At 61.1% G+C, this 265,407-nt stretch overlaps 19 protein-coding genes and 1 non-coding gene across 75 annotated transcripts in view; 10 read left to right on the top strand and 10 right to left on the bottom strand.

Moving 5' to 3' along the window:
• ABCA3 (ATP binding cassette subfamily A member 3) overlaps positions 1-31,105 on the top strand; it is a 40,952-nt gene extending 9,847 nt beyond the window's left edge. For 10 of the 11 annotated variants that reach the window (XM_027610262.2, XM_027610263.2, XM_027610266.2 and 7 more), the window contains 28 exons: positions 151-278; positions 930-1,095; positions 2,812-3,071; positions 4,620-4,736; positions 4,968-5,088; positions 9,546-9,719; positions 11,174-11,355; positions 12,014-12,157; positions 12,622-12,751; positions 12,956-13,110; positions 13,384-13,539; positions 13,795-14,005; positions 14,866-15,016; positions 16,277-16,375; positions 17,129-17,315; positions 18,035-18,338; positions 20,341-20,614; positions 23,164-23,368; positions 23,685-23,904; positions 24,208-24,366; positions 25,197-25,369; positions 25,906-26,034; positions 26,112-26,306; positions 27,931-28,118; positions 28,607-28,777; positions 29,041-29,231; positions 29,374-29,447; positions 29,879-31,105. In XM_027610262.2, coding sequence (XP_027466063.2) covers positions 151-278; positions 930-1,095; positions 2,812-3,071; positions 4,620-4,736; positions 4,968-5,088; positions 9,546-9,719; positions 11,174-11,355; positions 12,014-12,157; positions 12,622-12,751; positions 12,956-13,110; positions 13,384-13,539; positions 13,795-14,005; positions 14,866-15,016; positions 16,277-16,375; positions 17,129-17,315; positions 18,035-18,338; positions 20,341-20,614; positions 23,164-23,368; positions 23,685-23,904; positions 24,208-24,366; positions 25,197-25,369; positions 25,906-26,034; positions 26,112-26,306; positions 27,931-28,118; positions 28,607-28,777; positions 29,041-29,231; positions 29,374-29,447; positions 29,879-30,010 — 4,796 coding nt within the window. In that variant the 3' untranslated portion in view covers positions 30,011-31,105. The remainder of the gene's footprint in view (positions 1-150; positions 279-929; positions 1,096-2,811; positions 3,072-4,619; positions 4,737-4,967; positions 5,089-9,545; positions 9,720-11,173; positions 11,356-12,013; positions 12,158-12,621; positions 12,752-12,955; positions 13,111-13,383; positions 13,540-13,794; positions 14,006-14,865; positions 15,017-16,276; positions 16,376-17,128; positions 17,316-18,034; positions 18,339-20,340; positions 20,615-23,163; positions 23,369-23,684; positions 23,905-24,207; positions 24,367-25,196; positions 25,370-25,905; positions 26,035-26,111; positions 26,307-27,930; positions 28,119-28,606; positions 28,778-29,040; positions 29,232-29,373; positions 29,448-29,878) is intronic. The other variant, XR_003522929.2, reaches the window with a different exon arrangement.
• A 23-nt stretch (positions 31,106-31,128) lies between these two features.
• LOC113931963 (paraneoplastic antigen Ma6E-like) lies at positions 31,129-37,379 on the bottom strand. The gene is made up of 3 exons (XM_035722206.1): positions 37,335-37,379; positions 36,714-37,241; positions 31,129-32,821 (listed from the first exon to the last, which is right to left on the bottom strand). Exons 1-3 carry the CDS (start codon positions 37,377-37,379, stop codon positions 32,681-32,683), a joined length of 714 nt encoding a protein of 237 aa, XP_035578099.1. The 3' UTR covers positions 31,129-32,680.
• On the top strand, positions 37,365-46,723 carry RNPS1 (RNA binding protein with serine rich domain 1). Of its 3 annotated transcripts, XM_027610273.1 has the most exons (9): positions 37,492-37,509; positions 37,771-37,903; positions 40,407-40,594; positions 40,835-40,990; positions 41,647-41,838; positions 42,137-42,239; positions 42,492-42,645; positions 44,820-44,961; positions 45,814-46,723. In XM_027610273.1, exons 3-9 carry the CDS (start codon positions 40,524-40,526, stop codon positions 45,911-45,913), a joined length of 918 nt encoding a protein of 305 aa, XP_027466074.1. In that variant the 5' UTR covers positions 37,492-37,509; positions 37,771-37,903; positions 40,407-40,523; the 3' UTR covers positions 45,914-46,723. The 3 variants fall into 3 exon arrangements, with proteins under 3 accessions (XP_027466073.1, XP_027466075.1, XP_027466074.1); XM_027610272.2 differs by lacking the exon at positions 37,771-37,903 and having other exon boundaries at positions 37,365-37,509; XM_027610274.2 differs by lacking the exons at positions 37,771-37,903; positions 40,407-40,594 and having other exon boundaries at positions 37,395-37,509.
• An 867-nt stretch (positions 46,724-47,590) lies between these two features.
• On the top strand, positions 47,591-54,068 carry ECI1 (enoyl-CoA delta isomerase 1). 2 transcript variants are annotated; one of them, XR_003523121.1, is made up of 8 exons: positions 47,591-47,686; positions 47,773-47,886; positions 49,218-49,345; positions 51,484-51,630; positions 52,283-52,404; positions 52,491-52,669; positions 52,898-53,407; positions 53,806-53,942. XR_003523121.1 is itself a non-coding variant. In XM_027612080.1 (7 exons), the coding sequence occupies exons 1-7, from the start codon at positions 47,635-47,637 to the stop codon at positions 53,970-53,972; spliced, it is 909 nt and encodes a 302-aa protein (XP_027467881.1). In that variant the 5' UTR covers positions 47,591-47,634; the 3' UTR covers positions 53,973-54,068. The 2 variants fall into 2 exon arrangements, 1 of the variants encoding a protein (XP_027467881.1); XM_027612080.1 differs by lacking the exon at positions 52,898-53,407 and having other exon boundaries at positions 53,806-54,068.
• A 201-nt stretch (positions 54,069-54,269) lies between these two features.
• DNASE1L2 (deoxyribonuclease 1 like 2) lies at positions 54,270-58,132 on the bottom strand. Its single transcript, XM_027613026.2, is given in 7 exon segments — positions 54,270-55,580; positions 55,880-56,131; positions 56,270-56,382; positions 56,472-56,572; positions 56,654-56,812; positions 56,814-56,932; positions 57,023-58,132. Coding segments are annotated over 7 exon segments (1,515 nt in total). The 5' UTR covers positions 57,740-58,132; the 3' UTR covers positions 54,270-55,526.
• Positions 58,133-58,263: 131 nt separating this feature from the next.
• Positions 58,264-68,291, bottom strand: E4F1 (E4F transcription factor 1). Of its 5 annotated transcripts, none has more exons than XM_027613021.2 (14): positions 68,045-68,291; positions 65,312-65,463; positions 64,219-64,324; positions 61,749-61,942; positions 61,523-61,643; positions 61,204-61,365; positions 60,944-61,113; positions 60,395-60,604; positions 60,059-60,167; positions 59,683-59,900; positions 59,214-59,412; positions 58,980-59,122; positions 58,847-58,909; positions 58,264-58,758 (listed from the first exon to the last, which is right to left on the bottom strand). In XM_027613021.2, exons 1-14 carry the CDS (start codon positions 68,208-68,210, stop codon positions 58,402-58,404), a joined length of 2,370 nt encoding a protein of 789 aa, XP_027468822.1. In that variant the 5' UTR covers positions 68,211-68,291; the 3' UTR covers positions 58,264-58,401. The 5 variants fall into 5 exon arrangements, with proteins under 5 accessions (XP_027468822.1, XP_027468823.1, XP_027468824.1 ...); XM_027613022.2 differs by having other exon boundaries at positions 60,059-60,164; XM_027613023.2 differs by having other exon boundaries at positions 61,213-61,365.
• A 4,882-nt stretch (positions 68,292-73,173) lies between these two features.
• Positions 73,174-76,069, top strand: LOC113933496 (phosphoglycolate phosphatase). The gene is made up of 2 exons (XM_027613668.2): positions 73,174-73,862; positions 73,972-76,069. Exons 1-2 carry the CDS (start codon positions 73,223-73,225, stop codon positions 74,295-74,297), a joined length of 966 nt encoding a protein of 321 aa, XP_027469469.1. The 5' UTR covers positions 73,174-73,222; the 3' UTR covers positions 74,298-76,069.
• A 1,208-nt stretch (positions 76,070-77,277) lies between these two features.
• Positions 77,278-78,761, top strand: BRICD5 (BRICHOS domain containing 5). The gene is made up of 6 exons (XM_027611888.1): positions 77,278-77,328; positions 77,472-77,615; positions 77,831-77,986; positions 78,060-78,161; positions 78,415-78,568; positions 78,667-78,761. Exons 1-6 carry the CDS (start codon positions 77,278-77,280, stop codon positions 78,759-78,761), a joined length of 702 nt encoding a protein of 233 aa, XP_027467689.1.
• MLST8 (MTOR associated protein, LST8 homolog) lies at positions 77,823-82,588 on the bottom strand. 3 transcript variants are annotated; one of them, XM_027613916.2, is made up of 9 exons: positions 82,561-82,588; positions 81,864-82,031; positions 81,649-81,700; positions 81,403-81,565; positions 80,950-81,025; positions 80,715-80,867; positions 79,757-79,881; positions 79,492-79,655; positions 77,823-79,344 (listed from the first exon to the last, which is right to left on the bottom strand). In XM_027613916.2, exons 2-9 carry the CDS (start codon positions 81,990-81,992, stop codon positions 79,226-79,228), a joined length of 981 nt encoding a protein of 326 aa, XP_027469717.1. In that variant the 5' UTR covers positions 81,993-82,031; positions 82,561-82,588; the 3' UTR covers positions 77,823-79,225. The 3 variants fall into 3 exon arrangements, with proteins under 3 accessions (XP_027469717.1, XP_027469719.1, XP_027469718.1); XM_027613918.2 differs by having other exon boundaries at positions 81,649-81,697; XM_027613917.2 differs by lacking the exon at positions 82,561-82,588 and adding an exon at positions 82,195-82,510.
• A 6,572-nt stretch (positions 82,589-89,160) lies between these two features.
• On the top strand, positions 89,161-106,560 carry CASKIN1 (CASK interacting protein 1). Of its 2 annotated transcripts, XM_027611273.2 has the most exons (20): positions 89,161-89,357; positions 94,505-94,556; positions 94,667-94,764; positions 94,978-95,123; positions 95,210-95,305; positions 95,438-95,568; positions 96,029-96,137; positions 96,217-96,325; positions 96,430-96,524; positions 96,707-96,824; positions 97,838-97,939; positions 98,045-98,133; positions 98,211-98,295; positions 98,376-98,467; positions 99,243-99,353; positions 99,434-99,535; positions 100,894-101,032; positions 101,113-103,152; positions 103,817-104,234; positions 104,848-106,560. In XM_027611273.2, exons 1-20 carry the CDS (start codon positions 89,264-89,266, stop codon positions 104,945-104,947), a joined length of 4,326 nt encoding a protein of 1,441 aa, XP_027467074.1. In that variant the 5' UTR covers positions 89,161-89,263; the 3' UTR covers positions 104,948-106,560. The 2 variants fall into 2 exon arrangements, with proteins under 2 accessions (XP_027467074.1, XP_027467075.1); XM_027611274.2 differs by lacking the exons at positions 99,243-99,353; positions 99,434-99,535 and having other exon boundaries at positions 104,848-106,559.
• A 139-nt stretch (positions 106,561-106,699) lies between these two features.
• TRAF7 (TNF receptor associated factor 7) lies at positions 106,700-124,180 on the bottom strand. 4 transcript variants are annotated; one of them, XM_027611276.2, is made up of 23 exons: positions 124,061-124,116; positions 119,019-119,114; positions 118,541-118,840; positions 116,433-116,551; positions 116,131-116,188; positions 114,348-114,439; positions 112,571-112,687; positions 112,122-112,214; positions 111,921-111,954; positions 111,114-111,297; positions 110,884-111,018; positions 110,004-110,221; positions 109,855-109,928; positions 109,585-109,633; positions 109,378-109,505; positions 109,141-109,223; positions 108,418-108,457; positions 108,209-108,325; positions 107,995-108,117; positions 107,656-107,775; positions 107,436-107,567; positions 107,235-107,354; positions 106,700-107,075 (listed from the first exon to the last, which is right to left on the bottom strand). In XM_027611276.2, exons 4-23 carry the CDS (start codon positions 116,511-116,513, stop codon positions 107,061-107,063), a joined length of 2,013 nt encoding a protein of 670 aa, XP_027467077.1. In that variant the 5' UTR covers positions 116,514-116,551; positions 118,541-118,840; positions 119,019-119,114; positions 124,061-124,116; the 3' UTR covers positions 106,700-107,060. The 4 variants fall into 4 exon arrangements, with proteins under 4 accessions (XP_027467077.1, XP_027467078.1, XP_027467076.1 ...); XM_027611277.2 differs by lacking the exon at positions 119,019-119,114 and having other exon boundaries at positions 124,061-124,115; XM_027611275.2 differs by lacking the exons at positions 118,541-118,840; positions 119,019-119,114 and having other exon boundaries at positions 124,061-124,180.
• Positions 124,181-124,757: 577 nt separating this feature from the next.
• LOC113933773 lies at positions 124,758-124,840 on the top strand. The gene has a single exon (XR_003523478.2). It is a non-coding gene; the product is annotated as a small nucleolar RNA SNORD60 (small nucleolar RNA).
• Positions 124,841-125,515: 675 nt separating this feature from the next.
• RAB26 (RAB26, member RAS oncogene family) lies at positions 125,516-131,448 on the bottom strand. 6 transcript variants are annotated; one of them, XM_027611806.2, is made up of 9 exons: positions 131,136-131,448; positions 129,965-130,075; positions 127,545-127,655; positions 127,393-127,459; positions 127,190-127,242; positions 126,808-126,873; positions 126,655-126,711; positions 126,478-126,586; positions 125,516-126,371 (listed from the first exon to the last, which is right to left on the bottom strand). In XM_027611806.2, the coding sequence occupies exons 1-9, from the start codon at positions 131,325-131,327 to the stop codon at positions 126,364-126,366; spliced, it is 774 nt and encodes a 257-aa protein (XP_027467607.1). In that variant the 5' UTR covers positions 131,328-131,448; the 3' UTR covers positions 125,516-126,363. The 6 variants fall into 6 exon arrangements, with proteins under 6 accessions (XP_027467607.1, XP_027467605.1, XP_027467604.1 ...); XM_027611804.2 differs by having other exon boundaries at positions 126,478-126,564; XM_027611803.2 differs by having other exon boundaries at positions 126,478-126,554.
• Positions 131,449-141,187: 9,739 nt separating this feature from the next.
• Positions 141,188-141,836, bottom strand: LOC118356044 (coiled-coil-helix-coiled-coil-helix domain-containing protein 2-like). The gene has a single exon (XM_035722466.1). The coding sequence runs from the start codon at positions 141,834-141,836 to the stop codon at positions 141,369-141,371; it is 468 nt and encodes a 155-aa protein (XP_035578359.1). The 3' UTR covers positions 141,188-141,368.
• Positions 141,837-145,949: 4,113 nt separating this feature from the next.
• Positions 145,950-186,811, top strand: PKD1 (polycystin 1, transient receptor potential channel interacting). 6 transcript variants are annotated; one of them, XM_027613505.2, is made up of 46 exons: positions 145,950-146,164; positions 159,372-159,443; positions 159,564-159,635; positions 159,941-160,110; positions 160,383-161,054; positions 161,164-161,347; positions 162,559-162,779; positions 163,125-163,240; positions 163,646-163,772; positions 164,093-164,340; positions 164,707-165,462; positions 166,293-166,424; positions 166,612-166,787; positions 166,986-167,119; positions 167,682-171,298; positions 171,449-171,598; positions 172,433-172,507; positions 172,705-172,984; positions 173,073-173,286; positions 173,369-173,552; positions 173,861-174,013; positions 174,502-174,646; positions 174,750-175,373; positions 175,711-175,867; positions 176,137-176,389; positions 176,469-176,664; positions 177,520-177,690; positions 177,772-177,915; positions 178,006-178,216; positions 178,304-178,430; positions 179,233-179,349; positions 179,453-179,502; positions 179,742-179,926; positions 180,038-180,131; positions 181,645-181,763; positions 181,843-182,045; positions 182,129-182,323; positions 182,762-182,901; positions 183,254-183,366; positions 183,547-183,694; positions 183,765-183,893; positions 184,134-184,308; positions 184,467-184,757; positions 184,840-184,974; positions 185,056-185,361; positions 185,457-186,811. In XM_027613505.2, the coding sequence occupies exons 1-46, from the start codon at positions 145,950-145,952 to the stop codon at positions 185,922-185,924; spliced, it is 12,864 nt and encodes a 4,287-aa protein (XP_027469306.2). In that variant the 3' UTR covers positions 185,925-186,811. The 6 variants fall into 6 exon arrangements, 5 of the variants coding, with proteins under 5 accessions (XP_027469306.2, XP_027469304.2, XP_027469305.2 ...); XM_027613503.2 differs by having other exon boundaries at positions 172,433-172,576; XM_027613504.2 differs by having other exon boundaries at positions 172,433-172,576; positions 183,768-183,893; positions 185,457-185,924.
• A 149-nt stretch (positions 186,812-186,960) lies between these two features.
• Positions 186,961-220,096, bottom strand: TSC2 (TSC complex subunit 2). Of its 13 annotated transcripts, none has more exons than XM_027613508.2 (42): positions 219,959-220,095; positions 219,348-219,514; positions 217,775-217,861; positions 216,201-216,311; positions 215,165-215,309; positions 214,050-214,167; positions 213,545-213,593; positions 213,027-213,152; positions 212,628-212,701; positions 212,267-212,393; positions 211,450-211,593; positions 210,477-210,614; positions 209,836-209,939; positions 209,389-209,470; positions 208,280-208,435; positions 207,731-207,847; positions 205,127-205,249; positions 204,220-204,326; positions 203,893-204,043; positions 202,584-202,706; positions 201,991-202,125; positions 200,643-200,832; positions 199,727-199,820; positions 199,453-199,555; positions 199,131-199,225; positions 197,826-197,954; positions 196,278-196,442; positions 195,898-196,050; positions 195,686-195,798; positions 194,994-195,206; positions 193,665-193,868; positions 193,001-193,069; positions 191,623-191,753; positions 190,652-191,148; positions 190,335-190,410; positions 189,990-190,076; positions 189,048-189,234; positions 188,637-188,776; positions 187,655-187,733; positions 187,488-187,579; positions 187,303-187,401; positions 186,961-187,200 (listed from the first exon to the last, which is right to left on the bottom strand). In XM_027613508.2, exons 2-42 carry the CDS (start codon positions 219,483-219,485, stop codon positions 187,030-187,032), a joined length of 5,442 nt encoding a protein of 1,813 aa, XP_027469309.1. In that variant the 5' UTR covers positions 219,486-219,514; positions 219,959-220,095; the 3' UTR covers positions 186,961-187,029. The 13 variants fall into 13 exon arrangements, 12 of the variants coding, with proteins under 12 accessions (XP_027469309.1, XP_027469311.1, XP_027469310.1 ...); XM_027613510.2 differs by having other exon boundaries at positions 196,278-196,439; XM_027613509.2 differs by lacking the exon at positions 219,959-220,095 and adding an exon at positions 219,778-219,943.
• Positions 220,097-220,178: 82 nt separating this feature from the next.
• NTHL1 (nth like DNA glycosylase 1) lies at positions 220,179-225,852 on the top strand. Of its 5 annotated transcripts, none has more exons than XM_027613523.1 (6): positions 220,179-220,329; positions 221,325-221,563; positions 222,303-222,473; positions 223,316-223,475; positions 225,461-225,566; positions 225,637-225,852. In XM_027613523.1, the coding sequence occupies exons 1-6, from the start codon at positions 220,191-220,193 to the stop codon at positions 225,767-225,769; spliced, it is 948 nt and encodes a 315-aa protein (XP_027469324.1). In that variant the 5' UTR covers positions 220,179-220,190; the 3' UTR covers positions 225,770-225,852. The 5 variants fall into 5 exon arrangements, with proteins under 5 accessions (XP_027469324.1, XP_027469325.1, XP_027469326.1 ...); XM_027613524.1 differs by having other exon boundaries at positions 220,199-220,329; positions 221,328-221,563; XM_027613525.1 differs by lacking the exon at positions 220,179-220,329 and adding an exon at positions 220,853-220,914.
• A 739-nt stretch (positions 225,853-226,591) lies between these two features.
• On the bottom strand, positions 226,592-239,628 carry SLC9A3R2 (SLC9A3 regulator 2). Of its 5 annotated transcripts, none has more exons than XM_027612237.2 (7): positions 239,393-239,628; positions 235,281-235,481; positions 229,265-229,444; positions 228,640-228,793; positions 228,519-228,562; positions 227,913-227,978; positions 226,592-227,673 (listed from the first exon to the last, which is right to left on the bottom strand). In XM_027612237.2, exons 1-7 carry the CDS (start codon positions 239,435-239,437, stop codon positions 227,515-227,517), a joined length of 849 nt encoding a protein of 282 aa, XP_027468038.1. In that variant the 5' UTR covers positions 239,438-239,628; the 3' UTR covers positions 226,592-227,514. The 5 variants fall into 5 exon arrangements, with proteins under 5 accessions (XP_027468038.1, XP_027468036.1, XP_027468037.1 ...); XM_027612235.1 differs by lacking the exon at positions 239,393-239,628 and adding an exon at positions 237,872-238,167; XM_027612236.1 differs by lacking the exon at positions 239,393-239,628 and adding an exon at positions 237,872-238,164 and having other exon boundaries at positions 227,916-227,978.
• A 3,564-nt stretch (positions 239,629-243,192) lies between these two features.
• NPW (neuropeptide W) lies at positions 243,193-244,394 on the bottom strand. Its single transcript, XM_027611890.1, has 3 exons — positions 244,384-244,394; positions 243,659-244,177; positions 243,193-243,386 (listed from the first exon to the last, which is right to left on the bottom strand). The coding sequence occupies exons 1-3, from the start codon at positions 244,392-244,394 to the stop codon at positions 243,344-243,346; spliced, it is 573 nt and encodes a 190-aa protein (XP_027467691.1). The 3' UTR covers positions 243,193-243,343.
• An 8,352-nt stretch (positions 244,395-252,746) lies between these two features.
• Positions 252,747-263,511, top strand: ZNF598 (zinc finger protein 598, E3 ubiquitin ligase). Of its 3 annotated transcripts, XM_027613794.2 has the most exons (12): positions 252,747-253,009; positions 257,617-257,729; positions 258,245-258,374; positions 258,629-258,840; positions 258,937-259,154; positions 259,566-259,683; positions 260,295-260,485; positions 260,650-260,734; positions 260,851-261,638; positions 262,041-262,191; positions 262,305-262,455; positions 262,547-263,511. In XM_027613794.2, the coding sequence occupies exons 1-12, from the start codon at positions 252,773-252,775 to the stop codon at positions 262,898-262,900; spliced, it is 2,748 nt and encodes a 915-aa protein (XP_027469595.1). In that variant the 5' UTR covers positions 252,747-252,772; the 3' UTR covers positions 262,901-263,511. The 3 variants fall into 3 exon arrangements, with proteins under 3 accessions (XP_027469595.1, XP_027469596.2, XP_027469594.2); XM_027613795.2 differs by having other exon boundaries at positions 259,566-259,674; positions 262,305-263,511; XM_027613793.2 differs by having other exon boundaries at positions 262,305-263,511.
• Positions 263,512-265,407: the final 1,896 nt, after the last annotated feature.

The raw sequence follows: 265,407 nt of genomic DNA, 5'->3' as shown, positions 1-265,407 counted from the left end.
GACCCCCCACGAAAGCCTCCTGGACTCTGAGGACAGGGGTACAAAGCCCTAGAGAAACCTGGACATTTGCAGTCTTTTCCTGAAAATGACCTGAAGCAGCCCGATTTCCCAGTAGAACAGGCGCTCGGGCAACTCGTGGCTTTCCCACAGCTCGCGGCTTTCCCTCGGAGAAGGACTTTGAGGACTACATCAGGTACGACAACCGCTCCTCAAATGTGCTGGCCGCCCTGGTGTTCGAGCACACCTTCAACCACAGCGGGGAGCCCCTGCCGCTGGCGGTGAGGACCCCGCCCCACAGCCCCTCCCCCTCCTCAACCAGCCCAGCCTGTGAAGGCCCTCTGCCCACCCCCTGGGCCATGCCTGGCTTCACCGCAGGGCCGGCAACCCCGGCTGGGTCCCCGCCGAGGGCACCCTGGTCCCACTCTAGCCCGTCGGGCCAGCGCCACCGGGAAAGCCTGAAGAAGGCAGCCAGCGGCCCGCTGCAGACGCCTTAGTCCTCGCACATGTCCCCTGTGCGCTGTCAAGTGGGCAGTGGGGAAAGGAGCGGACACGTGGGACTTCCGGACACCAGCACTAGAATTTCAGTTATTTAAAACACAAGGAAGTCTTCCTCTCTGGTGGCATCAAGACTGGGAAACGATCCAGTTCCTCTAGCATTATTTTGGGGGCCCTTCACTGATGATCAGGGCACCTTGGGTGCAGAGTTCCCAGAGGAGGCTGGCAAGAACACCCTGGGGGCGCACCTCAGGGCTCCCTTCCCCACCCAGGGCAGGGCTACTCACCATGACGCGTCAGGACCCCGTGGGTGTTGGGGGGGTTGCGGGGGTGCAGAGTTCACAGTAACGAACCCCTAAACTCTCTCATCGGACACAATGTTTGCTTCTCTGTCTGGATCCCTCAGAGTGGGTGCTTTTCTCTTTGTTCCGTAGGTGAAATACCACTTACGGTTCAGCTACACACGAAGAAACTACATGTGGACCCAAACAGGCTCCTTTTTCCTGAAAGAGACGGAGGGATGGCACACCACTTCGCTCTTCCCACTTTTCCCAAACCCAGGACCAAGGGAGCCCGCGTCCCCCGACGGCGGAGAACCTGGTGAGAAGCCGCAGCCGCGATCCCTCCCAGGGCTGCTGACGGGACGGTCACAGGGGCCCCACCTCATGTCCCTCAGCAGAAATACTCCTTTAGGGCTGTTCAGTCTTCTGCCGCCTAGAGGGAAGGAAGCGTCCAGGAAAGCTGGCTCTGATGGGTTAAGACACTCCCACATCCTTAGAGGCGCTGTCCCCACTTCTCCGAGGACGCGTGCTCCTGAAGGAAACTTCTGTGTCTCAGTCTTAAAGGGGCTGCTATTGGCATCACGTCTGTGGGCTTGGCCTCACGCTTCCTTTCCCTCCGTGGCCTTTGCTGTGCACGGTTGTGTGGGCTTCGGGAGCTCTGTGGTCCTGGAGCAATTGTCCGGGGTCTGACTGTACGAGTGGGGTGCTTGCTGAAGCCGGCTCTTGGCTGGTTGTGCCCCCTCAGTGTGTGTGTTGGTCTGTCCCGTGTGGCCTGGGCAGGCACGCAGCATGTGCGTCTCCCCCGAAGCACGGCTGCCCTCCTGGAACGGAGCTGGGGGTGAGCAAGGAGTAGTAGCCCACTCCATGGGTCCCGGGCAGCGGCAGGGTGTTGCGTAGAACAGAGGGTTCCACCATCTGCAGGAGACAGAGCGTGTCCAGGTTTTGGTGGAAAGAACCAGTAATGTACCAAAACGAAGCGCCAGGCGGCCAGGCAGGCGGGCAGAAGGAAGGGAGGCAGCAGCCCGTGTTTAGAGACCATGGCTGGTGCCTGAGGCCAGCAACCGGAGAGACTGTCCTCCTGTTTTTGGGTACAGTTTCCTAAGTTTGGAAGCATATTTCACTAGGTATAAATTCAAAATTTGCCTGAGAAGGAAAAGCAAGCAGGAGCCTAGGGAAAGCATTCCAGCCAATGACAAGGGTCCACGTCTTTTTATGTTGAGGACTCAATAGTCCACGCCAGGTGCGAGCACACGAAGGCCCCCAAGCCATGGCAGGGACGCAGACCAGGCACATAGCACAAGCTCGGCATGCTCCCCCAGCCCCGTGTCCACACCTCAGACCCACGGGGTCCCCAAAGGGAGTTCAGCCCCTGGAAGAATCAGAAGGAAGGAGAAGATCCACATGCTGAAGGTGTTCACCGTGGCTTTGTTTCTGGTCACAGACCTTTTGGCAGGGGGAGTGGTTGACGACAGGTTGACCCCTCAGGGCCGGGAGCAGCCACACCACAGTGGCTAACACGCAGGCCAGGCTCTGCACTGGAATCCCTCGCCCTGGGTCTGTCACTCCTCCTCCCGCCTCGCCAGCAGACTTTTATGACAGAGCATGTGGCGGGCGGTCAGAGAGGGCCAGCAGAGAGAGCAGAAAGCACTCGAAGGTCTGAGCAGTGGCCTTTGGACTGTGATACCTGCCTGTCTTGCAGGTGCTAGCTCGGGTGGATGGAAGTAAGGCTGCTACTCAGCGGGCCTCAAGATAGCAGGATTACTGTTGATTATCCTGGGGGGCCCGACATAGTCAGCGGGGTCCTCCAAAGTGGACAAGGGGGGCGGAAGAGAGGGTCAGACCGGTGCCACCTGGCTGGCCTTGGGGCTGCAGGAAGGGGTCGTGTGTCGGAGATGAGGATGGGGCCTCCTAGGGGCATTAGGTGGCATCGCTCCTTGGCCCTGTCCACCAGGGAGACCCCAGTACGGCTCAGGGCATGTGGCTGAGTGAGCGAGCAGCACCCGTGACGTGGCTTTTCCCACTGCTCCGCGCTCAGGGTACATCCGCGAAGGCTTCCTGGCTGTGCAGCACGCAGTGGACAGGGCCATCATGCAGTACCACGCCAACGCCTCCACACGTCAGCTGTTTGAGAAGCTCACCGTGATCGCGAAGAGGTTCCCTTACCCCCCTTTTATTTCGGACCCCTTCCTGGTCGCCATCCAGTACCAGCTCCCCCTGCTGCTCATGCTGAGCTTCACCTACACCTCGCTCACCATCATCCGGGCCGTCGTGCAGGAGAAGGAGAGGAAGCTGAAGGTAGCCATGCTCTGTGTGGCTTCTGACTGTCTCAGCGGGTTGGGTGCAGGCGCCATGCCGCCGGGGGGGGGGGAGGCCGCGGGCGGGGCGCTGAGCCACACGAGCAGCCAGATGTGGGGTGGAACGCCCACCGTGGCGCCGGAGATCCCAGGGCTTCTGTGAAATCAAGCCCGGTGCATCCAGGTCTTAAAACCCTGATAAAGCACCACATGTTGTGTGCAGTGCACTGAGCCCTGACATGTTGAAAAGACCATGGTTTGGATGTGCTAGGTCAAGCAGAACACAGCGGTAAACTAATTTCACAGGTTCCTGTTAACTTTTTTGCTGTGGCCACTAGAAAACTCTAAATTATATACCTACTCACATCCAATTCCTGCTGAACAGAGCCACCCCAGAGAGGCCAAACGTTTCGGTTCGTGGCCGTGCAGAAGGCCCGTTCACTCTGCATGGGTCAGGCACAGCTGTAGGTCTGCACCACCAGGTGCAGTGGGACGGGGGTAAGGAGTATGGAAGGTGTCCTTGCCTTAATCAGGTACAGCTGCGCAATTGCGTCACCCATAAACTCATGCCAGTGACGCTGTTGAAATTACCCAGACTTTATTTGAAGTTCTTCCTTCGGCAGCAGCTGTGACACTTAGCATATTCTCAAAGGTGCCACATCTGTGATCAGGAGGGCTTGTAAGCAGGGGGCCGGGAGAGGGGCCGGAGTGCTGTCTGTGTGGGTGCGGGACGGGCCGGCGGTGCAATGGTGTGATGTGGATGCTGGGGGCCGGGAGAGGGGACGGGGGCTGTCTGCGTGGGTGCAGGACAGGACGGTGCTGCAATGGGGTGATGTGGACACTGGGGGCCAGGAGAGGGGACGGGGTGCTGTCTGCATGGGCGTGGGATAGCAGTGCAATGGTGTGACGTGGACGCTGGGGGCCAGGAGAGGGGACGGGGTGCTGTCTGCGTGGGTGCAGGACGGGATGGCGGTGCAATGGTGTGACGTGGACGCTGGGGGCCGGGAGAGGGGATGGGGTGCTGTCTGCATGGGCACGAGATAGCAGTACAATGGTGTGACGTGGACGCTGGGGGCCAGGAGAGGGGATGGGGTGCTGTCTGCGTGGGCACCGGACAGTACGGCCGTGCAGTGGTGTGACGTGGAAGGGGTTAACAGCAGATGTGAAATGGCTCAGAAGCAAATGTTTATGCCCACAGATTCATGGATAAAACCAACATGGCAGAATGTTGAATGATTGTTGAATCTAAGTGGAGGGCGGGGGCATGCTGGGTGAGGGGCAAGGTGAGCTGATCCCGCCAGAAGCAGGGAGGGCATCCCAGGGGGGCAGCACCTAAGACCAGGGAGATGGAGGAGGAGGGCAGGGGAGGACGGCACAGGTGAACCATGTCTTTTGCCTGGCGCATGCTGAGCGTGTGTCCCCGGCGTCCCGCTGCTGTCCCCTCTTGGCCCGTGGGCGACACCGCGCATCCGCACAGATGTACAGATGTACAGGCTCTGGGCCAAGGCGGCGGGTGTGTCAGAGCGCATGTGTGGGGCTTTCTTCCCAGGAGTACATGCGCATGATGGGGCTCAGCAGCTGGCTGCACTGGAGCGCCTGGTTCCTCCTCTTCTTCTTCTTCCTCCTCGTGGCGGTCTCCTGCGTGACCCTGCTGTTCTGCGTCAAGGTGAGTGTGGCCTTGTGGAGAGCGTGCAGGCAGAAGGGACCGGAGAGCCAGAGGCACCGCAGCACCCCGGGGCAACCCCAGCCACGGCCCAGGGCTTCGGGGCGAGTTGGCCCCTCCCCCACCCTCACCAGCTTCGTTTGAGGGGGGAACCTTTAAGGTCTTCCTGGTTTTGTCCCCACCTCCCCCGCCGTGGCCTGCCCCGCCCGTGTGACCACCGGGACGCCCGCGCAGGTGAAGAAGGATGTGGCTGTGCTCACTCACAGCGACCCCTCACTGGTGCTGGTCTTCCTGCTGTGCTTTGCCACCTCATCCGTCTCTTTCAGCTTCATGGTCAGCACCTTCTTCAGCAAAGGTGAGCCGGCCCGCCCCCAGGACCATGGGTGCCCCAGCCACCCCGGCTCAGGAAACCTGGCAGGTCCCTTCTGGGTGTCCAAGTTGCCCACAAGCTGGAGGGGGCTGTGTTCTGCACCGGCCTTTGGACTCGATCCTCGGGGTGGCGCACGCCTGAGTCGTTCCTCTCCCAGAGTTCCCTTCCCCTGTGTGTGCAGCAGAGCCGTCCTAGTGTCGCTCTCCCACCTGCATAGTATCCCCGCCTCAGGGAAGGCTGCCCGAGGGTGGGTGTGTCCCTGCGGGTGGTGGGGGGGGGGTCCCGTGGGCATGTCCCCGTGGGCGGGCGTGTCTCTGCGAGTGGGCGTGTCCCCGTGGGCGGGCGTGTCTCTGCTGGTGGATGTGTCCCCGCGGTGGGTGTGTCCCTGCAGGCGGGAGCGTCCCTGCAAGTGGGCGTGTCTCTGCGAGTGGGCGTGTTTCTGCGGGTGGGCGTGTCCCGCGGGCGGGTGTGTCCCCCGTGGTGGGCGTGTCCCTCAGAGTGGGCTGGCTTGTCCCCGTCGATGGGTGTGTCTCGTGGGGCGGGGCTTGTCCCCCGCGGTGGGTGTGTCCCTACAGTGGGCGTGTCCCCCTGAGCAGGCGTGTCCCCCTGAGCAGGTGTGTCCCCGCGGGGCTTGGACACTCTAGCCACAGGTGCGTGCAGCCCCCATCAGAGGTGTGGTTTTTCTTTTTTAGCAGCAATGTGGTCTGAGGACTCATGTCTTCTTTCAGTCCTACATGATTTTGCTCTCACGTTCACCAGGTTTGCGTTCCACAATCTCTGGCACTGTCTTCTGCTAGACCTCTGCTGGGGACTCTCGCTTTGTCCTGTGTCTTCTTTTTCCGTTGCGGCAGAGTACACCTGACACTTGGCCATCGTCGCCATTCCTGAGCACAGTCAAGTGTCAGCAAGCCCATGCACACGGTGGTGTGACCGTCCCCACCCCCACTCCAGAACTCTTCCGTCTTCCCACACTGAAGCTCTGCCCCCCTATGCACCAACTGGCCATCCCTCCCCGGCCCTCGTACCCACTGTCCACTGTCTCTGGGGCTGTGGCCACGCTAAGTAGCCCACATGAGTGGAATCACACAGTGTACATCCCTTTGTGGCTAGCTTATCTCGCTGAGCCCACTGCCCTCGGGGTTCATCCCAATCCTAGCGGGTGTTCTAAGCCTGCGTGATATTCTGCTGTGCGGATGGGGCATATTCTGCTCGTCCACCCACCCGTCCATGCACACATGGGCTGCTTCCACATTTCAGCGCCTGTGAGTCGTGCTGCTGTGAACTTGAGCGTGCAAGCACATCCTTGTACCCAGAAGTGGAATTGCTGGGCCATGCTCTGGTTCTGTGCCTATCATTTGAGGAGCTGCCAGGCTGTTTCCCACAGCAACGCCACCACTTTCCATTCCTGCCCAGAGTGCTCGGGGCTCCACATCCTCACCCACGTTCCTCACGTTCTGGTTTGGGTCAGTGTTTGGGTAGTAGCCATCCTGGTGGGCGTAAGGTGGTGTTCCTTGTGTCTCTCAGCTTCTTTTTCATACTTACGGAAATCTTAGTGCTGAGTCTGTGTGACCTCCTCACGGTTGTCTTCCAGTTCCCTGGTTGTCTTTTTGTGTATGTTCTACAATGTTCTAGAATCTACCAAGACTTCATTTCTCCTACCCTATTTCTCTTTTGTCAAGTATTCAGCTGATTCTTGTACACATCCACTTACTCTTCTTTCCTCATCCATTTTTATGGGAAAACATCCCCCCCCCTTTTTTTAGAAGGAAGTACTTCTTCACGTGCTCCTATGTCCACGACTCCCTGATCCTGAAGTCCCGTGTTTCCTATCACACGCCTCCCCTCGGAGGACTCCCTGGACATGTGGCTCATCCCCAGATTTTGAGCTCCAGCTGAGGCTTCTCTCCTGACATTCAGACTCACACACAACTTCCCTGAGATGCTCAGCATGCATCTCCACCCGAGCATGTCCATCACCACCTCCTGACCTTGTCCTCAGAAGCCCGTTCCCTGTCTCTGCTGGGAGCACCCTGTCCTTCCTGCCACTCACCAAAACACCTTGGGAATCATCCCTGACATCCTTCTCTCTCTCAAGTTCTGCACCACATCCGAGCAGAATGGCAGCTCACGTCCCTGTCCCCGCTGCCTCCACTGCCCCACCCATCAGCCGGGTTCACGGAGGTGGCCTTGAGCTGTCTTCCTGCTTCTGCCCTGGCCACCCTTCAGCTCTGGACACGGCCAGTAGTGTGAGCCTCCAGAGCCTGGCACTCTTCCACTCAATCCTTCTTGTGACCGTCAGCCTCACTCAGAGGGAAAGCCAAAGGTTTTGCCAAGGCTGCAAGGCCCTGCCCAGCCCCTTTGCTCTAGGCTGGCCACACCGCCTTCAAACACTCTTGCCTCCGCCAGGTCAGAGGTTTTCAAAGTGCAGTCCACAGACTCCTGGGGACCTGCGAGGTCCTTAGGGGGATTCACAAAGTCAGAACTATTTTTATGAGAATACCCAGATGTCGTTTGCCTTTTCCTACCATGTTGATGTGTGCGCTGACAGGCAAAGAAGCAAAGGAAGGTAAAACCATGGGCTCTGAGTGCCAGTCAGGACAGGCCCCAAGCTGTACTGGGCGCCATCCCCGCACATGCTCCAGTAAGCAAACGACAAACAAAAAGTGTTGATTTCACTCAGAAGTCTCCTTGATGAGGAGCAAAATTTATTAATTTTATTAAACCTTGACTCTTAAGTATACTTTTTAAACATTCCATGGGATGAAATGGGATGTTCGCATAAAGTGCTTGTTGCATACTCAAGGGTGATGACTGTCTTGAGGAAAAGCTTGTGGGCAGTGGCCTGAGTTGTCAACTAAACGAGCCCCTTCCTTCCTTCCTTCCTTCCTTCCTGGAACAACATTTTTGCTCAAAAGAACCACCCCCAGACTATAATTACTCAGGTCACCTGGGTGTTTGGCAGGCATTTTTCTCAAATTTGCGGTGTCTTTTAAGAACAACTGACAGCATCTGACAGCTTTCAAGCGAAAAATAGGATTTTATGAACTTGAATCTGACACCCAGAGCTTGACGGTGTCCGGCACTTAGCCTCTTAGGAGACTGGCGATCATTAATCAGCCAATGTGATTTTTCTGTATGTTGTACAATAAAACAATAAAACATGTCCACACTTTGAAGATCTGCATAGCTCAACAAACAGTATGTTCTGCACAACCAACACATCACATTACGAAATCATGCCCGAGGAATAACCCCTCCAAAGTGCAAGGCAGACCAGCAGATTCTCACATAACCGAGCATGAGAGGCTCATCAGTCAGTCTGGGTCCATGTAGCACCCGACCTTTGAGACGAGTGGCTATGGAGTGGTACTTGAGTGACTCTGTATCTAGGAAGAAGAGCCATGAGTATCTGAGAAGGCTGTCCACATACCCTCCCTTGTCCAGCTGCCAGCCTGTGTGAAGCTGGTTCTCTTCGGGGGCTTCGTCCCCAACAGTGTAGTACGACAGGGTGACTGCAGAACAGCCGTAATCCCTTAAGTTGGACGCTACAGAGGCTTGCAGATATGGAACACAATGCCACTTTCCTCGCTCAATTGTGGGAAATACAGCTGACTTTCATGAAAATACTTATGTTCAGTTATAGTGGGTTTGTTACCGTTCTGAAAAATCTTTAAATTTTCTTAGTACTAATTCGCGATCCCGCAAGAACTGGTAGGTGTATACGTGCGTCCATGACCCACATGAGCACGCGTTCTCTGATGTCCTCAGTCACTTTTAAGACCATAGAGGGGTCTTACAACCAGAGCGTCTGAGGGCTGCCAGCGTGGACTGCAGCCACACTATTCTACCCATGACTCTCCCATCACACTTTTCCCACGCACCACCTTCCCGTCACAGCTGTCCTTGGCCCACTGGCTACCATCGCTGCCCCAGCCCAGGGGACGCCTGGTCCCCATCTGTGCCTTGCTGCTCTGCACGGGGCTGTCCCCACCCAGCACACTCTGCTCTGCTCCGTTACCCTCTGTGTCCCCAGTGGGTTACAAGCTCCAGGAGGGGAGGGGCTTGTGTGTGTGGTTGTGGCAGGCTCCCCGGTGCCCGGCATAGGGCCTGTCTGTAGAACAGAGGAGTGAATGACGGGGGACGGACCAGGTGAGAAGCAGGACTGGGCTGGGCTGTGTCCACTGTGCAACGTCAGGGTGAAGTCTGCAGGAGAGGGCTGGGGACATCCATGTGGGGGTCCCCAGGATGGGGAGGGTGTGCGGCCCCAGGTGGGGTCACGGTCCCTGCAGAGCATGCACCGTGACAAGAGGAGACGCTGTGGGCCAAGCCTGGGGTCCCCCAAGCCTGGTGCCCACGTCCCTGCGCAATGGCCGATGCCGGGCAGGGTGGGTGGCCCGTGCTCTCCCCTGCGTTCAGCACACTTGTCTTCTCTCCGTCCATAGCCAACATGGCAGCCGCCATAGGGGGCTTCCTCTACTTCTTCACCTACATCCCGTACTTCTTTGTTGCTCCCCGATACAACTGGATGACTCTCAGCCAGAAGCTGCTCTCCTGTCTCCTGTCCAATGTTGCCATGGCGATGGGAGCCCAGCTCATAGGAAAATTTGAAGCAAAAGGTGAGTCTCTTCCTTCTGATGAGCGGCCCTTGCTGACTGAGTTACTAAAAGAGTGTGCTCAGGGCCGCCTCCAGCATGCAGCTCCAGCTCCAAGCAGGACAGCTCAGCAAGTGGGGCAGGGGACAGCAGGTGCTCCGCGGTGGGGAGGCTCTCGCCTGGGCAGGAGCCCCGGGGGAGGCGGGCCAGACCCGGAAGCTCAGAGGACAGAGCGCTAACATGCCCAGCGCAGCGATGGCCACCACTCACCTGGAGCTCCTGTCCGGGAGCAGCTGGGGCTGTGAGAGAGCAGACCTCTGAGCCTCTGCCTGCACCTGGGGTGCTGAGAATAGTGAGGCCCTGGCCTCAGAGTCTGTGGGTGGTGACCAGCCCCCAGCTCTTGGTCAGGTGGCGGAACGGGCGCCTCCCTGCGCAGTGAGTGGGGATGAGGGAGAAACAAGTCACAGGCCAGAACTGTTTTTGTGATTTTCCTGTAAACATCACAGGGGTTGAATAAAACACGTCTTTGGGCACAGGAGCTGCCTGCTCGGGTTTCAAGGGTGGGGTCCAGCCTGCTCCTCTGAAAGTGGGAGAGGCCCCCATTTACCCTTAAAGCCCACCTGCTGGGGGGTGTCCTCCTGGGAGGACCTTGGAGGGGCGGAGGGGGCTGTCGCCGCCAAGGGGAGGCAGGAGGGTGAGCGTGAGCTTCTGCATGGCTGCGGCATTGTGCTGGCCTGTCCCGTCTGGGGACAGAACTGCGCGTCTGCGGGCGCTGGACCCTGTGCTGCCCAGTGTCTCTGTCTCGGGCTTACGTGGTCTTGTGGTCTCGTGTCTCATGGTCCTGGCTGTTGTGGTTTTCTAGCGTGGGTCTGTGGCAGGAGGGAGGCCATGGATCATCCGTGTGGCCTTAGCTTTCATTAGAGTTGTTTTCTTCTGTGGCAGTGTCTTCTCGCACTTCAGCCTTTAAACGTCTGTGTTTCTGTGTTTAACTATGTGTGGTAAATGTAGACTTTTTCAGTGCATTGCCCCTTCCGGGGTTCAAATACTTTCTTAAAAGCCATTAACCAAGAAGAACCTAACTGTAGGGCAACTCTTGGTTTTCAAAGTTCTACGCCGATTTTACTTAAAACAAACTTCTGGTTGCTTGAAAGTGACCAAAAGCAGAGCACAGCCACTTGGAGCCGACAGAAGGTAGCTGGCCATGCGGAGGCTGCAGGCACCGTTTGTGCTGCAATGTTTCAAACCAGATGGAAGGCAAGACCTGTGGGCACCACAGTCGAGCTTTATACATGTCTCGAGTGCTTCTATTTTTTGAAAAGACTTGTACTAAACATACACTATTCATGTGGGTCTTCCCTGAATCATACACATGTGTCTGTGTATTTGCACGTGTGCACCTGCGGATGGTGCGTGTGCATACACGTACCATGTACGTGGACACACATGGATGAGCATGGAGGTCATGCTCTGTCTTCCAGGTGTGGGTGTCCAGTGGCGAGACCTCCTGAGTCCTGTCAATGTGGATGATGACTTCTCCTTTGGGCAAGTGCTAGGCATGCTGCTGCTGGACTCTGTCCTCTACGGCCTGGTGACCTGGTACGTGGAGGCCGTGCTCCCAGGGCAGTTCGGCGTGCCCCAGCCCTGGTACTTCTTCGTCATGGTGAGTTCTGCATGCTGGCCGCCTGCGTGGGGGTAGAGGTGCCCTCCGCACACACCCCGGGCCCCTCCAGTCCCTGGCACGCAACCCTGCCCCGTGTGCGGTCAGTGAGGCGTGTGTCCCCAAGGCCCTGAGACCCTCCACTGGCCGAGATGAGCCCTGCACTCCAGGGTCTGCAGGATCCCACCCCCAGAGATGAACCAGGCTGACCCCGTGCTGTGTAGCCCTTTGGACTGTTTTTCTATGCACATGCATATCACGTACACATGCTTGTGTTTATAGAAAGGGGATCATGCTGGAAAAATGCCTGAAACTTGTTTTTTTTTTAACCTGATTTAGCTATCTTAAATATAAACGTGTGGATCTGTTTATAAATATACTTTTAGGTTTTTACATGTACACATTTGTAAGTTTTGTTTTACTTCTCTGGACTATGTTGTGTGCACTCTGGGTAAGCCTGCCAGGGACCAAGTGCCCAGACGGCAGGCCAGGAAGGGGCTCTGAGCCTCCCCAGGATAGAGGAGGGAGGAGACACGTTCCCCCGGGCGGAGGGCTGTGTGCTGTGTGTATTCAGCGTGTCGGTAAACATGTTGCCGTTCATCACACACAAAATGAACCGACGCGGGTCAGTTATTTGAGACCCGTCTGATTTCCATCCTAGCCCTCGTACTGGTGTGGGCACCCACGGACGGTTTTGGGAAAAGAAGAGGAAGATGATGACCCAGAAAAAGCGCTCAGAACGGAGTACTTTGAGGCTGAGCCGGAGGACCTGGTGGCCGGGATCAAGATCAAGCATGTGACCAAGGTGCCACACCCCATGGGCTGGGCGGGTGTGGGGACCTTGTGAGCCACAGGGCGTGACACCTGCCACCTTCCCCAGGGCTCTCTCCAAGCCAGTAACCGTCCCCCAGACCGGGACCCCCATGGCTGCCTTCTGACCAGCTCTCTGTGCCCCAACCACTCCCCAGGCTCCTCCCCAGGCTTGAGTCAGCACCACCTGGACTTAACCTACCATCAGCTTTGCAGCAAACACTTGCTGTGCTCACTGCACGGGGACAGATATCGGGGACCTGCCCGGTGAGGGTGGGGGGAGCGGTGGGGAGCATCATGGCCTCCAGTCAGCCTCTGCCCGAAACTTCCCACCTTTGCACTGACTGGTGGTGCTGGGCATGGGCTCCCAAGACCCTCTGGGTGGGCATTCCGGAGGGCATGCTGGAAGCAGTCGGGGGTGGGGCCTGCAGTTCAGGGCGCCCTCTGCCTTTGCTGCAGGTGTTCAGAGTGGGGAACAAGGGCAAGGCGGCAGTCAGAGATTTGAACCTGAACTTGTATGAGGGGCAGATCACGGTGCTACTGGGCCACAACGGCGCAGGGAAGACTACCACCCTCTCCATGCTCACAGGTAAGGGACCGTGGCCTGTGCTCTGGCAGCCCTGCCACAGGCCTGCTCACCCACTGAGGCGGGAGCAGGCTTGCCCGCAAACTCACGGCCTGGGTGCTCGTTAGAATGAAGCAAAGCCACGTGAACAGGACCCGGGCCACCCTCGTGCCGAGCAGAGGGTGTCAGTGCTGAACTCACACCTCTGGGTCCTCTGCTTGGCCCTAGGTCTCTTTCCCCCAACGAGCGGACGGGCGTATATCAACGGGTATGAGATTTCACAAGACATGGTTCAGATCCGCAAGAGCCTGGGCCTCTGCCCACAGCACGATGTGCTGTTTGACAACCTGACCGTTGCAGAACACCTGTATTTCTATGCACAGGTGAGCCGGCGTCTCAGTGGACTCAGGTCGCGTGCTGGTTCCATGGCCTGTGTGCTTGCGCCCCAGGGCGTGAGCCCTCAGCCCCCCAGCAAACAGAACGCACTCTGAGCAGCCTTTGCAGATCTGCAGTGGGAGGCAGGGAGGGACATCAGGGCACCAGGTGTGGCTCACAGAGAGAAGGGGATGACACCGAGGCCAGGCTCCTCGAGGACTGGACGGGCCAGCCTCCCAGCGGGAGCCCCTGCCGGACCTCTCCGTCCCCCGCTGTTGCAGCTGAAGGGCTTGTCCCGTCAGAAGTGCCCTGAAGAAGTCCAGCGGATGCTGCACGTCCTCGGTCTGGAGGACAAGCAGGACTCCCTGAGCCGGTTCCTGAGTGGGGGCATGAAGCGCAAGCTCTCCATCGGCATCGCCCTCATAGCGGGCTCCAAGGTAGGTGGGCGGGAGGCCCCGGGGCAGGGCCCCGTGCACGCAGACGGCCGCTCGGGATGGCGGCACGGAGGCGTCGGGCTCCAGGCCCCACGCGGCACGGGGTGGCTGCGGCCCCTGGACGCCTGCAGAGCAGCCTGGCCAGGGCGGGACAGCCATGTCTTCACAAACTGGAGCCTCACGGGGCCTCCCGACAGCCAGCCCGGGCCCGCCACGCAGCTCTGCCACCACCTCCAGCAGCCACTGCTCTGCCTGCAGGTGCTGATGCTGGACGAGCCCACCTCGGGCATGGACGCCATCTCCAGGAGGGCCATCTGGGACCTCCTGCAGCAGCACAAGAGTGACCGCACCGTGCTGCTGACCACGCACTTCATGGACGAGGCTGACCTGCTGGGGGACCGCGTGGCCATCATGGCCAAGGGGGAGCTGCAGTGCTGCGGGTCCTCGCTCTTCCTCAAGCAGAAGTATGGTGAGTGGCGCGGGCGGGTGGGTGGGCGGGCGGCGGGGCAGGCCTGCCTCCCTTCCCTACGGGCCCCGTCCCTGGCCTGGAGGGTCCCTGAGGCTAGGAGAGGGGCGGTGATAGGAGCAGGGAGCTAAGGAGCAGACAGTCTTGAGTTGGTTAGGATGGAGTCCAGCTGTGACCAGGGAAGAGAAGAGCAGCCAGCACCAGCCCAGGCCACAGAGGCCAACAGTGCCCTTGGAGAGGCCACGCTCGGTAGCATAGAGGCTCTCAAGCTGGCAGCCCATGGCACGGTCCAGGACCGGTGGTGGTGCGTGGTTTGCCACGTGAGCGTGGCTTCCTTTCTCGAGGGCAGCTCATGGTCCGACACAGTCTAGTGTGGCGGGTCCACCCAGGTCCTGCCCACGGGGGAAGCAAAGACAGAAGCCGAGCTCCCCTCCTCAGACGCTCTGGGAGGTGCACCCCTCTTTCCCGCAGCTACCCCCTCAGGCTGGAGGGAGGCTGGAGAGAGGCTGGAGAGGGCGGCTGCCGTCCCCAGGGCTCCCTTGTGGAGAAAGCAGGTAGCACAGATCTTGGGGACAGTTCCTGCTGCAGCCTCTGAGACTTGGAGTCTGGAGTCTGGAGTCCTACTTGGGCCTCGTGTCCTTACCGTGCAGCAGATCACCCCCCACCACCGAGTCCTCTGGCATCTCTGCCCAGCAGTGGGCAGGGAGACCAGGCCCTCAGGACGGCGGGCGCCCAGGGGCTCCGAGGTGCATTCCCGCGGCTCTCTGGCCCCTTCCCCATGAGCCTGCCCTCATTGGGAGCCCAGGGCCAGGAGAGACAGCCTCCACGGGAAACAGCATCACGTGGGGCTCCTTGCTGTTCAGGTGCAGGCTACCACATGACGCTGGTGAAGGAGCCTCACTGCGACCCTGAGGCCATCTCCCGGCTGGTGCAGCACCACGTTCCCAGTGCCACGCTGGAGAGCAGAGCTGGCTCAGAGCTGTCCTTCATCCTCCCCAAGGAGAGCACGCACAGGTGTGTATCCCAGGGCTGCATAGGCACACGCCGGAGGAGGGGGCTCCATGGTCCTCAGGGTCTCCCAGCTTAGAGGACCTACCTTGTCCCTGTTGGGCTCAGCCAGCGGGCCTGTGACGGCACAGGGTGAACCAGCTTGCTAGATCTGGCAGGCAGGCCTCCCAGGGCCTCAGAGCTGGCAAACCTTCCCATACCTGGAGGCAGAGTGTCTGTGACCCCAACCCCGGGTCAGGCCTGCACAGCAGCTGCTCTGAGTTCCTGTGGGATCCTGCATTTGTGTATCTTCCTGGTGTCAGGCTTGGAGTCTTGGAGACCCCTGGTGTGGGGGGGCAAGAACCAAACTCTCGATTCACATTCAGAAACTGCGGGTATAAATCTGGAAAGTACATTTAATCTTTTGAAGAGCCCAATTGACGTGTGGTTTTAATAAATTCGTACGGTTCCCCGACCTGGTCACGCCGTGACTTCATCAACATCTGCGCTGTGACCACACGCTCATGGCATTCCCCCCAAAATATGCTAGTGAACCTTCTAGAAAACTCTTTGTCTGAACCTCCAGTGACACCCCCCCCCTTTAGGATAGAGTCCCGATAGCAGGGTAAATGGTACCAAGTTCCCTCCTAGAAAGGAGGTGTGTTGACTTCCCCATCAGCAGGATGGGAGAGACTCCATTTTACCCCATGGCTGCCAGCCTCCAGTAAGGTTTTCTTAACATCTGTGTATCCAGTGGGTGAAGTGGCATTTTGTGTTTTTCCGTTCCTGCCGGCAGGAGGTGGAGCCTGGCCCACTGTGCGTGCTCTGGACAGTGTGCGTTCCTGTCCCTTGCTTGGTTGTCCGTCAGTGTTTTATATCTTAGTATCAGCCATTTTTTGCTGCGGTTTTTTTTCCAGTTGGTCATTGACTAATTTTGTGGGATTTGTTTCCCACGAGGATACTTTACGTGTAATGGGTCATACCGTTTCCCTTGTGATTTTTTTCCTGTGAAGCGCTACCCCAGAGTCAGATGAATATTCACCAGTTTCTTTGGGTTTGTTCTGTGATTTCATGTGGACGAATACTATGGAACGCCCCGCGGGCCCAAGTACTCAGGGCAGAAGCTCCCGTCGGGACAGAAAAGGGGGAAACCAAGCCCGACCTCGGGGTTTCTTTGCAGTGGCTTTTCAAGGACGGAGGTCCCTTTGCTCCCCCAGACTGCCCGGAGAAACAGGCTGCCTCGAAAGTCACTGAGACGCAGCTCTTCACTTGGGGTCTTGTTTCCAGGTTCGAAAGTCTATTTGCTAAGTTGGAGAAGCAGCAGAAGGAGCTGGGGATCGCCAGCTTCGGGGCCTCGGTCACCACCATGGAGGAGGTCTTCCTCCGGTCAGTAGACACATGTTTCCAACAGTCTGGGCGCACATGCCTGTTTAACGCAAGACAGTGAGGCAGCCCCTCACCCCACACCCCCTGAGGGCAGCCGGACAGCCAGCTGTGGGCAGGGCCCCACGAGCCCCATGGCATTCACCACGCAGAGGGCCACTGAGCTCAGGTCTCTGGAAACTTCCACCCCTCCCTCATGGGGAGTGTGCAGGCGTCCCGGGGGCCCCTTCCCAGAGCAGGTGTCTGTCCATGATGAAGGTGGGGACTGGACAGGCAGACCCCCAGACCTGCGGGCATGCGGCGGGGCGGGGACAACAAACGTATTTACCGGACTTGTCTTGAGTGCTTATTTGGCAGACAGAGTGCCAAGAACTAGAAGTACAAAGCTAGTGCAAGGTAAAGGTCAGTGCTTAAGGATCCCGGGTCCTAGGGGAGGCAACAGAGTAGCAAGTGCACGGCTCAGGTCACTCCCTGGCATCGGGGCGGCCCAGCACCTGGGGGCCTGCTGGCCTCCCTGCCTACGCTCTCCACAAACGCCCAGCCCATCTCCCAGGGAGGTCCTCATGGGCAGGGCCGTTGTCTGGATGTCTCTGCCAGACTCTGCTTGGCTGCGGTGCCTGGAGTCTGGGGCATCCATTGATGAGCGAGTGAGGAAATGAACCGCCAGCAGGCAAAGCCAATGGTGTGCTCCTCCTCCCAGTGGGATGGCGTCCGTGAGGAGCCGAGCGCTGACCAGCCTCTCGTTTCTTGGCGCAGGGTCGGCAAGCTGGTGGACACAAGCATGGACATCCAAGCCATCCAGCTCCCTGCCCTGCAGTACCAGCACGAGAGGCGGGCAAGCGACTGGGCCGTGGACAGCCACCTGTGCGGGGCCATGGACCCGACCAACGGCGTGGGCTCCCTGATCGAGGACGAGTGCACCACCGCCAAGCTCAACACTGGGGTGAGCACAGAGGGCTGGGGGGCCCCTGAACCCCATGTGTTGGCATCCACGGGGGCCGATGAGGGCTTGCGGAGGCTCAGCTCCCTGGGAAGAGGGTAGATTGCAGGTCACACGGTCATGGCAGGGAGAAGGAAAACCCGGAGCATTTTAATTGACAACTGTCATTTCCTCTTGTCACTGGGCTGCTCACGAATGAGCAAACATTGCACATCATGCTCACGGTGCTCCGTGTACCGAGGGCTAGCCATAGGCCTCCTGCTCACTCAGTGAGGTAGAGGGCAGCATCGGCCCCATTTGGCAGACAGAACACGGGGGGCCTGGGCCCAGGGGCACAGCTGGCGTGTGGCCAAGCAGGCCTTTGACCCCGGCGCCCATGCTGGGAGGACAGCAAAGGGCAGCCCTCTGCTCCCATGTGAGTGCAGGCCGGGTCCTCCCACCAGGATCAGGGGAAGGGCAGAGGTTTGGCTCCCCTATGGGACCGCAGCTGGTCCCCCAGCGCCCAGCGCCCACCTGGCCTCCATGGCGGTGAAACCACCGCCCCCAAGGCCACGTCATGTTACTGAAGGAGCTTTGCGAGCCGCCCTAGGGCCTTGGGGCACGTGGGTCAGCCTAAGGCCCCAGGCTTGCATTTGGACCGGCCTGCTGCTGCTGGGTGGGGGTCCCACGCTGGCCTGCGTGGCAGCCGTGGCAGCCATGGCAGCTCATCCCCTCTGCCACAGCTCGCCCTGCACTGCCAGCAGTTCTGGGCCATGTTCCTGAAGAAGGCCACATACAGCTTGCGCGAGTGGAAGATGGTGGTGGCCCAGGTCCTGGTCCCGCTGACATGCGTCACGCTGGCCCTCCTGGCTGTCAACTACTCCTCAGAGACCTTCGACGACCCCAGGCTGGAGCTGACCCTGGGCGCGTACGGCCGAACTGTTGTGCCCTTCGCCGTTCCAGGGGCCTCCCGGCTGGACCAGCTGCTGGCGGAGCGTCTGAAAGACATGCTGCAGGCTGAGGGCCAGGAGCCGCGGGAGGTGCTGGGTAAGGGGCGGCCATGGGGCTCAGGCCAAGTTGTCCGAGCCTGGCTGCTCAGCCCAGGCGCCATGGGCATCTGGGCCGGTTGGTTCCTTGCGGTCCCACGTACCGTGGCATGTCCAGAAGCACCCCCCTTCCCTGGCTCCGTCATGACATCCAAAAACGCCTCCAGACGTTGCCACTGGGGGAGAAGGCCATCACCCGAGTCAGAGAAAGACATTGGGCAGCGTCTAGGGCTAAGGTTTGCCCGGGCGGCCGTGGACCAAGGTTGTCTGTTTTGGGGCTGTTGTAGGTGAAATGCTAAAGAAACCTCCATGGCCTGTTTGCCGGGCTGGTCACAACATGCACGGAGGAAACTCAGTGCTTTCTTCCATCACATCAAGCCCGAACCATCCACGTCCCTGGTCGTGGCAGCTGGACACTGCCCTGGGCTGAGAGGCCTCGCGCTCGGGTTAAAGGGGTCGTGTGGGAAGGCTGGCTCTGTTCACCACTCCCCTCCCACGTCCCGGTACACTGGGTGGCCAGCAAATCTTGGCAGGAATCGGGTTCTTATTTAGGAAAAGGCTGAATGCCCCTGGCGTAGGCCAGCCCTGCAGTGGGCACTGCTGCTAGGGAGGAATGTGGGCAGCCATGCCCACCACTGTCACCGGGTTAGCCCCGCTGATTCCGCAGTGGGCACTCCTGTCACCTCCATGCCCCCCAGCCTTGTTCGCTGGCTGCCACCCAGCCTGGCCTCAGGAATTTGGGGCTCTCATAGCACACGGTGGCTCTGGGGCATTCAGGACATAGCCTCAGGTGCCCCTGGCCTGAGTCCTCCTGGATGGCCAAAGTGTCCGTTCTGTCATCAAGCGTATGAGCCCACGGTTTTGACCACCTCGCTGTGTGGTCTTGTTACGCTGTATTTAAGGACTTCTGATTCTTTTCCTTGAGTAATGACAGCTGTGCAGGCCGGGGCGGACCGAGCCTTCATAACTCTTGAAGTTAGGGCTCACAGACATGTCCCTGTCCCCTCAGTGACCCTGGGTCCCGTAGGGCAGGTGTCCTTGTTGGACCCATTTACAGCTGAGCGAGAGGCAGGGCCAGGGCAGCGAGGGTGTGAGCGGGTGCATGTGATGCTGGACCATGCAGCCAGCAGCGAGCATAGGCAGACCCCGGCACCACTCGTCAGACCCCCTTCTCCCCAGGCGTCCGCCAGGGAGCCAAGTGAGAGCCAGCAGGACTACCCAGAACCTGAATGCCCGAACGGTCCAAGACCTGAAGTGGGAGTTGGCTGGGGTTCTTCCAGGTGACGAGGGAATGCTCCTCCTTCCTACGCCCTCCTCCCCCAGGCCACTCTTTTTTTTAAAGATTTTATACATTTATTTGAGAGATAGAGCGCGCGCCTGCATAGAAGGAGAGGTAGAGAGAGAAGCAGGCTTCCCACTGAGCAGGGAGCCCAATGCTGGGCTCGATCCCAGGACCCTGGGATCATGCATGACCTGAGCCGAAGGCAGACGCCCAATGACTGAGCCACCCGGGCATCCCAGGCCATTCTTTTGAAAAACCATCTTATTTTTTTCTGAAAAGGTACTTATTCATTCCATAAAAACTGGAACACCAGAAAAACAGGCAGAGGTCCTGTCTAGTTGCACCCCCACCAAGGGCAGCCCCTCCCTGTCCCCTGGCAGCCCCTCCCTGCACCTGCTGGCCCGCCCAGCGCCTATCGGCTGAGACAGCTCTGCCTTCTCCTGAGTGGCCTCCTCCCTGCCACGCCGGCCCTGGTCCACGGCTGCTCCCTTTAGTGTCCCCCCCACAGGGGGCATTTGTGGGGCAGAAGGAGGAGCTTGCTCTGCCCACATGGCCTCCTGTGGCTACAGTGTGCCTGCTCACCAGAGTCCTGCAGCCTCAGGCCCTGCTGCTCCCATGACGTGGCTCCTCAGCCCGTGTCCTTCCTGCGGTTCCTCCAGAGCCTCAGGCACGCGCCTCAGGGGGCTGTCCTCCGCCGCTCACCCTGCCATTGTCCCCCCAGGTGATCTGGAGGAGTTCCTGATTTTCAGGGCCTCGGTGGAGGGAGGCGGCTTTAACGAGCGGTGCTTGGTGGCGGTGTCCTTCAGAGACGTTGGTGAGCGGACGGTGGTCACTGCCCTGTTCAACAACCAGGCATACCACTCCCCGGCCACTGCGCTGGCCGTCGTGGACAACCTTCTGTTCAAGCAGCTGTGTGGCCCCCGGGCCTCCATCATGGTCTCCAACTACCCCCAGCCCCGGAGCACCCTGCAGGCTGCCAAGGACCAGTTCAATGAGTATGTGCGCCGCCCCTGCCCCCTGCCCCTCTGCCAGAGCCCCACCCCTGACCGTCAGGACCTCTCATCAGGACCGACCCCCCGGGGCAGTGCCAGGGACCACCAACGGTCATGCAGGTGGATATGGCACTGTGTCTGCCTTTAGGAAGCTTCTGGGTTCTGGCCAGGGAACCCCTGCCCTACATCTTTCTCAGCCTTCCATACTCTTTCCTTGGGTAGCTGGTGAGATCCTGTCCTCCATCCACTGAGGTCTCCGAGGGGGGACTCCTGAGGATTTGGAGGGCGGCTGTGCCCTCTTCCCAAGTCTGTACCTGGCTCCTGCTGACCGCTGTACCCAGGGGTCCCAGCACACGACCAGGATGCAGAACACAGCGAGGTCAGGGGTCGCTGCCCGAAGCAGCCGCAAGTCAGGAAGCCCCATGGACATCTCTGTTCTCAGGCCTCGTCCTGCCCTGGTGTGTGGGGGACTCTCCCCTACACTGGTTACAGAGCCCCTCAAACCCTGGGACCATACAGAGGAAGCCCGAGAAAATCAGTTAATTTCAGAACCATCACCCCACATAGGGCAATTAATGGGGGGGGCAGTTTCATCTTCACGCCCTGCCCCATACTGGACTGCACTCCAGGCCCTACGCAGACCCTACGAGGTCTTCCCCTCCATGACCTCCACGACCTGAAAGCAGAGACACAGTGGCCGTTGTCTGCCCCTCCAGGAGCAGATGAGCACACTGCAGGGTCGGAACCACATCACTCTGGGACCTCCACTCTGACTGGGCCCCAGGGAGACAGGCCTGCGGGGCCCTCAGACCTGGGCGGGGCGGGGGCCGAACCAGAACAAGGGGCAGCTACCTCCTGGTGGGCTCAGTGTGGTGGACGGGGCGGTTGGACTCTGTTTTGTGTTTGCAGCGTGAGCAGATAGAACTCTGTACCCGTTTGTAACATACGGTCAAATGGTCGTTAGCATGTTCGGAGCATGGGGCCCTTGGCATGCTTGTTGTCACTGACGCACGAGGTCAGATTAGTTCCAAATGTGTGGTGAACCCTCACCACCTGGATCTGGTCACATCCCTGGTCACACAAGTTCCAGAGTCTTTTCTCCTGTGATGAGCAGTTTTAAGGTCGTCTCTCTGAGCGACTGCAACACGCGATCCAGGATCGTTAACCTTCACCGTAGTCCCCATGTTGTACGTGACAGCCCCAGGACACATTTATCTTATGACGGGAAAGCCGTACATGTTGACCCCTCACCTGCTGTGCCCACCCCCTGCCCCCCACCTCTGTCAACCACACAATCTGTTCTCTGTCGTTCTCTACGACTTCCATTTGGGTTTAGGTTTTTTCAGATTCCATACATAAGGAAGTCATAGGGTATTTGTCTTTCTTTGTGTGACGTACTTAATTTAGCTCAGTGCCCTCAAGAACCATTCACATTATCACAAATGGCAGGATGTCCTTCTTTGTTGTGGCTGGAAAATGTTCCCTTGTGATCAGACCCTGGTTTCTTGATCCTGCTGACAGGTTGTTTCTGTCTTGGCCGTTGTAAAGCAATGCTGCCATGAACATGTGGCGCCCACATCGCTCAAGTCAGCGATTCATTTTCCGAAAGTGCAATTTCTGGAGCATATGGTGGCTCTGGGTTTAACTTTCTGCTGGCCCTCCACACTGTTCTCCCGTGTGGTGGCCGCCCCCATGTGCATTCCCACCAACAGCACACAAGGGCAGCCCTCTCTCCGCGTCCTTGCCCGCACATACCGGACGTGAGATCTCTGTGAGGTGGTCTCTCCCTGCGGCTTTGACTGGCGTTTCCCTGGTGCTTTGTGGTGCCCAACACGTTCTCATGTGCCTCTTGGACCACAGCGGGATTTTACTGAGCGAGCCGTCACGCCCATGGGAGGCCCCAGGACACAGCAGTCACTGCCCGATCCTCCTTCCCCTTCTCCAGGCGGCCTCCGCGCTGTCCCGTCTGGGGACATACCTGCTCAGGACATCTACTACCGATGGAATCATTTTGTGACTGGCTTCTTTCACTTCCAAGGCCCATCCATGTTGTAGTGTGTATCCATAATTCTCTGTTTCCAGCCAAATAGCATCCAGGTGTCGAAGTGCCATTTTTGAGACAGACAGGAAGTCTTTAAGCAGCAGAGTAACACCCCCTGTGCTGGTTTCTGACAACCGATTGCAGAATGTGGGATGAGCTGCTGAGGGGGGTAGCCAGCCACAGGGGGTTTCTCAGGAGATGTGGAAAGGCGGATCGGTGGTGGCCCGTCACCTGCGTGTCTGTGGGGGGTGGGGGGCTGGGAGAGTGGTGCCGCCATCACTGGGGACCGGAAGCCCAGAGGAGGAATTCCTGGGATGAGATTTTCCCTGCTCTGAGACCCCCCCCCCCCCGCCACACACACACACAGCTCTGGCATTCTCTCTTAACCCCTGTTAGCAGCTGGGCCACTCCACCACATGCTTTGGTTGGTGACCAGGGACTTGATGAATGTCCCCTGCTGCCTGGTCCCCTCTCAGTCCCTGACTTGCCCTGTCCCCCTAATACCCCGCAGGGGCCGGAAGGGATTCAACATCGCTCTCAACTTGCTGTTCGCCATGGCGTTCCTGGCCAGCACCTTCTCCATCCTGGCAGTCAGCGAGAGGGCCGTCCAGGCCAAGCATGTCCAGTTTGTGAGTGGAGTCCATGTGGCTACTTTCTGGCTCTCCGCGCTGCTGTGGGACCTCATGTCCTTCCTCGTCCCCAGTCTGCTGCTGCTGGTGAGGGCTGTGAGGTGCTGGGACACCCCCCTGCACATCACGGGGGGCTTGCTCTGGGGCCCCTGCACTGACTGCAGCCAGCCTGGGGTACATGCCAGCTGCTCAGCCCCATCTGGGAGGGTGGCTGGGAACACCCCTCATCTGTGTCTGCACCCCCAGCCTCCGCCCCACGGTGGCAGGCAGGGCCCCGGAGCGGCATGCCCCGTGACGGCTCCAAGTACAGGGGGGCGGAGGGCAGGTCATCAGGGGGAGTCCCAGGGCTGAAAGCCACCGGGGAGACAGGGCCCCCGAGCCGCCTGCCTCTGTGCCGCCACAGGTGGTGTTCAAAGCCTTCGACGTGCACGCCTTCACACGCGACGGCCACATGGCAGATGCCCTGTTGCTGCTCATGCTCTATGGCTGGGCCATCATCCCCCTCATGTACCTGATGAACTTCTTCTTCTCGGGAGCAGCCACTGCCTACACGAGGCTGACCATATTCAACATCCTGTCAGGCATAGCCACCTTCCTCATGGTCACCATCATGCGCATCCCAGGTGGGGGCCTGCGGACCCCCCCTGCCCCTCACCCCGGGTGCCTGCGGAGCCACTCTGCCCCGAACCTGGGCGGCACCAGCGGGCACTGGACCAGGCCCCTCTGCCGAATGTGGCCCTGCTGGGCCCGCAGCACTTCCGCCTCACGGTTTCAGCCAGGAGGGGGCGCGGGGGGGTTGTCCTGCAGGTGCCGTCCCGGGAGGGCCTGGCTCCCCATGTGGGGGTAACACTCGGCTGGGCGCCTGGCCCCCACACACCGCGCTTGTGTGTCCTCCAGCGTCCACTGGTCTGTGCCCCTCTCCACAGCGGTCAAGTTAGAAGAGCTTTCCAGAACCCTGGACCACGTGTTCCTGGTGCTGCCCAACCACTGTCTGGGGATGGCGGTCAGCAGCTTCCACGAGAACTTCGAGATGCGGAGGTACTGCACCTCCTCGGAGGTCGCGGCCCACTACTGCAGGAAGTACAGTGAGTGTCCCTGCGGCCGCCCCTCTCACCACCCCGCACCCCGCGGCCGTGCTCTCCTGGGGGAGACCCTTGTTCTGCTCTGTGAGGGGGTGCCCCTTCCCCCCAGGCCGCCCCCAGGCTGACCCCCTGGGTCCCTCCGCCACCCAGGCATCTCTGTATCTCCAACCTCCCTCATCTTTCTCCTGCAAGGACATCTGTGGTTGGATTCAGGGCCCATCCCAAATGCGGGATCTCACCTCAAGACCCTTAGCTTTTTACATCTGCAAAGATCCTTTTTTAAGTGGGGTTGCTCATGGGTTCTGGGGGTTAGGACGTGTTGTGTCGTTCTGGGGGCCACCTTTCAGCCCACCACATGCGCTTCCCATGCCTGGACCAGTCTTCAGCTGTGGTCAGCTATCACCTCTGTGACCATGGGGGTGGGGTGGGGGGGTCACATCTTCACGTCTCAGTGAACCCCCTCCGCCGAGCGGGGAAGGAGCCTGGGAGTGAGCAAGCGAGGGCATGACTCGGTCAGTTGTCACAGGCACCCCTTGCAAAGTAAAACTGCTCACAGATGTCGGCAGTTCTTGGGGCTTCTGTGAGGCAGTGACAAGCACAGGGTACGGCCTTGGAAGACGAGTGGACCCTGTGCCCTCACGGCCTCTGTCGGGGGCCGGTGTGCAGGCACCTGTAGGCCTAGAGAGGGGCTCAGGCTGGGACGCAGGGTGAGAGGGTGCATAGGGCGGGGGGGCGCACAGGGTGGGGGCACATGGGATGGCGCGGGGCAGGAGGGTGCGGGGCAGGAGGGCGTGGGGCAGGAGGGCGTGGTGCTCACTCCCTTGCCCACACAGACATCCAGTACCAGCAGAACTTCTATGCGTGGAGCGCCCCGGGGGTCGGCAGGTTCGTGACCTCCATGGCAGCTTCTGGATTTGCCTACCTCAGCCTGCTCTTCCTCATTGAGACCGACACGCTGTGGAGGCTGAAGACCTGCCTCTGTGCCTTCCGGAGGAGGCGGGCGCTGGTGAGTGGCCTCCGGCGCTCCCCACACCTCCACCTCCCTCTGGCCTGGGCAGGTGCACGCACGGGAAGGCCGCCGTGCTCACCAGCCCCCAGGCTCTCCAGTCCCAGACTCTGGGGTCCCCACAGGCTCTGTCTTGGTAGAGGCTGTTGGGCCGATGGCCCTCGTGTTTGTCACCTACGTCCTGTCCCACAAACGCAGCCTGGGGAGGAGACTGCACTGGACGGACACAGGAACCCAGGGCAGGGGGTCTGCTCTGACCTGTGAAGACCGCTCCAACAAGGAGCTTCTGTCCACATAGTACAGCCTCCATGCCCTCACCCGAGGTTCTTGGCTTTCTCAGTGTGTCCTGCACCATCCTTGCTCCTTGGCAGTCTGCATCTCCTCGGTGCTCATGTCAGCCCTTAAGTCCACCAGCTGTCCTTGTGAAAGCCCCGAGTCAGCACACCAGCGGTGTCAGAGGCCCCCGCCCTTTGTCCCATGGAAGAGGACCCCCTGAGCTGGAGGTCACCTGCATGGTCTTTTTCTGGAACAATTAGATGGAAGCGTATGCTCGGACGTCAGCACCTCCTGAGGACCAGGACGTGGTGGATGAAAGGAACCGGGTCCTGGCCCCCAGCATGGATTCCCTGCTGGACACACCTCTGGTTATCAAGGAGCTCTCCAAGGTAAGGTGGGCCTCCCCACACCGGCCCTGGGCAACCCCTTTGGCTGCCTGCAGGCCCCAACACCCGGTGTCCCGCAGGTGTATGAGCAGACGATGCCCCTGCTTGCCGTGGACAAGATCTCCCTTGCAGTCCATAAAGGGGAGTGTTTTGGCTTGCTGGGTTTCAACGGAGCCGGGAAAACCACAACTTTCAAAATGCTGACGGGGGAGGAGACCATCACGTCTGGGGATGCCTTTGTCGGGGGCTACAGCATCAGCTCTGAAATTGGGAAGGTGGGTGCAGCCAGAGAGGCGGGAAGAGGGGGCCCCGTGGAGGCAGGGATGGGGCTCGTTCCTGGCTCACAGTGCGTGAACAGGAGGACGAGGTGGTGACTGGGGCCAGAGCGAAGCAATGGGGAGGGCAGAGGGGACGGGAAGATAAGGGCCCCCTAGGCCCGAAGGGCCCAGGCCACAGCCTCTCTCTGGGAAGCCGCTCCTCTGGACCCGGGGCCGTGGTGCTCACAGCACTGTGCAGTCCATGTGCACAGATTGATCATAACGGTGCCCTGAGCCGCTCAGACCAGGCATTCCACCAAGAATCAAAGCTGGGTAAAATGCCAGTGACAAAGCTCATTGTTAAGAGCATTGTAGAGCCTGCTGCACAGTGAGGAGCCCCGGCCAAAATTCTTGTGCCCCGAGAGGCACGGCAGGTTCCACCTCTGCAGAGAGCACATGGTGCTCCTGGCCCCCCGGGCACAGGTTTCAGGGCCTCATTGAGTGAAGGGGAGAAACCGAAGCCCGGGGCCCCCATGGTAGGGTGAGAAATGAGACTTTCTCCACGTGGGGCCAGGTAAGGATGAACCAGGCTGCCCTCCCACTCTCTGTGCCCCTGGGGATTGGGTGGGGGGTCCTCTGTGTGCCGAGGGGAGGAGCAGAGCCTGGGCCAGGGCCTGGGGGCAACCGTGTGTCCCGCCTGGCAGTGGGGACTTCTAGTCTGCCATGCCCACAGAGTGCCGCCCACATTGTCTGGAGGAAGGCCTTCCTCTGAGGCCCCCAAGAAGCCCCAGACAGTGTTCCAGGGCCTGTGGGCAGTTCATGCACACCGAGAAACAAAGGAAGCATGGCCCCATGTCAAGAACCTGCGGGAGAAAAAAGCCCAGCACTATAGATTTGCCACCGCCAGACCCGGATTCTAAAACACCTGTGTTTACAGTGTTTAGAGAAACAAACAAGTTTAGACACACAGGCAGAAAAGAGAAAACCATAAACATGTCTTAGAAGCTGGAGAGGGAGGGGACTCGTCCATTTGTCTGGTCTGAGCTCCAGCGGATGGGAGAGCACGGGGACCAGTACTGAGTGATGGGGCAGCGGCAGAGAGAGAGTGTTCCCGGGTGGGCCGAAGCCTAGGAGCCCTCAGGAGAGTAAGGAGAGAGAAAACCCTGCCTGGAATCCACAGACCAACCCCAGGCTCACCGGCCCTTCGCCTGCTGCTGCAATAGCCAGGGAGACGGTGCGGCTGCGGGGGGTCCACGTGACCCCCGCCCCAGAGGCGCCGCCTGCAAACCCCTCCTTGATAAGCGGGAGCAGAGGGCAAGGGCTTACACGCCCCGCGCCTGTTTAATATCTGACAGGTACAGGAGCAGTGACGCAAATGTCACAGCGATGGTGGCCTTGTGCTCCTGCCCACCCTGCATGCCGTGGCCACGTTAGCTCCTGCAGTCACTGGCACCTAGGGGTGGGGCGGGATGTGCGCCCGGGCATCCACGAGCTGGCGAGGACCCTCCGGTGTCCCTGACAAAGTGCAGCGTGGGGGCCGCCAGGGCCTGTCCACCGCCAGGCTGCCCCACACGGATCCGCTGGGAGAAACCTGGAGGAGCCCCCCCTCTGACCCACTGCACCCCCTGCACCCCACCTCCAGGTGCGGCAGCGAATCGGCTACTGCCCCCAGTTTGACGCTCTGCTGGACCACATGACGGGCCGGGAGACGCTGGTCATGTACGCCCGGCTTCGGGGCATCCCCGAGCGCCACATCGGCGCCTGCGTGGAGAACACGCTCCGGGGCCTGCTTCTGGAGCCGCACGCCAACAAGCTGGTCAGGACGTACAGGTGCGGCTGCACTCCGGCCCCCTAACCACCCCGTGCCACAGTGACTCCCGCGCCCCTGGGGTGGAGTCTGAGTCTCCCTTACCGTAAAGCTGGTGGCAGCCGAACAGGTCTGGGGCCAGAGCTGCCACCCGTCGTTCCAGGATCAGATGGGGATCTGGCGGCATGACCCAGGCAGTGGAGGGGGGGCCTGCCCTGCCGGTTCCTACCAGTTCCTGCCACTGGGGAGGCACGGCCAGGCCAGGGGGAGGTCAGGCCTGTCAGGCCCCGGTCAGCAGAGACAGACGGTGTTACTGTCCTCTGGGTGTGGACTGACACCCCAGCACAGCTTTCCTTGGGGCCCCCAAAACCACAAGGTGGGCTTTCCAGGCACGCTCCCCTCATTCCTGTTCACCCGGGGCGCTCTGCGATCACTGGGCCCAGTCTGATGCTAGGACACAGGGAGCCTGTGCTAATCATGAGCCTTGCCACCCACACACCCCTGCTCCCAGCGGTGGCAACAAGCGAAAGCTGAGCACAGGGATCGCCCTGCTTGGAGAGCCTTCGGTCATCTTCCTGGATGAGCCATCCACTGGCATGGACCCCGTGGCCCGGCGCCTGCTCTGGGACACTGTGGCACGGGCCCGAGAGTCCGGCAAGGCCATCATCATCACCTCCCACAGGTAGAGCCGGGGTCTCGGGGTCAGTGGAAGAGCCGAGACGAGGGCTGGCCGGGTGGGGCCGGGTGGACAGAAGACCTGTCAGCAGCTGGCTCAGAGTCTGTGAGGAAAGTCGCCAGCTAGCCATGTGGGCCACCCTCTGAACATGGGAATCAGGAACAGTGCTATCCGGCCGTCGACACCGGCCCCTCTGCCTGAGCCTTTGACACGGAAGGCAGGCGTCGGCATCCCCCGGCCCTGTGTCAGGCCTCTGCCCCTCTCCCCAGCATGGAGGAATGCGAGGCCTTGTGCACCCGGCTGGCCATCATGGTGCAGGGTCAGTTCAAGTGCCTGGGCAGCCCACAGCACCTCAAGAGCAAGTTTGGCAGCGGCTACTCCCTGCGGGCCAAGGTCCGGAGCGACGGGCAGCAGGGGGCGCTGGAGGAGTTCAAGGCGTTTGTGAACCTGACCTTCCCAGGTGAGGGCCTCTGCGCAGAGGGCATCTGTGCCTCACCCCTGCCGAGTCCCCCATCCCTGACCCCTGGGAGGAGGGCCATGATTGCATGGTCCCCTGCCCTCCAGCCTGGCCCTCACGGGGACACGGTGTCTTCTTCATGCAGGCAGCGTCCTGGAAGATGAGCACCAAGGGATGGTCCATTACCACCTGCCCGGGGATGACCTCAGCTGGGCCAAGGTGAGTGTGGGCCCTGCCAGCCTAGCTGGGGCTGGGGAAGGCCCTTGCAGCTGTGACTCCTTCTGTGGGGCTTCTAGGCTCCTTCCATAGAGGAGTCTCTTATGGTTTCTGCTCTAGCACTCATCCTAAAATCTGCCAGGTTCAGAGGCTCATTTGAGTCAGAAAAAAATGGGTGCAAAAAAGGGAACTGGCCCAGAGAGCGTGCCCAAGTTTGCACCCCGAGCTGGGAAGATTCGGGGGAAGCCTGGCCCCAGGGCCTGCTTATCCTGCACAGCCCCCCTCCTCTGCCGGGGAGCAGGGGCTCTGGCTGGGTCAGGGTAGGACCTCTGGGAGCCTTAGCCCCCCCACCCCTTGGGGCCAGAGCACTCCCAGACCAGCCAAGGTGCCCCCGCTCCTGGGCTTGTTAACAGCCGCTTTTCTGCTCCCACAAGGTGTTTGGTGTTCTGGAGAAGGCCAAGGAGAAGTACGCCATGGACGACTACTCCGTGAGCCAGATCTCACTGGAGCAGGTCTTCCTGAGCTTCGCCCACCTGCAGCCACCTGCCGAGGACGAGGGACCATGAGGAGCCCGCAGGCGTGGGGCAAGTGGCCGCACAGGCAGGCGTCCTCCCTCTCCGAGCTCATCTTATCCTGCACCTTTATTTCCAATCACCGTTTTCTATAATGGACGCGAGAATCAAGGCACAGTGGGGACCAGGATGTCAGAGCCCTCGCGCTGGGAATCAGCATGCGAACATCCATGTCCAAGGCAGTGGCCAGAGCCCCTCTCTGGAACTCGGGACCCAGCAAAAGCAGCCCCGCAGCCCGTGCGGGTGAGCCTTGGGGTCTCTGGGCAGAGAGCCCCTCGGGAAGGGGCTGCAGCCGACCTGGGGGTTGCATTTCCTCAAGTGCTCACGAGACGAGCACCAGTAACACCCCCACGTCTGCACACAGCATGGAGCCTCCCTGGGGCGACACGGGGAGCCAGCAGGACAGCGGGCAGCAGGGCTCGCCAGGCTGCCCGGAATGGAGAGAATGTCGCCTGTGGCCGTCCACGAGGGAGGTGCTGGCTGTGACCACACTCTGTGATCTTGGCTTCCGGGGGCCTGGGAGTCGCTGCTCCACGGAGCGTGCTCTCGATGCCGGGTAGGGCTGACCCCGCGCCTGGCGCCATCACACAAGCGTCTCCCAGGGTCGGCAGGCTCGGGGAGAGAAGGCAGTCCTTAATGCCCAAGGCTGGCTTCTGGAGAAGCCACCAGCGGGAGGCCAGTTGGGGACCACTGCGGGACCAAGGGACCGTCTATGGAGGATGCACCTGACACGCGGTGACTCTATCCAGAAAATAAAGTCCAGGAGGGAACATGACCTCGGTCTGTATGGAGTGACTTCCAGTGCTCACTGCCAGGAGGTGAAGCAGCCAGGCTGGCAGGCGCCAGAGCGGGTTAGACAGACCCCTGGCAGGTCCACCGTCCCCACCGGGAGGCACGAGCGCAGGGTCAGGGTGGGGGGTGCAGACCCCCGTGGGGCGGGAGGCCTTGGACACCAGGCCCACTCGGGGCTTTAGGCAGAAGATTCTTCTTCCGTATCAGCTTCCTTTTAATTTATATGCTCTTATTTCTGACAGTTTTCTTTTTAAGATTTTTAAATTTATTTGAGAGATAGAGTGAGTGTGCGCACAGAGGGAGAAGGAGAAGCAGGCCTCCCACAGAGAAGGGAGACCCATGCGGGGCTCAATCCCAGGACCCTGGGACCATGACATGAGCTGAAGGCAGACACTTAACGACTGAGCCACCCAGGCGCCCCATTTCTTAGTTTCCTAAATTTCCACGGTTTGAATCTCTTTCTGTATTCCTTTAGAATTCATAGTTTTAGAGACTTGTTGCATCACTTTGATCCTTTAGGACAATCTCGTGCATTTTTATCAACCTCCCCACGCTTAGGAACGCTGCAAAGTCTCCAGTAGCTTTCTCTTCCCCTTAGAATTCCTTACACCCTCATCCTTTAGTTCCACGTTATAAAACGTAAACTCGGGTGGTTGTGGCCCTAAATGTGCCCCACGGGAAGCGGCTTCTGGGAGGCGGGCTTGGGCTGATGCAGGGTTGCTGGGGTTGGCCGGGCGGTTGGAGGAGGGGTAGAGCCAGTGGCCCTACTGCTCCATGGCCTGAGCTCTCTTTTCAGCCTATGTGTTACAGATTTAGAAATCTGGCTTTTTCTTTCCTTTGAGGGCATGAGGAAAGGCATTCAAGACTGAAGGAACAGCATATGCGAGGCACACCCACCCTGAAATCAGATTGCACTGATCCAGAGAGAGGTGCTTCATGTGACAGGACAAGGAGGAGAGAGGGCTGTGGAGACAGGCAGGATGAAAGTGGCCGTGGTCCTGATCAGACCCTTCTTCAGAAGACCACCAGTGGCTGGAGAGAGGGCAGGGCAGGGCTGAGCTACTGCAGTGGGGACCAGAGGGGCCGGTGTGCCGCACAGTCGGTGAGAGCCCGCAGGGCCCAGGGTGTCTGTGGGATGAGTGTGGAGCACTGCAGCCAGGCAGGAGGGACCCCAGGAGTCCTGCTGGAAGGGGCATCGCCAGATCATCTGCAAGGCTGCTGGACACCCAGCACAGGAGCTGAGAATCCTTGAGGAGCCAGGAGTGCGGCCTGAACCCTCTTCTCCCCGAGCCTAGCTGGTTTGGTTTGAGCTGAGACAGCTCCGGGCCCCAAGATGGGGAAGGAACCACAGACAGACACCCCAACAGGAGAGCTGACCTGCTTCATCCCCCATCCCCAGCCCATCCCTCTCCTCCAGGCCCTGGGGCCTTGGGGGCAGGGGGATGGTGACGACACTCCCAAGGGGCCTGACACCCACGCGAGGGCTGAGGAGGTCTGTGTAAAATCTGGCCCCATCCAATGGTGTGGCTCAACCGAAACACAGTGGCCTGTCCCTAAGCATGACAGTGCCACTCAGAACGTGGCCTGACAAGAGAGGAAGGGGCAGATCCTGCTGGGCCCAGGCCTGGGCCTCAGGCCGAGCCCCTCCACTGCTCCCCCCTGGGGAAGAATGCCAGGCAGCAGTACACAGGTCCGCTGCCGCGGGTCCAGGGGACCCCACCCCCGGCCACAGAAACAGCTCCTGTGGAGGGAAGGCTCCAGCCGGCTAACCGCACACACCAGAAGGCCCAGCCCCAGCAGTTTACAGACAGGCGTTTATTTCTCTGCCAAGTACAAAGTCCAGAGAAGGAGGGTCTGGGCGTTGTGTCACCATCAAGGCCTCAGGGAGTCAGATTCCATCTGCCTGCTGTGTCCAGGTGGAGGCTCCCTCTCAAGGTCCTTTCCTGGGGTCAAGGTGTCCCTGAGGCTCCGGATGGAATGGCAGGAAGCAGGAACAGCAGGAGGGCCCAGCCCCTGGAAGTCATGTGTGCGTCTCTGCATCATTGCCCAGCACACAGGCGGGGCTGCACCAGGCACAGGGAGCTGGGACACCAGCTAGGTACCCCAGATAAAAGCCAGGCTCCAGGACACAATCCCAGCCTCCACCACAACTGCAGTGTGCAGACTGGCATCCTCGAGGGAGGCCCTACCAGGCATGCTCTTGTTGCCCGTCTGAGCTGCTCAGACCCCACCTCACTTAGGAAGGCCCACAGCCCAGCAGAAGTGGCCCACCTCCCCACCATGGAGTGTCCTGGCCCTTTGGTTGCAACGACACAGAAAGGCAAACTGGAGTTTTTTGCTGGGCAAATGCCAATCCCAGATATTCAGTCCAGGATCCCAGGGGGAGCTGAGGTCAGCTGCGTCTCAGGGACCCTCAGCCCAGTCTCAGGAAGCAGCTGACGGACTAAGGCTGATGGAGGAGTGAGCCAAGGCCAGCACCTGGAAGGAAGGCTGGAAGGCGCTGGTCCGAGGGTGGCCACAAGCTGCCTGGGGATGACCATACCCCCAGGGTGAAGGACAACCTGGCCCAGCCCACCTGGCCTGGACCCACGTGAGCCCAATTCTTTGGCCACATAGAGACAGCAATGTCCCAACCCCAGACATGATACCTGCAGGGCCAGAGCCTGGAGATGAGGGGCGAGGGTTCCCAGAGACCGGGGACCAGACGAGCAGGCAGGCTGACTGATTTGGCTGCTCCATCTACAGGATACCCCAGGCCAGCTGCTGTCCAGCTCCCTTCTGGGGACCAGCAGGATACTGATGGTGTAAGCCAGCCGCGTCCTCTGAGACCCCCACTCCCATGCAGACTCGTCAGTGTGAAGGGCGGGCCACCTGTGCTCAGCCAGACCCTGTGGCCACACCAAAAGGCCGAGCCTTACCTGCACACAGAGGGACTTCCCTGGGTAGACAGCCTGGGCTCCACTTGAGACCAGAGGGGCGAACCCCACCCGCTCCTGCATCAAGGAGCTGGCCCACAGAGGTTCTAAGAGGTCCCCCCAAACACCAAGATCAGGATTAGGCTGCTCACCCCACCCCGCAGCTGAGGCCAGCAGGCCATGTGTGATACCCCACTCTCCAGACACGAGGCCCCTTTCCTGAACCCCGGCTCAGGTCCAACTCCAAACCCTGGAAGATTCAACTCCCTTTCCCAAAGGAGGGAGAGTCACTGGCATCCCTGCACAAGGGGGCTTAGGGCAGGTGGGCCGAGAGGCTACCCGCGAAGGGGCAACGAGGCAGAGAACTCGGTCCCCACAGCCCCTCAGGAGAGCACCAGAAAGCAGGGTGTTTGGCCCTGGAGTCCCTTCCCCACCCGACAGGCCCACATAGCCTGGGCCTCAAGCAGGCACAAGGAGAAGCTGAAGCTACAGGGTCAGGCCCGAGGAGCGGGGGCCCTGCCTTCCTTCCTCAACACACAGGGCTGCCCAGGCCCCGCTCCTGGGGCCTGGCCTATACCCCACAGATGCTGGTGTCAGATGCCTCCAAGACTGGAGAAGCTCCAAGTTAACTGGCTGTGGATGGCACAACATAGGCCCTGGGAGCAGGGCCACGGGCCAAGACGCCTTGGTCGCAGTCAACACTCCACATGGCCCTCAGCGCACCCAGGGCTGCAGCACACCAGCTTCACTTCTCTGTATCCAGCTCTGGCTGGACCCCACCCTGCCTCCTGTGGGCTCCCCCCCCCAGCTCTAGTGTCACTATCCTTGACTTCCCTGGGGCAGAAATGAACACAGGGCTTTGGGCATGAAAACCAGCACAAGCCCCCAAGCTCACTGCTCAGCAGCCCCTAGGAGAGTCCACAGTTGCCTGCTGGCAGGAGGAGTGGGGGGAGGTCTCAGGACCGGACACCCCACACCTTGGAGACCCCAAGCCTGGAGCTGGAGAGGCCTCCCCACAACTCCAGATCCTCACTGGTGGTCTGGCCCTTTAAGACCCAGCCTAGGGGCGCCTGGGTGGCACAGTCAGTTAGGGGAGTTAAGCGTCTTCGTTAAGCCTCTGCCTTTGGCTCAGGTCATGATCCCAGGGTCCTGAATCGAGCCCCGAATCAGGCTCCCTGCTCTGCGGGAAGCCTGCTTCTCCCTGTTTGCTGTTCCCTCTGCTTGTGCTCTCTCTCTCACTGTGTCTCTTTCTGTCAAAGTAAGTAAATAAAATCTTTAAATAAAAAAAAAAGAAAAGACCCAGCCTGGCCACCCAGAAGGACCAGCCAGAGCCTCTTCCTGGGCTCCTTCAGGGGCTACAGGCACTCAGGAGCCCAGGCCTGTAGGACCCAGGCCTTGGCAATCCAGCTCTTCTAATGTCTCCCTCAAGGTCACCAAGCCATCACCAGCTCCCTGACCCCACCCAAACCCCTCTGTTGCACCTGGCCAGGCCACCCCTGCCCTTAGCGTAGGCACTATTATCGATAGGTAGTAGTGCTTTCTTGACATGGTTTACAAGGGAATGCGATGTGTACTTGAAGCTCCTGGATGGCCCACCGTGACCTCCAGCACAATCCAGGCTACCACTAAACCATGTCCCAGGTCACCAGCCTCCAAGGACAGGCACTGCAGAGGCCATCAGGCCCACAGAGAATGAAGGCAGAGGGAACATTCTGATTCCAAAGGGAGAGCAGCCCCACATGCCAACAGGTTGCCCTCAACCCCGGGAAGGAAGGGAGGGGCTCAGGACACTGGGAGAACCAGGCGTGGGGCTGGCTGCCAGTCGCCCCGTCTGCAGGAGCCCTGCCCCACCCCCACCATCAAACCGGGACCAAAGACCTTCAAAGGTCCACGGAGGACCCAGCATCCCAGCCCTCAGCCCCCAGAGCCTTAGTCGGTTGGCACAGGGGTGTAAGAAGGGGAAACCAGAACTCCTGGAAGGCGGGGTCGGGGGCCTCCAGTTTTAATTTCTTACGTTTCTTCTGAACACATTCTGTTGATCTTCAAAATGGCAAAAAGACAAGATGCTCAAATTTTAAAGCTCAACAGCTGATAACACACTTGATAACAAAAATCTGTAATATTTAGAAACAAATGCGATTAAATTTATGTGTCTGATTAAATCATGCTTTAGATTTAATATAAAACTTGTTAAAATTTATATGCGTGCCAAATTATATCACTTTAGCACATTTTTTAAAAGCACAGGCGGTTGTCAGCCCAGCTGCTTGTGTCTCTACCCCCCTCTCGCCATGGTGGAGTCACTGGCCTGCTCCCTCCCCACCCCAGGGTGTTGGTGCCGCCCTGGGCAAAGGCTCTGCTGAGTCAAGGCCCTTCAAGCACGCAGAGAGCAATGACTTCCCGACAGAGTCTGCAGCACCGTCCAGCCCTCCCTGGGTACTAGCTGCAACCTGGACTCTGCTGTCCTTGCCTGGCAGCTAATCCATCTCCAAGTCACCAAGGTTCCTTCCTCCAAAAGAGATCCGCTCGCCATCTGTTGCCTTCTCTTCCTTGATGCACCTACCTGTTCAGACCACGTCTGCGGCAGGGTGCACCCTCTTTCCTCCCAGTGAGTCATGGAGTAATGACCAATTGCCAGACACGGGCCGGGAACGCCGGAGGCACCTCGGTGAACAAAATCCGAAAGCTCTGGCCCGCTGGGCACCGGGATTTACTCTTTCCAGCCTCCTGCCTGGGTTCGAGGCCACTACTGTGCCAGAAGAGTCAGCCTCCCTGCCTGCACTGTCCACCGGCCAGAAGGGTGACGGCTCGGCGCGGGATGCTGCACATGCTCCATGTCGCCCCAGCACCGCTGAACCCCACATTCCTAGCCCCGGCCTGCGAGCCGCCACCCCGGCCTGCGAGCCGCCACCCCGGCCTCCCCCCGCTTCCTCCGACAAGCCTCCGCGCCGCTGCACCTGCTAGTCCCTCTGCCGAGCGCCCGCTCTTACTCCGGTCCCAGCTGCAGCGTCACCTCCTCGGAGGCGCTTCCCGCTTCGCATCTTGTCTTCTACCCTGCCTTTCGCTCCCAGTTGGCGATGGCCGCACTGGCCCCTATCTAGGCTGGGGACCCTGCCGAGCCCCGCTGGCGCAGAAGCGGGGTCTGCACCGTCACTCCGTACACCTCGCGTCGTTTTTAATCTCACCAGCCAGTCCCTGCACCTGCCCGTCCCCCTGCGCCCTGCGGGCCCCACGGTCTGCCGCCCCCACGGTCTGCAGCTAGAGGCCGCCGCGCCCGCACTGCCCGCACTGCCCGCACTGCCCGCACTGCCCGCACTGCCCGCACTGCCCGCACTGCCCGCACTGCCCGCACTGCCCGCACTGCCCGCACTGCCTGCCGCCCCACGAGCGCAGCAGCGTGGGTCAGAGGCTGCGAGCCCAGTGCGCACGCGCAATGGGCGGGGCGGGGCCGCGGCTGCGTTAACTCCCTCCGCGCCGGCCCGGGAGCTACCCGCGCGGCGCGGCCCCCAGCCAACAATCTACCGGCCTCATGTGGGACGCACCCAGCCCCGGGTAGCCCCAGATACCTCCCCAGGGAGGGAAATAGAAGAAGAGTCCCCGACGCGGCTAACCAGAAACGGCCGTGGCCCTTTAACACTCCCCTCGCTCGCTCCCATTGGCTGAGGCGCTTTACGTCATCGCTGCGCGCCCGACATTGGCGCCTTCCCGCTCCCTAGTCCTGACGCCAGAGCGGCGCCGGCTTTAGCGGCTGAGGAGAGCGGGAGGAGGTTGCGGCGGCGGGAAGATGTAAGTTGGGGGAATCCGACCCCATCCGAGCTTCGGGGGCCGCCCGCAAAGCTCGGCGGGGCGAGTGGTTGGAGCCGGCCCGCCGCTCGGCCTCTCGGTAGGCACGGCAGCCAGGCGGCGCGGCAGCGGGTGTGAGAAGAAAGAGTGTGGCTCGGGGCGGGCGGAGTGGGAGGCGCCGAGGCCGCGGCCCGGAAGTGGTCGGGGCCGTGGCGGGCGGAAGGGCGCCTCAGATCGTCCCCCCTTTGCGGCGCGCCCGGCTAGGCCCGCGGGACTCGGAGCAGTCGGGAGCGCGGCTTCCGCCTTCGGGGCTCTGCCGTCGGCGTGGAGACCCAGGCCCGCCACGCCAGGCCCTGCCCTGGAAGCGCTCGCGGCCCGGCGCCTGGACTGGGGAGTTGTGAGTGAACGCGGACGGGGAGGGACGGCGGGGGCGGAGATGCTTTGTGGGGTGCCCTGCAGGACCGGCGGGCCCTCCCCTCGGGGCCACTAGCTGAGTGGGCCGTGCCCTGGTCGGTGCGAGCCCCTCGGGGACGCGGCCCCCGCTGTCCCGCAGTGCGGCCTCACGGGCTGCCCCAGAAGGGAGGATACGGGAGAGCAAAGTCGTGGCCTTTTCTTCTTAATTTCGCATGATTTGTGCCGAAAATGCACTTTTCAATGGGGAAGGTGCTCTGAAGATGGGAGCCGAAACGCCATCTGCTCGAGGTTTAACTAACTGTTCTTTCTCTCTCTGGCTGTTGGACGCGCACCTTTCCGGAGGATGGGGGAGGTAACCGAGGTCCTGTGCTGTGACCCCAACTTGTGTGAACAGAGAGCCTCAGTCTCTGCTGTCTAGCACTCGGCCACGCCCGGCAAAGTCCGCTCGCCCTGTGGTTCTTGATGTGTAGAGCTTGAGAATCCCGGTGGTGCTCGTTGTCGCGGGGTACCTTGGGGCAGACCTTTGGGACTGGGGTGGGGCCCGGGAGTGTGCCCTGCAGGTCCGTGCTGCTCAGGCAGGCAGCCCGGGGCCACACCGAGGGGTTTGACGGGCTTAGTGCGGGGCGGGGGAGTGTTTTATGAATGAATTTTTACACCAGTTGAACGTGGAAAAGATGATATTTGGGGCATGGGCTCTCAGATGCTTTACTGAACGTCAGTTTCATCTGTTAACCTCTTTTTGCTTGGTGGCTACTGGAACATTTTAGGATGTGCTTGTAGCTCACACTCTGTTTCCGTTGGACAGTGCTGCGCTTGGTGATCCCCTGATGGGGTGGCCCAGGGACCCCTGTTGAGCATTCAAGAGGTCATGTGAGACTTTGGGACACCAGAGTTTATGTGGGGGGGAAAGTCTCCAAACACGGAGAAACATCCCTTTCTTCTAACATAAGCCAACCTTTACTGAGCCTTAACTAGGTGCCAAGTTTGTTTAACTATGGAGGTGTAGGAGCTGTAATTGTCACCGTAATGCTCATGTGAAGCAGAGGCTCAGAAAGGGTATGTGACTTATCCAAGGTCACACAGCAAAGCTTCGAATCAAACAGGCAGGCTGAGTCCACAGATTCTTACCCACTGAACTATAATTCCTGATTGGTGGCCACTGACCGTGTCTATCCAGTGTTGCTTGCTCAGTACCTGTAGTACCTTATTGTTTTAAGGCAAAACATCTTAAACGATTTTACCAGCCTGGAGAAGAGCAGCAGAAGTGACAGACGTTCTGCTTTCTTCTGCTCTAATTTGATTGTCCAAAGCTGGCCTTCTTTCTTGAGTCACGACATTTATTCAGCATTTTGGGCAGCCCTACACGTGTGAAATCAGGATACCAAGTGGTTGCCTTGTCCGGGTTACTCAGAGGCTGTTGAGGAAGATGAGTTAGAAGTAGGTGACACCAACATCCTGAGATCTTTGCCTGCATCTCAAGCAAATTGTAGAAAACGTCCCTGGAAATACTGAAGGTCGAAGATCCCCCAGGAGACAAGTCACATAACGGATCGGTAGTTTGTTCCAAGTCATATTTACTGAGCACATGCTGCAGTGCGGGCACTTTGTTAGACCCTTATGATCAGTGTCCTCCAATTCCAGTGCCTCCCCCCACATACACACACACACACACACTTTATTTTGGGGGGAAAATGTAAACATACAGAAAGGTTGAAAGAATTGCCCAGTGAATACCTGCATAACCACCATCTAGATCCTACAAGTCACATTTCTGCCATATTTGCTTTATCATATACCAAACCACTCATCAACATTTTCTGTTGCATTTTGAAGTAAATAGCAGACTTTGGGGTACTTTCCCATAACACTTTCATTTGTATTTCATTAACTAAAGGTCAGCATTTGCAAGGACTGCTTTCTAATTTAACTATCTTACTGCTTTTTCAATGTTCACATGGGACAGTTTATGTGTTTGCATTTGGGTGTTAAATGTTTTGATGCTGGTACCTGTCACTTTTGAAATGATTTTTGCCTCCAGTCATCATATATCCAATGTGTCCTACAAGGAAATTGCAACAGTAAAACAAGATCTAATCACACCAATAATCCTATCAGAAGAGCCACACTTGGCTTTTTTTCTGTTCTGCCTGCAAATGTGGTGGTGTAGTATTTCTAAGGGGATGGTAGAGGGCTTATCATCAAACTAAGGAGTGAAACACAGGTACTGTACCAACTGTAAAATAACAGTGACAGGCACCACCACCGTTTCCTTATGGAAAAGACGACAAGGTGAGGTGAGGGTCTGCCTGTGGGGCGGGACTGTCCCTGAGGAAATGGAAGAGGTCCCTGGATGTTCCTGGCTTTGTGGGCGCTCGCTGCTTACTGTGTTCCTTGCCACCACCTCGTGTGCTCACCTTTTGACTGCAAAGTAGATTTGTTGCCTTGCCAACTCGTTCACTCTGTAAATCCTTTTATCTTGTTATTAGGCTGCACTTTGGCGTAAATTGCAATCGATTAGGGATCGTTTCTCAGACTCGAGTTAGAAGTGAGAGTTCAGATAAGTGAGGCCACCATTGCTGCTTTGAACACCTCAGAAGGGGAGAATGGATTTATCAGGAGTGAAAAAGAAGAGCTTGCTAGGAGTCAAAGAAAATAATAAAAAGTCCAGCACTAGGTAATCCTTCTGTCAGATTTTTCTAGTGCTACTTTGGGGGTGCTCGTTACTAGGGACCCTCAGAAAGGGGAAGATTGGAAATGTCTTACATATTACAGTGACGTGTCCTAAGCCACAGATTGTTTTGCTCTGGGATCGCCTGGGATCTCATGTAGCCCTTTGGATCCCCTCTTTTGGGTAGTGTTGTTTCCGGGTTTGGTTAGAGGGGCATGCGATCTCACAGTCTTCCTCACCATCCAGGGCTCCTTCTCCTACCAAACGCAAAGACCGCTCTGATGAGAAGTCCAAGGATCGTTCTAAAGATAAAGGGGCCACCAAGGAGTCAAGTGAGAAGGACCGTGGCAGGGATAAAACTCGGAAGAGGCGCAGTGCTTCCAGTGGTAGCAGCAGCACCAGGTAGGACCCCGCCGGGCAGAGCATGGAGCCAGCCTCTCTTCTGTGGCCACGCCCCTTTCCCTTCGGGGAAGAGCCCACAGAGTCCTCATTATTTACACACAAAACACTTTGAGCTCGTTAATCAAGGCCCTAATTATGGCAGACTGGTTTGGGTCTGCTCTGGTTATATATGGAGGATGGCCTTTGGGTGTTTTCTAGAGATGTTAACGAATGGGACATTTTGGGGTATGTGTTTCTCTCAGGTGCTTTTTTCTTCAGAGTCATGATTGGGTTGCCCTAGCCTAAAGCTTATTTTTTCTCCAGTTGAAACCAGCCTGAGTCCCTCGGTAGCCACCTTCCAGGCTGGGTTGGTGCTTCCGACTTGCTAGACTCTGTCTGTACCTCCCAGTAGGCGAGGCTTGTGTATAGCTAGGAAGTGCGCCCTTGCTTCCCTGTGGCTGCACAGTGTGGATGCTGTTTTCTGTCCCCACCTAGGGCTTTGGCCAGGCAGGGGTGGGCTAAATACCATCCCCACTCCCTGAGGCAGGGAGACATGGAGGCTTGAAAACAGGAGGACAGTGGTTTCCTCTTGGGAGCATGAGCACGTGGAGGCTCATCTGTTCGGAAGAAATGCTCCCACCCACTGTTGCCCATGACATCTCTGTCTCATTTATCAGGTCCCGGTCCAGCTCTACCTCCAGCTCGGGCTCCAGCACCAGCACGGGCTCCAGCAGCGGCTCAAGCTCTTCTTCAGCGTCGAGCCGCTCGGGAAGCTCTAGCACATCCCGCAGTTCCAGCTCCAGCAGCTCCTCTGGCTCGCCGAGTCCTTCTAGGCGCAGGCATGATAACAGGAGGCGCTCCCGCTCCAAGTAAGGTCCCTTCCAGCACCGCTTCTCTGCTTGGGAGTGCCCCTAAAACTTGTGGGTTATCTGGGAACTTAAGTTTACAAACTGGGGTCTATAAAGTTACGGTACTTAGTATAGAAGTAGACCTAAAAAGGAGTCTTTCTATTTTAGTAGGATTTCTGAAGCAGAGATAATATGAATATACATGAACTGGTAGGGAAAGCTTCCCTATAAAAAACTGTCATCGTGGCAGTTAGCAGCCCGACTAAAAGAAATTTTGACTTGACAGAAATTGTTTCTGGTGTTTTATTTTTTCAATCAGATCCAAACCACCCAAAAGAGATGAAAAGGAAAGGAAAAGGCGGAGTCCTTCCCCTAAGCCCACCAAAGTCCACATTGGGAGGCTCACCAGGAATGTGACCAAGGTGAGGGATCCTGGATCCATCCAATGGACAGTAGGGTGTGCCTCTTCTGCATATATTTTAAATGGAAAACTAGAGAAGCAGTTCTCAGAACTGAGAACATAGGCTCTCAGAGGACTGGCAAGATGGTGCGTCGAGTGGGGTTATTCTGTGTGAGAGACTTACCCCAGGTGCCGAGGCATAGTCGTTGTGTGGTGACTTCTCCGCTCCCACATGGGTAATTGGGTATGCATCAGTGACCGTTCTTTTCTCTAGGACCACATCATGGAAATATTCTCCACTTATGGGAAAATTAAAATGATTGACATGCCTGTAGAAAGGATGCACCCCCATCTGTCTAAAGGCTATGCATACGTGGAGTTTGAGAACCCAGATGAAGCCGAGAAGGCACTGAAGCACATGGATGGAGGTGGGTGACCCTGCCAGCCCTGCACTGAGCTCCCTTCTTTGTTCCCTGTGCAAGACCAGCTACCTGCCACACGTAGGGACCTTAGAACTGATTTCCAATCTGGCTGCACATCACAATCCCCCTGGAGCTCTCTCGGGGTTCCGGTTCTTAACCAGGGGGTGGGGTGTGTGTTTACTGAACACAAGTTTTATGGGACATTATTCTTGGAAAAAGATCAGTAAATATGAATACATTAGCATTTTTAGAATTTTCCAGTCTGAAAGCTTAAGGATTAAACGAAGGGATTTTTTTTTTTTTTTAATAAAGACTACATTAGGAGTATGAATAATGAAGTATTTGGCTTTTATATGGGAGTGTTTCCTTTAATGATCTCTGAGAGTCATTTTCTGTTGTGCTAACATTTCAGCATTTTTAGCATTTTAGCATTTCAACTTTGCTGAATTCACACATTTTACCCATTTTCCTAAAATTTGTGTCTTAACTGTGACATTTATAGCTGTTCTGTATGGAGCAGAATGGTTTTAACAACAGTTGAACACTTGGGAATAGTTTTGGATGGCCAGTTTTCATTTTGTCTTCGAGTCAGTGTTTTAAGGAGCTTGGAATTTGTCTCTGCCCCAGCTCGATGCTGCTGTAATCTAGACAGCCAGGGCCAAGAACCAGGACTGCCCGTAGCACACTGTGGGCTGCCAGGCCACCTAGGGAGGATAGTCTGAACACCCCAGAACCTTGGAGGCCCCGTTATACATACACAAAAAAAAACAGTGCAGCAGTTTGATGGGTAGTTGCCCTTGAGCCCTGGTAGAGCTTGGATACTAGGAAATTTTCCTTACCACCAAGCTCTCTTTCAGTCTACTTAAATTGTGGCCCATCGAGCTATACACAGCAGCTCTTGATCTTATGAATCACACCTTCATTTTAGAGATCCTCAGTCATGCATCCTTGAGAGTTTGAGCACTTGCTAAAAATCCAAGGACACTTGGCCATATCCAGGGTGTGTCCCCCATGTTTTAAGATTCTGGTAGGACTTGAGTGTGTGTCCGCATATTGTGCTGCGCACCATGCATGGGGGAGCTGGCCAGAAGATTTGTCCGCGTTGCTGTATGGTCAGTGCCTGTGAAAATTCCTAATTTGGGCTGGCTTTGGCAGTGGGCCAGGGCGGGACCTTAGGCTGCATTTAGTTAAGTCTTTTGAGTATGCTCTGAACACAGGTCTGCATGCCCTAGTTATTCCCTCAGTAGCTTTGCTATTTCCTTGAGGGTAGGAATTGAGAAGATAAAAGAACCCTCCACCCTTCCGGGGCATACAGGGGCTGTGCTTGGTCCCCTGTGCAGTCCCTGGACTGGGGTCAGGGTGTGTGCTCCCCTGGAGTTCCTAGGTCGATGCCTTGCCTTTCTTTGCTTTTTCTGAGGCCCTAAAGATTCCTCAGGCCTCCACCCTTCACTATTCTTATTCAGTTGCATTCACATGCCTGGTTTTTTGGCCTGAGGCACTGTTTCCAAACTCTTCAGACAGACTTGACTGCTCAACTTTATTTTGTTCCCTTTCCCCCAAGTCTTTTCTTCCTCCTGAACTATGATGCAATCATAGATCATCCGGAAATGTGGGTGCTGATCATCTCTCCCACCTCCACCACCGCCAAGCTCTAGTGGCTTGGTCCAGTTATAATGGACACTGCCCTCATGGGGACCCAGCACCCTGAGGCCACCTTCTGGCCACCTGGGAGGTATTGGGTGGTGTGTGCCTTTTACAGCAGGAGAGAAGACTGGGCTACCTGGTTGGAGGCCACCTGTTCAAGGGCGGTCCCTCTTTAGTTCTTACACTTTACCCCCATCTCAGTCCTGCGGAGCCCCCAAAATGTCCCCACTCCTTTTGCTTGCCTCCTCCCACTGTTCTAGAGGAGGAAATTCAGGCTCAGGGCACAAACCTTACCCTCATTGAGTGGATTCAGGTGTCGCTTCCTCTTGGAGGTGGTTGTGCATCAGGTGCCCCCGTGCATCAAGATTGAGTTCCCCATGAGGTTCCGTGCTCCCCTACAGATTTCCTGATAAAACTTCCAGTAGTAGTAGCTGTGTCAGTATTCCTGTGACAAGCTTAGTTCCCCTGTCCTTGCTTACCAGCCTAGGTCGTGGGGGCTTGTCAGATATTTTGGGACTTGATCCTTTTTTCAACAGGACAAATTGACGGCCAGGAGATCACTGCCACCGCTGTGCTGGCCCCCTGGCCTCGGCCGCCCCCCAGGCGATTCAGCCCTCCGAGGAGGATGCTGCCACCACCTCCCATGTGGCGTCGGTCGCCCCCACGAATGAGAAGAAGGTAGGGCGATTTGGAGTCTTAGAGGGGACTGCTTGGGGCCGGTGTGGATTTGTTTCATTTACAGACACAGTGCCACGGTGATGACTTTGGAACCTTATTCAGCCCTGCCCACCCGCATGCTGCATGGGGATCAGGGTGGCTGCTGCTGGAGGGAGGGGCGGGCAGAAGATGCAGCCCTCCAGGTTGCACCAGGATTCCCTGGAGTGCAGTCCCTTTCCCCTTCCTAGCTAAGAAGACAGGAAGGGTAGGGTGTGTGGCTGGCTCAGTGGGAGGAGCGTGGGACCCTTGATTTCAGGGTTGTGGGTTCAAGCCCCACCTTGGGTATAGAGATTACTTAAATATTAAAACACACACACACACACACACACGAAGGGTCAGGAGAGGTGAGTCTGAGTCCCTTGGCAGAGGCCAGAGCCTGGCCCTCCTCTGATAATTAAAACACACACACACACACACGAAGGGTCAGGAGAGGTGAGTCCGAGTCCCTTGGCAGAGGCCAGAGCCTGGCCCTCCTCTGATATTAAAACACACACACAAACACACACGAAGGGTCAGGAGAGGTGAGTCCGAGTCCCTTGGCAGAGGCCAGAGCCTGGACCTCCTCTGCTAGTGGTGTTGAGCTGCCCTTTCCATAGCCCTCAGGAAAGGGGGTCTCCCCAACAGATCCCCTTTTCCTTCCCAAGGGCTCTGTGTCCATGCCATCACTGGAGCCATCCTGACTGAAAGCATTGACTGTGAAACTGTACAGCATTGTTCCTTCTAGAAGCCAGCTTTGCCCCTGCTGTCTGTGACGCGGAGCGGTGTCTGGGATGTTGACCTCCATGTGTGATGTGGTCTTTTCTCTTCCTGTAGGTCACGCTCCCCAAGGCGCAGGTCCCCCGTGCGCCGGCGATCTCGCTCCCCTGGCCGCCGCCGCCACAGGAGCCGCTCCAGCTCCAACTCCTCCCGATAAGCAGGGCCCCCGGAGCTCTGCGCCCTGTGACTTCGATCCCATCCAATTCAGCTTTGTCACTTCTCTAGCCAAAGGAGGGTTGGTTGGAAAGAAATTCCTCACTCAGGGCAGGCTTTGAGGACAGCAACTGAGACATTTCCTCTGAAGGCAGAGTTCCAGAGGAGTGTCCATGGTTTGGGGTTGTGCCTGCAAGCATGCCCTCCAGTTTTCTGGCTAGAAAGCTCCCACATTTCCAGGTCCTAAGAGAGTCCATCCAGTGGCAAAGCCAGCAGGGACAAAGCAGGGCTCCAGGTGGTAGTGTGGCCCCAGCCTGGGGGTGGGGTGCCTGTTTCATTTCCACAAATGACTGGGGGCCGGTCGAGGGTCCCGGTCCTGCCCTCGGTGGTCTGCAGGGTCCCTCAGGAAAGGGTGCACCTGGGTGCAGCTGCCGTTCCTACTCGCCTGGCCCTGCTCCCCTGATCGGCTCCTCTTCCAGCACCTGTGGTCAAACGGCCCATGTTAGTTCCGGGAAATGGTTCTGTTTCTACGTGTACTCACGTCTCCCTTCCTCTGAAATTGGTGAGCATAAGGAGAGCCAGCTCTGCAGGGTCATCACGGACCACCCCCCTGCCGCAGCTGCTGCTCAGGGTGGTCTTGCAGGTTACCTGGGCAACATGTACATTGCTTCTCTTGGCTTTTATTGTACAGTCAGTACTATAAATTTGTTGTTTTGAGTTTTGTTACTTGTAGCATTTTAGGCGCCGTTGTGTTTGTACTTTGTTGTGTAGAGTGAAGGGATTGTGTTGAATAAAGAGGATTAGAATACAGTGAGTACTGGCTTCACTGCCTCTTTCCTGTCCTTGGCCACAAACTGTGAGGGAATTAAAAACACAGGACTGCATTCTAGTTCCTTTCCAGAGTCTCTGAGCCAGGAGAGCTGCTGGCTGGCTCCGCAGAGCGCCCGCTCACTGCTGCCGGAGACACGTAGAAGAGATTTTACCACCCATGTGCTCCCTGTTGGGCAGCCGAGGCTGTTCGGCCACTCAGCCATGCTTTTGTGTTGAAGGAAGATGTGGAAACACATCAGACATTAAAAACTAAAGTCTCAGTCACTCACTGTGCAGACTGGACGGTCAGCGCCAGGCAGCGTCCTGCCAGGTAGCACACAGGCTTCCTGCTCCCCCCCAGCTCATCCAGCTGCCGGACGGGGGCTCCTGCCAGGAGTGTGGGCACCTGCTGCCCAGCTGCAGAAGGGGAAGGTGAATGGGCTGCTCTTAGTCCGCTATGCCTGCCTCAACTACCCGCTTGATTCCTGTTCCCCTCCGCACCCGCGGCCGAGGCGGAGCTCACACGGGAGGCAGCTGCCGGTAGCCCCCGATCCTAGTACTGCAGTCTGCGGGTGCAGTTGGAGAGACAGCCCTGCTGTCATCTGGTTGCCTTTGCTGCTCACATGCCGGAGTAGCGGGGACTTCCGCCACAGTCCCTTGTCACCGCCTGAGCTCGCAACCCTCTGGGACTCGGTGCAGCCAGCTCGGTCCTCAGCAGTCCTGCCCGAGTGACTCGAGCTTAGCTTTGGCCGGTGGACGGCAGGGGAAGCGGGCAAACTTCCCATTGCGGCGCACGGGGTTCGCCGGCGGGTCACGCGGCCTTGATACCCTGCGACCCAAGTGGGCGGGGCTGCCGGAGCAGGGCCGCGGGGCGGGGCGTGGACCTGGGCTAGCAGCGGACTCCGGCGGGTCAAGATGGCGCTGGCTGTGGGAATGCGCGTCCTGACGCGTCCCCTGCACCGACCCTGTGCGTGACTCGAGGGGCTGGGGGGGGTTCGGGGGCCGCGGCCGGCGGGTGGGCGAGGCTAACAGGCCTCGCGCTGTCGTTCGCAGGGGCCCGGGGCTTCCGCGTGGCCCCCGGGCGGACAGGGCCGGCGGCCGGCGGCGGGGACGGCGTGCGCTGCTTTGGGAGCCCGCGGGTGCTGGTGGAGCCGGACCCGGCGGCAGGTAAGCGCGCCCGGGGCCACAGGTCCGGGCCAGCGCGAGGCAGCCTCCCACGGTTTCCCGCCGTGCAGGAAGGGCGCAGTCTCGGGGAGCCGCGCAGTGCCCGGACTCTCGTCCCCGGCTCCCGGGAGCCTCTGGACGCCGACAGGCGTTAGTCTCATCCAGGGAGGCAGACAAGTCAGATTTTGTCTATCCGGGTGCTTGAAACCCCACACATCCTCACCCCCCAGCTCCCCACACACACACACTCCTGCACACTCTCAAAAAAAAAAAAAAATCCAGTCAGCCTCAGAAACTTGAGTCTGAAACAAGTTCAGAAGCTCGCTTCTGGAAAATGTTTGTTGTGCACACAAACATGCCGCTAGCCAGTTAATAAGTACTTCTTTCTTGGAAATCAGAGGTCTCCAAAGAGCCCATTTGCCTTCAGGACTTAGTTGTCACCCCTAGAGAATTGTGTTGACCATCTGGAGATTTGTAAGGTTCTGCCCAGAGAAATGTACCCTCAGTGAACGGGGGGCATTTCTGCAGCCCTTGGGGTCTGTCCTTGGGCAGGCAGTGAGCACCCATGGCCCCAGCTGCCCTGCCCCAGGCGCTGGCAGGACTCATGAGCACACCGGGGAGAGTTGGAGAACCTCAGGCCGCCAATGTCTGTAGCCTCTGTCCTTAAACAAGCGTGAACCAGAGCACCCAAAGGGAGTTCCTCCTTGCACATCTGGTCTTAAGAGTTTGCTCACTCATTCCTCAAGAAACGGAAGCCATTTCCTCATCCCCTGGGGACGGAGCACTTGCATCTGGGAGAAAAGGATCGACAAAACTTTGCGCACGAACGTTCACAACAGCGTGATTCACAAGAGCCAAAGGTGAAACCAACCCAGGTGTCCCCCAGCACGTGCGTGGGTGCACAGAACGTGGTCCCCACACAGCAGCTTGGCTCAGCCTTGAGAACACGGGGCTCGGTGAAAGAAGCCACAGGAAAGGTCGCAGATTGGATGCTTCCTTTCATGTGAAATGTCCAGCGTAGACAAGTCCGTAGAGACGAAAGTAGACGATCGCTTGCAGGGGTTGGGGAGGGGTGGTGACCGCTGATGGGCACAGGGCCCTCTTTTGGATTAGACATGCTCTGCAAGTAGATCATGGTGGTTGTGCGACACTGTGGGTACCTAACAGTCCTGAACTGTCCACTTTTAAATGGTGATTTTACATTAGGTGGGTCTCACCTGCACTGAAAACAAAAGAACCTTGTTGCTGGCCTTGGCCAGGCTGAGGGTGCAGGCTGGCTGGGTGTGCTTTCCCGGAACTGACTGTGAGCCCTCCCCTCTTCTTGTTCACACTAGGGGTCGCTGTGGTGAAGATGAGGAACCCCCCAGTGAACAGCTTCAGCCTAGAGTTTCTGACCGAGCTGCTCATCAGCCTGGAGAAACTGGAGAACGACAAGACCTTCCGTGGCATCATCCTCACGTCGGTGGGTACTCGTTAGCTCCCCGAGTTCAAGGTCCAAACTCAGGCGCCGTCTGCCTGTCACATGCGTGTCCCCCGATAGATGTGCCTCCATATTACAGAGACCAGTGAGAAGGTCTCGGTTCTGCCATTATCAAAGGCAGATGGTCCCAGCTTCTTGCAGACGAGGTTCGGAACGCCCACTGGGCATGCACCTGCTTTCCTTAAACCCTTGGGTTGTCCTGGGTGTGGCCCGGTGTTGTCACAGCTCTGAGCTGTGGGGCTGTCAGGTAGGCCCGATGCACATGGCCAGTGGGTGCTGGGGGGCTGGGCTTTGCAGAGCAGAGCCTTGCCCTGTGGAGGAGGGGGTTCTTTGGTGCAGCTCCGAGGGTAGGATGCTCCTGGGTGTGGGTGCTTGTGACAGTTACCGCTGATCTGCCTGGACGGGTTGTAACTGCCTGGGAACTTTGTGCTCCAGATAATTTCTGAAAATGCTCCATTTAGGATGTTGTTTCGGAGCATGCCCTTTTCTCTCTTGTGCTCTGAAACCAAGAGAGCCGCAAGGATGAACTTCCGTCCCTCAGCAACGAAGAGAGGGCCCCTCTGCCTCCCTGGCTTCCGGGTGGCGCCGTCAGCCTCCATCCCTCGGAAGCCCACATTCTCCCCGGGGCTGTGTCATCTCCCCATAAATGGGCCTGCACTGTGGTCCTGGCTGTGTGCCTGCCGTGTCCAGAGCAGAGGCCTGCCTGGCGGGCCCGCGGCAAATGACAGTGGGCAGGGTGACATTGGGGTGATATGAGGACACGTGGCACAGGACCACGAACAGGGCTCCCAGCACCAGCGGGGCCTTCTCTCGTGGGGCTCCCTCTTTACTTCCTCCACTCCGGAGGGTCCTGGCCTCTACTCCCGCCTCTTCTGCCCTGTGTGTCCAAACGCCCTCCTCCTTAGAAGGGTGCCTTGCTCTCCTGTGATCTCGTGTTGATCACATCGGCAAAGACCCTGTTTCCAAACACAGTCACGTTTGTAGGTTCCGGTGGGGGGCAGAGGTAAAGGTGGGTCTGCGTCTTTTTCCAAGACACAGTTTGTCTCCCTCCAGACCTGTTGCTGAATAGCAGAAATTTCACCCTTTCTAGTCAGTGCGGAGCACGTCCCCCACTAGGATGACAGCAGCTTCTGTCACAGCATTCTTTGCCTTTGCTTTCCTCAAACGCTAGGACTGTGGACAAGCCTCTGTGCGGACAGGCTAGGGGTGGGGTACAGGGGGAGGGGTCCCCAGCAGGCAGGGAAGGATCAGGAAAAAGGCAGAAATGCTGGCTGTGCTCAGAGCAGGAGGAGCTCGGCCCCCGCGGCTGCCATCCCCGCTGCAGCTCAGGGGCATCCGTGAGAGACAGCCGCACCTGTGTGGCCTTCCAAGGCCACGGCGGGACACGGGCGGGGACACGAGAGGTCAGCCTCCAGGGGCGGCGCACGCGCAGCTACACGGGGGGCCCCAAGGAACCGCGTCTTGCACGCTGCATGCAACCTGCTCCTGTCGCTTGATAGGAGGATGTGGGGACGTCACCTGTACTCCGCACATCCCCCCACCGCGCAGAGATACGGGCTGTTGGCCCTGGTTCATGGGTCAGTAACAGGGCGTGCCGGCCCCCAGCACCCCAGCCCCGGGCGCGTCTCATTCTCGTTTGCTTAGGGACATCGTGACACCACTCGGGAGCCCCACGTGCAGGCTTTTCCCATCATGGCCGCTCGGTCACCCTCCTGCTCCCCCACCCACACCCCGGTTTGCCGTCTGGGCTAGCAGTTCCTGGCTGGAAAGCCATCCTCTGTCCCAGCTGTACCTGCCCACCTGTGTTCGCTTTCCTCTCCCCTCTGGTGGCTATGTCACGATCCGGGGCATCTGCGCAGGACACACGCCTTCTCGGCCACTCCCCAGGGCAGGGGTCTCGCTTCTCGGCTCATTGCGGTCCCCTCCTTGGCTTGCTGTGTTCTGACAGCAACACCTCCCAGCCTGGCCTGGCGTCTGCAGCTGGCTTGACCTTGCGGGGAGATCAGAACGTGTGCCCCGAAGCCCCAGCTCTGGCTCCCCACCACCTCTGGAGCATCCCTGGGGACCTCTGGCAGGCCGGGGATGGACTCTGACAGGGCCCCTGGCTCCTTCGCCCCCAGGACCGCCCCGGGATCTTCTCCGCCGGCCTGGACCTGACGGAGATGTGCGGGAGGAAGCCCGAGCACTACGTGGAGTACTGGAAGGCTGTGCAGGAAATGTGGCTTCGGTTCTACCTGTCCAACCTGGTGGTGATTGCTGCTATCAACGTGAGTGTGCCCGCGCCTCAACCGCCCCGCTGACTCACTGCGGCGGGACAGACGGGGCCCTGCCCTCGGGAAGGGTTGGGGAGGCCCTCAGAGGTGCAGAGGTCAGTATGACCAGGTGACAAGGGTGGAGGCAGGGCCCAGCAAGAGGGCTGCATGGGAAGGGGGCACAAGGAGGGGGTCAGATTCACCCCCGGAAACCTTGATTTGGCCTGGCCTGGGAAGGCAGGGGCTGCTAAGGCTCAGGAAGCCGTGTACCTGACGACATGGCAGGGGCCCCCCAGTGAGGTGCCAGAGGGTCTGAACCAGGGGACAGGAGGCTGGCGAGAGTCAGGGAGACTCCACAGGCCGCCTCTGAGGCTGTGGGATGGGTGTGGTGAGGGCAGTGTGAGTCTGGGGTTCCTGGGATGTCCTGCTGGGGATGGAGATGGGTCCTGGGGGGCGCTTTGTGACCCCGACAGAAGGGTTCCGGGCACAGCCAAGCCCGAGTCCCCATCGTACACACCCAGCCCAGCCAGTGTGGGTGCAGCACCATGGGGACGGGGAGGGGGGCTCTTCCTTGGGACCTGGCTCTCTGGAATACAGTCAGGAACACCCCCCCGCCCCGCCCGCCCACGGCAGCACACAAAGCCATGTGGTGTCTCTTCCCCTGCAGGGCGTCAGCCCAGCTGGAGGCTGCCTGTTGTCCCTCACCTGTGACTACCGGGTCCTGGCTAACAACCCCAAGTACACCATAGGGCTGAACGAGACTCGGCTGGGCATTGTGGCCCCCTTCTGGTAAGGCTGGGGGCTGCACCCGCACTCACCTCACACTGGCGCAAGCCTGTCCACCTGGGAGCCCCCAACAAGTGGATGTGTCCCAGGTTCAAAGACACGATGGTGAACACAGTCGGGCACCGCACCGCAGAGCGTGCCCTGCAGCTGGGCTTGCTCTTCCCGCCAGCAGAGGCCCTCCGGGTGGGCGTGGTGGACCAGGTTGTGCCTGAAGACCAGGTGCAGAGCACGGCGCAGTCGGTGATGGCCCAGTGGCTGGCCATTCCAGGTGAGGAGCACGGGGAGGGGCCAGGCCCAGCAGCCAGCACCCCCCACAGCCTGTTACTCCTGGTGAGAGCATGGGGTTCTCCTGGGAGGGGGCCTTGTGCACATCAGGAACGTGCCGTTTTATAACAGCAGACTGGCTTAGTCCTGGGGCCACTGCAACAGATTACCACATGGCGGGGGTAGGGGGGAGGGGTGGTCCTTAAAACCACAAAAGTGCATTCTCTCCAAGTCTGCAGGCCAGGAGTCCAAAATCAAGGTTTGGGCAGAGCCGTGCTCTCTCCAGAGGCTCTAGGGGAGGCTCCTTCCTGCCTCATCCAGCCTTTGGCGGCTCCAGACGATCCTTGGCCTCTAGATGCTTCGCGCCAGTCTTTCCCTCCACGTGGCCTCCCTGCGTGTCTGTGTTTCCAGGCTCCCGTCTTCCTTTCTCTGGTCAGGACACTCGTTGGATTTGGGGTCTACCCTAAATCCAAGAGGATCTCATCCTAACTTCATCCGCAGAAACCCTTTTCCAAATAAGGCCACATGCAGATTCTAAGGCTGTGGTTAGGTCCACTCCCAACCCACCGCACAGACTATTATCTGTTTATAGAAATTGGGCTGCTTATATCTACTCTGATGGAGACCAGGGATCAGCGGACTGTCTCTCAAGAGCCAGGGAGATGGTCAGCCTTGTGGGTCACTTGGTCTCGGCCACACGGTGGCGCTGGAGCATGAGGGCAGCCAGAGCATTTGTGACCCAGTGAGTGTGCCGGTGCTGATACTTAAATTGCATATAATCTTCACGGGTCACAGAACGTCCTTTTTTCAACTCCATGACAGTGTAAAAACCATTCTTAGCTCCCAGGCCGTGGGGGGGCCAGGTTCACTGACCTAACTGTGCTGTGAACGAGTACTTAGTGATGTGGAAAGTACCCCCCGTAATATTGGGTAATGAAAGGGACGGGGTAAGAGGCAGTTTTCACAGTGTCACCTTCTCTGCTTCTGGGTAGGCAATGGGGAAGGGGTGGTTTTCATTTTGCTTGTTTACTTGTATGTCCTAAGTTTCCTGCCAGAGTTTCTCCTGGAACTCTCTTGGAAAGGTTGGGAGTGATGCCACGGTGTCAGAATGGGTTTTCACACTTGGGCCCTTTTCTGTAGACCACGCCCGACAGCTGACCAAGACCCTAATGCGCAAGCCCACAGCTGACCGCCTGCTCACAGAGCGCGATGCGGACATCCAGGCTTTTGTCCGCTTCATCTGCAGAGACTCCATCCAGAAGTCTCTGCATGCGTACTTAGAAAAGCTCAAACAGAAGAAAGGCTAAGGGGCTGGGCTGCTTCCATGGGGCTTGGAGCCGGATGCACCCCTCCGGGGACCCTCTGATTCCGAGGTTTTAAACAAGCTATTTTCCAATGTAAAAGTACTTGCAGCTCTTCATTTTGCTGATGTTCTTAGAAGGCCCTGTTCCCTGTAGCCAGTGTCCCAAGGGCCCACCACCCCCCACGAGCACCTCTTCTGCTGGCAGGTAGGCCGGGCCATGCTGGACCTTGGTGACAGCCGCTGCTGAGCGTCCCCTTTGCCAGAGCAGAAGTGGGAACAAAGTCCTTGTGTGGTCCCATCCCTAGCTACCCAGCTGCCTGACTGCTGGGGGCTCATCCCCAGGTTGTGGGCCAGTGACCCACACAGGATCTCCCCAGAGGAAAGCTCTTTGGCCACTACATCCGCCCACTGAGACAGAGGGGGCGCAATGGTCCAGAGACTGGGGTGGGGAGCTTAGCGAGGGGCACGGGAGGCAGTACTGGTGGGTCTGTGCTGCAGCAGCCCCAGTCTTAGAAAGATCACACCAGAAAACTCGTCCAGACTTTTGAAACAAAGGTTTTTCCTCCATATGGTTCAGGCCACTTCCCAGACCCAAGTGGAGTTGTTTCCAAAACCAGAAACCTCACTGGGCCCCTGTACCCCAGTTCTGCACATTCCCAATCCTTGGTTGACAGGCTTCTCCAGGACACAGGCTGCGGTTCTCCCTGATAAGCCTCTGCCCGGCCCAGGGCTTCTGAGAAGGAGCCGACCCAGGGTGGCCCCATGGAAGGGGCTATGTGTGCACAAGGGGTGTGTGGGTCCCACCTGCCTGGGCTGTGTGAGGAATCACCACTGAAGGGCTCCCCAGATGTCCCAGGGCAGCCCACGGACTTGGCGGGGGGGCTTCTGACTGCCTGCTCCCTGCATTGCTGGGCAGGACAGGGCCCCTGATACAAGTGTCTGCGAGGTCTGCAGGACCTGGGAATCGGGGGGCAGGAGGGACAACAGGGACGGGGAGGTTGGCCTTGCGTGTCAATGCCGAAGCTGTGTGTTTATGCCCAGCTGCACTCAGCACGGGTTCTTGGAAGCATGTATGGTTTGCACAAAGAAAGCAACAAGCTCCCACTAACAAGCATGGGAGCAGCGTTCTGGAGCCAGCCTGGTCTGGAGGGCATCTGTCCCGAGCAGGGAGTGAATGGGCAGGCCAGGCCATCCCTGTCCCCTAGGGGGTGGGGACCCGGGACCCACTGGGCTGCAGGACCAAAGTTTGGGCCTCAGAGGGGTTGAGTCCTAAGAAAGGACACGGAGGCCTTGAAGCTGACCAGCGTGGTCCTGGCTGAGCACTCGCTCGTGTTTATTGAGCACAGCCGTGTGCCCAGCACTCTGCAAGCTGCTCCTCACAACCCTATGAGGTAGATAGCCCATTTCACAGATGGGCAAACAGACTGAGTGGTCCTGTGATGTTTCGTAGCCGCTTGTCCAGCCAACCCTGCCCTGCGGCCTTGCTGGGGGCTGGCCAGCCACCCAGAAGGAGCCCTGTAGGGCTGTTCTCCTGGCCTGAGTCTGGCCTTGAGGGCTTTCAGTGCGACTTCAGGGTCACCTCCACAGGAAAATGGTCGCTGATGGCAAGGGCCTGGAGGGAGAGGAGGTGGAGCCTCAGCGGCTCCGCTGGTCATCCTGTCCTCCCTCGGGCCCCACCTGGGAAAACGACCACCCCCTCACCGCCTCCACCACCCGCACCCCCCCACCCCTGCTCCCCCACGCCGGCCAGGGATGGCGCCCACTGTGCAGCCTGCAGGTGGTTTGGGGCCCGGACTGGAGACCCCACGCGAGAAGAGGCCAAGGGCATCTTCTGCCATCCCAGATGATCCTTTCAGCCAGAACCGAGCCGCTAAGGGCGCTGTGTTCAGAAGCGGGGGCGCGCGCACTCGCCTGAGCCTGGTCCAGGCCAAACTCCTCCTGGAAGTTGTGCACAGCGGCAGATTGGGGCTTGAGACTCCTGCGCAGGCGGGCGCCGCACGCCACGATGCGGTCGTAGGCGCAGTCCGAGTTGCCCACGGTGGTGTCGGCGCTGTCGGGGATGAGCCACTTGAAGACCTCGCTGCTGCGCAGGCGGACGGACGGCCAGTCGCGCTCCCGCACGTAGTTGCAGTCCGCGTTGAAGTCGCCCAGGAACAGCAAGTCCTGCGGGGGCCGAGGCGCCGGGGCTCAGCCCGCGCGCGCCCCGCATGCGCGAGCACCGCGAACCCCGCGCACGCGCGAAGCCCCCCCCGCCCAGCCCCGCACGCGCTCACAGGACCCCGGGGCGGGGGTGGGGCTTACGTCCGTGCCCCACTTGTCGATCACGTCCAGGTACACGTCGTAGAGAGCGTCGATCTCCGCCACGGCCTGGTGCGGCGCTGCGTGCAGCGGGATGAGCACTAACTCCCCGGCAGCTGCGGGAGGCGCGGGTCAGAGGCGGGGCCGGGGGCGGCGGGAGGCGGGCGGGTGGGGCCCGCGGGAGAGGGGGGGCGGGGCGCCTCACCCGAGCGGGGGGACGAGAACTTGACCACGAAAGGTTCACGGCTGAAAGCGTCCTCCGGGTCCGGGTACTGGTACGTGTCCACGACCGACACCGCGTCCTTCCTGGGGGGAGGAGGCGGGCGGGCACGCTGAGCCGGCCCCATCCCGCCGCGCGCGCCCTGGCCCCGCGGCCCCGCCCCTCACCTGTAGACGAACAGGTACATTTCTTTGTACTGGTCCCGACCCAGGGGCTCGCTGCTCACGAAGCCGTACTCGTGCCTGGACACGCTGCGGAGACACGGGCCAGGCCCGGGGTCAAGGCACGGGACCAAGCCCCGCGATCCGGGCCTGGGCTCCGAACGCTGGGCCCTGTCCCCCGCCCCCCTCCCCGCACCTGTTGATCTGCTCCATGAGCGCGGACACGGCGCTCAAGTCCGGGTCTCGCACCTCCTGCACCAGCGTGATGTCATAGCCAGCCAGGATCTGGGGGAGGGGCCGGCAGGTGCGGGGTCACGCGCGGCGGATCCACCCGGGAAGCCCAGCTGCGGCCCCGCCCCCGGTGCCCGGCCTCACTTGCGCAATGACGCCGCCGCAGGCCGGGTCCAACACTTTACTGTCGCCAAAGCTCTGGATGTTGAAGGCTCCGATGCGCAGCGCTGCTGCTCCGGCGGCCCCCAGGGCCCAGAGCGCGGCCAGCAGGACCCGGGGCCCACCCATGGCGCAGAGGGGCTGGGCTGGGAGGGACAGACACGGTCCTGAGCGCGGACCTGGCGTCAGACACAGAGCCACCCCTCTCCGCCCCAGCCCCAGGGGCCGGGCAGGGACCTTTGATTCGGAGGTCCAAGGCGCATCCTTCCCCTGCGTCTCCACGTCTCCCCAATGGTGCACTAGGCTTACCGTGGCCATTCTACTCTTTGGGGAAACTGAGGCCCAAATAGAGGGACCACATCCCCATCCAGGCCCCTGGTCAGCCCTGTCCCTGGACTCACCTGGGATGTGGATGGGGCGGTATCTGAGGCTCAGGACTGAGGTTGGAGATCCAGGCTGGGGGTGTGTCTGTGGCACAAGACCGGCTCCCCGGGTTTGGCCAAAGCAGCTGTGGCGCCAGGGCCCAGGAGGGTATTTGAGGCCCTTGTCCAGGGAGGGGCTGGACTGCTCCGGCCCCACCCCCTCTGCGGAGATGGACGCTGGAACTGCTGGTTCCGGTTCCCAGGGAGAGCCCTGGGGGCAAGGTGGCAGGGGCAGCCACCCTGAGCTTGCTCCTGCACCCATCAGAACCAGGGCTCCCATGACCCTGCCAGCCCCCCCAAAACTATGTCAGGACTGGACAAAAGGGTCAGCCACCCAAGGTCCAGGACTTGTTCTTGTCCTCACACCCCCACTCTCCCAAACTAGGTCATCCAGAATCTCCCTCCATCAGGGGTGCCCCCTGAGAAAAGGCAGGCGGTGCATTCAGTAAATACCTTCCCAGCAGCTCTCCCCCTGCTGCTCTCCCCCTGCTGCTCCATTGTCCCCTCCCAGCCTGGGTGCCCTGCCCTCCCCCCTTCCTGGACAGCCCCAGGGTTGGAGGCCATGAAGCAGCACCCCCTCCCACCCGCCTCCGTGGGGCTGGGGAAGCTGGGGTCACGACTCCATCTGGGCAGGGCGGCAGCAGCAGGCTGCCTGTCCACATGCCAGGGATGCCCACGCACTGCCACGGCGCTGCCAGCCCCAGCGGGAGGCGCGTGAGTCTGCAGGGGGGCCGGGTGGGCGGGGGCCAGGCAGGCAGGGGGCTGCCACAGGGGAACCTGCCGGGGCAGTGGCATCACAAGTAGTGGATTTTCATGTTTTATTGTAAAGCAACAAAAAACTATTTACACTCCCACACTCCCTCTGAACATCTGCATTGTGTGTCCCTTCTGTGGGTCCTCGCCCCTGCCCAGCCCCACCCCGAGAGCCTGCGGGCGGCCAGGCTAGACGATGACCGTCTGCACCTCAAGCTGGCCCTCCGGTGAGGCAATAACCAGCTCGCCCGCGTGCTCCAGGATTTCAATGTCCTCCGATGAAACCATGGTCACAGTGGCCTGCTCGGCGCCGTTTGCACCCGCACGGGCCGTGAGTACAGTGCCCTCACTGATGGCCGAGGCCAGCGTCATGGCCACCTGCTCTGTCAGGCTCTCCGGCGTAGCGATGGTGATGGTGTCGGCCGCGGCCGCCTCTGGGCCCAGCCCCGCCTCCTGGTCCATGGTCACATTCTGCACGATGATCTGGTGTCCAGCGCTGGCCTGGTGCACGATCTGCTGTACCACCTTCATGATGTGGCTATCCACCTGCAGGCGGCTCGCGGCTCAGCCAGGGGCTGTGGGGGAGGGCACCAGGCCACCCCCTCCTCCCCCCAGCCCTCTCCCGGCCCCTCACCTCCGTCTGGGTGCCCTCAATGATCTCTGCGGCTTCGCTAGTCTCTGCGTCATCCGCAGTGGCCTGGGCAGGGGTCAGACGTCAGCCTGGCCGCTCCAAGGCCCCGGCCCCGCCCCAGTGGCCCCGCACCCACCTCGATGATGTACTCCTGGGTGTCAGCCACGACCGACGAGAACTCCACCAGCACGGTGTGCGGGTCCTCAGTGAGTACGGTGGCGGCTGCCGTGGGACTCTCCTCAGACACCAGCAACTCCTCCACCTCCAGCAGGCAGCCCCCTGTGGGCGGGGAGGGGGAGGAGGGAGGCTCAATCAGCAGGGCCGACTTCCCGGCCCTCCCCCCCGGCACCCCCGCTGCCCACGGCCCTACCTTTGGTGCGCAGGTGCCGGTTGAGTGTGCCGTGCTCGGCGAAGCCACGGCCGCACCTGTAACACTTGAAGGGCTTCTCACCCGTGTGGTGCCGCACGTGCCGCACCAGGGAGCCCTTCTCCCGGAAGCCTCGGCTGCAAAACGGGCACACATGCGGCTTCTCCTCCAGGTGTGTCCGGAAGTGCACCTGCTGGGCATTCTGTGGGGCCCCACCATCAGCGTCCACCTGGCCTCGGCCACGGCTCAGCCCACACTCTCTTGCCCCCACCCCCCCCGTGGGCCAAGGGAAAGGGCCCAGGAGCCAGGCAGGAGGGATGAGAGGCCTCGTGGTCAGGAGAGACTGGGCAGGGAGGGCAGCGACTGGGAGGCAGGGAACACGGCATGGATCTGGCCTGGCGCAGGGGAGCTGGTGGACTGGAGGGCGGGGGGGGGGGGGTCAGGTGCCAGGGTCCAGGACCTGAGGGCCCACCTTGGTCTTGTAGCACTTGCCACACTCGGGACATGGGTAGGGCCGCTCATCGGAGTGGACACGCCGGTGGCCGCGGACGTGGGCGATGGTCTTGTAGAGCTTCCCGCAGTCTCCACAGCGGAAGCGGCGCTCATGCACGTGCACCTCCTGATGCTTCTTGAGCAGGTAGGCCTTGGGGAAGGCCTTGCCACACTGCACGCATGTGAACGGCCTTGGCCCTGGGGCCGCACACGAGGTCAGGCCAGGTCCACCCCTTGAGGGCCCCCTGCCTGTTGCCCACCCGGGGGACCAATCTAGCCACCCACCGCACACCCAAGGCCCATCCTGGCCTTCTGCTGCTCTGTGCCCCATCCCCCCACCCTCCCCTGCCACCCACCTGCATGGCCCCTTTTGTGGGCCTCCAGGGTGGCCGCTGTCGGGAAGGTCTCACTGCACTGAGGGCACGGGTGGGTCCTGGGCACAGCAGAGGCCCCACTGGCCACCTGCTGGGGCGGGGAGGGGCACAGCACGCCTCCAGCACCTACTGCAGGCTGGACCCTAGCAGTCCCAAGAACAGACCCATGGCACCCCCCTAACCCCACAAGCTCCATCATAAGCCCCAAAAAGGCAGTAAACAGCACAGCAAGGAGGATGGCTGCCAGGCTGGGGTGGTGCCTTTGTAGCTGAGGTCCAGCCCCGCCTCGAAGGAGCACGTCGCAGCGCAGGCACCTACTGTCTCCACGGGTTCCACCTCCAGCAGTGGCAGCTCTGGGGGACCATCTCCCAGGGTCTGGGGACTGGGTGCGGCAGGAGGGGCTGGCTCCAGGGCTCCCTCCTCGCCGCTGACACGCTCAAGGACAATGCCGGAGTTCTGCATGGCCTGGTGTAGCAGGTTCTCACGGCCACCCTCGCTGGAGCAGGGAAGCTCCTCGGGGCCCGGGGGCTGTGGGCAGGCAGAGGGGGGGAAGCTGGCCAGGCGGCCTGGCACACAGCACCCACTTGTACCCACTGCACAGGGCAGACCCCAGGGGGGGCACCGAGCACACCCAGAGGAATGCTTCGGGGAACCCCACAGCCCGCTCTTCCCACCCTCACTCTCCCCCTCCCCCCCAGCTCCCCATCCCTCGCTGCCCTCTGGCGTGCCACTGGCATCCCACCCCCCCTGCAACCAGACCGAGCACCAGGAAGGCGGACCAGGTCAGTCCTGCTCCCACCGGAGCCAGCGACCAGAACAGAGCCTGGCACTGGGCAGACAGAGGCCACCCCCCCGGCTGGCCCGCACCTCTGGGGCCAGGGCTTTCATGCCCAGGGGAAGCTCTTGCATCTGGACATGGACTTCATGGATGACAGTGCCCTTGGCATCTGTCACCAGGTGAATCACGGGTGAGGTCTCCATAGGTTCGCCTGTCGCCGATGAAGATGGGACCGTCCCCACAGGGGAGGTGCCAGACCCTTTAAGGCAGAACCAAGAGAATGCGTAAAGAAACCCACCCAACCAGGGTGGTGGCCCCCAGGGCCAGGGCCAGGGCAGGAAGCCCCTACCTCGCTGACCTGCAGGCGCGTCTTCTTTGCCGACAACCACGTCCTTGCTCATGCTGAAGCGGATTTTTTCTGTGCACGGGGTGAGGGACTTCAGGTGTCGGGTCAACGCACCTGACTCCCGGAAGCTCTTCCCACACTTCGCACACTTGTAGGGGCGCTCATCTGTGGAGAAAACAGAGTCGGCCCCGGGCAGGGCCAACAGCCTAAGGCCCCGGGGAAGACAGGCCCGGAGCCACAGTCTCACGGCCAGCCAGAGGCCGGGGCACCAGCAGGGCCCGTGGCAGTGTGCCGGGCGGCCCCCAGTCCCCGCCTGGCTCACCTGTGTGCCGCCGGTGATGCCGGATGAGTGAACCCTTGGTCCGGAAGGAGGCCCCACACAGCTTGCACTCGTGGTCCTTGCGGCTGCTGTGGGTGACCATGTGGGCCTTGAGGATGCTGCCCTGGGGGGAGGGGACAAGTGGGGCTCAGGCGCCTCCCAGGGCAGGAGGGGAAGGAGGCCCGGCCCCAGCAGCCAGCTCAGCCCCACATGCGGCCCCCGGGCTCACCGTCTTGAAGGTTTTGTGGCACAGCATGCAGACGTAGCGGCCATCCTCGTTCACCAGCAGCTTGACCTGAGCCTGCTCGCCATCCCTGCTGAGCCCAGGGCCCTGACGGCTGGGGCTGCCTGGGGCTTCTGCCATCTCACCATCCCCCCGCTCTGCCTCAGCAGCCACAATGACCTCTTTGATGTGTCCGCCGCCTGAGGAAAGAGGGGTCAGCCGAGCCTCGGGAGGCTGCGGGCCCTGCCGCTGCCTCGGATCCCTAGCGGGGAACACTGTGAGGGGGGCAGGGAGGGGGCAGCGGAGCTGTCCCAACCACCCTCCAGCCCCGGTGCCTGGCACCTGCTCCACGAGTGGGAGGCAGCTCCTCTGAGTCTGCAGAGCTGCCTAGAGGAGCTCCAAGACCCCAGACCATTCCCAGCGGGGAGACCCAGCATGAGCACCAGTGCCCCCTCCTAAGCCAAGGAGCACAGGACTAGATGTGGGCAGGAGTCCTGCCACCTCAAGGGACAAGCGAGTGCCAGCACGGAGACGGGGGGTGGACTGTCTGCCCTGCTCACGGCACCGGCTCCCCTGACAGGTAAGGCGGCTGCCTCTGGGGATCACCCACTGTGTCTCGAGGCAGGGAGGCTGGGGATGCATCTAGGAGCATGAATGAGTGCTCCCGAGACACCTGGGACTGCCTGAGGAAGGAGGCCGGGCTTTAGCACCTCTCACGGGTGATGAAGAGATCTGACAACGTGCAAAGTTAAGCTGTAAACACACTTCACGAGTTCTGCTCCGAAATATGATGTGTGGGGGATGGTTGTAAAGCCGCCTCTTAGAAACCATCTCGATCGGACGGGTAGAGTGTTTTGACAAGCCATTCTCCCAAACAGAAGGGAAGCACCATGACTCAGAAATAATTAAGGACATCTCTAGCCCATGCCCTGGCTGCTGTGCTTGATGTTCTATCTTTCCTCCACCCCCAGAAGCAAACTTCCAAAAAGACAGGGATTTCTGCCAAGCAAGAACTTGAGATAGAGTGTGGCATAACACAGAGCGGACGGAGGGGTCAAGGAAGGAGGAACATGGCTGCCCTGAGTCCAGAGATGAAATGCAAGTTTGTTTGCAGGGAAGAGGCAAGAGGGCCTGGTACGGGTACCCCCTACACAGCCCCCGCCCCCTGAGGCCCCTGGCCCGGCAAGGAATAAGATTCTCCAGTCCTAGGATGCCAGGAACTGGCAGTTTAGGACTCTAGCCAACCTGGACCAATGAGCAGCTAACACCAAGGGGACATTTGGGGCACCCAAGGGGGCAAGAGAGACAGGAGGTGCTGGAAAGGAGCCCCCGGAGCTCAGGGCGGAGCTGCCGAGCAGCAGGTGTGGGCTGGCTGGAGGCTGCGGTGCTGGGAAGGGGCCTGGCTGGCCAGGAGTGTGGAACCTGTGGGTACCGCCTGAGCCCAGGGAACTTGTTTTCCCATATGACACTGTTCACCCCAGAAATCAAACTCCATGCCAGGGCCGGAGTGCGGCCCCACCTCCCCCATGACAACATTCCTGTCCCGGAGTGGCACGGGCGAATGTCCCCATCCACAGGAATGTCAGATAGCACAGAGATGGGGACAGGTGTCCTGCCACCTCCCTGAGGTGGGACCTTGGCAGAAAGGCCTGCTCTGACGTTCCCCTCCCTGAGGTCTCCATCTCCCTTCCTGCCCCAGCTGGTCCCCAGCACTTCGTAAGGCCAAGTTCTACCTGTTGCCCAAGCCCGTATCCTGTCAGGCCGCCCACTCTCGCACCTGCCAAGACTCCTGCCCAGCAGACCGCCAGGTAACAACCATGGCCTTCCCAACTTGGCAGCAGGCCCCGCCCAGCCTCCCTCCTGCAGGGCACACACCCAGCCCCTGGCGGCCCTTTGAGGGTTCCCCCTCCCCTACATCAGTAGAGCACTTTGACTTAAAAAGAGCCATCAAAGAGGCTGACTTGGCTCTATATGCTCATAAAAGCCAAGTGAGAATCAGGGCTGGAGTTGCCACCCCCACATGGGAGGGGACAGCCAAGGTCAGACAGCAGGTCAGGACAGAGCTGGAGCGGCAAGTGCGTCCCATGCATACCCCAACCTGATCCATCGGAGCCGACCGTGAGGTAAGGAGCAGGAACCGGGGGTGGTAGAAAAACAGGGAAGATTTCAGAAGGACCAGGGAAAAAACCATCTGCAGAAGCAACCGGAGGAAACAGCCAGCTCATGACTACGCACAAAGTGAGGACTCTGAGTGCAGGCGCCATGCTTCCCCTTTCCTGGCAGGGCAGGGCCTGGTGCCTGGTGGTCAGCCCTGAAGGCCTCAGCCCTCCTCAGCCAGGCCTTGCTCTCAGGACAGCAGATACACGGGCAACAAGGGTCCCTAGCCTCCGGTACTGACCACTAACAGCTGATAGGTCAGCAACAGCTGTGCTGAGAGCCACACGTGGACAGCCACGGTGGGACCGTGCTGGCTTACCGACAATGTCAGGTGCATGGCTGATGTCTGCTGTTAAAGCGGCTGCCTCCACCACGATGTGGGCCACAGTGATGGGCTCCTCTGGGCCTGCCACTGCTGGCACCACCTGCCAGGGGACAGAGAGGACTCATCTGCGGGGCTCCGGAGCTCCCTTGGCTTGCAGAGGACAGGCTTGGGTTTATGTTCATGTAGGAAGGCTGTGGTGAGGCCTCTCATCACCCCCGAACATCTCTCCTGTCCCTGCTCTGAGCCTGACTCCTGCCTCGTCCCTCCATCCCAGGCCTAAGGGATCAGCCCCATCACTCAAAACGCCTCTGGCCACCATGGGCTGAATGCGGAGCCCCGAGCACCCATGTGGAGGGCTCCGGAAGGAAGTGGCCAGTGGCCCTGGCCTGCAGCTCAGCTGGCTATGCAAGGATGAAGGTCAGCACCTACACCTACCAACCCCAGCCAGGGTATCAAGGGGAAGAGCCCCAGGTATGTGGGCCCGGGGGTCTTCTTGGAGGAAAGGGCACCACTGGGAGGGGCCAGACAAGGGCACAGGGTCAGAATGAGGCAGCTGTGAGCCCTATGGCTTCTGGGCCACTCTCTGTGATGACCTGAGGCAGCTGACGTCTTTCAGAATCTCCTTTCCCACCTCCATACAATGAGGATGATGAGAATGCCACCCCGCGAGAGTACTGTGGACCCTAATGAGACCATGCGTATAGCCCAAGCATGTGCGCAACACCACAAAGTTGGCCATTTTTATGACAAGGTGGCAGGACCCCCAGAACCACCGTTTGTGGAATCCAGAGGAACTGTGTGTACAGGGCAGGAGACAAGCCCTGAGCCAGGATAGGCCCTGAGGTTCCAAGAAAGGAGGGACTTCAACTGCGCAGGCTCCGGCCAGAGGCCTCTGAGAAAGCTGACCACCCTAGAACACCACCAAGCTCTTGGGGGCCAGGCCCAGACCTTCCCTCACGCATGAGCAGACGCCGGTCTCCCGTCCAGCCCGCGAGCCACAGAACCCGCTGCACCCACCCCCCTCCGGCTGTAAGGGGGCAACGCACACATGCACAGGTATGTGCGGGGCGGGGGGGCGGGGGCTCACCTCCTGGGCCAGCAGCGTGCCAGTGGCACGGGTTGCAGGCAGGGCCTCCTGGGGGGCCCGCTGGCAGACTTTCTGGAGCTTGTGCTGAACAAAGTCTTCCAAGGCAGTGAACTCCGCCTGGCAGCGGCCACATCTGTGCACATCGTCCTCATCTGCAATGAGCCTGTGATCAGTGGGGCTCGGGAGGGCCTCCAGGCCTGAGTGCCATCAGAAGCAGAGGCAGCTTCCCCAGCCCTCCCAGAGGGGCTGAGAACACCCTGGGAGGACTAGGGTGCCAGCCCCCATCCTCTGGAGATCTGCAGAAGGGGCACCCACCCCAGGCAGAGCAGCATCCAGCAAGTGGTGGCCCCAACCATACAATTAGTTGTGTCCAAAACCCCCACTTCCGAGATGAGGGGACTGAGGCCCAGCGAGCAACTAGGAGGTGGAGGGATTCGCCCACGCCAGTTTGGGGACAGTAGAGGACCAGGGATTAAGACTACTGGGCTAGGGGCGCCTGGGTGGCTCAGATGGTTAAGCATCTGCCTTCGGCCCAGGTCATGATCCCAGGGTCATGGGATCAAGCCCCACATCGGGCTCCTGGCTCAGCGAGAAGCCTGCTTCTCTCCCTGCCTCTCTCCCTGCTCAAGTTTTCTCTCTCTGTATCTCTGTGTCTCGAATAAATAAAATCTTAAAAAAAAAAGAGAGACTACTGGGCTATCTGTGTGCCCTTCGGTACCTCAGTGACCATGTCTGGGTCCATTTGCTCATCCATAAAATGGGCCAGCACAGTGCGTGTACAGTGCAGTGGGGATCAGTGGGGTAATGTCCACAGGGCTCTGGCTGAGAGGCCAGCCCTCGGCAAAGACAGAAGAGGCAGGATACCCTGACCCATAACCCTTTTTCCTCACTGACTTGCTGCTTTGCTGTTTCTGAACAGGCAGGAGCTCCCTGTTCTCCTGAAGACACTCAGGGTGGAACTTCCCACAGGGGCTTCACACCCCAGGAACGTCACACCTGAGCCCCTCACCATCTAGGCTGACCAGCCAGTGCCTGCCCCAGGTCCTACAGAAGAGACTTCCCACTCACTGAGTCTCTACTGGGTGCCAGGCACCTCCCTGGGGATGTCACCAAATCCAGCCAGCACCCTGGGGAAATAAGGATGACTATTCTCATTCCAGAAAAATGACTTGAGATTCAAGGCCACCCAGCTGGTGAGTGTTAGAACCAGAACCTGAAGCTGAGGATCTACTCCAGATGGCCTGCCATTTGCACAAAGGGATGGGAGGATATTCCTTGTGCTTCCATAAAAGTCCACCAGTTCCCAGCACCTCACTTGCAGCCCCACATCAAGGTCAAACCCAGGCCTGGCACAGAGAAGGAGCCTGGTCAACGTCTTCTGAATTAATGAGCAAACAAAAGCCTAAACCACAGCCATGACTGACCCACAGAAGACCACAGCCCCCTCCAGATGGCTCACAGTCACAAGCCAAGCACTGAGGTGTCCACCAGCCTCTTAACCTACCCACCTCGCTGGCCAAGTCTGACTCAATGCTGCCGATGAAGGGACATGCCCCGCCCACACAACACCGACAGGGCAGGGAGCGAGCCTAGCAGGGCACAGCAACCTCCAAAGAGATCCCTCTCCAGGTTGGCACTGCCCCTAATGGTCCTGCCCTTGCCCAGCTGGAATAAGAAGGAGCAAGAAAAAAAATGTACTGACAATATGAGCTCTGTGGAGAGAGGGACCACCACCCCAGTAGCACCAGCCAGCCCCCTCCTCTCGGGCCAACCTCAAGAGCTGAGGATAGAGGCCCTGCTTCAGTCTGAAAAGCTATCAGTGCACCTGTGAGCCAGCCCTGGGTGTGCCCGCGGCACTGCTCTCAGCAGGTCACCACCACTGGAAGGCCGCAGAGCCCAGAAGTTAGGGGACCTGGCTGAGGAGTCACACAATCCATTCCTTGCTACTTACTAGCTGAGTGACCTGGTCACTTTGACATCTTTGAACCTCAATTTCCCTCATCCACAAAATGGGAATAACAACAACAGTAAGAGCCTCCAGGGTTGGTTTTAGGATGAAAATGACAAGGCGCGGTAAGTGCCTAACACATTATTAGCAGCAGCAACATCCTCCCCATTTTGTAAGGGGAAAGGGAGGCTCACCTGCCCAGGATCAACTAGCCAGAAAGCGGTAGGTCTGGGATGAAGCTCGCAGGCTGGCTGCAGAGCACCGGCTCGCCACCACTGGGCTCTACTGTCTCCCCAAGGGCCAGCCCAGAGCCCTGGAGCCCCGAGGCCCCGCCTCCGCCCCCCTCAGCCTCCAGCTCCACCCCAGCCAGGGCTCTAGAGGCCCGTCAGGTGCAGTGGGAGGGGGCCCAGAGGAGAGCAGGGCCGTGCCCAGACAGGCGAAAACGGGCCGGACCGCGGGCCTAAGGGGCAAGGCTGGCCGTGGAGGCGATGGTAGAGGCCTATACGGGTAGCCCCTGAGGCTTGACCACCTGTGAGCATCCGTGAGTGGGCACCGAGGTCCACGGGGTGATGGGCGCCCCGTAGGAGAGGCCTGAAGGTCTGAGGAAGCCGGGGGGGGGGCTCGTGGAGGGCTACACAGGACCCCCTTGGGGACCCGGGAGGTCCGCAAGGAACCAGGATCTGGGACGGTCTGTCGCGTCCACAGCTCAGGCCATCGGGGCCGCCTCCAGCCAGGACTGCGCCGTCCCCACCCCGGCCGCGCCCGACCCCGTCAGGCCCTGTTACCTTCCTCGCTAAAGGGCGCCGGGAGGCCTAGGAAGCCACCAGGGGCCAAGGCCGCCGCCGCCGCCGCCGCCGCCGCGACCCCGCCCTCGCCCGCCTCCCGCCCGGCTTCGGCCCGGGCTTCTGCCGTATGCGCGGCCGTCACCCGCACTGCCATCGCGCCCTCCATGTCGCAACGCGCCGCAGGAAGATGGCGGATTTACGACCGTGTCGTCATAACAACGGGCCGCGCTGAGGCGAGCCTGAGAGAACGACGAGAGGAGGACGACGGGGCGGGGCCAGGTGGGTTTGACAGACAGGCGGCGGGGCGGAGTCTGAGAGGAGGGGCCTGGAACCGCAGAGGCGGGGCCAGACTCCCGGAGAGAAGGCACGGGGCGGGGCTGCTCGGGGGCGTGGGACGGCGGAGCGGACAGACAGGCGGAGGGGCGGGGTCAGAGGCGGGCCCTCAGGGCGCGGCTTGGTGCGGCAGGGTCGTGGCCACGCCGGAGGAGCGGAGGGCTGGGTTCCCCGAGCGGCGTCAGGCCAGAGAGAGCCGCCGGACGGTCGAGGCAGGCGGGCGGCTCGCTGGGCACGGCCCCGGCTCCGACAAGTAGTGTGGTGCTCACCGCCACGGCCCCACCGCCTCGGGTCAGAACCTCCCTTGCTGGTTGCTGGGTCCCAAGGAAGACCCCGAATTGGGGCTGGCTCTCGGTTAGCTTCACTACCCCTTTTACACTAATGCATATCTTTTAAATTGTAATAAATAACATAAGATTCACCACTAGTGACATTTAGCGCATTCACAGTGTTGTAGGAGCATCACCACCATCTAGTTCCGGAACCTTGTCCGGAAAGGAAAGGAAAGGAAACCTGTCCCCTTAGCAGTCACTCCCATTCTCCCCTACTCCCAGCCTCTGGCAACCAGTTTCTGTCTGTGTGGCTTTGCCTTTTCTGCACATTCTCATATAAGTGGAATTACATACGTGGGCTTTCCTCTGGCTTGTTTTGCTTAGCATAATGTTTTCCAGATTCATCTATGTTGTAGCATGTGACCATACTTCATTTCTTTTTATAGCTGAAAAATCCATTATCTGGATAGACCACAATTGATTCATCCACCGCGTTTGGTTGTTCCCACCTTTTCTACTTATTATGAATAATGCTGCCATGAACACATGCAGACAAGTTCCTTTTATTCTTTCTAAGACAGTATTTAGTTAGCTCTTTGAAGCTGAGCACTGTACAGGATTTTTTCATCTAAGGTATCAATCATACCCATTTTGAAGATGAAGAAACTGGGGCACAGAACTGATAGGATGCTTGCCCCGAGAGCTCACTGGAGATTCAAAGTCAGTCCAGAGCCATGGGCTGGAAACCCACAGGCTGTGCTCTCCCAGCTCAGTTATTTTTTGTGAGCCAGGCCAGCGTTGGATGCCAGAGACTCAGATGAATCAGAATGGGTCTCCTCCAGGAAGGCTAATCTCCAGGGAAGACCAGGTGGAGACACAAGGGCCCAGGCAGAGAGTGGGCAGCTCTGCCCTGGGAAGGACACCAAGCAGAGACTGTCTCCATGCTGGGGTTGCCCAGCTGGGGCCCCGAGGACCCTTGGCCTGGCAGGAGCAGGAATGTGTGAAGCTCAGGTCAGATCACTGGAGGTCGGGCTAGGGTAACGATGAGGCTGCTTCCTGCAGGAGGCTTGCTCACCATTGCAGGAGTTTAAGCAGATGGAATGACATCGTTTCAAAAGGATCCCTCTGACTACTGTGCAGAGAAAGGACCACAGAAGCAGGGAGATCCCAGATGGATGGTCTCTGAGAGGGACAAACAGGAGGAAGAACAGGTGGGGGCATGTGGAGGGGGCCCTGGGAAGGGAGGACCAGGACGACACTTCACTTAAGGTTGTGCTGAGGAGTAATAGGGAAGCCAGCGTCAGAGAGATAGAGGAAGCCCCCAGGAGAATGGGGTAAGGAAAGGTCTCAAAGGCAGAGAGGACAGCCTGCGTGTGGGTGAACATGAGAAGGAGCCAGCCCAGAGGAGACCAAGAGCCTGCCCTGCTGTGTGCTCCAGAGCCATGTCAGGGGCAGGCCAAGGCTCCTGCCTCATGGCTCCCTGGAAGTCAGAAAAGGGCATCCTGGGGGCGCCTGGGCAGCTCAGTGGGTTAAGTGTCTGCCTTCGGCTCAGGTCATGATCCCGGGGTCCTGGGATCGAGCCCCATATCGGGCTCCCTGCTTGGCGGGAAGCCTGCTTCTCCCTCTCCTGTTCACCCTGTTTGTGCTCGCTCTCTCTCTGTGAAATAAATAAAAATCCGTTTTAAAAAAAAGAAAGGGCATCCTGATCCAGTGGGTTCTGGGTCCTGCTTCAGCTAGAGCCCAGGCAGGCCAGGGGGCACCAGCGTGCACAGGCCTGAGGTCCCTGAAAGGCAGAGTGGCCAGAGGAAGACAGGACAACCAGAGTCCCCCTTCCCCCAGATGGCCTCCTTCTGTCCCACCCAGTCCTCAACATGGGCTCCAGCCGCACACTGTTTGGTATTCAATGCTGTGTCGACTTGCCGTGGCCAGAGCCATGGAAGTTCCAGCCCTTTATGAGGACTGCTCAATCTCCGTTCTTTGGATGTACTTTAATTTATTTAACCAGTCCCATGTTGGAGAATATTTAGATTGTTTCCAATTCTTTTTTTTTTTTTTTTGCCAGTTGAATCCTTTTTCAATGACTCCCATTTTTACTTGGCTCATTAGAAGCAAAACCATCTGTGAAAACACAGATTCAATTGCTACTTGCATTTTCTAATACAATTTAAATCCTTGCAAGGCTATTTTAATTAAATGGTGTCTGTCCTTGTGGCCATCTCCATCTATGCCCCAGGCAGCTTGGAGGCAGGGCTTCCTCACTTGGGGGAACCCTGGCGCCAACTACTCACAGGTAGACACTGAGCATCTACTGTGTGTTGGGAACACTTCCTGATCCGTGTGGGGCGCCTCTCCCATCCAGACACAGGGAACCTCACACAAGCTCATCCTCCCCCCGACCCACCGCCCTCACTAAGTGTACCAAGTGCACCATCCCTTCCAGCTGCTGGCAGGACCTTGTCCATAACCACCTCCTCTCTTGTTACAGACCGTTCCACCCTTCCCACGATGCCGGCTCAGTCCCTACAACTCACAGGGGATGTGAAGGCAAACAGGTGTGGCAGAGCTCCACTTTGGAGTCACCTGAGTTTAATCCCAACTCTGCATTGCCCAGCTAGTGACTCTCTGTGGCTCAGTCTCCTCATCCATGAATGGGGACACTAACAGTCCCTGCCTCTTGGGGCTGTCCTGTCATTCAGACAAAGTAATGCAGGTAAGGAGCAGTGTTTGGTGCCTAGATGCTTACTGAGTGCCCAGGAAGCCAAAGCACCTGGGCAGGTATCGGACAAGCTGGCCCATGGCTGGGCAGCAGCCACCCTTCCCACTCTGGCCAGTGTACCGTATACACTGGATGCTTCTGGGTGGTTGAAAAAGAGTTTGTGATCTGTCAAATCCAGTTCTTCCCAGAGTCAGCTCCACCACCACAACGAAGTGGGAAGACACAGGGAGGAAGGTTCCCCTCGTGGGTAGTGTGTACATCAGGCAGGAACATTCTGCATGCCCTGCCCTTGTGGGCCATGGCCCTTCCAACGTCCTCCAGGAGTTCCCTGGGCCAGGAGAGACCAACAGAAACAAGCTGTGCATAAATAATCAGGGCGCTAAGGTCACTGACTTTACCTCATGGGCTTGGGGGTGGGGGTGGGGGTGGGGCCGAGCAGACTTTATGGAGACCTGGGGCCCAAGAGAAGAGCAGCGGTTTGACACCCTGTGTTATTGACAATGCTCCCAAACTGGAAACAACACACTGTCCCTCGACTGGAAAACAGACACAGAGAGGTGTATTCTTACAACCGCCCACATGACAATGAAAACACACACACACGCATAAGGATGGATTGCACAGACGTTATGTTGATCCGCAGAAGCAAGACCCATGGTTGTTCGATCCCGTTGGCGAGACCATCTGGACCGGCAGAGGCGTCTGCGACTCACTCTATGGTGACAGGAGTCAGGGACGTGGCTGGGGGAGGGGGGTCGCTAGTGCCTGGAGGAGGATTGTGAGGGAACTTTCTGGAGCGACGGAAAGATTCTCCAGCTTGACCTGGGTTGTGTTTACACAGGCCTACGGGTATGTAAAAATTCCATCAAGCTGCACACTAAAGACTGACGCACTTTTCTGCGTGTTACGCCTCAATAAAAGTTAACCGTGATACCTAATGATGACGGTAAGAGCTGGGTTCTACGCTGCGTCTCCTTAGACCCTAATCCCGCCGCCTGTAATTACCTGTTCACGTGACCACGAAAGCGCTCCCACCGCCTGTAATTACCTGTTCACGCGACCACTAAGGCGATTCCCATCGCCTTATAATTACGGGTCCACGTGACCACCAAGGCAGTGCCACCGCCTGGTCATTACTAAGGCACCGGGAACAGGGTTTCTGCAAAGGGCTGGAACTGGGAACGCGAGCCTTGCCGGGAAGGAGCCCCGGGCGGGCACTCAGCACCGGCCTTACTCGGTCACGCGCTGGCGCCGTGTCCGCCGCGTGTCCCGGGCGGCGAACACGGCCCGGCGCCGCCCAGGCATAGGTGCGGACGTGACTCCGGCCCCAGGGCGACAGCGGCTCCCCACCCCGCCTACCCCCACGTCCTGCCGCGCTCCTCGCCGCGGAGAAGCCAGCCAATCCGCAGCCGGACCGGCCCGGGGTCACTGCATTAAGGGCCTCCGTCACCTAAGCTGACCACGCGCCACCAATGGGCGAGCCGCCCTGAGGCCGCCAATGAGCAGCAGCCTTACGTCCTGCGCCGGCTCTGGGCTACTTCGCAGCGTTTCCGCAGTGAACGCTCCACTCCGAATGCCGGTTGGCTCCCTGCCAGCCAATCACCGGGGTGCCCCAGGCCCGGCAGCCAATGGTCGCCCGCCTCCCCGCGCCGGGCCGCGACGGTTGGCGCTGAGCTCCCGCAGCCCGCGGGAGGCGTGGGCGGATTGGCGCAGGCAGCGCCCAATGGGCGGCGCGCGCGAGGAGCGGGGCCAATGAGCGCGCCGGGGGCGGTGCGGGCGCGGCGGCGGGCGGCTGCAAGGAGCGGCCGGTGGCGGCGGCGGCGGCGGCGGCGGCGGCGGCCGGTGGCGGCGGCGGCCATGGCGGCGGCGGAGGCCGGCGGTGACGACGCCCGCTGCGTGAGGCTGAGCGCCGAGCGGGCCCAGGCGCTGCTGGCCGACGTGGACACGCTGCTGTTCGACTGCGACGGCGTGCTGTGGCGCGGCGAGACGGCCGTGCCCGGCGCGCCCGAGGCCCTGTCGGCACTGCGGGCCCGCGGCAAGCGCCTCGGTTTCATCACCAACAACAGCAGCAAGACCCGCGAGGCCTACGCCGAGAAGCTGCGGCGCCTGGGCTTCGGCGGCCCCCCGGGGCCCGGCGCCGGCCTCGAGGTCTTCGGCACGGCCTACTGCACCGCGCTCTACCTACGCCAGCGCCTGGCGGGCGCACCGGCCCCCAAGGCCTACGTGCTGGGCAGCGAAGCCCTGGCCACCGAGCTGGAGGCCGTGGGCGTCGCCAGCGTGGGCGTGGGGCCCGAGCCGCTGCTGGGTGACAGCCCCGGCGCCTGGCTGGACGCGCCGCTCGATCCAGACGTGCGCGCCGTCGTGGTGGGCTTTGACCCACACTTCAGCTACATGAAGCTCACCAAGGCGGTGCGCTACCTGCAGCAGCCCGGCTGCTTGCTCGTGGGCACCAACATGGACAACCGGCTCCCGCTCGAGAACGGCCGCTTCATCGCGGGTCCGTGCGGCCCGGGGACGCGGGGGTGGGGGCGGGCCGCGGGCCCCTCCTGTCCTCTGACCCCGGGTGCTCTCCCCCCCCCTCCCTCCCCTACCTCTCCGTCCCGCAGGTACCGGCTGTCTGGTCCGAGCCGTGGAGATGGCCACCCAGCGCCAGGCCGACATCATAGGGAAGCCCAGCCGCTTCATATTCGACTGCGTGTCCCAGGAGTACGGCATCAACCCAGAGCGCACCGTCATGGTGGGAGACCGCCTGGACACGGACATCCTCCTGGGCGTCACCTGTGGCCTGAAGACCATCCTGACCCTCACCGGCGTTTCCACTCTAGGGGATGTGAAGAGTAATCAGGAAAGTGACTGCATGTCTAAGAAGAAAATGGTCCCTGACTTCTATGTTGACAGCATAGCTGACCTTTTGCCTGCCCTTCAAGGTTAAAGATTTAGTGTCTTTAATCTCCAGAATAAAATGAATTGAAAACCACTTACCCAAATTAATAGGTGGGGCTTAAGCATCTGCTCAGCTAGGTGGCATCAAAGAGTATGTGTGGAGTCAAGTAAAGGCACTAGTTGTTAACCTTGTAAGTAAACGTTTGGGGGGTGATATTGTTTACAGATGCTTCTATTTGAAGATGCACTTTTGAACCTGGAGGGCATTGTGGGGGTCCTGGGCATTGGATGCCATTGACAAGAACAGGCTTAGCATCTGTCCAGGATTCAGGTAACCTCAGGGTGGTTACCCAGCCTGCTGATGGGACCGAGGCAGGTCTAGGGATGTTAGATGTTTTATTGAAGATTTCATTCAGGGATCGGGCCCCCCCTTACAGGCCAAAGGGGAGGACGGTCTGATGATTTTGACTGTTGTGAGAAACTTGTACAAACAGACCCAGGGCCCATTGGTGCGGTCATCTGCAGATGAGCCTGCTGTAGCATCCCAGCCCCTCACCTGCAGGGTGGGAGTGGAGGACAGCGCTGCTCCCAAGTGCTGTCTCCCTGTCCTTGGGGTGCAGGGTGCTGACCTCACCACCACCACCCCACACTTACTTAAAAACCACTTTGATGTCACAATCAAGTGTCTGTTCGATTTCAGATACCCAGGGCTGCCACACCTCATTCGTGGTCACGGAGTTCTGTAAACTCAGTTCAGCTAAGCCTCAGCTTTCTCAAATGTGCATTTAAATCCAGCTGATTTGGACTGAGCATATTCTTAGCTGAGCGGCCAAGAGGGTGTGGATGCCTTTGCTGAACTCTGGGCAGCTGTGCAGAGAGCTCAGAGTAGTGTCGGTACCAAAAATTATTTTTTTAAACTTTTGAACAACTTTGTCAAACGGTGGAATTGAATTTTAAGTGTGTTAATTAATAGCTGTGCTCTGTCTCGTAGGGAAAATCCCACCGAAGAAGTCTGCGTGCCCCACAGCCAGCAGCACGGCTAAAGGCATGTGCTGGCCAAGGAATGCCTGTTGCCTTGGGCGCCCTCTGGGTGGGGGAGGAAAGAGGTGTCCCCAAGAACAGGAAATCCTTTTACAAAACATCCAGTCTCTTCCTGTTTTCCTCCCGTACCCTCAGTTGGGGTGGGAGTTAGATGCCAGTGGCCCTTGAGGCCACTTCCTTTGGGTCTGGAGTTCCTTGTCGGAGGCCAGCGGGAAAACTGGCAGGGTCCACCTGCTAGCTGAGGGCTCTTGGCAGAGCGTCCCGGCCTTTTCTCCCTGTTTCCTAAGTTGCTGACCTGATAAGCAGACCGTCCAGCCGCACTTGTAGGGTAGGGCCTGGGAAGCTGTTCCTTTTGGCAGACTCCTTCCCAGCGCCTCACTCTGTACCCAGTGGCATTTCCCACGAGCTTCTCTCCTAGCCCCGGGGTGACTCCTTCCCTTCTTCTCAAAGTACTCATAGCAATAAACGGTGTCTGAACCCACAGCTCTTCTGAGGCCCGGGGTGTCTGGGGTTTGGACTCTGCTGTGGGGCAACGCGAGGGCAGCCAGCGCCTGTGAGGTTGGTGGTGCTGACGTTGGCTCTGCGAGGTCGGCTCAAGGTGGGTCTGGATATTGAGCAGGCCTGTCAGGGCGTTGTCACCCACACCAGGAGCACGCAGCAGGTGCGGCAAGCAGCAACACCTTTCCTGCCGGGCAGCAACCTGGGAGCCCACATGCACCCCATCTCTGCCCCCCCATTGCACTGTGTGAATCGAAATGCATATTAAAGTCTCAAATCCGCGCTGACTCTGGCATTCTTTGCCCCTGTTTTGATAGCAGCCTTTGCTGAGACGCTACAGCTGCCTAGCATGGGGCGGGGGGTGCATCTGAGAAGGTGGCGTTCTGGGATTCATTCCAGACCTGGGATGCTGACCACCACGATGCCACTGCATCCCAGGCCCATTACACAGAGGGCTGGGTTCCGAAGAACCAGTAAGACGGCGGCACAAAGGAGAGCAAGAACAGGAGAGGGCCACAGGGTGAAGGGAGTGCAGAACATGCACGTCCTGCGAGCTGCCAGTGCCAGAGGGAGCCCTGACACAAAATCCACAGCATCAAGAAGTCAGAGGTGCAAGCTAGGAGCAGAGGAGGCCATCCTGGGCAGGGGAGGAGCGAGCTGACCTGACTGACTGTCCCAGGGCGTGTGGACATTCAAGTCAGCTGCCAGGAAGCCGTCCTGCTCTCAGTACCACGTGCTGCAGACTGCCCATCAGCCCGTCCCGTCTGAGGGGCTGGCAAGTGGCCGGGGGTGCAGGGGAAGGAAGGACAAAGGCAGCATGCACTCCCATACCAATCACTCAGGAAACGCATTTATTTATTTATTTTTTAAAGATTTTATTTGAAAGAGAGCACATGAGAGGGGGGAGGGTCAGAGGGAGAAGCAGACTCCCCGCCGAGCAGGGAGCCCCGTGCGGGACTCGATCCCGGGACTCCAGGATCATGACCTGAGCCGAAGGCAGTCGCTTAACCAACGGAGCCACCCAGGTGCCCGGGAAACACGTTTATTGATGGGCTGCCAGGGGCTGAGCTCTGGGACTCCAGAAATAGCTCAAGACACTGGAACAGCCTCTTGAGGAAAATGGAAGTCTGTCCCCAAACAGACTCTCTAAAGTCGTCCTGCCCGGGGCCTGGGCTGCCCTCCGTGCCAATCCGTGGGACTCGATTTCCTTGACAGCCGTGCTCTTCACCCTTTCGGGCCCCCACACTCCCTGGTCTGCACAGGCTGGGTGTCGGGAGAGCCAGGCACTGTGACAGGCAACCCCCACCCCAAGCAGGGGGGGCTGTCCTGGCTCCAACCCTGGTATCAGGTGGCCAGGCTGGTGGGAAGCAGTGGGGTCAGGAGAGGAGGGAGCTGGGACGGTTCTTTGGCTCATCACAGGTGTACTAAGGTTTCCCTAGCTGACTCCAAGGGGCGGCAGACAATCCGCACATTGTCACCAGGGCTGCAGCATGGAGCAGAGGCACTGCTGTGAGGACAGCCCCGGGCCTGGGCCTGTCCAGGTGAGTGCCTCCAACCACCCAGCGCCCCCTCCCAGGACAGAGACCCAGGGCATGCCTGCACAGGGGACAGGAGTGCAGGGCCCACCTCGCACACCTCAGCCCCTGCCTTCCTGAGCCAGCCTGCTCCCTGGTCTCTGCTTTAGGCCCCACGGACTGCAGTGCGCCCCCAGGTGAAGGCCAAGCCTGGCCCTGGGGGCTGCAGAGCCCCTGGCCTGCTGCTGCTGGCACTGGCCGCTGCTGGGGCCGTGGCTGGCGGGCTTCTTGGCTTCACTCACAGTCCCCCCAAGGTGAGCTCCTCTGGGGACCTGGCCAGGGCCACAGACAGTGGGAAGGGAAAGGGAAGGCCAGCACCTCCCAGCCCTCCACTGAAGCCAGGGCTCAAAGCAGTGGCAGGAGGACCAGAGGGGTGGGGGGGTCGGAAACCTCACAGTAGAACTTGGGGGGTGGGTGGGTCGGGGGCTGTCCCAGCCTGCCCAGCTAAGCTCTAGCTCCCCGATCTCAGCCTCTGCTGCAGATGCTCCGTCTGACCTTCCCAAGCCCCGGGGCACCCCGATCCAACCAAACTGCTCAGGTGGATGCGGCCAGGAACGTGGCAACCATCTGGGTGACCTCGGCTCAGAGCAACCGCAGCTGGGCAGTGCTGTTCGATGGGCAGAGTGTGAGTGGGCTGGGGGTGTGGCCAGCATCCGAGGATGTTGGTGTGGCCCTGCCTCACCTGCCTGCCTCCCCAGGGCTGCGTCTGTTACCGGCCCTTGGAACACCCGGCCTGCTTCCTCCGCCCGATGGAGCCCCGAGATCGCGAGACCCTGCAGCTGCTGGTGAACATGTCCAGGGTAAGCAGCCCCATGCGGCCAGGCTCCCCAGGCCAGGGGACAGACAAAGGGTCCTGTGTACGGCCCAGGCCTGGGGCGGGCTGCAGCTCTGGTTTCAAGGAACAGAAGGCCTGTCTTCCCTTGACCGAGGCTGCTGACAAGAGTAGAGGGTGGTGCTGGCAGTGGGCCAGACGTCCAGGGATGCACAGGCCCTGCCCCAATCCGGACAGTGCCAGTGCCCCTGTGCCGTGGCCCACCAGAGCCTTCTGTGCAGGGTCAAGGGCCTCCCGGCCCCAGCCAGGACACCCACTCTGCCCAGGAGCTGCTGGTAGTGCAGGGGGGCCGTGAGGTGGACCCTGCCCAGGTGGGGGATTCCGTGCGGCACCTCTGCACGAACACACCCATTTACTGGGCCCGTCGAGCACAGGGTAAGTCGGGGTGGTATCATGAGGCCTGGGCTCCTGCAGAACAGTCTGGGGAGAAGGGGGAGGAGCCCTCTGGGGTTCATGGAGGCCCCTTCCCCCAGGGCCCCGGAGGCAGCGGCTGATCTACCTATGCATCGACATCTGCTTCCCCAGCAACATCTGCGTGTCGGTCTGCTTTTATTACCTCCCAGACTAAGTTCAAGGCCTGGCCAGTCCCCCAGGCCAGCCCCGTCACCAGTCACAGAGGGTGGCTGCCGGCAGGAGCTAATAAACCCTCCACCTGGCCGTAATGGTGTTCTCTGTGACCTCGGGACATAAAATGGGCAGAGTGGGGCAGGGGAGCACTGGCTTGGGGTTGGGCACCAGCCTGGGACCTCCAGGCCCTGTGGATCTAGAATTTCTGGAACAAGTGAAGGTTAGCTCAAGTAGGCTTCTGAGCCTCGTCACATCCACATAAGCAACTGGGAGCTGAGAGAATCCCAGGGCATACTAGCCTGGCCAGTCTAAGCCGGCCGAGGGAGCCAGGGTAGGCCAGGCAGTTCCAGCTGGCCAGGCTAGTAGAGGCTAGCCCATGGAGGTTCACTCTGACCTGGGCAGCTGGGCAGACCTAGTCCGCAGGTGCTCCTTGGACAGCCACCTGAAATCCCAGGGGGGCACGGGCTAGCCCAGCACGCTGTCGTTGAAGGCCAAGCAGACGACAGCTTTCTGGTGGCCGCCATACTCTCTCTTGATCTCTCCCGTCTCCACACACCACAGCCGGGCCAGGTTGTCAGAGGAAGCTGCAGGGAGGGGTGGAGGCAGCAGCTCAGGGCGCAGCCCCAGGCCAGGCCCCACCGGAGGCTGGTTCCCAGGCAGCAGGAGTGCAGGCAGCTGCGGCAGGAACCGGGCTGGCAGCGTGGGGTGGGGGTGGGGGTGGGGGTGCTCACCGGTGACGATGTACTGCGAGTCTCCCGAGAAGGCACAGCCCCACATCCAGCCGCGGGAGGACTCTCCCGGGTTGCTGCTCTTGATGCTGAGCTCTGTCATCAGGGAGAAGTTGGATGTCCTCCAAATCTTGCACGTCTGGTCAGCCGAGCAGGTGGCGAGAAGCCTAGGCGTGGGCGTGAGTGCGGTGTGGGTGCCATCAGCAGCCATGCCCATACTGCACCCCTTTGCCGTGCAAGGGCTCCAGCCTCCCGGCCCCGTACGCACGTAGAGTCGGGGCTGAAGCGGCACTGCAAGGCGTAGCGGGTGTGCGCTGGGATCTTGGTCTTGGGGATAAGCTGTGTCACCTCGTCACCAATGCCCCCCGTCAGGTTCCAGACGTAGCAATTCCCCTGCGATTGGAGGGGAGTCATGGGACACCTGAGCCTTCAGCCGGACATGCGGGGAAGAAGGCCCTGGTGGCCAGACCTGGATCCAGGGGCAGCCGTCCCACACGGGGCTGCACACCAGGATCTGGAGGCCAGGGACGTGTGACAGGCACAGCGGGTCCGGGCTGCGGGGAGCACCAGGCAGGCTGAGAGCAGGAGGCCTTCATGCAGAAAGCTGCCGGTCAACAAGATGGAGGCAGGGCATGTCAGTGGGACCAGCGGAGGGCAGTGTGGGGACGCCACGGGACCAGCAATTCGTTGAGGGGTAAGGGACGTCGAAGGGGAGAAAATGAGGCCGGGCGGGAGAGTGGGGCCACCCCACAGTGTACTGGGGCCACGGCAAGGAGCCAGGGCACCACAGGGTTTGTGCAGGGAATGGTGGGGTCGGGCGGGCGCCGCGGAAGTCTGTGCTGGCGGCTGAGGGAGTGTGGTGTGTGGGTGGAGGGTGTCAGTGAGGAGGGAGGGCAGCCACAGGGAGACTACAGCCGCTGTGTGGGGAGAGGAGGCAAACTTGGGCCCGGAGGAGCCAGGGAGGAGAAGAAAGTCGACACTTGAGAAGTTCTGGAGGTGGGAGTGATGCTCGCTGGCTAAGCTATGGCAGTAGTGAGAGGGGGCGTCAGGAGCAACACCCTGCTTTCTGGCTTTGCTGGCTGGGGTGGAGCTGGAGCCCAGGATGAGGAAGCAGGCCCGGGGGGAGGGGAGGAGCATCTGGGGAAAAGCCACGTGCCGGGAATCAGGAAGATCAGGGACCGGGTGCTGAGCTGGCCTCCCCCGGTGCACTCACACCCCGGACTCACGGTGCTGTTGACGGCTGCCATGTAGCTGGCATCGGGGTCAATGTGGGCCGACGTGATGGAGACCTCAGGCTCAGGTATCAGCTGCTCGTTGTGGTCAGTTTTCAAGTCCCAGATGTGGATGGCGCCGCTCTGGTCACCCACAATGAGCTCCGCCTGGGGTGCAGGGGAGGTGAGGGAGGGCAAGTCCCCTGCCCTCCAAAGCCCCACGGTGCCCAGCCCTGTGAGTGCGCCTCACCTGGTTGGGGTGCAGGCACACACAATTAATGGGTGCATTCACCTGGAAGATGCGCTGACACTGCAGGTTCCGGGACCTTTGGGGTGGACACATACGCTCTACTGGACGCTGCTGGCGCCCCCAGACGCTCTTTCCCCTGCTGGTAGCAGCAGCCTTACAAGAGACCCAAGGGAGATTCGGCACCCCCCAGGGGCAGCCCCTCGCCCCGGGTGGGACTCACTCTGATGCCATTCACTCTCCAGAGCTCCCTGTGGTATCAGGCTGAGGCTGGGCTCCTCCGTGTGTGGCTTTACCCCTGCCCTATCCTGCTTTCGTCACCGCCCTCAATAAATCACCCACACAGAAAACCCCGTCTCAGCCTCTGCTTGGAGGGCCCTGGCCTGAGACAGTCCCGGCCTGGCCCCCCACCCCCACACACCCGGCAACAGGCCCCTCCTGCCCAGTGCCACACACCTGAGGTCCCAGATCCGGGCCGTGCAGTCCTCCCCACCCGTGTACATCCAGCGGCCGTCCTCATGGAAGCCCACGGACGCAATGTTCTTGTTGACCCCGTCATAGCTGATGATGGGGTTGGGGTTGTTGGAGCTGAGATCATACATGCGAATGTGCTGGTAACCTAGGGGCACACGCTAAACTGAAGGGTGGCTGTGCCCAGGCGGGCCCACCAGAGATCAGGGGTCGGGTTGAGGGTACAGGTACCTGCAGCAGCGATCATGCTGCGGTCAGGCGTGATCTCCAGTGCGTTCACCTGCTAGGTCTGTTAAGGAGGAGGATAAACAGAGCACTCGAGGCCCCCACCATCTGGCTCGGCTGCTGCATCCTTTCCAGCCCAGGCACCCGTTCCTTTGCCCAGGCTGTTACCCACCCCGCATCCTTCCCAGTACGGCCCTCCCCACCTCCCCACTGGAGGATACAGAGTCCTGATGCTGCACCGTGCGGGTGCAGATCCCACTGTGCGCCTGCCAGAACCGCACTGTGTGGTCGTAGCCTGCAGTGGCCAAGATCACCGGGTCACTGCCCACCGTGCCGGGGGACGTGTTCATGGTGTGAAAGAAGGCACGGGCCTGCACAGGACGCGACTTCTGAAAGGCAAGGGTCAAAGGTCAGAGCATCTGCAGAGGAGAGGAGTGTGCAGTATTTACGAAATACCCTCTAGGCCCACTCGGTGTTGAGAGATAGGCATTATCATTCCCATTTTAGAGAGGTGGAAACTGAGGCTTAGAGGTTCAGGGGACGCATGACAACCTGCGGACAGCTCCGAACTCCAAGGCGCGTGTTCCGTTCCCCGCTCCACGGACCCGGCCGGGACGCCCCCCCACCCGCAGCCGGCAGGGGGCAGTCACGCCCGGGGCGCCGCTCTGCCGCAGGGGCGGGCCGCGCATGCGCAGGGCCGCGGAACGGCCGGAGAGGAGAGCCTACTGCAGCGGCTGCGCATGCGTAGCAGGCCGGCGGCTAAGCTTGATGGGAGGGGGCGCCCTCTGGCCGGACCCTCCGGCTCCCTGGTGCTCCGCCGACAGCCCTGACTCCGTCCCGCTGGGCCAGCTTCCCCCAGGCGCGCTCTCCCGGCCACTCAGAGGCCGCTTTCTGGCCCTCGTCCCGCGGCCACCGTACCTTACATGCGGCTCTGCGCTCCGCCGCGGCCCAGGACGGCGAGCGGAGCCAGAGCGAATCGATAGAGGCCGCGGCCGAGCGTAGAGTTATCGATGGGCCCTTAAGGCGACACCACGGGACTTACGCGGTGGTGGGGGGGCGAGACCAATGTTCTGGGGCGGGAGGAGCCAGTAGAGGCCTCCATGATGCCTGGCCGCAGCCTTCTCCCCACTTGGGCCCCGCACCCTTCAGACGGCTACCCATTTTCCAGGCTTGGTCCCGAGGCAGGGCCACTCCAGCCCCTCTCCTCCGTCTCCTACCCCCCGCCCCTGGCTAGGATGCACACGTAAGTTGGAGGACGCTCGCCCACTTAACATTTGAATTTCGGGTAAGCAACGATAATTCAAAAAAAAAAAAAAATTTTTTTTTGGTATAAGTATGTCCCATGAGATATACTTATCCTAAAAAGTCACTCGTTGCCTATGGGGAATTCACATGTTACTGGGCGTTCTATAGTTTTATTAGCTAGACATGGCAATCCTAGTCTGGGTCCTTTCAGTCCTCTTCAGCTCTGGCCTGCCCCGCTTGTCCGCCCACTCAGCCTCAGTGACCCCTCCAAAACTGGGGTCCCTCATGCCTCCGGTTCCATTCAGCACTCCCACACTCCAGGCACTGTGGCCTCAGCTCCCCCGTGGTTTCTTCCTGCCACGCTTACAAACGCAGCTACACACCCCCTTTCCTTCCTCTGGCTCCTTGACCAAGGCCACAAACCCCCAGGACGCCCCCAGGCCCTGGGTCCCAGGAACCTTCCGCATCTCCCTCCTTCCTTCCCCTCAGCCCCAACCTCCCCCTCCAGCAGGCCCTCTGCGCAGTTCTCACCACCTCTCTGATTCCGGCGTCCTCACTTCTCACTCACCCCTCAGCCCACTGTCATCTTGTGCCCCCAGTGCTCCAGTGAAAATATTAACAAGGTCACTGATGGTCTCACACTGACAAACCCGATGCATACTTGTCCTTCTGCGTCTTGACACATCTGCACAGTGCTTGACAGCGCTGCTCCTGGAAGCTCCCCTTGCCCCTCAGCTTCCTGCCAGTCTTTCTCTGCCTTCGCCTAGTGGCTGGTCCCCTCCACAGTTCTGGTCTCTGCATGCCACTCACCCTGAGGGGCTCGTCCGTGCTCTGGAACTTCCAATGCCACCCCTGTTCGGGGGCCTTGCACCCTGTCTCCAGCTCAGATCCGCCTCCCTGGTAGACTTGTCCCTTGAACTCTCCACACAGCTCCACATCCCATGGCCGAAACAGTCCATCATGGACCTCCCCCAAACGGCTTCCCCTTCTTTGTGCCAAGAGGCGTCCATCACCCCCTCTGCCAGAGCGACCTCCTACCCTGCCTCCCTACTCCCACTTTTGCCCCCATCCAGGCTGCCCTTCACATTGCAGAGTGGTCCATTATTTTTATTTTTTTTTTTTTTTAAGATTTTATTTATTTAAGAGAGAGACACAGCGAGAGCGGGAACACAAGCTGGGGGAGTGGGAGAGGGAGAAGCAGGCTTCCCGCTGAGCAGGGAGCCCGATGCAGGGCTCGATCCTAGGATCCTGGGATCATGACCTGCGCCGAAGGCAGATGCTTAACGACTGAGCCCCCAGGCGCCCCCAGAGTGGTCTTTTAAAAACCTAGAAGCCTTCATGGGTCCCCTTTCCCCCGCCAGGCCCCTGGCCCCCCGCCAACCTTGCAGCGTTCTCATCTCTCTACTCTGGAGGCCACGGGCTCCATCCTGCCAGAGTGGGCAACAGTCTTGGGATTCGACCAACACCACACACTCCCTTCTGAGCCATTGCCCTTGCCCGCCGAGGATGCGTTCCCCCAACACCTATTTACATGCCGAACTTAAGAGTGGTCAGCACCTTTGGAGCATTTTGAGGGCTTATTCTGTGGGAAGCATTATGCTGCTGGTTTTTTTTTTTTTAAGATTTTATTTATTTATTTGAGAGAGAGAGAATGAGAGATAGCATGAAAGGGAAGAGGGTCAGAGGGAGAAGCAGACTCCCCGCTGAGCAGGGAGCCCGATGCGGGACTCGATCCCGGGACTCCAGGATCATGACCTGAGCCGAAGGCAGTCGCTTAACCAACTGAGCCACCCAGGCGCCCTGCTGTGTTTGTTTTAATTGAGGTAAAATCCACACACTATGAGATCAACCATTTTTTAAGATTGTTTTTTTTTTTAAGTGCTCTGTGCACCCAATGTAGGGCTTGAATTCATGACCCTGAGATCAAGAGTCACATGCTCTTCCAACTGAGCCAGCCAGGCGCCCCTGAAATGCACCATTTTTTAAGTGAACGAGTCAGTGGCACTTAATACATTCACAGTGCCAGGCAATCATCACTACCTCTGTCTAGTTCCGGAACATGTTCGTCACCCCAAAGGAAAACCTCTGTGCAGTCTCTCCCCATTACCTCTTCCCACTCAACCTCCCAGCCCCTGGCAAACACCAATCTACTTTCCGTCTCTATGGATTTGCCTGTTCTGGGTATTGCATATAAATGGAATCCTACAGTACATGGCCTTTGTCCCTGGCTTCTCTCGCTGAGCATTGTGTTTTCGAGGTTCATCCAGGTGGTAGCAGGTGTCAGAGCTTCATTCCTTTTTATAGCCGAATAATATTACAGTGTGTGGCTAGACCACATCTTGTTTACCCACTCACCTGCTGATGGACACTTGACTTGTTTTCACTTTTTGGCTATTAGGAATTAATACTGCTGTGAAGGTTCCTGCACACAAGTGTCTTTTGGAGCACATGTTCTCATGTCTCTGTATACTAGGAGTGGAATTGCTGGGTCACATGGTAACTGTCTGTTTAACTTCTTGAGGAACCGCCAGACCATGCTGAACGTTTTCCTGCATTATGCATCAGGTCTTCATACTGGCTCTGCCGAGGAGAAACCACCCTCATTTTGGAGACAAGGAAACTGAGGCTCAGAGATGTTGAGTCATACGTTCCAGGGCACACAGCTGGAACAGAACAGAACCTATCGTGCCGGCTCTAGGACTTCTTGAGCCCTCCTAGGCCATTGCCTTCAGCCAACAGAGTGAATCCAGCTCCCCGCTGACCTTGCCCCTTCTGGGCAGCCCCGACACCTTGCATGTCCTTCTCAAACTCCTCTCTGAGTGCTGGAGCTCTGCCGGGCTCAGAGGCAGCTCTGGGAGGGCCAGACAAATATGTGTGGTCGCAATGCTGGGAGAGTAAGAGCTCTGTGCACCCCAGCACCTGAAGGACATCCAGAGCAGTGTGAAGCCACCAAGGAGCCTGAGGGCAGGAGAGAGGGGTGGGGCTAAGGGAAGGCTGGAGGATGCCACGTGTCTGTGGGTCCCACCTTCGTCCCAGAGGCCAGGCCCTGGGCTGTTGACCTTTCCTGTGGGGCTCTGGATAGAGCCCGGGGGCCGCACGTGTCCTATGCCTAGGGCTAACGGACGGACCGGGCGGGCCTCCCCACCCAGCCTGAGCTGCTCCAGCATCACTGCTGGACAGGAAGAGGGGCCAGGACGCATGTTTGTCGATCCCCTTTTAGGGACCAAGCACCAGCTGAGCGCTTTACCGAGGTGGTGTGCGTGAGAATGATGGTAACTATGGCAGCTGAATGCCGTGTGCCCCCCGCAGCCCATGGGGGGTGCATTCCGTCATCCCCATTTCATACGTAAGGGGCCGGGCATCAGGGCTCTGGGGGGCTGGGAGGGGCACCAGGGAGGAGCACCAGGGGCAGCTCCAGCTGCTGGGCAGGAGCAGGGGCTGCGCAGGCCCCCAGCGGAGACGTCCATGCAGCTGGGAAGGGGGCCAGCCTGGGCTGCAGTGAAGCAGCCGCCAGCCCTACTCCAGCCAAGCTCGGCAACTCTGCTGGCTCAGCAGCCCCTCCTCCCGGGATCCTCGGAGGCCTGACTTCCTGGAGGGCTGCCCAAGTCCCACGCCTCTGCATCTTCATCCCCCAGCCCGAGTGAGCGGCTGGCCTGCCATGCCAAACCCCCTCCTCAGGCTGGGGGGACTGCAGGCAAATGCACATCTCTGTTTTCATGTGGACCCTCCCATCAGCCCTGGGCTGCCGGCAGAGCTGCTGGCCCATTTTACAGATGAGGCAGCTGAGTGTCAGGGCTCGTCCAAAGTTGCTGGGCTGGCTGGTAGTGGATCTAGGACTTCTTGAGCACTCCTAGGCCATTACCTTCATCCAACTGAGTGAATCCAGCAGAATGTGCACAGCTTCTCTTCCCAGGTCTGTGTTCCTGAAGATGGACTCCACAGAAGGTACCCCCTTGTAGGTCTGGGGAGTGACTATGGGGTGCCTATTTGTGGGGTATGGACAGAGCTGGAGGTGGGGCGGCTGCAGTTGGGGCCAGTTCATTACCCTGAGGAATTAGAGAATTCTAATTTGGAACTTGGCCTCTCAGGACACGATGAAGGTATTTTTGTGCAGGTAGGAGGATAGGACATGTTTTACTTAATGAGTTATTAGCATGGTTTATGACATTTAAATATCTCGACATTTGGTGTGTGGGCCTCTGTTTTGTACCCTTGCCCCAGGCCCTGCAAATGTTAGGTTCAGGCCAGAGTAGTTTCCCTTAGTCAGCCAAAACATAAAAATAATGGTCAGGACAATAGCTAGCTTTTCGTTTGTATCCTTTGTAATGCTTCTTGTGTGCCAGGCACACTGCTAGGCTCCACATATGCAAAGATGAGGAAAATATAGCCCCTCCAGGTACAGAGAGCCGAGAATATCACCATACCCACAGAAGCCACTTGCTGAGCACTTAACGAAGCTCTGCAGCAAGGTGCTTTATGGATACCATCACAAGTAATCCTTGAACAACTTACGGAAATCTCTCATTCTCACCCCCATTTTACAGAAGGGAAACCAAGGCTCAGAAAGACAAAGTGACCAGAAGAACAAACCCAGTAAGAGGCAGAACTGGGACAAATGCCAAGGTGAGTGTGGGTTCAAAGCTCAGACTCATGACTTTGAGATTCTAGGACCTTAGGCCGGTCACTTGGCTTCTCTGAGCCTCAGTTTCTTCATCTGTAAAATGGGCACAGTAAATATGAAGTGACCAGCATGGTGCCTGAACCAGCAGATGCCCGGGAAGTGGTCACGATAAAGGATGGGAGGGAAGGGCCTTTGTGTTTAGTTTAGGGACCCCACATCACCCCCTAGAAGCCCAGCATGTGCTGGGAGACCTAAGCTTGCTCCCTAAACTCCAAGGAAGACCCTATAGTGGGGGGGGGATTAGCTGCCTGGATCAGGGGATCCTAGTGCCTGCTGCTTCCCAGCCCCCCCAACCCGGTCACCTTCCTCCTGGACCTGCTTGATGGTCTGGCTGTAGGAAGAGGGGTGTCAGGCCATCATATGTGCAGACCCCTCCAAAAGCTCTTGACAGCCTTGCCCTGGTGAGGTGATGATCTGCCCCTCCCTGCAAATGAGGAAAGTGAGCCTGAGCCAGAACTCAGACCCCCACCCATCTGTCTGTAGAGTACTGCAGCCACAAGGGTGAAGGCCCGAGGCCCAGGAGGTCAGAGGGGTGAGACCTCTGTGCATGTGTATGTGTGTGTGTATGCACCCGTACCTGTGTGTGTGGTGCCCGCAGGGGAGCATGAGGGAGTGGGAACTGGTCAGAGTCTGTGGAGCAGGAGTGTCCTGCCCCAGGACCGCCAGGGTCTGTGGCTGGAGGCTGGAGGGTTAACAGACTTGGTGGGGGATCAGATTGGTGCTGGGCAAGACTGTGACCCCGTGGGTGCTGGGGATGAGGGGTTGAGCCCCTATGGGTGGTAGGCTTGTGGGGCTGCACCCCAGCGGGTGCTAGGGGACGGCACTGGGGGCAGGGTTCAGGTTGAGGCTGGGGGGCAGGGAGCTGTTGCCCTGCATTGTTTATGGAGAAAGCTGGAGGCTGCAGGGGAAGAAGCAGCAGTTGGGGGTGGGGGTGCGGGTTCCCTGACACCGAATTCATTATTGGGAGATTCCTCTTCACAATCCCTCGACACCTCCCACGGGAACCACGGGCCAGAAATGTCTGACAGCCCCTGGCAGGCCCGCTCCCGTGCCGCCGCGGGTGCCCGGGTCTCTCGGCGCCCGGGTCCCCGCCCGCCCACTGCCTCCGAGTCCCTCCCCCCTTGGGTCCCGCAGCCTCTGGAAGCCTCTCTCAGGCTCAGCCTCGCGCCGCCGCCGTGCCGGGGCTCAGTGTCCAGCTCCCACCCCGGCGGTTGCCGTCCCCGACCCCTGGCGGTCGCCCGGGGCCGCCGGCTCTCCGCAGAGGCCGGCCCGGCCGGCGCGGCCCGCACGTGGGGAGGGGGCGTCTCGGGAGCACTGGGCCCGATGTAGGGGCGGAGCCAAGGAGCCGGGCGCGCGGCCGGCGCGGGCGGACGGAGGTCAGCGGCCGCAGGAGGGGGACCCAGGCGTCCGGGAGGCGGCGCCAGGTGCCGCGCCCCCGCCCTGGGCCGCCCCCCGCCCGTGACGCGCTCCCCGCCCCTCGGCGCCGGGAGCCCGAGCCCGAGCCCGAGCCCGAGCCCGAACCCGAGCCCGAGCCCGAGCCCGAGCCCGAGCCCGAGGACGGCGCGGGGCGCGGGTGGCGGAGGAGGCGGCGGGGGAGGCAAGAGGATGCGGCCGGGGCCGCGGGGCCGCCGCCGCCGCCTCTGAGCCGCGCCGAGCGCACGGAGCGCAGCCGCGTCGCTGCGGCCGGGCCGCGCCATGGGGAAGGAGCAAGAGCTGGTGCAGGCGGTGAAGGCGGAGGACGTGGGGACCGCGCAGAGGCTGCTGCAGAGGCCGCGGCCCGGGAAGGCCAGTGAGTGCGGGGGGCGCGGGCGGGCGGGGGCTACCGCGGGCGCCGGCCCCCCCACCCCTCCCGGCGCGCGGCGGCGAGGGTGGGGGGGGGATGCTGTCCAGTCCCCGGGGGCGGGGCGGGGCCAGCAGCGCCCAGACCCTCGGTCCGCACCCCCGCCCCCAGCGCCGGAGGAGGGGCGGCACCGAGCGCCCGGCCGTCCCCCAAGCCCCCGAGCCGGCACCTGGCCGCTGGCGTCCCCCTCCCTTCCCGGGCTACGGGCTGACAGCTGGAGGGCTCTGCTGGACCGTCAAAGGGCGAGGCGAATGCCGCCCCCCCCCTTCCCCACCGTGGAGAGAGGGAGGGGGCCCGGGCAGTGAGGGGCGACCACAGGGCTGCCGGTTCCTGTCAGACCACCTCCCCGCCCCATGTTTAATAACACGCTTTGCAGGAAATGGGGGGCAGGACCATGCTGGGGGTGTGGCTGCCCAGGCATGGCCGGCTGGGGGCCATTTACTCATGGGAGAGCAGAGGCCCAAGGTCGCCCAGCCCAGGGCAGGCTGTGCTCCAGGCAGGTGCAGACCCTGCCACGGACCCTGGTCCTCTCTGGCTTCCCTGCTGGGAAAGGGGCTGGGGAGGGGGGGAGGGGGCTACCACTAGCCATCCTGAGCTTGCGCTGTGAGGGCCCCTGGGAAGGGTTGGGAGCTTGGAGTCCTGATCCCAGCACTCATCCCAGCTCAGCCCAGAGCCTCCCCGGGGGCCACTGGAGATGGATGGATGGGTGTGTGGACCAGCTGCGTGTGCGGCTGCGCACGTATGGCCGTGTCAGTGTATCAGGGCACCTGTGCGGGCGCGGGCAGGGCTCCGCAGGATGGCACGTGGGGTCTGGGTCCCCCACTCCCCACCCCACCCTCAGAGGCTGGAGGTGACCCAGGGAGGCCCCTCCCCTTTCTCCAGGAAGCCTGCTGAGAAAACTGAGCGGGCCTTGGGGCTGGTGGTGGGGGCAGGAAGACCCCCTCCCGCTGCAGTCCCCTGTCTGCTCCGTGCAGTTAGCCTTGCAGGATCACATATACAGGCTGGCTCTGCCTTCCACACCCAAGGCCCAGGGATAGTCTGCCAGTTGGGGTGGGCTTCAGGGCCTCAGGGCTCAGAAAGGGAGGGCTTCCAAGCAGAGAACGGATTGAGAGGTGGAAGGCTAGGTAAAGGTTTCCACCTAGTGGCCAGGTGACCTTGGGCACCGACGACTCCAGCTCTCCAGGCCTCAGTCTCCTCATCTGTAGGATGGGGACATTGGCGGTTCCTGGCTCATAGCATTGTTGGAAGAACAGCGGGAGAGCACACAGGAAGCCCAGGCACTTCATAAGTGCTCAGGAAGTGCTAACTATGACTGTTTCTGAAGGCAGCCCAGGATGGGCTTCCAGGGAAGTGGGGCATCAGATTTGGCCATCCAGAGGAGGTGCGAGGACTTGTCCCTCTACCTGGGTGTCCACCTGGAACTTTGCATTTGTGCCTGCCTGGTCTGCTTTCTGGGAGAGACGACCTGCCCTGGCCCCCATATCTGAGCTCTCTGACTCACAGGGGCGGGCATAATAAATCAGACAGAGAAATCCCTCCATGAATTAGCTCGGTTGTCATGGCAACGCTGGCCTGCTTTGGAGTAAGATGTATTTTGATTCAGCAAAGTACAGCTGGAGTTTGGGCCATGGGGTGGGGGGCATCCAGCGGTGCTCTCTCAGGCCCCAGCCCCCCCGACTCCAGAGGTCTTCCCATAACCCTTGTTTCCATGACCTCTAGGCACCTTCCCTCCACCCCAAGCCCTGAGTGTTGCCCTGGGGTCTGTCAGCCGTGCCATCCTGCCTCGAAGGGAGCCTCGCCTGGCATGCATGCTCGGGCACCGGGACCCTCGGCCCCTGTCCTTGAGAGGAAGAAGACACTGATCTGGAGGGAGCTTGCCAGGGTGGGGAGGGCCTTCTGCTGAGCGGGGGACATCTGCCCTCCCTTCTGGCCCCATGTCCCCTTCCCCAAATTCACTGCAGACTTCCGGCCAGTAAGCCTGCGTCCTCTCACCTTGGCCCACTAATACTTCCCTTGCAGCGTCTGGCCTAGAGCTCCCTGCCTGCCCTGGGGAGGCTGAGGGAGTGCCCTGCCCTGTGCTGCCACCAGAGGCCAGGACCACATCCCTACAGGGGACAGACGTGGCTCTGTGGGGCCGGCAGACCAGAGGCTTCTGTGGTTGGAGGAGCCTCTGAGCAGGAGGTGGAGGGAGGCCCCAAGGGTAGGGTGGGAGAGGGACTAAGGCTGGCTTTCCCAGGGCCTCTGCCGCCTGGAGTTTGGGGCTAACCCAAGAGCAGGGATGGTCCCAGGAAAGCAGTTAGAGGACTGAGTGACAGGAGCTGGGAGAGCCCACGACGTGGGGTGGGGGGGGAATGAAGTCTGTTATACCCATGACCCATGTGGGAGCTGCAGGACCGAGTGCCCTTGGGGAAAAGAGAAAGGGGGCTCCTGGGAGGAGTTTCTGGGGCCTTCGTCTTGGTCCCCACTTGTCACACCGATGCCCCTTTCCCCCTCCCTGCCCAGGCCCCTCTGGCCATGCCTGCTCCAGCTTTATTCAGAGCACCTGTCCCTGTGAGGGGCTACCTCCCTGGCACCAGGCGGGCTTCTGGTGTGTGACCTCCCTGGGAGCCCCCGGTCCCCCTTGCAAATCGGGGTTGCTCCAAGATCTCAGGCTCTCCTCTACCCCTTCCAGCTACTTTCTCCTCTGAGGGCAACTGCAGTGGAGGGGGGGGGAGATGACCTCGCAAGACCCCCCCCGTTCTATAGGGAGTAGTTTTCTGGATGGAGACTCCCCCTCCGCACTGGTGTCTGTGCCAGGTCCTGGGTCTTGACCTCCAGTCCTCCTAAAATGTCAGTGCCCACAGGTGTGGCCAGGCTGGGGGCGGGGGAGACCCAGCTCCACTGGAACTAACAAGAAGGGGCAGGAAACATCAGAGCTGGGCAGAGTGTTCCGGGGGAAGAACATCCTGAGTGTGGCCCTGGGTGGGGGAGGGGACAGTATAGGACAGCAGTGTGGGGGGTCGCCAGCTTACCCAGCACCTCATAGGTGCCCGGCTCTGTTTCAGCCACCAAGGATAAAGCAGTGAGCAAAATAGTTTAAAAAAACCCTCATGGAGCTTGTACTTTAGTGATGGAGATGGACAACAACCAAGATAAATAGTAGTGATAGGAGCTAGAGAGAGAAATACAACAGACACAGGACAGGATGGGGTTGCCGTTCTAGATGGGGACATATGGATAAAGTCCTGAAGGACGTGAGGGAGGGAGTCATGGGGATAACCGGAGGAAGAACTGCACCCCTCACATGTACACAGCATGTGCAAAGGCCCTGTGGCAGGGGCGGCCGGTGTGTGGGAGCATCAAGGAGGCTTGTGTGGCTGGAAGAGGGGTGATGAGAAAGTGAAGCAGGAGGGCTGTGTCTTGTGGGCCATTTTCCAGTGCTGGCTCTCTGCCCCAGTGCCATGGGTGCTGTTGGAGGGTCTTCGGGAGAGGAGTCGTGGCAGTGGGATCTGACTCACGTTCTCACAGGGTCCCCCTGACCTCAGTGGTATGGAGGACAGACCGAGGGGCAGGGTGGAAGCGGGGATGCCAGTAGGGAAGTGATGGCAGTGATCCTTCGAGAGATGCTGGCCTGGTCAGGGTGGGGACATGGCAGTGGTGGGAAGTGGTAGGATTCCGGGTGTACTTTGAGATGGTCTTGAACGTCGAACCAATAGGATTTGCTGATGGAGGCGCTGTAAGGTACTTAGGGCTGACTCTCAGGTTTTGGCCTGGACGCGGAGGGAAGGGTGGTATTGCTGCCACCTTAGATGGACGCCAGGGCCAGCAAAGTGTTGAGCAGAGGGGAAAGAGTGGGGCCGTGTAATGCCTCCGCTCTACTCTGTGCAGGAGGAGCCCCTCGCTGCAGAGGGTGGGGGTGGGATTCCCACAGAGCTAATATTAGTAACTGCCGCTTATTGACCGACTCTGTGCCAGACCCTTCTTGTTTAAAGGGTGGACACGCCCTAAGGCCTATGAACCTGGCCCCCTTAGCCCACTTTGAGCTCAAGGCCAAGGCCATAGGGCTAGTAAGAGCCCAATGAGAGTTTGGACTTGGGTCCATCTGCCTTCATGGGCTTTGTGGGCCATCAGGGCTTCACACCCGGCATCCAGCAGCTGAGAGCCGAGTCTGGAGCAGCCCTGGATGCTGTGGGTCTCCAAGCGGGTCCTGGAGCAGCCCCTCTGTGACTTGACTCCCTTGGGTTCCTGCTGTCGGGGACCCCCACCCCCACCCCTGTCCTGGGCCTGGACAAAGGGGCTTCTGTCCTGCCAGTCCTTCCCTCACGGAGGGACTGACCCACAAATGGGTTATGTAACCATGGCCCAGACGAGCAGGGGCTTGGCCTGAGTCCGGCTGGCCCTGAGCCCACAGGGAGGACGTCGGTGGGCTCCCCCCCTCCAGCAGTCAGCTGGTGGAGGCCAGGACTGGGGAGGCCCAGGAGGAAACTGGGGCCCCAGACAGAGGGCTTGGGCCCCTCGGCTTCAGGTGGGCTGATCCCAGGACTCAAATGGGCCCCCGGAAATGTGGTGGCCTTTCTTGTGTGGTCACTCAGGGGCACCAACCCACTCGCCTGCCTCCCCTTCCTGCCTCGCCAGGCAGGACTCATCCACATGGGCAGGCCCAGGGCTGGGACTGGGGGGAGGCTGCACCCTGAAGATGTAGATCTTCCCCCAGAGATACCCCAATTTCCGGGTGTTCCAGCCTTCCCAGGCCACCCCCGGCCCCATCTGGGTCCTTCTGAGAAACAGATTGTGCCGGCTCTCTCCCTCCCGCCATCGGCAGGTGCTTTGCCAGCGTCCCCAAGGAGGGGGTGCATGTGCACATGTGTGTGCCTGTGTGGGTGCACAGCTCTGGCTTCCGTCCCCACGTGGGGACAGGCCCAGAGCCCTTGACTCTGTGAACCTGCAACACCTTAGTTCGGTGGGAAACCGGGGTCCAAAAGCTGGTACTTGGAGCTGAGTGCAGGGGACAGAGTTGAATGAATGAAGGAATGTTTCTTGATGAAAGATTTAAGACGGCTTTGGCTCGGAGCCTGCCAGGGTTGGACTGCCTCACTGTCTCTCTCCCACCCCCCTAGAGCTCCTGGGCTCCACCAAGAAGATCAATGTCAACTTTCAGGACCCTGATGGGTGAGTCCTCAGACGGGGGGCACCAGGATGGCATGGGGTGCAGTGGGGGGCTCCTGCAGAAGCCCGGGTTGCCCGGCTCCTTGCCTATTCTTACCCGTCGCCTGCCCCAGCTTCTCTGCCCTGCACCACGCGGCCCTGAATGGCAACACAGAACTGATCACCCTGCTGCTGGAGGCCCAGGCTGCTGTGGACATCAAGGACAACAAAGGCAAGGCCCGCCAGGAACCTCAGAGCCAGGGCGGGGGTCGAGGTCCGGGGTGGAGTCCCTAGAAACCTAAACGGTCCCATAATGGAGGCCCCAGCCCAGAGTCTTGGTCTGGGTCGAGACGGGCTTTCGTGGGATCAGCATCCTGCGGGCCCAGATTGGGTGCAGGGTCAAGGACTTGCTCCCAACGGCCCCCCGACCCCCGCCTGCTCCCAGGCATGCGGCCGCTGCACTACGCGGCCTGGCAGGGCCGGAAGGAGCCCATGAAGCTGGTGCTGAAGGCAGGCTCAGCGGTGAACATCCCATCCGACGAGGGCCACATCCCGCTGCACCTGGCAGCCCAGCATGGTCACTATGATGTGGTAAGGAGCACCCCAGGGGCAGGGCGCTGGGGCGGCGCAAGCTCAGCAGCTGCCCTGGGGGCTGACTGCGTCCCGTGGCCCCACAGTCCGAGATGCTGCTGCAGCACCAGTCCAACCCATGCATGGTGGACAACTCGGGGAAGACGCCCCTAGACCTGGCCTGTGAGTTCGGCCGCGTCGGGGTAAGTCTCCCCAGAGAGCTGAGTGGGACTCCGTCTGCTCCGGCTGCCCCCCCAGGAGGGGGACAGTGGGGAGACACACCTGTGACCTCCCACCCCACTTCCGGGCCCCCCTTCTCTGACCCCTCCCTCAAGGTGGTCCAGTTGCTCCTGAGTAGCAACATGTGTGCGGCCTTGCTGGAGCCCCGGCCAGGGGATACCACCGACCCCAATGGCACCAGCCCCCTGCACCTGGCGGCCAAGAATGGCCACATTGACATCATCAGGTATGGCTGCGGCGTGGGAGAGGAGGGGGACCCGGCTGCAGGCTTCCTGCTCCGGCTGCATCATAAGCCATGGCGTGTGGTCAGTGGCCGCCCCCGCCCAGAGAGGGTATGCCGGGGGTGGGGGTGGGGGGCTGGGAGTGGACTTGTACAGCCCTAGGCCTGGGCTCTGTTGGGGCCCCGCCTCTTGCTGAGCGACCTTGTGGAGACACTTAGCATCTCTGAGACTCAGTTCTCCCATCTGTGAAGTGGGTATCCCGGCAGCAGCTACACTGGGATGACCCCGACAGCCATTACCATCTGTTGGGGGTGGGGGCGCTAGCACTTCCACAAATGCTCGGTCACTGTCAAACAGCATGTTGTGGGGGGCGCCTGGGAATGGGGGCCCAGCAGGGGGATGAGGTGGAAGGCTCCTGCTGTAAGGGGCTGCCTGCTCCCGCCCACCCACCCGCCTGCCTTCCAGACTCCTCCTCCAAGCCGGCATTGACATTAACCGCCAGACCAAGGCCGGCACAGCCCTGCATGAGGCCGCACTTTGTGGGAAGACGGAAGTGGTTCGGCTACTGCTGGATGTGAGTCAGGGGGCCAAGGGGGTGGGGCCTGGTGGGAGCATGGGGTCTCCTGACAGGCCGCACCCTCTGGCACATACAGAATGGGATTAATGCCCATGTGAGGAACACCTACAGCCAGACGGCCCTGGACATCGTGCACCAGTTCACCACGTCCCAGGCCAGCAAGGAGATCAAGCAACTGCTGCGAGGTGGGTCTGAGGCGGGGGTGGGGGACCCGGGAGGGGCGGGGAGGGGGGTGGCTAGGCCAGGCCAGCTCGCAGGACTGGGGGGGGTCTGCCTCCTGTGTCCCCAGAGGCCTCAGCGGCCCTGCAGGTCCGGGCAACCAAGGATTATTGCAACAATTACGACCTGACCAGCCTCAATGTGAAAGCTGGGGACATCATCACGGTAAGGCCAGCCTGGGGCTGCCGGAGCAAGGATGGGCAGACCCTGGGCGCTCACCCCACAGCCGCCCCGCATAGCAACTGGGGAGTCTGGGGGTCGGGGCGGGAGGCCCAGGTCAGCCACCCACTTGACCTGGACCTGAAGGGATGTCTCCTTGAGCACGCTCCCCCATCTCATCTGGCCAGGTCCTCGAGCAGCATCCGGATGGCCGGTGGAAGGGCTGTATCCATGACAACCGGACAGGCAACGACCGGGTGGGCTACTTTCCATCCTCCCTGGGCGAGGCCATTGTGAAGCGAGCAGGCAAGTCCCACCCGGGCCTGGGCTTGGGGACCAGAAGGAAGCAAGTGCGTGTGTGTTGGGTGGCGAGGCCACTGCTGAGTGTGGGGTCCTGAGTGGGGTCCTGCCAGCTGTCTTGTCAGCATGCCCACACCGGTTCCCTCCTTTATTTAATAGGCGGTACGCACCAGCCGCCAGGAATAGATGGTGACCCAGATGCACGGCATTCGTGCCTCAAGCTCACCCCGAGGGAGGGAGGGGAGCAGGGGTCAGTGAAGTAAATACGTGAGCAAATGTGCTAACTGGTGCCGTGGACAACGTGGATGGAGACCTGCTTTTTATTTATTGTTATTAGTTTTGGGGTACCATTTAATGATTCATCGGTTGCAGAGAGACCTGCTTTTTAGACAGGGTGGTCAGAGAAGGCGCTAGGAGGCGGGAGGGGCTGGCCCTGGGCAGAGCATCCAGACAGCAGGAATGACCTACACAAAGGCACCGGGACAGAATAAGGCGTGAGGTGTCGGGGTCCTAAAGGAGGCCATCATACACGGCTGGTACAGACTGAGGAAGGGGGGTATGGGGTGAGGCCACAGGGCATGGATTGCTTTCAGACAGGGGATCAGTGAGATGGCTTACCTCCTAGAGAGGATGTGGAGATCAATGGGTGAGGTGAAGGGACAGAGCAGGGCCAGTGAGAAGGCATGGCCAGCCCACCCAGGGTCATCTAAGCTTTTGGGGACCTCATGTCTCTCCCTGCTCCCCATACCCCACCCAGGGCCACAGGGCCACTGGCAGGACAGCCTGGCCTGGGCCCTCTTGCCACGGTCTCCTGCTCTGATATGTATAGGGCGGGGAAGGGTCTTCTGAGGCTCTCTCAGCTCCCTGGAGACAGCCAGGGCCAGACGAGACTGCAGTGCTGACCTGAGGGGCCTCTGCTCCGCCCAGGCTCTGGGGCCAGGCCAGGGGCACCCCCTTGCCGTATCAGGCCCCCATGCCTGGCTGGTCCAAGATTCAGGGAGGCTGTGCTTGGCCTGCAGGTTCTCGAGCAGGTGCCGAACCAAGCCCATCGCAGGTGGGCAGCTCATCAGGGCCCTCCGCACCCCCTGAGGAGATCTGGGTGCTGAGGAAGCCTTTTGCAGGTGAGTGGGGGAGCTCTGGAGGTCAGGGCTGCAGCACTTCCATGAGGCATCTCCTGGGCTCGGGCTGGGCCAGCACCAGCTGACGGGACTCCCTCGTGGTGGCAGGTGGGGATCGCAGCGGCAGCGTGAGCGGCGTGGCCGGTGCAAGAGGCAGTGGGGGCCACACCCTGCACGCAGGCTCCGAAGGGGTCAAGGTAGGTGGTCTGGGGGCCAGGGCCGGGGGGGCTGGGGCACAGAGCAGCTCTGGCCAGCCTGCCTGTCTGGGTTGTAGCTCCTGGCAACAGTGCTCTCCCAGAAGTCCGTCTCCGAGTCCAGCCCGGGGGACAGCCCCGTCAAGCCTCCAGAGGGCTCCACAGGTAAGAGCAGCCCCTGGCCAGGAGGTGCCCCCCCCTCCGCAGCGAGCAGCCCCTGCCCCACCACACCCTCTCGTCCCCAGGTGCCGCCCGGGCCCAACCTCCAGCGGCCCACGCCGGGCAGGTGTACGGGGAACAGTTGCCCAGGAAGCTGGAGCCGGCATCGGAGGGCAAGGTACAGGGCCCGGGCTGGCTGCGGGGAGGGGCTCCCGGGCAGCCTGGTGGGTCTGGCCACAGCGTGGCGGGGGGCCCTTGACAGGCCAGGCCCGTACTTCTGTCCGTCTGTCAGTCTGTGTGTGTAGGTGTTGTCTATTGTGTGGGTTGTGTGTGTGAGCTGGTCATCCGGGAAGCGTGACGTGGGTGTGAGGTGAGCAGGGATTGCGCCTGTGTGTGGGTGGTGATGGCGAGCCGGGCACGTGCGCTTGTGTGTGTGTGTGTGCGCGCGTGTGTGTGTGTGGAGGAGGCCTGGGTGTGAGGCGAGCCCAGGTGTGTGTCGGGGTGAGAAGGGCCGTGTGTGCTGGGAAGGTCCGAGCTGGGGCTGTTCCTCCTGCACACCTCTGGACAGAGCCCACCCGCACGGGAGTGGAGGGGCTGCTCCGAGCGGCCGCACTGCCGAGCCCCCTGAGCCCCTTGTGGGGGCCGCGGCAGGGTGTCCCTGGCGCAGGAACAGGGGGATGGGCAGGGAAGCCTGTGGATCGGACGGCAGCTGGACCCTTCTGATGAATACCGCGGCGGGAGGCCGGACAGCCAACGGAGCTCGCCTTGGTGGCGTCCGGGAGCACAGCGTGAGGAGGAATGCCGGGGCCAGGCTGCCCCGGGCCTGGCTGCAGGGGGACCAGCGGACGGCGGACTGAGCGGCTGAGCAGAGGAGGAGCCGGCTCGGTGGCCGGGGTGCACGGCTGGCGGGCGAGCGGGCAGCGAGCCTGCAGCGGCTGCCTTGTGTCTTCCAGAGTGCCGAGGCCGTGAGCCAGTGGCTCGCCACGTTCCAGCTGCAGCTCTACGCCCCCAATTTCATCAGTGCTGGCTACGACCTGCCCACCATCAGCCGCATGACCCCGGAGGTGAGCTGCCAGAGGCTGGCCACCAGCCGTGACCGAGCTGGGTCCCCAGCCTCCCACTCACGGGCCTCTCCTCCACCTAGGACCTCACGGCCATTGGGGTCACCAAGCCGGGCCACCGGAAGAAGATCACCGCGGAGATCAGCGGCTTGAGCCTCCCCGACTGGCTGCCTGAGCACAAACCCGTAAGGCTCCCTGCACCCCAGGGGCTGTGCCCGGGGTGGTCAGACAGACAGACTGACTGCCTCCCTGGCTACAGCCCTCACCCGCTCTCTGGGGCTCCAGGGAGAGTACAGAGGACGGCCTCCGTTTGTTCGTCCCGGGCACTGGGGCTGGCCTTCCTGGGGCAGGGGCCGGGGACTGTCAGGGCAAGGGCCTGAAACCACGAGGGGGCCCCTCTGCAGTACCAGGACTCCTCCACCCTAGGGTGGCCACGGCAGGTACAGCAGCCAGCACCCCACAGCGCCGCCCACCGCGTAGGCACCCAGATGCCGTAGGGGACCCCATGTGGACGGGAAGGGCTGGCACGCATCCAGGCCCGTGCGTGGGGAGGATGTGTGTCCGCTTCATGTACACAGACTGCACGCGTGCACCACATCTCATCAAGGCGCCTGTTGCCAACCACATGCACACACCCACACTTCCAGGGCACATGCTGGCTGTATGGACAGCAGACACCCACGCAGACCGCGGGCTGTGCCGTCACCCACAGTCACCGGTGCGGTGCGACAGGGTATGGGCCTGGGTAAGGTGGGCCCGAGGCCGGTTGCATCTACACTGCCTGGGAGCCTCACGCTGCACTTCAGGAGAGATCCCACCGCCACCCAAGGCGCCCAGGGCTGTGGGTTGGTGACAGGCGGGGTCCTGCTCGCCCGGCCCAGCTCAGCCCGCTCAGCCAGCGGCTCAGGGGTGCTCCCAATGAGCACGTCCCTGTCCCCTGGGCCACACGTGGCTCTGTGCACCTGGGGGTGACCACGTGTGCCGCGTGTTGGTGGGTGAGTAATGTCCAGCCGCGAGTGTGGACAGGTGGTTCTGGGTGAAGAACATCATGGGTAGTTACACGCGTGTGTGCTGTGGCTACGTGACCTGTGCCCAACGTGGTGTGCAAGTGGGCGTGAGCACGATGTGGAGGGTGTGGGTGCCCGTGTATGGCCAGGATGCAGGCTGCGTGGATGTGCGTATCTGGCCGGTGGCGCCGCGTGTCTGTGTCTGTGACGTTGCCAGCCATGTCCCCCTGGGTGCTGTACCCGTGGCTGCCTTGGCAGGTGAGGAAGCGTGTTCCTCCCCTCCCCCAAATGGTGTCCTGAGGATAGGGTCGTCCCTGTGTGTGTGTGTTTACGTGTGTTTGCACAGGCGTGTGAGCTGGCCTTGGGTTCCTACTGAGGTTGCGCTGTCTCCAAAGCTGACACCTCTGGCCTGTCCATTTGTCCTTCTGTCTGTCTGTGCCAGGCTGGCCCGGTGCCCCTACCCCCGAAAGCTCTGAACAGTGAGCAGGGTGTGGCCAGCCAGCTCGGGCTGCCCTCTGTGCCCTCTTGCTCCCCAGGCGAACCTGGCAGTGTGGCTGTCCATGATTGGCCTGGCCCAATACTACAAGGTGCTGGTGGACAACGGCTACGAGAACATCGACTTCATCACCGACATCACCTGGGAGGACCTGCAGGAGATTGGCATCACTAAGCTGGGTGAGGCGCTGGCCCTGGCCCCCTCTGTCTCCCGGTCCCTGCTCCCCTCCTGGGCCTGACCTGCCCCGTGCCCCACGCAGGACACCAGAAGAAGTTGATGCTGGCGGTAAGGAAACTGGCGGAGCTGCAGAAGGCAGAGTATGCCAAGTACGAGGGGGGACCCCTGCGCCGGAAGGCCCCACAGTCACTCGAAGTGATGGCCATTGAGTCGCCAACCCCGCCTGAGCCAGCCCCGGCTGAATGCCAGTCTCCTAAGATGACCACCTTCCAGGACAGCGAACTCAGTGGTGAGCTGCAGGCTGCCATGACCGGCCCGGCAGAGGGGGCCACCGCCGCCACCACTGCCGAGAAGCCCTCCAACCACCTGCCCCCCACGCCGAGGGCCTCCGTGCGGCAGGAGCCCAGCCTGGGTGGACAGGCTCGGCACATGAGCAGCTCTCAAGAGCTGCTGGGTGATGGGCCCCCCGGGCCTGGCAGCCCCATGTCACGAAGCCAGGAGTACCTGCTGGATGAGGGGCTGGCCCCCGGCACCCCACCCAAGGAGACCCGGCCCAGCCGCCATGGCCACAGTGTCAAGCGGGCCAGTGTGCCCCCAGTGCCAGGCAAACCGCGGCAGGTCCTTCCGCCAGGTGCCGGCCACTTCACACCCCCTCAGACACCCACTAAAGCCCAGCCGGGCTCCCCTCAGGCCCTGGGGGGACCTCATGGTACCACCCCAGCCACAGCCAAGGTGAAGCCCACCCCACAGCTGCTGCCACCAACAGAGCGACCCATGTCACCCCGTTCGTTGCCTCAGTCACCCACGCACCGTGGCTTTGCCTACGTGCTACCCCAGCCCGTGGAGAGCGATGCAGGGTCAGCTGCTCCCGGGCCTGCACCTGCAGCCGCACCCCCACCCGTGCCCACACTGTGCCTGCCTCCGGAGGCCGACGTGGAGCCAGGGCGGCCCAAGAAGCGTGCCCACAGCCTGAATCGCTATGCAGCGTCCGACAGTGAGCCAGAGCGGGACGAGCTGTTGGTGCCAGCTGCCGCGGGGCCCTATGCCACCGTCCAGCGGCGTGTGGGCCGGAGCCACTCGGTGCGAGCGCCTGCCGGCACCGACAAGAACGTCAACCGCAGCCAGTCCTTTGCCGTGCGGCCCCGAAAAAAGGGGCCGCCCCCGCCCCCGCCCAAGCGCTCCAGCTCTGCCATGGCCAGCGCCAACCTGGCCGACGAGTCGGTGCCGGATGCTGAGATGGAGGGGGCTGGGACTGAGGAGGGCCGGCTGGGGGTGCGGGCACAGCGCCGGCGGGCTAGTGACCTGGCCGGCAGCGTGGACACAGGCAGCGCTGGCAGCGTGAAGAGCATCGCAGCCATGCTAGAGCTGTCCTCCATCGGGGGCGGGGGCCGAGCGGCCCGCAGGCCCCCGGAGGGCCACCCCACGCCTCGCCCTGCCAGCCCGGAGCCAGGCCGGGTAGCCACAGTTTTGGCCTCAGTGAAGCACAAGGAAGCCATCGGGCCTGACGGTGAGGTGGTGAACCGGCGCCGCACGCTCAGCGGGCCCGTCACGGGACTTCTGGCCACTGCCCGCCGGGGGCCTGGGGAGTCAGGGGGGCCTGCAGATCATGGCCACTTTGTGGAGGATGGGGCCACCCGGCAGCGGTCTCGAGGTCCAGCCAAGGGTGAGGCGAGTGCAGAGGGCCCGCCCCTGGCCAGGGTGGAGGCCAGTGCCACGCTCAAAAGGCGCATCCGAGCCAAGCAGAGCCAGCAGGAGAACGTCAAGTTCATCCTGACTGAGTCTGACACGGTCAAGCGCCGGCCCAAGGCCAAAGAGCGGGAAGCAGGTCCCGAGCCACCACCGACACTGTCCGTTTACCAGAACGGCACAGGCACCGTGCGCCGCAGACCCACCTCTGAGCAGGCTGGGCCCCCGGAGCTGCCCCCCCCACCGCCGCCTGCAGAACCCCCACCCTCCGACCTGCTGCACCTTCCCCCCCTGCCCCCGCCAGACACCGATACCCGGAAGCCAGCCAAGCCGCCAGTCTCTCCCAAGCCCGTGTTGGCTCAGCCTGTGCCCAAGATCCAGGGCTCACCCACGCCTGCCTCCAAGAAGGTGCCGCTGCCAGGTCCTGGCAGCCCAGGTAGGTGCGGGAGCCAGCTGGGGAAGGGCCCCTCCCCACTCCATGGTCTGAGGGATTTTCCTCGTCTTGGATTTGAGCGAGGCCATCAGGAATGGGGTGGGAAAGTGCCCTCAGACCCTCTCAGCCACCCACCCACTGGACAACTCTGCTGGCCCAGAACTGGGAGGAGGGTGGACGTTTGTCCCCTTGCTCAGTGAAGGAGGCACAGAAACCCGTGGATAACAGCACCTGTGGAGGGAGGACAGGTGCACGATGCTGGGTCATGAAGAACTCTGACCAGGCTGGAGAGTGACCTCAGCACAAGAGGGAGGGAGCGGGCTTCCAAGCAGAAGGATCAGAGGTCAAAGGCCCTGTGGTATTCAATCAACCCAAGGGCCAATGATTGCAGCAGGCCACACCTGAAGGGGGACGGGGGTAGGGGTCTGGAAGCGGTGACGCGGGCAGGTATGCATAGGGAAGCGCGCCCCTGGCGGCTGCGGAGAGCCTGGGGTCGGAGGGGCAGGGGGGCGCTGGGGCCGGGGCCGCGGCCGGACCCACAGTGCCGACCGCGGTGTCTCCGCTCCCGGGGGCGAGGTGGGGCGCTGCCGCAGGGCTCCTGCCGGGATGGGCAGCGCGCGCCTAGCGCCGCCTCACGCCCCCGGTGCGAGTCTCCTCCTCCCCGCAGAGGTGAAGCGCGCCCATGGCACGCCGCCGCCCGTGTCTCCCAAGCCGCCGCCGCCGCCCACGGCGCCCAAGCCGGCCAAGGCCGCGGCGGGGCTGCAGTCGGGCAGTGCCAGCCCGTCCCCCGCGCCCTCGCCGGCTCGCCAGCCGCCCGCCGCCCTCGCCAAGCCGGCCAGCACGCCGCCCTCACTAAGCGCCAGCCCCGCCAAGCCCCCGTCCCCCGGCGCGCCCGCGCTGCACGTGCCCGCCAAGCCTCCACGCGCAGCCGCAGCCGCAGCCGCAGCCGGGCCCCCTGCCGCGCCCGACGGCGCCTCGCCGGGAGACAGCGCCCGGCAGAAGCTGGAGGAGACTAGCGCGTGCCTGGCGGCGGCGCTGCAAGCCGTAGAAGAAAAGATCCGGCAGGAGGACGCGCAGGGCGCACGGTAGGTGCGGGGCAGGCTTCGCCGGGGAACCGGGTCTGCGCGCCGCTCTAGCCCGCGCGCGCTGCGAGGCTGCAGCTCCACAGGCTGGAGTCGAGGGCGGGGCCCCGGTCGGCGGGGACGGGGACGAGTCGTGCGGGGCGGGGGCGGGGCGGGCCCTGTGGAGGGGGGCAGAGGCAGGGGCGGGGATCGAGCCATGCGGGGCGGGGCCTGGGGCAACGAGGACAGGGGTCGAGCCGCGAGAGGCTGGACCCGGGGCAGGGGGCGGGGGCGGGGACGGGTCGTGTGGGGCGGGGCCCGGGGCGGTGCGGGTAGGCCGCGGGAACCGAGTCGAGTCGTGCGGGGTGGGGCCCGGGGCAGCGGGGGCGGGACCCGGCCTCGTGCAGCTGGGCAGAGGGACGTGGTTGAGCCGTGTGGGGCGAGGGCTGGGGTTGAGCCGTGCGGGAAGGGGCTCGGGGCAGCGGAGCGGGGTCGGGTCGTGCCGGGCGGGGCCCGGGGCGGCGGGGATGGGGTCGAGCCGTGCCAGGGGTGGGGGGTGGGGTGGGGCTGGGGGCAGAGGGGTCGCGGCGGAGTGTGCCGCGCCCGCGCTGCCCGCTCACGCCGCGCCCGCCCCTAGCTCCTTGTCCGCGGAGGAGAAGAGCGCCGGCAGCATACTGGACGACATCGGCAGCATGTTCGACGACCTGGCGGACCAGCTGGACGCCATGCTGGAGTGACGCGGCCGAGCACGTCGGGCCCGCCCGCGCCGCCGGGGCCTGGGCCCGCACACTGACCTTTACCTCAGGGTGGGCACCTCTGGGCGCAGCGCGAGCGGGCAGGGCGGCCAGCCGATGGCGGCCAGGCGCAGGGGACGGCCCGGACGTCCCCTGCACAAGCACAACTCCTGCCCCTGGGCCCAGGCCGGAGAGCCGGCCTGGAGGACTGCCTGGCCAGGGGACCCAAGGGCTCTGGGTAAACGCTGCTGCCCGGTGGGTGCCCGTTCCTGTCTGCTGCGCCCCGTGCAATAACTGCTGGGCCACCTGCCCACCCATGCCAAGCTCTGACTGCTGTGGGTGCAGGAGGGGCAGCCCTGGCCCCCTGCCCTGAGCCCAGGCAGGGCCTGCCCGGGCGGGAGGCGGGAGGTGGGCAACCAATTTGGCCCCCTCCCCAATCTGTGGCAGAGCACACAGGCCTATGCCCAGCACAGAGCTGCCCATTGGGGACTTCCGCCCACCGCTCCAGCGCAGCACAAGGGGCTGGGGCTGGGGTTGCGCCCCTGCCCCACTGTACCCCCAGAATATAAGCTATCGAGAGTATTTATTGGGAATGAGCTGAGGCAGATTTCCCCAGAGAAACAAAAAGGTATAACTTTAACAAATATATATTTAAAGAAAGAAAAAATATTATTGATTCTATAGAAAACCATTTACCAACTGTAAGGACACTGAAGTCTAGCTCAAGACAAAAGCTGTTAGAGGCCCTGGCCGTCTGTCCATCGTTCCCTCTCTCTGTCCAGGACCTCTGGCCCAGTAGCACAAACAGGAGGCTGGGGTCTGGGAGGGTCCATGCTCCGCTAGGGCCTCCCCTCCCTCTCTCTCCTAACTTTTCTCTGCGTCTGAAGAACTCGAAGGATGTGCCTTGCTTGCTGCTGGGCTGTGTCCTCCACACCATGGAGCTAGTGGAGAGGGCTCCCTGCTCTCCTGGGGTGCTGGTGGGAGGTGCGCCTGAGCTTTGGGGGAGCTGTGTGTGCAACGTGGGCACACCAGCCAGGTGACGGCGGTGGGTGCAGGGCATGCATGCCAGGCTGCGTGTGGCACGTGTGAGGGTGTGCCTGACCCTCCCTCCCCAGGGCCCTCCCCCATCCAAGTTCCCGCGGACGCTTCTGCTCATGGTCCCAGGCTGTGTCGTGTGGTCGTTCTTGCCCTCTCTCCTCTTTCTCCCCTTTCCAAAAAGTACTGACTGGCCTCCTCTATTGTGTTTGCTGATCCACGTGTGTTGGGCACAACTTTGACATTTCTTAAAAAAAAAAAAAAAATAGATTTAACAACGCCGAAAACCAGCGGTTGTGATGCGGGCGGGCAGAGGGGATCGGCCAAGGTGGCATCTGGGCGTGTGGGGCCCCTTCCAACTGTCATGCCCTGACACTTCCCCAGGTGGGTGCGCCTGGTCTCTCTTTAGTGGGTGGCCCAGGCTGGGGCTCCAGCAAATGGGGAGGGGGGTTCCGGGCAGGGAGCTGCTGTCAGCTGTCTAAATAAACAGCAGAAAACAGAGCTGCCTGGCTCACTTCTTGGGGATGTGTGTTGGGGAGAGTGGGAATCTAGCTTGTTCCTGGCAGGGAGGAGTCACCAAGAGGGCCACACTCTGGGGCTGGCAGGAGGAGCCCTTTTGTGGCCCCGCCCCGCCTCCCACTTGCTGGCTGCCGGTGCCCGTGCACACCAGCCTTCTCCGGTGGCCTCTCCGACAACCCAAGGACTGTCCCCACTCACAGCCACAGTCTGTGCAGCTTTTATTTCAATCAGGAAGTAATCAAATCTATATACAGTCTAAAAACAGTAGAAAAGGTGAGTAAAAAGGCCCACAGTCCCATCTGGGGTGGGGATGGAGGGTGGGCCGGGCGAGCATCGTACCTGGCACCCAGAGAGAGGGGCTGGGCACTGTCCTGGCAACGACGATCACAAGGCCAAGCAGAAGGAGGCTCGCCGGGCGGGGAGGGCACTGCCTGGCCAGGTGAGCCTGTCTGCCTGTCCCCACAGGGCAGGCAGGGACCACCCCCCAGACCCCTCCTATGGCCAGCCTGGTTGGGACCGGCCTGGGAGGCCGCAGAGGAAGCCAAGACGGGCCTGCACTCTGTTAGCATGTCCAAACCTGCAGAGGAAGGGCTCTGTTTCAGGTGCCCCTTTAGCCACACTGCCTTACCACCACCTGCCATGCACACTTGCCCTCCAGTGCCCCCTGCCCAGGGCCTCTAGCTCCTCCGCCCCTGCCCCCTGCTGCAGGTGCACAGCCCCCCCGGGAAGGCCTGACCTTCACAGTGCTGTCCACAGCGCCTGAGAAGAGCCGGCCCCGGGACACAGCCAGCGCAGTCACACTGCCCTGGTGACGCAGCAGCGTCTGCGTGCAGATCATGTTGTCCATACTCCAGACCTGGGGGCACACGGAGTGTAAGCGCCCAGCCAGACCAGCCGCCCGCCCGCAGCCTCCCACCGGCGCTAGGCCAGCACACACCCTGAGAGACCGGTCATAGGACGCGCTGAAGACTTTGGTCTGGTCTGGCGTTGAGATGACTGCCAGGGCATACACGGTGCCAACATGGCCCGTTAGGGTCCGCACCTGCTCCTTGGACTCGATGTCCCACACCTGACGGAGTGGCCCAGGCAGGTCAGAGCCACAGATGGGGGAGGGACAGGGGCCCAGAGGGAGGCCCGGCCCTAGTCGCCCGCCTTACGTGGATGAGGTTCTCATAGGTGCCACAGACGATGTGGTGATTCGTCACAGCAATAGAGTAGACGCTGCCGCCAGATGTCTGCAGGACATGGATGCAGTCGAGGGTCCGGATGTCCCAGATCTACGGACAAGCTCAGGCCACTTGGTCCCAGGCCGGGCACCTCACCCCCAGGGCCTCGGAGGCTTTGGACATTGTGAGCAGCCCACCCGTCCCCTTAGGAAGCGTGTGAGGGTCTCTCTGCCCCAGCAGTGAGGGGGCAGTGGAGGCGGGGTACCCCTGGAGCAGGCCTGGGTGGTGACGGAGGGGTCTCCCCACAGGAACCCCCCGCCCCGGGCCTACCTTGATTGTCTGGTAGGAGCCGCTGTACAGGTAGCTCTGGGCGGCCACCAGGGCCCGGACCCAGTGGTTGAGACCTGTGAGCTCCTTCTTCAGCTTCAGTTCAGTGCCCACGATGTCCCAGACCTGTGGGGATGGCCATGAGCATGGGCTTGGGGGCACGTAGCCGGCACCTTGATGCCCCCCTGCCCCGTGTACACACAGTGCCATGCCTGACCTTGATGGCCTTCAGGGAGCCGCTGAAGAGCATGTTGTGTGAGGAGACCAGCGTGCACACCGGGTTGTCATGGGCCCGGATTGTGTTCACCTTCTGCAGGTTCTGGATGTCCCACACCTGGCAGGAAGGAGGACAGAAAGCCTCAGGCCCCAGCAGGGCGGCACGCCCGGGGTGCCCAGAGCCCGCGTGCCCGCTGCAGCCCCACTCACGATGATGGTGCAGTCCGCCGAGCCGCTGTACAGCTTGCACCTGGGGGGCGGGGCCACGGGGTCAGGGCGGCAGATGCCGCTGGGCCGGGCCGGGCCGAGGGTCAGCAGCCAGAGGACCCGGCAGCTCAGGCCGGCGCCAGGGCCACCTCTGCCCCCTTGAGCCCTCGGCGTTCCTGTCCCGGCGAGAGAACCTTGGGATTGGAAGTCCAGCCCCCACCCCCTGCCTGGCAAGCGTCCGACAGTGAGCCAGGAGGTAATGACCCTCTTCAGCGCTGTTGGCCGTCAGCCGCTGCTTCCTGGGAACGAGCGTCTGTCTCTCCGTCTCTCACGCTCACGCCCACGAAGTAAAGCCTCATGACATGAGACAGGAGGGAAGGTCTAGAAGGGGCTACCCTGGGGGTGAGGGAGTAGCGGGACCGGCGACTCAGTGGTCCTCTCCCTGAGCTGTGCCCAGGGCTCTGGCTACAGGCCAGCGAGGTGCCCGAGGCACCCCAGGGCCGTGGCTACACGTCGAGAACGTACATCTTCAGAGCAGGAGGGCCCGTGTGCCTCCACCTAGCCATCCAGCCCTGCTCGAGGGTGAGGGTGCCCCACATGACAGGCACACACGGCCATCTGAGGACACACGTGGCCGCACAGGCTCGAGCCCCTGGCCCACGGGATCTCCTATGCCTGGCCCAGCGTGGGCACCGTGGCCAGGGAGGCGCACGTGTGCACACTCACCCTTGGATGCACAGAGCCAGCACGATGCCGTCATGGCCCTCCAACGTCTTCTGACACTTGTAGGTGGTGCACGTGTCCCACACCTGCAGAGACCAGGGCTGCGTGGGTCCCCGCAGGGCCAGCCCAATGCCGGGGCAGCAGGGTGGGAGTGGGGCTGGAAGGTGAGCCACCTGCAGGCAGGCCAGGGCTGGCAGAGGTTGGCAGGCGTGCCCACCCCCGAGGCAAGACCCCACTCACCTTGATGGTCTTGTCAGAGGAGCCGCTGAAGAGCAGGTCCCCCATGGAGTAGACACAGAGACACCAGACTGGGCCCTGGTGACCCACGAAGGTTCCTTTGCACTTGAAGATCTGCTGCGGGTCGTAGGCTGCGGACACAGGGGGAACTGGTGAGGGCCTGGCGGCACTTAGGGGCAGTGGTGGGGGCAGCAGCAGGCCCGTACTCACATCCTAGGATGCCCATGTTCAGCCGCGCGTTGATGTGGGACAGCTCATCCTGCCAAGGCCAAGAGCAGAGGGCCCGCTGGGTGTGGCTCCGGGCCCCCCGCCCCCAGACCGGGCTGGGCCGGGACAGCACAGGTGCAGCAGCAGCCTTCCCCGGCAGACCCCTAACTCCGAGTGCGGCCAAGCCTCCTGCAGGGGCCCAAGCTGAGGGGCAGTCCTGTGCCCCCCTCCGCCCGCCCCGCCCCCTGCACTTGGCCCCCATCTGCTGCTCACGTTCAACATGGATGCATCCCTCCGGAACTCCATGAGGTCCTCGCTGAGCTTGCTCTGGTTTTCGTCTAGGACATCTGAGTGGCCAGGAAGACGGCGTCAGGGACCAGGAAGAGGGGCTGCAACCCTGCCTCTCTGGGGCATGCCCTCACCGAACTTGAGCTCCAGGCTCTTCTCCAGCTGGTCAATCTTCTCTGAGAGCTTGCCCAGCATGGAGCGCAGGAAGGCGATCTCCTGGTCCTTCTGGGCCAGCGCCACGTGCATCTCGTGGAAGCGGTCGTCTGTCTGCTGCAGGAACTCCTTCAGGCCCTCAAAGCGGCACGTCTCCAGGTGCGTCTCATAGGTGTCCTGGTTCCCGATGAAGGTGCACCTGGAGGGACAGGACAGTCGCCCTGCCCACCTGCTCATCTCCTTGCCTGGCAGGGCCCTTTCCCCAGCCCCGCTAGCCCCGGGATCTCTCTCGAGTCCCACTTTTCTGCCACGATCCTCCCCACGCCTGCGGCCCGCCCATCCGTCCTGCCACCGCTTAGCATCTAGCAGGCCGCTTTATAAGGAAATCTCGTCACTTTGCTCCTGCTCAAAGCTCAAGGGCTCTCCCACAGCCGTTGCCAGCCTCCCAGTCCCGCTTCTTCTCGGGCCCGCCACACCTTGGCTCTCCCCTCCACCCGTGTTGGCCCCCACACTGCTCCTTGGTTCACACGCACACATGCATGAGTCCTCAGGGCCCACCGTCCCTGACCCCCCGGCTCCCCAACCGCTCCGAGCCCTCTGCACTCCTGGAGGGCTCAGGTCTCTCCTTCGCGGCACCTGTACCTCAGTTTGTATTACACAGCTGGTGGTGTGGCTCCCGCTAGGGTCCGTCTCCCTGGGGACCCTGGCTGTGTCCCCAGCGCTCAGCACACAAGCGGATCTCAACAGAGGTTTGCTGAAGGAGGGACTGTGAATGCCAGCCCAGCCGCCACCGCCCCCGCCCTCCTGCCTGCCCACCACCGGCCCGGGGCAGCCCCCGCACGCCCGCCCCCGCCCACTCACCCGTACTTGGAGTGGGGACACTTGATGTGCTCGCACTCCTTCAGGTGGGCCTCCAGGTTCATCTTGAGGAGAGGCGGGCAGCTGGGGTTGTTAGGACATCGTACAGGCCTGTAGTCACAGCTGCTCTCGTGGTCCCTTGGGGGGGCAGGGCACTGCGGGCTGAGTCCCCAGAGGCACCGGGTCTCAGTGCCCCTGGGGGATGAGGAGTGGGGGACGAGGGGGGCACTTACTTGCGAGCACTAAGCTTGATGGTGAAGGGGCACCCTCGGGGGTCCACCTCAAAGACGGGGGGCTTCCCACCCCCTGCCGCCCGGCAGCCATGCCTGCAGTGGATGAAGAGCTCCCCGATCTGCTCGGCCACCGCAATGTTGTTCACCACCACCGTCAGCTTGGCGTGGTCCACAGGGCACTTCTCTGCAGGGGAGGACATGCTGACCCCACGGTCCACCTGGCGACCCCCCCGCCCTGGCAACTCTGCTCAAAGCGTTGTGGCCGGGCTGTGCTGGGGTGGGAGACTGAGTCCTGGTGTGGCAGGCTTGGAACATGCTCGGTGGATCCCCCTGGGTGGATCCCCCCATCTACCTGCCCCGCTGAGGTGCCTGAAACAGGAGGGGTGCACAGCTGGGCCACCAAGAGTGACCACTGGGTGTAGGAGGTGATGGAGCCTCTCAGCTGACTTAGGAGTCTGGGATGGGGTGGAGGGAGCTGGGAACAGAGCACGGAGAGGAACCAGCCCTGGGCCCAGGCGCCAAGGCCTGGGACAGTGAGGTGGGCAGCCGTGACAGCGAGGGCAGCTCTTGCCAGAGACAGCAGCTGCAGAGCCCCGGGGCCCCTGAGCTGTGGGTCTCACGGCTCTGCCCATCAAGGTGTGGAGCCCAGCCTGCACACACCCGGGGCTGCTGCTGGGGCAAGACTAGAGAGAAGCCAGCACGTACCAGGGGCACCATCGGTGCTGGGCATGGGCTAGGACCTCCCTGGAGGGACCCCCCACAAGCTGGGTAATGAGGTGGCCAGGCCTGGGTCTGGGAGGGCCTTACCTGACTTTAGGGCACATCTTCGACAAAACGTGTGCTGTGGAGACAATGGGTGGGCTTGCAGCATGGCCACGGAATTGCACCCCCCCAACCCGTGTCCCCTGCAGGGCCAAGGCTCTGCACCAAAGGGGCCGGCAGCCCGCCTGGCCCCGTGAGGGTGCACAGGTCGGAAGGGCCGGGCAGGGTGGCCCGGGGCGGCCTTACCCCACACGTGGTGATCACGGGGTCCTTGAACACACTGCAGCAAAGCTGACAACACAGCTTCACCGAGGGCTGCTCGGCAAATACCAGCGGCTCCTAGAACCGGGCAGGGCAGGCTGAGAGTGGGGCCTGGGGGCACAGACGCAGGCGGGGAAGGAACCTCAGCTGCGGTGGGGCCCAAGAAGGGCCTGCTGAGGCCTGGGGCTGGACCTGAGCTTGAGGGGCCTGGGCCGTCGGCGCATCCTGTCCACCTGCGATGGGGACCGGGGACCCCCCATGGGCTCTTCCCTCACTTCCCAAAGCCGGTGCTGGGGAGCCCGTGGGCCGAGATGTGGAAAGAGCATGCCTGGGGGACTAGGCCGCATCACCCCCTCCCACCAGGCCCAGGGGGAAGGTGCCGCCGCAGCCGCCGTGTCACTGGGGGGCCACCCTGCCGTGGCGGACACACCTACCGGTTCCTCCTCCTCCTCAGGCAGCGAGAACGTGGAGCGCAGGGACATGCTGGACTCCGAGTGCAAGGAGCGGACGGAGATGGCCGAGTCGGAGCGGCGTGGCGTGCTGATGGGGGGCTGCGGTGAACGGGGGCAGGCAGCCCGTCAGCCAGGGGGGAGGGCAGGGCCCCCCCCCAGCCCTAGCGGGCGCTCCCTTGCCCCACAAGGCCACCGCGTGTGCCCTGGGAGCCGGTGCGGTGCCCAGGCCCCAGCCTGCCCAGCGGTCCCGGCCCTGTTGCTGGGCCACCCGCGCACATCTGCCAACTTTCTTTGTGTAAATGGAGAGACTTCCTGCTATTCAATTCCAGGAGGACACGCTCGCCTGGCCTGCTTCCTGCTTCCCGTGAGGGAGTGTGGGCTGCACACGGGGCGCCTCCATCAGCCAGTCCTGGGCCGGCCTCAACGCCCGGACGGCTAGAGGAAGGGACGGCTGGCGGAGGCTTCAGGGCTCCGAGTCCCCTGGGGCTTGGCTGCCCATCAGGCTTCCCTGGACGGGGATGCTGGGCTGGGCCGAAGAGGCTCCCGGGGAAGGCAGGGACGCCCCACTGAACCCTGGCCGAGATGCTGAGAGCAGGAGGGAGGGCCATGGGGCCCTGCCTCTGCCTGAGCCGCTGAGGGGGAGGATCTGGGTGGGGCCCCGGGTGGGGGTGCTGTTCCCCCCTCGCTTCTTGACCTAGAATCCCCAATGGAGATGCTGTAAGAGCCACTGCTCCTCATGCTCCTCCTCTCGCACCCAGAAGCCTCCTGCCTCCACACACAGCCCATGGGCCCAGCCGCCCCTGTCCCAACCTCTGTGCGAGGCTGGGGGAAAAAATCCCCTCCCCCCAGCCATGGGCGTCAGAGGTCATTGAGACTGAGGCAGGTGCAGCCAGAGGGAGCGGGGCGCAACGTATCTGCTCCCTGCTTCAAGAAGGCCTAGTGCGGCCTTTAGTTAACTAAGTAACTAAAATAGCTAAAATGTTTAAATAACTAAAAACCCCATGTTTCTTCGTGTTAAATAGGAAACCAAGGCCCGGCAGCCCAGCATGTGAAGACTTGGGTCCTGCGGGACTGGGAGGGCAGGAGAACCAGCTGGAGTCAGCCAGGCACACGCTGGCCGGATCTCGTGGAGGGAAAGCAGAAAGCACGGGAAAGGCGAGTGGCAGGAGGGCCCGAGCCAGCCCCTGGCCCAGGGCCCCGACAGGCAGAGAACAGCCACAGTAACCCTGGCCACACGGCCTGGGCACTGACGGCCAGCCCCGACGCTGCCACGACCCCCTTCCTCACTCTGCAGTGCCTGAGGCAGGAAGCTCTCTGGCTCTCCCACAGGCTTCTCGTGCCCGGCTCGGGCCACCCACCCTCCAGTCACCTGCTCAGGCCTCCTACCTCCACCCGGCAGCCCACCCACTCATCCTCTACTCAACAGCAGAGGCAGCATTAAAAACGCAACTCTGATCTCGTTCCCCGCATGACCGAAACTTCTCTGGGTCCCATGGCTCCAGCTTGTGGGCCCTGCACCCCCAAGCCCAGCTGCCCTCTCTAGCCACCTCTCCCATGCAGTCCAGCCATGGGTGCTGAGGCCTTAGGGTGTCCAGACACACCAGCCCTCAGCCTCCCCAGCCCACTACACCCTGCAGACCTTAGCTCGGGGCATGCCTCGCAGCTGAGCCTCCCGCTTCAGCTACTCCTGGGACCTGGGCCTCGGGAAGGAGGACATGGCAGGAGGCTGTGGGGAGAGATGGTCACGGCACAGACCTACCATGCTGTCCTCCTCATCCCGCGGTGAGTAGGCGAGGGTGCTGGAGGAGGACGGCGTCCTGCGGTGCTGTTTGTATGTGCTGGTCCCATCAGCTGCCAAGAGAAGAGGGTTGGGACGCCATGAGTGTGGGCCATGGGGGCATGCCTGGCCCATCATGGCGGAAGGTGGGCCCCCTGGGCAGATGGGCCCAGCAGGGGCTGGGCCTGACATGGGGTTAGTCCTCTCCAGGTTTCCTTGCTCCCACCCACTCCCACAGCCTTCTTCTTGATCTGAGGGCCACTGGGCCGGGGCTGGGCTCATGGGCAGCTGGGAAGCCCGTGCCGCCAGCAGGGACCTGAGCAGGGCAAGGGCAGGAGCGTGAGCTGGCCCGAGCCCCCAGCTAGAGCCCTAGTGGCCCAGGAAGGGAGCAGCCCCCAACAGTTGCAGTCCCCAGGCAGGCTGAAGGGAGGATGGAGGGCTCTTCCCTGTGCCCGGTGGAGGCATGAGGCCGACACCTGAGTGATTATACTGGAGGCGGCTTGCTTGGAGCTCGTCTTCTTGGCCCTCAAGGAAACCCTGCCTGGGGCAGGGGAGGGGGGCGCTCTGACGGCCTTACACAGGAGGAAACGGAGGGACAGAGAGGCCTGAGGCCCCTTGGCTGGTATGTGGTGGGGACTGGGAGACAGCCCACTGTTTGGGTCCACCCATCTTCCACCTGCTCCCGTGGCCAGACCTGGAACCAGCCTCGGGCCTTCTCAGCCTCCTCCACAGGTGTTGGTCAGGGGTCCATGTGGGAGCCAGAGAACCTCCCTCACAGGCCCTGCAGGCGGTAGCCTCAGGCCCCAACCAAACCCTGACGTCACTAGCAGCCCCGAAGATTGGGTTCATAATTCAGGCTTTGAGCAGCTGCCCTGGGATTGGGCCTCTGTTTCTCTATCTGTAACGTGAGGGGCCAGGTGAGGCAATTGTTCACGCCCAGCTCTGACCCATCCCCGCCACGGAGTGGGTGGCAGGTGGGGCGAGAGTGGGACAGACTGCCGTCGCGCCCGACCGGGACGCTGGGGGAACCAGGACAGGGAGCTCACAGCTCCTGATGGGGGCAGAGGCGTTCAGGAGGGCGCCCTGGGTGCTGGGATGAACGGGGACCGTTCATGTTCTTTTCCTCAGAAGAGAACGTGTAAGAAGAAAAAAGGGCTCTTTCAGAGCGCTGGGCTGGGTCCCCCAGTGTGAGCATGCGTGCCACCCCACTGGAGGGAGCCCTGGGGAAGCTGAGAAACTAGCCACACAGCGAGGAACAGCAAACCGAACAGCAGAAGCGCACACTCCGACCCGAGCCCCCCGCCCTGACGAGAGGGGCCACAGCCTCTTGGGTGCCCTCTCTGGCTAGCTCCTGAGGCCCTCCGCAAACACACGGCCCAGCAGCGGGACCCGGCTGGAGAAAGGACCCCGTGAGTACTTCTCATCACCCACCGTGCCCCATGTGCTCCCCAGTCCCGGCCTTTCGGGCCCTGCTAGGAGCCCGGGGTGGGGATGAGCCAGGGCTCACGAGAACAAGGGGAAGGACGGGTGGGGGTGCCGGGAAGTCAGGGCAGCCCTCCCCAGAGTGGGAAGGGGCAAGGCCCTGAGGAGGGGCGGGGGGGGTGGTGGCAGGGTGGAAGAGGAGCAGGGAGTGGGAATCCCGCCCACTCCCCAACACCAGCGCCCCACTCCCGCCCCACCAGGAAGTGCCCCGCAGACCCTGGCATGAAGGGGGGGGCGCCCAGATTCTGCCGAGCCCAGGCTGGCCCAGGGCTTGCAGGCTCACCTTTCGTGATGGTGGTGACGGCCGAAAAGGCAGGCCCAAAGGTCGTTTCCATTCTGGTCTGGAGAGAGAACGCACGAAACTTGGCACTGACCCCCGGAGAGGGTGAGGACACACATGGGAGCACGCACGGACACGCTCTCCTGCCAACGTGCCCACATGCATGCGTGCGTACCCAGGGACACACCACCAATATACACGGCACAGCCCTCCCGCAGGCCCTCCAGGTGAGGAGAGGACTACGCTGGAAGCTCCGCCGAGGGGGCCCTCCACCAGGGGGCCCACACCCATAAGGCCCTCCTTACCCCAGCTGCGACGTCTGGGGTGGGAAGGTTGGTAGGCCCCCCGGAGAAGCGGTTGTAGCGGGCGTTCTTGCCCGAGCTCATGCTCTAGAGAGGCATCTAGGGTCCTCGGGCCGCATCTCCTGCGGGGGAGTACAAAGGATGGCTTTAAAGATGGTGGCCCTGGCCCCTGTCAGGTGGCCTGCTCTGGCTAGTCCATGACGGGCACACTGTGGTGGCAGGGAGGCTGACAGGGGCAAAGTCCCTTCCCCTCCCTCCCGTCCCAGGTGTGCACAGGCCCTCAAGGGAGGGAGGAGGCCCTGGGTGCAGCGGGCACTCGGCTTTACCTTCCTTCAAGGCCTAGCCTTCTAGAAAAGCCACCAACTCCACCCCAGGGGTGGAGAGCCCCCATGGTGCTCTGTGATCCTCTGGGTCTGAGGGCAAGTGTTCTGGGGGCCAAGGCTGGGCCATGGTGTGGCACACAGGATGGGATCAAGCTGTATGCCCGCCTCCTGCCAGGGTAGGTGCAGTCGGGCCCTGGACAGCCCCAGTCTGCAAGATGGAAGGACACTGGCCACGCCCCAGAGAACCGGTCAGAGACACACCTGGGGCCTAACACTCAGAGGCTCATCACACAGCTAAAGCCATTTTCAGGCAGCGGGAGGAGATGAGAGCCCTGACTTCTGACCTTGTGCAGGTCACCTACTCTGGAAACAGGGGACACCCTCTCACTCCCCAGCTGTTGGCTCGGGACTCGCGGGCTGAGGTGGCAGGGAGAAGGCACAGTGGGAATCATCCTGAGCCTCCAAGAACCGCCCCCCATACACCCAGAGAGGGGCCTGGCTGGGCCCCAGGAGCGCTGGCTATTAGAAGGCACCAGCCAGCTGACCAGATCACGGATAGCCTGGGGTGAGCTGCTCCATTGCCAGGGCAGCGCCCACCTTCCCAGGGGCCCTCCCAGGGTCAGGGTCTCCTGCTATGGCCCTGAGTCAGCTATAGCCACAAGGCCCCAGCTTGGAGCCAGGCTCCCCCCGAGGAGGAAGCCACATACCCAGAATTGCTGCCACCTGGCACGCATGAGCTCTCTACCCTGGAAGACCCCTGAGCAGCCCCCTGGATGCCACACCACGGGCTCATCAGCCGCCGCCCAGCCCAGCCATCAGAACCAGTGTCAGCAACTCCTGAGGAGGCCCCTGGTCCTGCTCCTCTGGGGCGGGAGGGGGCGTGGCAGGCCGGGGCCCACCCTGCAGTTTGAGGGCCCCGCTGAGCTGAGAAGCGCTCCCGGTGTAAGGGCTGCTGAGCCTCCCACCCCCTGGGAGTAGGCAAGAGACGCGCTCTGCCCCTACCCGGTACGTGTACAGCACGCGGCTGGCTCCAGCACCTTCTCCATTGGCCCCCGTGACCTGGCACAACTGGCCACGTCTGCCTCACACACACACCAGAGCTACTCAGTGGTCCTCCAAGCCAACCTGCAGGTCCACAGGGAGGAGGCTGGCTCTCAAGCCTTGTGTCCCCACACTGTGCTCCTGAGCTGTCACACACACACCCCCATCTCCTCTCTCGTCCACCTGCTCCTTCAAATGTCACCTGCAATGCCATTCTCCCGGTCTTCTGGCCTCAGGCCTCCATGGGGTGGCTCTCAGCTCCTGAGCTGGCATGGCCACAAAGTACGGCCCCCTCGTGCTCAGAGTGCCCTATGGGTCCGGCTAAATAGGGGGACCCAAGAGGTCGGCCAAAGCCTCCCCCTCCTGCCCACCCACCCCTGCTGTGACTCAAGGGACTTGGCTGTGTGTCCCAGACCAGGCTGTCCAGTGGCTTTTCCTCTTGGGGGGGTGAGGCAGGGGCTCCTGGGAGTGGCCAGTATCAGGCCCTTGGACAGAGATATGAATACGGTGTGTCCAGGAGCCCCACCTCCAGCCCCGCTGCTGTCTCCATGCTAAGCAGGAAATCTTGGGGACCACCCTGCTCAGATGAAGGCCACCCTGGCCAGGGTGAGGTCCAGACAGCTCGAACGGAGGAGCTCTAGGACTCAGCTCTCAGGAAGCCCAAGGTTGGCTCCAGCCTCAGCACCACTGTGCGTGCTGGGAGAAGGGTGGGGGTGGGTCACGCGGGGGTGGCTGGCCCACACTGACCTGGATTTTACAATCCATCTGCTCCCTCTGCTGCAAGCTCCCAAGGCCCAGAGGCCCGCTGCTGGCTCCAGGCAGCCGGGACCCCAACAGGGACTCCCCCCGGGGCCGCGGCCAGCCCGCCAGGCCCCGTGGGGCCTGTGTGCGTGTTGCTGCAGTCTGAGAGAGCGGGCGTCTGGCTCTCCCTCCCTCCGAAGTGAAGTAAACAGAAAGGCACGCAGGACTAGCAGGGCAACATGCAAATCGGCTGGAAAGTCCCCTGACGGCCAATAGCGGCCCTGGCTGCAGACACACAGGCCTGGCCTAGCCAGAGAGCAAAGCTGAGCAAAGGAAGGAGGGAGGGAAGTGCTTCCCCGTTTACATGGGGTGGCATGCGGCCCCAGCCAGGGAGCTGGGGGCGGGGGGGGGGAGGGGGGGACGCGGGCTGCAGGCCACCGCCCCCCCTAAATGTGTGCCCCTGAACACAAGGATCAGATCCTACCCTAAGCATCGTGGAATTGAGCAAGATGCATCGAGCCTTCAGCCCCGCTCCCTAGGGGCTGCATTTTGCAAGAGTCTTCTCTGGCATCCTTCAGCTCTGCAGGCCCAAACCCCGGAAACACAACAGCACAGCTCCTCACCCCCCTGGCCGGGCCCAGCTGTGCTGGGGGGTGTGCCCCAGCCCCCGAGGCGGTAGGCCTCCTCACCACTCCACCACCCCTGGCGGACCAGGGAGGTGTCAACTAGACAACTGGACTCTCCCAGACTGGGAAACGCTGTGGGCTCAGCCTGCCAGGCACAGCTGGGGTGGGAGGAGGGCGAGATAGGACATCCCCACAGCTCCGCTCCCCCCCTTCCCCTCCCCCCCCCTTCCCCCCCCTTCCCAGCCAAGTCCCCACCCTGCCTGTTCCAGGTGGCTCAGCAGAGCCCACGGGACGTGTGGATTCTCTCTCTTAAAGACTGAAGACCACAGGTCCTGGTGGAGATGGGTCTGCCTGCCTCAGGTAAGGCTGGTGGGGGAGTGGTGCCCAAGGGCGCTCAGGGTCAGTGCAGAAGCAGCCCCCCTGCAACCCCTTGCTTGAGCCTAGGGTCAAGGCCCAGGGATCTCTGTCCACCCACGTCCATGTCCAAAGGACTTCTGGGGCCCTGGGGTACACTCATTGCCCAGGGAAGAACGAGAGATCCACCTATCATGCCCCAGCCCCTGGACTTTACCCCCAGCTCCTCTTTGGGAAAGCCCCCCCCCCAGCCCCCTTCTCTGGGCAGCTTGCACCAGAGGGCAGGCCAGCTCTCTGGGGAACCCCTCCCCAGCCCATCCCCTGGACGGAGGCCAATAGCATCTGCTAAGCCCTCACCCTTGGGAATGTGGGACCCAGGCCCCCCAGTTTGGTCCGTGCGGCTCGCAGCCAGTGGAGTGGGCAGTGCACGCTGTAAATGCTGGAATCGGGGTAGTGGGGTGGCCGGAAACAGGTCCCACTAGGGCCAAGCCCCGCCTTGAGGCGGCTCCTCCAGCGCCCCAGGGAGTGGGCGTGGTGGGGTCTCCTGAAAAGCAAGTGTGGAGCCAGAGAGGGGGTAGGCGTGCCCTGAGAACCCCATCAGGCCACACATCTGGTGGTGACTGCTCCAGGGGGGAGCACTGGTGGCTCAGGAGACCTCAGCCCTGCCTGGCACAGAGCCGTGGGTGGCCGGCTGGACTACAGCCAGAGCTCCAGGCCCAGCCCCTCATATCACCCACGGACCACCCAGCCCCTGGGTGAGCCCCTGCCCAGGGCCCCCTGGCCAAGCCGAAGCTGAGCTACCAAATCCTATAGAAACAAGCCGGTTGCCATTATCAAAGCCCCATACACTTCCTCCAGCTGCTCCCTGATGTCCCCTTAGTATGTCTTTTCCATCCCAAACAGGCAGGGTATGATGTCAGGGATCCCCTCAGCACCTCAGTAGACCCTGGTTTGAGGCCTGCTCGGCCTCCCTTCCCTCCCAGCACGCAGCCTGGGCCTCTGCCCTCACCCGCCATCCTTGTCTCTGTACCCACAGTCCTAATCCACAGTGGCCTCAAGGTTGCTGGACTGGACACCTGCTGTGGCCTCCTCTCCCAGGGCTCTGTGTCCTTACACCTCCCAGCTAGCCTCTCACCTTGCCTATCCAGGTCCAGCACCCACAGGCCCCTCTGCTGGAGGGAGAGCATCCCTCCTGCTCCACCAGCCTGGCTTTAACCTCCATTCAGCAAGGGGAATGCCTTTGCCTCCCCACCTGCCCCTTGGGGCCAGACTCATTTCCTAGCTTTCTCTCCCGTACAGTGGATGGCCACGTATGAGCTGCAGACTCAGCCTAGGGGACGCTCCTCTCTATGACTCCTGGAGAGCTTCCTGGAGGAAGGGGCTGGGCAGATCCAGAGCAGGGAGAGAGCATTCTGGGGAAAGGTATTTGTCCTCCTATCTCAGCACCTGGCTGCAGGGGCCACTGTTACCTTTCACCAGACAGCCTGGGACATGCTTCCCATCTGTGCCACTGCTGCCAGAGTTGGGCCAGACCCTGAGTTGGAGGGAGGGTGTGGACAGGTAAAAGTGGCCCCTATAACCAGCTACATTCCCCTGGCCCTGCCCTGGGCCGCCCCCCACCCATAAATCTAAGCTTGCGGGGACAGGTCCTGGGCCTCTGCCCGAGAACCAGGTGGCAGTGCCTCAGGCCCAGGCTACAGCTCCAGTCTGCCCTGGCTGTTTCTCATCATGCCCCATGTGGTTTCTGTCTCCCTGCCTTCCTCTTTCTGGCTTCCCTACAGAAGCTGGGGAGTGTATACAAAGTCACAGGCCAGAGCCTGGCCTGGACATGCACCAGCCCATGCCACTGTCCACCCCATGCCCTTACAGCCGGTGCTGCGGCACCCCCATTCCTTCTGCCTGGGTGCTCTTGGGGTTGGTCCACCCCCCCAGCTGGACTTCCAGCCAAGTACCAGGGGGCAGCCAAGTACCAGGTCTGCTAGTGACATTAGCACCAGCCCCCAGGGCCCATTTCCCCCTTCATCTGCCCCACCTGACTCCATGCTCCTCCAGGGAGCAACCGAATGCCTTCTGCTGAAGGGCCAGAGCAGAGCACAGAGGACGCTGGGGGGCATCTGTTGGAAGTGGAGGGGTTGGCAGGCCCCTCTACCAGGGTTCCTCCTGCATAAGCCAGCCAGAGGGCCGGGTGAAGTCCTAAGTGCCCACCCAACAACAGGAAGGTCAGGCCAGTGGGGACTCAGGTTCAGGAGCAAGTTATGTCCTGCTGACACTTCCCAAGGCTAGACACATGCTGGCCCTTCATATATATGCTTACGCTGACCCCTCCAAGTGTCCTTTATGGAGATGGAACAGCATAACGGTCAAGGCCATGAGTGCTGGACTCAGACCTGAGTTCAAATCCCGCCTCTGCCGCATAACAGCTGTGCGAATTTGGACAAGCTTCTCAACCTCCTGGACCTTCGATTTCTCACCCGTGAAAGGGAGCGGACATGCCCCCATCTGACAGGAACTGTGAGAGATGGCTCTCGAGGCAAGAATCAAGGCTCTACTGGTAGCAGGCCGTCTCTGAGATCGGAAAATGGAGCTGAGAAGCTATCCCAGCACCCACAGCCTGCAAGAGGCCACACTGGGGTCAACCAAAGCCCCGTTCCTCTCACTTCCTCTGTTCTGCTGGCAAATCGAGGAGCCCACCATGCACTGAAGCCAGCCCCAGATCAAGCCGAGCCGGGGGGGTGGGGGGGTGCAGCCAAACCACAGCGCCCAGGCTGCCTGAGGCCACCCAGCCAGTGCAGGCCCTTCAGCCACACCTCTCCCATTTCCCAAACTGTGCGTTCCTGATCCTGCGGCCAGGTTCACACCCACTGCAGGCCAGTCCCCATGCTGGATGGAGAGAGGGCTCTTGCGGACGGCCAAACGTTGAGTCTGACCCGGAGAAGCTGCAGGGCCCAGGAGGAGAGGCAGACAGAGGCTCGGGAGTACTAGTGAGCCCTATTCAACCTGCCAAAGGCACTTTTCTGTGGGTTCTTGTCCCAGCTAAGTCAACACTTCAGACCCTGATCTGTTCCATTCATTTCCAGAAATACTGTGACACACAGCCACAGCACGGGTTACTCCACAGGGACCCCTCCTTCTCAGCCGGTTACCTCCCTCATCCAGGCTGCCCATACCCCTGCTTCTCCTGAGACAGACGTTCTGGCTTCCAGGGAATAGTGCAGCGATACCTTGTAGGAACCATAAGCCACAGGGACTGGGGATTCCATGGAGAAAGGGGAATGCCCAGAGCAGCTCAAGTAGAGATTTACGACAGGTAGTGTCTGCTACACAGGCCTTCAGGGAAGGGGTGTGGGAAGGGAGAGGCCCAAAGAGAAGGAATGAGGAAGAGAGAGGCCCCATGCTTGGCAAAGGCCAGGGGGTGGGCAGCCCCCAGGAGAGGAGCACTGTGTGTGCATGGGGAGGGGTCTGTGGGATGGGGAGAAGGGTGGACACTCGGTCTGGGCAGCCCAGAGCTCTAAGAAAGGGAGGCAGTAAAGTAGGGTGGAATCTCTGGCCTTCCTTTCTACCCCTGTCCTGCCAAAGCAGGGTTAGATCCAGCACAAGTGCAGACTCAGCCCCAGCTGAATGCCCCGGCCTGGTTCAAGACAACCAGAGCCTCATCTCCCACTCACTCTCCTCTACACACAGGCCAGCCTCCTCACTCTCTCCTGCTTCCTCACTGAACCCCAGTCCTTCCTCCACACATAACCAGGGGCTCTTCACTAGGCTTCAATCTGATGCTGGCTCTCCTGTGTACAATTTCTGCCACCCTGCACCCTGGGCTGGCCTCCCGGACTTGCCTCACCCCTCTGCCAGCCCTCACTGGCACCCCAAGCCATTTCTCCCGCGGGGCCTTTGCACATCTTGCTCCCTCTGCCAGGCATGCTCTTCCAGCAACTTCCCAAGACAGGCTGCTTGCTGGAGGCACCTCCCCCCTCACCAAGCCACTCAGGAGCGCCCAGCACTCCTTCTCAGCGTCCTGTTTCATAGCACCCATCACAACTCCTCAGGATTTTGTGTGTACTGTCAATCGCTCCCTGCTCTGGATCACCGGCTCTCAACCGGGGGGGAGGGGGGGGGAAGCGGGGGGAGGGCAGGATTTTGTCCCCCAGGAGACGTTTGGGAATGTCTGGAGGCATTTTGGGTTGTCACGAAGGGGGTGGGGGAGGTTACTGGTATCTAGTGGGTGGAGACCAAGGATGCAGCTCAACGTCCACCAAAGCACAGTAGAGAATGCTCGGCGAGAATTGTCAATAGCGGCGGGGTTGAGAAAAGCTGCAGGAGAGGAAGAGCCCACGAGAACTGGGTCCCCGGCGGCGCTCCATGCACGCAGGAAGGAGAAATGAATAAGGAAGGGGAGAATGGAGCGACCGAGCGAGTGATGGACAGACGCGGAGACCCCGGCCCGCGTCAGCCCCGCCCCCCAGGCCCGATCCCTCCGCGGACCCCGACGCGCCCACCAAGCGGCCCCGAGGGGCGAGCCTCGGGCCGGGCGCGCCGCGCGGACACTCACCCGCCCGCGGCCGCCCGAGAGCGGCAGCGCCACCCTCCCGCTTCATCGTGCCCCCGCGGCCGCCGGCCGGGAAAGGGACAGGAAGCGCGAGCCGGAAGCGCTCATGCGCTACGCCCGCCGGGACTTGTAGTTCTTGGACTCTCAATGCCCGGCCAGCTGCCTCACGCGCGGCTCCTCAGAAACTACGACTTCCGGTGGCTTCGACGTCGCGGGGCGGGATTGGCAGCTTTAGAATCACTCTATGTTGCAGGTCGGAGTCTGATTGGTTATGTGCCGCTGTCGCTCAGGGTGACGTTCGATGGCCCGTTGCGAAAAGGAGAAGCTTCGCGGGTCGGGTCCGGGAAAGGGGAGCGGGTACTTCCGTCAGGATGGCCCAATCGCAGTGGAAGGGCAGTTTCTATAAAAGCTTGAGCCTCGCGCCCTTCATTCTTTTGGAATCGAGTGCGGGTCTGGGGTTTTTGCTTTTGCTGGTGCTATACGCCAAGGTCATGGGCGCAGTGGGCCCTGAGTGGGTTTGAGGGGGTCCCCCAAGTCTGCAGGCCGGCCTGGCCCTCTTCCGCCTCGGTGTTGTTCACGTTTTTTGCTCCGCTCTCCCCACCCCCACCCCCCCGTTCGGTCGGAGAAGTCCGAACCTCCAGACCTCCCATCTCCCGGCAGGTAAGGCTGGGCCGGGCCTCCTCTCCCCTAGGCAGCTTCGAGCCTGTGATGAGTTGCTTTTATTTCTGACACCTCGTATGACAACTGCTCATGCAGTCTGATTATTTTGCAAGACTGAGGCTTCAAGGTGCGCCCCCGTGACGGGGGCGGCTGGGTGCGAAACCATATTGCCCGAAATGGGAGTGGGCTTCTGTCTACATTGTGGTGCTGTCTGCCTTCCAGGGCGGTGGGTGACCCGGCCAGAGGCCGTGAACGTGAGTCGACGTCAGCCCGGAGGCCTGGTGGTAAGGCGGGAGCCCGTGTTTGTCTGGGAAGCGCTGAGCAATAAAGCAAAAGTGGTGAGTTGATTGGAACGCAGGTGTCTTTCTTTTAACGCGTGACTGCATCCCATAGGACCCCACGGGAGCACTGGCTCATCCCCGGGTAGTCTTGGGACACTGCAGAGGAAGATGGATGTTCGTACAGTGACTTCCCCACTGTTGGAACTGCCTTATTCATATTTCCCTATAAGGCCAAAAATACTGGGGGTTTTTGGCCTGTGCCTTGGGTAGGTCAGGAACTCTTAATTCTTCACTAGCGGGCCATGGAGCACTGTTTTTTATTCCATTGTGTCTTGTGGGAGGAGTGGACATGAATCACCTAGGCTCCCCCGTGCTCCCTAGACACCACTGGGGTTCCAAGCAACCTAGTTACAGCACGGGGGGCGGGTGCCACCCTCTGAGTGTTAAAAGATGATCCATACTTTGCCGAGGGGTCCAAAGGGGGATTTCTTTGAACAGAAAAGAGAGGCAGTCCAGAAAACACAACTTTATTCACTAGGACTGAAAACAAAGGCTCTTAATCTAAAGACGGACTTCAAGATTTGAGTACGTAGAGTGTACTACCAGCCCCCTGGCTTGACCTCACTAAGCACGGGCCTCGGTGGGGCTGGCAGTTCCAGTTTCCCTGACATTTCTGTGATTTCCCACATGCTGTTCGTCTCTTACAAAGCCACAACCTTGGCATCCTCCAAGGTAGCATGAAAGGAAGACCCTGTTGATGCTGGAACCAGAGTCTCCTAGCGTGTGAGCTGGGAGCAGGTGGCTCTGATCCTTGGGGCACAAATGCATGGTATGGTTGGCGGTGAAGTCCTAGGTCCCAGGCACGGGCAGGAGTCCTGCCTTTCCCTGCCTGGGCAGCGTGTGCAGGTGAAGACATGGTTTTCTCTTAAGGGGTCAGGCACTGTACATGTGCTGCCGGTACCGCGGCCCAGCTTCCAAGCTGGGCGTGTCCAGGAGGGGGCAGCAGAGCACCCCCCATGGGCTGTACATTGTGAGGTGCTCCCTCCTGTACTGAAGACCCTTGCTTTTCTGTCAAGGCCCTCAGGCAGCAGCAGGTGAAGGGGGGGTGCAGACCCACTGGCTCCTTGAAGCCTGTTGGGCCTGAGGTTGTGGGAAAGGCAAGGCTCCATCTGGGAGTTCCAGGATTGGACACCCTGGGATTGACTTCAGGGTGACTAAATCCGGGAGTCCCTGTAAAGCCTCTGTCCGGCCTTGCAGGGCCCTCCCAGGTTCAGGGTGTGCAGCAGGAGGCTCCTCGGCCCTCCCTCTTGACATAGTCGTGCAGCCTGAAGTGGGGTTCACTGGGGGCCTTCGTGGAGCGCTGCTTCAACTCCCTGTGGGGCAGGGGTGACCATGGAACAAAGCGGCTTTTACCCCAGCAAGGAGATTCAGACTCCAGGTCTGGGGGTGGGGGTCTTCCTGGTGACTGCCAGGACTTACTTTGCAATGGCTGTGAAGGCCAAGTCCACGTTGAGGCCTGTCTTGGCGCTGGTCTCCATGAAGGGCAGCCCGTACTCCTGCAAACAGCTGGTGGCAGCCAGGTGGCAGCCTGGTGGGGATAGCCCGAGTCCCACAACCCCAGGGACACCCCTGGCCACCCACCCTACCCTGGCTCACCTTGGCCAGCTTCTCCCCATCCTCCCGCTTGACCGCACGCTCCTGGGCAGAGTCCACCTGGCACAGGGGTCTTGGTGAGAGCTGGCCCAGGGCTTGCCCGCTCCCTCGCCCCTCTGTAGAGCCAGGGAAGAGAAGGGGGGCTGGGGCGCTCACCTTGTTCCCCAGCAGCATAAGCACCACGTCATGCTGGGCATACTCCTGGATCTCGGTCAGCCAGGCCTGTAGGGGAGAAGCTGAGACCAGCCTAGAGGCTGGCACTCCTGCGCACCCCTTGTCCCTCCAGACCACACGGCACAGACGGCCTGTGTGGCTCTGGCTAACTGGAGGGACCCAGAAATAGTGGTCCCCGTGCCAGGTGGAGTACCTTATGCAAGGTGTTGGACCGAGCTGGAAGGTCCCCAGACCCCATCCAGCTCACAGGCAACCTGAGCCACCAGAGGGGCCGCCCTTCCCTGCTGTCCTCCGTGGGGTCCTCCGACCTCTGGGGCCCTAACACCCCATGGCCTGTCCCACCACCAGGAAGGAAACCACTGACCTGGATATTGTCAAAGGACGCCTTGTTGGTGACATCATAGAGCAGCAGCAGCGCTGGGGGCAGAGAGCCAGTGAGGACAGCTTCCTGGCGCCCACACCCTCGTGCAGCACAGCCTCCAGGCTGCCTGCCATGCTCACTCCCAGGGCACCCACAGAGCGCAGCCTCCGCTTCCTGGGGCTGGCGTCCTGCGCCCACAAGCTCACCATGGGCGTCGCGGTAGTAAGCGTGGGTGACGCTGCGGAACCGCTCCTGGCCAGCTGTGTCCCAGATCTGCAGCGACAGGTACAGCCCGGGAGTCAGGGCTGCCAGTCCCTTCCCCTCACCTCCCCCGCCCCCCCCCGCCCCCACCTCTCACCTGCAGCTTCACCTTCATGCCATCCACATCCAGAACTTTGTTCTGAAAGACAACCAGCCAGCTCCACTGAGCCCAGCGGCTAGGACAGTGCTGCCCCCTAGTGGGAGGCTCCTGCAATGCAGGCCAGGACCGAGCCTGAGCTTGTGCGGCCCCTGGCACGCCCCCAAATTCACTCTTACCCTGTCTGCCCCTCAGCTGGCTGGGTTCTGTCCCCGATGCCCACCTCCTGGTTCTCCTCGTCTGACCACTTCGCCTCCCTGTACCTGCAGGTAACCTTTCACCTCAAACCCAAGTCCTGGGATGCACCCAGCTCTCCCCACCCCCGTGCCTCCTGCACCTCCCCCTGGTGAGCCCCACCTGGTGATGATGCCCAGGCCCCTCTCCCACTCAGATGGCCATCCTCATGGACTTGCAGGTTGCTGCCCTCCAAGGGCAGCTGTGTCCAGTTCTGGGCCATGTGTGCTCTTTCTCTGCCCACCTGAGAGGCCTGGCACACAGCCCCACTGCCCTCAAAGGCCCTTTGCCACCACCCGGCCCAGTCAGTCACCGAGTCCTGTTGCTCCAGCCCTCCCTCCTCCTCCCTGCCCTGCCCCAGCGCCTCTCCAGCCCAGACCTGCCGCCCTGCCTCCCCCTGGCGCCTAACCCTAGTCAGCTTCCCTGCACCTCCTTGCCAACTCAGGTTCACCATGCACATCTCTCCCTGTACCCTCGCAGACCATGGAGGCCCTGCCCCAGCCCCTCTGACGGGCCATCAGCTCCTCACAGCTCTACACATGATGCTCCTTTTGCCCAGAGCCACCCGCGTGACTTCTGTGAAGTTATCGTGGTGTAACCCCAGGCCCATTACTAACATTCTGTGCCTCAGTTTCCCCATCCACAAAGGGAGATAACCAGGGTGCCCATCACATGGCTGCTTCAATGGCTTTATGAGCTACTACGTGCAAAGCACTGAGAACTGTATCTGGCCCAGAGTGAGAGCGAAATGCTTGCTCCAATTTAAAAGCCTCCCTTCTTCCTGCTGGGACAACAGCTCCCTGAGGACCGGACCCAGTGCAGTAACCACAGACCCTGAATTCGGCCTGGTACACAGTGGGTGCTCATTGACTGTTGCTGGTAATGGTCACCTGGCAGGCCCTCCCCGCTCAGGACTAGTGGCAGGGAGGGGCCCAACCCCACGGCTCCCATCTGCTGGGGTGGGGGTTGGGGGCCTGGTAGCCTCAGGCCCTGGCAGCTGGGACCACACCGCCTCCCTCTTCCCCAAGCTCCTGCTGTCAGGGTGCTTCTGGGTCTCCCAGGAACCAATGGTACAGCCATCTGCCAGGCTGAGAGGAGGCTGGAGAGGACACCCCGCCTTCACTGGCACCCTTGAACAGGGGTGTGAACCGAGCGGCCTCACCTCCCTTGCCACCTGCCCCAGAGCCAAGAGGGAGGTGAGAAGGGAAGGTGGGGCCAAAACAGGCAAAGGACGACCCGTCCAGGGTCTAAACTGTCCTTTTCTGGCACCTGAACACTTACTTCATCTCAGAAGACTTGAGGGGACCTGGACCCCCAAGCAGGGTAAATAATGGCTCCCTAGCCTGGAGGGAGCCCCCTTTCCCGTTCCCAGAATGGGCCTCCCTCCCAGCCTCCCGCCAACTGGGTCTAATTAAAGGGTGAGAAAAATGCAAATTTGGGATTTGTCTAGAACACACCAGCGCCTTGGCAAGGCACTCAGAATTTAGACTGGTGGGTAGAGGTGGGGGCGTGGCTGCTGTGGCCCTCATCATTCCCTGCTAACCCCACAGGCTATTAGGGTGCCAGGGGGGTGTGGGGAGCCCCCAAATCAGGTGCACTCCCCCCGCCCCAAAACCCCAGGGACACAGCCCTCCTGTTGGGGGCAATGTGGGAGGGGGCTCTGGCAGGGGGGAACAGCCAGGTGGGAGCATTTACTGTGAGCTCCCTCACCCAAGGGCAGGGACACCCCCCCAGCTCCCAGAGGGGGTGTATGCCACAGCCACTTCTCTCTTAGGTCTTCGGCAGGCTGCCTGGCACCTGTGTACCATGGGGCAGTGATGTTAGCCTCCCAAGGGAACATGGGCCTTGAGTTCCCTCTGATGGCCACCCCCTGGGGCACCCGGCCCACCCACCCTGAGGCACAGAATACAGCCCCAGGCATAGGAGTGCTACCCCTGCTTCAGTCACATGCAGCCATCACCTATCTCCAGGATCCTTAGGGTGTCAGGAGTTGGGCATTTTGGTCTTTAAGGCATACCCCCTCGACCACCCTGACCCTGAGTGCCAGGTGGTCCAGAAAGGAGGTGTCCAGGGCTAATGGGGAGCCAGCTGCCCAGGGGTGTTGTGAGAACTCCGTGAGCTGGTGCGGGGGGCCCAGGGCATGGCTGGGTCAGCTTAGTGCTGAGGACATCAGCCTCCCCTCTCACCCGGAAGTCGATGCCCACAGTGGAGATGAAGGTCCCTGCCAGGAAGGCCCCATCCTTGAAGCGCACGAGCAGGCAGGTCTTCCCCACGCCCGAGTCCCCCACCAGCATGACCTGGGGCGAACAGGAGGGTCCGAGGTGTTAGGGACAGAGGGGACCGAGGTGCAGGCCCACCCAGAGGGGTGTCTGGTCTTCCCTGAGCTGGCCTGGTCAGGAGTGGACGAACTGTCCCAGGCCTGCAGGTTCAGCAGGACCTGGGCAAGACAGGATAACTACAGTCCCTGCCGGCTGGACCTCCAGCTTCCACCTCCAGAAGGTCCGGTCCCCTTTCTCCTGAACAGTGGCCCATCTCACTTAATGGGGAGTGGAGGCAGCTGCCTCCATCCAGGGCCCTACCTAACCCCACCCCCAGACCCTGGACACCATGCCTGATCTGAAAGGGGAGAACTTGGGGCTTGGTGGGGAGTGGACTCTGGAGGTTGGTGGCTGGAGACCTTCCGGGGGGCCTGTGGGAGTCTCTGTGCCAGGGGGCTTCTTCTAATCCCAGTAAGATTCCGGAGGAATTTGCCACATGAGGTCAAATCTTGGCCTGAGAAGGCCTAGGTCAGGTCTGGGGACCGGTAGGAGGCAATCAGGCCTCCCCCTCGTGCACCCCTCCCCCAGCCTGCTGTCAAAGGCTCCAAAACCCACAGTTGGAACAACCCCTCCACAATCCACAGGCTTCTGCCTAGGCCTGAAGGAGGCCCCAGTGTTCCCCACCCAACTGGTAAACCTCTTCTTAGTCTCCCCCTTCCCCCCCAAAAAGAGGAGACCCACAGACCCTGGGGGTGAGGGAAGGCAGCATATGGGAAATGGTGAGACTGGGGCCCGGGTGGGCGCGGGACCATTAGGGAGCGGGGACGGAGCACCTGCCAGGTTCGGGACCCCTTGTCCGGCCCTGCCAGCTGGGGCGTTAGGGGGCAAGCCTTGCCAGCTGTTGGGTATCTGAAATCCGGGTCTGACAGCTGTGTGTGTATGCGATGCGCGGTGCCCGCCGTGCCAGCCTCAGGGTGCCGCTCGGGCTGGCTTCCCGCCCAGGGTCCGCCGGGCCCTCCGTCCACTCCCGGACCCCTCCCCGCTCGGCTCGGGCCGAGCGCCACCTGCTGCGCTTGCATGGGGTGGGGGGCCGGCTCACCTTGAAGGTGACATCGTAGAAGTCGCCGCTGCCAAGCGAGGGCCTGCCCAGCTGCGGGGGCCCGTTGGGCCGCACCTGGGGGCCAGGGCGCGCAATCCCAGGGCGCGCCGGCCGGGACCCGTTGGCGGCGGGCAGCACGGAGGCAGCGGGCGCGCTGGCCCCCTTGCTCTTGGGGGTCTTCTTTCTGGACATGGCGGGCGGGCGCTCAGGGAGCTCCCGCTGCAGCCGCCGCGCCCCGGGCCGCCCTGCTCCCCGCGCTCGCGGAGCGCGACGCGGACCCGACCCCGTCCCGCTGTAGCGGCGGCGGCCGCATCCCCGGCGCCCCGCTCCCCGCCGCCCCGCCCCCGCGCCCCACAGCCGGCAGCCACTCAGGCCCGGCCTCCCGCCGCCGCAACCAATGGCCGCGCTGGGGCGTGGGCATGCAAATGAGCCGGCCGCCCGGGGGCGGGGTCACGAGGCCCGGGCACTGCCCTAGGTGCGCGAGCTGGGCGCGCTCTGCCGGGTGCGGGGAACTCCTGCCCTGCCCCAGGCCCCGCGACCCCGCTCCGTGGCCACCTCCGTGGGGTGGTGGGCCTGTCGCTTCCCCGCTCGCTGTACAACACCCCTCCCTGCTGCACTGCCCCTTGCCCAGTGACCCTCGCGAGATGGCCTCCGGGCCTGGGACCGGGGTGGGGGGGAGGGGGGGGTGGAGAGTGCCCCGAGAAGGGGGCGCTGAGGCAGTGGGACTGCATGGGTTGGACACCCTGGGTTTCTGTCCCTTCTCAGCCAGAGATGCCACCTGGCCTGCTGTGCCCCCCTCCCCTTAGGGCAGGCAAACAAACCCGGGCGCTCGGGGCACTCAGGGCTCAGCTGACAGCTGGTTACCAGCGGCAGGACAAGCTAGCACTTGAGAGCGGCAGGTCCCTCTCCCCCGCAGCTTCTGCCCGCTGGGCTGAAGCTCCAGGATCCTTGGGTAAAGGGAAATCCGAGTTACAGCTGCAGCAAGCCCTCTGAGTGGCCCCTCCCCTGGGGCTCTGCCCTCAGGGGTCCGGGAGAAGGAGGTGGCTAGCCCCTTGGCCTTCTGGTGCCAGGTTCTGGCCCCAAGGAGGCCCAGTGCTGACTGTCCCAACCCCATGCTAGTCCCCGGCAGACCAGTCTCCAGAGCCTGACACCTCCCCCTGGACTGTCTGTCTCCCCCCAGGATTCTCTGGGGTTTGAGCATAAGGCTGAGATGATCATGGGACCCCGGGAGTGGTGAGCCAAGAGGCCCCTCAGCTGGGGCTTGGGGGCAGCGAGTGTAGAAAGAAACGCAGTGCTTCTGGGATCAGCCTCTGCTCCTTACTCCTGTGGCAGTGGAGGCATGGCCTGGCCGTCCCCCAGGATGTGATAGCTGTCACATAGACCCTAGCGCCTTCGGAGGCCAGAGCCCTCCCTGCTCCCAGTTCCCAGAGCCCAAATAATGATAACGGACAGAAGCTGCCTCTAGGGCTCAGCGGTCTGGGAAAACACAGGGATGCCCCAAGAGGCTCTGGCAGGGCCCTGCATGGGAGAGGCTGTGGGAAGCTGCCTTGTATTGAGTGTCCTTGTGTGGCAGTCATAAGCATCCTCGAAACTATCCTGTGAGGTGGGTAGTGCTAGGATCCCCAGTGATCAGGTAGGAAAACTGAGGCCCAGAGAGGGGACAAGAGCTGTCCAAGGTCACCAGGCTAGAAAGTGACAGAGCCAGGATTTGTACCTGGGAACTCTGACTCCAGAGAACATAAACTGTCCCATGGCAGTGCTGGTCCAGGAGTCCTCGGGGAGACCCGTCCCTCAAGGCCCTATCAGAGCTGGGGGACAAACCTGAGGAAGCCCTCTGAGGGCCCCTTGGCCTCCTTTCTTGTCTCGCTCCTCGGGACCCCTGCTTCTTCCGGCGCAATGCCCAGAAGTGTGGATTGAGGGGCTTGGGGTGGGGATGTTGAGCTCCCACTGCTGGGGCCCTGGGGACTCCAGGTGTCCTATGCTCCACGAGGCCAATTTCAGGGTGGCTGGCCCAGGCTCTCAGCCCATGCCCACTGGCCCCAGGGTCCCAAGCAAAGGGCTCCCTATTTCCTCCTGTCAGCTGTTGCCTGAGGGAAACCAGAAAGGAGTTTGTGTCCCCTAGGGTTGGGGGCTCTAGGTAAGCTGAGTCCAGGGTGGGGGCTAGTGCTAATGGGGGAACCAGGAAGAGAGAGTGGGGAGCCAGGAGGGGAGGAAAGCTGAAAGCAGCAGAGGAGAAATACTTGACCTTGAAACCTTTAAAATTAGGAGAATATGTGTAAAAACCCAGGTCTCTGATTTCTTTCAAAAGGAGAGAGTTCTAGGTCCCCAGATCATGCATTCTTCTTGCCTCTTGCCTTCCAGCTGTCCTCCTAATCTTTGATCATTATGTCCCTTGGTTCCTCTGTTTGCCATCTGTCTCACTCTCGGGAATGTAAGTTCTCTGGGTACAGGAAGCAGCTTGTCTTGGTCACTGCCATATCCCTGGCAGCTGGCTGCGGGCCTCAATAAACTTACTAAGTCGGTGAAAGAAATATGAGTTAGGAATGGGCCCCACTTCAGGAGGACACATCATTGCTAACAAGGATAAGGCAGACTATGTCGCAACGTGCAGTGAGGCAAGGCTAATAATAATCAAATAGCGAGAGCCGGGCTTTGTGGGGGAGGGGCATTTGCTCCAGACTCTGAAGGTTGAACAGGAGTCCAACAGGAGAGGAGACAGAGAGACTTGCTAGATAGAGGGAATGAATACGTACAAGCTCAGAGTGCCTGTAGGTGGGCATTTTGAGCAGAAGAGGCCAAAGTGTGATCCGGTTGCTTGGAGGAAATCCAGGTGGTAAGACAGGAGGGGGCTACATTCTAAAGTGAATTTGAATGTTTAGCCTAGGAGCTTGGAAGTTGTTCAGTGAGAAGTAGGCAGCCATGCATGGTTCCTGAGCAGAGCAGCAGAGGATACTGCTACAGGGGGTGTAGGAGGTGGGAGCATGGTGCAGCCTGTAGACAGGAATGTGAGTTGAAGGGGTGGCAGTAACCAGGGGGGAGGGAATAGGGACAGAGACCTCCCAGAAATACAGAATCTGTAGGCCTGGGGGTGAGGCAAAGAGAGAGCCCCTGGGGCAGAGACAGTGGAGTGTTGAGGTCCATTATGAACAGCAAGTTCTTTGCTGCCTCTCCCAATCGGGCAGGAAGGCCTCTGTCCCCGACCTCCAGCTCTGTGATTGCTCTGACCAATACATATGGCAGAAGGGGCCCTGTGTGCACTTCTGGACCCAGACCCTACAGACGGGCAACCCCTACTTCCTGTCTCCTGGAACACTCATTCTTGGAACCGGGCTGCCATACTGTGAGAAAACCCAAATAGCCTTGTGAGGAATCCCAGGTGGAGAGGAACCCACTTGCCACCCAGGAAGTCATCCTGGCTATTGGTGCTCTGGTCCTGGTGAGTTCCATGCAGAGTACAAATAGCTGTCCGCACTGAGCCCAGCCCAAACTGCAGATTCAGGAGCACTGGGGGCATTTTTTGTTTACACAGCAATAGATAACTAGACCAGGCTGCCTGCAAGGGGGAGGAAAAGGGCCAGTTTGGTGGGAAAGGTCAGGAGGGTGGCTGTGGGCTGGCCCTGAGATGCCTGGATTGTCAGGCTGAGCTAGAGTGCAGCGGGAGGGAGGGGTGCCCACGGCCCTCAACCCTCCTGGCTTAGGTCTGGCTCCGCTGGACAGGCAGAAATCTACATGTACCCATATCTCGGCAAAGAGCTGGAGCAATCCCACATCTCTTCCTGTGTCACTCTGGATCCTCACCCCAGCCCCCTCTGGTGGCCCCCATTCCAGGTACTTTCACAGGCCTGGCAACCCCAGGTTCTGTACGCTGCCTTCTGACTTGCCCTTCTGGGGGCCTGGCCCCTTGGTCCTAGAGTGACGTGTGCCATGAGTCCCAGACACAACAACCCTTTAGGATCTATGGCCTGAGGCTGTCTCTCTCTGGAGCCCCACTTTCCAAGCGGGCCAGCTTTACCCCCACATCCTACTCACCTATAGGGCCATGGTGTTCAAGCCAGGTGGGCTCAGGCAGGGGTGAGAGTCTTCTTGACCTTCCGGGCTCTGCTTGGAGCGCCCCCCCCCCCCCAACAGGCAGGTAGCCTTCCCTGGCACCTCCCACCCCCGATTCTTTTTTTTTAAATAATTTTTATTGTTATGTTAATCACCATACATTACATCATTAGTTTTGGATCCCACCCCCGATTCTTGCTCCACTCACGTGGACACTGACATTTGCTCTCCATTGGTTCCTTCGGGGGCTGCCTGGCCTCAGCCCCAGCCTCTAGGCCTCCTGAGGACAGCACCCAGCCTGCCTCCACGAAGCACTGAATGGAGAGGTCTGTGACCGAGCAGGATGGGGCTAGGCTGGACTTCAGGGGTCTGTTAGTAAGGGGGGGGTGAAGCTCCCAAGCCTTGTGACCCCAGAGTACCTCTCATACATCAGTCCTAGGGAATTCAGCTGTCTGTGATCTCAGGGGAAGGACCCTGGCCAGGAATGTGCCAGCAGGCAGAGGCCCCACACTGGATCCTGGGTGTGCTGGGGGACCCCGGGAGTGTGGTGTCTCTAGACCCGCTCCCCTCTCCCTGAAACGAGGGGGTGGGAGGAGCTGATCTCTGAGGTCCCTTCCAGCTCCAACACCTTATGTTCTATGAAATCCACGTGAATGTTGCTATAGAGACCGCAGAGAGGAACCGCCGCAGCTTGGAATTGGACCTCCACCCAGGAGAGAGAAGAGTCACCCCAGGAAACAGCTGATGTCAGAGGTGTGCTCGCCCCCTCCCCCCCACGCCCAGGTGCACAGGGGCCACACCGAGTATCCTTCTCCTGCCAGGACACACCCCACCTGCCACGCACTCACCTTTGCTGCACTGAGGCCCTTCTGGGCAGGTGGTAAGGGGTGGCCGTCCACCCCTGCCTCCGTGGGGAAGGGACTATTGTGTGAGGGCTGGGGCAGTGGGTTGTTTTCTTGCAGATGTGCCCACAAGATCTGCCCTCAGGCTTTCCTTCCCACGGCAGCTCAGACACTCACACCCGAGTGCTCCTGGTGGTCTCAGGATGCAAAATGTGCCTGCCGGAGAGCCCGCCCGGGGCAGGGGTGGGTGCCGCTGCTCTGCAGCGAGGCCCGGGTGGGCAAGACCTCTGGCCGGAGGAGCACAGAGCAGCCCAGCCGCCTCCTGGCTCCAGGCTCTCCGGGCAGCTTTGCAGGGGAGGCACACGTGTAAAGGCATAAAAGGGACGCCCCGGTAACTATGACAACCGCTGAAGTCCCAGCCCTGGCTGCTCCTTCCCCGGGGCCAAGTGCTCCGCTTGCATCCTCTCTCCTTTTTTTCTTGGTTATGAAAGTGATATATGATTTTGGGGGGCTTGTCAACAACACAAAAGGTAAAGGCAAGAATAAAAGTCCTTGTTCCTTGACCCTGTCCCTCCCGGGGGTAACCGTTATTAGGGTTGGTAGTGGTGACCGTATGTATGAGTCTCCCGTGACAAATATCTACCACAAACATGGTGTCACCGCAGAACAGCCCAAATGTGTTCTCTTACGTAGACTCGGGAGGCCACGGTGCGCAATGAAGCTTCTGGGGCCGAAGCAAGTCTGGCTCCTTCTGGGAAGAATCCTTGCCTCTTCAGCTTCTGGTGGCCTCCAGCTTTCCTTGGCCACATCCTTCCAACTTGCCTTTCCCGAATCACTGGCCTTTGTGTCTGCCGTTCAAATCTCCCCTTATAGGGACACTTGTGATTACATTTAGGGCCCTGCTGGATCATCCAGGATAACCCCTCAAGACCCTTAAATGAATCACACCTGCAAGGTGTCTTGCCGGGCAAGGTCACATTCACAGATTCTGGAGATGAGGAGCTGGATCTGTCTGGGAGCCACTGTTCAGCTTCCTCATCACCATTCAAGTTGTGTGTTTTGGGATTTTGTCTGAAATAAAGGTTCTTGGCTGAGACAAACCTAAAAATCACTGGACGATGGATTCCTTTTCCTGTGCTGTCTTTATCCAGTTTGTTTAGATGTTCAAATTATGCTATACTAAATACGTTGCTTCATGCATACATATGCATTAACATATGTATATAACATCACAATTACCTGATCTTTGCACATTTGATAAGATTTTCCCCAAATCAGATCTGGATGAAGTGTCTTTTCCCGGCATGGCTCTGATATGTTTTCAATTTCTTCCTTTATGATTGGTCTATTTGGGGTTTTTACTTCTGCCCAAGTCAGTTTTAATAGTTTGTCTTGTTCTAACACATAATGATCCTATCTAGATGTCAAAAGTTTAAAACAATTGCATGTAATTTTCTTTTGTAATTTTTAATTCTATTTCTGTGAATAAACCTATGTTCTTAATCGTAACGGTTCGTATTTTATTTTTATCTCTCAGTGACATTTGCCAGCAGGCTCTTTTAAAAAATCTTTTGGGTTTTTTGTTGTTGTTGTTTGTTTTTTCAATGTCGGGCTTGAACTCACAACCCTGAGATTGAGACCTGAGCTGAAATCAAGAGTCAGACGCTTAATGGACCGGGCCACCCAGGCGCCCCATAATCTTAGTAGCCTTAAATATTAAAAATAGCTTTTGAGGGTGCCTGGGTGGCTCAGTTGGTTAAGCGACTGCCTTCGGCTCAGGTCATGATCCTGGAGTCCCGGGATCGAGTCCCGCATCGGGCTCCCTGCTCAGCGGGGAGTCTGCTTCTCCCTCTGACCCTCTTCCCTCTCGTGCTCTCTGTCTCTCATTCTCTCTCTCTCAAATAAATAAAAAAAATAGCTTTTGATTTTATTAATTCATTCTACTCTTTTTTTTTTTTTTTTAATTTACGCTCTTGGTCCCCGGCTGGCTCAGTCAGTGGAGCATGTGACTCTTGATCTCAAGGTCATGAGTTTGAGCCCCATGTTGGGTGTAGAGATTACTGAAAAAAATAAAACTTAAAAGAAAAAAAGTGTATAATTTGGTAAGTTTTTACATATGTTTTTACATAAAATAACTAATATATGCGCTTAGATTTCAATTTTCTTCTATTTTGTTTTGGTTTATTTTATAGTTGTTTTTCTAGAATGTTGACATGAATGCTTAGTTTATAAACTAGCTTGATTTTTCATGCTTAATAATAGAAAAAGTGATGTTATCAGTTTCTCTCCATGTATAACTTTGCACCCCACAGATTTGGTAAGATGTATGCTCATTACTATTCATTTCTATACAATCTGATTTTCATTTTGATTTTTTTGCCCAAGAATTATTTGTTTATTTATTTAAAGATTTTATTTTTATTTATTTGAGAGAGAGTGAAAGCGAGAGAGATCACAGAGGGAGAGGGAGAAGCAGACTCGCTGCTGAGCGGAGAGCCAGATGCAAGGCTCGATCCCAGGACCCTGGGATCATGACCCCAGCCGAAGGCAGATGCTTAACCCACTAAGCCACCCTTATTTATTTTATATTTATTCATTTGAGAGAGACAGAGAGGGCATCTAGAGCATAGCAGCGGGGAGGGGCGGAGGGAGAAGCAGACTTCCTGCTGATCAAGGAGCCCAACACAGGGGGCTTGATCCCAGGACCATGACCTGAGGTGAAAGCACTTAACTGACTTAGCCATCCAGGTGTCCCTGCCCAAATGTTGTAATGTATGGTGATTAACATAACAATAAAAAATAAAAAAGAGAGGGTATTTCAATTTCCACATGATTAGATCTCTAAAAATCAACTTAATTGAGGCATAATTTAGCTACAATGACATTCACTAATTTTAACTATACAATTTGTTGAGTTTTGACAAATGGAGAATTATTTGACCACCACCATACTTGTGATATAAAACATTGTTTTTTTTGAAGATTCCATTCATTTATCCGACAGAGAGAGACACAGCGAGAGAAGGAACACAAGCAGGGGGAGTGAGAGAGGGAGAAGCAGGCCTCCCGCTGAGCAGGGAGCCCCACGCGGGGCTCGATCCCAGGACCCAGGGACCACGACCCGAGCCGAAGGCAGACACCCAACGACCGAGCCACCCAGGCGCCCTAACATTTTTTAAAAAATTATTTATTTATTTGGGAGAGAGAGAGAGAGAGTGCGAGCATGAAGGTGGGGAGGGGCAGAGGAAGAAGCCGACTTCCCGATGAGCAGAGAGCCCGGTGTGGGGCTCGTTCCGGGGACCCTGGAATCATGACCTGAGCCGAAGGCAGATGCTTAACCAACTGAGCCACCCAGGTGCCCCTAAAACATTTTTATTACCCCCCAAATTCCCTCATGCCCCTTTGTGATAATTCCTTTGTCCTACCTCTTATCCCTGGCTACCAGTGACCTGCTTTTTTGTCACTATAAGTATTAGATATTTAAAGATTTTATTTATTGGGGCGCCTGGTGGCTCAGTTGGAAGCAGACTACCGGTTGAGCAGGGAGCCCGATGCGGGGCTTGAGCCCAGGGCTCTGGGATCATGACCCCAGCCAAAGTCAGATGCTTAACCCACTGAGCCACCCAGATGCCCCATAAATATTTAAGAAACAACTTTATCGAGTTCTAATTGGCATCCAATAACTGCACATATATTTTTTTAAGATTTTATTTATTTATTTGAGAGAGAGAGAATGAGAGAGAGAGAAAGCACATGGGGGGGCAGGGTCAGAGGGAGAAGCAGACTCCCTGCCAAGCAAGGAGCCGGATGCGGGACTCGATCCAGGGACTCCAGGATCATGACCTGAGCCGAAGGCAGTTGCTTAACCAACTGAGCCACCCAGGCGCCCTAACTGCACGTATTTTAAGTGTACAATTTGGGGCACCTGGGTGGCCCACTTGGAAGAGCACATGACTTGATCTCAGGGTCATGAGTTTGAGCCCCACATTGGGTATAGAGATTACTTACATAAATAAAACTTAAAAAAAAATAAAGTGTACAATTTGGTGAGTTTTTACATATCTATACACCCATGGAACCATCACTGCAGTTAAGATAATGCTTCCACATTTACCTTTGCTTCTACATTTACCTTTCAATTACCTGGATTGTCAAGGTGCCCTGCCCTGGCCCAATATCTTCTGCAGACAGCTCTTCAGGCGTCTGCTCAAGGGGCATCCCTGCGATAGGGTGGGCTTGGGGGAGCCTCTGCTAGACTCAGGATGTGGTGCAGTGAGCAGGTGAAAGGACCCAGAGCCATTTTAGAGAACATTGCTGCCGAAGACCACTTGCTTGTCTAATCATTTCCTCTGATCTTGCCAAAATATTGTTACAAAACATAGAACGTATTAACTGTGCTGTTCAAATTCTCTTTACCTTTACTGACTTAAAAAAATTGTCTACTTGCTTTGTAAAGTTCAAAGGAAGACGTAAAAAAGTCTCCCACAATAATTTTGTGTATCTCCTTTTTTTTTTTTAAGATTTTATTTATTTATTTGATGGGGGTGTGGAGGGGAGGCAGGGAGAGAGCACACCAGCAGGGGGAGTGGCAGGCAGAGAAAGAGGGAGAAGCAGGCCCCACTAACCAGGGAGCCTGACACAGGGCTCGATCCCAGGACCCTGAGATCATGACCTGAGCTGAAGGCAGACGCTGAACCAAGTGAACCACCCAGGTGCCCCAATTTTGTGTATTTCTAATAGTTCAGTTGTGTATGCTGATGTTCTATTTTTGAGAATGCAATGGGTCACTACATATTCTACACAAATTATAACTTTCATCAGCGTAAAAATAAAGGACCCCCCCTTTTTTGGGGGGAGAAAATCACTTTTTTTTTCTAAAGATTTTATTTATTTATTTGAGAGAGAGAGAAAGCACGAGAGGGAAGAGGGTCAGAGGGAGAAGCAGACTCCCGGCTGAGCAGGGAGCCCGATGCGGGACTCGATCCCAGGACTCCAGGATCATGACCTGAGCCGAAGGCAGTCGTTTAACCAACTGAGCCACCCAGGCGCCTGGAGAAAATCACTTTATTCTAATTCACAAATGAGAACATCACAAACGGTGATTTAAGGAGGCACACAAATAACTGCCCAACCCCAAATTCAAACCATCTCAATGAACTTCTATACAGTAAGAACAACCTTTTTTATTCCAATTCTGAAGAAAGCTGTATTTAATGATGAAGGAGAAGCTTAACTGGTGGTTTTACACTTTATATATTCACCATTCACCATCAATTATATTTTTATGCTAAATTAACTTGGTTATGAGAGATGATTTTCCTTATCTTCAATTTGAACTTCTTGATTAGGCTAATCCATTTGCAAATCTGCACTGTTTCAGCACCTCGCTGAAACCTTCACAAAGCTTCAGGTCACCCTGGTTCTGGGCACACTCCAGAAACTGTTTCATCTCATAGCGGCATGGGCCAAACTGCTGCTGCTCCTGGTATGCCGGCTGAGTTCCCTGAAGCTCCTGGTAAGTGATGTCAGGCCTTGAAGGCTCAGCATTGCCTCCTCCACTGAAGCGCCCAGTGATGGCATGACCTATCGTGTGCCCGACAGCAGAGCCCACAGCCACGCCAACTGCAGTGGTTGCCATCTGGGCCATGAGCCCTGGCTGCCGGGGCACAGCAGCAGGTGAGCCAACAGCAGCTGGTGGAGCCGCTGCCGGAGGCTGAGCTGCCGGCGCTGGTCTAGGCGCCGCTCTCATCTGAGGTGCCCGGCTGGCCGGAGGGGCCATGCGGGAGGTGCGGCTTTGACTTCCATGCGGCATGGTGACTTGCAGAGCAGCTCAGTAGGACCCCCCCTTTTTTTAATCTTTTGCTTTAGTTCTATTTTCCTGGTATTAAACTTCCAACCTACCTTCTTTATGTCTTTATTTTCCTATTCTTTGTTATTTGTCTTAGTTTTGTCCCTGAAAAACAACATTTACTTGGATTTAGTATGTCTTCTCATTATAAGAATCCTTGTTCTTTAGTAGGGAAATTTAACTAATTTACATTTATTATGATCACTCATGTGCTTGGTCTTGTTTTGCCTGTTCTGTTTAATATATTGATCCATTATTTTCTTTTGTAATCCTTTCCTGGGCCGATCAGGTTTTCTTGTGTCCACCCTCTCCAAGTTTTCCCTTTTATGCTAACAGTTATCATTAACTATTTTTTGTTTGTTTGTTTGTTTGTTTAAGAAGGAGAGAGGGAAAGAGGTGGGGAGGGGCAGAGAGGGAGAGAGAGAATCTTAAGCAGGTTCCATGCCCCGCACAGAGCCCGATGCTGGGCCCCATCTCACGACCCTGAGATCATGACCTGAACTGAAATCGAGAGCCAGATGCTTAAGCAACTGAGCCACCCAGGCACCCCTCATTAACTATTAATTAAAAACTTTAAGGGGTGCCTGGCTGGCTCAGCTGGAAAAGCATGCAGCTTTTGAGCTTGGGGTTGTGAGTTCAAGCCCCACACTGGGTGCAGAGGTAACTTAAACAAACAAATAAAAAAAAAACTTTAAAAATCCCACCTTAAAATCTATTTTATCAATAATTAAAGAATCTTCCAATGTCCTCCTCTCCGAATCTAACAAGATCTTTGGCACATTTTATTTTCTCTGTTTGTTGAACTAGTCTAGAATTTCATTTCCAGATAATTTCTTGCTTAAGCATGTCCTATTTCAGAAATCCTTTAGAAACAATTGCATGTACTCCACAACCACCTTCAAAACTTCATTTAGACTTGATTAATCTGTTTTTCTCATTTTGCATCTGTTTCTTATGGGTCTGTCTTCCCTTATCTTGACTTTGTCACTTGACTGGAATTAAAAGCTTAGGTTGGAAATATAATCCCAGAAATGCCACTTACTTTCTGTGTGACCTGGCAAATTTCTTAAACTTTCTGTGGCTTAGTAACCTTATTTATTTTTTTCTTTTTCTTTTATGTCAGCTCTACACCCAATGTGGGGCTTGAAGTCATGACCCTGAGATCAAGAGTCCCACGCTCCAACCACCGAGCCAGCCAGACACCCCAGTTACCTCATTCAATAAAGGGAATAGGACTAGTAGCCAGCTCCCAGAGTTGTGAAGACTCAGTGGAATAAGACAGTGAATGAATGACGGAGAAGTGAAGGATGTGAGTTTCCTCCTCTCATCTCTCAAGAAGCTCTCACCACTGATCCACTCCCTGTGCTCTCTCGCTGTCTCATTCACTTCTCCCTCTCTGCTGGCACTCTTCCCTCAGCGTGGAAACCTCAAGTCTCTACTACGTTAAGAAAAAAACCTTTGCCACTGCGCTTTCCTCTCACATCTAAGCTTCTAGAAACAATGGGCCACATGCCACGTCTACACTCCCTCACTTGTCACCAACCTGCTGGCATCTGGCTTCCTATCTAACCCCTCCACTCAAGGTGCCCTCAGTAAAGGTCATGGGTGAACTCCATGCCTTCAGCTTTGCTCAGGTGACATGGCAGGATTGAGGTACAGGATGACCCTGAGGAGTAGGGGCACTGACATACCTGGGGACAAGTGTTCTGCCTGCAGTAGATAACTCATAAATATGTGTCCCCTGAATGTGTGATGCAAATCAGCACATAGAATAGGGGCTGGGGAAGCTTCCTGGAGGAGGCACCTCAGCTGAGTCTGCAAGCATGAATAATCATGGAGGTGGGATGGAAAAGTGTTCCAGGCAAAGGGAACAATATGGGGAAAGGCTAGGAGGTGGGAGGCTGTAGAGGGTGCTAGAAGACCCAAGTGGGGGTACATGAGGGGCTGTGCAGTGAGGGAGGACCAAGGGGCGATGTGCGGCTGCACTGTCCCAGCCCTAACTCTGTTCCTGCAGCCCGAGCCCCTGCTGGCTTCTCCCCTGTAGCCTTTCCCTTGACCTCCACATGCTGTGCCTCAGTTTCCTCCTACTTCTCTGGGGCGCTCTTGCTCGGACTCCCTCCCAGCCCTCTTTCTTCTCTTCTAGGATGAGGTTCCCTGCCTCTGGAGTTTTTCATCTGCCCCAGGTCTGCTCACCCCTTCCCAGCTTCACACCCTGGCTTCAGTTGCACTCTGGGCACCTTCTCAAGTGACCTCAGTTGCCACGTGTCCAGAACCTCCTCCTCAACTTTCCCTCCACGTGTCTCCTCCCCGAGGGCATCTCCACCCATCCCAGGACCCAACGGCCAGGCAGGGCAACCTCTGAGCCTCCTCCTTCTCTTCCCAGTCCTAGGGCTCCTCCCCCCTTCCCCTGCCTCATCCCATCAACCCCACCTTGGCTTAGACCTCATACCAGTGTTTCCAAACTGGGTTCCCAAGCACTTCCTCTGTGACTCTGCATAAAAACTTTCCTGAAGCCCAAGAGTTTCGCAGGCTCTACAGTCCCTCCCTCTTCCCCCTGGGGAATTGGTCCAAGAGGCTCAGAGTTGGAGACAAAGGGCGTTGTGGGAGTTGAGCCCTGAGAAGGGACCACAGCTGCCAGAGCTGGACTAACACCCCCCCCCAGGCCACCTGGAGATCCTCTCCTTGTTTCTGGGTCCTTTGACTGCCAGCACATGGCAGGCGACCTAGTCCCTGTTTATCCCTGGCCTTTGCCTGCACAGGAACCCCACCCGTTCTTTCTTGGATCTTTCCTGAGAGCTGGCCCTGAGCTGGATGCAATCCTCCCTCAGCCCTAAGACATTGGTTTGCTATTTCCATTACACAGATGAGGACAGTGAGGGATTTGGGTGCCAACTCATGCCGAGGTGAATCGCAGAGCTGCCGGTGTCCCACAGTGAGCCTGCTTGGACTCTCCCAGTGAGAGGCAGCAGGACATGGGCCCAGCACTTGTGGGTTTAGTTGAGGTTCACCAGCTAGTTTAAAGAGAGAGAACACAGAAAGGGAGTCTCGAAGTCTTGGGATGTAGCCTGGCACCAGGTCTCAGGACAGTGGGATAGGGTCCTCCCCCATGTGGGAGTCTGCGGACTTCTTCCTGTGACCACTCGGCCAGCTTAGGTCAAGCATCCACCTCATACCCACTAGCAGTTACTCTCCATTCCCCACCCCCAGCCCCGAGAGCCACGAGAGTGCGTCGTTTTTACATTTGGTGGGACGCAGGTGCGCTGGCCGCAGAGGCAGCTTCCTGCCCTCCGCCGGCAGGTGCGCGGCGGAGATGCTGCCCTGGCCCCCCTACTCCCGCTGAGGCCCGCCTCGGGCGTCGCCTCTGTGACAGCGGGCACTGGCCCCCACACCGCGCCGGCGCTCTGGAGGAACGGTAAGAGAGGACGCCGTGCGTTTTTCCCGAGCGCCTACCATGTGCCAGGCGCTTGGAACACGGCGGAGACGCAATGGGACAGAGGGGGGTTATCATTGCTGGTATTGACACAGCCGTGACGCTCGCGGCTGCGGAGGGCAGAGGGGCGCGGACACGGCGGGGACTTGAGGCCGGAGGGCGCGGGAGGGCGCGGAAGGGCAGCAACGCAGAGGCCCAGCAGCCGCCACCGCCGCTCCCGGCGGAGGAGAGCCGGCGACCGCGCTACGCCCCGCCCACCCCATGAGCGAGGAGGGGCGGGGCCCGATGACGCCCCGCCCCCGTGCGCGACCGCCCTGCGGAGCGAGGGGCGGGGCCTCCGGGCCGCCCCGCCCCGCCCCGGCCGCCCCGCGCCGCGCCGGGAGGAGGAGGAGGAGGAGCGGCGGCTGCGGGCCCGCACTGCAGCGCGAGCGCGCGACTGGCCGGCGGTGGACGCAGAGCGCGGCCGGGCCCGAGCGCCGAGCGGGCGTCGCGCAGGTAGACAGGCCGCGGCCGCTGCCGGATCCCGCCCCGCGCCCCGCCATGCCGTCCGCGGGCCCCGCCTGAGCCGCGGCCACCGGCGCCGGGCGGGCTCGGGGGCTCGGGGGGGCTCGGGGCCGGGCCGGGGCCATGCGCGCGCTGCCCTGACGATGCCGCCCGCCGCGCCCGCCCGCCTGGCGCTTGCCCTGGGCCTGGGCCTGTGGCTCGCGGCGCTGGCGGGGGGCCCCGGGCGCGGCTGCAGGCCGTGCGCGCCCCCCTGCCTCTGCGGCCCGGAGCCCGGCTCCGCCTGCCGCGTCAACTGCTCCGGCCGCGGACTGCGGACGCTCGGACCCGCGCTGCGCATCCCCGCCGACGCCACCGCGCTGTGAGTACCCCGCCAACCCGCGCCGCGGGCCGGGCGGTTGCCATGGCGCCGGGACTCGGGGGCGCCCGGGGCGTGGGGCGGTCTCGGCGCGCCTGTACCCTCGGCTCCGGGGAGAGGCCCGGCCGGGCAGGCCGCCGGCCTGGCGGGCCTCGCAGGGCGTGGGCGCGTCCCCGGCCTCCGAAGGGGAAACGGAGTGCGGGCCAGGCCTCTCCCAGGGCGAGGCTCCAGCAAAGTGAGGTCGGCCCGACTAAATAAGGAACACCCGGGACCGCGGGCGGTCCTTAGCCCCCCTGGCCTGGGCCGGGGCGAAGCAGAAGTATCCCGGTTTCTCTGAACGCAGAAATGCCCCACCTGGGGGGCTCCGCAATCGCGAGTTGATGGGGGAACCTGAGACAGCGCGCGGGGGCGGGATGGAAGGTGTTTGAAGGCAACCGGCCGGCACTTACACGCTAATTAGGGACTAATAGAATGCAGCCTGGCCTGGGGGATGCTCTGCACCTGGGAGGCCTGCAGCAGGAAGCTTGGAGGAGGAGAGCTTTGTCTGGGATGGCGGGGAAGGCTTCCCGGAAGAGGTGTCTGGACAAAGATTTGAAAGATGTGTAAGACTTGGCCTGATGCTTAAGGAGGAGTGACAAGGTGGCCTCAGGACGGGAGGAGGGAACCGTGTGTGCAAGGTCCGGAGGCTGCATTTGGTCATGTGTGGGTGTTAAGGTACACCCTAGTGTGGCACTAAAAGGGAGTTGTGGGGAGGTGGGCTGGGCTCAGAGGGCTCTGATATGATCCTGGGGAGAGTGGGCAGGTAGGGTTGTAGGAGTAGTTTAAAACGCTGAAGAGCTGTTTTCAGGTGTTTTGTGAGCCCTGTGCCCCGCTCTGGCTGTGACCCTCCCCTAGCCCTCTGAGGCATAGGTAGTGAAAACTCCTCTACGGCGCCTGGGTGGCTCAGATGGTTAAGCGTCTGTCTGCCTTCGGCCCAGGTCATGATCCCAGGGTTCTGGGATCGAGTCCCGCATCGGGCTCCCTGCTCCTTGGGAGCCTGCTTCTCCATCTGCTTCTCTCTCTCCCTCTCTCTCTCTCTCCTCCTCTGTCTCTCAAGGATAAATAAAATCTTTAAAAAACAAAACAAAACTCTTTTACACACGAGAAAACAGACTCAGGGGATGTGACTTGCCCAGGTAACAAGCCGTGGCCAGCACATGGCAGAGCTGGGATTGACGGAGATGCTCAGGAACCGAAGTTGGAATGGACAGGGTGCAGGGGATCCGGATTTGCAGACAGTTGTCCTCGGGCTAGGGCCAGGCTCAGGGCCTGCTGATCTGCATTCCCATGGCCCTCTTTGGATTTCTTGGGCACTTTCAGCTACCGAAGCCAGGACTCCCATCTGTCCTTGGCCACATGCTAGAATCCGCTGGGGAGCATTTAACATCCTCAGGCTTGTGAAATCTGGGGATGGGTCCTGGAATTTGGTTCTGTAATATTCCCTGGGTACCTCCATTGTATGGCCACCTTTAATTAGGTGACCCCATGGTCAGTGTTCAGATGAGTTTGGATGTTGGGGAGTAAGTGAGTGAAGTAGGGGTGGGTATTTCTCCTGGGTGGTCTGGATGTCCTTGGGGCTTTGGTGAGTGGGATGGGGGTAGGGGAAGAGCAGGTTCTCCAGGATCAGCTGGGAGCCATGGCCCGGGGCAGGATGGGGGGTGTGTGTGTGCTGGGGTCACACTGCGCCTGTCGCTTTGCTACCTGACCCCTTGAGCATTCACCATCCCCTCTGTCTCTGTGGAGATGGGCCTCTTGCCTGCACCAGCATAATTGGATCAGACCCCCCCCAGCCCCACCCCTCCGCTCTTTGTTTCTGGATACCGTGGTGAAGATACCTCCATCTCTGGTGGGGTGGGAGCTGCTGAGGTCAGGCCTGGTTTCTTCTGGTTATTCTCTGCTTCCCCAGCAGCTGGTGCTGAGCTGGGTAGGAAGTAAACAGTACAGGTGGCTCAGTCAGGGGCCTGCAGCAGGTTCAGGCTCTGGAGCCTCTTGGGCACAGTGATGGAGCCCAAGACTGTTGCTTTGCGTGTGTCTCTGTAGGATCTGCTCCTGGGTTTTGGAGGTCCTGGGAGCTGGTGGCCTGGCCCGGCCTGAGCCGGCAGGATTCCCGGGGTTGCTGGCCCCTCTGAGCTTGCGATGGAACCCTGAGACACAAGTGGATGGGGAACGGAGGAGACCCCATGCTGTTCTTTACACCCCGAAGCTGCCTCTGGGAGATTTCTGGAGGCTGGGGACCAGGAACCCAAGGGAAACTGGGTTCTCTCCTGGTCCTGCTGGGTTCAGGCCTGGTACCTCTGTCATGAGCCAGACCTGGGTAACCCTTGCCTGGGTTAACGGTGCTGCTGGAGGAAGCCTGAGACAGATGACGTTACTCAGCAAAGTGTTGCTGTTGTCCCGTTTTTAAAGCTTTATGTAGAGAATTTGAACAGACCCAGAAGAAGTAGACAAAATTGTGTGCTGAGCTTCATGGACCCGTCGCCCTCTGTCCTGCCTCTCCATGCCCCACCTCTGTCTGTCTTTGAAGCAGTTGCCAGCTGTCCTGTCCTTTGACGTATAAGCATTTTGGGGTGTCTGGCCACACCGTGGTCACACCTAAGACCGTGAGCGATTCCCCAATCCCGTCCGTGCCAGCGTGTTTAGGTTTTTTGTTGTCTCCGTTTTTTTTTTTTCAGTCGTTTGAATTAGGATCCAAATAAGGTCCACATGGTGCAATTAGTCCGTGTCTTTTGTCTTCTGATGAGGTGTCCACTCTCCCTCATCTTTTCCCTTCCTCATGCAACTTGTTGAAACTGGCTCCAAGAGCAGCTGGGTTTGGACTGCGCCTGTGTCCGCTCCATGGTGGCATCCCCTGTGTCTGTTTCCTGTAGCCGGACAGTTGCTCCAGAGCCGTGTTGTATGGCAAGCCACATTTCACATCCTCTGGAGGCGCTTCTGACCATTGGCTCCTGCGTTGGACAGGACCGCAGAGACTGAGAATGTTCGTCACCGGGGCAAGTTCATATGTGAGGGTGCTGCTCCACATGTCGCCTGTCGGTCAGTTCCAGGTGTGGTTGCTTTGGGCCAACCACTTGTCAGGGCTGTGCGCTGCTAACTTCAGCCACCGGTCTAGGACTAGGTTTGAGGCAGGAGGGACTTGGTTCGTTGATGGAAATATCAGGGCCTTAGGGTCTTTTGTCACCTGGGGGGTATTTAGGGCCTCACCCTTCCCCGCCCGTGCCCCTGAATGGCAGGAGAGTCCGGGAGACTGGAGGAGGCTAGGCCTCTAGCATCTGCATAGCTCATGGGTGCGAGGGAAGGTGGGCATTGGGAGCAGACTGCGGGCCTGGTGTGTGCGTGACCTGTTAGGCTGCCTTGGACTGGCCAGACTACAGAGGGTCCCCTCCCTGAGCCCTCAGCAGGCAGAGAGCCTGGCTGCTGCATGCCAGGCCCTGTGTCTGGAGTCTCTGAGGCTCAATTCTCACCGGGAAGCTGATGTTAAGCCAAATATACAGATGATGGGGAGGGGGCTGCTTTGGAGGGGCTACCTGGAAGGACCCCCAGTGTAGGTGACATTGGAAGGTCTGAGAGAGAGCGTCCCAGACAAGGGACAGCCTGGAGGAGTCTCTGAGGCCCCAGGTGATGGAGGCGTGGGAGGTGAGGCCTTTATCCAGGCAACTGTTGGGGACAGCATTGAAGGGTCCCAGACGGAAGAGGCACAGAACACTGGCTGCTGGGTGGAGATGGGTCTCAGGAGGATCTGGGCATCCTCCACGCCCAGCTTCTCTCACACTCATGTCCCCTGAGGTGCACAGCCAGCCCTTGGAATTCAGAATACAAATGCATGTGTAGCCGTAGTTTCCCAAGGGGACACGGAATGCACATTTGCCAGAGCTGTCGACAGGAGGACACGCTGTAGGAGGGCCCCTTGCCTGGGCGGGAAGGTGAACGGGGAGGCTTGGGCTGCATCTGCAACACTCAGGTACTTGAAGGTACCAACACCGGAGCACCCACAGTTCCAGCAACCCTCAGGAGCTGGGTGGTGCCGCTAGTAGTGAGGACCGCCACCTCTAGGAGAGTGAGCCCACCTGCCAAACAGCTGCCAGGTGGAGAGCGTGTGCAAGCCTTTTACGTGGTGAGGGACTCGTAGCCAGAACGTTGATTAAAAACAGCGACAACAAGGGTTTTATGTATTCTCAACGTGAGTGAGATCAAGGGTCCAATTAAAAAATGGGTGAAGGATCTGAGCAGACATACCTCCAAAAAAGAGACAGATAACCAGTAAGCACGTGAAAAGAAGCTCAACATGTGGCTTTCAGGGAAACGCAGATCAAACCGCAGTGAGATGCCCCTCATGCGCATGTGGACGGCTGTCGCAGACAGATGGTAGCCAGCGTCTTGAGGATGTGGAGAAATCGGACCACCCACCCAACGCTGGTGGGACGCAGAATGGGGCGGCCCTCTGGAGGGCGGTCTGCCGGCTCCTCGGTAGGACCCAGCCATTCTGCTCCTAGGTGTCTGCCCAAGAGAAGTGAAACTTGGGTCCACACAGAAATTTGTACACAAATGTTCACAGCGGCAGGATTCATAGTAGCCGGAACGTGGAGACAGCACAGGTGTCCAGCAACAGAAGAACAGAGGAACCGAACGTGGTCTGCCAATCCGCTGGAGTATTACTCAGCCGTTAACAGGAACGGAGCCCTGACACCTGCTCCAACCTGTACAAGCCTTGAAGACATGTTACGTGAAAGAAGGCAGACATAAGAGGCCACGTGTCGAGTGATTTCACTGGTAGGAAATGTCCAGAACAGGCAAATGTATGGAACCAGAAAGCAGACTAGCGTGTCTAGCTGGGTAGGAGAGGTGTTTCTGTTTGGGCTGAGAATGTTGTGGAATCAGACAGTGGTGCTGGTTGCACAACCTTGAGAACACACTAGAAACCACCGAGTTGAAATCTCTGAAAATAGCTGGGGGTGTGCACCCCGCTCCCCACCACTGGGTCATCCTCTCCCTCTGTGGTTGCCACGTGCTGGGCTCCTTGCTAAGCCCTTCCTGTCCTATGTCACCTTCCATCCCCATGATGCTATGGGGTTAGAAGCTCTTGGTCCCATTTTATAGACCAGGGAACTGAGACTCGCTGAGGTTAAGTCACTTCCTAGGGTCACACGGCTGGTGAGTTGTGACGGAGAGGTGATTGCATCAGCGCGCTCTGGGGCATACCTCCAGTGCTGCACACAGGGGCCTGGTTCATACAAGTGGCGGTGGGGGGCACCCCTTTGGGACTGAGTGGGACTGGGTGGGCTCTGGGCTCTGGCCTCAGCTGCTGGCTCGGCCGTTTCCTGCAGCTCCGTCCTCGGGTGTCGATCTGCTATCTGTGCTGGGGTTCTTCCCGCTGACTTCCTGTCTGGTTTTGGGAGCGAGGCGTGGGGACCCAGCAGTCGGGACCCTGGCCCTGAATCAGACCTGGTTCAATCCCAGCTCCTCCATTTCCTGTGTGACTTTGGCCGCGTTTCTCAGCCTTCCCGAGCTTTAGTCTCCTCACTCGTATGGTGGGCACCGCAGATGGATGTCCCTTCTGGGGTTGTGGGCGTGTCCACAGGGCTCAGCGCTGGGGCCACAGTAACTGTAACCATTGCCAGGGTGGTCCCTTGGCTCCATTCTGTCCATGTCCTCAGAGCCCATTACCTTGTCCCCAAGCACTGGCCACTGGCTGATGGGTCTTTGGGACCTGCCCTGCCGACAGAACAGAAGCGAGGAGAGAGGAACCCTGAGCATGTGTGCCAGTCACTGCGTTGTTCAGACCAAATGCCGGGGGGGGGGGGCACTCCTGCACAGCCCTGAGCTCCCGTCACAGGGCACGGGGTGCAGGTGAGCCTGAGGGGGCAGACTCCTGCACAGCCCTGAGCTCCGGCTGCAGGGAGGCCCCGAGGTCCAGAAGCCTTGCTGCCCCCTCTGCTCTGACCTCAGAGGTGTCTTCACAGCGCCATGCAGCTGTTGGGAGTCGGGACCCCTGACATGCTCCTCTGGTGTTTGGGTGTCAGTTTTGTGCATTTGTGTTTTTGATGCATTCAGGTACGGATTTGTGACACAGTGAAGCTTTGAGGTGTGACTAAAAGGTGTCACTTCCCATGTTCACCTTGTTCTGTGACCTGGGGTGATGGGGCACCCCTGAAATCCAAGGCTACGAGAGCTGCTTGGTGCCCCCCACATCAGCCCTGCTGCTGGCTCCACCATCACGTGCACGGCACACCCTGGTGATCTTGCTGCAGCATAGGCACATGGTGTCGGTGAGACTCAGTTTCCCTCTCCTGCTTCTCTGCAGGCTCATCCTGTGGCTCTCCCGGGGCCTGAGACCAGTGCGTCTCCTGTGGGGCCTGCTGCCTCCTCTCTCTGTTGCTCTGCCTTGGCCCTGGGTGGCTCGTTGCTGGCCATCGTCTTCTGACAGCTGGCTGGGGGGCCTGGAGGACGTGGCTCCCGCCCCCACGCGCTGCCCGTGGGATGGGGTGTGCTTCTGCCGCCACCCGTGCTCCCCCACAGCTCTTGAGACCCTGGCTCTTGAGGGAGGCCCTGGCTGAGGCTTGGTTTCAAGTGAGGAAGCCATTTTGGATGGAGATGCACATTTTCCTTTCCGGAACACTCTGCAGTGGCCAGCGCCAGCAGTGGGAACCCAGACGGGCCCAGCCCGCGGAGCACTCTGGAATGAAAACATCCCGTTTGTCCTGCCGCTGTCTGGGGTGGCGGCGGCCGTCTGGCCCTCTGAACTGGGTGCCTCTGCGTCTCCAGCCGGCCAAGGCGGGGCTGTGTCCACGGGGTGGGCCGCGTGTGGCGGGGGTGCCGGCCGAGCGTGCCTGCAGTCTTGCTGCCGAATAGAACACAGCTGGAAAATGCAGCTCACGTCCTTTTTTCCCGGAACACCTCGTTCTTTGTGGCTTGGCAGCCGTCTCCACCAAGGGGCCCAGTGGTGCCCAGCCGCCCGTGCCAGGGAAGGGGCTGCATTTGTGGCCAAGGTGGGCAGGGCTCATTCTCTCCCTGAGGTGCCTGTGGGCCCAGGCCTGGCCAAGTGTGGTGTCCCTGATTTTAGCAGCCCCTGTGCCCTGAAGGATGCTATGGGGCCCCCCTGGAAAGGGCTTTGTCCTGAGGCAGGGCCAGAAGCCAGCTTTTCCTTCTGCTGGAAGCAGGGAATGAGGGCCAGTGCTCAGGACAAGGCTAACAGTACGATTGGCCTCCAGGGTCCGGTGCCTGCAAGCTGCTGTATAGCCCTGGGGTCAGGCTGCTTCGTGCCATTGGCCATGCCTGGCAGCTGAGGGGGTGATGGGCTGGCTAGCCACACTGGACTGATGTCTCTGCCCCTGGCAAGCCAGAGGCCACGTGCCAGCCCCCCAGCCAGGGTGGGGAAGAGCCCAGCCTTCCTCCTTCAGTCTCCTGACTCTGGGGTGGTGATGGTGGGACGAGCAGGGCAGCCTCCCTGAGCCTCTGCATTCCCACCTATAAAATGGGATGGCGCGCTCCTGGCCTGGCTGTGACAGGTCTAAGAGCAGCTGCTGAATACAGATGCCAGATCTGGGGGGAGACTGGGTACCCTCGGTGTACTGGGTACAGTGCTTTTGCTCCCCTTGCCCTGAAGGGGACCCCAAATCCCTAGCCACAGGGGGAGGAGCATGCTAGACCCTCTCCTGGGAGGGGGCTCCACCCTGTCTTGTTAATGCTCTGAAGGTGGCTGCCTCGGGGCGGGTTGATCTTTCTGTCCCGATGTGGAGGATGCCCTCGCTCGTCTCCTTTCTGCAGGTCTGAGTTCCCCTCCTTGTCCTGGCCTGCGTGCGGCATCACCACACCAGCTGTCTATGCCCCATCCTGGTGAAACTTCAGCAGTGGGAGGGGCAGAGCTCCGGTGTTGGGGGCCCCCACAAAATGCTGTGAAACGTGGGCCACCTCCTGGATCTGGGAGGTTCCCATGCAGGCCTCTCCTCCTCACTTTGGAGGCTGAAACAGCCCCTCGCTGCTGCCCTGGGGCCAGCGGGCCCCTCCCCGGAGAGCCTGCCTCTGCCCTCTCCCCAGCTGGCCCTGTCCGCATGTTTGTCTTCAAATCCGCTCCTTCCTAAACTCGAATTCATTAATTTACACATCATCATTTCCGGCCCTGGAAGCCAGCCTTGCTCACCATAAATAGACGGAATGAAAACAGAATGAGGTTATTACACTCAAACTGGCTCGGTGCTCCCGGCGGCCTGCCCCTGGTGCTGGGGTGGGGAGGGGGGGCGCTGTGGCGTCGCCGGCCCCAGGGCCTGGGGCGGGGGGCTGGGGGGGTAGGTTCAGCACTGTAGCTTCTCCCCTTTTCCCTGGGCCTGGCTCCTGAGGGGATGTGTTGGGGGTCCTCCTTGCTGGGCTGAGGAGAACCTGTTTCTCCCCAGAGCTGGCGGTGCCTCCAGGGAAAGGACAGGCCAGCCGAGGCTGTGTTTCCAGGAGCCCCGTGGTGGAGGGAGCAGCATGGAGCCCTGGGCCTTGAATGGGGAGGGGGGTACCCTCTCTCCCGCCAGCACGCTGTCCCGTCCTGCCAGAGGGAGGAGGCAGCTGCTGGCTCGGGATGAGCAGGTTACATAACCTCTGCAGCGGCCCCTCTGGAGCCCGTTCCCCCCAAGCCCTGTTTCCAGCGTGGCGGCCAGCGCAGGGGTGGGGGTGACGGGCTGGGGCCTGGCACTCGCCCCCGCCGCTGACCACACGTGTCTGGAATGTGCAGATGTTTCCTTGGGGGCTCCGGCTGGCCCCCAGACCCCGCCCAGCATCTGGACTGGGGAACGGGCACACGAGCCACTCCTCTCCCTGGCAGAGGAGGAAACTGAGGCCACTCAGGGCTGCAGGTCGGTCCCAGCTTCTCTGGGGCCTCCAGTTCCTCAGCTCTAGAAGGGTAGACTGCTCTTGGAGCCACCCCAGGCTCAGGAACACACCAGACCTGCTTGTGACCACCCTCTCCTTGGCTTCTAACTTCATGTACCCTGATCCACTCCCCTCTTCCGGTGCAGCCCTTTCTCACCTCTCCCCGCTGGGACCCTGAAATGTGAGCAGGGGCAGGACGCAGGTGCTGAGCCTTGTGTGGGGAGGGCATGGGGGAGCTGCCTCTCCGATGGGGGTCCTTCAGCACCTTCTGCTGGGCACCTCTAGCTTGGTGGTGGAAGCAAGGACCCTCCACCAGGCTTCTGCTTGGAGCAGGAAAGAGCAGACCCAGACATTCTGGGACATGCCGTTGGGGGCCTGTACCCCAGGGGAGGCTGGTGTCCCCCCTCATGAAGATATCTGGTCTGGAAGGCAGGGGGAGCATGGGGGACAGCCTGGGCTCCCCAGTGGACTACTGGGTCACTGTGGGGGAGGAGAAGGAAGGCCAGCCTCTCAACCTGATGCCTGGTGCCTGGGGAGGTGACATATGTCTTATGCTGTCGTGGGTGTGTGCCTGTCCCCTGGTGGTGTGTGGGTCCCCAGGTCACCCACCTCCTCCCTAAGCTGGCCTGACCCCTCCAGTCCTGGCCTGGGGATCTGTGGAGGTTGCTTGTGTGGGCCTTGGAGGGGCTGGGGAGTATCTAACTGGCCCAGAGGGTGGGCCCTGCTTGGCCCAGGACCTCTTAGGGGTACTGTCCAGCCAGGCTGCTGGCCCTCCTCCCAGTAGGGGCTGGCCGCTGCTTGGCCAGCCCCTGTGGCTTGGGCTGTGCTGGGCTCCTTCGGCGGCTCCCTGGGCCTGCTGTGTCTCTTCCTTGCAGTTGTAAGACCTGGGGAACACCGGTGTGGGGGCAGGGTGTCAGACTGTGATGATGTCACCTGGGGGGGAGGGCTGGCCGAGGCCTCCTTGGCATTCCCCCAGAACATTGGTGGCAAGAATAAATGTGGACAAATGGCTGTTGAGGACCTTGGGGGGTGTGGGACTGGGTGAGGACCCTACCAGTGTTCTCTTTCCATGTCCTCCTTCCAGTGACCCCCAGAGCTCCCCCTCAGGGTCCCCTCTGCCCTTCCCATCTCTCCCAGTGTACACCGTTACCCATGGCCTGGCCCACATAGACGCTCCCACACCCTGGGGCACGCTGGGGGGCTGGGACTCGGGGCCTGGTATGCCCTTGGGGCACGGGACCTTGGCTGCGGAAGATCCTGGGGAGCCTGTTGATATTTTCTGTGCACCAGGGGCCAGGCTAGGCCCAGGTGAGTGCTGGGGGGGCGGGGCTCAAGTGGGCCCTGGAGAGCAGGGAGCATGTGGCCAGTGCCCATGACTGACTGACGTGGGGCCTTCCGCATGCAGGGGAGGGGAGCCTCAATGGGGCTGCTGGGCCACGCAGAGCTGGATAGAGGACTTAACTGGCCCGAGGATGGCCTAGAGCTACGGGCCAGTGAGGCCAGGGTCAGCGATGTCCTGACGGGCCAGGGTGGGTGCTGGCTGAGTGGCCTGGACGCTGAGCTTGACCTGCCCCGCCCACCCGCTGCCCTGGTTTCTCAGGCACCATGGGCGGTTCCCAGCAGCTGCCACTCATGATGGATTTTCCAGAAAAATGGGATGTGGAAAACATTTTAGGGATTTTCCTTCTTTCTTTTGTCTTCTGCTTGAGGCCCAAGCTGGGAAGCTCTCCTGGGAACCCCTGGTGGGGCTCATGCCTATGCTCACCCTCATGTCCTGCCGCCCCCAGGCCCCATCTTTCTGGATCATCTCTCTGTTGCTTCCTGTGCCCCTGCAACCTGATTCTTCCTCAGAGAACAGACATTAGGAGGTTCCTACATAGGTCTAGCTGAAGTTTCTCCTGCCACAGCCACTGCCACTCCAAAGCATTGTGCTTGACCAGTTGGGTGGGAGTCCGGCCAACCTCTCCCTGGTCTCCTGGCCTGCCCACCCTACCCTGGGAGTGGGAGCGGGCCAGCTGGGGTGAGCCTGTGGAACACAGGGCGGGCAGCGTACCCTAGAGGAAGGCCCAGCCCGACCCATCAGAAAGCACCCTTTCTCTGCCACGTGTGAGAAGGGGCAGGGGAGTCTCGGCTCCATTGTGGAGGGCACAGGCAACCTAGCCAGAAAACCCTGTCCCCATGGGCCCTGACCCCCAAAGGCCTCTCCAGCCGTGGAGTTCCTGGGACCCAGGTTCTGGGTGGAGACGGACCTGCGCGTATGGCCACATGCACGCTGTCTCTCTGTGTGTCCACCTTCCCCCCAGATGGGAAGCCAAGAGGCTCGCTGAGACCAGCACCTTGTCCAGAGCACCGAGCTGGGATGGGGCAGGACTCTGGCCCGAGCCCATGGTCAGTGAGAGTGCCACTTCTTGAATGGAGGCGGCCTTGCTGCCCCAACCTCCTCTTCCAGTGGGGCTCCTGGCCCCCCTTGCCAGCCCCCTCACCGCCCGCCGCCCGTTCCCGTCTGAAACTCCCACTCCAGGCCCCCGGGGCAGCCTGTCCATCCACTCCTACCCTATTTCTCCTACTTAAAGGGCAAAATGAGGGTGGAAAACTCAGGGGACTCGCGTGCTCTCCAGATTGGAGCTGCTATGGTGCACCCTTTCTGGCACTTTCTTTATAGATCTTAGTTTGAACAGTTGCAGGGGGAGGGGCTGCATTTTGCACCTGGATTTCTCTTGTGTCTGTGCTGAGGGGGCTGCACCCACCGATCGACTGATGGGCTCTGGTTGCTGCCACTGTAAATCCTGTCTCTCCCCACAGATGAGGGGAGGGGCGTCCGTGGTGACCCTGGTTCTTGGGGCTAGGGGCCCCCTGCCAAATGAGGCTCCAGCTTGTGCTGCGTTTTTGAACCTCTTGCCTGGAAGTTGAACTTTGCCAAGTTAGCCGCCCTGGCTCCTGCTTGGTTGCCTCGGCCCCCAGCCCCACCTGCTCCCAACAGGAGCTCCAGCCCTACCCGCCCCACGCCTCCAGGGGGATGGGAGCCCCTCTGGGCCTGGCTTCCCACTTGGGCCACAGTATGCTGCTGATGCCCCTCCAGGCGGCCCCTTGGCTGTGTTGGGGGCCAGGTTGGCAGAGTGGCCTGGCGAAGGCCCAGTTCTCAGCCTCTAGCCCTTGTTGGTCGCCATGAGACCTGTGTGGCCAGCAGGCCTCCCGGGTAAAGCAGCGGTCAGGCTGTGGTGGGGGTCGTTTCCTGAGCGTGGTTCCAGACGTGGTCTGCAGCATCATGAGCCAGGCCGGGGTGCTGCTCCAGGCATCCCAGCCTGCGAAGCCCTGGGACCGCCCCCATGTCCTCAGGGGCCTGTGTGTGCACCTCAGCTCTCCCACGAGGACCTTGTTTTCGCACCAGCCCCTTCTCAGGTCCTGCTGGAGCAGCTGTCTGGTAGGTGCGTGCAGAAAGGGCGCCGGAGCCTTTGACCCCGCTGGAAGTTGGTAGCACGCTTCCCGGCCTGTTGTCTGGTTTTATTTATGATGCTTTGTGTGGAGGTTGCGTGTTTTTCTGTAGTTGGATCTTCTGGTTTTGCTGTTTGATTGCTGCTGGTGCCTGACGCTTGGAGAAGTGTGTGATGCTCTCCTGTATTCTTCCCGTCAGTTGTCACCTTTGGCTTCGGGCTTTGTGACACTCGCCCATCCCAGCTGGTGTTGAACCTCCTGGGGTTTATGGAGAGCCTGCTGTCACTCCTGGTCCTCTGTGCCCTTGTGTGGACTCTGGTGGGGCCCGCCTGTCTCTGGAGGGTCCGCCCAACGCAGCAGCGCGGTCGGACACAGTGCACGTCTCCCCTTTCAGCCGGCCTCCCTGATTCCTGCCCAGCTATGCTTCCCGTTGAACCTGTGTGTTACCTTGTAGACCACGCCGGTGTTTGTCCTGGGGTCCTGTTAACCTCGTGTTTACTGTGGCCTGTCACCGTAGCTCTGAGATGAGCTTATCTGGTCTTTGTGCCCCACTGTGTCTTGGCACTCAGAGGCCAGCCCTCCCTCAAGCCGGCAGCAGCGAGGCCTCTGGCCCTGGAGACCCTTGGGCTGCTGTGGTGTGTTTCAGGCCCTATGTGGGATGGCACTGCTGGGGCGGGGGGCGGGGGACTGGGCAGAGGAGGGGAGTGGGGCAGGGCGGGGACAGAGTCCTGAGGGCTCCTGGCCCTCTCCTGCTCTGTTCATTTGGATCCTCTATCCTGGCCTCAAGAGCAGGGAGTTGGAGGGTGTGGGGGAGCCTCTGGAGATGGGCCTGGGTCTGCTTTGTGCCCTGTCCGGGGCTCTGGCACTGACCAGTGACCACCTTGCTCCCCAGAGATGTCTCCCACAACCTGCTCCGGGCCCTGGACATGGGGCTCCTGGCGAACCTCTCCGCACTGACAGAGCTGTAAGTATCCGCTCCAGGGGGCTGTGTGATTCCACGGGGTGGGCAGGTGGCGGCTGCCTGTCACCATTTCTGTTATGGGGGCTTCCTTCAGACCTTGCTGAATCCCCCCCTTTCTTCCAGGGACATAAGTAACAACAAGATTTCTACTTTAGAAGAAGGAATATTTGCTAATTTATTTAATTTAAGTGAAATGTAAGTTGTTTTTGGTGGGTGTCAGTAGCCAAGCCCGACCCCCCCCCCCCCCCCCCAGTTACCCTCCCTGCCCTCCTTACCTGGTCTCCGTGCCTGTTCCTGTTTGAGACCAGGCGCTGGGCGCTGTGTGCTTGCCCACCAGAGCTCTTTCGGGGCCCGGCGCTGCCACAGGGATGGCGGGGTGCTGTGCTTGTGAGGGCACCCCAGGCCCCTGCTCCTTGCGTTGAGGCCAGCAGAGACCCTTCCTCGGGGCCCCCTCACCTGCCCTGCCATCCGCTGAGCGCCCGGCCTTGCGCCTCCCGCAGAAACTTGAGCGGAAACCCGCTGGAGTGTGACTGTGGTCTGGCGTGGCTGCCTCGCTGGGTGGAGGAGCGGCAGGTTCGCGTGGTTCAGCCCGAGGCGGCCACATGTGCCGGGCCCGGCCCCCTAGCTGGCCGACCCCTCCTCGGTGTCCCCTTGTTGGATGGTGGCTGTGGTGAGTGTGGCTGGAGCGGGGCCAGCTGGGGCCTTCCCTGCTGGGCAGGTCCCTGTAGGTGCTCCGGGGTCACCAGCCTGGGTGGGGGTGGGTGGGGCTGGAAGGCGTGTGGACAGTAGTCACGGTGGTTGAGACAGACCGGGTTGGGGGTCTGGAGGGGCCCTGTGGGCCAAGGGGCCAGTGCAGGTGGGAGGTGGCGAGAGCAGCGGGGTGATGTGATGTGGGATCCAGAGCGGGGTTATGCCGGGGACCAGCCTGTCTGCTCCGTCCAGGTGAGGAGTACATCGCCTGCCTTCCTGACAACAGCTCGGGCGCTGCGGTGCTGGCGGCCTTCTCAGCTGCCCACAAGGGCCCATTGACACCTGCGGCCTGCAGTGCCTTCTGTTTCGCGGCCGGCCAGGGCCTTGGGGCCCTCTCAGACCAGGGCTGGTGCCTGTGCGGGGCGGCCCGGCCCCCCAACGCCTCCTCGGCCTGCCTGCCCTTCTGCTCCAGCACCCCATCACCCCTCGCCCCTGCCTGCAGGGGTCCCACCCTCCTCCGGAACATCTTCCCTGCCTCCCCGGGGGCCGCCCTGGTGGGGCCTCAGGGACCCCTGGCCTCTGGCCAGCCAGCAGCCTTCCATGTCACTGCCTCCCTGCCTGTCAGCTCCACACACTGGGACTTCGGCGACGGCTCCTCCAAGGTGGACGTTGCTGGCCCTGCCACCACACACCGCTACGTGCTGCCCGGCCGCTATCACGTGACGGCTGTGTTGGCCCTGGGGGCCGGCTCCGCCCGGCTGGGGGCCGAGGTGCAGGTGGAGGCGGCCCCCGTGGCCCTGGAGCTCACGTGTCACGTCTCGGTGCGCAGTGACGAGACCCTCAAGCTTGGTGTCCGAAATCGTGGCGGCTCGGACCTCGAAGCCACATACAGCATTGTGGCTGTGGGCGAGGAGCCAGCCCGAGGTGGGTGCCCTGCTGCCCCCGGGCCTGGGTCGTCCCTCCCCTGGTGTGGGTGGGGCGGTCCTGGTTGGGGACACACTGATGCCTCCTTCTCTGCCTGCCGACCCCATAGTGGTGCATCCGCTCTGCCCCTCGGACACTGCAATCTTCCCCGGCAATGGGCACTGCTACCGCCTGGTGGCAGAGAAGGCTGCATGGCTGCAGGCGCAGGAGCAGTGCCGGGCCTGGGCCGGGGCCGCCCTGGCCATGGTGGACAGTCCCGCCGTCCAGCACTTCCTGGTCTCCCAGGTCACCAGGTACTGCCCCCCGAGAGGCTGTGAGGTGGGGTCCCCGGAATGCTGGGGTGGAGACAGAGCCTAAGGCCTGAGGAGGATCAGGAGGACAGGTGGGGGTGGCTGGAGGAGCCACATCCAGCTGGCGGGCCTGACTGCAGCCACAGAGCCCCGTCTTGCTCAGCTGACGCCGTTCCCATCAGCTCTCCGCACAGAGAGGTGGGCGTGGGGGTAGGGTTGATGCATCCCGGGTCCACAGGCTGCCCACCCCCTGGTGTCCCCTGCTGTCCCCTGCTGAGCCCCTCCTGGCAGGGGTAGGGCTGGTTCTGGTGTGACCATGGAGGCTGCCCTTGGCCCCCCAGGCCTGAGAGGAAATGTGCTTCCCTGTAGCCAGTACCAGCCTTCCCCCCAGCCGTCAGCGCTTGCTGCGGCCGGAGGCCAGATGCCCATTTCTCCCTGTGTCCCTGTGTGGGAAGGGGCCGACCAGACTGTGGATCATACCCTGGACACCCTCGGTGTCCGGAAGGGGAAATCGAGGCCCAGAACGGTCAAGGCCCACCTGGTTAACTGGCATTAGCCGGGCCCCAGTGCCTGTGCCTTCCATGTGTCTGGAAGCCCTCCCTCCAGAAGGGTCTTCCTAGGTTGGCAGAGCTGTGGGGAGTAGCCTGTTCGGGGGGCTGAGATGCAGGTGTTTTGTTCCACCAAAACCTACACCCAGAGCTGCTTTTTTTTTTTAAAGTTTTTTTTTTTTAATCCATTTGAGAGGGAGGGAGAGAGAGAAGGGGAAGGGGGCAGATGCAGGAGGAGAGGGAGAATCTCAAGCAGGCTCCCCGCTGAGCACAGAGCCCGATGCAGGGCTCGATCTCACAACCCTGAGATCATGACCTGAGCCGAAACCAAGAGTCGGCCATTCAACCGACTCCACCCCCTGGGGGCCCCCACACCCAGAGACCTGTCACAGAATACACAGCCTTTGGCCAGACTGAAGCCTCCCCCTGCAAGGAGCCCTCAGCTGGGCCCCTGGCCCCAGGCATGGCTGCTATGTGGACACTGATGTGGCCTTGCTTGCCAGGTCATCTCTCTGAGCCTCAATTTCCCCATCTAGAGATGGGGACGGGGCACGGCCTCCCTGAGGGGCTGCCGTGAGGAGCAGGCTCCCGGAGAGAGGGCAGATGGAGGGGTGCCTGTTTTCGGGGAGCCCCTGAGCGCCCACTCTCCCCTCCGCCTGCCTGCAGGAGCCTGGATGTGTGGATTGGCTTCTCCTCTGTGGAGGGGGCGGAGGCGGGCCCCACGGTGCGGGACGAGGCCTTCAGCCTGGAGAGCTGCCAGAACTGGCTGCCTGGGGAGCCGCACCCTGCCACGGCTGAGCGCTGTGTGCGGCTCGGGCCTGCGGGGCAGTGCAACACGGACCTGTGCTCAGTGCCCCACAGCTATGTCTGTGAGCTGCGGCCTGGAGGTGCGCCGGGGCCCCTGGAGGCGCTGCGGGTCACCTTCTGTCCTGGACCAGGACTGCCGCCCCCCCCCCCCCCCCCCCCACCGTGCAGGGTCTCCTGGGTGTCCCAGGGGCTCCTCCTGTCCTGGCCAGGACAGTCACATCCCTCATCCCAGGCTCATTCCTTAGCTGTTCAGGGTCCATTAGGTGTCACTGAGCACCTGTGGTCCCGAGCAGAGCCTGCACCCAGTGAGACAGACAAAGCTGGGGGGTAGCTGTCTGAGGCTACCGCTGGGGGGCTCAGTCCCAGGTCCGGCTCCGCCTCGGGCCCCTGATGCTCTCCTCGTCATTGCACACTTGCCATCCCAGGTCCTGTGTGGGACGCGGAGACCTTCCTCGTGGGAGCGCCCATGGGGGACCTGCAGGGACCCTTGAGCCCCCTGGCACAGCAGGTGGCCCTCTTGGCCCCCCAGGAGCTTGTCGAGGTAGGCTGACCCCAGGACCCTCCAGGACACAGTCTGGAGACTGAGCCTTGGTCTGGCTGCTGTGTTTCTTTAAAAATAAGCTCTTTTTTCTGGGCCTTCCTAATGTCCTGTGTGCCCAGTAGAGATGCTGTAGGAAACCCACCACCTTGCAGAGAGAAGCAGCACCTCTTCCCAGTATCTGAGAGCCCTGAATGCTCCTGAGCCTTCTCTCTGAGTGTTTGTGGGCTTTTTCACAAAACAAGGTGGTGGTCCTGCTTGGTCCTAGGTGGTTTGACCTGATTTCTCATGCTGAGTGACTCTTCCTCAGTGTAAAGCCCTGTCTGGTAGCTCCTTCCCCTCTGAGCCGGCAGGGCTGGGCTGGCTGGGGGTCGGGGTCTGTGGAGCTGAGCAGCCCCGTCCCCCCAGGTGATGGTGTTCCCCAGCCTGGGCGTGAGCAGGGAAGCCTTCCTCACTGTGGCCGAGTTTGGCACCCAGGAGCTCCGCCAGCCCACCCAGCTGCGGCTGCAAGTGTTCCGGCCTACAGCAGAAGCAGGTGGGACTCTGTCCTGGGGAGGGAGGGTGTCTGTGCGGTCACAAGCACTGGTCCCTTGGCCACTGGACAGGTCTTCAGCCTTGAGGTGGACAGAGTGGTGTCCACAGAGAAACCAACTCAGGCTCGGGATCTGCAGGACTGCCTGTGTAGGGCTCGCCTGGGTCAGTCAGCTGGTTCAGTGTTGGGGGGCCGGGAGGGGGGTAGAGGAGTGATGCTGGGGGCCAGGGTGCTGCCTGGCAAGGCCTTGTGTCATCGTGGGGGCGCCCCTGACTGTGGCTTGATAGTGGGCCAGGGCCCCGACACCCCTCTTCTCCTTGCAGGGGCCCCAGGAAGCAGCAGGGAACCTGAGAGCAGGTCCCTGGAGAGCCCGACTGAGTCAATCCCTGCGTGCACCCCAGAAGGACGCTGGTGTCCCCGAGCTAGTCTCCACCTGCCACTGGATGACCCCTGCCACCCCCGGGCCTGTGCCAATGGGTCCACGTCAGGGCCGGGAGCCACCGGGGCCTCCTGTGCACTGTGGAAAGAGCTCCTCTTCTCCCTGCCGCCGGGCCCTCCTGCCCAGTACTCAGTATGTGTCACCGGCCTGGTGCCATCTGTCTCCCGCTCTGCTGCCCGCCCACACACACGGCACACCCTGCCCCTGCCCCTGCCCTACGCTGGCCTTTCCGCTCGTTTTGGCCGCAGTGTCCCTCAGAGGTCCCGCCCTGTCCGGGACCCGCCCCGCCTGCATCCTTGCTCTCTGCGCACAACCCTGTCCCAGAGCCTGTCCCGTCCATCCCTGCCCTGAGTACCTGGGGGGCCCCTATGAGGCCCGGCAGAGTGCGTGTGAGTCCGGGTTACCCCAGGTGGACCCTGCCCAGCTGCTCCCTTGCAGCCCCCTGACCAGGGTGGTCCACTGTGAGGACCTGATGCAGCCTGCCTTTGTCTCCTGTAGGTCACCTTCCATGGCCAGGACAGCCCCCTGCTTCCCGGTGACCTCATTGCCTTGCAGCACGACGCTGGCCCAGGCGCCCTTCTGCGCTGCCCGCCGGCCCTGGGTGCCCCTGGCACCGAGGCCCCATACTTCTCCACCACTGCCACGGCCTGGCTGGCCCACCTGCCCACTCAGCTGGAGGCAGCCCCAGCTGGCCCGGCCTGCGCCTTGCGGCTACTCGCCGCCACAGAGCGCCTCACCCCCCTGCTGGGCCTGCGGCCCAACCCAGGGCTGCGGCGGCCGGGGCGCTATGAGGTGCGGGCCACGGTGCGCAACAGTGTGTGTACCCACAACCTGTCCTGCAGCTTCGATGTGCTCTCGCCGGTGGCCGGGCTACGGGTGGCCCATCCCACGCCCCAGGACGGCCGTCTCTATGTGCCCACCAGCGGCTCAGCCTTGGTGCTGCAGGCGGACTCCGGCACCAACACCACAGCCACAGCCCACTGGCCCGGGGGCAATGTCAGTGTGCCCTTCGAACCCACCTGCCCTGCCGCGGTGGCTGCCCTGGTGCCCGGCTGCGCCTTCGAGGACAACTCCACCCTGTTCTCCGTGCTGCCACTGCCTGGGCTGAGCGAGGGCGAGCACGCCGTCGAGGTCGTGGTGGAGAATGGCGCCGGCCAGGCCAGCCTCAGCCTGCGGGTGAAGGCCGAGGAGCCTATCCGTGGCCTTCGTGCCACTCCCAGCCCCGAAGCCCGCGTGCTGCAGGGCGTCTTGGTGGTAAGTGGGGCCGGCCGGCCTGCCCCAAGCTCCCCCGAGAAGAGGGACCCGTGCTGAGAGCAGCCCCTCCCCGGCGAGGGGGAGCTTGGCCTCGGGACAGCAGCCTCTGTGGCTGGTTTTAGGCAGCTTCTGCTGGGTGGCTCCTAAGTCCCTGAGAGTTCCCACTAAAGCAGCAGCCCTGACGGTGCTGCGTTCCGCCCCGCCGTTCTCGAGAAGCCCGCAGCATTCCTGTGCCCGCTGCCACCCTCATCAAGCCTGAGCGTGCCCTCGAGGGCCCTGCTGTGTTCCCGCCAGGCTGAAGGGAGTACTTTCTGAGGGTCTGGTGCTCCCTGTCCCGGGCTGTCCCCCCACACCAGGCAGCCACAGCTCCGTGGCCTTCACACAGGGCCCGTGAGAAGGGCTGTTTCTGACCCCTACCACTCATGCAGTCATGTGCCTCAACTTCCCCTGGTCACACCCATTCTGTTGGCTGACGGGGGTGAACCTCCAAAACCACAGGGCCCTTTGAGACTCATGTGCCATCCCAGGCGGCCTATGCAGGAACCTGGGGACAGGCTGTAGGGAGGTTCAGAAATGGTGGGCTCTTTCCGTCGCTGGTACTGGGTCGCTGTCCAGATAGGAAAAGTGAGGGGCTGAGAGGTTGGAGTGCATGTCGGTCCAAGCTCAGCGCCACACCCTGTGGCCCCTCTGGCTTCCCCCTCCCCCGTGGTGTCTTGAAGTCAGCCCGGGAAGCCCCACCGGGAGGCATGTCTGGGTGGGGGGGACATGGGCTTAGGGCAGAATTGGCCACCAAAGCCCCGGGGCTGGCCGACACTGTGCCCTTCCTGCAGAGGTACAGCCCCGTGGTGGAAGCTGGCTCAGATGTGGTCTTCCGCTGGACCATTGATGACAAGCAGTCCCTGACCTTCCACAACGTGGTCTTCAATGTCATCTACCAGAGCGCCGCGGTCTTCAAGCTCTCGGTGGGTGGGGGGCACCAGTGGGGGCAGGGGTGGGCTGGGACGTGCGGCGCTCACCTTTGCCTTCTGTTCTGCTTTGCTCCCGAGGACCCCTCGTCTGGCTGTGGGTGAGTGCGGGGGGAGGGCTCTGTGCTGCCTCGTGGCCTGCGCCCCACCCGCAGCAGCCCACATACGCTCCCTGTCTCTGCAGCTGACGGCCTCCAACCACGTGAGCAACGTCACCGTGAACTACAATGTTACCGTGGAGCGGATGCACAGGATGAGGGGCCTTTGGGTGTCTGCAGTGCCGCCCGTGCTGCCCCCCAATGCCACCCTGGCCTTGGCCGCCCACGTGCTGGTGGACTCAGCTGTGGAGGTGGCCTTTCTGTGAGTGCGCCTGGCCCGGTGGGCAGCAGGGTGGGCCACACCCGTGTGGGGCTGGTGCCAGGCTCTCCCCCCAGCCTCCACCTCCTCACCTGCCCAGAGGTGCCGGGTGCCTGGGACCCTGGGAGTGGGGAGGGGGTGCAGCTGGGCCGATGTGCACCCACCCCCAGCCTGCTCATGGCCCTCCTGCTGCCCTGGTAGGTGGACCTTTGGGGACGGGGACCAGGTGATTGGCCAGTTCAAGCCTCCGTACAATGAGTCCTTCCAGGTCCCAGACCCCACAGTGGCCCAGGTGCTGGTGGAGCACAATGCCACGCACAGCTATGCTATCCCAGGTGAGGGCTGGGGCCCACCGACCTGCTGTGGGGACAGTCCCCTCTGTCTAGTCTGGGTTGATGGCTTGGGGTCCTGAATAGGGTGAAGGAGGGGTGTCTGGGGTAAGGGGTGGACTGGGCTGCTGAGCCCCATGATTCAAGTCTCCTGGCCAGAAACGACCTCCCTCGGCCCTTACTCAGACCCTTTTTGGGGGAAGAAGGGGGTTACCTTTTATTTTTAAAGTTTGAGAAGCTTCACACGCAGAATACAGAGTAAACCTCGGTGCCCCCCCTACCTGTGCCTCTCAGTGGCACTCGCTCTTACCCAGAGAGGGTCTGCTCCTCCTCCCGTTCCTGCCTAAGCCCTGCGTCTCGCCCAGTGCTGATGGCGCCCCGTACACACCTCATTGCGAACACCCCCAGGGCAGGGCCCAGGGACCTTCTCCCTCTACATTTTGCCCGGGGCCCTGTTCTGTCGTCCCGAGGGGCCCCGGTGCGCAGCAACATGGGGTTAGGTAGTGACTTCGCCAAGCTGCTAGTGGCAGTGGCCCTGGCCTCGTCCTTACTCGGGCCTGTTCCCCAGGCGAATACAACCTGACCCTGCTGGTGTCCAACACCTTCGAGAACCTGACGCAGCGAGTGCCCGTGAGCGTGCGCACCACCTTACCTGCCGTGGCCGTGGCTGTGGGAAGCCGCATCCTGGTGGCTGGCCAGTCTGTCACCTTCTCCCCACACCCACTGCCCTCACCTGGGGGCATCCTGTACACGTGGGACTTCGGGGATGGCTCTCCAGCTGTGACGCAGCCCCAGCCAGAGGTCAACCACACATACGCCTCAAGGGGCGTGTACCGCATCCATCTGAAGGTCAACAACACGGTGAGCAGTGTGGCAGCCTGCCTCAGTGTCCGCGTCTTTGAGGAGCTTCGGGGCCTGAGCGTGAGCCTGAGCCCGGCTGTAGAGCAGGGCGCACCTGTGACGGTCAGTGCCACACTGGAGTCAGGAGACAACATCACGTGGACTTTCGACATGGGAGACGGCACGGTGCTCACGGGCCCCGAGGCCACAGTGGAGCACGTGTATCTCCGGGCCCAGAACTGCACAGTGACTGTGGGAGTGTCCAGCCCCACAGGCCACCTCACCCTGAGCCGGCCCGTGCACGTTTTCGTCCTGGAGGTGCTACGGATCGAGCCGGCAGCCTGCATCGCCATGCAGCCCCACGCCCGGTTCACAGCCCATGTCACTGGGGACCCGGCCCACTATGTCTTCGACTGGACATTCGGGGACGGCTCATCCAACACAACCATCGCGGGAGACCCAACAGTGATACACAATTTCACACGGAGCGGGACGTTCCCCTTGGCGCTGGTCCTGTCAAGCCGCGTGAACAAGGCCCATTACTTCACCAGTGTGTGCGTGGAGCCTGAGGTGGGCAACGTGACCCTGTGGCCTGAGAGGCAGTCTGTGCGGCTCGGGGAGGAGGCCCGTCTGGTGGCTCGTGCCTGGCCCCCGTTCCTGTACCGGTACACCTGGGACTCTGGCACTGAGGACGCTGCCCGTGTCGGGGGCCCTGAGGCCACGTTCACCTACGCAGACCCAGGTTCCTACCTCGTGACAGTTGCTGTGTCCAACAACATCTCAGCTGCCAACGACTCTGCCCTCGTGGAGGTGCAGGAGCCCGTGGAGCTCACGGGCATCCAGGTCAACGGCTCTGGCGTGCTGGAGCTGCAGCAGCCCTACCTGTTCTGTGCCGTGGGCCGCGGGAGCCCCGCTACCTACCTGTGGGAACTGGGGGACGGCGGGCGCCTCGAGGGCCCCACGGTCACCCATGCCTACAACAGCACGGGCCACTTTGCTGTCAGGGTGAGCGCGTGGAACGAGGTGAGCCGTGCAGAGGCGTGGCTGAACGTCACGGTGCAGCAGTGCGTGCGGGGCCTTGGCGTCAACGCCAGCCGCACAGTGGTGCCCCTCAACGGCAGCGTGAGTTTCACCACGTCCCTGGAGGCCGGCAGTGACGTGCGTTACTCCTGGGTGCTGTGCGACCGCTGCACGCCCATCCCTGGGGGCCCCACCATCTCCTACACCTTCCGCTCGGTGGGCACCTTCACCATCATCGTTACCGCTGAGAACAGGGTGGGCGCCGCGCAGGACAGCATCTTCATCTACGTCCTGCAGCATATCGAAGGGCTGCAGGTGGTGGGGGGCGGAGGCGGCTGCTGCTTTCCCACCAACCGCACGCTGCAGCTGCAGGCCGTGGTCAGGGATGGCACCAACGTCTCCTACAGCTGGGCCGCCCAGCGGGAATGCGGCCCGGCCCTGACTGGCAGCGGCAAAACCTTCTCGCTCACCGTGCTCGAGGCCGGCACCTACCACATCCAGCTGCGGGCTGCCAACATGCTGGGCAGTGCCTTGGCCAACCGCACCGTGGACTTCGTGGAGCCTGTGGGCTGGCTGGCTGCAACCGCCTCCCCAAACCCAGCCTCGGTCAATGCCAGCATCACCCTCTGTGCTGAGCTAGCTGGTGGCAGTGGCGTCATTTATACTTGGTCCCTGGAGGGAGGACGCAGCTGGGAGACCCCAGAGCCATCCACCACCCACGCCTTCCCCAGCCCCGGCCTGTACCTGGTCATGGTCACGGCTGAGAACCAGCTGGGCTCAGCCAATGCCACCCTTGAGGTGGCCGTGCAGGTGCCCGTCAGCGGCCTCAGCATCAAGACCAGGGATCCGGACCGCAGCTTTGTGGCTGCCGGCTCCTCTGTGCCCTTCTGGGGACAGCTGGACTCAGGCACCAATGTGAGCTGGTGCTGGACAGTGCTGGGTGGCAGTAGGCACGGCCAGCACGTTGCCGTGGTCTTCCGTGACGCCGGCACCTTCTCCATTCTGCTTAACGCCTCCAACGCGGTCAGCTGGGTCTTGGCCACCCACGAGCTCACGGTGGAGGAGCCCATTGTGGGCCTGGTGCTGTGGTCCGACAGCAAGGTGGCAGAGCCCGGGCAGCTGGTCCACTTTCAGATCGTGCTGGCTGCTGGCTCCGCCGTGCGCTTCCATCTGCAGGTCAACGGGGCCATCATGGAGGTGCTGCCTGGGCCCCACTTCTCCCGCAGCTTCCTCCGGGTTGGGGACTACGTGGTGAGCGTTCAGGCTGAGAACCATGTGAGCCGGGCCCAGGCCCAGGTGCGCATCTTAGTGCTAGAGGCCGTGGGTGGGCTCCAGGTGCCCAACTGCTGCGAGCCAGGCATCCCCACGGGCACAGAGAGGAACTTCACAGCCCGGGTGCAGCGGGGGTCCCGTGTGGCCTACGCGTGGTACTTCTCCTTGCAAAAGGTCCAGGGGGACTCGCTGGTCATCCTGTCGGGCCGTGATGTCACCTACACCCCCGTGGCTGCGGGGTTGCTGGAAATCCATGTGCGTGCCTTCAACGAGCTGGGCGGGGTGAACCTCACGCTTGTGACGGAGGTCCAGGACGCCATCCAGCATGTGGTGCTGCGCAGCGGCCGCTGCTTTACCAACCGCTCAGCCCGGTTCGAGGCCGCCACAAGCCCTAGCCCCCGGCGTGTGGCCTATCGCTGGGACTTCGGGGATGGGGCCCCAGTGGAGGACACGGAGGAGCCCTGGGCTGAACACTCCTATCTGCGGCCCGGGGACTACCGCATGGAGGTGAATGCCTCCAACCTGGTGAGCTTCTTCGTGGCACAGGCTACGGTCACCGTCCACGTGCTGGCCTGCAGGGAGCCCGAGGTGGATGTGGCCCTGCCCCCGCAGGTGCTAATGCGGCGCTCCCAACGCAACTACCTGGAGGCCCACGTCAACCTGCGGGACTGTGTCACCTACCAGACCGAGTACCACTGGCAGGTGTACCGTGCCCCCAGCTGCCAGTGGCCTGGGCGCATGGCCCCTGTGGCCCTGCCCAGTGTGGACGTGAGCCGGCCCCAGCTGGTGGTACCACGGCTGGCACTGCCTGTGGGCCACTACTGCTTTGTGTTTATGGTGTCATTTGGGGACACACCACTGGCTCGGAGCATCCAAGCCAATGTGACAGTGGTGCCTGAGCGCCTGGTGCCCATCATCGAGGGCGGCTCGTACCGCGTGTGGTCAGACACTCAGGATCTGGTGCTAGATGGCAGCAAATCCTACGATCCCAACCTGGAGGATGGTGACCAGACACCACTCAGCTTCCACTGGGCCTGTGTGGCCTCGACACAGGTCAGGTGCACTGTGGGGCATGGCCGTCCCCTGCCCCCCCCCCCCCCCGCCCCCTCGGTCGTTCGTGCTGAGTCCAGCATAGGGAGGGGGCTCTCCCAGCTCTGCTTTGAAGCCATCCAGGGACTCACGCCCTCTCCCCTGTGGCTACAGAGTGAGACTGGTGGGTGTACCCTGACCTTCGGGCCCCGGGGGAGCAGCCTGGTCACCGTCCCTCGGGAGCGCCTACAAGCCGGCGTGGAGTACACCTTCAACCTGACCGTGTGGAAGGCGGGCCGGAAGGAGGAGGCCACCAACCAGACGGTGGGTGCTGCTGGCCTGGTCCTTAGCCCAGCAAGGCAGAGCCCTGGGCCCCCAGGGTGGACACAGCTGCCAGGGAGGGCGGAGCGTACAGGGCCATCTGCCCCCAGGGAGCACAGAACACTCTGAGGGTTTCCTATGTTGTGGTGCTTCTGGTCAGGACCACAGAGCGGGTGACCCCAGGGCAACCATCCCTGCTGCCTTTGGGTGAGGTGTGCTGATGGGAGCCAGTGTGCTAGGCTCTGCTGGTGCCCAGCACAGGGTTGTCTGTCCCCAGCATCAGGCTCTTCCAGCCAGCCTGTCTAGAGGGGCTGTGCGGCGAGGTGGGAGCTTAGAGCAGGGCCTGGATTGGCTGAGGTGGGCCCCGTCCCAGGGTGGCAGGGACCTCAGGGCCGTGCTGTGCACAGCTGCTCTGTCCCCACACAGGCATTCACCCATCCGTTCTGTTTGTGGGTGAGCACCTGAGGGCTTTGTGTGTGCCAGGCCCATGCTGGGCCTTGGGGGCTACAGAAAAGAAACCCAGTGTGGATTCTTGTCCTTTTGGCTGTTCACCACCATCCCGCAGACTGGGAGACACAAAACCCGTTGAACGTAGTGGGTGAGGGCTGAGCCCACAGTGCCTTGGGAAGCTGGACCTTAGGCTAACGAGCTGGCTGGGCCCAGAGGAGGTTTCCCAACTAGAACGGTACTAAGGCAGAGGCCAGAGGCCCAGCTCCCCCGTGAGCCACCCCCCCCCCACCGTGGCCCCACTGCATTGTGCAGACTCAGGGCTCTGGGCCCCAGGAGCAGAGGGCCTGGCTCAGGTCATAGCTTCCCTGTGATCCCACCCTGTCCCAGGTGTTGATTCGCAGGGGCCGGGTACCCATCGTGTCTTTGGAGTGCGTGTCCTGCAAGGCGCAGGCGGTGTACGCAGTAAGCCGCAGTTCCTACGTGTACCTGGAGGGCCGCTGTGACAACTGCAGCAGGGGCTCCAAACGGGGGGTGAGCGAGCTTGTGGGGGGCCCCCCCCCCTCGGGGAGGGAGGGGGCGGGGCCTCGGGGAGAGGACAGGGTGGGGGCGGGGCGCGGCTGCTCCGCCCCTCAGCGCAGGCTCTGCGTGTCGCCCTGCAGCGCTGGGCCGCGCGCACCTTCAGCAACCAGACACTGGTGCTGGACGAGACGACCACGTCAACGGGGAGCTCGGGCATGCGGCTGGTGCTGCGGCGCGGCGTGCTGCGGGATGGCGAGGGTTACACATTTACCCTCACGGTGCTGGGCCGCTTGGGTGAGGAGGAGGGCTGCGCCTCCATCCGTCTCTCGGCCAACCGGCCCCCGCGCGGGGGCTTCTGCCGCCTCTTCCCGCTGGACGCCGTGCGCGCCCTCACCACCAAGGTGCATTTCGAGTGCATAGGTGAGCGTGGCTGCGGATGGTGGGGAGGCATGGCGTATGGGCCGCCGGGACTCTGGGGGCGCGGCTGACACTGTGGGGGCCCCTGCAGGCTGGCAGGACACGGAAGACGCGAGCGCCCCCCTGGTATACGCCCTGCTACTGCGTCGTTGTCGGCAGGGCCACTGCGAGGAGTTCTGCGTGTATAGGGGCAGCCTCTCCTCCTATGGAGCAGTGCTGCCGCCTGGGTTCGCACCCCACTTCCAGGTGGGCCTGGCCGTGGTCGTGCAGGACCAGCTGGGTGCGGCTGTGGTCGCCCTCAACAGGTGAGCCCGGGCAGGGAGGTCAGGGCAGATGGCAGGTGGGAGCGGGGATTGCCACTCATTCACCGGGGGCCTTTGCACACAGTTCTCTGGCCATCACCCTGCCAGAGCCTCCTGGCGATCCCCCAGGAGGCCCCTCGGACCTCATGACCTGGCTACACAGCCTCACAGAGAGCATGCTGCCCAGGCTACTGAGACAGGCTGACCCCCAGCACGTCATCGAGTACTCGCTGGCTCTCATCACTGTGCTCAATGAGGCCAGCGCGGGGGTGAGGCCTCCCCTTCTCTCGTCTTTCCTCAGTGGGAGGGTGGGGCCAGGCCAGTCCCCGAGGTCTTGCGAATGATCAGTCCCCTGGTGTGTCTCCTTGAAACAACCTCTGTTCTCCACTGTTTCCACCTGTGGGTTCCCCCACCCCTGTGCCCACCCCCTGTAAGGAGTCCTGGGAAAGCCCCCAACAGGGCTTGAGCCACCACCTGAGTTTCATGGTGGCTGAGACGGCCTGCACGGCGCCTGCCGTCACCGCTGGTGGGGCCGCCCGTTGCCCACTCAGGGCTCCCCTGTGCTTGCTGCCCGCAGTCCGATCCAGCTGTGGCTGCAGCAGCAGAGTCAGATGCCAGGCGGCAGCTGCAAGCCCAGATACGCAAGAACGTCACAGAGACCCTGGTCTCCCTGCGGGTCAACACCGTGGATGACATCCAGCAGATCGCGGCGGCGCTGGCCCAGTGCACGGTACGGGGGAGCTCAGGCCCCGCGGCAGACCCTGAGAGCTACCACCACCGTCATCCAGGATTCGGGGACTGGACTGGGCAGGGCTGAGTCCACTTTCAGTAGGGTTGGGAAATTGCTGCAGAGCCTTTAGCAGAGAAAGGTACAGAGAATCTTCCCAGGGAGGTGGGGAGCCCTGTGACATGTGGTTCCCGTGGCCATGTATGTGGCTTGGGGTGGGACACAGGGTGGCATTCTGCTGGACCTCGTCTGTGGGTGGGGAGAAGCCACGGAAGAGTTTTCAGCCAGGAGGTATGTGGGTGGAACCCACATTTGGGGTGGCTTTTCCAGCTACAAGATGAAGGGGCTTGGGGAAAAGGCCATGGCCACAGTGGGCGCCCAGCAGCATGGCCAGCGTGCTGGAGCTAAGCTTGGGCTGAGCAGCCAGAGGGGGAGTAGCCCTGTTCAGCCGGGCTGGAGCAGGGCAGAACACAGTGCCGGCCTCCCTGCAGGTGTCCAGCAGGGAGCTGGTGTGCGGCTCCTGCCTGAAGAAGACGCTGCACAAGCTTGAGGGTATGATGCGCATCCTGCAGGCCGAGACTGCCGCCGGCACCGGGACGCCCACGGGCATCGCCGACAGCATCCTTAACATCACAGGTGTGGGTGAGGGCTGGGCAGGTGTGTGCGGCACCCCCCCCCCACCAGCCTCCTCCTGCCTCTCCCCTACAAGCGACCCCCACAACCTCTCCCGCTCCCGCAGGCGACCTCATCCACTTGGCCAGTGCGGACATGCAGGGCCCACAGCCCTCAGAGCTGGGTGCAGAGCCGCCCTCGCTCATGGTGGCGTCCAGAGCTTATCACCTCTCCTCGGCTCTCATGTGCATCCTCATGCGCTCCCGAGTCCTCAATGAGGAGCCCCTGACACTGGCGGGCGAGGAGATCGTGGCTCAGGGCAAGCGCTCAGACCCACTGAGCCTGCTGTGCCAGGGTAACGCCTCGGTTCCCGGCTGCCACTTCTCTATCCCTGCGGCCTTCAGCGGGGCCCTGTCCAACCTCAGTGACGTGGTGCAGCTCATGTTCCTTGTCGACTCCAATCCCTTCCCCTTCGGCTACATCAGCAACTACACCGTCTCCACCAAGGTGGCCTCCATGGCCTTCCAGACGCAGGCTGGGGCCCAGATCCCCATCGGGCAGCTGGCCTCGGAGCGCGCCATCACCGTGAAAGTGCCCAACAGCTCAGACCAGGCCGCCCGGGGCCGTCCCCCGACCCCAGCCGGCTCTGCCGTCGTGCAGCCCCAGGCCTCGGTCAGCGTTGTGGTCACTCCTGAGAACAGCAACCCCGCCGCCGGGCTGCATCTGCAGCTCACCTACACGCTGCTCAGTGGTGGGTGCCAGGGGCGGGGCGCTCCTGGCTGCTGCCTCCTCCCAGCCTTGGCCCGGTCTCTCTGGGGGCGGGGGGGGGGTGTGAGCCGGTGTTTGTCATGGACCCCCCCAACTCTGTGGCCTTCAGTGAAGCCTGCCTCCCGCTCGCCGGGCTGCTGGGGGCCTGACCCGAGGGTGGTGAGGGATGAGGGCAGAGCAGGTGCAGCCCCAGCACAGAGAGTTCTCCAGCTCTCCAGCCCCCAGGAGCGGGGAGGGCCCCACAGGGCTCCCGTGGGTGTCACCCGGGGTGTGCATGAACAGCCTAGGGCTTCCATCCGACCCTGTGCTTGTGCTGCTAGAGCACTACTTGCCCGAGGAGCCCGAGCCCTACCTGGCCGTGTACTTGCACTCGGCGCCCCGGCCGAACGAGCACAACTGCTCGGTCAGCAGGAGGATCAGCCTGGAGCAGCTGATGGGCGACGACCACAGGCCCTATACCTTCTTCATTGCCCCGGGGTGAGTACATGCCCTGCCACAGAGGACCCATCGGTGGGGTGGGGCTGGTCTCCGAGGGCAGGGTTGAACATGGTCTGGTCCGGGCATGCCAAGGTCATGTGTGCTCCCCACGGGAACAGGTGTGGCGGCAGGAGGACTGGGACGTGGGCTGCCCTGTCAACACGTGGTGGGGGTAGCTCAGCCGAGAGGCTGGGGGCCAGAACATCACTGTCACTCAGAGCCTGGGGCCGGGCAGCGTCTGGCTGTGACACTCCCCCAACTTTTCCCAGGACCAGAGACCCAGGCGGGACTTACTACCTGAACCTGACTAGCCACTTCCACTGGTCAGCGCTGGAAGTGACCGTGGGCCTCTACGCGTCCCTATGCCAGTACTTCAGTGAGAAGGACATGATGTGGAGGACGGAGGGGCTTGTGCCTTTGGAGGAGACCTCGCCCAGCCAGGCCGTCTGCCTTACCCGCCACCTCACAGCCTTCGGGGCCAGCCTCTTTGTGCCCCCCAGCCACATCCACTTCATCTTCCCGGTGAGTGGCACCACGTTCCTTGTCCTGAGGAGGTGGGGCGTGGGCTGTGCCTCCGGGCCTGACGGCTCTGTCTCCCCAGGAGCCAGCCTCAGGCACGAACTACATCGTTTTGCTGACGTGTTCCGTGTGCCTGGTGACCTATGCGGTCATGGCCGTGATCCTGCGTAAGCTGGACCAGCTGGACGTCAGCCGGGTCCGCGTCATCCCTTTCTGCGGGAAGGCGGGCCGCTTCAAGTACGAGATCCTGGTCAAGACCGGCTGGGGCCGAGGCTCAGGTGAGGGACGGGCTCCCTCATCCAGGCCCCCGGGCCGCCCCTGCTTGCTCTTTCTGGCTCACTGTCCCTTGTAGACGACAGACCCAGGGCTTGGTTTACCCACTGCTTTGTGTGTAGGAGCTCGTCAGGCTTCTCGGGGCTCTTTGGCCGCGTAGGGCACCCGGGCGCGGGGCCTGCCCACATGAGCGAGCTGACAGTCCGTGCAGGGGGCACGAGCCGTTACTGGGAAGACGGTACCCATAGCGAGCGAGGACAGCGTGACTTGGATGTTAGACACACTGGAAACCAAAGCGTTCGGTTTCTTGATGCAAAACTTGTCTCGTGGTCTGGACGGTGCCCCCACGTGGCTGCAGGATTTCCCGCACCTGCCGCATTGCGCCCCAGCCGTTCTCTCCTGACTGCTGTCCTTGTTTGCGTGGGAACGTTTGAGGTGAACCCTCCACAGTGCCCACGTGCCCAGTGACTTTTGATCAGAATTCCTCTCCCCGTGCTACCAGTTTTCACGTCTTCCCTGTGCTTTCACCCTTTGGAGGACCCAGTTCTGTAAAACATTGTGCGCGTTTATCCCTGGGATGGGAGCAGGGAACCGGCGGGTGCGTGGGGACGGGCCGCCGGTCGGAGCGCTGGTCCGTCGTTCCCAGAGCGGACCAGAGAGCTCGAGGCCACATTTGGGCCTCCTGCAGTCACTCGGTTAAGCCGCTCGGATGCCAAGCATGCGCGCCATGGGGGCCGAGTCTCTGGCGCGCTGAGGTAGCTGACGTGGGTCTGTGCGGAGCCAGGACCGCCCGCATCTGGTGGATGAAGGAAGGCATGCCTAGGCTCACGTGTCTGGTCTATGTGTCTGCCCACCCGCAGGTACCACGGCACACGTGGGCATCATGCTGTATGGGGCGGAGGGCCGCAGCGGCCACCGGCACCTGGACGGGGACAGAGCCTTCCGTCGCAACAGCCTGGACGTGTTCCAGATCGCCACTCCGCACAGCCTGGGCAGCGTGCGCAGGATCCGCGTGTGGCACGACAACAAAGGTCTGTGGGGGCGCTTGCGGCTGCCCCACCGGCACCCCGCCAGCGCCCTCCTGCCTGACTCAGCCCCCCCCCTCCCCTCAGGGCTCAGCCCCGCCTGGTTCCTGCAGCACATCATCGTCAGGGACCTACAGAATGCCCGCAGCACCTTTTTCCTGGTCAATGACTGGCTCTCGGTGGAGACTGAGGCCAACGGCGGCCTCGTGGAGAAGGATGTGCTGGCAGCAAGTAAGGGCCCTGCCCGTCCCCGCCCCAACAGCCTGGAGGGGTGGCCCTGTGCCTCTGCCCTCCTGAAGCCCTCCCCTGCCCTCTGCCCAGGTGACGTGGCCCTGCGGCGGTTCCGGCGCCTCCTAGTGGCTGAGCTGCAGCGTGGCTTCTTTGACAAGCACATCTGGCTGTCCCTTTGGGACCGGCCGCCTCGGAGCCGCTTCACGCGCGTCCAGAGGGCCACCTGCTGTGTCCTCCTTCTCTGCCTCTTCCTGGGCGCCAACGCCGTGTGGTACGGGGTCGTGGGAGACGCTGCCTACAGGTGGGTGCCACGCTGCTAGGGTCCAGGGGGCCCCTCCCGCCCTCCAGCCTGACCCAGCCCGGGTCTCTCTTTTCTCCTGCCATGCAGCACGGGTCCTGTGTCCGCTCTGATCCCGCTGAGTGTTGACACAGTTGCCGTCGGCCTGGTGTCCAGTGTGGTCGTCTATCCCGTCTACTTGGTCATCCTGTTTCTCTTCCGGATGTCCCGGAGCAAGGTGGGCTGGGCACCGTGGAGCTCCCGGAGGGTGGAGTATGGGCCTTACCGCTTGTGCCGAGGGCTGTCCAGGGTGGCCGCCAGAGAGAGAGAGTCAGCGAGGTCAGCAGCACTGACTGGTTTTTAGCTAGACAGACCCAAGGAAACAGAGCACTGCAGATTGTCAAACTCATGCACGACTCAAGGGGACCTTGCCGCTGAGGCCACAGAAACCAGCAGGATGGATGGGGGTCCCGTGAACTGCTGTCCACCAGCCTGTCACATGACTGAGGTGAAACGGACAAGTTCCTGGGAGGACAAGCTCCCAGACCGACTCGGGAGGAAATCACAAACCAGAGCCGACCTCTAGCAAGAGGCCGGCAGAGCCCTGTGAGACCTCATACGTGCACAAGCCCAGATGGCCTCTCTGACGGGCCCGCCACTGCCGAAGAATCCACAGCAGGCTCGTGGACTGACTCGTCCCGGCCCATGCAGCCAGAGCCACACGGGACCTCACAAGACGAGGGAGGTACCGGCTGAACAGTGGTGGCTTCCTTGGAAAGGACCATCTACCGTAGGCCAGGAGTCCAGCACAGTGACCGGCAGCTGCCTGGGGCTGCTTGTGTTCAGTTATCCTGGACTTCCTCAGGTGCACCAGCCACATTTCACGTGCTCTGTAGCAGCATGGGCCTCGTGGCTACCACCTGGACAGTTCAGATGCAGAACATGTGCATCATTCTAGAATATTCTCTAGCACAGCACCAGTCTAGGCTCTGCTCAGGAGGCAGAAGTGCCTCCCGCTGACTGCCTGTCTCTTCCCGTAGGTGGCCGGGGGCCCGAGCTCCACCCCCGCAGGGCCGCAGGTACTGGACATCGACAGCTACCTGGACTCATCTGTGCTGGACAGCTCCTTCCTCACTTTCCCGGGTCTGCGCATGGAGGTGAGTGTGCCCCCAGGGGCTCTGCCGGGGCAGGCGGGGGCGGGGGGGCCTCCTGCCACTCAGGCGGCCCAGAGTCTGAGGTATACTCTGCACTTCTCAATAGGCCTTTGCTGGACAAATGAAAAGTGACTTATTTTCGGATGATTCTAAAAGGTAGGTGTCCACAGAGAAGATGGGAGCCTTGGTTTAGGTCCGCCACACCCCGTGTGTGCCATGTTATGGCCGTGTGGGCTGTTGCGTGTCCTCGGCAGGTGCTTGCGGGCCCTGGGTGTTGCCACACGCTATCTCAGCCATGTTTGTTCAGAAGCCTCTTGTGTCCGTGTGTGGTGGACTCGGGAATATGTGCACATGTGGTCCCCTGGGCTCCCTCATTTGACCTGTGTGCCCTGCAGCCTGGTGTGCTGGCCATCCAGCGAGGGCACGCTTCATTGGCCAGACTTGCTGAGTGACCCCTCCATCGTGGGCAACACCCTGCAGCGGCTGGCCCGGGGCCGTGTGGGCCGCACGCTGGGCCCAGAGGAGGACGGTCTCTCCCTGGTCAGCCCCTCCTCACCTGCCAAATACTTCTCGGCTTCAGGTGAACAGGGGTGGGGAGGAGTGGTATCTTCGTGCTCTCCCCAGGGAGGGTCCAAGGTTGGGGGTTGGAGGGGCCCACGCCCTCCCTGACGTGTTCCTCCTCTCCCCCTAGATGAGGATCTGATTCGGCAGATCCTGGCTGAAGGGGCCAGCAGCCTGGCTCCCACCCAGGACACTCAAGTAGAAACAGATCTGCTCACTGGCCTGTGAGTGCCTGTCCTGGGGGTTGGGAGGCAGTGGGGAGCCCAGGCCGAGAAGCCCTGTTCCCCTCTGGGGCCCAGCCTTGTGCTGTGCTGGGTCCCCCACTGCGGGGCTGGGCGATGTGTGGGAAGGACCTCACGGGGTGGCCCCGGGCCAGTAACCATTGCCTGCAGGCTACAGAAGTGAGTGGCGAGTGGAGGGCAAAGGCAGCCAGCGTGAGGCAGGGCCTGGCTGCAGGGAGGGGTCTCCGGCATGTTTTCTAAATAGTCTTTGTTTTTTTGGCAGAAACTGTTTGGATTTTATATTTTTAAGACTTTCTCAATTTCTGGGCTGGATGGTTCATATAAAATTATATTTATTTTTTTCCTCTAATATCTATTTTCCTATTCTTTTTTTAACTTTTCTCATTTTCAAGCAACCAAAAATCACAGACGTAAACTGTCCCAGAACACAGAGAAAAGGGGAAAGCATCTCGAATCCTTTTACAAAAACACATAACTGTGGCATGATTGTATTTTTATGAAGAAATTGCCAGTCGACTCAAAAGGTCTCTAATATGGGGAAATCCTGGGATAGTAGCTCTAAGCGGAGCAGACCCGGTACCTCCAGCCCAAGACGCTGCCTGCCCATGTCGCCGCGTGCAGGGCAGGACTCGGTCATTGGTGTCGCCTGGCTGTCCTAGCAGTGACTGGCCACCTGCACGAGCGAGAGCGCCTCGTGTCTGTAGGAGACTCTTGAAGCCAGACACACTGAGCACAGCTCCAGGCCAGGTGGCTGCTCGCACCGTGAACGGTCAGGGCACAGCTGTGCAGAGACCACAGCAGGTGTGCACGCTTGCCCCCCACGAGGCACCTGTCGCATTCCCGCTTCACGTTCCCCCTGCCTCCCATCTGCCCCTGCAGCCCCCCCTTCTCTGGTGGAGCAGCTCTGAAGCTGGCAAGGTCCGCCAGGCATCCCCCGGTTCGCAGAGCACATGTGCTGTTGGAATTTGAAAGACAAATAGGTCTCCTCACCCAAAAACTAATGGTCTTAGTTCACAGAGCTGCATCAGAGCACGGGTGGTTGAGGGCGAAGGTGGGAGGTGTGGGCAGCGCTCACTGGGAGGTTTCAGGCTGAGTAGTTGTGTGGGTGTGAAGAGCAGGCCAGGCCCGGGGCTTGGGGACAGGGCTGGCGGCCGCTGCAGCGGTGCGGTGAGTGGTGGACCGGGTCCCAGGCGGGTGCGGCAAGGACTCCATCCACTGGTGGAGGAAGCGGGAGGTGAGGGGGAGCCGGGAAGGGAGGCTGACACAGGTCTGCAGCGTGAGGAGCAGGGTGGGTGTTGGGGCTCCTCCTCAGAGTCCCTGGTGGGGTTCTGAGCCCCAGCACCAGGTCCACCCGGCTTGGGGCGGTGTCTTCCGTCTCTCTGCTGACCGTGGGGGAGGGGGCTGCACAGCCAAAGAGGCTCAGGAGCTGGAACTGCCTGCCGCCTCTCCTCTCGGCGCCAGGTGAGCAGGACTACTCCCCTTTTCTGTGCTTCAGGTCCAGCGCCCCTGGGGAGAGGACAGAGACGCTGATGCTGCCGAGGCTGGGGGAGAGGGGGCTGCCCAGCCCAGGTCTGACCTGGGAGCAGCCGCAGTCGGCAAAGCTCTCCAGCACAGGTGCATTCTGGGGTCCCCAGGACGCCCCTCCACGCCCCTTCCTGTGGGCTGCCTGTCACCAGTCTGTCTCCCTCCCCAGGGCTGGTGGACGGTCTGCGGAGGCGGCTGCTGCCGGCCTGGTGTGCGCCCCTGGCCCATGGACTCAGCCTGCTCTTGGTGGCTGCGACTGTGGGGGTCTCGGGCTGGGTGGGTGCCAGCTTCCCCCCTGGCGTGAGTGTGATGTGGCTCTTCTCAAGCAGCTCCAGCTTCCTGGCCTCCTTCCTTGGCTGGGAGCCTCTCAAGGTAAGTGGGATGTGGGGGCCCAGCTGCCAGGCTCTGGCACCTGTGGGCCCCTCTGATGCCCACCCCCCCCACCCCTGACGTAGGTCCTGCTGGAAGCCCTGTACTTCTCACTGGTGGCCAAGCGGCTCCATCCTGACGAGGATGACACCCTGGTGGAGAGCCCAGCCGTGACGCCTGTGAGCGAGCGTGTGCCCCGCGTGCGGCCCCCCCACGGCTTTGCGCTCTTCCTGGCAAAGGAGGAAGCCCAAAAGGTCAAGAAGCTGCACGGGATGCTGAGGGTGAGCTCAGGCACAGCTGACCAGCAGCTGTGCTCCTGTCCCCCGTCTGGGCCAGCGCGGTGTCTTCCTGTATGTTCTCCCTTTGTCGAAAACCTCCCACCTGCCCTTAGCTCCCCACAGAAGACCCTTTGGCTCCTGCCCCACCTTCTGTCACCTGCCCCACCTTCTGTCACCCCCGATTCATACCGCCCCAGTCCTTGCTCTGCCTCTTCTCATGCTGACATCAAATGCCTCCTACTGCCTGGCCTCTAGGGATCCTGGGGGTGGTCTCAGCCTTTGGTGGGACCGTGTCTGCCCCCTACCCCTGGCGGGGCATCGGCAGGTGTCTGGGCTGCCTTCTTGGCACCAGGCACCTTGGCCGTGGGCAGTTTGCTGGCCAGCTCTGTTGCGGTGGGCCTGAGTGGGATTGGCTGACCCCAGGGCTGTCCTCGCCCCCAGAGCCTCCTGGTGTATATGCTCTTCCTGCTGGTGACGCTGCTGGCCAACCACGGGGATGCCTCATGCCACAACCATGCCTACCGCTTGCAGAGTGCCATCAAACAGGAGCTGGGCAGCCAGGCCTTCCTGGCCATCACCCGGTACGGACACCCCTGAGTGCACACACGTACCCGCCGGCCAGGGAGCTGCTGATGCCAACCAGGTCCCATCTTTCCTGGCCTTCTTCCAACCCAGTCCCCGGGGGACGTGGGCAAGTGTCTTGGTACAGTTTTGGTTGTCAAGGACTGGATATGGTGCCCAGGATAGCCCCCTGACACTTATTTGCCCCAAATACCAGTAGCCTAAGATGAGGGAATGCGAGTCTTTCCCTTGTCCCGCCGGGTGGCCCTGGCAGCCTGCTGTTGGCTGGGCTGGGGCTGCAGGAGCGATGCTCTCTGGGGCTCTGACCCGCCTGCCCCATGGGGTGGAGCGTGTGACTGTGTCTGTGGGCAGGTCTGAGGAGTTCTGGCCGTGGATGTCGCACGTGCTGCTCCCCTACATCCACGGGAACCGGTCCAGCCCAGAGCTGGGGCCCCCACGGCTGCGTCAGGTGCGGCTGCAAGAAGGTGAGCGGCTTCTGGCTGATTGCCGTGTGCCCTTTACCTTCTCCCTGCTGTTTCTTTATCTGTGAAACCAGGACCTCTACCTTCTGGGCTCAGGGAGGGTTTGGGCGATCGTGTTGGGCCCACCCCAGGAAGCTGGTCAACAGTAAGTGCTCCTGGTTTAGTCCTGCTCATTCCCTGCAGCGCTCTGCCCAGACCCTCCTGGTTCAGGGGTGCCTGCGTGCTCTGCGGCCTCTGGCACCTTCAGCACCGGTGACTATGGCATTGGCTGGGGGAGTGCTGCCCACAATGGCTCGGAGACGTGGGCCTACTCTGCACCAGACCTGCTGGGGTGAGCACAGAGGGCGCGCCTGGGGTTCCTGCAGGGCCAGGGCCTGGCTCTAACACTGTTCCTTCGTCAGCAGTGTCTGGTCCTGGGGCTACTGCGCTGTGTACGACAGCGGGGGCTACGTGCAGGAGCTGGGGCTGAGCCTGGAAGAGAGCCGCGCGCAGCTGGGCTTCCTGCAGCTGCACAACTGGATCGACAACAGGTGCGGTGTCTGAGCTCCGTGCCACCCCCCTCATCCGCCCTGCAGGACCTCAGGCAGGCACACGGCCCCTACCGGCCCTCCTCCCACCACCAACTTTGCGGCTCCCCATTCGTTCCTGACGAGCCTCACTGACCACTCGACCTCCACCTCTTCCCGGGTCCATGCATCACCCGCCCCGAGAGCCCCTTCCTCAGGGAAGGCACGCAGGTCTTCTCACCCCGCCCCCTTCTCGCCGCGTAGGAGCCGCGCCGTGTTCGTGGAGCTCACGCGCTACAGCCCGGCCGTGGGGCTCCACGCCGCCATCACGCTGCGCCTCGAGTTCCCTGCAGCCGGGCACGCCGTGACCGCCCTCAGTGTGCGCCCGTTCCCGCTGCAGCGCCTGAGCGCCGGCTTCTCCCTGCCGCTTCTCACCTCGGTGGGTGCTGGCCCCGCCCCCGCCCCCGTCCCCGTGGTCCTCCTATCGCAGGCCCCGCTCACTGCTCGCCCCGCCCCATCCCTCACCAACTCCTCCCGGCGCCGGCCCCGCCCACCACCCTCGCCCCGCCCTAGCCAGTGTTGGCCCCGCCCCCGCAGGTGAGCCTGCTGCTGTTCGCGCTGTACTTCTCGGTGGCCGAGGCGCGCGTGTGGCACAGGGAAGGGCGTACACGCGCGGTGCGGCCCGGGGCCTGGGCACGGTGGCTGCTGGTGGCACTGACCGCGGCCGCGGCGCTGGTGCGCCTGGCCCAGCTGGGTGCCGCTGACCGCCAGTGGACCCGCTTCGTGTGCCGCCGCCCGCGCCGCTTCACCAGCTTCGAGCAGGTGGCGCAGCTGAGCGCCGCGGCTCGCGGTCTGGCCGCCTCGCTGCTCTTCCTGCTTCTGGTCAAGGTGAGGGCTGGGCCGGCGGGGGCTGGCTAGGGTCTGGGCCGGGCTGGCCGGGGTTCGGTCAGCTGACCCCACTTGCCCGCAGGCCGCACAGCAGCTGCGCTTCGTGCGCCAGTGGTCGGTTTTCGGCAAGACGCTGTGCCGGGCCCTGCCAGAGCTCGTGGGGGCCGCCGTGGGCCTGGTGGCGCTCGCTGTGGCCTACACCCAGCTGGCCGTTCTGGTAGGTGACGACGGTGAGGCCGGCGGGGGAGGGTGGCGTAGCCCAGGAGGCGCTCCTCACCCGCGCCACCTTTCCGTGCAGCTGGTGTCCTCCTGTGTGGATTCGTTTCGGAGTGCGGCCCGGGCCCTCTTGGTGCTGTGCCCTGGGTCCGGGGCTCCTGCCCTGTGCCCTACTGAATCCTGGCGCCTGTCCCCCCTGCTGTGCACGGGGCTCTGGGCCCTGCGGGTGTGGGGGGCCCTGAGGCTGGGGGCAGTCCTCCTGCGGTGGCGGTACCATGCTCTGCGTGGCGAGCTCTACCGACCAGCCTGGGAGCCACAGGACTATGAGATGGTGGAGCTGTTCTTACGCAGGCTGCGCCTCTGGATGGGCTTCAGCAAGGTTAAGGAGGTGGGTACGGCCCAGTGGGGGGGAGAGGGACGCACCCTGGGCCCAGGTGAGCCCAGGGTGCAGCCGGACTGACCGAGCCCCTGTGCCGCCCCCAGTTCCGCCACAAAGTCCGCTTCGAAGGGATGGAGCAGCTGCCTTCCCGCTCCTCCAGGGGCTCCAAGTCTTCCCCGGATGCACCACCCCCCAGCGGGGGCTCTGACACCTCACGGCCCTCCACCTCCTCCAGCCAGCTGGACACGCTGAGCGGGGGCCTGGGCCGGTTGGGGCCACGGGGGGAGCCTGAGCCCTCACGGCTCCAAGCCGTGTTCGAGGCCCTCCTTACCCAGTTCGACCGACTCAACCAGGCCACAGAGGATGTCTACCAGCTGGAGCAGAGGCTGCAGAACCTGCAGGGCCGCAGGAGCACTGGTCCCCCAGCCTCCCCTCCCCGCAGCCCCTCCTCACACCTGCGGCTAGCCCTGCCCAGCCGTCTTGCCCGGGCCAGCCGAGGCATGGGCCTGGCTACTGGCCCCAGCAGGGCTTCCCTGCGGGCTAAGAACAAGGTCCACCCCAGCAGCACTTAACCCCTGGGCCCTGGGCTCATCACCCTTCCCTGGGGTGGGTCTGTGGCTTCACTCTGGCTTCTTGAAGGGAGCCGGAGCAGACACCGCTCAGTATTAACTTCTGCCGCCCTCAAGGTCTTGGGCCAGGCAGGAGAGCTGCACGAAGGTCCCCCTGGGAGGAGGCAGCCGTCGTCTCTGTCTGGGGGGTCTCAGCACTTTAAAGAGGCCATGTGGGCAGCCCCCAGCTCCCCATGGGAGGACACAGCAGTATTGGGCCGAGTGCCCAGCCTCTGAGATGCTAATTTATTACCAGAGTCCTCAGGTACAGCGGGCTGTGCCCGGCCCCACCTCCTGGGCAGATCTCTCCCCTTTGCTAAGGATCCAGGCTTCGGGGAGGGAACCTGCCCCTCCCGTGGTCTTCCCCCCCTAAGTTATTACCTCTCCTGTGCCCCTGCTGAGTGCACTCCCCTTCTGCTGCCGTCTGTGTGTCTATCGTCAGTAATTTATATGGGGTTAAAATGTATATATTTTTGTACGTCGCTCTTTTTCACTAGGGCCCAGGGACCCGCTAGCTGAAGCAGTCCTGTGCCCACTGTCACCCACATTGAGGGGCAGCGGGGACAGCAGAGCAGGCCTCCCTCCCCAGACACCTGACCGGAGGGCCAGCACCGGCCTGGGACAGGTGCTGGGAGGGGAGGCTTGTTAGAAGGGCCCAGTCCCCTCCTAGGCAGTTCTGTCTCTCTCCCCCCCCCCCCCGGGGGGGCCTTGTTCTGCGCCCAAGGCTGCGCAGCGAGAAGGCAGGGCCCAGACCTGCTGGTGCCGGGTCGGGGTGAGGAGCAGGGCGAGGGAAAGACCGAGGTGGTCAGGTGGAAAGAGCCCTCCCCGGGGGCTGGCTCCTGGGGCTGGGGCAGGTGAGCACAGGGCCGTGTGTGGTGGTGTGGATGGCCCAGACAGGCCCCGCACCATGGCTGGCTGGGGGGGGGGGCTGCCCAAGCTAGCGCCTTGATCCCACCCCCACCGGACAAAGTCAAATAAACCAGCTAGCTGACTGCATCTGTGTCTGAGCCACGCAGGCCAGGAGCCACTGCGGCTTTATTTCGTGCACACACGTCCACGCGGGGCAGCCTCACACGAACTCCGTGAAGTCATCCACTGAGGAGATGAGGCGCTTCCGCTGGCCCGTCTCATACGTGGGCGTGGGCTCTGCCGGCGCCTGAGCAGGGGCTTTGGCGTGGCCCGGGGGGTGCATCTGCATCAGGGGCAGGCTGGGGTTGGAATAGTGGGCTTCCTCCCGGATCTGTAGGAGATGGGAACTTCAGCAGCCAGCCCCGAGGCAGGGGGCACATGTGCCCCCCCCCCCCCCGCCCGCCACAGGGGGTCTGGGTCCCCTCTTCCCTACCCGGTGGCGGAGCCGCTTGATGTGGCGGAGCCTGGCGATCCACTTGGAGGGGTAGATGTCAGTGGGGTTGGAGCGGCTGTGATGTACCTGTGAGGCCATCTGGGGGCAGGGGGGGAGTGGTGAGCCCTCGTGGGGTGGCACCTGTGGGCACTTCCCACCCCCCCCGGCCCATCCTCTCTGCTCACGTTTGCGTGCAGAGCCATCTGACGGGCCACAAAAGGCAGGTTGCGGTCTGACACGATCTTGGCCACGCTGGTATCCACGAGACCCTCCATGTCTGGGGAGAAACAGAGCTCACCCCAAGGCTCAGGGTCCTGAGTACCACCCTGCCCCGCCCCGCCCCGCAGCTCACCTTTCCTGCACTGCAGGGTCACCAGGTTGCACTCATAGTCCAGGGGGGTGATGATGACATGGACAAAGTTGAACTGACCCTGCCCGGATAAGAGCAGAGGTCACCCGGCCCCGAGGACCACTGTCTGCCACTTCCTCCCTCAGCTCGGGCAGGTGGTGGGCTCATCAGGGCGGGTGGCTCGCTACCTGAACAAGCCTGGGCTCTGCTGCTCACACCCTCCTTCCCACCACAGCTGCCTTCCCTCTCAAAACCCCACCTATTCCACATCTGGTTCCCAACCACTGAACCCACCGAGTTCAGATTCAGTCATGACCCCAGACAGGTCTGCGGCCCCTGTCCTCCCCTCCCTGTGGCTCCGGCTGCCACTTGCCTGTCACCCAAGAGCAGCACAAGGAGCTCGGCACGTGCCCAGCCCCCAGCTCTGCACCGCTGCCCGCTCCTGGCTTCTGTCCGGTGACCTCGCCCGAGGCTCCCCGCTGTGTTCAGAACACACCCGCAAACTTCTGAGCACCGGCACCCCTGCCGCTGGGGCCGCCCCGGGCTCCCCACTGCCCGGCCTCACAGCTGTCTGGCACAGCCCCCCGCACCCCGTGACAAGTCTCCCGGACTCAGCCCGCCTCCCACCGTGGGGCCTTGAGCCCTAGCGGCATCCTCTGAGAAAGGTGGTGACCCAGAAACCGACCCCAGCTGCCGTGGGCACACAAGGGAGGTGCCAGGCAGACGGACTCGGAGCCCTTCCGGAGACACAGCACCTCCCGGGCACCCCACAGCCCGCTAAGTACACGTGCACAGCAACTCCGCGACCCCCCGCACCACCGCCGCCGGTGCCCCGGCTTCCGTGGGAAGCCCGTGGGGCCACTGTCCCCGTCATGGTCATTCCAGAGAAGGACGCTGGCTCCCAGGGGGGTCTGCACGGGAGGCCGGTGCCCCTGCGGCCGGCATGCTGACCCTGCCTGGGCCCGCCCCCAGCACCCCCACTCACTCTGATGGTGCCCAGCTTGAAGTCCTCGCCGGAGTCATTGTACACAATGGACACGAAGTCATTGCCCAGATGACGCTTCTTGTCACAGCGGTGCTTGTCCACGTCCTTGGTGGGCATCAGGGTGGCGATGTGGAAGACAGCTGCAAGGCGGACCCGGACGAGCGCTCACAAGGGCTGCTCGGGGCTCGTGTCGGTGGGGCCGGGGCGGGGGGGGGGGCACCTCTCGGCTTCCCCAAGGGCTCTCAGTGCCCGCCCGGCAGCAAGGCACCCCTTCCCGAGGGCAGAGCTTCTGGAAGCGGGGCCGCCAGCCCCCGCACTGCCTGCACGCCCAGACGGGTAAAGGCAGGCCCTTGGCCCCGCCCGTGGCCCCCCCGACGGCGAACGGCGGGAGCTGCGTGGCCAGGCGCGTACCTTGCATGATGTCGTCGTGCCAACAGTAGGTGAACTGGCCGTCCTCCCCACACACATCCAGACCCCCCAGGTACACCTTGTCCGGCTGGCAGTCCTTGAGTTCGATGAGCTTGCCCAGGCCGGTCAGGAACTCCGTGTACCTGTACGAGCCGTGCTCATTGGACAGGATGGCCAGCTCGCTGCTGCTCTGTGGGCAGGGAGGAGCACGCTGGCACCCGCCCCGCCCCCCATGGCTCCCGGGAGCCCTGAGTCTGTACGATGCCGCCCTGCACTCCCATCCAATGTGCTTACGGGACCTTCCCAACACATCAGGAAGCCCAGCAATCCTTGGAACCCCGGCCCCAGGCCCCAGCCCTGCCCCTCACAGGGACCGCCAGCACCTGCCTTCCATCGGTTCTCACACACACGGCAGTCGGAGCGATGCTCTGGACACTTAGGCCGAGTCACCTTGAACCCTTTGCTCAGAACAATTCACGGCCCGCCCACCTCCCTGGGAATGGCCCACGAGGCTGTCCACGTCCACTGTCCACACCCACCCTCCCCCCGTTTACTTCCCTGCCCCACCTACCGTCCCCCACGCAGTGGACACAGCACCAGCCACCCACACTTGCCATTCCCACACAGGAGACTCCTGTCCCTCACTTTCTCCACACCTGGATCCCCAATGCGAGCAGTGCCCTGCTCACACGTGCAAGATCCCGGCACCTGCCGCCACCTCCACAGTGCTTGGCACTCCCTTGGGCACCACGAGCTCACACACTCACCTGTCACTCCTGCCGTGTCCCTGGCACCGGAACGGTACCTGGCATAGGGCTCCCTGAGCACTGGCCATGTGGCAGCTCATGCAGTGACTGAGCTCTGTGACGGACCAGGGTGCAGACCCTGACCCCTACCCCAGGCAGGAAGGCCACACAACTCCACCCTCGCACCCAGGAGCCTCACCTGGCCTTCTCCCACGTACAGGACGGCAATCTTGTGCGTGTCATAGGATGGAATCTGGTCGAGAAGCTGCACTGACCGCTCGAAGGACTACAGCCACAAAGCCCTGCCTGAGCTTGGGCGGAGGCCATCCCCTGCCACCAGCCCTACCACCAGCCCCAGCCTGATGCCCTTCCAGGGAGGGCTCTCCTCACGCAGGTAGGTCACTGTAGGTTGCCCCAGGGAGCTGAGGCTGTACCTTCTGCAAGCCTGGGCTATGGCCGCCACCGCCAAGAGTGAGGGCATCCCACGGCACCCCCCACCCAGGCTCCAGGGGGACCCCACAGGGGAGAGAAGGCACCCACCCACCTCATTGGGTAGAAGGATGGGCTTGTTGGACTCGTCACCAAAGAAAGGTGAATGGTAGAGTTGCAGGAACACAAAACTGCAGGGGGAAAGATGGGGAGAGCCGGGCTGGGAGCTGCGGGCCAGATCGGGGTCACAGCCAGTACTGTCCGCCCACGCACAGAACAGCAGACCTGAGCCTCTCTTGTGGCTCCAATCAGCCACAGGCCCGAGGCCACGCGACCTGCAGCCCAGCCTGTGGCAGGGCCCCTCAGGTACCACGTCCCCACGGGGATCATCCAAGAGCTCCAGCAGCTCCAGCCCCAGAGAGCAAGGCTCACCTGGGATTGATGCCTGGCACCTTCTCAGTATTGGAGGCCCCCGCTCTGCTCTTGAAGGCGTCCTTCTCTGCTCTCTTGCCTCTGCGTGATGGGGCCGAATCAGAGATGGTGTAGCCTCTGGGCCGCAGGCCACTGGGGGAGCGGGGGCAGCTAGAAGGCAAGGGACCCTCGGGCTGCGCGGGGCCCCGGCCCCGGCTCTCTGCGCCTGGGGCTGACCAGGAGGCACCTGCCCCGTCCAGGATCCCGGACTGCGACCGGGCCTTGGCCTCAGGGCTCAGCCGGCCAACGTCAGTCTTGTCTCCAGGGTCCCCCAGCACGTCCTGCAGGGTCTGCAGCTCAGGCGAGGAGCTGGACTTGCTGAGGGGCTGGGAGGGCTGGAAGGAGAGCTCCACAGAAGGCCGGGTGCCCTCAGAAGAGACGGCCCGCTCGATGGGGATCCCTCCAGCCGCCAGCTCCTCTGCAGGGAACTTCTCCTCTTGGCTGGAGCTTGAAGATGACTGCCAAGGAGGAGTCCACGGGACCTCTGTTAGGAGGTACCAGCGAGCACACCCAGGGCTTCACTTGGAGGCGATGAAGCCCCCCCACGCCCCTGGCAGAGCCACAGAGCCCCTTAGTGGCAGGCGGAAACCGCATCCTCTCCCCCAGGACGGCACCGGCCGGTGCCCCACGCCAAGCAGGGGAGACCAGCGCCCGCCCAACCAAAAGGACACCAACGACCAGCAGCTGTCGATCTGCAGGGCCTGCTGGGGAACCCCAGACTGTCCACGCAAGACTGACTAAGAAAGATAGCTAGACTTTTTTTAAATAACAAAAACGGGGGCAAAAGACTTGCCAAAGTTCTGAGCAAGTCCATGCGCGCCACGGAGCATGGAGCGAGGCCCTGCCCCTCTTCCCACAGTACCCTCCTCCTGCTCCCAGGGGCGAGCACCCCCAGGGCACCTAGGGCAGCTCGGGCGCCCTGAGGCACTCACCCTGCTGTAAGCCTCAGCACGGTCACCACGCCGGTCTGTGCCTAGCGTCGCCTCAAAGTCCTCCAACTCCATGGGCTCCGCGGACAAATGAGTCTCGCTTGTGCTCCCCTCCTCCGGAACCACTGCCGAGTCTGGGAGGACACAGATGGGGCTACTAGGTGCTGGCCCGGCCCCTGGGAGCTCACATGGCCCCAAAGGTACCAGCCTCTCCCCAGCAAGAGAGCGCAGTGGGCCCCGCCACGGCCTCACCCCAGGCCTTACTTGCCTGTGGCTCTGAGCCGCCCACACCCCATCAAGTCGCTGCAGGAGGGCACCGAGGGGCGCGGTGTGGCCCCTGACACAGGGCATCTCCAACACAGGCTCCCAGGGTGGGGACGAGGGAGGCATCTGGCCCCTGGGATCCACATCCCAGGGTCCACAGAACCCGCCCCCGCTGCTCCAGCGAGGTAGACGGGCAATGGCAGCACAGACCCCCAACAGGGAAGAGCCCCCGCCTAAGACGGGGCCTCAGCTCAGGAGAAGCGGCGGGCCTAGACCAGCTCCCAGGAACAGGCGGAGGCCGGAGTTCCTCCTTGACCCAAGGAAAAGCCTGATGCGGGAGGAACCCCTGTGCACACACACAGACGGGGAGCCCATTCCAGAAAGCAGAGATGCGCCATCGGAGCCCAAGCCAAACCCGGAGCCAGGAGCACCAAGGAAAGGTCACAACACCCCAAAGCAGCATTTCCTGTGCCAGTGTCAGGATGGGGGTGGAGGGTGAGAAGCCACCGAGAGTTAGCGCAGCCCGCGGCCGCCCCGCGTACAGCCCTCGCACACGCACGGTCTGTTAGCCACCTGCCAGAACCCGTCTGCACGCTGCCCTTTCCGAACCAGCACCTGCCCACGCATGGGGGCCCAGGTGGGCCAGAGGGCCGTGTCGGTCAATCCCCCGCCACTGCCAGGGCCCGGAGGCAACGGGCCAGCCCATGATGAGAAGCAGACACAGCCCAATTTGTGGGTTCACCAAGCCAATCACACCACCAGAGGCCAGGGCAAGGTCAGCCCAGCTGAGCCACAGGGCCAGGCTCGCCCCGAAGAGCATCCATGGCTCAGCGGCCCGACGTCACCTCCCGAGGCCTAAAGAAGGGGCAGCGAGGGCCCATCCGGCGGGGCACAGAGCTCGGCCGTCAAGGGCACAGGGCAGAGGGGCCTGCTGGCCAAGCGCAGGCACTCTGCACGGACGTCCTCATGCGAGTCGGGGCCCTGCTCCCGGGGGTGAGGAGTGGCACCGGCAGAGTTGTGGAGGGATGACCGCATGAGGGACGGCAGGAGCGGCGGGTGCGAGGCAGGGCGAGGCTCTGCGGCAAACAGCGCCTTCCTTAAAGAGGTGTACGAATACCTGCCCAGGAAATGCTCCTGTGCAGCTTTGCTTGGCAACTGGACTGGCACAGGGAGGAGAAAGAGGCCACTGCAAGGAAGACCGCGCGCGGCCGGTCAGCAGCAGCACAGACTGCGCACAGTCGAGCAGAGAGGAAAGGCAGCACTAGTCCTGCACAGAGCCCGAGCCTGGAGGGAGAGAGCGGAGGGCCAGCGGCGGCTGGCCGGCAGCCGGGGGGAGGAGGGGGCGGAGGGGGGCCGGCCCTCCTCACCAGCGGAGGTCCTGGGCCTCGAAGCGCCATGTGGGGCCACAGGGAAGGCCAGAGAGTGGCCCGGAAGGAGGGCACCAGCCCCGCCAGGCAAGGGCACGAGAGCGCGCAGGCAGGCTTAGCTGTGCTCGGCGCATCCAAACCCAGACCCAAGCGCAAGTGCGGCTGCCCTCCTGGGGCCACGGGCACGCCGGGGACGGTGCAGGGCACAGGGTGTGCGGGGCTCTGCTGCGTCCGCCCTGGAAGCACCTGCCTGCCTCTCCGCGAGCGGCATGTCTCTAAAGAAGGGGGCCCTTCCGTAGGAGCCGGCCCTGCTCCCAAACACCAGGCTGTGGCAGCGGCAAGGAGAGCTCAGGGAGCCGGCTCCGGCGTGGCCCCATGGGGGGCAGGGGCGCGATGCCTGCATGCGGCACTCACCCGTGTTAGACCGCGGGGGTGGAGGGGGCTTGGATGAGCCCGCCGCCGGCACCGACAGCGACTTGTACAGAGCTGTGTCGCGACGCTCCTTAAAGCGCTCGGCGGCCATGAGCGCGTTGGACAGCTCCTGCAGGGGCATGTTGTTGATGTCTGAGGAGAAGGGGCTGAGTGGGTTCTCCAGGCTCATCAGCCAACTGGTGTTCCCTGAGGAGAAGCATAGGCAGCACACTTTAGGCATCCAAACACCCCATCCCCTCCCGGCGCTCCTGGAGCAGCCCATCCCCCGCCCTGCCACCGGGTGTGCTGTCCTTAAGGGCACGTGCCTGGGCTCAGCAGGGTTCCTGTGCTCAACCAAGGGAGTGACGGGGAGGGGGATAGACCCCAGGCAAAGGCATGCCCACGGCTTGCCCCAGGCCCCCAGGTTAGGGCAGCACCTGTGCAGCGGTCACCTGCCTCACACGAGGAGGGGTCTCAGCGCACACCACTCTCCACCCCAGGGCAGCTCCCGGGCCCTGGCCAGGCTTGGTGGAGGCATCTCAAAGCCCCAGACCTCACCATAGAGAAGCCTGAATGGGCGGCCTTCTGGGCTCTGTCCCTCTCCCCATAAGGCCCAGGAGCCCACACTTTGAATCAACCTTCCACGCTGAATGTCTTCCAATCCCGAGCATCTCACCCAACCTGACCCACCTCCTCTTGCCCTGCCTGGGCCTCCCCGTCCAGTCTCCCACCTGCCCCCTGCCTGTTCCCCGCCAGGAGCCAGGACCCGCGGCCCTTCTGCCCACACTCGAGTCTCCTTGGGGCCTGCTATCCAGCCCTCTCCTGTCACCGCTCGCCATGCTGTGCCCAAAGCAAGTCTCAGGCCCTGGGCCTCGGCTTAAGTTCTTGCAATACCCATAACAGGCTGAGTCATGTCCAACAAAATCCATGTATCAGACCCCTGACCTCCAGCAGCTCAGGAAACCACTCATTAGGGTAAAACAGAGCCACAGGGGTGGCCCCTAATCCCCTGGGCCCTTCCAAGAAGAGGAGACAGAACACAGACCCACAAGAGGGATCGGCCCTGCCACCACTGTGACCCAGGACTTCCAGGCTCGGGGCGGATAAAAATACACGAACGTATCTGCGGCTGAAGGCCCCCAGGCCACGGTGCTCTGTGAGGGAGGCCCTACCACTTAGCCGCCTGGATCTCCCCTCACCACTCCCCTCTGGGCACTCAGCTCAGAAGTCACAGAGCAGAGGCCCACTTGGCCCTGTGTGCCTGCCACTCACTGCCGGGTACCTCAAGCCCTGGCAGAGGCCCCGGCATGCTGAGCACAGGCCCGTCCGTACCTGTGGGCCTCCGGACCAGGATCTCTGCCCAGCCCTGGGTCAGCAGGGGGACATAGGCTGCCAGGCTCGTCTTCTCCTGCACTGGGAACTGGGTACCAGCTGACGCCCTCTCAGACTTGCTGGTGAGAGCAGTCTGTGCACCCGGGGAAGTGGGGCCACCCGGGAAGTGGGAGGCTGGAGTGTCCAGGGCACCAACACGAAGGCCATGGCCCCCCTGAGGAAGAGAAGGGCAAGAGTGCCAGTGACCACCACCTGCCCAATGCAGAGCCACCAGCCCAGAACCGGCTGTTCCGCCCAGGGCCCAGCGACTAGAGGCTGTTCAGCCCTCCCTGGGCACAGCCCTTGTACAGCGTCGGGCTCAGTGGACCCAGGGCAGTAGGAAGGGGCCATGGCCGGACCAAGTCTCATTCCAGCTGCAGCATAGAGAAGCTTTAGGGGCGAGCTGGGCTAAGAACCAGGGCAGCCAACAGTTTGCTGGAAACACTGGCCATGAGGAATAGACCCATGGCCACGAGGGGGCCTCAGGCCAGCTGTAGAGAAGGCACGCCCCCTACTACACAGCCCTGTGGCTAGGGCTCACAGAGACAACACCCCAGTTGTTCAACCACCTTGTCCCCAGGCTCCGAGAAGTCCTTGCAAGCACGCGGACCCACAGGCACCTGTGAAGGAGGCAGGGTGGGGCCCAGGCTCACCGGACATGGAGCGGACCCGGTCCCGGGCCCCGCGGCACACCTGCTGCCCAGCCTGGGACTCCAGCTTGGCAGGCGCCTCCTTGGTCTGTCTCACATGCGCGCCAGGGTCTGAGCTGAGGGCAGAAGGGTCCGTGCAGAGCATGACCAAGATGCCTGGGCCCAGGACGGCCACTGTCAAGGCCTGCCGGGCAGGGGGTGGAAGGCACAGTCACCTCGACTCGGGGCCACCCTGCAGCTCTCCTGAATCCAAGCCCAGCAGCGACCGGGTCCCGGTCCCCACGCTCGTTGTCACGGTAACAAGCTTGTTCCCAACCAGCCAGGTTTTGGTCCTGCCGCCAGCCAGGAGGAACTCGCCCACAGGTGACCTGAGAAACAAGAGCGTCAGCCGACACCTCACCCTCCGTGGGCTCTCTGAATGGGCATCTTGGTTTCAAAGGTGCGTGGACTGCAGTGGGCCCTGGTCCCCAGAAGAGTGGGGCCCCACGATGCGCAAAGCAGCCTGGCCAGGGCCTCGCCTGCTGCCACTGCTGCCGAGTTTGGTCACAGAAGCCGAGCCAGGCGCTGGCCTCCCACCCTGGGGCCCAGCCCGCACCTCTTGGGAACCGCTGTGAAATTGGAGAACACGTATCTGGCCATCATGTCCAGACATGTTTCTGTGAGCTCCAGGTGGAGATTTTTCAAGTTGTCATCAGCCTGGGCCATCGAATTCTCATCTGCAGACCCCAAGCTGGCGCTGGTGAGGGACGTCTGGATCCTGCTGGAGGGAGGGGCCCCCGCGAGGTCAGGGACCGGCCAGGGCAACTCATCTCCCACCAGGGGCCAAAGCTCGAGGCATGCAAGTGCTGGGAGGGCTGCGCCCACACACACCCCCCACCAGGGCGCACGGCCAGTTGAGCCACAGTGTGGCAAACCGCGCGGACACATCGTCCCAGAGAGAGGAGGGGCAGGGCCTCACGTGAGAGACCCAGGCCCACTCGTCAGAGCAGAGGCTCAGGAGACAAGGTAGAGACCGACGTCCCCTCACCGAAGCGCAGGAGAGTTAGGGGACGGCTTGGTGGCAGAACAGTTTAGTCATGCAGAGACACAAAGATTGCATTCTGCCCACAGGGCCACCTCCTGATGACAGGGAGGGTCTGGGCTTTGTGTGCCGCTCTTCCCCCTCAACTCAGGCCCCCGGGGCCCCACAGGCACCCAGCGACCAGGAGAAGCAGCTCATGCAGGTTTAATTCTGATACGAAATTTCACTGCCCCTTTGCCATGTTTGGCTTGTGTTAAAGAATTTGTTAGAGAACAGCTGAGAGCTTCGCTGTCCCCATTCCCCCATTCAAACCCCACTCAGCCAGAGGGCCAGCCTGAGGCTGGAGCCTAAGCCAGGCAGCGGTGAGGAGGTGGGTCTCCGAGCTTCGGACTCGAGGCCTGAAGGGACTTCCTGGGGAGGACACAGCCCCCCCGCCCAGCTCAGTGCAGCCTAGCCCGGTCGGCGCAAAGCAGTGACCCCCAGAGCCCACACCTGCACTCAGACACGGCAGGAGGAGTGACCAAGGCCACGCCCCTTGACAGTTCAGGCCTCCCCAGCCCCCGCCTCCTCCCAGGCTGGCCCCCTACCCCCGCTGCTCTATACAGAGCCCCCCCCCACCCCCACCCCGTTCCCTTTCAGCTACAACAGAAAGCAGCCCTCTACTAAAAGAAAGCTCAAGATTAAAATCCACTTAAGAGAATAAGAAAGCCAAACCCTAGAATGTTTCCTCCCCCAACCTGTGTGGGCGCCACTTTAATATGCGAAGGCCCCTTACCTCCGGGGACAGGCCTGCAGGTAGCTGCCACCAGACGCCTGGCTTTCTCAGAGCTACAGCCCTGCTCCAGGCTCCCAGGCCAGCCTCTGAGGAGGCCGTGCAGCCAGCCCGTGCTCGGACGAGGCTTGGGGACAGAATGCAACCTTTCCACCCCTCACCTCCAGGCTCCCCTGGACTGAGGGCTGCCCCTCAGGTTCTCCTCCAGCTCCGGCTAGGGAGGGCGTGGGCAGGCGACGAGCTCATGCAAGCAGCCCCATGCACCGCCCCCCCGGGCACTCCCGCCTGGCAGGGCCGCCTCGCGGGCCCCACTCCAGGGCCTGAGCCCCCCGCCCAACGGAGCCCACTACCTGCGGACCACATGTTCAGACACACTGATGCTGCGGCACCGGAAGGCCTCGGCTGCAGGGCTCTCCTTGAATTCTTTCACGGGTGGAGAGTTATTCAAGCCTTGTTTGGGGGGTCTGGCTATCCTCAAACTACCAGGTGAGGAAGGAAGGCCCAAGCCCCAGAGAGCCCAGCTCCCGGGAGGGGAGAACAAGCCATTGGAGGGAGGAGGAAGAAAGGTCACAGGCCACAGGGTCAGGATGGAGAGCCCGCGGGTGAGATGAACAAAAAACCATGCCAGAGGCCAGTTAGCAGGGGGAAGAAACAGAAAATAAAAATGCATGAAAATACATGTCATAAACGTGACTGAGAAAAAGTCAGGTTTCACGCATGGAACCAAAACAAAGAACATTAGTGCAAATTAAACATGTATGGAGCGCTATGCACGGCAGATTCCAGGCTGTGCTGACCAGGCGCCCCACCCACCCCGCTCAGGGGCCGGGACGCCCCAAGGCCCTGAAGGTCACCGCTCAAAAGGCCGGTTCTTAGCTCAAGGCCCCTGGCGCCCAGCTACTGGGAGCTTGAGAAGCCAGCTTTTGACTTTAGGTCACACTGACCTGGTCATTCTGGAAAATGCCGTATCCCCACCAAAGGAGAACTGAAAAGCTTGGGTGGGAAGGCAGGGACAGAAAGAGGAGTCGCCGTTCGTAGGAGATGCAAACAAGACACGAGGCCTAGCACAGTTCTCTCAGATCTGGCAAAAGCGGCTGTGATGGTCCAGAGGAGCATGGCCCCTGCTCAGCAGGGGTGGAGAGCAAGCTCAGGAGGACAGGCAGCCCCGGCCTGAGACTGGGCTGACCACAGGGCCCCGAAGCTCCACCCCAGCCAGGCCAGGGATTCAGCTTCTCAAGAGCCACCGCTGCCCTGACGCAACCCTCGGCCCATCTGGTGGAGCCAGGCCCAGGCGCCCTACAGCGAGCACCCTGATCGCCAGCTCTGCGAGTCTGCACTCGGGGGCTCAGGCAGGCCTGGCCACAGTCCAGCACATGGGCTCCATGACACCGCAGGACACAGGGGTCAGCTGGGTGGGCAACAGCTTGCTCCTCCAGCTACATGAGGGCGCTAAGGGCCTTCACAGGCCCTGCCTCTACGCCAGGACCCCCTGGTGCCCAGCACAGTCTGAAAAGGGACATCCCCCAGTCACATCCCAGTGCTGCCGGCCGGCCTCAGGGGGGCAGGCCAGCCCAGACCCTATGTGCACCACGCCAGTCACAAGTCACGCTCGCAGACCCGCCCCACTGTGCCCCATTCACTCTGCAGGCCCGCACCTCTTGGGCCTCTCGTTGAGACTGGTGCTTCGAGCTCTGAAGCTGTCCTTCTCAGGGGTGTCATCGAAGGGCAGGAGAACGTTGGAGCGCAAGCCCTGGCAGAGTGAAGCAGACCTGAGCCATCGGCAGGGGGACTGACCCCCCTGGTTCTTCCCTCCGTGAGCCTGCCTGCAGCGCACCGCATCCAAGCAGGCTGCACTCAGCAAGCGTGGCACCCGATGACACCCACTTCTCACCCCCGACATCTCCACGTCCCGGCCACAGACAGCCAACGGCAAAGTAGGTCCCACCCTAACTATGGGTTTGGCCTCCGCTGGCCTACCTTAGTGATAAAAGGAACAAAATCCTTCCGGAAGGGCAGGCGGCATCTAATGAACCACATGGCTATAACATGATGGGCCAAGCACACGATGTACTGATTAAACCTGCAAGAAGAAAAGGAAGTGAGGCAGCTCCGATGGGGCCCCGAGGCCAAGCATAGAAGAGAGGCCCCAAGGCCACAGGCCCATCGGAGGTCAAGGACCAGCATGGCTCTTGGCTGCAAGAGGCCTCAGGCTGGCCCAGGCCGTGGGCAGGAGGGACGGGCCAGCACTCACTTGGAGGGGTTGGTGTAAGGCAGGGAAATGGCAAAGACGCTCGCGTACTGCTCAGCTGCAAAGTTCCGGTAGAGGTGGGGCAGCCGGGCCAGAGCTGCAACAGGACACATGGGTGAGGGGGCGCAGGTGGGCCGGGCAGACACAGGCCCCTGCCTGCTGTCGCCAGGAGCCTGTGCTACTCCCGAAAGCCAGCGCAGCCACCCTGACCTAAGAGGGCTGCAAAGGACTGAAGATCGCAGCCACCTTGAACATGACCTTCCCTTGACCCTTGGCTCTCTATTCCAAGGACTAATAAACTATGGTCCCCAAGGCCAAATCCAGCCGGTGGCCAGCACTCGTGTAACCCACGAGCTAAAGATGGCTTTTACATCTTTAAAAGGCTGTAACAAAAAGAACGTGCAGCAAAGGCCCTACGTGTCTCTTTGCAGAGGCACTGGTGGCCCTGCTCTGCTCCTGTCACCTCCCTGCTGAGGGCCAGATGCGCACTAGGGTACTGGGAACGAGGGGGTGAGTGGGGCAGGTGAGCAGGGAACCCTGAGCTCCTGGAAGCCCCTCCCTGCTGTGGTGTGTGCCCTGAGGGGAAGTGAGGGGAAGCTGTGAGAGCCCAAGTACAGGGGCCCATGTCCAGCAATAGAGGCTTCTGGGCCATTTAAACTGACACTGAGAATAAGAATGGAGCCGGCCGCTGGAAGGCCAGAAAGGAAAGCATTCAAGGCTCAGGGGCAGGAAGTGCAAAGGCCCTGAGGCAACAGAGGATGGCACACCCCAGGTGCTCCGTGGAGTTGTGTCCCAAGAGAGGCGGCAAGATGAGGTCAGCAAAGCCAGCATGAGTGATGACCCCAACCCCGAGGGTCCGCCCCACCCTCACACGTGCACTCGCTTGCACAAAGAGACGGGCAGGGAGCCAGACGCTTACTTGATAAGAATTCGAGAAGTGGAATGGCCATGCTGGCCGTGGCTGAGATGTGTGTGAGCTTCACGACCAGGACGGGAAGCGCCTTAATGATGATGTCGGGCATCTCCACGCTGCAGATGGCCAGCGCCACCACACACTGGCTAGCACAGCGGTGGATCAGGCCTTGCTCCAGGCAGTACACCATCTCCCGCTGTGGGGCAGCAAGGGTGCCTCAGACCCAGCCCGCCACGCCCCCGCCCCTGCCCACAGACAAGTGTCCCCTCACCCACTCCGGAATGTTCTACAGAAAACAAGATTAAGGCTTAGCAGGGCTAGCTGCCTCGTCCCAGGTCCCTGAGCCCCTAACCAGCATAGCACCAGGAGCTGAGCCCTCCCAAGGTGACCGGACAGTGGGGCAGCTGTGGTCAGGCACTTCCTGACGCTTCCCACCCGCCAACAGCGGCTGGCCGCCCCGGCGCCTCAGCCCACCCTGGAGCCAGGACACACTGGGTCCATTACCCCTTTAGTTATGGGACCCCTCCCCCCACTGGTTGGCCTTATGACAGGGGAGGTTCTGCCTGACACAGCAAGGCCACCAGGCCCACTCAACTCCGGGAGCCCTCCCGCGTGAAGACACCATGCTGTGCCCAGCAGGAAACAAGTGCAGTGCGGGCCGCAGCCTCTGGGCAAACCCTGTAGCTCAGGGCCCCACAGACCACTTCAGTTTCCCGTAGCCAGCCCCATCCCTCAGACACACTCCGGGCCCCGAGGGTCCTAGGGACACCTTCAGCCCAGTGTGGCCAGCTGCCCAACGGGGAGCAGCCAGGAAAAACCAGGCCAAGCGGCACAGGAGCCCCCAGAGGCGGGGCAGCGGAGGGGCGCGGGGCACCAGCTCCAGACACCGCTGCCGTTGGCAGCGCAGGCCAGGCTCCAAGCGGCCCAAGTCTAGCGCAGGCCCCTCTCCCTGCTTGCTGGGAGTCCCTGAGGGCACTAGCCAACCTCTCCAAGACTTCAGTTCTCTCACCAAACACTCCCGAAAGCCAGCGGGACTCTAACGGACACGGTGGACGTGCCCGGCAGCGCAGAATCAGGGAGCTGCTGTGTGCCCACTGACAGCAGAGGCGCAGGCAGATAGAAGTCAGGCACCCTGGGCCCCGCTGCCAGCCTCTCAACACAGGCCCAGCTCTGCCAAGAGGCCCAGCGCTCATCCTGAAGCCAGGCAACGCTCCACAGAAAGAAAAGATGCCACTGCGTGTGGGAGGGCAGCAGAGGGCCCAGGCCCCCTGGGTGATGCCGAAAACGTCCGGCCGGGCTGGCTGATACAAATACCCTGCGGAGCAGGCTCGCCTATCCCTCTCCCACCTGGTACCTGTCTGGTCTTGTCCAAGTAATTATGGTAAGAGATCAGCGCCGTCAGCACAGGAACCACAGCCAGATGCAGGTCGGTTCTGGAAAATCCTTCCGGGGTGCCTCGAAGCCGCTCCAGGGTTCTGGGACCTGAAAGCTGCAGACCAGGGCTCAGGTGGCAGCACGCCCAGCAGCGAGGAGAGGGCAAGTGCTAGGTGGCCAAGAGCCCGGGCCAGGGGTGGGGGGGCCTTCCTACGTCCTTTGTCTGGCAAAGGGTCTGCCTTTTCAGACGTGGGAGCGTGCCCACACCCAGAGGCCAAGGACAGACAAGAGACGGGACGCACTTGTCCCAGAAACCCCGGTGAGGAAGAGAGGGGAAAAGAGTCAAGACAGCACACTCGGATAGTGAGTTCAAGCCCTTCACAGAGGTCTCTGATTTCCTGCCCCCTGAGCAGGGAAGGGAGAAAGGGGCCCCAGGGGCAGGATCTGCACTGCAGATAGGGGTCTGCATCTGAACGGGACTGCCCTCTCATGCGTCCACACATGACCTCCCAGGGCCTCATGGGCAGGGCAGGAAGGCATTAGAGGTGGCCCCACCGCGAGGGGCGGCATTACCACGGAGCAGAGGGCGGAAGACAGCTGGTCGACGCTGCACGGAGACGTGAAGATGAGCACCTTGTAGCGCAGGGACTCGGGCAGCTTGCTGAGCACGAGCTTCAGCACCTTCCAGTCTGCCTCCTACAGGAAGAGCGGCCGCTCAGGGGGCAGTACGCACCCTGCAGGGGAAGACGCGCTCTCAGAGCCTCAAGCTGTGTGCAGCCAGGCAGCCGCAAGGCCTCTGGACCCCCTCTGTCCCCACAGGAGCACGTGCTCCCCTGAGAAAGTTCCCTGCTGCACGTCAGCTGCACCCTCCAGATGCCAGGCTGACCACCTCTCTGCCCTGAGCTGGCCCTGAACTCCCCACACCTGCCCCACCCTCCCCACGCGCCCACCGGTAACCCCCAGGCTGCCTGCCCAGGACACTGATGCCCATCCAGGGCACCATGAATGCGTAGCAAGAGAAAAGCCCGTATCCTAACACCAAGGGAAAAGCAGCATGTATTCCTAAGTAAGTCACAAGCCCAGGAACCCACTCTAGGACCAAAATCCACCGAGGGCCACTGCAATGAGGAGGACGTGGTTGTGGCCCCCACTGGAACTTGCCTGGCGAGTCCTCCCCGCCTCGTCGGGGGAGACCACGGCCTGTAAGCGTCCCCAATGGCTGTGAGTCCTGAAAGCCTTTCCCCAGATTGAGCCTGTGACTCAGAGACCTTGAAACTCTCACAGGAAGTGCCCAACAGCCCCCTTCGGTGCCAACGCCTGGTGCCCCCGGTGAGGAGAAGCCGCTTCCTTGCACGTGGCCCTCGAGGGCTGACCTAGGCCAGCACAGGCTGCCCAGCCCCACGGCGGCACACCACTGACCACGTCGCCTCTCTTGCCGGCCCCTGTGCGGGAACAGGCCTCCACCCTGCCCCTCCGCGGCACGGCCCCAGCTACGTCTCTGCCGGCACCTACCCTACCTCCAGGCTCTGCTTGTCCTGCCCCTGGAAACTCTCCTGCCTTTCAGGGCCTCACCTGGCCCTCCAGGTGCCCCCAACCAGAGGTGACTCCACCACCCTGGTCGCACACAGCCCGTCTCTGCCTCCACCTGATGCACGTCATCCAGTGACTTGTTATCTGTCTACACACCTTCATCTTACACCAAAGCCACCTCCCAGAGGCAGGAACACGTCCTCAGCTCTATGCCCAGCTCCACACGACGGGCCGCACGCAGCTACAGATGGTTACACACCCGCTGTAAACGTGGGGCGGCAGCGTGCCCCCGAGGTGGCTGACACAAGGACCAGAGCTGTGCCCAGCACGGCGGAGGGACCAGCCGGCTCACCTGCTTCAAGCACTGTAGGAGGACGCGGAAGAGCAGGGAGTAGGGCAGAGAGCCGAGCCGCACCGCGGGGCCTACGGGCGCAGAGCCAGGCGGCCCGGTGGGAGGCGACAGGGGGCCGCTGGCCTTCTTCTCCGGGCCCCTCTCCGGCTCCCTGCGGAAGCAGGCGGGACAAGCACTGAGGCCGCAGGTAGGAACCGGCGTGGGCACCCCGGCCGCCCCACACTGACATTGGTGGGCTGCGGGACGTCCCTCGGACCCACGGGCATCCCCGGGGCAGGGAAGGACTAGCTCCCCGGCCTGGAGCTGGGGGGCACGGCTGACACGCACATGGCGTCACAGACGCAGTAAGGGCTGAACCTCACGGCCCCATCCTTGCTGGGCAGGCCGAGGCGGTGCAGTGAGTCGGCCCTCAGCAGCAGCAGGAAGTCGAAGGCCTGTGGGGAGAAAGAGAGGTCCAGCGAAGCGGGGCCAACGCCAGGACACCGCCGGGCCAACGCCGGGCCCATCCACTCACATGCCAGCCTCTCTGGGAAAGGCCATGCCCACTAACAGCACACACATCCCAACTGCACTGCGTCTGCGGCAGTGCGGGTGGTACCACACAGCCATTTCCGGCCTCCAACCGCAGCGCCCAGGGCCTGCCCCCAGGACACAGGGGGAGCGCGGCCGCACCGCGCGCCACAGCCCCGAGGCCCAGAAAACACAACTGTGCTCAGGCCCCCAGCACATCCTCCAATGAACGACAGGTCACTTAACGAGGCTGCGCAAATGACGGACGGCTGCCCCACTGCGCAGAGGCTCTGGAAGGGCCTGAGACTTCCGTCCCAGTGACCTCCGCTCAGCCTGGTGCCAACATCTATGATGGCAGCTGCGGGCCGGTGTTCTGCCCCACGTGGCCTTGCCCCACCACTGACAGACCGCGGCCCCAGGGCTGACAGGGGCTGCATCTCCTAAAAGTGATGGAATCCCATCTCTGCCCAGGCCCAGGGCCACCGCCTCGCTCAGCCCGGCGCACAGAGGCCTGAGGACGAGGACGCAGACAAGGGGAAGGGCAGCAGGTCCTGGCAAGGCTGCAGCCACAGCCGGTGCTGAGGACGGAATCCTGGGCCCCCTGCCACCTCCCCAGCCTGGGGTCCCTGCAGGCACTACCAGGCCCCCAGGAAGCGGGCCACGGCCAGCCCTGAGCTGCAGCTGGTGCACCCAGAGCCATGGACGGCCACCGGCCCTGTCGTACCTGCAACCGGATGCTGCTTGCGATGGGTAGGGTGTAGTCGCGCCTGTAATGCAGCTCCATGTGGCTGACGAGCGTCTCGTACACACGCACCGCGTGGCTGGCAGGCAAGGCGTACAGCTTGGTCTGCAGAGACAGCGTGCTGGTCACTCGGGGGCAGGAGGCTGAAAGGCAGCCAGGGAGCCAGTGGCCCGGTGCCCAGGAGAGGGACAGGACGAGCTCTCCGCAGTGACCAGACAACGCACAAAGCCTTCAGGCTGCTAACTCCGCTCCCGGGACTTCATCCCGTGGACACTCCCACACGTGCACTCTCTCAGTTATGGCAAAAAATCAAAAACAACATGATCATGTCAGTAGCAGGAAATCCACTAATAAATCTCGGCAACATGTGCAACGGGGACCCGTGAGCCAAAAGCACATTCTCCTGCCACCTGCAGAGCAGGACAGACCAGGGGTGAGCAAGGCCCCACGGGCTCCAGGGTGTGATCCAGGCCTGTCATCCCCACAGCGAGCCCCCTCCCTGCCCCACCTCCCCAAGAGGTGAGCCTGGGAGAGGCCAGGTAAGACCTTGGTGTGGGGGGCGCCACGGGGTGGCATGGGCTGGCCAGGAGCTGGGGGTCCAGCTGCAGCCAGAGGAACCCTCCATGGTTTGTGGTACTCTTGAGGAGAGCAGTGGGGCCTTAAAACATGGCTCACTGCTATTCTTTATCAAGAAAAATTAACAAAAAAACAAGAGGGGGAGGGGGGAGTTGGACACAATGCTCAGGCCAATGCAGAAAGCACTGCAGGGACAGCTACAGCCCACCTTGCCTGTTCTGGCAGGAAAGACAGATGCAGTCTAAGTCTTTGCTATGTTCACGCGACTTGCATGTCTTGCATGGATGCAGATTACTTTTTAAACGAGAACCGCCTGACCCAGGACTTCGCCTCAGCTAACCAACAGTGTGGTACTGTGGCGCCGGTCTGCAGGGCTGGAGTTCCAAGTGAGGGCAACGGACCACCTTCCCAGCTTCTCAGAGGCAGGAGTCTGGGCTCGCTCAGGCCGGCGCACTCCCTCACCCACCAGAGATCTAAAGGGGGCCGGGCTCCCATGACAGGAGGCCACGGAGGTGACGGAAGGCCATGGAGGTGCCAGCCAGCTTTCTGCAAACACTTCAAACTTCTGCACCAGGGAATAACCATCCCATGTAAGCGTTAGGGGACACTGTGTGAACGAGAAGCATTTGAGGCCAGTGATTCAAATACCACATTTTACGTAATACTGATGCTGGCCTGTGAGCTTGAGTGACGCTGACGCAGAGAGCCAGTGACAGGCCCAGCGGCCAGCAGCAGAGCCCAGGCGGAGGCCGGCTGGGGGCGTGGAGGGGCCGTGAAGGGGCCCGAGTGGGCCTGAGAGCACGGGAGGCCGGCCGCGGCACAGGGGGGGCGAGCACCAGCCCCTGACAACAAACTCATCCACGACACACAAAGTCCTCTCACAACTCAGTAAAAAGACAAATGATCCCGTTAAAAAACAAGCAGAGGATCCGAACAGACGTTTCCCCAAAGGAGATATACAAATGGCCAACGGGCACCGGAGGAGGTGCTCATCCTCCTCACGAGGGGCATGCGAACCAGACCGCAGTAAGTGGCACTTTACGCACAGCAGCCTGGCTACGCCCCAGAGAAGCACAAGTTCCGCATGCTAGGGAGGATGTGGGGAAAGGGCAGCCTCAAGCACTGCTCCCGGCGATGGAGTGGCCCCTGTGGAAGACATTCTGGCCGCTCCGTGAATGATTACGCCCAGGGTCGCCATCCAAGCCGTTAAGTCCACTCACAGGCATGCACCCAAGAGAAGTGAAAACCCCTCTACACACACACTGGTGCACGGACGTTCACCATGGCGGGATTCACAGTGGCTCAAAGGTGGAGCCACCCAGTGTCCATCAGCACAGGAACCAATAAGCCAAGACGGCAAATCCACACGAGGGACGACGAGCCATCCGAGCGAAGCACTGAGCTCTGCTACCACAGCCAGGTGAGCCTTGAGACGCTCAGAGCCGCACACTGCACAAGTCCATCGTTATGAAACGTCCAGAACAGGCAGATCCACGAGAGACACAGTGGACTGGTGGTTGCCAGGGGCCAGGGTGTTGAGGGGGAATGGGGAGGGACTGCTAATGGATGTGGAGTCCCTTCTGGGGAATGAAGACGTTCTAAAGTTGCAGTGATGCAGCGATGACCACACAAGTCTGTGGAGATACTGGAAAATCCACTGGATTACACGCTTGAAGTGCATCAATTCTATGGTACGTGACTCTCTCTCAACAAAGCTGTTAAAATCACCCCGCAACCACAGGGCCAAAACGGATGGCAGGCCTCCCCACCTCGGCAGTGGTGGTGAGAACTGGTGGGGGGGAGGGGGGGACAGCCCTAGCTTGGGGGCATCTCTGGACTGGCCCTGCAGCCCCATGAGCCCCCTGCGCTGTGACAAGGAGTCTGGGTCACACCAGGGTGCCATCTGCGACCCTCAAGGACTGCCCTGGTCTCCCCAGAGACGTGTCCCTGCAGAGCAGCGTTTCAAGAGGCGGCTGGTTGGCGTGCCCTCCCAGAAGAGCAGAGGCCCACCTGAAGGATGACCAGGAGCCCCAAGACGGCGGTCTTCACATCCTCTAAGGAGGCTGAGTACGCCGCCACATCTCTCTCCTCCAGCTCAGGGGGTGGAGAAAGGGAGCGGGCAATCACCTTTAGAAAGAAAATGTGGATTCAGCTCCCCGGCTTGGGGCTCCCTCCAGCGGAACTGGTCAGACCCAATACTTTCTCCTCTATTTCTCAAAAGCTGCATTTTACACAGCTGAGGAACAGTTCAGAAAGTGAGCTGTATTTCACAGTTAAGAGAAAAACATGCTGGCTATGCAGAAGGACAATGCGCCTGAGCCCCAGTGCCCAGCCCAGCTCCCCGTGGGGCAGGGCCACAGGTGTCTCCCAGGACCCACCGCAGCGCCAGCCCCGCCACATCCCCGCTGGGAGGGGAGCCCTGCCTGAAACGCAGCCCATCGCTCTGCGGAGAACGGGGACAGAAGGTCCAGGGGCCAGTGCTGCTGTGGGGCTTGGCCACAAACTGAGGTCCCTCTGGCAGCCCAGGTACCCGGAGCCCCGGGCTTGAGTGGCCCTCACCTTTTCCACAATGTCCAGCAGGCTGTTGAAGTGGTGGGTATGACAGCCTTCGGCCAGGTCCACCAGCAACTGGGTGGCCAGTTTCCGGACTTGGGGGTCTTTGTCCTCAGGGACGTGGGAGAGCTGGGAGATGACCACTGAGCTGATCAGCTCCTCCTGTGGCAGCACAAGTTGGGGGAGGTGAGCCACGTGGGGCAGGGATGTGGCAGCACCTGAGGGGCGCTCTGCACAGCCCCTCAGGGGCCTGGGCCCACAGGGCCAGGCATGATGCAGCAATGAGTGTCCTGGCTAGCTCCTGCCCATTCGATGTCACGGTGGTGGGCCCCCGTGTACATGCGCCTGAGGTAGGAAGACCCTGTCCCTGACATCACGGGGTCCGCTGTGTTGGATAGTGTGACGACAGTTTTCAGAGGCAGGTACAAAGCACCATGGCAGCAGAGAGCAGGATGAGATCGACCCTGACATGAGGAAGCTGAGAACCCAGAGGGGCTTCCTGGAAGAGGCAGCACTGGATTCCAAGGGACAGAGATACAGAAAAAAGGAAGGCTAAGAGGGAAGGAGTGGGCAGACCGGTGCTGGGAACACCAGAAACGCTGGTGAAGCTGCCCTGAAGAAGCCACACAGAGCCTGAAGTGCAGCTCCTAGGGGAATAGGCATGCGAGCAAGGGACATGCAAACGTGTCTGAAGGATGGACTTTGGCCACAGACCAAGTAAAGGACAGACCGAAGGGAAAGAACCAGCAGTAGAGAGGAAGGCAAGACATGGAACCACACTGGTCAGGCTGGGACTGGAGAGTATGAGCACAAAAACTAAAGAAAACTTCCCTACAGGAGACTCTGCTCAGAACTTTTGTTCTAGGTCCTGAGCAGGCCCGCGATGCCTGAGGGCAGCCCTGCGACACTAGGCCCAGCATAGGCCTGGCGGGAGGCAGGAATGAACATCCAAGCGCACAAACGGGGTAAACCAGGCCTGTTAAGAAAGGCTGCCACAGAAGAGCACCTGTTGGACCCCAAGTCCAGGGCAGACCCAGGAGGCTCGCAGAGATCCCACCCCTCTAGCCCACTGACCCCAGGGCATCCCCCCCAACACCCCCCAACAGGACTCACACCTCATAGAACTGCCTGTTGATGAGCAGCACGAAGGACAGGACATCCAGCACCTTGATGCGAACGGCACTGCGGGATTCATTCCTGGGGGTGGGGCACACCTGCTGGGGCCGGGGTAGGGGGCACCAGGCCCCAGCTCACCCCACACCCTGCGCCCCAGGCCCATACGCCTCTGCGGCAGGGGAGAGCCACTGCGGACTCCGCCCTCATGAGGCCTGGCTTGCCAACATCCAGACCAAACACGGGGCGACAGGGCAGAGCGCTCAGCCCTCAGAGCAGCGTCTTTCTAGACGACCACTCCACAGGAGCAAGCACACGCAGGTGCTTCAGAGGACTCTGTCTTACCGGAAGACTAACCTGCTCTCACTCCTTCCAAGAATGAGAAAGGAAAACCCTGACAGGACCGAGCCCGGGCTCCAGGGCCAGGCTGGCCTCCGAAGGCTCCCTACCTGAAGAATCTCTCCATCAGCAACTGCAGGTTGTGAATCCAGCCGTCCTTCGCCGGATGGATTGACTGTGCCCTGTAGGTTATTAAGTTTAAGAGGGAGGACTCCTGTGGAAGAAGAAGCCTGGCATTAATGAGCTGCTCTGCCCCGAGGAGGTTTTCCTACACTCATGGCCGGCCGGTTGCTGGCCCCGGCGTGGGGGGTCCGCTTACAAATGCCAGCCTCTTCCCTAGGTGGGCACTAACAAAGGCACTAACCACAGTGGTGAGAATTCACTTAAAAACCCACACAAAAGCCTTGGCATCAGGCTGTGGGTTTCTGGCACGAGTGCTTCCTGCTGCCCGGTGCACAGATGCACCAAGTACCAAACCTCCACGGAGCCGGCCAGCACCTTCCTCCGCACAGGTGGGAGGAAGCTGACCGCTAGGCTAGCACCACATTTAACCGTCCCACACGCAGTCAGCCTGCTGACGCCCCAGCAGACTTCCTGGGAAAGCAGGAGCCTGCCGGCCAGCCCTTCAATTCAAACGCACGCAGAGCCATTTCAGCCGCGGTGTCCCACCTCTCCCCCAGCAGCCTGACCTCAACCACCCTCTTGCCCGAGAGCCAAAGGCCCCGCCAAGTTGGGAGAGAAGCAGTCTTACAGGCCTCTGGTCTGCGCATCGCTCAACCAGCTCAAAGTATCTCTCCTGAGAGCCGTGGAACTCGTTCTGGTCACACAGCTCTTCCACTGTGGTCAGCAGGTCGTGGACGATAGCTCTGAGCTCTGGGCTGTCCAGGCTCTGCAACACAAAGGTGCAGTTACGGACGGGTGACTTCAGCTCCCCTCAAGGACTCGGCCTCAGAGTCCTAAGCTCCAGCGAGTTGCATGCAGACACCCCCTCAGGTCTTCCCACTGGGACACGGGGCAGCTGGGCCCTTCTTGCTCATTTGGGGAGTGAGGGCCCCAGGAAGTCCTGCTCTGCCCACCCAGCAGGCCTTAAAGGGATCGACTCTGAGAATGTTCATGTGTCCCCAAGGCTCAAACATCTCCCAGAGGCCCCAGGGCTGTGGCCTCCCAGCCTGCCACTCCAGGGTGAAGCAGGGCCTGGCTAGCTGGTCGGTGACAGCGGTTGGTCCGGCAGCCAGGCCCTGAGGAACAACAGTCCAGTCCTCAGTCCACTAGCCTGGCCACGCACATCCCCAAGCACGGGCCCCAGTCCCTGGGCCCTGCCCCCACCCCGCCCCCAGGGAGGCCCCAGCCCCAAGGCCATGCTAGACACTGCAGTCCCTGCACTGCACCATGTCCTCCCCTCCCCACCCCGTTAGTACTTCAGCCAAAGTTGTGGCAAAGTGGGCACCATCCCATTACCCTTACGGCCTCAAGTGACACCAACCCCACCCCTCGCCCACCTGCGTTCCCAAAGCACAGAGCAGCGTCAAAGCCAGCCACCTTCAGTGGGCAAGAGTGCAAGGAGCTGTCTGAGCACGCGGTGGGGCAGGCACGGAGGGAGAGCGCTCCTCACCGGGAGATGAGCCGCAGGCCCCCAGCCGCCCCGGCAAGGGCCCCATGGCCTGCCAGCCCACCATCCCAGTGCCCCCCACCCCCTGGTGCCCACGGCCTTCTGGCCACCTCACCTGGAGCTGCTGAAGCAGGCGCTCCATGATGTTCAGCAGGATGTCCCACGCCACAGCCTGGAGCTCCCTGCGGTACTTCTTGATGAGTCTGGTTATAGAAAGCACGATTTCGTAGGACACCACCTCGTTTGGACAGGTCATGGCCTGGAACAAGAGACCCAGGGAACACACAGTGGTCAGCTGCTTCCTGCTCCTGCCCGGCAAGCCCCCCGTCCCATGGCCCTTAGGACCGCCTCTCCCGGACCTGCTCCCCACACGTCTCTCACAGGCCACAGAAGTCTCTCAGGAGCCCAGAAACAGTCTTTCTACCGCGGCTCCAAAGGGCTGGACTCAGCCAGACCACTCACTGCCAATCCTGGGCCACTGGCTCACCAGCCTGCAGACCCAGAGTGCTACCCCTGCAAACCAAGAGCACCGCCCAAAAAGCGGGTCGTGGCAGGAGGGACCAGGCCCGGGACACTGTGCAGCATAGAGCCCGGACCCGGCTCACAGGGTGCCCTGCCCACAGTGTGAGAACGTGCACAGCAAGTGCCCTGAACGCCGGCGGGCACCACCGACACAGAAGCTACATCTCGGGCCTCGCTCTAGAGCAAGAACAAGACCAGCGCTTGACGAGATAAAACCGTCACGTTGGGGAATCTGAAGTAGTTCTAATGCTTATCTATAGGAGGTGAAATCCGTAAGACAGAACCCCCACTTAAAAATAAAACCTTCCAAGGGTCCTAAACCTCATGGTCTCCAAGATGCAAAGCAAGTGACCAAAAGCCACGCCCCGTCCCCGCCCCCCCCAGCTTCTATGGTGCACAAACCAAGTCACCTCATAAAACGATGGCAGCACGGACGTCGGGGAGTTCTTGAGGGAGTAGAGTCGGTGCGCTCCCCAGAGCGCCATGCCCACAAAGAACACAGCCCCTCTCAGCAGTGGGGCATCTTCCATGTAGGCTCTGGAACAATCCGCAGGAAGACCACGTGTCAGGGGAGCCCATGCCGCCTCCCCCAAGCTCCCTGTTCTTATAGGGCAGGCACACAGGATGTAAGCTCTAGCTCTAGCACAAGCTTCTGAAACAGCCACCCCAAAGGGACAGAAATGCTCTCAGCCCCCCGGAGAAGGCTTTGTGGCAGCTGACCCAAGCCACTTGGCCCGCCCGGGGCCACCCCAGGCCCCGGCACACACTCGCCTGTCCTCCATGATACGACACATGTTGTAGATGGCACTGTGGCCCAGGTGGGTGCCCAGGAGGTTACGCATCAGCTGGGAAACAGAACGCACCGCCATCAGAGATGGGCAGAAAGAAGCCCCAGACCCCGGGGTCCAGCCTCGCACAGCCACCGCTCTGAAGCCCTCCGCGTCCAGCCGCTTCTCTGCCCCCTCCTCCCAAACACAGAGGCTGTAGAATTTTCAAAATGCTACTAAAACCCTGGCCTCAGCTCAGCCGCCTGGGAAAATGTTACTGGATTCCCCTCAACAGGGCAGATGGCCATTTCCTGAACACAGCATGGCCCTTGTCCTGTCCACGTGCCTAGCTTTTAACTTCATCCAGGGAAGAACTCTCCAAAACAACAGTTCAGACCCCCACCTTCCAGCAAGGCTCACAAAGCTCCTTGACATTGATGGTACGGCAGAGGGTGACAATGAACAGGGGGAGGCTCTCAGCCGGCAGGCAGTTGTAACAGACCACGGCATCCAGCACCTGCAGGGAGACCTGGGGGGAGGGGGGGGGGTCACGCTGGCCCTGCCCTGCCTCCCGCCCGCAGGGAGGTGACCCCCTAGCCTCCTTCCCACCCTCCTTTGGCCAGTGACTGCCGCCCCTCCCCACTGCCAAAGCAACCTTCCTTAGAACAGCAAGAGCGAGTGAGCATCACCGTCACTGTGGGTCCCCATCCTGAACTACTACCCCACGACGGAGATCATCCAACCAACCACCCTTACTGCAGAGTCCTGAGCACCAGAGAGGCCAAGCAGCCAGCCCAGGGCCACACAACCAGTGAGGGGCAGTGCAGGGCCTGAACCCAGAGCCGGGGTCTCAAGTGCTCCACCACCCAGCCTGCCCAGGAGGGTGAGAGGAACCAACCCTGGGGAGGACCAGCTACAAACCTCTATGTCCACGGACGACACGGTCTGGACGCACAACAGGCAGATCATGCTGTTGGAGGAAGCGAAAAGTCAGTGGAAGGATGTTTCTCAGAGACTGCGTGGCTCCATCTCACTTTCTGGTGACTCTACAAGTCAGTTAAATCAAGAACTTGACTCTCTGAGGGCTCCACTCACCCACAGACAAGCAGGTGCCTGCCCTGGGCCAACCACTGCTCAGCGCTGGCTGGAAAGCACCAGCAAGACCCAGCCCCTGCCCTCATGGCTCCCAGAGTATGTGAACAATCAACAACAAAAATGACTATACAAAAACCTCAGCTAACGTAGCCCGGCTGGTAAAGAGAAAACGCTATCATTCTATGAACGTTAAGCAGAGGGCGGCTGCGCTGCTCCCAGCAGCTCCGATTGTTTGCTGATTCCAGCAGCTTTAGTCACACTGCAGAGCTACACGCAGCACTCAAAGGCGACAGGACTATGATCAGAGGGATGTTATTGGAAGTCTTCTTACTGGACCATTGATGCAATATATTCATCCAGGTAGCAGCTGTTGAACTTGACCAAGTTCACAAGCACCAGGAGGAATTCTGAGGATAGGCCGATGTCCATCCACTGCAGGACAAACCCAGCTGAGGAGGAAGAGGAGGAGGGCGATGTACTGCCTACTCACCTCCTCCCCGGGAAAACACCCGGTCCCTTCTGCTGCCGTCAGCCATGTCACCAGCCCCACGCAACAGCAGACCATGTGCAGGCCGACGGAGGCTCGGCTGGAGCCCCAGCAGGTCAGCTCAGCTCAGACTCTGAAATTTACCAGCCCCCAGGAAGCACTGAGGGGGTCCCGGCTGAGGGGCAGCAGCAGGCTTTGTGCGTTGGATGCTCAGAGCCTGGGCCCCCGAGGCTGGGCTGTGCAAGCATCACTGGGCACGTTTCTAGGAGGCAGATTCCTGGCCCTCTAACCCCTCCCTGAGACTCTCTCAACAGGGACAAAAGCCACGCTTGGCCGTTGGCCAAATCACCTTAGAAAACCTGAGCATGGCCGCCAGTCGGCACCTGTCCTGGAGACAGCTGAAGCCCATCTCTGGGCCCCAGTCAGACTGACTTCCTCCTCTTTCCTCTTCTCCTCACAGCGGTGACATGAAACCTCAAGACCCACAGAAAGTCACCCCATCAGGACAACAGAGAGGAAGGCCAGCCAAGGGGAGGGCTAGGAGGTCAGGTCCAGGGCACAGAGAGACCCAAGAAGAAGACATGACGAGGCAGCCCCAGCTCCCAGAAACCTCAGGGTACCCTGGATAAAATACAGGCTGACGCCTGGGTCAGCAGCACACTCCCCCTACAACAGAACTCGGACCACCTCCTGCCCACCTAGTAGGCCTCACTCCCCAGGGACTCTGAGCCAGCAGGTCTGGAGAGAAGCCCAGGACTGTCCATCTCTAACAAGCTCCCCAGGAGACCATTGGCTGCTCCAGGCTGCACCCTGGCAAGCAGAACCTCGTGGTGCCGCGCCCTCTGCAGGCCATCCCTGTAAACTGCAGCACCCCCTCTGCACCTCAGCAGCCTTCTGACATCCGGGGTTCAATAGGATCCCCCAGGCCAGAGAAACCCTACAGCCACTGTGGCACCCACCCAGTTCTTCTTCCAAGTAGGTGATGTGTCTCCCATTGTCCGTGAGGGCCTTGAACACTTCCAGTCTCTCGTGGAGGTCTTCATTAGAGGGGTAATCCTTTATGACCTTGAAGAAGAGGGCCCTGAGAACACCCAACCGGTCCCCCTGAAGATAGAAGCACACGCTCAGCAGTCCTGCCAGGACCCCGCCAGTGGGATTTCCCACACAGCCATACACAGTCCAAGTACAGGGGGCTCTACAACTCCCGACCCTGGGACCCTTTCTATCCTTCCCACAGGCACTGGCTGTAAACGACAAACTGGGCACGTCGGAGTGGCTCCAGATAAGGTGTGTGCATGTGCACGTGCGTGTGCACTCGTGTGCACAGCACCTACTGTGTAGGAGCTCTGGGTACGGCAGTGAACACACAGCAGGGGATAACGCAGTTCCAGCCCTCCTGGGGCTTGTGGCCAAGAAGAGACACGCTTGTGCCCGCACGTGACAAAAATGGTCTGACTACTCTGCGAGGCGACAGGCCTCTCTACACAGCAGGGGTGTGGAGGGCTGGAGGAAATACACAAGACGGAAGGGAGCCTTCCAGGAAGAAATGCAGAGGCAGCCTGCGGTTCTAGGAAAGGCTCAGAGCAGCATGGCCACAGCCTGGAGCACAGTGAGCCATGGACAGAGGCCCAGGCCCAGGCCAGGGGCATGAGGGCACCAGGAGGCCACCCGTCTCTCATGGTGGGCACATCCCCGTCATTTTGCATGAACGGCTTCATCGACATCCCAAAACATTCCAGAGAAGGCAGGAAAAACAGCCATCCCCATTCTGAGGGAGAGGAGGTAGAGGCCCAGGGACTTGCCCGGGGTCCCCTGGGTTCAAGAGGCTGGGGTGCCCACTAAGGCAGTCGAGCTGCAGAGACCTGGTGCCAGATGCCCTCCCCAAAGACCAGAGTCCACACGTGGCACAGCGGGAGCAGTCCGTGGCCGCCCGACGTCACCCCGCGCCCCGCCCCAAGGCCAGCCCCACCTGCACACAGACCCGCTGCCCCTTACCTGCCCCTGCACGATGGCCTTCAGCAGAGCCAGCACCGCATGCCGGGCCTCCGGGGGCCGCTCCGGGTGCAGCAGGTCCGCCACGGCCTTCCACAGCGCCTCCACGGCATGCTGCCGCCAGCAAGGAGGGACAACAGTTAGGGGGTAGCTGGCCCCCTCCACTCAAGGCTCAGTACCATGAGCAAAGGACAGAGAACAGTTTTTCTGACTTAGAACTCACTCCCCTAAAGCCCACATGTCGTGCACCTGTCACAGTGCACGTGACCGGGAACCTGCCGAGGGGAATGGCTGCAAGCTACTTCAAACCCGCGCGGGTCCTGGCCACAGCCTGGGTGGCAGGGGTTGAGTGGGGAGAGGAGAGCAGCAGGCCAGGGGAGCTGTCCTGGTGCCCCCAGGGATCGGCCAGGAGTCCCCCTTTAGAGTGTGCTCCGACTCCAGTGAAGAAAGCCACTGAAAGAGTCTCAGAACCAGGCGGGCCTGGATCTGCGGCCTGACCCAGAAATCCCATTCCCCTGGCCTCTCTGTACCACATGCCTGCCAAGCCTGTGCTGCCGAGAACGCTGTGGGCTTCTGGAATCTGCCTCCCAGGGTACCTGGGTCCTGTTCCCTGCAGCTACCCAGAATAAATCTCTTGTCACCTTCTCTGCCCCATATTTACTGTCCCGTGCTCCCTTCAATCAGAGTTTTCAGACCACTCAAACTTTCCTGGACTTAATTCTCTTAAGTCCAGGAAAGTTGGACTAAAACATCCTTTGGATGTTGTCTGACCCACATCCTGACCGTTTCAGGATACTATGGAACTTTCACCTCCTTTATCCTACACACAACACTCCTAGTGACAAAGCCTATGCCACAAGACACAGATCCCGACCCGGGGGACTCTGTCAGCCTCTCAGGGTTATCGGGGTCTATTCAGTCATAGCCCCCGCCCCTGCCCCAAATACCTATGCAGGCAACTTTATGGACGCAGAAACCTATGTTCACATTTATCCTCAGTAACGTATGGCCTGCATGTTTCAGATGACCTGTGGATATCATGATTGCTCTCCCCTCCCCCTTAGCAAATCCGAATCGGCTTGGTCCACAACTCCTCCCAAGTTGCCCATATAATCTCCGGGCCAAGCTAGAGCAGAGCCCTCATGACAACTTCCCAGTCTGTCCTCGGGATGCCCGAAGAGAGCCTGCAAACATCTGCCCGAAATAAATAGGCTTATGTCTATGACGTTGCTCAATGCCACCAACTAGACACCTCTCCCAAAAAGACACCGGAAATGGCATGCCTTGAGTCACGCGGTTTCCTGATATTCCCTTACCTTTCTTGGGATACGAAAAACCAAGCAAGCATGCGTTTATGCAAGTCACTATTAAAAAGCCTTTCTCGGAACTGCTGGAAAAACCTTAATGCCTTTGCTCCCCCCTCCACGTGTGAGTGACCCCTAAGGGTTATGCTCAGAGCATTTCCAGAAGCTCCCCTAAAAGGGTGCGTAAGTTAGCATTAGTAGTCAGCGTTCAACCCTGCTCCTAGAAAGAGCCAAATCAGACTTCTCAACAGCAACCAACTGAGGCAGACTTACCTCTTCAAATTTCTTCGTTTTTGCAACTTCACAGATCTGCCCTATCACCCGGATGCGATTGTTGATACCACATTCAACACTCAGTTCCTGGCAAGAGAGGAAAGAAGCAAAGGGGCCAGCACTCAGGCAACGGTTCTCCTTAACCGCCAGTCATCACAGACCACACCGAGAATTCCCAGACTGGAGACCTGGCCCGGCTCATTCTGAAATCGGGGACCACGAGAGTTTACGACTCTGTCTCAGGGGGTGAGAACAGACTACTTCTCTTTTTCATGACGTTTTGTTTTGTTGAAATAAAATTCACATACCAAAATTAGCTGTTTGAACAATTTAAAACTATACAGTTTAGCTTTTAGTATATTCACGAAGCTTGCAACCACCTCCACTGACTCCCGAATATATTCATCCCCTAAAAGGACAACTTCACACCCATTAGCAGTCACCCCCCATCCCCTCAGGCCCCGACAAATGCTGATCGACTTTCTGTCTCTAGGGATTCACCTATTCTGGACATTTCATAGAAATGGAATCACACATTATGTGGGGGCCTTTGTGTCTGGCTTCTTCCACTTAACATGTTTTCAGTGTTCATCCACATTACGGCATGTGTCAATACTGCATGCCTTGGGCGCCTGGCTGGCTCAGTTGTTAAGCATCTGCCTTCGGCTCAGGTCATGATCCCAGGGTCCTGGGATCGAGCCCCACATCGGGCTCCCTGCTTGGCGGGAAGTCTGCTTCTCCCTCTCCCACTCCCCCTGCTGTGTTCCTTCTCTCACTGTCTCTCTCTCTCTCTGTCGAATAAATAAATAAAATCTAAAAACAAAAACATTCTTTCTAAAAAAAAAATTCTGCATGCCTTTTTTTGCCAAGCAATACTCCATTGTACGAATGTCATCACATTTTGTTTATCTGTTCACCAGCTAACGAATATTTTGGTTGTTTCTGAATGGGAAACCTCAGGAGTGCAGAAACTCAGCATTTAAAAAACACGGTGCCAGGGGGCGCCTAGGTGGCTCAGTTGGTTAAGCGTCTGCCTTCAGCTCACGTCGTGATCCCAGGTCCTGAGATCGAGCCCCGCATCGGGCTCCCTGCTCTGCAGGAAGCCTGCTTCTCCCTCTCCTACTCCCCTTGCTTGTGTTCCCTCTCTCGCTGTGTCTCTCTCTGTCAAATAAATGAATAAAATCTTTAAAAACAAAACAAAAAAACATGGTGCCAGGACGTGGTAGGGGGACTCAAATACACACCGGAAAACAAAGACCCGCTTGTTCCAGAAACTCACAAATTACCAGGTTAACACCTGGCTATAACCCTAATCACCTGTGGAAACCAAGCACGGCGTTTCACCATGGCTAGTAAAGTAGGTTCTCCTGCATCGACATCCTAGTACTACCTCAAGTGTGCTAGACGCAGTCCCCAAGGTCCTGACTTCCTGCACCTCGGAAGGAAAGATGTACAGGCTTCCACAGCACTGGGGACAGCAGTCCCACCTCCCACAGAACCTGGTGACAGACGGAACCCAGCCTGCCCTGCACCTCCTAACAGCCTAGCAGGGCAGGCAGGGCAGCTCACTCACTCTCAGGATGTCCGCCGTGATGATAAACTCCGTCTGTTTGCCCTCTGCAGACCTGGGGTTTGGCCTCGGGGTTCCCAGTCCCAAGAGAATCCTGAACTTCTCCTTCAAGCCTGAATCTTTGCTTGTTGGCTTGGCCATGATGGGCAGGGACACAGCAGAGGCCGCTTCTGCGCCAAGAAAACAGGCGGAGAGCTCAGGACAGCTCCCCCGCACCTGCCCCGCTGCCGACCTCTGGCCGCCCGCCCGGGAAGCCTAGACCTCGCGTGGGCACGACCCTGCCACAGCTCCCGGGAGGAACTCAAGCACAGCCTGGCGGTCCCGGCCAGCATCGGGCACCGGGTGAGGGAGGGGAACCGACGCTTGCCCTCCCTCTCCTCCCCGACGTGGGGGAGGCCTGTCCCGGACTCCGGAAGCTGGGGGCCCCTCGCACCCGCTCCGTCTTAAAAGCCAGGACTGCTCGAGCGGCTCCAGGCCGAAGGCCGGGGACGTGACACTGCGGGGTCCGCCTCCGCCGCCTCTGCGCCGAACAGTACCTCCCCTCTCCCCGGCGCGGCCGAGCCACACGGTGGACCGGGGTGGCGTCGGCGGTCGGGGGCCCGCGAGCCACTCACCCCATGCCGCGCCAGCCGCGCGGCCGGGCCGTCCCCGCGCGAAGAAGGGGAACGCAACCCCGGCCCCCCCAACCCCCGAGGCGCCGCCGGAAGCTTGGTCAGCACTTCCGGCAGCGGACAGGGCCCGAGCGCCGCCGCCGAGCTTGCTGGGAGTGGTAGTTCCCGGCCGCTCTCGGCGGAACGCTCTCGGCGGAAAGTCGAGTCACATGACGGGGCCGCGGGGGCCGCCGGGATGTGTAGTGCGCAGGACTCTGGCATGAGCATGGCGAGCGTCAGGATGGTGACCCGAAGCCGGAGCCAGGGCCCGGGGGCCGGGCCGCGGGGGGGTGGGGAGGAGGCCGCGCCGTTCCGGAGGGGAGAGGCGGCTGCAGGTAGCCCGGCGCCCGGACCGGGGCATGGAGAGAGAGAGGAGGGAAGAAGCCTGCAAGGGGCCGGGGGCAGGGATTCCGAGTCGCCCCCACGTGGGGCTCTCCCACCCTGCTCCCTGTTCCCAGGACGCAGGGGCAGGGGTCCATAGGGACTGAGTTCCGGGCGCTCGCACCTCCCCCACCCTCGTCCTGAACAAGAAAGTTCTCCGCGTCCCGGTAGCCTGTCCGGGGATACTCCACTTGGGCCAGGCTTTCTGTGGGCACACCAGCCTTGTCCTCCTGGCTGCTTCTCTCTCAGAGAGACCAGGTGCGGAGGACACGCCCAGCCAGAAGTCCTCTTCCCCTGCTGGAGGGTGCCTCTGAGAGGAAACGGGAAAGGGCGTTGTCTTCGTTCTGTTTATTCTGCAGGCGTTAAGGACCTAGTGTGTACAGGACTGGCGGAGGGGGGAGGTGAGGGAGACCCACAGGGCCCCTGCAACAGGGCAGCCAGAGAGGGATTCTCCTAGGCACCCAGCGAACGTAGGGGTAGTCCAGACAAGGAGATCCACTATGACAGAGGCATGGCAGGAGGAAATGGGGGCAAGGGGAGTAAGTAGGTAACAATACCAGCTAGGTAGGCAGGACCCTTGATGCTGGGATGGAGTTTGAAGTTTGCCATGAGTATAAGAAAAAGCAAAGAGCAGTTTTAAACAGAAATGACACAGTCTGATTTGGGCCTTAGGAATGTCTCTCTGGGCCCATGTGGAAATGAGATTGGAGGGGCACCATGGTGGAGGCTGTGGGTAGAGTTGTCCTGTAATAACGCAAACTTGGTCAGGAGGGCAGTGGCATGGGGAAAGCTGACCTGCCCCCAGAGCACATGCTGCAGAGGCCAGAGCAGCCCCAGCTGCGGTAGATGATGGATGGTCGTTGAATGAATGATGATGGGTGGTAGCAGGCGGGACAACACCCACGCCCACCCTCACCTGAGGCCCCTGCTGAATGGCACTTCTTTGCAGAAGGAAAGAAAAGCCACAGCCCCACAAAGCGTCAGCGGAAGACACAGAAACTGAGTGTCACCTACGAAGCCTCAGATCATGAGAAAGGAGAAGGCGCCAAACCCCCGGAGGCACCAGGCTGGGAGCCCCGGGACTGGCAGCAGCAGCTGGTGAACATCCGTACCATGAGGAGTGGGAAGGACGCGCCTGTGGACCAGCTGGGGGCTGAGCACTGCTATGACCCCAGTGCACCCCCAAAGGTAGGCACCCCATCTGCCTGGTGACTGCCTTCTGGACAAGAAACTTCCTTCCTCTGTCAGGGCACAGCCTGACCCTGGCAGCTCTTGACTGGCACCCTCACCGGCAGGCGGCACCTCGAGGGGACAGCACCTGGGTCTCAGAGCACAGGGCAGCATCACCTGCTTCACGGCAGCTACTCGGCGGGTCAGGACTGCCTGTGGCTTGGGGCTTCGTGCTCTGTCTTCCACCAGCACAGTCCTGACCTACCAGGGGAGTTCGTAATATTTATTGAGAGAGAAAAAGTTCCTTACACCTCACTGCCTTGGAGCCTGGTTCTTAGACCAGCTTGATTCTAATCCCAACTCCACTACCAGTGACCCGGGTGCACGAACTTCTCGGGGCTTCCGTTTGCTTGTGTGTGAGATGGGCAGGATAATCCACAAGGCAACAGCAATCACAGTAGCAGGCATTGGCTGTCGAGCACCAGGTGTGATTGTAAGTGTTGTGATTGTTTATTTAAGCCTTCCATTAATCTTTGTGAGGCAGGCACTGTTATTGTCCCCATGTTACATATGTGAAAACAAAAGAGGCCCAGGCCGGACCCCTCACACAGTCCGTTGGCCAGAGTGGGTGGGAGGCTGATGTCCCACACGTTGGCCAGGGTAACAGATGGAGGTGGTAAAGGGTTTGGCGGGGGCCCGGCCCACAGTGAGCACCCAGGACCTGCCACTACCCTGGTCCCTGTCACCATGCAAACAGGTGCGGAGGTACCAGGTGCTGCTGTCACTGATGCTCTCCAGCCAAACCAAAGACCAGGTAACAGCAGGTGCCATGCAGCGGCTGCGCGCTCGGGGCCTGACCGTGGACAGCATCCTGCAGACAGATGACAGCACGCTGGGCACGCTCATCTACCCCGTAGGCTTCTGGAGGGTGAGCCCACAGGCCTGGGAAAGACGTCAGGAGGCCAAGGAGAGGCTGTGGGGGTACAGGAGGCTGGGTGGGGCATCTGAGGCCAAAGGGACCTGGATGTGAGTTCGCAGTAGAGCCCCCTGCCCGTCTGACCAGCAAATGGGGCCAGGGCTATGGGCCCTCCCTCCTTGGCCTTTCCTGTTTGCAGCCCACCCCTTCCTTCCTCCACCTCCCCACCCAGCTGACTGGCGCTTCCCTTCCTCCCTGAGGCTGCCCACCCGCCTTTCCCTTTGTTTACTCCAAGCCTCCCTGGAGTGCGTCACCCCCTTCCCTCTGGAGCCCCAACAGGCCCTAGAGCACTGGGTGGCGAGTGGGCGGCTCTGTTGAAGGCAGCCGGGCGGGTGGGGCTGCTTCCCCTTGGCATTGGCGTGGGCTGCAGTTTGTCAAATGGGTTTTAAATAGTCCTCTCTACTCAGGCCCAGAATGGGAGCCACCCAGCTGGCCTGGCGGCTGGCGGGGGAGCCCCAGACTCCAGGCTTCCTTCCTGAAGGTCCAGGTGCTGCTGAGCCCAGCTCCTGGCATGGCTGGCCCTGCCTAACTTACCTGGCCTCTGGGGGAGGGGACCTGAGCTAGACCCCACATACGTCACTGGTCCAGGCCTGCATTGGGCCTCCCTCAGTCTCCCTGCTGCCCGTGGCTCATTCCCACCACTTGGGGGGACAGGGACAAACAGGTGCCTCTGAGTGTGTCTAGGGCAGGTGACAGGCAGCTCTGGACACCTGTGGGTCTCCCTCAGGACTCATCCTCCCAAGTAGGGCTACACCCTCCACCTCCAGGGCTGACCACCCCCCTCCGTCTTTCAGAGCAAGGTCAAGTACATCAAGCAGACCAGTGCCATCCTGCAGCAGCGCTATGGCGGGGACATCCCAGCTTCTGTGGCAGAACTGGTGGCACTGCCGGGCGTTGGGCCCAAGATGGCACACTTGGCCATGGCAGTGGCCTGGGGCACTGTGTCTGGCATCGGTGAGTGGCATACACAGGGAGGGCAGGGCTGGCCACGTCCTGTAGTCTGTGACCCCAGCTCAAGTCCCCTCACCCACAATTTAGCCCAAAGTGTCAGAAAGATGTTTCCCACATTGAGCTAGGCCTGCCCCACCTACAGGTGGGTACTAATGGAAGGAGTTCCAGTTTGCTGAACACCTACTCTGCACTGGGCTCTGTGAGAGGCCCTGGGGATGGATTCAAGGTCTGTGCTAGGCACGAAGAAAGAGGTTGAGCACATAACTCCTTACCTGTGAGGTAGAAACACTCCTGGGGGGCGTGCATGGCACTGTCAGAGCTGGCCCGGTCTGGGGCATGTGGGGAGGCCTCCTAGAAGGAGGTGATAACTCAGCCAAGAGCTGAAGAGTGAGGGGGGCTGACCAGGCTGGGAGGAGAAAGTGCCATCCGGGCAGAAGGAACAACACCGGCATTAGGTGGGGGAGGGGGCCAGTAGAGGAAGGCTCAAGAATGGGCCCATGGGGGAGGCACGGTAAAGGCAGGGGGATGCCAGGGGAGGAGGCGCTGGGGAGAGCCCCTCCTGGAATCCATTTCCTGACATTGGTGGTGTCCGTGAAGTAAGACCCTGGGTTAGGCTGCAGCTGCTTCTTCAGGTCTTTGCCCAGACAGTTGGGGCTTCTGAGAAACCCCAGAGACTGGGGCCCGACCCACAGCCTCTCTGTATGCCCCTACCCTGGTGCTCCTCCGGAACTTCTGCAGGGGGCGGGGAGCGGGGCAGAAATCTCCCTAGCGCTTCCCAGCTCCCAAAGCCTGCTCCCTGGGGTGGGGACCCTTCTTAGCACTGCGCTTGGGCTGAAGGGCCGCTAGGCTAGAGCCCAGCAGCCCCAGAGACCAGCGATGGGCCAGGCAGGGGCTAGGGCTGCTGCCCCGGTCCTGCAGCGGACAGCCTCTCAGCAGATGCTTGAGCTTATCTGGGCTGCTGTCTTTGCTGCCTGAGTCCCGAGTCACAGGAGGGGTCTGGCACATCTGTGGCAGATGGGCCCACAGCGCAGGGAGCAGGCCTTTCAGAGCAGGAGACATGCTAGGAGGGAGAGTCGGAATGTCACCCTTTCTGGATGTCTGTGGGCCCTGCCTCTCAGGGGCTTCGCCGGGAAGCAGCCTCTCAATTAGAAAGCCAGAGCTGTGGGCTACAGCAGCCAATCCCAGCTCTGCCGTCCCAGCTGGGCGACCACGAGGCAATACGCTCAGCCACTTGGAGCTTTGGCCACCAAGCTGGGAAAGCATGCAGAGGACCTGCCTGCAGGAGGCTCGCATGGTGTGCAGTGGCCCTAGGCTGGGCCTCTGGGGGAGGACCAAGGGTTTGGTCACCTCTGGGGGATAGGCAGTATGATCATTTCTGTGGTACAGGAGAGGAAGCGGAGCCGTGGTGACCCACTAGCATGACCCCTGCACCTGCATGTGCTCCCTGTGCCCATAGGGTGCCCTCCATCAGCATCTGGGGAGGGCCTGAGGCTTTTTCCAGACCATTAGTAGCAGGGGAAGGGAAGAGGTGTAGGGCTCAGGTTCTCTTTTGCAAAGCCGAGAGGAGGCAGGAGCTACAGCTTGCAAGGAGAGCAGGTGCCCAGGCCGAGCCTTGGGGTGGCCGGCCCAGGGGAGCCAGGACCGCGGCCCACGGAGAGGACAGCTGCAGCTGGCCTGGCCCCACGCCCTGCTCTGTCCCTGGCCATGCCGTGGTAGGTGCGGGCACTGGGGGCCGTGACCTGCCACTGGCCTGCTGGGCCCAGCCGTGAGTACCCGGCCTGGCACTCACAGCCAGTTCCTGGGCCAGGAGACACCGCTGCCTGCACCCCAGCTAGCAGGCCCTACCCTCTCGCTCAAGCCGCTGACCTGCCCTCCGTGGAAGCCCCGGGGATGGGAGCAGGGGAGACTCAGGCTCCAGGCTTGGGGCTGTGGGCAGGGCCTGGGTCCAGCCAGCACGCCCTGTGATGAGCCGGTCCTGTCTCCCACAGCGGTGGACACGCATGTGCACAGAATCGCCAACAGACTCGGGTGGACCAAGACAGCGACCAAGTCCCCGGAGAAGACTCGTGCGGCGCTGGAAGCCTGGCTGCCCCGGTGCGGCAGGGTGGGGGCTGGGGGGGGCTGCCCTCGGTCTCCCTCCCCTGCTGACCTCTCACCTTCACAGGGAGCTGTGGAGTGAGATCAACGGACTGTTGGTGGGCTTCGGCCAGCAGACGTGTCTGCCCGTCCACCCGCAATGCCAGGCCTGCCTCAACCGAAGCCTGTGCCCGGCCGCACGCAGCCTCTGCGGGCCGTGAAGCCTCGGCCCGGCCACCGTGCGTTGGCCTACACATGCCTTTGCTGGGGAGCCACGGCCCGTTTATAATAAAGCTCGGGAGTTGTTTGCAGTGGGGGTCTGGCGACGTCTTACCCCTGGGGCGTGGGGGCAAGCCGGGAAGCACGTGCGTGAGTGGTGTGTCTGAAGGGGCTACCTGGGAGGCTGAGATGGGGACGTGAAAATCTCGGCTGTGGACTGGGCGAGGGTGGGGGGTGACGGGTGTGCAGGAGCCCGGGACAGAAGAGATGGATGGTGGGAAGCCCGCTGGAGACCCGGGCCTCCTCCCACCTGGGCAGCTGGCTGGGGATACAGATCTACACCCGTCCCCTGAACTTTGGCACCCTGAGAGCTCTCTGCCAGGAGGCCCCACCCCATGTTTACAGAGCCACCTGGCCTGCAGAGTAACACCAGTAGGCCCAGGCCGGGCGCCACAGGACATAGACCTGACCCGTGTGTACCTGCTGGAGTGGGGGGGGCGCTGTGTGAGGGCAGGGGCATCAAGGATCCAGAAGGCATGGAGGGCAGGGGAAGGGAGAAGCTAGCGAGGGCCCCAGGGTGTGCCAATGAAGGAGGGAGCAGGGCTCCAAGTTTTGGGGGTCTCCAGGGGGCTGGGGAGGGGGAGACAGCAGAAGCGGAGAGGGGTCAGGCTTGACTGCCGGGTGGATGGAGTGGGAGAGGCTTGAGAATGGGCCTCTGCTTCTAGCAGCTGAGAGTGGGGCTCCCTAGCTGCTGCCTTCCTGCCCAGACCACAGCCCCCCACCCACAAGTGAGGTCTCAGGAAGGACAAGCGGCCACGGGTCTGAGGAAGGCCTGTTTATTAGGAGAGCGCGCATGCGCTATGGCTTACGGGGCAGACAGCAATGTCAGTTGGGGCCGGAGCCAGCAGGAAAGGGAGAGTGGGTGGGGTCTCCTGGGGGCAGGCAGGCTCTCGCACAGCCACGCTCCCCCTGCCTCGCGGCTGTGGCGCAGGGACAAGAGGCCTGTCCAGAGACCACCCTCTTCAGGGACACAGGGCCTCCATCCTTGGGCCCCTGGAGCCCAGGCCCCGTGCCCCAGACCACAGCTGAGCAGGGACATGGGGGCCTGGCCTGGTGACCTCCGCCCCCAGCAGGGAGGGGGCGGAGGGGCAGCTCCTACAGCCACAGCTGGCCTCCCCAGCGTCACACTGAAGCCCCCACAACCACAGTCTGGCCCCCCTACGTTTTCCTCTGTCCCTGGAAGTGCCCAGGGGCGCCCACTCGGGATGGCTGCTGCTGAGGGGTGGGGAGGAAATGGTTTGCAGAGAAAGGTTTGTTTTATTGCAATTACTTAGAGAGGCGTCCTGCGGGGGCAGGGGCGGGGGCGGGACTCTGGTATTAAGTGGAAACATGTGTGGAACTGGAGCTCTCTCTCTTTTTTTGTTTTTGGAAGAAAAGCAAAAACACAAATTCCTTTAAGTCAGCAGGCCCGGGCAGAGCAGCAAAAGGGCCGGGCCCACGGTCACCACTGCCTCTCTCTGTCCCTCTCTTCTATCTCGGGGGGGCCCCCTCTCCCCTATCCAGCACCCAGCAGGTAGGGGGGCAGGACGGGGCTCACTGGGAAGCACATTGGTTCCTGGGTGGTGGTGGGACCAGCACGGCTTCTGGGGGTGAGGAGGCACCCCCTCCAGTCCACTGAGGCTTGGGGAACTCTGGGCTGGGCCTGTGGGGCGAGGCCTGCGGGCCGTGCAAACAGGCAGGGAGGGGCTCAGAAGTTGCTGAAGATCTCGCGTTTCCGGTTCCAGTCCATCTGTGGTGCCCGCTTATTGACCCGGGTGGCTCTCGCCTTCTCCTTGGCTTCGGCCGCCGTGGGGCTCAGGTGGAGGCCGCTCTCCTGAAAGGGGTCCCGCTTCCAGGTGCTGCTGTCCTGGATGGGGGGGCAGGCAGAGCAGGCAGGTGGCCAGAGTGAGTCCCGGACCCAAGCCCCTCGTCGGGTGACCCCTCCCGGGCAGCTCATATCCCCACAGGCCTCCTGGTGGGGCTGGGGCAGCGGGCCCCAGAGGGCATCCTAGAGGTGGTGACCCCACTGCCCAGGCTGTACAGAGGCCCACCCCCAAAGCCTCTGACCCCCGTGTGAGCACAGCAGTGGGGTGGGCAGGCACTTGCTACCTCAGTGTCCTTGTCTAAGCCAGGCAGATCACTTCGCGACGAGCACGCTGAGCCACCGTTGACCTGGGAAACAAAGGGCAAGGTGTGGCTTCAGGGACCCTGCCCGGGAGCCACGGGCGCACACGCAGACATGTGCCCACACGCACATCAGAGCTGCATCTAGTCTTCCATTTGGCAGGAGGCTCCAAGCCTCTACTGTACTCCAGGCCCAGCCTGGGCAGGATGCCGGACAACCGGCAGCAAGTGGGCAGGTGCTGTGGAGGGCTGGGGAGCCAGCCCTGGCCGGCTCACAACAGGAATCAGCCACACGAGCATCCCCTGGGGTGAAGCCAGGGCCAGCTTCCCAAGGACTGACGGCGGAGTGAGACTCCAGATCGCCAGCCAGCACTGGGCAGAGGCACCCGCAAGGCCAACAGCCGCATGGGGCAGGGGTGTGGCTGACCCAGGACAGGACCCACAGGGAGCATGAGAGCTAGAAGTGGTTGGGCCAGATTGGGTCTCACGGTCACACCAACACAAGGAGATCTTGAGGCCAGGCCTGGGGATCCCTAGAGGTGCCCCTATGGTCTCCTGGGCCTACCCGGTCCATTCCCACCCTCTTACCTGGGCAGGGCTGGTCCCATTGGTGACTGGTGATGGCAGTGGGCCTGTGGGAACAGGATGTCAGTGGCTGCCCAGCACCCTATGCTCCACCCCATCCCCAGGCCCCCAGGCAGCAGCCCACCTTCCACATGCTCCTCAGTGGGTGTGACCCGTAGCCGCTTGAAGTACTCGTCCGTCTCAGGGTCCACCACCAGCAGCCTGGCCTCATCCTCCCTTGCCTTGATGCTGGCAACCACCTCTGCGTGGCGCAGCCCCTCGACATTCTGCCCGTTCACCTGCCACCAGCAGTATGGGGTCAGCACTGCCGGAAGTCAGGCCCCTGCAGGCCCCCTGAGCCACCCAGCCAGGTGTGGCATCAAATATTCATCAATGTTGTCACCAGCCATGGCAGCAAGAGGAATGCCAGCTCAAGTTCCCAGCATCTCTCCTCTTCCCAGCAAGGACCTCCCTGCCCAGACACACACTGGGGGTAGGGGGGACACGGGCCCAGACAACACTGGGGGTGGGGGGGACATGGGCCCAGATACACACTCAGGGGGGTACGTGGGCCCAGACATACACTCGGGGTGGGGGGGACATGGACCCAGACACACTTGCGGGGGACATGGGCCCACACACTTGGGGGGACACAGGCCTAGACACACACGGGGGGGAACATGGGCCCAGACACACACTCAGGTTGGGGGCAGAGGCCCAGACACACACTTGAGGGACACCTAGCACCCCAAAGCCTCCATGACAGGTACCTCGATGAGTCTGTCCTGGGCGCGGAGGCCAGAGTGAGCAGCAGGTGAGCCTGGGTCCACGGAGCGGATATACTGTCCCGGCCGGGACTTGTCACTGTGCAGGTTGAACCCGTAGCCTTGGGGACCCTTTCGGAGGTGGCACAGCCGAGGGCGTAGCTCCCTCAGGGGCCCACCAACATCCTACAGGCACATGAGACCAGGCTCAGCGCTGATCTCCCACCATCATCCCCCACCAAGGCCGCTGACCCAGCCCGCCAAGGCCTCCGGCCCCCGGAATGCAGCTGCAGTGGAGGTGGGCTAGAGGAACCCGAACCGCACGCTCAACATCACGCCCCGCCCGGCAGCCCCAGGTCTCAGGACAAACCCTCTGTACCCATGCCTGGGGGCCCTGGTAGGGTGCCTGTGACTGAGCTCCAGCAGCAGGATCTTGAGCAAAGCCTCAGTTTCCAAACCCAAAACAACTTCAAATGGGACCAGGGGCTTTACAGGGGTGTTAACAGGATCTGCTCAAGGGCAGCGCTGAGCCCAGGCCAGGGACCTAGGAGCAGCCAGGTGAGACAACTGTCCTGGACTGCTATCCCTAGGGGGGTGCGCTGCCAGGAACCCCCTCCCCCCTCCCTCCCCGAGCGAGAGGCTGACGTTTGTTTTTTCTCCCCTTCTCCCTGTGGCGTCCATAGGGCTGGTGGCAGAGTGATGTGTTTGCTTTTACATTCCAGAGCAAGCTGGAGCCACCCCCACCCCCATAGGGCCCAGGGACAGGGCGCAGGGGCCGAGCCGAAGCGAGTGAGAAGGCCAAGGGTGGACCTGCCTTCCCACCCTCCCCGCGAGAACACAGAAGGCCCACGATGCCCTGAGCGCACCCCCCCCGCCCCCCGCATCGACAACCCAGGGCCTCGCCTCGCTTTACCTCGGGCATCCTGCAGTAGGGCTGTGGGTTAGGGGGCAGTGAGGGCAAGGGCCAGGCCCCAGGACGCCCCCCCACCCAGCCACGGCCTGGGGCCGCGACCACAGTGTAGGTGGCTAGCGGCTGAGGGTGCTCAATTAAACATGGCGGGTGGCCGGAGTGCCTGGGCAGGCAGCCGCTCAGGTTTCCGGGGCCGCTCAGGACTCGAGTGCGCGTGCGGGTGAGCAGGTGCCGGGTGGGGGGGTGTTCCCTGGGCCCCTCCCTGACCCTCCACCTACCCTTACCCCCAGGGAAGCTCTCCAGGCCTCAGGCACCTACCCCCCGCAGCTCAGGCCACCCCCTGACCACTCCCAGCCTCCAGGTCTCTGAGCTCATTCCTCAGATCTGACCGTGAGTACTCTGGCCTGCCAGTTGGCCTGGCTGTGGACCCAAGAGCATCTTTTCTCACAGCGCGGGTGCCCTGCCCTGGCTCCGGGCCTCTCCCTTGTCCAGAACACCCTCTTCCTGCCCAGCCTGCACCCCTCCTCTGGGACCCCTTTCCGGACCCCCAAAGCCCGCCCAGACATGCCCTCGGGATCCCCACTGCAGGCCACCACCTCGCCCCATAACCCCAGGAACTCAAGGGACAGGGCAGCTGCTTCCTTGACCCCCCCAGGGGTTCGGCTGGGCAACATGAGCTGAACTGACGGGTGTGAGACCCCCGAGTGCTCCAGGGCGCCCCCGTACAGACTCAGCCCCTCTCCCAGACACACCTGGAGGCACAGGCTTTGAATGCCCCCGCACCGCAGAGGTGCCTCTCAGATCCAGGCGGCCGGAGCCCAGACCCCAAGGCTGGCAGGCCAGAAGCAGAGCCAGAGTCGGGACCAAGCACACCTGGCAGGTGGACATGGGCCCAGATGTGAGAGGCGCGTGGCCACAGAGACCAGACATGCAAACATACACTTACAACACGCTACACGGTAACACATGCGTTCGAGAGGACAGCCCCCTGGTGCTGAGCCCTGCAGCCTCTTCTCACGCCCTGCACAGTGACCTCCCTGGCAGGTCTCTCAAGGCCCTCAAACAGGAAGCAGGACTGGGGGAGTATCCGGGGCCATGAGGCCAGGCAGAAGTCACATCCGGGTTTGGGACCATCCTGGCCATCTCCCTGCCTCAACCCAGCAAGGCCACCGCTCACCACACCAGCCAAGAGGCTTCTCTGCAAGTCTTGCCTGAATTGCTCTCCTGCCGATCAGCCAGATCAGCCAGCGTCCAAGGAGCCCCACCCCCGGCACCAGACCCTCAGGTTGAGAGGCTGCGTGGAGAGGCCCGGAGACGCAGTGGGTCAGGAGGGGGCGCAAGCAGGCCCAGCGCATTGCTCACATTCCTCGCTCCGGGCCCTGGCTCTGAGCACTTCCTGCCACCTCCCAGCCAGGCCCTCAGGCTCCCACGGGCTCCCAGCCGGGCAGCCCGGAGCCGGACAAGCCCTGGTCTCACAGCGCAGCCCGTGACCAGACAAAGAAGCTGGCATGGGGGTACCCCGGGGGCCAGGCTGTGCCCCCCCCAGATGATGACTCACCAGCCTTGGCAGAGAAAGGCCCCCATTGTTGCTCAGGGTGCAGCCTGCTCGCACCAGGGTCACCAGGGTGTCCCAAATCCCCTCTCCTGACCCTGGGGGACATGGGCTAAGCTGGCTGCTGGGGTCCTCGTTGCCCACCCTGCCCCCACCCAGCCTGACCTGCACAGGTCCCCAGGATGGTCTCTGCGGAGGGGCTCCTGGGGCTGGGGCCGGTGGTGTGCCATCCCCAGAGCGGGCCATGGGAGGCAGGAGAGAAGTGGCAGGCACCGAGCGTCCAGCTGGAGTGGCCTGAAGTCTCCGGCCAGCCCAGGCCACCACCCCATTTATCCACCTCCCACGGCGGCCCCGGCTCCCCAGGGATGGGTGGGGACAGGGGGGCTGAGTCACTTTGGGGAGCAGGGTGGTGTCTGGGTCCCCCTCCCCTGCTCAGGCCCCAGCTAGGCACCCCGTACTGGCTAGGTTTCAGTCCCAAGAAAGGAAGGAAGGAAGCTGCTGGGAGGCCCTGCCCTGCTCCCAGGACCCGGGGCTGGGGAGACAGGGAGGCAAGGGAGGGGTCCCCGGCGCCGGAGCAGAAGACAGTCCTGCTGAGGCTCCCAGAGCTTTCCCGTAGGTATGAGGCCCCCATACCAGGCGGTCACCCCCTGCAGGACTCTCCCTCCCTCGCTCGCCCACGCTCGGACCCCAAGGGCCTCTAGAATGGACAGTGGGGGCCCAGGCTCTGTCCCCACCTCCACGGCCCTGGTACCGCAGGCTGCCCCGTCTGTTTGGGGGCTGTCCCTCTCGTCACTGTCAGGATCAGCTGGACTGCAGCTGCAGCCTCCCCAGCCTGCTCTGGCCGGGGGCTGAGTCACCACTGACTAGGACCCCACAGCACCCCAATGGGAGGGGCCGCCCCATCAGTGTCCTCTCCGCCCCACCTCCCACAGCCCAGCTGGGACAGAGGAAACGGAGCTGAGAGGACAGGAGTGACTCGCGGGGCCCTGACCCCCAGCTTGGCTCTTACTTCCACGGGGCCCCCAGGGGCTGCCTTCCTGCACTGGAGCAAACCACATCCATCCCAGCTAGTCGTCCTGCCTGCCGCAGGCAAGCACCACCCTCCCAGCCACCCTGACTGCCAGTCAGTCCTGGGGAGGTCAGCCGAGGCCTGGCTCTTCCATCAGACCCTCTGAGCTCAGCCAGTTAGACACTGGGTCTCTGGCTGGGAGGGAGGGGGTCGCCCTGTCCCCTGGGCCTCCCCTGACCTCCTGGAGTCCCGGTCCCCAGGCCGGCCCCTACCACAGAGCCCCTGCCAGTCAGGCCCCACTTTGTTCCTCTAAAAATACGCCCAGAGGAAGCCCCCTCCAAAGGCTTCCTGCGACTCCCAGAGCCTGAAATAGCAGAGAGGGAAGGTCCCACCCAAGGACAAGGTGCCTCAGCACCCCACCCTCCAGATAAGCCCCGAGGGCGGATTTTTCCACAGGAAGGTGAACTCAGCGTTTGTGTCTAAATCAATGGACAAACGCCTGGGGGGGGGAGGGGCGCTTCCTCCGGGAGGTAAGACGCCTGTGAAGGAGCGGTGCTCTGGGAGCCAGCCCAGCCGGCACATCGTCCCCGGACCTCCCTGAAACCCCACAGCTGACCCGGATGCCCCCAACTCGGGCCCTGACCACCCCCGTGGGGCTCTCCAGCCCAGAGAACAAAAAGCATCCTGAGGGTTCAGACCCAGGCCTGCGCCCAGGCTGGCTTCCCACCTGAAATGCCCGCCTTCCCCCGAGGCCCAGAGACGGCCAGCTCACACATGAGACATGCACACCCAGAAACTTCAGATCTCACACCTCCACTGGCATTAGGCCAGTGTTTTGTTTTGTTTTGTTTAAAGATTTTATTTATTTATTTGGCAGAGAGAGACAGTGAGAGAGGGAACACAAGCAGGGGGAGTGGGAGAAGGAGAAGCAGTCTTCCCGCGGAGCAGGGAGCCTGATGCGGGGCTCGATCCCAGGACCCTGGGATCATGACCTGAGCCGAAGGCAGACACTTAACAACTGAGCCACCGAGGTGCCCCAGGCCAGTTTTTCTCAAAGTGGGATCTGGGGAAACCCCTGGGATTGAATCCTTTAAAGAGATTTAAAAAAAGAGAGAGAGAAGAAAGAAAAAAGGTGCCTGGGTGGCTCAGTCCCTTGAGTGTCTGCTTTCGGCTCAGATCATGATCCTGGGGTCCTGGGACGGAGCCCCATTTGGGGCTCCCTGCTCAGCGGGGACCCTGCTTTTCCCTCTCCCTCTGCCCCTGTTTGTGTTCTCTGTCAAATAAATAAATAAAATCTTTAAAAAAAAAAAAAAGGCAAAATGGGCTTGAGAAACAGTACCATGGGGCTTCAAGAGCATAGAACAATCGGGGCGCCTGGGTGGTTTTGGCTCAGGGTCATGATCTCATGGGTCATAATCTCACAGGTCGTGAGATCGAGCCCTGCGTTGAGCCTAGAGTCAGGCTCCACACTCCATGGGGCATCTGCTTGGGGATTCTCTCCCTCTGCCCCTCCTGTTACTCTCCCTTTTTTTTTTTTTTTTAAGATTTTATTTATTTATTTGAGAGAGAGAGAATGAGAGATAGAGAGCACGAGAGGGAAGAGGGGCAGAGGGAGAAGCAGACTCCCTGCTGAGCAGGGAGCCCGATGTGGGACTCGATCCCGGGACTCCAGGATCATGACCTGAGCCGAAGGCAGTCGCTTAACCAACTGAGCCACCCAGGCGCCCGCTCTCCCTTTCTCTCGCTCCCCCTCTCCCTCTCTCAAATAAAGAAACAATAATAAAATTTAAAAAAACGGGGTAGAACAAGCAGGGGCAGGCTCTTCCTCTTGGCCTCCCCCAAGTAGGAACCCCCGCCCAAGTCCTGCCACCCAGAAGTCGGTAGAATAGCAACACACACGCACACGCACACACACGCACGCACGCACACACACACGCACGCACGCACGCACACACGCACACGCACATATTTATTCCAGCTCTTCTGGCCTGGAGCGGACAAAGGAAGAGAAAAGTACCCCAACCGCGCTAGACCCCAAGCTGAGGACCCAGCTTAAGAGTGTCCCCGGCTGTCCCCAACCATGCACTGCCCACAGAGAAGGACCAGCCCCTACCTCTCAAGGCTTTCCCAGCACAAGCAGGCTCCTTAGACAGGCAGACACCTGACATGAACACAGAGGTAGGCACAATCCATCCCAGGACATCCCCGCAGACCCTTCCCAGTTCCCTCAGCCCCTAGGCTGGGCTTTTCAGAGTGACCTTTCCTAGGCCAGGGAGCTCTGATGGGCATCCTGGGGAAGAGTGCTGGAGATGGGGGACCAGGGACCGGGGCCACGCTCCCCTGAGTCCACCTGCCTTAGAACACAGACTGAGAGCAGAAAGAGTGGCCCCAAGTAGCCAAGAGGTTAGTCACCAGGGGCCCCGAGAGGCAGAAGAGATGGAGACGGAGCCTTGTGGAGGTGAGTGGAGTGGGAGACTGCCCGCCATCCAGAGGCAGACATGGTGGTTCTGGGAGAAGCTGGGGTGGCCCTGGTGTGCAGAGCCTGCCATACCTTCTGGCCAGCCTCCGAGCCCAGGCTGCCGGCACGTGCCCAGTCCAGCTTTGGCTCCCAGGGGTCGTGGGTGGGTGGAAGCCCTCGCTGAGCCATCTCCTCAGTGCAGGTCAGCTGCCGCCGGCGGAGCTCCTCGTCCGTCTCTTTGTCCACCACCAGCAGCCGAGTCTGCCCTTCCACAGCCTTGATTCTCTGCACCACCTGGGCCGGGAAGGTTGTGGGGAGCAGGTCAGCGGTCGGCACTCTGGGCAGCACATGGACAGTGGCACCACCCAGGGCCGGCCCAGGATCACGGGCAGGCAGCTGGCCTACCAGGGGTGGGTGGCTGGACCGAGAGGCCCGCCGGCTCCGCCTCCCACCCCCAGTGCACCGGCAGCTCCCTCCCTCTTTACCCAGGACTCCTGACACAGGGCTACAGGGTCACTGCAGGGCCTGGCCTTGGCCCCGGGTCTTGTCCAGGAGGGGCCAGGAAGCTGGGTGAGGCAATTTGTCTGGAAGGTGGTGCACGGCTGAGCTTGGGGTTTTCAGGGTGTGAGCGTGTGTGCACAGATTTGTGTGCAGGTGTGCATCCAGCTGTTTCAGGGTCTCTCAGTCTGCGGTTGAGGGAGCAAGGGGTCTCCCTAGGTCCCTGTCTGAGGGTCTGTGGCCATTGCTGTTCTCAGTAGTGGAGCATGGATGTCTAAACCCCCGCCTCTGAGCCTTCCATTTGCCTCCAGACCATGACCACCTGTCCCTGCTGGACCTGCAGAGATGGGAAGGCCTGGTTCCTGTGGCAAGGCACCCGCTGGGACACCCACACACAACCTGGGAAGCAGGGTTCAGACCGGGCACGCAGAGGCCACCTGTGGGACCAAGTGCAACATGAGGGCCACGTGTGTCTTTGCAAGTGTCTGTGAAGTGTCTAGACCGTGTGGGGGACCGTGGAGCGTGCATGTCAGTGTGTGTCCTGCGGGGAGAAGGAGCAGTCGGTGCCCCCTGGGCATTGGGGTAGGAAGGACAAGACTCCCATCCCAAGTCTTGGGGGAGGGCAGAGAGGGCCCCCAACAGCTGCTCGGCAGAAGCTGTCAATGGACAGGAGGGTGTGAACCAGGCCCATCTTCCCCCAGGCCCTCCTCTGCCCTCTCCTCTCTCTTGGTGAGAACCACAGGGGGAGCCCAGCACCCTGCCACTTCCTGACTGTGGGACCCAGACTAGACGCTCAATATCCTCAAGCATCGGTTTCCTCATGTGTCAAACAAGGAGCTGGAAGAGCACCTCCTCCCTCCTGGGCCAGCATGGTCCCGTGTGTAAACTTCGAGACCAGCATGCGAGGCCCTGGGAGAAGCAGGTGCTCTTGGGGCAAGGGTGGCAGTGACCGCTAAACCAAAGCCAGCTGGCACTCTGGTACCCCTCCCTGTGGTCTGTCAAGCCCAGACCTCTGGCCTGCACCCCACCCTCCTTCAGCAAACAGCTTTGTCCAGGGACACGCTGGGTGGAACACAGAATGTAGGCAGACAGACGGATAGACAGGGGGCTCAGGGGTAGAAGCTGGAGTTCAGCTGCTGGCCCAGCCGGGAACCAATATACTAATCTCTAGGCCCCAGGGCTGGTCATGAAGACAGGTCACAGACTCACGGGTGATGGGGAGGACACAGAGAAGCCTGAGCAGAAGGGGTGGAGGGAGGCTGGACTCTGGCCAGCTGAGTCCCTAGCCAGTAGGAGATAGAGAGTCCCCAGGGAGCAGAACCTGCCAAGAACAGACCCTGCCCTGCTTCTGGCCCTCATGTCCAGCGGCAGGGGGCAGGGGGCTGCAGCAGCGGCCCCTACAGGGCCAGGCAGCCTCCAAGGAGAGGCATATGCTGCCACCAGCAGCGACTCTGAGGGACCCAGACACCATCAGCCAAGACACACATTAGTACATTGACCTGCCAACACACACAGACGACTACACGTAGCAAGGCAGGCCGACCCACAGGCCTGGACGCACACACCTAGAGGTGCAGACCTGTATATTCACACGCACAGGGCAGCACGTGCACATGCACACACACAGACACAGGCACATACAGGTGTGCCCTCACTGGGACACCCCTCAGGTACCCCCAGGACCGATGTGGGCACAGGGGCGTGACCCCCAGAGGGACGTGTGCACACATACCCAGCTGTGTACACAAGCACGTGTTTACACTCATAGACAAGCACTCCGGGCCCGCAAAGCATGGAGACCCCCCAAGGTGACTGACGCCTGCCTCCTTGCACACTGAGGCCCGAACAGGACTAAAGTGCTGGGGCCGAGGGCGAGGAGCCGCAGTGCGGGCCCCTCCCTGCCAGGATGCCCCCTCCGCGGTGCAGGCGCCAGCTTCCTGAGGGGGGGAGAGGCGAGGAAGGAGGCCGGCGGCCGCTGCCTCCGTGGCCACGTCCACCACCTCGTAGCGGGAGCCCACGCAGGCCCTCGTGCGACCCCTCTCCGGCCCCCGGGGCCGGGCGCCGAGGCCTGGGCGCACGCAGCGCCGGGAACGGCGGTCGTTGGCGCCCCCCGCGAGCGCGGGGTTAGGGCCGCGCTCCCCGGGGAGGGGGCCCAGCGGGGCGGCGGGCGTGACGCGGGCACCCACCTGGTGGTGCGTCTCGCCCTCCACGTTGACGCCGTTGACCTCGACCAGCCGGTCCCCGGCGCGCAGCGCGGCCGCCTCGGCGGGGGAGCCGGGCTCCACGCGCCGGATGAACTGCCCGCGGCGGCCCTTCTCGCCGTGCAGGTGGAAGCCGTAGCCCTGCTCGCCGCGCACCAGGCGGCACAGGCGGGGCCGCAGCGGCTCCGGGGCGGCCATGGCGGCGGCTGCCCACCGGACGGCCACTGGCCGGCCACGGCGCTCACGCCTGCAGCGGGCAGGCAGGGGCGCGGGGGGCGGCGCGCAGGCGGCAGCGGCGGCGCTGGGGACCTGGCGGCGCCCTCGGCTGCTCCCGCTCGGCTCCCGTCGCCTCGGGCTCGGGCTCGGGCTCGGGCTCCGGCTCTGGCACCGCCCCCGCGCCCGCCCCTTCCCCGCCTCCTCCATGGGGCCGCCCCCGCCCCGAGTCCCGGCTGGTCCTGGCTGTGGCCTGGCCTCGGCACCCCGCCAATTCCGGGGGGTGGGGGGGAGGCCTTAGGGCCTAGGGACCACCTCTGTCTCGCCCCGACTCTGGGCAGCCTCCCTGGCGCAAGAGTCTTTGCTTCCTAGCCCAGGAACATTTATTGAGCACCTACTGTATGCGTGACACCGAGGCGGTGTCCTCCTCGGAGAAAGGGTCCTCAGGCGGAGGAACCCCACACCGGGGCAGAGAGTAAGAACAAGGGACACAGCTCTGGCCACCATCCTCGAGAACACACCCTCCACCCCCCCACCCCCCACCCCCATTCCCCACCTCCCCGGCTGTCCCGGTATCTGGATCTCTCCTGCACCCGGAGCTGCCCTGGCCCAACAGAATCCCAGGACGGGCCAGGAGGCAAAAAGAGGAGTTTGGAAGTAACAAGGCAGCAGCCCTCCCCTATATTCTGGAGGGCAGGGGCTCCCTGGGCCTCCCCAGGAGATCGTTTGTGCCTATCTGTGCTGGGGATGTCTATTAAACATTACAACCCCCCCCCACACACACATACCTCTCTCTTTGCCAGGGCCCCTCACTTGTGCCCCTGCTCATCCCAGGCAGAAATGAAATGTATCCAGGACTTTGGCCTCTGACCTCTGGCTTGGGATCAGTGCTCACAGAAGCTGTTCCCATGAGCTGACCCCTGTGATGCCCCTCTGCCCCAGCCCACCCTTCCCTCCATCCTTCTCCCCTAGCATCTGGCCATCCCCAGCATGAGTGCCCCTTCCCCCAACAAGACAAGAATGACAAGAGAAAATCGGTTATGCTCTGTTGTGCCTCTGAGTACGCTTTATCTGGAAAAACCCAAGGGTGCTCAGGCCATTTTGCAGATCAAGAAACTGAGTTCTAGAGAGGAACGAGACCCAGGCAAGGTTCCCCAGGTCCTCTTAGGCACTGCTGTGAGATTCCAAGTCCACATTTTATCATGGAACTCTTTCTCAGCCTTGGATACAGGAAGACAGCTGAGCTCCCTCTCAGCCTGCCCCTCCCCAGCCTGCCCAGCCCCCTGCACATACCTGGTCCCTGGGGGTCAGGCATAGCCAGCCCAGACAGTTCCCCATGTGGGCAGAAGCAGGCTCGGCTCAGGTCCCGTCCTTGCTGCTCCTTCTCCCCTCTCCAGTGCCCTTAGCCTGGGCGCCCAGCCCCCACCCAAGCACAGGGCTCTCCTCTGGGCAGCCTCCTGGGCTGCGGCCCCTTGGGTGTCCACACCCAGCTGCTGCCCCTAAAAGCCACTTAGGCCAAGACTGCATGGCTGCTTCCCCACCCCCACCTCTAAGTTCCTGGCTGATGCTGCCATAGGTTCCTGCCTAGCTGGCCACCTCGATCTGTCTGTTTGCCTGTCCAGAGGCTGCGTGTCTGGCCTGTGACGGCCTCTCTGAACCCAGCCTGGTGCTGCTGCTCCTGGAGGCTGTGAGGATGGGTGCGGTCTATCATATACCACCCCAGGTGGGATTTAGGGGTCACCCCATAGCAACCAGGACCAGCCAGGACCTGCCAGGCTGTGGCATGGGGCCATACCAGAGTCTAGGGAGGTAGCTGGATGGGAGACCCCCAGGCTGGGGGTAGAGAAGGTAGGAGCCCCTGGTCCTCCGGGTGTGGGTCGGGAGGCCTGGAGATCTCCTCCCCCCTCCATAGGACAGACACTCGCAAGATCAGCCTCAACCAGTCAGTAAAGACAGTGGAGAACAGAACACCACTGGAGGGAGGGGTAACCATGGGCATGTGGTCACAGCCAGGGGCCAGAACACTGCATCATAGCTTAACAAAGGAGGCTCCAAAGCAAAAAAGGAGCTGAAATACCAGGAAAGTAACAGAGTTACAAAGGCAACATCAGAGAGTAATAAAGGGGGTGGGTAAAAGCCACAGAATAAAGGCAGCTCGGAAGAAGTGCAGGTAAATTCCAAAGGGGGAGCAGGAATGAGTGAGAGGGAACAAGGTAAGTATGGGGCCCCGACGAACAAAGAGGCAGGGAAAGCTAACCCAGCTGCTCTCCTGGGCAGACTCGCCGGCGCCCTTCCTTCAGCCTCGGGCCTCGGGCTGAGACAGAAGTGGGAGGCAGAGAAACAGGCCAAGAGAACAGCATGAACAACAACCCAGAAGAGCGGACCGAAAGGTGCTCAGGGGCTGTAAGCTGTTTGGGGTCGCCGGGGAGTGGGCCAGAAGAGGTGATCAGCAAGGCCAGCTGCAGGCGGGGAGGCCAGGTGGGAGGTGATCCCTACCCCCACCCCCGACGCCCTCGCTGCCACCTTGCTACACAGGCTTTGAGACTGATGGGAAGTAGACCTTTCGGGGCTTCCCTCTCCTGGATATCTGAGGGTCCACCTGGGGTGGGGGTTGGCCCGGGGCTCCAGTGGTGGGGAGGGGGCTGTCCCCTGAGCTTTGAACCTACCCTCCCAGCTACAACTTCCCCAGCGATGGGCGGGGCCTGGGCCTGGGCGGGGACTCTGGGGCGTGGCAGTGGATAGAGGCCTGGTCACCCTCCAGGGGAAGGTTTGGGGGCCCGTCTGTGGGGTGGAGCCATTAGTCGGACGCCCGGGTAATGGCCCGGAGCTTCCCGGACCGGCGCCGCCTCCCTAATGGGCATTAATGGCCCCACGGGATGACCGGGCCTCGCTTACGGCTTCCTCCCTCAGACTACCCCAGGCCTCTCTTCAGAGCCCGAAACTGGAGCAGGCGGGACCAGCGCGACGTAAAGAGAGATGAGAACACGACACCCGGAGCCGAGAGGGAGAGAAGGGGAGAACGCGGGCGCGGACCACCGGAGGGAGATGGCGCAGGAACCCGCCCACCAGCTCTGGGCCCGCCCAAGCCCCGCGCCTGGCCCCTCCCACCGCCGCAGGCGCCGGCTGGGGCTGCAGCCTTGAAGAGCAGCCGCGCAGCGCCGCCTGCCGGCTCGCGGTGGGATTGCTTCGTCCGAGGGGCTGGCCCAGGCCCCGCCCCTCTGGCCCCGACGCGGTACAGCCTTGCCCTGCTGGGTGGGGGTGGCGGCTGAGGCCGGCGCCTTGGGGCTGCTTGCACTGCAGGGGCACAGGGGTGCCATGAAGGTGGTAGGCATAGAAGCCGGGCCTCTGCCAAATCCCTAATCAGCACTGCTCTTTCGCCTTGGACCTGGCACCAATCTCCCTGGACTGGGGTACCTCCAGGCAACGTGAAATCCAGCGCCTCGCCAAGTGTCCAGCACTTGTGACCAAACATATGCAGACCACTTGGCACCCGGCGCTGGTGAGCACTGGAGAAACATTAGACCCCTGGAAACAGATTTATATGCCTGGGTAAGGGCGGGTCTAGGGCTGGTGCAGCCCTGAGGAGGGCATTTAACATGGCCTGAGGCCCTGGAGTCCTTCTTCTGGGTGGACCATGGGGCCGTTCTGGAATCTGCCCACAGGTCCTGCAGTCTGTGTGGGGAAGGGGAAGGAGCAATGAGACTGGGGGACAGAGCAGCCCTGGGGCCCAACCCCGGAACGTGGATTTTTGTGCCATCGGTGGTGGAGAGTGAGGTGTTGTGGTCTGGAAGTTAGGTCATCAGGACGCCCATGCTTTGAAAGGCCGAGTTTGGCAAGAAGCAGGAGGAGGAATGGACTTGGAGTGCAGAGAATGGGCTGACCTGAGGAGTCTGTGGCCACCCCTTCCCTCAGTGCAGATTTGGAAACAGAGTCAATATAGTCAGGGGTCAGTAAGAATTGGGAGGGTGGAGAAAAAAGAGCACCCACATTAGGTGACAGCATGGGGAGAAGGGTGCACCCAGGAGATGGGCAGGAATTGCCAGTAAGGAGAGATGGGGGCTTCCAGAGGCCAAGGAGAATGTGGGGGCTGGTTCCATGTGAGTATCTCAAAGCTAGCCAGCTCGACGGGCATGGGACCACCCCTCCTCTGGTCATGGCTGGGTGCCGTAATGGAAGGCCTTGCCACATGGCCAAGGGAGGGCTCCAAGGGCAGACAGCATCAGGGCACAGTGACTAGTCGCATCGAGGCCCAGGACAGTTGTGGGAGTCAGAGCCCACACCGAAGAGGGTTGACGAAGAGGCAGAAGGGTGGAGGGGCCCACACAATTGTGAGCAGGAGCTATGAGGGGGCCCAGGGGTCCTTATTCATGACAGCAGAGCATATTTACGTGGGGGTTGGAGCCAATAACTGAAGATGCAGAGGGGATTAGAGGTGGAAGGGTCTCTGAGGAGGCAAGGGGCCCTTCCTCCCTAGAAGAGGAGCAGGACCTTGAAGTAGGGGGCCAGGGGTTCTCACTTCCTCTCCAGAAGCCATTGGCTGAGGGAAGGAGGGGGGTGAAAGAGATCAGGTTTGAAATGAATCCTGGGAGACGTGGGAAAGGCTGGGTAGGCTGCTGGTCTTAAGGTCCCTTAAGGAAGACATTCTCCCCAGCCTGGTCAGGAAGCATAGTGAGGGGGCACTCTGGGGCTCCCGGGAGGCTGGGGTGGGAGCTCTGGCTCAGCTAGTAGGGTATGAGTTGTTTTCCTCTCTCTGGTGGATGGCAGTGGGACCCAAGGTCTGACTTGTGCCTACCTCCCATGAGACCTCTCCTCTCCTGTGGGACCCTGGGACCTGGTCTGATGACCCCACCCCAGAACAGGAGGGGCAGTACTGGCAGAGAAGGAAGGGGACCTAGTCCCCAGCAGTGTCTCTGCCTCTGTCCCCTCTCCCCCTCCACAAGGACTTACAGATCGAGATCGTTAGGAGGGGGCATCCCCTGGCCAGGGAGAGGGCTCCTGTAACTGGCAGGGTGTGAATGCAGCTGTTTACACCCCAAAGCTAGATGCCAAGTATACAGCGTGGAGGAAAAGGGTCACACACGGGAACGCATGAACCAGGCAGCTTTTATTGACCAGACCACCTGGCCTGGCCAGAGCTGTTCGCCCAGGAGGAGGAGTAGACTCCTGGGTCAGATGAGGGGGCGTCACCAGCAAGGGCTGCGTTCAGGATGGCCCTGGGGAGAGGTGGGGGCCGGCGAAGGTGGTTCACTGCGCAGACCATGGCTGAACAGGATACACTCTGAAGGCTCTAGAAAGAACAGAGCAGGACCTTGGGGAGAAGTCTGTGAGCCCTCCACTAACCCTTACCTCCCCCCCCACCCTCCCTACCCCCCCCCCCCCCCCCCCCCCCCGCCAAGCCTGGAAGGGTAGGAAGCTCCTGGAAAGCCTTTCTGGGCAAGAAGTGAGAGATAGGATGGTCCTAGGGTGTCTCGTGGGCACGCGGGCGTGGGCTCCGGGCCCAGATCTCTCCAGACATCCTCCACCCGCTGCTGTCCCGGCCCCCTTTTTCTCCCCACGTACCTGTCCCGCTTCACGGAGGTCCAGGAATGGGCGCCCAGCCGCGGCTCCAGTTCGGGCTCGGGCGGCGCAGTTCGCGCCCGCAGTTCGAGCCCTGCGCGGGAGTACCTGCGTCCCATCTCCAACAGTTCCCGAACCCCCGAGGACAGCAGGAGAGCACCGCGGGGGACGGGCGCCGGAGAGAGGGTGTCTTTGGCAGATAGCCCCTGGGGGGACGCGCCCAGGCCCTGGGTGTCCCAGGCGAGGGACCCAGCAGCGGGGCGCAGCGCTCGGCGCCACTTGTAGGGCGAGCTGCGCAGCCCCATGAGCAAGCCCGCGGCGCGGCCCACTGTGTGGTAGCGGGGACTCGCCACGTGCTTGTACCAGGCGCCAGCGGGCAGCGCCAGGAGCAGCAACAATGCGAGCACCGGCCGGCCCGCAGGGCCCCGCACGCCCGTACCCCGCGCCAGGGTGCTCAGGTTGACGGCCGTCCGGCGGGGCAGGCCAGGAGCTAACTCAGCTGGGGCTGGGCGCGCTGCAGGACTGCGGCGTCGGGGAGCCGGAGCGTCGGGGGCGCAGCGCCGCGGGGCTAGCTTATAACTGCTCGCTAGCCCCGCCCCGCTCGCCCCCGCGGTACTCGCTCGGCTCCCAAAAGGTAGGGGGAGGGATGGAGAGGGAAGAGGGGCCCAGGCTGCTGGGACAGGGGCGTGGGTTATTGGAGTATCTTCTCTGAGTGGGCGGGCCTTCACCTAGAGCTCATCTTGACGCTCCGCTGGGAGCGCCCCTGCTCCCCCTCAAAGAAGAACTGAGGAGATGGGCGGACATGGGCAAAGGGATGCCTCCTTCGCCAGAGCTCTTGCAGGTTGGGCACCAGCGAAGTTGACTGGGGGGGCTATAAGAACCCTAGTGGGGTCAGAAGCGCTAACTGGTGGGGGTCCTGTATCATTCAAGAACCCTCTGTGTATTTCCTCTCCTGAGGGCTGTCTCTTGTCCCCCCACCCCTCCCACCCTCTCCCACACTAGCAGGTGGGAGCCCTCCAACCCACTTCCCCGCTGTGGCTGGATGCTTGCAACCACAAACTTGGTCACATGGAGCCCTCCCTGAGATGGTTAGTGGTTTCCCATGGCTTCCAGAATAAAAAGTAAACCCCTCCTCTTACCCCAGCCCTGGCCTGGGCAGAAGGCCCTGTGGACCTCCAGGCTACTCTCTGGTTGTGATCCCCCACAAGACCACTGTCTCTGGCCAGTTTTCATCTTTCTGCCTTACCCAACAAACTGTGATTCTGCCCGCCTCTGTTTCTGTCCTCAGAACATCCTTCCCTTCCTTCCCAACCCAGCAGACTTGCACTCATCACTCCGGATCCTGCCTACATGGCCCTCATCTGAATAGTCTCCTGGAGTATTTGTCTGTGGCTGTATGTGTTTAACAACCCCTTCCAGAGGGCAGAGCCTGACCCATTCTTGCCTGAGCCCCAACCCAGGAAGGATGTAAACCCCCAAATAATCAGGCCTCATCCCACCCCCAGCAACCACACCACTCATGGAACATTTTCTTGATCCCAGACACCAGGGATCCTGAAATGTCTTCTTCCTTTTTTTAAAAGATTTTATTTCTCAGAGAGAGAAAGAAGCCGGGGCGGCGGGGCGGAGGGGAGCACACAAGCAGGGGTAGCAGCAGACAGAGCAGGCAGAGGGAGAAGCAGGCACCCTGCTGAGCAAGGAGCCCGACATGGGACTCGACCCCAGGACCCTGGGATCATGACCTGAGCCGAAGGCGGACGTTTCACCTACTGAGCCACCCAGGCATCCCTGAAATGTCTTATTTTGATCTCCAAACAATGCCATGAGGTGGGATAATTAAAAAAAAAAAAAAAAAAAAAAAGATTTCGGAGGGGCGCCTGGGTGGCTCAGTCATTCAGCGTCTGCCTTTGGCTCAGGTCATGATCTCAGGGTCTTGGGATTTAGCTCTGGCATCGGGCTCCCTGCTCAGCAGGGAGTCTGCTTCTCCCTCCCTCTGCCTCTTCCCCGGCTTGTGTGTGCACTCTCTCTCTCTCTCTCGCTCACTCAAATAAAAATCTTTTGAAAAAATTTTAGGGGCACCTGGGTGGCTCAGTCATTAAGCGTCAGTTTTTAAAACTATTTAAAAAAAATTTTTTTAAAGGGGGCGCCTGGGTGTCTGTCTTTAGGCGTCTGCCTTTGACTCAGGTCATGATCCCAGGGTCCTGGGATTGAGCCCAACGTTGGGCTCCCTGCTCAGCGGGAAGCCTGCTTCTCCCTCTCCCACTCCCCCTGCTTATGTTCCCTCTCTTGCTGTATCTCTCTGTCAAATAAATAAATAAAATATTTTAAAAAAAATAAAGTGCGCCTGGGTGGCTCAGTCGTTGAGTGTCTGCCTTCGGCTCAGGTCATGATCCCAGGGTCCTGGGATCGAGCCCCACATTGGGCTCCCTGCTCAGCGGGAAGCTGGCTTCTCCCTCTCCCACTGCCCCTGCTTGTGTTCCCTCTTGCTATGTCTCTCTCTGTCAAATAAATAAATACTTTTTATTTTTTATTTTAAGATTTTATTTATTTATTTGAGAGAATGAGAGATACAGAGCACGAGAGGGAAGAGGGTCAAAGGGAGAAGCAGACTCCCTGCCGAGCAGGGAGCCTGATGTGGGACTCGATCCCGAGACTCCAGGATCATGACCTGAGCCGAAGGCAGTCACTTAACCAACTGAGCCACCTAGGTGCCCCTAAATAAATACTTTTAAAAAACTAAAAAATAAAATAAAAAATTTATTTTAATAAAAGCCCTTTCTAGGACTTTTGATCTTTTTATTTTTTTATAAGATTTTATTTATTCATTTGAAAGACAGAGAAACAGCACAAGCAGGGGAGAGGCAGAGGGAGAAGCCGACTCAGATCATGATCTGAGCCAAAGGCAGACGCCTCACCATCTGAGCCACCCAGGCACCCCAATAAAAAATTTTTTAAATTTAAAGTAATCTCTATACCCAACATGGGGCTTGAACTCAGAAGTCCAAGATCGAGAGTCGCATGCCCGCCAGGTGCCCTAAAGTGGACGATTATTGACCTCCTTTATCAATGAAGTAAGGCACAAGGAAAATGGATTTGTTCAGATCACCTGTTGGGTAAGCAGTGGTGTAAGTGGGGTCCGACCTAGACCCCCCAGCCTGAAAGCACCAGTTTGGGGACCTGAACTGCAGTTCTCCATGGAAACTGCTCCTCACCCTCTGCCTGTCTCTGCAGCAAAAGGGAAGGCGTGATTCTGGGAGTGAAGGGAACAAAGTCCTTCCTCCCGAGTCTCCCTATCGAGGGGCCACAGAGGGGCTGGGAGTACAGAGGATGCACCTCTAAGGCAGGAGGGGCCCAACTTGGTTGCAGGGAGCACTGGGGGGGGGGGGCAGTTAGAAGCAATGGCAGCCCTCCCTTCAAAGGCCCTGTGGAACGGGGAGAAGTGGGCTGAGCGCAGCGCCCTGTGCTTGGTGGTGGGAATGCGGGGGGTGTGCACCTCAACCTCTCCTGTCTCAGTTTCTTCACTTGCAAACTGGGATGATAAGAGCCCCTCCTCAGCTTAATGTGAGCATTAATCCAGGCACGGGTCTTGGCATTATGCCTGCCACATGGTAGCTGCTCAAAACATGGTCAGGCTACCATCCCCTGCTGTTACTGTACCCAGCCTCCTAAGCTGTCAGTAAAAACACTTTGATGGAGGGGTGACTGGCGCAGGGACTGGTGAGGTAGGGGATGGAGAGGGAGTTTTGGGTGCACCTGGAGGGGCCTGGAGGACCACAGGGACCCCGGAGCCGTGTGGAAAGCAGCCACCCCAGGGGGGCCCTTGGCCTGGAGAGCCGCCTGGAGTGTGCAGTGGGCGGGCAGCGCAGCACGATGTGGGCCACCAGGTCCCCTGACGCTGCACATCCTCCGGGCTAAGAGTACTTGGGGGGGGGGGGAAGAAACCTACCTGGAGCCCCCCACCCCACCCAGTTCAGCGAGGGAGAGCCCGACATCCCCTGGAGATGGCCCAGTAGGATCACTTGCGGCTAGGTGGTAACGGGGTCTGGAGCCGTTAGAACACTGAAATAGAGCTACAGATACCAGCACGGATGAGTCTCCAAAACAGTGTTAAAGAAAATACCCTGCACAATACCCGTCTTGCTTGTTTATGGCTGTGAAGTGCAGGGGATGATGAAGGCCCCAGTGAGATGGAGCAGGACTCCTGCTGGATGACTGTGCAGAAGGCACGTGGGGAGGGAGCCCAGGGGAGGGAGCCCAGGGCCGGGTTGGGGGAGCAAAGCACACCACAGTCCTGGGAACTCCCAATGTGGGGTACAGAGGAGGGGCTCTGAGCCCCGCCCAGCCCGGAGCCCAGGGGTCCAGTGACAAGGGCCTCCCCCCTCCCCCCACTGCAGGGGTCTGGAGCCAAAGCTCCACTCTGGGAGGAGGGGAGGAGGGGAGGAGGTGACGGGCCCATGAGCGCTGACTCTCCTTTCTGTGACTCACCTCTCCCTTCATCCACCCAACACCCTCCTAGAAACCAGGGGAGCATGGCTTTGGGCTGCCTGCACACCACCTTTCTCCAACAGCACCAGGCTGCCTGTGGGCCAGGACCACTCAGAGCCTGGCCCCAACAAGGACTCCATCTAAGGACGCAGTGACTGAGCAAATCTGTTTTGTCTTTTTTTTTTTTTTAAAGATTTATTTATTTGAGAGAGCGAGAATGAGAGAGAGAGAGTACATGAGAGGGGGGAGGGTCAGAGGGAGAAGCAGGCTCTTTGCTGAGCAGGGAGCCTGATGTGGGACTCGATCCCGGGACTCTGGGATCATGACCTGAGCTGAAGGCAGTCGCTTAACCAACTGAGCCACCCAGGCACCCTGTTTTGTCTTCTTTTTTAAAAACTGTTTCTATTGAGGTAATTTACATGATTAATATAATGCTAGCATAAGGAAAAACTTCAAACTCCCTGACCCACCCTTTCGCATCCCAGTCATGCTCTCCAGAGGCAACAGCTTCCAGGTCCTTCAGCTGTTTCTTCTGGTATTCACCCCCTACTTAAAAACCATAAACTTAACTATTCCAAAAATCTGTGGTCTTTTTAAGAAGCCGTAACTAATGCACCCTGAGTAGCGTGCACATCTCCGTCTTCACAAGTGCATTTGTTTTTACATATGCATACATCTGCATGCCCACGGCCCAGAACAAGAGAGCAGAGTTCAGCTCCCGGGGAGCTCCCTTTAAACCCACCCCCGCCCGCGCCCCAGCCAGAAGCCCCCAGCATAACTTATGACCTCGTCAAGGTGCCTACCCTCAGCCGCACCGACATGTGGGGGCGGTCCTGTGCTGTGGTGGACGGTCAGCAGCATCCCTGGCCGTCACTCACCTGTAAAGGCAGAGTTAACAGCCCCTGCCCAAGATGTGCCCCAGATATCCTGGAACCTGTGCACAGCTACTTGACGCGGTAAGCCGGCGGGGGGGGGGGGGGGGGGGCGGCGATCAAAGTTGCAGATGAAATTAGGGATTCTCATCAGCGGACCTTAATGGAAGCAGATGGTCCTGAATTATGCAGGTGGGCCCAGCGCCACCACGTGGGGTAAGTGTGGAGGGAGGCAGCTTTGGAGGAGGAGGGGTGACAAGGATGAGCCTGGCAGGGTGCACCGTGCAGATGAAAGAGGGGGCCTCTACAGCTGGAGAGGAGATGGATTCTCACCCGAAGGCGTGCACCCCACCTGCACCTTAGTTTTATCCCAGGGAGACCTGTTTCAAACTTCCAAATTTCCTAACTGTAAGATAATACATCTGTGTTGTTTGAAGCCGCAAAGTTTGTGGTCATTTTTTAACAGTGGCCACGGGAAACTAATGACCTGCTAGGTGTCAGTAATGCTCCCACTCTGCTGTGACCACCACAAACGTCTCTGGGGATAAAACCACCCCCAATTGAGAACCACAGACCCTTAGATTATAAACCGACAATTTGTGATTTATGTTTTAGGCAGCACCAGAAGGCTTCCTACAAATTTAGATGAAGCTTTGGCCCTCTCACACCCTCTCCATCCTAGAACTGTCACAAATTTTGGTTAACTCACTAGCCAGCGTTTATGTTGTTACGGCTGCGTAAATATTGTTCTCTGCTAAATGTACTACGATTACATTTCCTATCTGATTGCTTTTTTTACATACTTATTGTGCTATTTTCCCCCAAAGGTTCTGAGAGATAGGTCGAGTTCCTCGCAGTACCTTTTCCAGATTCTCAAGCACGTGAGGGCACCCTGATCGGTTCCATGTCTGCTCTGGAGGCTCCCTGTGGGAGATGGTGGCCTCCTACTCCCCTGCACACCCCCTTTTCCCGCACATCCACGTTGGCGCCTCCACATGGGCATCATCCCACGCTCTGCTTTGGCTCTTGTCTGGATTGGAACTCATTTTCTGGATGCCAGGCCATCTTCCAACTGGTACTCCCTAACATTTTGGAGACACGAACGATCTGGTAGTTTCATGTGAATGGGGACATGGGACCTAAATAATTTGTCCCTTTTATGACAGTGTCTTTATGCCTAATGGAAAGATTTTCTGGTTGTAGAGTTTGTGGATGGATATCCCACTCCTTCAGAAATCTGAGGGAATCTCTGGCTTCCAGTGGTCCAGGAGTCAAGTCCTATTCTCATCCCTCTTCTAGGATCTTCTCCCTCCTCACCCCCTCCTCCCTAAACCTGTCCGCCGTACGCCAGGATGATGTCACTTGCTGAGGGCCTTTCTTCCATGGCTGGGCCCTTCCTTTCAGTGTGAAGACTCAGGTCCTTCAGTGATAGCCCGTACTGTCTTATTAGTTCTTGGATAATCTGCACCTCTCCACTTTCTCTGTTCTCTCTGACATTCCTATTAATTAGATACTGCACCTTCTAGATTCAGAGTTCCAGCTTCTTTATTTTCTGTCTGTGTCTGCCTGCTGGGAGATTTCAACTGTATCTTCCCAATTTGCTCTTGAATTTTTACTTATGTTTTTGATTTCTAAGAGCCCTTTCTTGTTCTGATTATTTTGTGCTTGTTATTATTCAAGGCATCCTATTCTCATTTCACGGAAGCAGCATCTTTTCTGGGAATATCAAATACAGCTCTTTTTTCCTTTTCCTAAGGTAGGCTCCCCACCCAACACGGGGCTGGAATCCACCACCCCAAGATCAAGAGTCATGTGCTCCACCGACTGAGCCAGCCAGGCACCCCAAATACAGTTCTTTCTGAAGCTTCCTTTTGCTCCCTGGGTCTGCTTAGTTTGGTCCATCTTTCACACTGCAGGCTTTCCTCCTGAGTCTGGAGATCCTTGGCTGACCATCTGTCCCCATGTATGAGTGAGACTTGATGCTCTTTCTGTGGGGACATGACTCTGCCAGGCAGTGGCCTTCACTGCAGGAATGGCTTTTCATTCTGTAATGGGGCAGGCAGTGAAGCTTTTCTCTGGAGCTGGTCAGTTTCTGGAACGGAAGCAAGGGAGAGGGGCGTGGACTGGATACAAAAGTCAGGGCAGGGGAGGAGGGCCCAGGTCGCCGGGTTCCATGCACTGACTTGCAGGCACTCGTTTTCAGTCCCCTGCCTCACTTCACCCTCAGTGAAACTTCTTATCAGGGTTCCCCCCAAAGGTCCTTTTTTTTTCTTAAGATTTTATTTACTTGACAGAGACACAGCGAGAGGGAACACAAGCAGGGGGACTGGAAGAGGGAGAAGCAGGCCTCCCGCGGAGCAGGGAGCCCGATGCGGGGCTTGATCCCTGGACTCCGGGATCACGACCTGAGCTGAATGCAGACGCTTAACGACTGAGCCACCCAGGTGCCCCCCCCCCAAAGGTCTTAAGGATGCTTTGTAAAGTGAGTCACTCTTCCTGTCCTTCCAAAGTTTGTTGACACCTTTCACTAGCTGCCTCCTCCCTTCTTCTTCTCTTGGGACTTGTGGATTGGCAGTCTTTTACTCCTTTGCTGTCATTTAGTGGGGTTGTGTGACAGTGAGAAGGCATGTGCATTGGCCCGTCCACCAGATTCACTTGGTGTGATGATGCCCACTTTCCAATTGAGGAAGTCAAGGGTTCAGTGAGCTAACCAAGTTCACCAGCAAATAAGTGGCTGAACTGGGGTTTCAAGCCCATTTCTGTCTGATTCTAAAGTCCAGGCTCGCTCCCCAACAACACACTGCCTTTTCTAGAAGGCTTCAGATTTGACTTGCCTCCTTTAATGATAGAAGGGAGGTCTGGAGTGTGCCTGTCCCCCAAGGATAGGGAGGAAGCCTACCTGCAGGGACCTGAGGCCCAGTATTCACCACCGTCCATTCAGCAAACCTGCCCTGAGGCTTTTCTGCGCCAAGCCCCCGAGCTCAGCTGGGTGTGCCCAGTGAAGAACGCAAGTTCCCTGCCTGATTTTCCCATCAGGATCGGGGGAGATAGCCCCCGGCTTGGAGAAGGATGTCACCAAAAGAGTCTTTTCTGATAAAGATTTGCAGGAAGTTCTAATTTGGGGAGGCCGGGGCGGGCGGGGGAGGGGGGGAGGGGTGCGCCTGGTGACCAGGCCCGTGTACGCTGCAAATACAAGCGGTCTGGCTGGTCAGAAACGGTGGGCTCCCGATACGGCGGCTATATTTAGCACATAAACTGCAAGACATGCGGTTAAATCTGCATTTCAGATCAACGCGGGGTAGCATGTCAACACAAAGACGGCCTACCCACAACAGGGGCGTACTCACCGGAACCACAATGAGCGCGGTGCGTGGTTGCTCTGAAATTCCAAGCTACCTGGCGGCGCGGCGTCTCACCGGGCGGGCAGCCCGGCAGAGGCAGCGGAGGGGGGCCGCGCTGCGGACCGCGCCCCCCGCCCCCAGCCCGCGGTCCCGCCCGGGCCCCCAGTTTCCAGCCCGGGCTCCGAGCCCCCTCTCGCGGTCCCGCCCGGGCCCCAAGGCCGCCCCCCACCCAGCGCCATCCCGCAGTCCTGCTCGCACCCCCGGCCTCCCGCGCCCTGCTAGGGCGGAAGTGGCGGCTCGCGCTTCCGCCTGGCGGGGCCGTTACTGGGCGGGGCGCTGACGTCGCCCGGAAGGGGCGGGCCCGCCGGGAGCCAGGCCGCGCCGCGCCGCGCCGGCCGGAGGGGGCCGCAGCACGGACCATGGCGGCGGCGGCGGCGGCAGTGACGGTGGCGGCGGGCGCCGAGGGGCGGCGCGCGGCCCTGGAGGCGGCGGCGGTGCCCGAGCGGGGCGGCGGGAGCTGCGTGCTGTGCTGCGGGGACCTGGAGGCTACGGCGCTGGGCCGCTGCGACCACCCGGTGTGCTACCGCTGTTCCACCAAGATGCGGGTGCTGTGCGAGCAGCGTTACTGCGCCGTGTGCCGCGAGGAGCTGCGCCAGGTGCGCCGCGCCGGCCGGGCCGCGCGTTCGGGGCGCCGGGCGGGCGCGGGGCGCGGCCGGAAGGGGACTTTGCCTTCCTGATGTCCGGCTGCGGGCCTGGCGGGGCCCCCCGGGGCGGGCTCCCGACCGTGGGGCCGACTGTGGGGCTTCTGGGGCCGGCAGGCAGGAGCTGGCCCCGCCGGGTCGAAGAGGGAGCAGTCCCTATGGGGACGATTATGGCAGTCCGGGAAGCAGAGGGTCAAAGTGGGTATTTCCAGCCATGTGTCTGGGCCCCTCGGGGTAACTCCGGCAAGGTCCTCCCGAGACTGGTGCTTTCATCTGTTGAGGGGCGGTGGCACTCACACCTGCCCACCAGAGAGGGGAGGCTGAACCATTGAGGTTTCCTTAGGATTGTAGGCGGATGGGGTTAAAAGTGTTAGGAAGTTTTTCTCCTCCTTGCCAATTCTAACGGGGAGTGGTGGTGAGGGGGTCAGCTCCAGAGTGGAGGTGGGGATGTTTCTGACTCTGTCCAGATTTGGAAGCCCTGGAGGGGATCAGAGGGCACCGTGGAGATTTCCCCCATCGTCCCCATAATGCCAGATGCTGGCTGGAAGCACCTAGTTGGAACTCTCTTGGTTTGCTTTGAGATATGTTTGCTTCCAGTGTTGTGAAATTCCTCTGGTTTGTTCATGGAAAGCTTGGGCTGGTGACATCTGCCAGGGAATCTGACTTTCTTCTTCCTAGAAGTGACGCAGAAACGGCATTGTTGAGTAGTGGGTTTCTTTAGTTGTGTTGTTTCCTTTTTTTTTTTTTTTCCAGGTAGACATTTATGTTAGGGGAGCCAAGACGATGCTGTAATTCCGTGAGCTCTTCATGAGCACCTGTTCTGTGCATTTTTCAAAAAAGACACTTGGAGACGCTATTAGTGTGTACTGGGGTGGACAGAGACAGGCCTGGGAGAGATCTGGGGTGCACAAATTGTCGAGAAATGCTTGGGCCTGTGGCTTAGTGAGCGCCTCCCAGCTCTGCCCAAGGCTGCCATGCCAGCTAGTCTTGCATGGCATGAGGTCATTCTTGAAGGGCCAGGTTTTCCAGTGCACCTATAGTTCCGTCCAGGAAGGCAGGGGCTGCAGGTCTCACTCTGGAAGTGAGCAGACACCTCTGTGTGGTTACTGTGGCCAGTACATGGCCTCTCTTGCTCCCTGTGGGTCCCATACCCTTCCAGTGCTCTCTGTGGCAAGCGGCTCTTGACGCGAGCTTTCAGCAGGCTCCCACTGGAGCATGCTTTGGCACTGGGTGCCTCTGGCCGATTCTGGCATTCCTCTTAGGCCTGCCCTGAATTACTGGGCAGCAGGATGGTGTCCTGGGAACTTTGGGAGATGACGATCCTTTCGATTCATGTTGCTTGCCTCCCACTCTTGAACTTGCAGCTCCACCCTAGCTCTTCCTGTTCCCTGGCTGAGTCCTGCACTGTCCTCTGAATGTGCCATGCCCACTCGGGAATCCCACAGCTACCTCCAGGGGCTGCCTCTGCTCTGTCCTCCCTTATGGGACTCAGTCTGTAAAAACCCTGAGGAAAGCATGCCAAGAAGCTGTGCGGAATAGGCGCACACCTTGGCTCGGGGCTTCCCTGTGCCCGCTGTGGGGTAGGCATTGCAAAGAGCAGACGCAGAGCAGCCCTGCAGCTGCTGGTCAGGCACGGAGCCAGATCCAGCTGGATTGCCCAGCAGGTGCTCCGGGTGGAGGCCAGGCCAGCTCCCAGTCAAGACCAACATCAGCGCCCCCCACCTTCCTCCCTGGTCTCACCTTTCACATGGTCCATTTTCTTCTTTTTTTTTTCCAGCCCATCTCTGTCAAAGAGGCTGGGTGGGACTGCTGTACAAAGTGGGGTGTGTCTGAGCTAGTACGGTCTCCCTTCCACTTCACAGGCAAGATGTGGGAAGGAGGCTGATGGCAGGTCAGGAGGTGGGGCCTGCTGACCGCCCTTGCTTGTCTGGTGTCAGGGCCCCTCCCCACCAGCCTGGTCCACCTGGGCTCCTCTGGGGCCTGTACTTCCTTGGTGGGGCCCTCACTGCTCACCCTCACCATTGGTTCACTCTCGCCAGGGGTCTCTGCTGGCACCACGTATCCTCTCTTCCACTCATCGAGTGCCCACTGGATACTGGGAGTGGGGAGCAACAAAGCCCCAGGCAGGAACACACACCCACCCCTGTGGGGGTCTGAGTAGAGCCCTCATCCCATCTCCCTCTCCCTCTCTTCAGGGACTGGCCCAGCCATCCTGGGGCCCACCCAGGGGTGCCCTTTCCCCCTTTGACATCGATTGCCTGGCCGACCCAGGGGCTTCCCAAGATGGTCCATCCTCAAGTGTCTAGGCCTGGCCTGTGCCTCTGTCCTCGGATCCATGACCGTCTCTCATCGGGGTGATCACCGATGGGTGGGTGGGTCTTGGGCCATGCTGGTTGGATCCCTGGTGGGTTCCTTCCCATCCCTGGTTGGGCCCCCATGCCCTGGTCCTTGTTCAGCGACTTGGTCTCGCCATGTGCCTCACCCTCTGCTGCCCTCTGTGTACTCATCACTGGTCCTGATGCCGGCGCAGGCCTTCAGGGGCCCAGTCCTGGTTTTACAGCCTGTCTAGGAGGGGCCCTTAGCATTTTGCTATTCCCACCCCTAGCTCCAAACCTGCTCACCCTCGTTCTCAGACAAACGCAGCCTTCCCCTTCCTCAACCTCTTCCTGAGGTTCCCAGTGTCCTCTCTCTCCTGGCTTGGCTCAGGTGTGCCCAGAATTGGTTGCCCCATCAAACTGCTCAGGAGAGACAGACGCCCCTGAGAACGGCACCCTGCCTCTGTCCACAGCAAGGGTGCCAGCAGTAAGACACCCCCCGCCCCCCAGTGGATCCAAGCAGACCCTGAGACCCAGGCGCTGGAGCTGGGGGAGACGGTGGTTGACAGTGGCATCACGGCACAGGCTTCCTCTGGGGAAGAAGTTGTTCCTCTGCTGAGTTGCTGGACTGGCTGCTTTTCGGCAGGGGGCTCTCTCACGGGAGGACGCTGCCCCTGCTGCCCGTGTTGCTTTGGTGTAAGCAGGGCCCTGAGTCCCGGCAGCTATCCCACGACAGACCCTGTGATCTGTGGCCGGCTCATGGCCCTGCGCGTGCAGGTGCTGGTCCCCTGGCAAGAGGGAGGAGGAACTGGGGTCAGGGCTGGGAAGGCGCCCTTGTGAGTGGCATGGGGCAGGGCTGGGTGTGGCCTTGTCCTGGAAGGACAGGAACTGTGGGAAGAGGCCAGTGTGAGGCCCAGGGGCTTAGTAAGGGAACCGGGTGGGAGGGCGGGGGGGCAGCCATGGAAGCTTAGCTGCAGTGAAGCACCCACCCGAAATCCACATGGGGCAGGGGCGGGAGCAGGCAGCCAGTTCACCAGACAGGATGACAAGGGGAAGAAAGGCCTGCTGGGGCATTGCTCATCCTCCGCCTTCCCCCAGAATGGGTGTGGCTGGACCATGATGCCTCCTTTGGGCTGTGGGGGCAGGGGGAGGCTTGGGGGTCAGCACGCTCTCCTGACAGTAGAGAAGTGGAGACTGAGCTCCCTAGCTTCTCCCCCAGACCCCCAGGGAACCAGTCTTAACCATCCTGCTGCTGGGGACAGTGTGACCACCATTCTCCCCAGCCAGTCCCCTGCTTTCCCAAGTGCATGGCCATTGTAATCCCAGATGTCCTCCCTGGCTGAGCCTAGCTGAGCCTAAACAGAGCAGGGATGACCTTGACATGACCCTTCCCAAGGTGAGGACGCTGAGCAGAGGCGAGTGACCAGGCCTAGACTGTGGGGGACAGTAGTGGAGTGGGAAGGGTCGTGGAGAGGAGGAGACCGAAGGTGTGGTCTTGGTCCAGGGATGGGGAGTGGGGGCCAGAGAGGAGGGAGCCCTGGAGGGAGCTGTGCTCTTGGCGCAGAGGGGGGACCTGAGCCTGTGAGAGGATCCTGGGGGCGCTGGGATGGGGGTCTGTGGAGGGGCAACCTGGCAGGAGGTACCTGAGTGTGCCAGAGACCCCCTGGGAACCAGCCAGGCGGCACAGGTGTCTGCACCCAGGCCCCCCCACGCACCCCACCTCGGCACGTTGGCACCCCTGGCAGCTGGTTAATAGGCAGGAGGCAGCCAGGGGCCGTGACCGAGGCCTGCGAGGAAATCCTCCTATGGCATCGTGGGTGGACAGAGGGTGGCCAGGCGTGACGTGTGGTCACCTGGCTTGTCCTGATGGCGTTGTTTCCATAGCTGCTTCTTGGATGTCATTTCTACCTTCTCTGCCCTGTGCTCAACACCCATGTGTTTTCCCTGTCGCTGCCCCGGGGGGTCATTGCTGACCCCTGTTCCTCTGGGGTGACCTCCCTGGATGAGTGGGGAGCCTGCCGCCCCCTGGTGGCGAGGCTGGGCATTGTTTCCACATGGGTCACCCCAGGCCCCCGGGCTGCAGGTGAGGAGAGGGGCCTGGGCAGCCCAGGATGGCAGAGAGTGCTGCCTGTGGGGCCGGCCTCGGCCTCCTCAGCAGGGTCTGAGTGCCTCCCTCTTCTCAGCCTGACGGTGTCTTCTACTGGGTGCCCACAGCCCTGCTCACCAGCCCCCCTCATTTGGTTCCAGGTGGTCTTTGGGAAGAAGCTTCCTGCCTTTGCCACAATCCCCCTCCACCAGCTGCAGCACGAGAAAAAATATGACATCTACTTTGCCGATGGAAAAGTTTTTGCCTTGTACAGGTGAGAGAGATCCTCAGCCCGGGATTCCGAGGGCCTGTGGCCAGCCCTGCACTGGGGATGGGCACATCCCTGAGCCCTCCTGTGCTCCTCACAGCCCTGGGGTGCAGATGTCAGGGCCTGTGCTCTGTTTCCTCTCCTGTAACAGGGATGCTCATAGCAGCCCCCTGGGGTGGCAATAGGGACAGGGGCAGCACATTCAGGGAAAACACTCTGGTGGAGTGCACAGTGCCTACTTTCTGGGGCTCTGTGAGGTGCACTCGAGTTCTTGGGAGTTGGGCTCTTAGTCCGTGGCAGGAAAACCCCATAAACGGGTACAGTTGTCTCGGGAGTGATCCTCTTCTTCCAGGTGAGGGGGTGGCCCCCGGTGTGGGCCCAGTGTTTGTGCCCCGATAACGCGGAGCTTAGCATCCTGGCCAGGAGCAGCACCGCCTCCGCGGGTGGCGCATGCAGGAGCTCACTCCAGACGGTGACACTGAGTGCCTGTGGGGTTGGGGGGGCCCTCGGTGTCTCTCCAGGCAGCTGCTTCAGCACGAGTGCCCACAGTGCCCTGAACTGCCGCCGTTCGGCCTCTTCGGGGACCTGGAGCAGCACATGCGGAAGCAGCACGAGCTCTTCTGCTGCAAGCTGTGCCTCAAGCACCTCAAGGTGCGCCCTGGGCCACGGAGCCCACCCGGGGGCCCCGGGAGAGCTGGGTGCAGGCGGTTGGGGGCTGGGCCCCGGGGGGCTTGTGCTGCCTCAGGCCCCTCGTCCCCCTAGCTCTCCTGCCTCACCCAGCCCAGGCAGGGGGATGCTCCTGGTGCATACAGTGCTGTGTGTGTATGGTCGGGGGACCAAGGCAGCCCTCTGTTGCGGGACCGTGGGAAGGGGCCCGCCCGCACCCAGCACCCTCTTCCCTGCAGATCTTCACCTATGAGCGCAAATGGTACTCACGCAAGGACCTGGCGCGGCACCGCATGCAGGGGGACCCCGATGACACGTCACACCGCGGGCATCCGCTCTGCAAGTTCTGTGATGAGCGCTACCTGGACAACGATGAGCTGCTCAAACACCTGCGCCGCGACCACTACTTCTGCCACTTTTGTGACTCCGATGGAGCCCAGGACTACTACAGGTGGGCGCGGGCCCCGGGCACCAGAGCAGGCTGGGCGGGGCCACTGGCGGGGGTGGCGGAGCCCGCAGACTCCTGCTGACACCCCGGCCCCGCCAGCGACTACGCCTACCTGCGCGAGCACTTCCGGGAGAAGCACTTCCTGTGTGAGGAGGGCCGCTGCAGCACGGAGCAGTTCACCCACGCCTTCCGCACCGAGATCGACCTCAAGGCCCACAGGACAGCCTGCCATAGCCGGAGCCGTGCCGAGGCCCGCCAGAACCGCCAGATTGACCTGCAGTTCAGCTACGCACCCCGGCACTCGCGCCGCAGCGAGGGTGAGTGAGCGGGGATCCATCGGGCTCCAGCCTGGCGCTCTCTGAGGCCTGGAAACCCCACAGCCGGGCCCCGGTCTGGCCCGTCATGTGTTGGCAGGACGGGGGACATACCTCTCTGAGCCCACGATCACCCCCGAGGCTTGGAAGCCCCACAGCCGGGCCCCAGTCTGGCCCGTCGTGTGTCTCCCATCTGCCGGCTGGGGGTCGGGGGGCTCCAGGGTTGGGAGCGCTGTTGGGGGAGCTGCTGTGTGGGGGTCGTGGCTGAGGCAGGCTCTTCTCCCTGTCCACTTCTTGTTCTGAGCTGGTCCTCGGGTCTCATGTGCCGGGGGCGGGGGGAAGTCTCTGCTGGGCAAGCTGGAGCACCGGCCTTCGGCTGGCCCAGGCCCTTGACGGGCTGTGTGCTGGCCGCAGGGGTCGTCGGGGGTGAGGACTACGAGGAGGTGGACAGGTACAACCGTCAGGGCCGTGCCGGCCGGGCCAGTGGTCGCGGAGCCCAGCAGAGCCGTCGAGGAAGCTGGAGGTACAAGAGGTGGGAGGATTTGCGTGCCGCTGACATTCTCCTGGTACTACCCCCTGAGGCGGCGGTGGCTGGCAGCTGGGTTGGGACGGCGCACGGGGATCGGGGGACTTTGGCCTTCTGGTGTCTGGTGTCCTTGGCTTGGCGGCAGCGGGGCCTGCTTAGTGTCCTGAGTGAGCAGACATTTCCCTACTCTTTTCCCTAGTTCTAGCCAGAGGCCCCAGGACCCTGCAGGTGGGGGTGGGCCAGAGGGGCCTGTGTTACTGGGGGGGGAGGGGTTCAGGGCAGGCGTGCCGTGAAACGCTCATGCTGCAGGTACATGCTCAGGCCAGGTGCTGTCCCCACTGTCCGGCAGGATGGAGGCATCTTGGACCCCGGACTGGGCCCATGTGCTGCCCCCTGGGAGCTCCAGCCTGAGACCCACTGGCTCAGGAGTCCCGCTGAGTCGGCAGCGCCCTCTCCTGGCCAGCGAGGGCGGGCGGGCACCAGCTCCACTGGCCCCAGGACAGCTCCTGGTGGCCAGGCTTGGGGGGGTGGGGTGGGGGAGGCTCCTGCCCAGCTCCTCGCCCTGCATGCCGCCGTGGTCCCTGACCTTGCCTTGCCTGAAGGCCTTCCTCTTCCAGGGAAGAAGAGGACCGGGAAGTGGCAGCTGCCATCCGGGCCTCGGTGGCCGTGCCGCAGCTGCAGCAGGAGACGCGCAGGAGTGAGGACCGGGAGGAGGGCGGCAGGGCCAAGAAGGAGGAGGCAGGGCTGCGGGTGCTCGAGGAGCTCCGCGGCCCCCGGCGCCTGCCCCGGACTCAGGGCGAGGGAGCAGGTGAGCTGGCTGTGCCTGTGGGCACCTGGGAGGGGAGAGGCAGGCTCCTGGCCAGCACGGTGCTTGGGAGTGACAGGGCAGAGCCCTGAGCTCACCCTGGAGGGTCTGCTCCCACCCCCTGCACGTTGCTCAGCCCTGACATAGGGTCCTTTCGTGTCTCCTAGGCCTCAAGGAAGCCTCGCCCAACGGTCCTGTAAGCCCAGAGGGCCTCCTGGCAACCGGCCAGGCCACAGGGGCCACGCCTCCAAGGTACACTTGTGCGCAGCTTGGGGGGGGGGGGGCCCTGCGGAGGGTGGGTGCCGGGGGCGGGGGGGGGCGGGCTAGGGCCCTCAGGCCACTGACGCCACTCCCCTCCCTGGGCTTAGCACCCTCCCACCTCCCACTTCGAAGCTCAAGGATGAAGACTTCCCCAGCCTCTGCGCCTCTGCGTCCTCCTCTGCCTCGTGCTCTGCTGCGGCAGCTCTGGGCCCCGTGGGGCTGGCACTGGCGTACCCCATCCCTGCCCGGGGCAGGAGCACCTTCCAGGAGGATGACTTCCCTGCCCTGGTGTCCTCCGCCTCCAAGCCCAGCGCTGCCCCCACCAGCCTTATTTCCGCCTGGAACAGCAGCGGCAGCAAGAAGGTGGTGCATCCCACCTCGGGGGCCCAGGCTGCTGGTGGGAGCGGCCAGCCCCCCAGGAAGGCTGGCAAGGCAGGCAAGGGCAGCAAGAAGGGCGCGCTGCCACCGTCGGAGGAGGAGGAAGAGGAGGAGGCCGGCCGTGCCGGCCTCACTGCCCAGGAGCTACGGAGCGTGCCCACCACGGTAGCCGTCTCCTCCCTGTTGGCGCTGGCCTCCACCCAGACCCTCCCCAAGGTTGGCAAGAAGAAGAAGGTGGGCTCGGAGAAGCCGGCTGCCACCTCACCGCCCCCACAGCCTCCTGACAAAGATGGGCCCCCTGGGGCCGAGCAGGCCCCCACCACGACCGCCGGCAGAGCCGAGGGGCCCGTTGCCCTCATCGTCAATGGACACACAGAGGGGCCGGCCCCAGCTCGGAGCACGCCCAAGGAACCTCCTGGGCTCCCGCGGCCCCTGGGGCCCCCCGCCTGCCCCACACCCCAAGAAGACTTCCCAGCACTCGGAGTCCCCTGCCCACCCAGGATGCCCCCTCCCCCAGGTATGTGTGTCTGGCTCCGGCCCGCTTCTGGGCATCTGGGAGGGGGCCAGGGTAGGAGAGTCAGACTGGAGCCCCAGGGTCGAGGGGAGCGCACCCTGAGGGGCAGTCACGGGCCAGCAGGCAGGGGGAGGGAAGCCTAGCGGCACCGCTGAGTGTGAGCAGGGCACTTATTCTCCACGTCCCTTGCCTCCCTGTAAAAGGGGGCCATCCTAGCGCTCTCTGGAGATGGGGGAGTAAGTCGTCCTAGGCCATTATTGCCGTGAGGGAGCTCAGCATGTGCGTCATCGGGCCCTGGGCCTGCTGGACAGAGCCCGACCTCGGTGGGCTGGGCGGCAGGGGAAGCCACAGCAGCACGTGGGAAGCAGGGGTCACGTTCAGGTCTTGCTGTGCCGCCCCATGCAGGCTTCAATGCTGTGGTGCTCCTGAAGGGCACCCCACCCCCGCCTCCGCCCGGCCTGGTGCCACCCGTCAGCAAGCCACCCCCTGGCTTCTCGGGCCTCCTGCCCAGCCCCCACCCAGCCTGTGTCCCCAGTACTGCCACCGCCACGAAAGCGTAAGTGGGGGTGGGTCACCCGGCTTCGTGCCCCTAGAGGCCGGGGAGTGCCCTCATCTTGGTCCACCCCAAAGGCTTAAGCCGCGACCTCCTGCCCGTCTCCCGACCCTCAGGCCCAGACTGACACCTGCGCCACAGGTCTACCTGGTGCCCGAGAACTTCCGGGAGAGGAACCTTCAGCTCATCCAGTCCATCAAGGACTTCCTGCAGAGTGACGAGGCCCGCTTTGGCAAGTTCAAGAGCCACTCGGGGGAGTTCAGACAGGTCAGCCAGGCAGGGGTGTGGGGGGCCAGCACGGCCACTGTGGGGGCTCAGGCCCGGGCTGGGCATGACTGGGTTTGGCTCTGGGTGGCAGGGCGTGATCTCCGCAGCCCAGTATTACAAGAGCTGCCGCGACCTGCTTGGGGAGAACTTCCAGAAGATTTTCAACGAGCTGCTGGTGCTCCTGCCCGACACGGCCAAGCAGCAGGAGCTGCTGTCCGCACACACGCACTTCCGGGGCCGGGAGAGGCCTCCTGGCACCAAGGCCAAGAAGAACAGGAAGAGCGCGTGGCAGGCCAGCACCCGGCCGGCGGGCCTGGACTGCTGCGTGTGCCCCACCTGCCAGCAGGTGCTCGCGCACGGTGATGTCAGTGGCCACCAGGCACTGCACGCCGCCCAGGACAACGACTTCCCGTCCCTGCAAGCCATCGCCAGGATCCTCACGTAGCCCCCCCAGCATGGGCAGGAGCTGCCACACCCACAAGCCTCCTTCCTCCTCCCTCCTTCCCGGCTGCCCTGCAGCCAGGTAAGGCCCTGCTGAGGCCGCCGCTCAGGCCCCTCCGCCGGCCAGCCCGCCTGGGGTCGCCAGGAAGGCCCACCCACCCTGTCCGCACACCATCACATAGGAGTCCATCCAGTTTCCTCCTGGGAGGTGGGCAAAGACCCCTGCCTCCGTGCTGGGCTGGTCTGGGTTTGTGTTTTCCTGCTTTGGAAGGTGCGAGGGGAGGGAAGGGCCGGGACGCAGGAACCTGTCCATGCTGTCAGAGCTGGTGGCAACAGCGGGCCCCCTCCAGGCCCCCTGAGCCCGAGGGCTACAGCGCCGCCGCCCCCCAAGCCAGAAGCTGCGGGGCCACCGGGGCCGGAGTCAGATGTTGAGCGTGTTGTGTAAACAGTTGGCTATTTCGTGATTCAAGAACGTTCAGGATTAAAAGCAGACACGAAATTGTGCTACTTGAAGTTGAATCCTTGTATGAGACAAGCTGAATCTGGGATCTCAAATTGACTCTGACCTTTTATAAGACCGTGTATCTTCAAATAAATTTATTTTGCAATAATGCACATAGCTGGTGTTCTGAGCTTCTCTGCCCTCCCAGGTCACCCTGCAGCGAGGGGGGCTCAGAGCCGTCCGAGGCCCCAGCTCCGGTGGACAGCCAGGGGCCCCCTGGGGTGGGGGGCAACCCATATGCACAGCTGGGTAGTGGGGCTTTGCTCTCGGGACGCAGCCGCCGGTCTGGGCCTGGGGCCCGGCCCTGGACATCTGGCGCTGCCGAGGCCTTCCAGGAACAGACACAGCCACATTTGACCTGTGCTTGTGTGCCAAGTAAAACCATCCTTCCGGGACGTGGGAGTCTATAGACTCCAGGTTAGCACCCACAGGCTAGTAAAGAGCTCCTAACGATAAACAAGAGCGCTTCAGAAGCAGTGGAGGGCGCATCTGAAATTCTGCCAGAGAATAATTTGTGCTTAATTATTTGGATACAGTATCTCAGGAGGGGACCAGACCGAGAAATCACCTCTTTCTGCCCTAAACACATGTAAATAGTAGAAGACAGTTCTAAACACATAGCCACATCCAAATCAGGCAAAGGAAATGTCCTCACGTGAGAAGAAACGTCTTTGGAAGTGGGGATGGGGGTACCCAGGATGATGGCCAGAGGCACACGGCCACGCTGGTGCTGCCTGCCTGACGCTGCGAGCTTGGCCGGCGCTCGGGGCCCAGCACAGACAAGAGCCTTCAGACTCTTGAACCACCAATGGGCTGTGTAGAGGTCACCGGCCTTCCCCGGACAGCCGGTAGCCCCTTTGCAGACCTGAGGACGACCAGCCCCACAGAAAAGTAATCTGGAAAATGGGGGATCTCGTTGACGTTGAAAACAAGCTTTTTTTTTTTTTTTTAAGATTTTATTTATTTATTTGACAAGAGAGACACAGCGAGAGCAGGAACACAAGCAGGGGGAGTGGGAGAGGGAGAAGCAGGCTTCCCGCCGAGCAGGGTTCCCGATGCGGGGCTCGATCCCAGAACCCTGGGACCATGACCTGAGCCAAAGGCAGACGCTTAACGACTGAGCCACCCAGGCACCCCGAAAACAAGCTCTTAACAAAGCAAGAACCACGCTAACACATGGCAGCACTGAAGTGCTGGCTGTGTGCCAAGCCCTGCGCTGGGCTCTGCCCCTGTGTTGGCCTGCCCCCGCAGCCCGCCCCCATGGCCACAACCATTCTTTTGGAAGGGGAGCCCGGGGCACCGACAAGACACTTACCCGAGACAGCCCTGCCTGCTTGGACGTGGCAGAGCCAGCCCTCCAGCACCAGGGACGGTTCTCAGCCCCGCTGCCCTCAGCTGGGACATTATTAAATAGTTGGATGTGAACAAGTAACTGAGCTAAAAATCCCAGTGGATGGGTTCAGAAGCAAACAGGACCAAGCTGGGGAGATCTCCAGAGGCTGAGTTAGCTAGCCGGGGAACATGGCTCCGGAAGCTGCCTGCAGCACCTGAGGGGGGGTCCCAGGAACAGAAGGTGACACGTAAAGACATAATGACTGCTTTTCCGTGCGGTGAAAAAAAACAGAAAACTAAACAAGCACTGGGCCTGGCTGGCTCTGTCGGAGGAGCATGGGACGCTCGATCTCAGGGTCGTGAGTTCAATCCCCACGTTGGGTGTGGCGATTACTTAAAAGTAGTGGCGCCTGGGTGGCTCAGTTTGTTAAGCAACTGCCTTCGGCTCAGGTCATGATCCTGGAGTCCCGGGATGGAGTCCCGCATCGGGATCCCTGCGCGGCGGGGGGTCTGTTGCTCCCTCTGACCCACTCCCTCTCTCTCTCATTCTCTCTCAAATACATAAATAAAATCTTAAAAAAAAAAAAAAGTAAATGGTTGTTTTTAAAAAAAAAAAAACAGGACCCCTGGGTGGCTCAGTCGGTTACACGTATGCCTTCAGCTAAGGTCATGATCTC

Source organism: Zalophus californianus, chromosome 10 (genome assembly GCF_009762305.2).
Source record: "Zalophus californianus isolate mZalCal1 chromosome 10, mZalCal1.pri.v2, whole genome shotgun sequence".
NCBI classification, from domain to species: domain Eukaryota; kingdom Metazoa; phylum Chordata; class Mammalia; order Carnivora; family Otariidae; genus Zalophus; species Zalophus californianus.
Note: the sequence above shows the minus strand (reverse complement) of the source record. Positions and strands in the feature narration are given on the sequence as shown.

Bases quoted from the DNA above. Each gene is read 5' to 3' on its own strand.
- LOC113931963 (XM_035722206.1), bottom strand. From the start codon at position 37,379: ATGGGAGCGAGCGAGGGGAGTGTTAAAGGGCCACGGCCGTTTCTG. The intron at 37,242-37,334 runs GTTAGCCGCGTC...TGAGGCCGGTAG, and splicing joins AAGGGCCACGGCCGTTTCTG to ATTGTTGGCTGGGGGCCGCG. The intron at 32,822-36,713 runs GTAAGAGCGGGC...CATGACTTCCAG, and splicing joins ACGCTGCAGCTGGGACCGGA to GGGCTGGGCCCTCCTGCTGT.
- RNPS1 (XM_027610272.2), top strand. From the start codon at position 40,524: ATGGATTTATCAGGAGTGAAAAAGAAGAGCTTGCTAGGAGTCAAAGAA. The intron at 40,595-40,834 runs GTAATCCTTCTG...CTCACCATCCAG, and splicing joins AATAAAAAGTCCAGCACTAG to GGCTCCTTCTCCTACCAAAC. The intron at 41,839-42,136 runs GTAAGGTCCCTT...TTTTTCAATCAG, and splicing joins AGGAGGCGCTCCCGCTCCAA to ATCCAAACCACCCAAAAGAG.
- ECI1 (XM_027612080.1), top strand. From the start codon at position 47,635: ATGGCGCTGGCTGTGGGAATGCGCGTCCTGACGCGTCCCCTGCACCGA. The intron at 47,687-47,772 runs GTGCGTGACTCG...TGTCGTTCGCAG, and splicing joins GCGTCCCCTGCACCGACCCT to GGGCCCGGGGCTTCCGCGTG. The intron at 52,670-53,805 runs GTGAGGAGCACG...CCTTTTCTGTAG, and splicing joins CCAGTGGCTGGCCATTCCAG to ACCACGCCCGACAGCTGACC.
- E4F1 (XM_027613021.2), bottom strand. From the start codon at position 68,210: ATGGAGGGCGCGATGGCAGTGCGGGTGACGGCCGCGCATACGGCAGAA. The intron at 60,168-60,394 runs GTAGGTGCCTGC...TCCCCGCCCCAG, and splicing joins AGGTGGAACCCGTGGAGACA to CAGGTGGCCAGTGGGGCCTC. The intron at 59,901-60,058 runs GTGGGTGGCAGG...GTGCGGCCCCAG, and splicing joins CCACAAAAGGGGCCATGCAG to GGCCAAGGCCGTTCACATGC.
- LOC113933496 (XM_027613668.2), top strand. From the start codon at position 73,223: ATGGCGGCGGCGGAGGCCGGCGGTGACGACGCCCGCTGCGTGAGGCTG. The intron at 73,863-73,971 runs GTCCGTGCGGCC...TCCGTCCCGCAG, and splicing joins GAACGGCCGCTTCATCGCGG to GTACCGGCTGTCTGGTCCGA.
- BRICD5 (XM_027611888.1), top strand. From the start codon at position 77,278: ATGGAGCAGAGGCACTGCTGTGAGGACAGCCCCGGGCCTGGGCCTGTC. The intron at 77,616-77,830 runs GTGAGCTCCTCT...CCCCGATCTCAG, and splicing joins TCACTCACAGTCCCCCCAAG to CCTCTGCTGCAGATGCTCCG. The intron at 78,162-78,414 runs GTAAGCAGCCCC...CCTTCTGTGCAG, and splicing joins TGCTGGTGAACATGTCCAGG to GGTCAAGGGCCTCCCGGCCC.
- MLST8 (XM_027613916.2), bottom strand. From the start codon at position 81,992: ATGAACACGTCCCCCGGCACGGTGGGCAGTGACCCGGTGATCTTGGCC. The intron at 81,701-81,863 runs GTATCCTCCAGT...TAACAGACCTAG, and splicing joins CGGTGCAGCATCAGGACTCT to CAGGTGAACGCACTGGAGAT. The intron at 80,868-80,949 runs GTGAGGCGCACT...CCTGCACCCCAG, and splicing joins TGTGCCTGCACCCCAACCAG to GCGGAGCTCATTGTGGGTGA.
- CASKIN1 (XM_027611273.2), top strand. From the start codon at position 89,264: ATGGGGAAGGAGCAAGAGCTGGTGCAGGCGGTGAAGGCGGAGGACGTG. The intron at 95,569-96,028 runs GTATGGCTGCGG...CCTGCCTTCCAG, and splicing joins GGCCACATTGACATCATCAG to ACTCCTCCTCCAAGCCGGCA. The intron at 98,468-99,242 runs GTACAGGGCCCG...TGTGTCTTCCAG, and splicing joins AGCCGGCATCGGAGGGCAAG to AGTGCCGAGGCCGTGAGCCA.
- TRAF7 (XM_027611275.2), bottom strand. From the start codon at position 116,513: ATGAGCTCGGGCAAGAACGCCCGCTACAACCGCTTCTCCGGGGGGCCT. The intron at 111,019-111,113 runs GTAAGTGCCCCC...TGCCCCCCCAAG, and splicing joins ATCAAGCTTAGTGCTCGCAA to GGACCACGAGAGCAGCTGTG. The intron at 107,776-107,994 runs GTAGGCCCGGGG...GCTTGTCCGTAG, and splicing joins GCTCCTACCAGACAATCAAG to ATCTGGGACATCCGGACCCT.
- RAB26 (XM_027611803.2), bottom strand. From the start codon at position 131,327: ATGTCCAGAAAGAAGACCCCCAAGAGCAAGGGGGCCAGCGCGCCCGCT. The intron at 126,712-126,807 runs GTGAGCGCCCCA...CCCCTGTGCCAG, and splicing joins TTATGCTGCTGGGGAACAAG to GTGGACTCTGCCCAGGAGCG. The intron at 126,555-126,654 runs GTGAGCCAGGGT...AGCTGTTTGCAG, and splicing joins ATGGGGAGAAGCTGGCCAAG to GAGTACGGGCTGCCCTTCAT.
- LOC118356044 (XM_035722466.1), bottom strand. From the start codon at position 141,836: ATGCCGCATGGAAGTCAAAGCCGCACCTCCCGCATGGCCCCTCCGGCC.
- PKD1 (XM_027613503.2), top strand. From the start codon at position 145,950: ATGCCGCCCGCCGCGCCCGCCCGCCTGGCGCTTGCCCTGGGCCTGGGC. The intron at 166,788-166,985 runs GTGAGTGCGCCT...CTGCCCTGGTAG, and splicing joins GCTGTGGAGGTGGCCTTTCT to GTGGACCTTTGGGGACGGGG. The intron at 183,367-183,546 runs GTGAGCGGCTTC...CATTCCCTGCAG, and splicing joins TCAGGTGCGGCTGCAAGAAG to CGCTCTGCCCAGACCCTCCT.
- TSC2 (XM_027613508.2), bottom strand. From the start codon at position 219,485: ATGGCCAAGCCAACAAGCAAAGATTCAGGCTTGAAGGAGAAGTTCAGG. The intron at 209,471-209,835 runs GTAGGGAGCCTT...CCCCACCCCCAG, and splicing joins CTGATGGAGAGATTCTTCAG to GAATGAATCCCGCAGTGCCG. The intron at 205,250-207,730 runs GTGGGCCTCTGC...CTGTCTCTGCAG, and splicing joins GGCTCCTGGTCATCCTTCAG to ACCAAGCTGTACGCCTTGCC.
- NTHL1 (XM_027613522.1), top strand. From the start codon at position 221,022: ATGACACAGTCTGATTTGGGCCTTAGGAATGTCTCTCTGGGCCCATGT. The intron at 221,564-222,302 runs GTAGGCACCCCA...CCATGCAAACAG, and splicing joins ACCCCAGTGCACCCCCAAAG to GTGCGGAGGTACCAGGTGCT. The intron at 225,567-225,636 runs GTGCGGCAGGGT...TCACCTTCACAG, and splicing joins CTGGAAGCCTGGCTGCCCCG to GGAGCTGTGGAGTGAGATCA.
- SLC9A3R2 (XM_027612235.1), bottom strand. From the start codon at position 238,084: ATGGCCGCCCCGGAGCCGCTGCGGCCCCGCCTGTGCCGCCTGGTGCGC. The intron at 235,482-237,871 runs GTGGGTGCCCGC...TTCCCGGCCCAG, and splicing joins AGGGCGAGACGCACCACCAG to GTGGTGCAGAGAATCAAGGC. The intron at 228,563-228,639 runs GTGGGCTGCTGC...CTGTTCCCACAG, and splicing joins CACTGAGGAGCATGTGGAAG to GCCCACTGCCATCACCAGTC.
- NPW (XM_027611890.1), bottom strand. The intron at 243,387-243,658 runs GTACGTGGGGAG...TGTTCTTTCTAG, and splicing joins ACCTCCGTGAAGCGGGACAG to AGCCTTCAGAGTGTATCCTG.
- ZNF598 (XM_027613793.2), top strand. From the start codon at position 252,773: ATGGCGGCGGCGGCGGCGGCAGTGACGGTGGCGGCGGGCGCCGAGGGG. The intron at 259,684-260,294 runs GTGGGAGGATTT...TTCCTCTTCCAG, and splicing joins GGAAGCTGGAGGTACAAGAG to GGAAGAAGAGGACCGGGAAG. The intron at 260,735-260,850 runs GTACACTTGTGC...CCCTGGGCTTAG, and splicing joins ACAGGGGCCACGCCTCCAAG to CACCCTCCCACCTCCCACTT.